This window comes from Oncorhynchus clarkii, chromosome 2 (genome assembly GCF_045791955.1).
Source record: "Oncorhynchus clarkii lewisi isolate Uvic-CL-2024 chromosome 2, UVic_Ocla_1.0, whole genome shotgun sequence".
Classification (NCBI taxonomy): Eukaryota; Metazoa; Chordata; class Actinopteri; order Salmoniformes; family Salmonidae; genus Oncorhynchus; species Oncorhynchus clarkii.
Genome location: NC_092148.1, coordinates 96,124,937 through 96,413,294, shown reverse-complemented (window position 1 = coordinate 96,413,294; position 288,358 = coordinate 96,124,937). Strand labels below are relative to the sequence as shown.

Here is a 288,358-nt window from a genome sequence, read left to right as displayed (position 1 = left end):
TTGGATAGGAAAACCCCCTGGATGGACAGTAACAAACCACCTTTGGATAGGAACATCTCCTGGTTGGACAGTAACACACCACTGTTGGATAGGAACAGCCCCTGGTTGGACATTAACACATCACCGTTGGATAGGAACACCCCCTGGTTGGACAGTAACACCACCTTTGGATAGGAACACCCCCTGGTCAGACAGAAACACACCCCCTGGTTGGATAGGAACACCCCCTGGTTGGACAGTAACACACCCCCTGGTTGGACAGTAACACACCACGGTTGGATAGGTACACCCCCTGGATGGACAGTAACACACCACCATTGGATAGGAACACCCCCTGGTTGGACAGTAACCTACCACCTTTGGATAGGAACACCCCCTGGTTGGACAGTAACACATCACGGTTGGATAGGTACACCCCATGGATGGATAGTAACACATCACTATTGGATAGGAACACCCCCTGGATGGACAGTAACACACCCCCTGGTTGGATAGGAACACCCCTTGTTTGGACAGTAACACATCACCGTTGACTAGGAAAACCTCTTGGTTGGACAGTAACACACCCCCTGGTTGGACAGCAACACACCACCGTTGACTAGGAAAACCTCCTGTTTGGACAGTAACACACCCCCTGGTTGGACAGTAACACACCACCTTTGGATAGGAACACCCCCCGGTTGGACATTAACACACCACCTTTGAATAGGAACACAACCCGGTTGGACAGTAACACATCACCGTTTGATAGGAAAACCCCCTGCTTGACCAGTATTACCCCACCGTTGAACCGTAACACACCACCGTTGGACAGGAACACCCCCTGGTTGGACAGTAACAAACCACGGTTGGATAGGGAAACCCCCTGGATGGACAGTAACACACCACTGTTGGATAGGAACACCCCCTGGGATAGGAACACCCCCATGTTGGATAGGAACACACCACCGTTGGATAGGAACACCCCCTTGCTGGACAGTAACACATCACAGTTGGATAGGAACACCCCCTGGTTTGACAGTAACACACCACCGTTGGATAGGAACACCCCTGGTTGGACAGTAACACAACACCATTGGATAGGAACATCCCCTTGCTGGACAGTAACACATCACAGTTGGACAGGAACAACCCCTGGTTGGATAGGAACAACCCCTGGTTGGACAGTAACACACCACCCTTGGATAGGAACACCCCCTGGTTGAATAGGAACACCCCCTGGTTGGACAGTAACACACCCTGTGATTGGATAGGAACACCCCCTGGTTGGACAGTAACACACCCTGGTTGGATAGGAACACCCCGGGTTGGATATTAATACACCACTGTTGGATAGGAAATCCCCCTGGTTGGACAGTAACACACCACTGTTGGATAGGAACACCCCCTGGTTGGACAGTAACACACCACCGTTGGATAGGAACACCCCTTGGTTGGATAGGAACACCCCCTTGTTGGATAGAAATACACCACCGTTGGACAGTAACACACCACCGTTGGATAGGAACACCCCCTGGTTGGATAGGAACACCCCCTGGTTGGACAGTAACACACCAAGGTTGGATAGGAACACCCCCTGGTTGGACAGTAACACACCCCATGGTTGGATAGGAACACCCCCTGGATGGACAGTAACACACCACTGTTGGATAGTGACACCCCCTGGTTGGACAGTAACACACCACCATTGGATAGGAACACTCCATGTTTGGACAGTAACACACCACCTTTGGATAAGAACACCCCCTGGTTGGACAGTAATATACCACTGTTGGATAGGAACACCCCATGGATGGACAGTAACACATCACTGTTGTATAGGAACACCCCCTGGTTGGACAGTAATACACCACTGTTGGATAGGAACACCCCCTGGTTGGATAGGAACACCCCCTTGTTGGATAGGAACACCCCCTGGTTGGATAGGAACACCCCCTGTTTGGACAGTAACACACCCCATGGTTGGATAGGAACACCCCCTGGTTGGACACTAACACACCACCGTTGGATAGGAACACCCCCTGGTTGGACAGTAACACAACACCATTGGATAGGAACATCCCCTTGCTGGACAGTAACAAATCACAGTTGGACAGGAACACCCCCTGGTTGGATAGGAACACCCCCTGGTTGGACAGTAATACACCACCTTTAGATAGGAACACACTCTGGTTGGACAGTAACACACCACCGTTGGATAGGAACACCCCCTGGTTGGACAGTAACACACCACCCTTGGATAGGAACACCCCCTGGTTGAATAGGAACACCCCCTGGTTTGACAGCAACACTCCCCGTGATTGGATAGGAACGCCCCCTGGTTGGACAGTAACACACCCTGTGATTGGATAGGAACAACCCCTGGTTGGACAGTAATACACCACTGTTGGATAGGAAATCCCCCTGGTTGGACAGTAACACACCACCTTTGGATAGGAACACCCCCTGGTTGGACAGTAACACACCACCATTGGATAGAAACACCCCCTTGCTGGATAGTAACACACCACCTTTGGATAGGAACACCCCCTGGTTGGACAGTAACACACCACCGTTGAATAGGAACACCCCCTGGTTGGATAGGAACACCCACTTGTTGGATAGAAATACACCACCGTTGGACAGTAACACACCACCGTTGGATAGGAACACCCCCTGGTTGGATAGGAACACCCCCTGGTTGGACAGTAACACACCACGGTTGGATAGGAACACCCCTTGGTTGGACAGTAACACACCACCGTTGGATAGGAACACCCCCTTGTTGGACAGTAACACATCACCGTTGGACAGGAACACCCCCTGGTTAGATAGGAACACCCCCTGGTTGGACAGTAACACATCACTGTTGGATAGGAACACCCCCTGGTTGGACAGTAATACACCACTGTTGGATAGGAACACCCCCTGGTTGGACAGTAACACACCACTTTTGGATAGGAACACCCCCTGGTTGGACAGTAACACATAACTGTTGGATAGGAACATCCCCTTGCTGGACAGTAACACATCACAGTTGGACAGGAACACCCCCTGGTTGGATAGGAACACCCCCTGGTTGGACAGTAACACACCACCCTTGGATAGGAACACCCCATGGTTGAATAGGAACACCACCTGGTTGGACAGTAACACACCCTGTGATTGGATAGGAACACCCCCTGGTTGGACAGTAACACCCCCTGTGATTGGATAGGAACAACCCCTGGTTGGACAGTAATACACCACTGTTGGATAGGAACACCACCTGGTTGGACAGTAACACACCACGGTTGGATAGGAAAAACCCCTGGATGGACAGTAACCTACCACCTTTGGATAGGAACATCCCCTGGTTGGACAGTAACACACCACTGTTGGATAGGAACACACCCTGGTTGGATAGGAACACACCCTTGTTGGATAGGAACACCCCCTGGTTGGATAGGAACACCCCCTGGTTGGACAGTAACACACCCCATGGTTGGATAGGAACACCCCCTGGTTGGACAGTAACACACCACCGTTGGATAGGAACACCCCCTGGTTGGACAGTAACACAACACCATTGGATAGGAACATCCCCTTGCTGGACAGTAACACATCACAGTTGGACAGGAACACCCCCTGGTTGGATAGGAACACCCCCTGGTTGGACAGTAACACACCACCGTTGGATAGGAACACCCCCTGGTAGGACAGTAACACACCACCGTTGGATAGGAACACCCCCAGGATGGACAGTAACACACCACCGTTGGATAGGAACACCCCCTTGTTGGATAGAAATACACCACCGTTGGACAGTAACACACCACCGTTGGATAGGAACACAGCTTGGTTGGATAGGAACACCCCCTGGTTGGACAGTAACACACCACGGTTGGATAGGAACACCCGCTGGTTGGACAGTAACACACCACGGTTGGATAGGAAAAACCCCTGGATGGACAGTAACACACCACTGTTGGATAGGAACACCCCCTGGTTGGATAGGAACACCCCCTGGCTTGACAGTAACACCCCCTGGTTCGACAGTAACATACCCCATGGTTGGATAGGAACACACCCCATGGTTGGATAGGAACACCCCCTGGTTGGACAGTAACACATCACTGTTGGATAGGAACACCCCCTGGTTGGATAGGAACACCCCCTGGTGTGGCAGTAACACACCACTGTTGGATAGGAACACCCCCTGGTTGGATAAGAACACCCCCTGGTTGGACAGTAACATACCACTGTTGGATAGGAACACCCCCTGGTTGGATAGGAACACCCCCTGGTTGGACAGTAATACACCACTGTTGGATAGGAACACCACCTGGTTGGACAGTAACACACCACGGTTGGATAGGAAAAACCCCTGGATTGACAGTAACCTACCACCTTTGGATAGGAACATCCCCTGGTTGGACAGTAACACACCAATGTTGGATAGGAACACCCCCTGGTTGGATAGGAACACCCCCTTGTTGGATAGGAACACCCCCTGGTTGGATAGGAACACCCCCTGGTTGGACAGTAACACACCCCATGGTTGGATAGGAACACCCCCTGGTTGGACACTAACACACCACCGTTGGATAGGAACACCCCCTGGTTGGACAGTAACACAACACATTGGATAGGAACATCCCCTTGCTGGACAGTAACACATCACAGTTGGACAGGAACACCCCCTGGTTGGATAGGAACACCCCCTGGTTGGACAGTAATACAACACCTTTAGATAGGAACACACTCTGGTTGGACAGTAACACACCACCGTTGGATAGGAACACCCCCTGGTTGGACAGTAACACACCACCCTTGGATAGGAACACCCCCTGGTTGAATAGGAACACCCCCTGGTTGGACAGCAACACACCCCGTGATTGGATAGGAACACCCCCTGGTTGGAAAGTAACACACCCTGTGATTGGATAGGAACAACCCCTGGTTGGACAGTAATACACCACTGTTGGATAGGAAATCCCCCTGGTTGGACAGTAACACACCACCTTTGGATAGGAACACCCCCTGGTTGGACAGTAACACACCACCGCTGGATAGAAACACCCCCTTGCTGGATAGTAACACACCACCTTTGGATAGGAACACCCCCTGGTTGGACAGTAACACACCACCCGTTGAATAGGAACACCCCCTGGTTGGATAGGAACACCCACTTGTTGGATAGAAATACACCACCGTTGGACAGTAACACACCACCGTTGGATAGGAACACCCCCTGGTTGGATAGGAACACCCCCTGGTTGGACAGTAACACACCACGGTTGGATAGGAACACCCCCTGGTTGGACAGTAACACATCACCGTTGGACAGGAACACCCCCTGGTTAGATAGGAACACCCCCTGGTTGGACAGTAACACATCACCGTTGGACAGGAACACCCCCTGGTTAGATAGGAACACCCCCTGGTTGGACAGTAACACACCACGGTTGAATAGGAACACACTCTGGTTGGACAGTAACACACCACTGTTGGATAGGAACACCCCCTGGTCGAATAGGAACACCCCCTGGTTGGACAGTAACATACCACTGTTGGATAGGAACACCCCCTGGTTGGACAGTAACACATAACTGTTGGATAGGAACACCCCCTGGATGGACAGTAACACATCACTGTTGGATAGGAACACCCCCTGGTTGGACAGTAATACACCACTGTTGGATAGGAACACCCCCTGGTTGGACAGTAACACACCACTTTTGGATAGGAACACCCCCTGGTTGGACAGTAACATATCACTGTTGTATAGGAACACCCCCTGGTTGGACAGTAACACATAACTGTTGGATAGGAACATCCCCTTGCTGGACAGTAACACATCACAGTTGGACAGGAACACCCCCTGGTTGGATAGGAACACCCCCTGGTTGGACAGTAATACACCACCCTTAGATAGGAACACACTCTGGTTGGACAGTAACACACTACCCTTGGATAGGAACACCCCCTGGTTGAATAGGAACACCCCCTGGTTGGACAGTAACACACCCTGTGATTGGATAGGAACACCCCCTGGTTGGACAGTAACACACCCTGTGATTGGATAGGAACAACCCCTGGTTGGACAGTAATACACCACTGTTGGATAGGAACACCACCTGGTTGGACAGTAGCACACCACGGTTGGATAGGAAAAACCCCTGGATGGACAGTAACCTACCACCTTTGGATAGGAACATCCCCTGGTTGGACAGTAACACACCACTGTTGGATAGGAACACACCCTGGTTGGATAGGAACACACCCTTGTTGGATAGGAACACCCCCTGGTTGGATAGGAACACCCCCTGGATGGACAGTAACACATCACTGTTGGATAGGAACACCCCCTGGTTGGACAGTAATACACCACTGTTGGATAGGAACACCCCCTGGTTGGACAGTAACACACCACTTTTGGATAGGAACACCCCCTGGTTGGACAGTAACACATAACTGTTGGATAGGAACATCCCCTTGCTGGACAGTAACACATCACAGTTGGACAGGAACACCCCCTGGTTGGATAGGAACACCCCCTGGTTGGACAGTAATACACCACCCTTAGATAGGAACACACTCTGGTTGGACAGTAACACACTACCCTTGGATAGGACCACCCCCTGGTTGAATAGGAACACCCCCTGGTTGGACAGTAACACACCCTGTGATTGGATAGGAACACCCCCTGGTTGGACAGTAACACACCCTGTGATTGGATAGGAACAACCCCTGGTTGGACAGTAATACACCACTGTTGGATAGGAACACCACCTGGTTGGACAGTAGCACACCACGGTTGGATAGGAAAACCCCTGGATGGACAGTAACCTACCACCTTTGGATAGGAACATCCCCTGGTTGGACAGTAACACACCACTGTTGGATAGGAACACACCCTGGTTGGATAGGAACACACCCTTGTTGGATAGGAACACCCCCTGGTTGGATAGGAACACCCCCTGGTTGGACAGTAACACACCCCATGGTTGGATAGGAACACCCCCTGGTTTGACAGTAACACACCACCGTTGGATAGGAACACCCCTGGTTGGACAGTAACACAACACCATTGGATAGGAACATCCCCTTGCTGGACAGTAACACATCACAGTTGGACAGGAACAACCCCTGGTTGGATAGGAACAACCCCTGGTTGGACAGTAACACACCACCCTTGGATAGGAACACCCCCTGGTTGAATAGGAACACCCCCTGGTTGGACAGTAACACACCCTGTGATTGGATAGGAACACCCCCTGGTTGGACAGTAACACACCCTGGTTGGATAGGAACACCCCCGGTTGGATATTAATACACCACTGTTGGATAGGAAATCCCCCTGGTTGGACAGTAACACACCACTGTTGGATAGGAACACCCCCTGGTTGGACAGTAACACACCACCGTTGGATAGGAACACCCCTTGGTTGGATAGGAACACCCCCTTGTTGGATAGAAATACACCACCGTTGGACAGTAACACACCACCGTTGGATAGGAACACCCCCTGGTTGGATAGGAACACCCCCTGGTTGGACAGTAACACACCAAGGTTGGATAGGAACACCCCCTGGTTGGACAGTAACACACCCCATGGTTGGATAGGAACACCCCCTGGATGGACAGTAACACACCACTGTTGGATAGTGACACCCCCTGGTTGGACAGTAACACACCACCATTGGATAGGAACACTCCATGTTTGGACAGTAACACACCACCTTTGGATAAGAACACCCCCTGGTTGGACAGTAATATACCACTGTTGGATAGGAACACCCCATGGATGGACAGTAACACATCACTGTTGTATAGGAACACCCCCTGGTTGGACAGTAATACACCACTGTTGGATAGGAACACCCCCTGGTTGGATAGGAACACCCCCTTGTTGGATAGGAACACCCCCTGGTTGGATAGGAACACCCCCTGTTTGGACAGTAACACACCCCATGGTTGGATAGGAACACCCCCTGGTTGGACACTAACACACCACCGTTGGATAGGAACACCCCCTGGTTGGACAGTAACACAACACATTGGATAGGAACATCCCCTTGCTGGACAGTAACAAATCACAGTTGGACAGGAACACCCCCTGGTTGGATAGGAACACCCCCTGGTTGGACAGTAATACACCACCTTTAGATAGGAACACACTCTGGTTGGACAGTAACACACCACCGTTGGATAGGAACACCCCCTGGTTGGACAGTAACACACCACCCTTGGATAGGAACACCCCCTGGTTGAATAGGAACACCCCCTGGTTTGACAGCAACACTCCCCGTGATTGGATAGGAACACCCCCTGGTTGGACAGTAACACACCCTGTGATTGGATAGGAACAACCCCTGGTTGGACAGTAATACACCACTGTTGGATAGGAAATCCCCCTGGTTGGACAGTAACACACCACCTTTGGATAGGAACACCCCCTGGTTGGACAGTAACACACCACCATTGGATAGAAACACCCCCTTGCTGGATAGTAACACACCACCTTTGGATAGGAACACCCCCTGGTTGGACAGTAACACACCACCGTTGAATAGGAACACCCCCTGGTTGGATAGGAACACCCACTTGTTGGATAGAAATACACCACCGTTGGACAGTAACACTCCACCGTTGGATAGGAACACCCCCTGGTTGGATAGGAACACCCCCTGGTTGGACAGTAACACACCACGGTTGGATAGGAACACCCCTTGGTTGGACAGTAACACACCACCGTTGGATAGGAACACCCCCTTGTTGGACAGTAACACATCACCGTTGGACAGGAACACCCCCTGGTTAGATAGGAACACCCCCTGGTTGGACAGTAACACATCACTGTTGGATAGGAACACCCCCTGGTTGGACAGTAATACACCACTGTTGGATAGGAACACCCCCTGGTTGGACAGTAACACACCACTTTTGGATAGGAACACCCCCTGGTTGGACAGTAACACATAACTGTTGGATAGGAACACCCCCTTGCTGGACAGTAACACATCACAGTTGGACAGGAACACCCCCTGGTTGGATAGGAACACCCCCTGGTTGGACAGTAATACACCACCCTTAGATAGGAACACACTCTGATTGGACAGTAACACACCACCGTTGGATAGGAACACCCCCTGGTTGGACAGTAACACACCACCCTTGGATAGGAACACCCCATGGTTGAATAGGAACACCACCTGGTTGGACAGTAACACACCCTGTGATTGGATAGGAACACCCCCTGGTTGGACAGTAACACCCCCTGTGATTGGATAGGAACAACCCCTGGTTGGACAGTAATACACCACTGTTGGATAGGAACACCACCTGGTTGGACAGTAACACACCACGGTTGGATAGGAAAAACCCCTGGATGGACAGTAACCTACCACCTTTGGATAGGAACATCCCCTGGTTGGACAGTAACACACCACTGTTGGATAGGAACACACCCTGGTTGGATAGGAACACACCCTTGTTGGATAGGAACACCCCCTGGTTGGATAGGAACACCCCCTGGTTGGACAGTAACACACCCCATGGTTGGATAGGAACACCCCCTGGTTGGACAGTAACACACCACCGTTGGATAGGAACACCCCCTGGTTGGACAGTAACACAACACCATTGGATAGGAACATCCCCTTGCTGGACAGTAACACATCACAGTTGGACAGGAACACCCCCTGGTTGGATAGGAACACCCCCTGGTTGGACAGTAACACACCACCGTTGGATAGGAACACCCCCTGGTAGGACAGTAACACACCACCGTTGGATAGGAACACCCCCAGGATGGACAGTAACACACCACCGTTGGATAGGAACACCCCCTTGTTGGATAGAAATACACCACCGTTGGACAGTAACACACCACCGTTGGATAGGAACACAGCTTGGTTGGATAGGAACACCCCCTGGTTGGACAGTAACACACCACGGTTGGATAGGAACACCCGCTGGTTGGACAGTAACACACCACGGTTGGATAGGAAAAACCCCTGGATGGACAGTAACACACCACTGTTGGATAGGAACACCCCCTGGTTGGATAGGAACACCCCCTGGCTTGACAGTAACACCCCCTGGTTCGACAGTAACATACCCCATGGTTGGATAGGAACACACCCCATGGTTGGATAGGAACACCCCCTGGTTGGACAGTAACACATCACTGTTGGATAGGAACACCCCCTGGTTGGATAGGAACACCCCCTGGTGTGGCAGTAACACACCACTGTTGGATAGGAACACCCCCTGGTTGGATAAGAACACCCCCTGGTTGGACAGTAACATACCACTGTTGGATAGGAACACCCCTGGTTGGATAGGAACACCCCCTGGTTGGACAGTAATACACCACTGTTGGATAGGAACACCACCTGGTTGGACAGTAACACACCACGGTTGGATAGGAAAAACCCCTGGATTGACAGTAACCTACCACCTTTGGATAGGAACATCCCCTGGTTGGACAGTAACACACCAATGTTGGATAGGAACACCCCCTGGTTGGATAGGAACACCCCCTTGTTGGATAGGAACACCCCCTGGTTGGATAGGAACACCCCCTGGTTGGACAGTAACACACCCCATGGTTGGATAGGAACACCCCTTGGTTGGACACTAACACACCACCGTTGGATAGGAACACCCCCTGGTTGGACAGTAACACAACACATTGGATAGGAACATCCCCTTGCTGGACAGTAACACATCACAGTTGGACAGGAACACCCCCTGGTTGGATAGGAACACCCCCTGGTTGGACAGTAATACAACACCTTTAGATAGGAACACACTCTGGTTGGACAGTAACACACCACCGTTGGATAGGAACACCCCCTGGTTGGACAGTAACACACCACCCTTGGATAGGAACACCCCCTGGTTGAATAGGAACACCCCCTGGTTGGACAGCAACACACCCCGTGATTGGATAGGAACACCCCCTGGTTGGAAAGTAACACACCCTGTGATTGGATAGGAACAACCCCTGGTTGGACAGTAATACACCACTGTTGGATAGGAAATCCCCCTGGTTGGACAGTAACACACCACCTTTGGATAGGAACACCCCCTGGTTGGACAGTAACACACCACCGCTGGATAGAAACACCCCCTTGTAGGATAGTAACACACCACCTTTGGATAGGAACACCCCCTGGTTGGACAGTAACACACCACCCGTTGAATAGGAACACCCCCTGGTTGGATAGGAACACCCACTTGTTGGATAGAAATACACCACCGTTGGACAGTAACACACCACCGTTGGATAGGAACACCCCCTGGTTGGATAGGAACACCCCCTGGTTGGACAGTAACACACCACGGTTGGATAGGAACACCCCCTGGTTGGACAGTAACACATCACCGTTGGACAGGAACACCCCCTGGTTAGATAGGAACACCCCCTGGTTGGACAGTAACACATCACCGTTGGACAGGAACACCCCCTGGTTAGATAGGAACACCCCCTGGTTGGACAGTAACACACCACGGTTGAATAGGAACACACTCTGGTTGGACAGTAACACACCACTGGTTGAATAGGAACACCCCCTGGTTGAATAGGAACACCCCCTGGTTGGACAGTAACATACCACTGTTGGATAGGAACACCCCCTGGTTGGACAGTAACACATAACTGTTGGATAGGAACACCCCCTGGATGGACAGTAACACATCACTGTTGGATAGGAACACCCCCTGGTTGGACAGTAATACACCACTGTTGGATAGGAACACCCCCTGGTTGGACAGTAACACACCACTTTTGGATAGGAACACCCCCTGGTTGGACAGTAACATATCACTGTTGTATAGGAACACCCCCTGGTTGGACAGTAACACATAACTGTTGGATAGGAACATCCCCTTGCTGGACAGTAACACATCACAGTTGGACAGGAACACCCCCTGGTTGGATAGGAACACCCCCTGGTTGGACAGTAATACACCACCCTTAGATAGGAACACACTCTGGTTGGACAGTAACACACTACCCTTGGATAGGAACACCCCCTGGTTGAATAGGAACACCCCCTGGTTGGACAGTAACACACCCTGTGATTGGATAGGAACACCCCCTGGTTGGACAGTAACACACCCTGTGATTGGATAGGAACAACCCCTGGTTGGACAGTAATACACCACTGTTGGATAGGAACACCACCTGGTTGGACAGTAGCACACCACGGTTGGATAGGAAAAACCCCTGGATGGACAGTAACCTACCACCTTTGGATAGGAACATCCCCTGGTTGGACAGTAACACACCACTGTTGGATAGGAACACACCCTGGTTGGATAGGAACACACCCTTGTTGGATAGGAACACCCCCTGGTTGGATAGGAACACCCCCTGGATGGACAGTAACACATCACTGTTGGATAGGAACACCCCCTGGTTGGACAGTAATACACCACTGTTGGATAGGAACACCCCCTGGTTGGACAGTAACACACCACTTTTGGATAGGAACACCCCCTGGTTGGACAGTAACATATCACTGTTGTATAGGAACACCCCCTGGTTGGACAGTAACACATAACTGTTGGATAGGAACATCCCCTTGCTGGACAGTAACACATCACAGTTGGACAGGAACACCCCCTGGTTGGATAGGAACACCCCCTGGTTGGACAGTAATACACCACCCTTAGATAGGAACACACTCTGGTTGGACAGTAACACACTACCCTTGGATAGGAACACCCCCTGGTTGGACAGTAACACACCCTGTGATTGGATAGGAACACCCCCTGGTTGGACAGTAACACACCCTGTGATTGGATAGGAACAACCCCTGGTTGGACAGTAATACACCACTGTTGGATAGGAACACCACCTGGTTGGACAGTAGCACACCACGGTTGGATAGGAAAAACCCCTGGATGGACAGTAACCTACCACCTTTGGATAGGAACATCCCCTGGTTGGACAGTAACACACCACTGTTGGATAGGAACACACCCTGGTTGGATAGGAACACACCCTTGTTGGATAGGAACACCCCCTGGTTGGATAGGAACACCCCCTGGTTGGACAGTAACACACCCCATGGTTGGATAGGAACACCCCCTGGTTTGACAGTAACACACCACCGTTGGATAGGAACACCCCTGGTTGGACAGTAACACAACACCATTGGATAGGAACATCCCCTTGCTGGACAGTAACACATCACAGTTGGACAGGAACAACCCCTGGTTGGATAGGAACAACCCCTGGTTGGACAGTAACACACCACCCTTGGATAGGAACACCCCCTGGTTGGACAGTAACACACCCTGTGATTGGATAGGAACACCCCCTGGTTGGACAGTAACACACCCTGTGATTGGATAGGAACAACCCCTGGTTGGACAGTAATACACCACTGTTGGATAGGAACACCACCTGGTTGGACAGTAGCACACCACGGTTGGATAGGAAAAACCCCTGGATGGACAGTAACCTACCACCTTTGGATAGGAACATCCCCTGGTTGGACAGTAACACACCACTGTTGGATAGGAACACACCCTGGTTGGATAGGAACACACCCTTGTTGGATAGGAACACCCCCTGGTTGGATAGGAACACCCCCTGGTTGGACAGTAACACACCCCATGGTTGGATAGGAACACCCCCTGGTTTGACAGTAACACACCACCGTTGGATAGGAACACCCCTGGTTGGACAGTAACACAACACCATTGGATAGGAACATCCCCTTGCTGGACAGTAACACATCACAGTTGGACAGGAACAACCCCTGGTTGGATAGGAACAACCCCTGGTTGGACAGTAACACACCACCCTTGGATAGGAACACCCCCTGGTTGAATAGGAACACCCCCTGGTTGGACAGTAACACACCCTGTGATTGGATAGGAACACCCCCTGGTTGGACAGTAACACACCCTGGTTGGATAGGAACACCCCCGGTTGGATATTAATACAACACTGTTGGATAGGAAATCCCCCTGGTTGGACAGTAACACACCACTGTTGGATAGGAACACCCCCTGGTTGGACAGTAACACACCACCGTTGGATAGGAACACCCCTTGGTTGGATAGGAACACCCCCTTGTTGGATAGAAATACACCACCGTTGGACAGTAACACACCACCGTTGGATAGGAACACCCCCTGGTTGGATAGGAACACCCCCTGGTTGGACAGTAACACACCAAGGTTGGATAGGAACACCCCCTGGTTGGACAGTAACACACCCCATGGTTGGATAGGAACACCCCCTGGATGGACAGTAACACACCACTGTTGGATAGTGACACCCCCTGGTTGGACAGTAACACACCACCATTGGATAGGAACACTCCATGTTTGGACAGTAACACACCACCTTTGGATAAGAACACCCCCTGGTTGGACAGTAATATACCACTGTTGGATAGGAACACCCCATGGATGGACAGTAACACATCACTGTTGTATAGGAACACCCCCTGGTTGGACAGTAATACACCACTGTTGGATAGGAACACCCCCTGGTTGGATAGGAACACCCCCTTGTTGGATAGGAACACCCCCTGGTTGGATAGGAACACCCCCTGTTTGGACAGTAACACACCCCATGGTTGGATAGGAACACCCCCTGGTTGGACACTAACACACCACCGTTGGATAGGAACACCCCCTGGTTGGACAGTAACACAACACATTGGATAGGAACATCCCCTTGCTGGACAGTAACAAATCACAGTTGGACAGGAACACCCCCTGGTTGGATAGGAACACCCCCTGGTTGGACAGTAATACACCACCTTTAGATAGGAACACACTCTGGTTGGACAGTAACACACCACCGTTGGATAGGAACACCCCCTGGTTGGACAGTAACACACCACCCTTGGATAGGAACACCCCCTGGTTGAATAGGAACACCCCCTGGTTTGACAGCAACACTCCCCGTGATTGGATAGGAACACCCCCTGGTTGGACAGTAACACACCCTGTGATTGGATAGGAACAACCCCTGGTTGGACAGTAATACACCACTGTTGGATAGGAAATCCCCCTGGTTGGACAGTAACACACCACCTTTGGATAGGAACACCCCCTGGTTGGACAGTAACACACCACCATTGGATAGAAACACCCCCTTGCTGGATAGTAACACACCACCTTTGGATAGGAACACCCCCTGGTTGGACAGTAACACACCACCGTTGAATAGGAACACCCCCTGGTTGGATAGGAACACCCACTTGTTGGATAGAAATACACCACCGTTGGACAGTAACACTCCACCGTTGGATAGGAACACCCCCTGGTTGGATAGGAACACCCCCTGGTTGGACAGTAACACACCACGGTTGGATAGGAACACCCCTTGGTTGGACAGTAACACACCACCGTTGGATAGGAACACCCCCTTGTTGGACAGTAACACATCACTGTTGGATAGGAACACCCCCTGGTTGGACAGTAACACACCACGGTTGGATAGGAACACCCCTTGTTGGACAGGAACACCCCCTGGTTAGATAGGAACACCCCCTGGTTGGACAGTAACACATCACTGTTGGATAGGAACACCCCCTGGTTGGACAGTAATACACCACTGTTGGATAGGAACACCCCCTGGTTGGACAGTAACACACCACTTTTGGATAGGAACACCCCCTGGTTGGACAGTAACACATAACTGTTGGATAGGAACATCCCCTTGCTGGACAGTAACACATCACAGTTGGACAGGAACACCCCCTGGTTGGATAGGAACACCCCCTGGTTGGACAGTAATACACCACCCTTAGATAGGAACACACTCTGATTGGACAGTAACACACCACCGTTGGATAGGAACACCCCCTGGTTGGACAGTAACACACCACCCTTGGATAGGAACACCCCATGGTTGAATAGGAACACCACCTGGTTGGACAGTAACACACCCTGTGATTGGATAGGAACACCCCCTGGTTGGACAGTAACACCCCCTGTGATTGGATAGGAACAACCCCTGGTTGGACAGTAATACACCACTGTTGGATAGGAACACCACCTGGTTGGACAGTAACACACCACGGTTGGATAGGAAAAACCCCTGGATGGACAGTAACCTACCACCTTTGGATAGGAACATCCCCTGGTTGGACAGTAACACACCACTGTTGGATAGGAACACACCCTGGTTGGATAGGAACACACCCTTGTTGGATAGGAACACCCCCTGGTTGGATAGGAACACCCCCTGGTTGGACAGTAACACACCCCATGGTTGGATAGGAACACCCCCTGGTTGGACAGTAACACACCACCGTTGGATAGGAACACCCCCTGGTTGGACAGTAACACAACACCATTGGATAGGAACATCCCCTTGCTGGACAGTAACACATCACAGTTGGACAGGAACACCCCCTGGTTGGATAGGAACACCCCCTGGTTGGACAGTAACACACCACCGTTGGATAGGAACACCCCCTGGTAGGACAGTAACACACCACCGTTGGATAGGAACACCCCCAGGATGGACAGTAACACACCACCGTTGGATAGGAACACCCCCTTGTTGGATAGAAATACACCACCGTTGGACAGTAACACACCACCGTTGGATAGGAACACAGCTTGGTTGGATAGGAACACCCCCTGGTTGGACAGTAACACACCACGGTTGGATAGGAACACCCGCTGGTTGGACAGTAACACACCACGGTTGGATAGGAAAAACCCCTGGATGGACAGTAACACACCACTGTTGGATAGGAACACCCCCTGGTTGGATAGGAACACCCCCTGGCTTGACAGTAACACCCCCTGGTTCGACAGTAACATACCCCATGGTTGGATAGGAACACACCCCATGGTTGGATAGGAACACCCCCTGGTTGGACAGTAACACATCACTGTTGGATAGGAACACCCCCTGGTTGGATAGGAACACCCCCTGGTGTGGCAGTAACACACCACTGTTGGATAGGAACACCCCCTGGTTGGATAAGAACACCCCCTGGTTGGACAGTAACATACCACTGTTGGATAGGAACACCCCCTGGTTGGATAGGAACACCCCCTGGTTGGACAGTAATACACCACTGTTGGATAGGAACACCACCTGGTTGGACAGTAACACACCACGGTTGGATAGGAAAAACCCCTGGATTGACAGTAACCTACCACCTTTGGATAGGAACATCCCCTGGTTGGACAGTAACACACCAATGTTGGATAGGAACACCCCCTGGTTGGATAGGAACACCCCCTTGTTGGATAGGAACACCCCCTGGTTGGATAGGAACACCCCCTGGTTGGACAGTAACACACCCCATGGTTGGATAGGAACACCCCCTGGTTGGACACTAACACACCACCGTTGGATAGGAACACCCCCTGGTTGGACAGTAACACAACACATTGGATAGGAACATCCCCTTGCTGGACAGTAACACATCACAGTTGGACAGGAACACCCCCTGGTTGGATAGGAACACCCCCTGGTTGGACAGTAATACAACACCTTTAGATAGGAACACACTCTGGTTGGACAGTAACACACCACCGTTGGATAGGAACACCCCCTGGTTGGACAGTAACACACCACCCTTGGATAGGAACACCCCCTGGTTGAATAGGAACACCCCCTGGTTGGACAGCAACACACCCCGTGATTGGATAGGAACACCCCCTGGTTGGAAAGTAACACACCCTGTGATTGGATAGGAACAACCCCTGGTTGGACAGTAATACACCACTGTTGGATAGGAAATCCCCCTGGTTGGACAGTAACACACCACCTTTGGATAGGAACACCCCCTGGTTGGACAGTAACACACCACCGCTGGATAGAAACACCCCCTTGCTGGATAGTAACACACCACCTTTGGATAGGAACACCCCCTGGTTGGACAGTAACACACCACCCGTTGAATAGGAACACCCCCTGGTTGGATAGGAACACCCACTTGTTGGATAGAAATACACCACCGTTGGACAGTAACACACCACCGTTGGATAGGAACACCCCCTGGTTGGATAGGAACACCCCCTGGTTGGACAGTAACACACCACGGTTGGATAGGAACACCCCCTGGTTGGACAGTAACACATCACCGTTGGACAGGAACACCCCCTGGTTAGATAGGAACACCCCCTGGTTGGACAGTAACACATCACCGTTGGACAGGAACACCCCCTGGTTAGATAGGAACACCCCCTGGTTGGACAGTAACACACCACGGTTGAATAGGAACACACTCTGGTTGGACAGTAACACACCACTGTTGGATAGGAACACCCCCTGGTTGAATAGGAACACCCCCTGGTTGGACAGTAACATACCACTGTTGGATAGGAACACCCCCTGGTTGGACAGTAACACATAACTGTTGGATAGGAACACCCCCTGGATGGACAGTAACACATCACTGTTGGATAGGAACACCCCCTGGTTGGACAGTAATACACCACTGTTGGATAGGAACAACCCCTGGTTGGACAGTAACACACCACTTTTGGATAGGAACACCCCCTGGTTGGACAGTAACATATCACTGTTGTATAGGAACACCCCCTGGTTGGACAGTAACACATAACTGTTGGATAGGAACATCCACTTGCTGGACAGTAACACATCACAGTTGGACAGGAACACCCCCTGGTTGGATAGGAACACCCCCTGGTTGGACAGTAATACACCACCCTTAGATAGGAACACACTCTGGTTGGACAGTAACACACTACCCTTGGATAGGAACACCCCCTGGTTGAATAGGAACACCCCCTGGTTGGACAGTAACACACCCTGTGATTGGATAGGAACACCCCCTGGTTGGACAGTAACACACCCTGTGATTGGATAGGAACAACCCCTGGTTGGACAGTAATACACCACTGTTGGATAGGAACACCACCTGGTTGGACAGTAGCACACCACGGTTGGATAGGAAAAACCCCTGGATGGACAGTAACCTACCACCTTTGGATAGGAACATCCCCTGGTTGGACAGTAACACACCACTGTTGGATAGGAACACACCCTGGTTGGATAGGAACACACCCTTGTTGGATAGGAACACCCCCTGGTTGGACAGGAACACCCCCTGGATGGACAGTAACACATCACTGTTGGATAGGAACACCCCCTGGTTGGACAGTAATACACCACTGTTGGATAGGAACACCCCCTGGTTGGACAGTAACACACCACTTTTGGATAGGAACACCCCCTGGTTGGACAGTAACATATCACTGTTGTATAGGAACACCCCCTGGTTGGACAGTAACACATAACTGTTGGATAGGAACATCCCCTTGCTGGACAGTAACACATCACAGTTGGACAGGAACACCCCCTGGTTGGATAGGAACACCCCCTGGTTGGACAGTAATACACCACCCTTAGACAGGAACACACTCTGGTTGGACAGTAACACACTACCCTTGGATAGGAACACCCCCTGGTTGAATAGGAACACCCCCTGGTTGGACAGTAACACACCCTGTGATTGGATAGGAACACCCCCTGGTTGGACAGTAACACACCCTGTGATTGGATAGGAACAACCCCTGGTTGGACAGTAATACACCACTGTTGGATAGGAACACCACCTGGTTGGACAGTAGCACACCACGGTTGGATAGGAAAAACCCCTGGATGGACAGTAACCTACCACCTTTGGATAGGAACATCCCCTGGTTGGACAGTAACACACCACTGTTGGATAGGAACACACCCTGGTTGGATAGGAACACACCCTTGTTGGATAGGAACACCCCCTGGTTGGATAGGAACACCCCCTGGTTGGACAGTAACACACCCCATGGTTGGATAGGAACACCCCCTGGTTGGACAGTAACACACCACCGTTGGATAGGAACACCCCCTGGTTGGACAGTAACACAACACCATTGGATAGGAACATCCCCTTGCTGGACAGTAACACATCACAGTTGGACAGGAACACCCCCTGGTTGGATAGGAACACCCCCTGGTTGGACAGTAATACACCACCCTTAGATAGGAACACACTCTGGTTGGACAGTAACACACCACCCTTGAATAGGACCACCCCCTGGTTGAATAGGAACACCCCCTGGTTGGACAGTAACACACCCTGTGATTGGATAGGAACACCCCCTGGTTGGAAAGTAACACACCCTGTGATTGGATAGGAACAACCCCTGGTTGGACAGTAATACACCACTGTTGGATAGGAACACCCCCTGTTAGGACAGCAACACACACCCTGGTTGGATAGGAACACCCCCTGTTAGGACAGCAACACACACCCTGGTTGGATAGGAACACCCCCTGTTAGGACAGCAACACACACCCTGGTTGGATAGGAACACCCCCTGTTAGGACAGCAACACACACCCTGGTTGGATAGGAACACCCCCTGGTTGGACAGTAACACACCACTGTTGGATAGGAAAAACCCCTGGATGGACAGTAACCTACCACCTTTGGATAGGAACATCCCCTGGTTGGACAGTAACACACCACTGTTGGATAGGAACACCCCCTGGTTGGATAGGAACACCCCCTTGTTGGATAGGAACACCCCCTGGTTGGATAGGAACACCCCCTGGTTGGACAGTAACACACCCCATGGTTGGATAGGAACACCCCCTGGTTGGACAGTAACACACCACCATTGGATAGGAACATCCCCTTTCTGGACAGTAACACATCACAGTTGGACAGGAACACCCCCTGGTTGGATAGGAACACCCCCTGGTTGGACAGTAATACACCACCCTTAGATAGGAACACACTCTGGTTGGACAGTAACACACCACCGTTGGATAGGAACACTCCCTGGTTGGACAGTAACACACCACCGTTGGATAGGAACACCCCCTGGTAGGACAGTAACACACCACCGTTGGATAGGAACACCCCCAGTTTGGACAGTAACACACCACCGTTGGATAGGAACACCCCCTTGTTGGATAGAAATACACCACCGTTGGACAGTAACACACCACCGTTGGATAGGAACACCCCTTGGTTGGATAGGAACACCCCCTGGTTGGACAGTAACACACCACGGTTGGATAGGAAAAACCCCTGGATGAACAGTAACACACCACTGTTGGATAGGAACACCCCCCGGGTTGGATAGGAACACCCCCTGGCTCGACAGTAACACCCCCTGGTTCGACAGTAACATACCCCATGGTTGGATAGGAACACACCCCATGGTTGGATAGGAACACCCCCTGGTTGGACAGTAACACATCACTGTTGGATAGGAACACCCCCTGGTTGGATAGGAACACCCCCTGGTGTGGCAGTAACACACCACTGTTGGATAGGAACACCCCCTGGTTGGATAGGAACACCCCCTGGTTGGACAGCAATACACCACCCTTAGATAGGAACACCCCCTGGTTGGACAGTAACACACAGCCGTTTAATAGGAACACCACCTGGTTGGAAAGGAACACCCCCTTGCTAGACAGTAACACATCACCGTTGGATAGGAACACCCCCAGGTTGGAAAGGAACACCCCCTTGCTAGACAGTAACACATCACCGTTGGATAGGAACACCCCCTGGTTGGATAGGAACACCCTCTGGTTGGACAGTTATACACCACTGTTGGATAGGAAATCCCCCTGGTTGGACAGTAACACACCACCTTTGGATAGGAACTCCCCCTGGTTGGACAGTAACACACCACCGTTGGATACGGACACCCCCTGGTTGGACAGTAACATCCCCTGGTTGGACAGTAACACACCACCTTTGGATAGGAACACCCCCTGGTTGGACAGTAACACACCACCGTTGGATAGGAACACCCCCTGGTTGGACAGTAACACACCACCGTTGGATAGTAACACACCACCGTTGGATAGGAACACCCCCTGGTTGGACAGTAACACCACTGTTGGATAGGAACATCCCCTTTGTCGGACAGGACAATCCCCCCTGTTGGACAGGAGCAACCCCTTGTTGTCCAGGATAAACCCCCTTGTTGGATAGGACAAACCCCCTGTTGGACAATAACACCACGTTGTTGGACAGGAACAACCCCCTTGTTGGACAGGAACAACCCCCTTGTTGGACAGGAACAACCCCCTTGTTGGACAGGAACAACCACCTTGTCGGACAGGAACAACCCCCTTGTCGGACAGGAACAACCCCCTTGTTGGACAGGAACAACCCCCTTGTTGGATAGGAACAACCCCCTTGTTGGACAGGAACAATCGGTACCTCGCTATCGGTGGTGATAACCTGGTCCAGTACGATGTCATAGCAGTCCCGTGAAAGACTAAATGTTTTCAAACTGTGTATTGGTTTATTCTCATATCATGTCCTACAAAAACATACCATTTAGTAGCTTCTACAAAACCTATGTGAATGTTAATATTATTATTAGAATGTTGATACAGACCAAACACAAACCTTTCGTAGCACATAAAACACATTAAAAACGATTAAAATATCTGATAAATCTTGTTGCACACTCAGTAGCTCAATAACAAACTTGAATCTAATTGATAAAGAATACTGCTTATTCTTTCAAATCTGTGGAGAATATTTGAGTAGTTACCAAATTTACTTGAAATAAACATACATTCTTATTGTAAAAGAGGAGAGTGTATAAAAAATACATTATAAAATAACTGAGATGTCAAACATAACCATGAGGAAAATAGCCTGGCGTACATTTGTGATGGGGAAGTCAGATACGATATTGTCAACACAGAAACAAATGATTTTTGAATAGTCTGATAACAACAAATGAGGTAAACATTATATGGAATTTGAAGTTTGTTAGTTGCAACTGTAGGCCTATGTTACTCTATGATATCACCCTGAGAGGGGCCATTCAGATGAGGGCCAGAGCTGGGTTTTCCCCTACAATTAGAATGACTGGCATGTGTACACTCAATATGGCTGCCCGTCAACTCATCATGGACGTTGACATGAATGAAATCATGCGTTCTAGTCATTCTAATTTCCTTTCATGGTTGTCTTCTCTTCTCTACGCCATCTCAATTGGTTCTTCTTGCAGTTGTGTCTCCAGCTTGACATCTTTCACTTTCTTTGTATCACTTTTGTGATTCTTCCTGATATTTGATAGAAAAGAACAGTTCGTTATTTGTAGCATAAATATGCTAAAAAAAACTAAAATAGAACAAACTGAGTAATTCTAATTTTCCTGTTCAACTAGTTTCCTAACAGAAGAGATTACAGAAGAGAATGATGAATAGTGTACTTACTTGCTCTGCATGGCCAGGACAACAATGACTATGATGAGTATTGCTCCAGTGATCCCAAACACCACTCCTAGAATCAGGGCTGCAGGAAACAGAATAACAGGTCAGTGTTTAATTAACAGAAGATAATAAATTAATATTATGTCCAAACTGTTGAACAGGCCTACAGTATATTGTTTTTTAACAGACCTACACTACACAGTGCCTTTGGAACATATTCATAACCCTTGGCTTTTTCCACATTTTGTTACTTAACAGCATTATTCTAAAATGGATTAAATTATTTATTTTTCTCATTAATCTACACACAATACCCCATAATGACAAACTGAAAAAGTGTTTTTAGAATTTTTGCAAATGTAAAAAAATTATGAGACACGAACATGAGACTCGAAATTGAGCTCAGGTGCATCCTGTTTCCATTGATGATCCTTGAGATGTTTCTATATTGGAGTCCATCTGTGGTAAATTCAACTTATTGGACATGATTTGGAAAGGCACACCTGTCTATATAAGGTCCCACAGTTTGGAACCATCAAGACTCTTCCTAGAGCTGCCGCCCGGCCAAACTAAGCAATCAGGGGACAAGGGCCTTGGTCAGGGAGGTGACCAACAACCTAATGGTCCCTGGGACAGAGCTCCAGAGTTCCTCTGTGGAGATGGGAGAACCTTCCAGAAGGACAACCATCTCTGCAGCACTCCACCAAGCAGGCCTTAATGATAGAGTGGCCAGATGGAAGCCACTCATCAGTAAAAGGCACATGATAGCCCTCTTGGAGTTTGCCAAAAGGCACCTAAAGGACTCTCAGACCATGAGAAAAAAGATTCTCTGGTCTGATGAAACCAAAATTGAACTGAATGCCAAGCGCCAGGTCTGGAGGAAACCTGGCACCATCATCCCTACGGTGAAGCATGGTGGTGGAGGCATCATGCTTTGGGGATGTTTTTCATAGGCAGAGACTGGGAGACTAGTCAGGATCGAGGGAAAGATGAACGGAGCAAAGTACGGAGAGACCCTTGATGAACCCTGTGAAAGGTCTGAATACTTATATAAATGTGATATTTCCGTTTTTTATTTTTAATAGATTTGCACAGATTTCTTAAGAACGGTTTTGATTCATCATTATGGGGTATTGTGTGTTGATTGGTGAGTGAAAAAATTATTTAATCAATTTTAGAATAAGGCTGTAACGTAACAAATGTGGAAAAAGTTAAGGGGTCTGAATACTTCCGAATGCACTGTACAATACAAAAGTATGTGGACACCACTTCAAATGATTGGATTTGGCTATTTCAGCCACATCCGTTTGCTGACAGGTGTATAACATCGAGCACACTGCTCGACCTCACTAATGCTCTTGTGGCTGAATGGAAGCAAGTCCCCGCAGCAATAATCCAACATCTAGTGGATAGCCTTCCCAGAAGAATGGAGGCTGTTATAGCAGCAATGTTCCAACATCTAGTGGAAAGCCTTCCCAGAAGAGTGGAGGCTGTTATAGCAGCAATGTTCCAACATCTAGTGGAATGCCTTCTCAGAAGAGTGGAGGCTGTTATAGCAGCAAAGGGTAGACCAACTCCATATTAATGCCTTCCCAGAAGAGTGGAGGCTGTTATAGCAGCAAAGAGTAGACCAACTCCATATTAATGCCTTCCCAGAAGAGTGGAGGCTGTTATAGCAGCAAAGGGTAGACCAACTCCATATTAATGCCCATGATTTTGGAATGGGATGTTCGACAGGTGTCCACATTCATTTGGTCATGTAATGTATTTCTCTACTCACCAACAGGAGTATCGGGCTCATCCTCCTCCTCTTCAGTACCCTCATCTGATGACAGAACATGTCAGAAATATTATAGACAACATAATATCAGATTATTATAATATCAGATTATTATAGACATAACGTCAGATTGTTATAGAAATTATAATATCAGATTATTATAGAAATTATAATATCAGATTAATATAGATATTATAATATCAGATTAATATAGACCGAACATCAGATTGTTATATAAATTATAATATCAGATTGTTATAGATATTATAATATCAGTTTATTATTCAACATGACATTCATCTGTAGTTAGTTTTCATTTTCATTGAACACTACAAGAAAAATTGATATTTCATCATTGATTAATACATTTTTTTGCTATGCTATGTAATTTTATGTAATGTCAATTTACCATGAATCCCAGCACAGGTGGCATTGCAGGCATGATGGTCGATGAACCTGTTCCCATTCCCCACACAGCCAGTCCAGTGAAACTTCTTACACTTCTCATGGATGGGGTCGTAGAAATAACGCAGGTAGGTGCCAAAGCATTCACCCAGAGCCTTCTTGAAGTGGCAGGCTTTTGACTCTGGGGAAGGACAAGGGTTGGGTATGGAGAGATGGCATTAATTACACACTAAGATGTGTGATTAATTACACACTAGGACACATTGCTCTTACAATGGAAAGCATAGGGTCATATGCAATCCCAGATTGCAATTCCTATGGCTTCCACTAGATGTCAGCAGTCTTTGTTCATTGAAAAATGAAGAATAAATATGAGTTTTAGTACAATGACACAAGTTCGGAAATCCGTGTTTGAGTTCGCAGCGAAGCGAACCTGCTAATTTTTCCTATTGAACATACTTCTTTAATTATAGTGTAATTACATTTTAGGGTACGTGAGGAATAAATAGACATGTATTTTGACTTGTTAAAACAAAGTTTAAGTGTAGATTTCGGATTCCATTCTTTCCATGTTAAACGAGTGGATTACTCAAATCGATGGCGCCAACTAAATTGACTTTGGGATATAAAGAAGGATTTTATCTAACAAAACGACACTACATGTTGTAGCTGGGACCCTTTGGATTGCAAATCAGAGGAAGATTTTCAAAAAGTAAGTGAATATTTAATCGCTATTTGTGAATTTATGAAACCTGTGCTGGTTGGAAAATATTTTGATGTTGGGTGCCGTCCTCAAACAATCGCATGGCATGTTTTGCTGTAAAGCCTATTGTAAATCAGACAATTCAGTTAGATTAACAATCATTTAAGCTTTTAACAGATATAAGACACTTGTATGTACCTAAATGTTTAATATCCATACATTTTATGATTATTTATTTGAATTTGATCGCACTCCAATTTCACCGGAAATTGTCAACAGGTGTCCCGCTGGCAGGATGCCTAGCTCATGTGTACATATTTGTATGAACATAGCAACATTCAACAACTGAGACATAAACTGAACAAGTTCCACAGACATGTGACTAACAGAAATTGAATAATATGTTCCTGAACAAAGGGGGAGACAAAATCAAAAGTAAGTCATTATCTGGTGTGGCCACCAGCTGCATTAAGTACTGCAGTGCATCTCCTCCTCATGGACTGCACCAGATTTGCCAGTTCTTGCTGTGAGATGTTACCCCACTCTTCCACCAAGGTACCTGCAAGTTCCTAGACATTTCTGGGGGAATGGCCTCCTCCTCCGATCCAACAGGTCCCAGATGTGCTTAATCAGTGGGATTGAGATCTGGCCTTTTCGCTGGCCATGGCAGAACACTGACATTCCTGTCTTGCAGGAAATCACGCACAGAATGAGCAGTATGGCTGGTGGCAGTCATGCTGGAGGGTCATGTCAGGATGAGCCTGCGGGAAGGGTACCACATGAGGGAGGAGGATGTCTTTCCTGTAACGCACAGCGTTGAGATTGCCTGCAATGACAACAAGCTCAGTCCGATGACGCTGTGACACACCGGCCCAGACCATGACGGACCCTCCACCTCCGAATTGATCCCGCTCAAGAGTACAGTTCTCGGTGTAATGCTCATTCCTTCGATGATAAACGCAAATCCGACCATCATCCCTGGTGAGACAAAACCGTGACATGTCAGTGAAGAGCTCTTTATGAGCTAAACGACTACCGCCCTGTAGTACTCACTTCCGTCATGATGAAGTCAAGTCAAGTCAAGGACCATATCTCCTCCACCCTACCTGACACCCTAGACCCACTCCAATTTGCTTACCGCCCAAATAGGTCCACAGACGACGCAATCGCAACCACACTGCCCTAACCCATCTGGAAAAGAGGAATACCTATGTGAGAATGCTGTTCATCGACCACAGCTCAGCATTTAACACCATAGTACCCTCCAAGCTCGTCATCAAGCTCGAGACCCTGGGTCTCAACCCCACCCTGTGCAACTGGGTACTGGACTTCCTGACGGGCTGCCCCCAGGTGGTGAGGGTAGGCAACAACATCTCCTCCCCGCTGATCCTCAACACTGGGGCCCCACAAGGTTTCGTTCTGAGCCCTCTCCTGTACTCCCTGTTCACCCACGACTGCGTGGCCACGCACGCCTCCAACTCAATCATTAAGTTTGCGGACGACACAACAGTGGTAGGCTTGATTACCAACAACGACGAGACGGCCTACAGGGAGGAGGTGAGGGCCCTCGGAGTGTGGTGTCAGGAAAATAACCTCACACTCAACGTCAACAAAACTAAGGAGATGATTGTGGACTTCAGGAAACAGCAGAGGGAACACCCCACTATCCACATCGATGGAACAGCAGTGGAGAGGGTAGTAAGTTTTAAGTTCCTCGGCGTACACATCACAGACAAACTGAATTGGTCCACTCACACAGACAGCATTGTGAAGAAGGCGCAGCAGCGCCTCTTCAACCTCAGGAGGCTGAAGAAATTCGGCTTGACATCAAAAGCACTCACAAACTTCTACAGATGCACAATCGAGAGCATCCTGGCGGGCTGTATCACCGCCTGGTACGGCAACTGCTCCGCCCTCAACCGTAAGGCTCTCCAGAGGGTAGTGAGGTCTGCACAACGCATCACCGGGGGCAAACTACCTGCCCTCCAGGACACCTATACCATCCGATGTCACAGGAAGGCCATAAAGATCATCAAAGACAACAATCACCCAAGCCACTGCCTGTTCACCCCGCTATCATCCAGAAGGCGAGGTCAGTACAGGTGCATCAAAGCTGGGACCGAGAGACTGAAAAACAGCTTCTATCTCAAGGCCATCAGACTGTTAAACAGCCACCACTAACATTGAGTGGCTGCTGCCAACACACTGACACTGACTCAACTCCAGCCACTTTAATAATGGGAATTGATGGGAAATGATGTAAATATATCACTAGCCACTTTAAACAATGCTACCTTATTTAATGTTACTTACCCTACATTATTCATCTCATATGCATACGTATATACTGTACTCTATATCATCGACTGTATCCTTATGTAATACATGTATCACTAGCCACTTTAACTATGCCACTTTGTTTACATACTCATCTCATATGTATATACTGTACTCGATACCATCTACTGTATCTTGCCTATGCTGCTCTGTACCATCACTCATTCATATATCCTTATGTACATATTCTTTATTCCCTTACACTGTGTACAAGACAGTAGTTTTGGAATTGTTAGTTAGATTACTTGTTATTACTGCATTGTCGGAACTAGAAGCACAAGCATTTCGCTACACTCGCATTAACATCTGCTAACCATGTGTATGTGACAAATAAAAAATGAAATAAATAAAAATTTGGTAGGCTTGATTACCAACAACGACGAGACGGCCAACTGGGAGGAAATGAGGGCCCTCGGAGTGTGGTGTCAGGAAAATTACCTCACACTCAATGTCAACAAAACAGAGTAGATGATTGTGGACTTCAGGAAACATCAGAGGGAGCACCCCCCTATCCACACACAACGCACACGACGGGACAGTAGTGGAGAGGGAAGTAAGTTTTAAGTTCCTCGGCGTACACATCACGGACAAACTCCGCCCACAACCGTAAGGCTCTCCAGAGGGTAGTGAGGTCTGCACAACGCATCACCGGGGGCAAACTACCTGCCACCACTAACATTGAGTGGCTGCTGCCAACAGACTGACTCAACTCCAGCCACTTTAATAATGACAATTTATCAATATTGATGTAAAAATGTATCACTAGCCACTTTAAACAATGCCACTTAATATAATGTTTACATACCCTACATTACTCATCTCATATGTATATACTGTACTCGATACCATCTACTGCATCTTGCCTATGCCGTTCTGTAACATCACTCATTCATATATCTTTATGTACATATTCTTTATCCCTTTACACTTGTGTGTATAAGGAAGTAGTTGTGGAATTGTTAGGTTAGATTACTCGTTGGTTATTACTGCATTGTCAGAACTAGAAGCACAAGCATTTCGCTACACTCGCATTAACATCTGCTAACCATGTGTATGTGACCAATAACATCTGCTAACCATGTGTATGTGACCAATAACATCTGCTAACCATGTGTATGTGACATATAAAATTTGATTTGATTTATGCCAGTCCTGTCTGGTCCAGCAACGGTGGGTTTGTGCTCATAAGCGACGTTGTTGCCGGTGATGTCTGATGAGGAACTGCCTTACAACAGGCCTACAAGCCCTCAGTCCAACCTCTCTCAGCCTATTGCGGACAGTCTAACCACTGATGGAGGGATTGTACATTCCCGGTGTAACTCTGCAGTTGTTCTTGCCATCCTGCACCTGTCCCACAGGTGTGATGTTCGGATCTACCGATCCTGTGAAGGTGTTGTTACACGGGGTTTGCCATTGCGAGGACGATCAGCTTGTCCGTCCTGTCTCCCTGTAGCGCTGTCTTAGGTGTCTCACAGTACGGACATTGCAACTTATTGCCCTGGCCACATCTGCAGTCCTCATGCCTCCTTGCAGCATGCCTAAAGCACATTCACACAGATGAGCAGGGACCCTGGGAATTTTTATTTTGGTGTTTTTCAGAGTCAGTAGAAAGGCCTCTTTAGTGTCCTAAGTTTATAGTTGGGAAAGCTGTCAATGTTTTGGTCCTTAAATGAAACTGGTACACTTTTTTTTAAATCACAATTTTCTTTAACCAATTATGGTCTTTAAGTTGTGACTAGGGAGCAGTATTTTCATTTTTGGAAAAAAAAACGTTCCCGTAGTAAACGGGATATTTTGTCAGGACAAGATGCTAGAATATGCATATAATTGACAGTTTAGGATAGAAAACACTCTATAGTTTCCAAAACCGTAAAAAATATTGTCTGTGAGTATAACAGAACTGATGTTGCAAGCGAAAGCCTGAGAAAAATCCAATCCGGAAGTGCCTCATGTTTTGAAAGCGCTGCATCCTATGCGTTCCTATTGAGCAGTGAATGGGCTATCAACCAGATTACGCTTTCTACGTATTCCCCAAGGTGTCCACAGCATTGTGACGTAGTTTTACGCATTTATGTTGAAGAATACCCGTAAGCGGCTACAATGCGCAAGTGGTCACCTGATGCTCCCAGAGAGATTCTCGTGTAAAATACAGTGGTAGCCATTACTCCAATCGGTCCTACTGAAAAACGAATTGTCCCGATGGATATATTATCGAATAGATATTTGAAAAACACCTTGAGGATTGATTATAAACAACGTTTGCCATGTTTCTGTCTATATTATGGAGCTAATTTGGAATATTTTTCGACGTTTTCGTGACTGCAATTTCCGGCCGATTTCTCAGCCAAATGTGAAGAACAAACGGAGCTATTTCGCCTACAAAAATAATATTTTTGGAAAAAAGGAACATTTGCTATCTAACTGGGAGTCTCGTGAGTGAAAACATCCGAAGCTCGTCATTTTCTGATTTCCGTGACCAAGTTACCTGCTGCTAGCTGGACAAAATGCTATGCTAGGCTATTGATGAACATACACAAATGCTTGTCTAGCTTTGGCTGTAAAGCATATTTTGAAAATCTGAGATGACAGGGTGATTAACAAAAGGCTAAACTGTGTCTCAATATATTTCATTTGTGATTTTCATGAATAGGAATATTTTCTAGGAATATTTATGTCCGTTGCGTTATGCTAATTAGTGTCAGTCGATGATTACGCTCCCTCATGTGGGATGGGGAGTCATTAGAGGTTATTAATGCAGCTCCGACAGACAAGTTCCTTACTTTCCCCCTGCCTCTTCCATTTGTTCTGTAATGCTGCAATTAGTTGGTTGTAATGTTGGGTAGAGCATTTCCATATATTTTTGTTAGCTGTATGTGTGACATATCATAAATAGGACTGGTGGAGTTATCATTTACAAAGATTATACATTTTTATTTTAATCAATTAGTTTGAGTTTAACCATAATATTTGTTGGATTATTTGTTCTGGCTTTTCTGGTGGATTAAACTGAAATTGTAACTAACTTTCTATGGCTTATTTTAAAAATAGAGATATTTGGAGAATATTTCCTTTTCAAATAACCGAAGTGTGATGTTGTAATCTAAATAAAAAGGCCGTTCTTGAACATGGGGTGAGACGTTATTACTAATCTGCTGAAGAACCAGTTTGGATTTAGTGAGGTCTAATGCTTTAATATTTAATATCTGTCCTCCGAATTAATATTTATTATATAAATAGTCTAGTTTAATTTTATCTGGCTTGCCATTCCAAATACAATGGAATACTTTTCATTGTTAAAAGGTCGCTAGGTGTAGGCAAGGCCATAAGCAAATTGGTAAACTGGGATAAATGACTAAAGATTTAAATCGGGGATTTTTCAACAAATAGATAGGGATTTTCCTTTCGATGGTAGCAAGATCTTATTTGTTTTCGCTAACTTCTCATTAGAATATATTTTAATAGGATCATCTACTTTATGAAATGACTGCCTGATGCGATCGCATCGGTGAAATCAACTTCAATTGCGCTGCTTTGAGGGAAAGTGTACAGATGCAATCCACATTCCTAGCTAGGCTACCAATGTTGCAGTCTGGCTTTGGTTTTTAAAGCTTTACAATTAATAACCAAAAAACTAAATCGGCAACAAAACACCATGCAAAAGAGAAATGTGTAGACCTATTATAGCAGTAGCCTAGGTTGGTTACTCAACTACAATACATGTGGAACGCACCATACAACAATGCTGCATTCAACCACACTGATAATCCACGCAGTGAAAAAACATGTTCAATTTAAATGTTACAACAACCTAAAGCTAGGTTTGGGTTTTTGAGTTATTAAATCCCTTTTGATTAGGGTCGCAGCATATTATGCACATCTGCAGGCATAGCAGCAAAGGCTGGACTAATATTATTTATCTCTTTTTGTTTTATCAGTTGACATGCTATATACACCGTCCTTTGTACATAAGTGGGCATTATAAAGGCGCACATTTTTTTTCCAATAAGACAATGGCCAGTTTGGGTCGCAGTTTCACGTTTAAAAACGACAACAAATGGGCTATGTCTGGCCCGCGAATTCCTTATATTTTTTTCAGTATGGTCCATGCGCTGATTGAGTTTGACACACCTGGGCTAGCGTATCTAATTATGAAGCTAGATATTTATTTATAAAGCTAAAAACATGAGGCCTAACGTTAGACTTTGTCTATTTGGTAGGATGTCATGTCATTGGAGGAGTGGGTGAGGGACCGACTTTTCCCCCTCTTATTGTTTTCGTTGGCTACAGCAAGAGATGCTGCAGTTGGGTCCAGCAAAATGAAGGCAGCTACACAATTGTAAAAACATTACAATACATTCACAACAGTTTTCACAACACACTACGTGCCCTCCCTATTCTAATACCACATACACTACCATTCAAAAGTTTGCGGTCACTTAGAAATGTCCTTGTTTTTGAAAGAAAATTATTTTTTGTCCATTAAAATAGCATCAAATTGATCAGAAATACAGTGTAGACACTGTTAATGTTGTAAATGACTATTGTAGCTGGAAACAGCAGATTTTTTATGGAATATCTATATAGGCGTACAGGGGCCCATTATCAGCAACCATCACTCCTGTGTTCCAATGACACGTTGTGTTAGCTAATCCAAGTTTATAATTTCATTAAAAGGCTAATTGATCATTAGAAAACCCTTTTGTAATTATGTTAGCACAGTTAAAAACTGCAATAAAACTGGCCTTCTTTAGACTAGTTGAGTATCTGGAGCGTCAACATTTGTGGGTTTGATTACAGGCTCAAAATGGCTAGAAACAAAGACCTTTCTTCTGAAACTCGTCAGTCTTGTTCTGCGAAATGAAGACTATTCCATGCGAGAAATTGCCAAGAATCTGAAGATCTCATACAACGCTATGTATTACTGGAACAGCGCAAACTGGCTCTAGCCAGAATAGAGAGGGGTGGGAGGCCACGGTGCACAACTGAGCAAGAGGACAAGTACATTAGTGTGTCTCGTTTGAGAAACAGACGACTCACAAATCCTCAACTAGCAGCTTCATAAAATAGTACCCGCAAAACACCAGTCCCAACGTCAACAGTGAAGAGGTGACACCGGGATGCTGGTCTTCTAGTCAGAGTTACAAAGAAAAAGACATCTCTGATTGGCCAGTAAAAATAAAAATTAAGATGGGCAAAAGAACACAGACACTGGACAGAAGGCCAGCATCCCGGAGACGCCTCTTCACTGTTGACGTTGAGAGTGCGTATGTTACCATGTGTTTGTATGCATGTGGGTGTTGCTTAACAGTCCCCGCTGTTCCATAAGGTGTATTTTGATCATTTTTTAAAATCTAATTTTATTGCTTGCATGAGTTACTTGATGTGGAATAGAGTTCCACGTGTGCCTCCAATTGTCTGTTCTGGACTTGGGGACTGTAAAGAGACCTCTTGTGGCATGTCTTGTGGGGTATGCATGGGTGTCCGAGCTGTGTGCCAGTAGTTTAGACAGACAGCTCGGTACATTCATCATGTCAATACCTCTCATAAATAAAAGTAGTGATGAAGTCAATCTCTCCTCCACTTTGAGCCAGGAGAGATTTACATGCATATTATTAATGTTAGCTCTCCATGTACTTTTCAGGGCCAGCCATGCTGCCCTGTTCTGAGCCAACTGCAATTTTCCTGAGTCCTTTTTTGTGGCACCTGACCACACGACTGAACAGTAGTCCAGGTGTGACAAATCTAGGGCCTGTAGGACCTGCCTTGTTAATAATGCTGTTAAGAATGGAGAGCAGCACTTTATTATGGACAGACTTCTCCCCATCTTAGCTACTGTTGTATCAATATGTTTTGACCATGACAGTTTCCAATCCAGGGTTACTCCAAGCGGTTTAGTCTCCTCAATTTGCTAAATTTCCACAATATTCATTACAAGATTTAGTATAGGGTTCAGTAAATGATTTGTCCCAAATGCTTTTAGTTTTATAAATATTTAGGACTAACTCATTCCTTGCCAACCATTCTGAAACTAACTGCAGCCCTTTATTAAGTGTTGTCATTTCAATCGCTGAAGTAGCTGACATGTATAGTGTTGAGTCATCCTCATACATAGACACGCTTGCTTTACTGAAAGTCAGTGGCATGTCATTAGTAAACTTTGAAAAAAGTAATGGGCCTAGACAGCTGCCTTGGAGTATTCCTGATTCTGTTGGAGATGCTTCCATTAAGAACACCCTCTGTGTTCTGTTAGACAGAACTCTTTATCCACATTATAGCAAGGGGTGTAAAGCCATAACGCATACGTTTTTACAGCAGCAGACTATGATCGATAATGTCAAAAGCTGCACTGAAGTCTAACAAAACAGCCCACACAATCTTTTTATCATTTTCTCTCAGCCAATCATCAGTCATTTGTGTAAGTGCTCTGTTTGTTGAATGTCCTTCCCAACATGCGTGCTGAAATCCTGTCAATTTGTTTACTGTAAAATAACATTGTATCTGGTCAAGCACCATTTTTTTCCAGAAGTTTACTAAGGGTTGGTAACTGGCTGATTGGTCGGCTATTTGAGCCAGTAAAGGGGGCTTTACTATTCTTAGGTAGTGGAATTACTTTTGCTTCCCTCCAGGCCTGAGGGCACGTACTTTCTAGTAGGCTTAAATTGAAATGTGGAATATCGTCCGTTATTATCCATAGTAATTTTCCATCCAGATTGTCAGACCCCGGTGGCTTGTCATTGTTGATAGATAACGATCATTTTTCACCTCTTCCACACAGACTTTACAGAATTCAAAATTACAATGCTTGTCTTCCACCATTTGGTCAGATATAGTGTCAGCGTTTGTTGACATTCCCAAAATATTCTATGAATTGATGAAAACGTAAAAATGACCATATCTATCTGCTCACTTGTCAGAGAATAATAAAAGGTGTAATATTTTTTGCGGGCTGTATATAAACAGATTTTAAATCAGATGTCATGTTGCTAAAAGGCTATAAGTTCTACTTTAAATGTGTGTTATCTCACCGTCCACGGGATATATTTCCTCTGCCTTGGCAGAACAGTTCCTCATACAGAGCCTCTCCAGGGTGAAGCGGTTAGCGTTGCCGCCCTCCCCCAGGTACTTGAAGGGGTAGCACAGGTCTTTTGCTGCGTCATAATACAGCAGGATCTGGAAGTCATCTGCTCCTGAGGTTGGAGCTGTACCCTCATCCTGTGGTAGGGAACAGTACTCTGTTGGAACACAGAGAGAAATGGAGAGGGAGGGTTGGACCATAGAAGATAAAAGGAACTTTTACAAAAGACAGGTGGAGAGAAGTGAGAACATCCTGTGTGCTGCTGGACCATGGAGAGATAAATTAGAACAGACAGGTAGAGAGAACTGAGAACATCCTGTGTGCTGCTGGACCATGGAGAGATGGAGATGAATTAGAACAGACAGGTAGAGAGACCTGAGAACATCCTGTGTGCTGCTGGACCATGGAGAGATGGGGATAAATTAGAACAGACAGGTAGAGAGACCTGAGAACATCCTGTGTGCTGCTGGACCATGGAGAGATAAATTAGAACAGACAGGTAGAGAGACCTGAGAACATCCGGTGTGCTGCTGGACCATTGTGAGATGGGGATAAATTAGAACAGACAGGTAGAGAGACCTGAGAACATCTGGTGTGCTGCTGGACCATGGAGAGATGGAGATAAATTAGAACAGACAGGTAGAGAGACCTGAGAACATCCTGTGTGCTGCTGGACCATGGAGAGAAATTAGAACAGACAGGTAGAGAGAACTGAGAACATCCTGTGTGCTGCTGGACCATGGAGAGATGGAGATAAATTAGAACAGACAGGTAGAGAGACCCGAGAACATCCTGTGTGCTGCTGGACCATGGAGAGATGGGGATAAATTAGAACAGACAGGTAGAGAGACCTGAGAACATCCTGTGTGCTGCTGGACCATGGAGAGATGGGGATAAATTAGAACAGACAGGTAGAGAGACGTGAGAACATCCTGTGTGCTGCTGGACCATGGAGAGATAAATTAGAACAGACAGGTAGAGAGACCTGAGAACATCCTGTGTGCTGCTGGACCATGGAGAGATGGGGATAAATTAGAACAGACAGGTAGAGAGACGTGAGAACATCCTGTGTGCTGCTGGACCATGGAGAGATAAATTAGAACAGACAGGTAGAGAGACCTGACAACATCCTGTGTGCTGCTGGACCATGGAGAGATAAATTAGAACAGACAGGTAGAGAGACCTGAGAACATCCTGTGTGCTGCTGGACCATGGAGAGATAAATTAGAACAGACAGGTAGAGAGAACTGAGAACATCCTGTGAGCTTCTCGAACATGGAGAGATAAATTAGAAAAGACAGGTAGAGAGACCTGAGAACATCCTGTGTGCTGCTGGACCATGCAGAGATGGAGATAAAGTAGAGAGAACTGAGCAGACAGAACACATTTAGGGGTTGGATGCATTTAGAAAAATAGATTTTAAGATAAATTGCACTTGTATACCACTTGTATTTCTAATGTTGTAATGTCGCAGTATGAGGGGGAGAATTAGACAGACAAACAATATGCACTGCAAACAGTACATGCACTACATACATCCACTACGATTGAGTGCAGATGATTATCGTGCAATATGTTGAATGTAAATGTTTAACTAACTCTGTCACCAGAGAGGCCCACTCCTAGTTTTTATGATGGCTGTAAACATCATAATGTCATCTACAGTTTCACCACTCCCTTCTCAGTCCCACCCTCAACTCCCTCCTCAGTCCCACGTTTTCAATATGGCAGCCTAGAGGCTTTTTGGCTTCTTGTTTTTAAAGCAAGTCAAAGTGAGGGTGTCCATCACAGAGATGTATGTACGGTCTAATTATTTTTCTGGACGTATTAGGACGTATGTATCCAATCCCTTACAATGCAACACAGATTCCATCCAATCCCTTACAATGCAACACAGATTCCATTGGTAGAAAGATGTCCTTTTGCCAAGATGGTCTAGAACTCCAGAGAGAGCTGAAACCAAGACGGTCTAGACCTCCAGAGAGAGCTGAAACCAAGACGGTCTCGAACTCCAGAGAGAACTGAAACCAAGACGGTCTAGACCTCCAGAGAGAGAACTGGAACCAAGGCGGTCTAGACCTCCAGAGAGAGAACTGGAACCAAGATGTTCTAGACCTCCAGAGAGAGAACTGGAACCAAGGTGGTCTAGACCTCCAGAGAGAGAACTGGAACCAAGATGGTCTAGACCTCCAGAGAGAGAACTGGAACCAAGATGGTCTCGAACTCCAGAGAGAGCTGAAACCAAGACGGTCTCGAACTCCAGAGAGAACTGAAACCAAGACGGTCTAGACCTCCAGAGAGAGAACTGGAACCAAGATGGTCTAGACCTCCAGAGAGAGAACTGAAACCAAGATGGGCTAGACCTCCAGAGAGAACTGAAACCAAGATGGTCTAGACCTCCAGAGAGAGAACTGGAACCAAGATGGTCTAGACCTCCAGAGAGAGAGCTGAAACCAAGATGGTCTAGACCTTCAGAGATGGTCAGAACACCATGCGGAAAACTGAACCAGGTCAAACCATCCAGCCTGCTGCCACAGCACAACTTCCCTGTATCTTATTGACCTTGACCGTAACCCCTCCCCAACCACTAGTCACAGCCCAACTAACTTCTCTGTATCTTATTGACCATAACCCCTTCTCATCCAGCAACCACAGCCCAACTAACTATCCTGATGGTATTAAGGTCTATAACAATTAGCTGTGGTCCCAGTCTGGGGTAGATTTGAGGTTGTTGAGTCCCTTAATGGCAGAAACCCATGTGACCCTCTCAGTTTGCGCAATGTGGCTATCATTGTTGGGCAAATGATTGTTCCTTGCTTTATAGGGTCCTAAAACATTTCAAATACAGGAAGCAGCATTCTCTGTAAACTCTGACTCCTAAACTGTAGGACAACAACATCCAACAATAAACCACCTTTTCATCGTAGCCTTGATTCTCAGATTTACACCATGTGACCTGGACTTAGCACTACGCTGGTGTTGGATATGGCCCACAAGGTCGAAAGGTAAACCTTCAACACCTCATCAACGCCCATCAAAACAGATGAGTATGAAGCATTCATATTTCACTGTACAATGTATACTCTATTCAACTGCTTCAGAAAGAAAACCTTTGACACAGAAACAGATGAGAATTTTGTCTTTTATTACGTCTTGATCTAAAGTAAAGCCTTCAACTGTCAGTGAAACCGCCATGTTGTCAGACTGATACTGTCACGGATCATAAAGGATTTGAAGAGAATAACCTTTGACCTCCCTGTTCTATATTAGTTACAGTGTTACCATACATGCAGAATCTTAGAATGGATAACATATTGAAACATGAGTAACTTCATTCATTGATTAAATTCATAAATATTGTTGTAAAATATTGTCATATTTTCTATATTGAATGAAAAGTGTGTTGGACTTTTTTGCACTCCCTCCCAAACTCAAGTGAAGTGAACTCAAGTTGAAGAGAAGCACAGACAGGCTTCCCTTATTTCAAGTGGCAGAGGAGTAAAACTAATTGAAAAACATTACAAGCGTTTGATGCTAGAACGAAAACATAGTAAAAGAAGAGTTATAAGACAACTTTATAAGCAGAGAACGGTAGACATATTTGATGAAATCATAGTCTCAAAATGCAAATTAATTTCAGATGTACAGACAGAGCACTGACTGAGGTAGTCACATAAATACTAAATGATTGAACCTACCTGATACTGACTGAGGTAGTCACATAAATACTAAATGGTTGAACCTACCTGGTACTGACTGAGGTAGTCACATAAATACTAAATGATTGAACCTACCTGGTACTGACTGAGGTAGTCACATAAATACTAAATGGTTGAACCTACCTGGTACTGACTGAGGTAGTCACATAAATACTAAATGATTGAACAAACCTGGTACTGACTGAGGTAGTCACATAAATACTAAATGGTTGAACCTACCTGGTACTGACTGAGGTAGTCACATAAATACTAAATGATTGAACAAACCTGGTACTGACTGAGGTAGTCACATAAATACTAAATGATTGAACCTACCTGGTACTGACTGAGGTAGTCACATAAATACTAAATGGTTGAACCTACCTGGTACTGACTGAGGTAGTCACATAAATACTAAATGATTGAACCTACCTGGTACTGACTGAGGTAGTCACATAAATACTAAATGGTTGAACCTACCTGGTACTGACTGAGGTAGTCACATAAATACTAAATGGTTGAACCTACCTGGTACTGACTGAGGTAGTCACATAAATACTAAATGGTTGAACCTACCTGGTACTGACTGAGGTAGTCACATAAATACTAAATGGTTGAACCTACCTGGTACTGACTGAGGTAGTCACATAAATACTAAATGATTGAACAAACCTGGTACTGACTGAGGTAGTCACATAAATACTAAATGATTGAACCTACCTGGTACTGACTGAGGTAGTCACATAAATACTAAATGATTGAACCTACCTGGTACTGACTGAGGTAGTCACATAAATACTAAATGATTGAACCTACCTGGTACTGACTGAGGTAGTCACATAAATACTAAATGATTGAACCTACCTGGTACTGACTGAGGTAGTCACATAAATACTAAATGGTTGAACCTACCTGGTACTGACTGAAGTAGTCACATAAATACTAAATGGTTGAACCTACCTGGTACTGACTGAGGTAGTCACATAAATACTAAATGTTTGAACAAACCTGGTACTGACTGAGGTAGTCACATAAATACTAAATGGTTGAACCTACCTGGTACTGACTGAGGTAGTCACATAAATACTAAATGGTTGAACCTACCTGGTACTGACTGAGGTAGTCACATAAATACTAAATGATTGAACAAACCTGGTACTGACTGAGGTAGTCACATAAATACTAAATGGTTGAACCTACCTGGTACTGACTGAGGTAGTCACATAAATACTAAATGGTTGAACCTACCTGGTACTGACTGAGGTAGTCACATAAATACTAAATGGTTGAACCTACCTGGTACTGACTGAGGTAGTCACACATAAATACTAAATGGTTGAACCTACCTGGTACTGACTGAGGTAGTCACATAAATACTAAATGATTGAACAAACCTGGTACTGACTGAGGTAGTCACATAAATACTAAATGGTTGAACCTACCTGGTACTGACTGAGGTAGTCACATAAATACTACATGATTGAACCTACCTGGTACTGACTGAGGTAGTCACACATAAATACTAAATGGTTGAACCTACCTGGTACTGACTGAGGTAGTCACATAAATACTAAATGATTGAACCTACCTGGTACTTCAGTGTGAACCATGTAGAATGTAGCAAAAGCAAAAACCCCAAATATGACCATTTGTTTCATGATGTTGTCTGTGTGTTCTCTCTAGTCTTCAGCAGAGTGAATGACGATTGTAGTCTCCAGTAAACTACAGGGGAAGTGGAGGATTGGCAGTTAACATCACTGACCTTTGTACTTATAATGGTTCCTCTGATACCAGGGCTGTGTCCCAAACCCTATTCCATATGGGCCCCAGGTAAAAGGAGTGTACTATAAGGGTATTGGGTGCAAAAAGGATATTAGCCTGGTCCCAGATCTGTTTGTGCTGTATAGGTTAACATATAGAGAGGACGTCAAAACTCGATCTTTAACCAGAGATCACACTTTTTTTCAAATACTGTAAAAGTATTTGCTCCAATTTGTTTATTGAAGACAAGTTTAATTTGCTTTGAATCTAATGTTCCATGAATACATGTGCACAACAAAATAACGCAAACCAATCAGGGACGGACTGGGACAAAAATTCAGCCCTGGCATTTCAGCCACGCTAGCCCACATCACCCCCATGTCTGTCACTCCTGTTAATCGCTATTACATATAGAGCCAACATATTCTTCCTACCTCCACTGCACTCACCTCTGAGCTGTCTATGCTAAGTCTAGCGTCCTTTACCACAGCACTGGGACCAGAAGACCAGGGGACCACACTGCCTGCACTGGGCCCAGCAACATCCTAGTTGTGAATGAATAATCACATGTCGTGACTTGACTTTAACATTGCTCTCAAATCAAATCATATTGTATTAGTCACATGTGCCAAATACAGCAGGTGTAGACCTTACAGTGAAATGCTTACTTACGAGCCCCTAACCAACAATGCAGATAAAAAAAATATGAATAAGAATAAGAAATAAAAGTAATTTAAGAGCAGCAGTAAAACCACAATAGCGAGACCATATACAGGGGGTGCCGGTACAGAGTCAATATGCTTGGGCACCGGTTTGTTGAGGTAATATGTACATGTAGGTAGAGTTATTACAGTGACTATGCATAGACGATAACAACAGAGTGTAATAGCGGTGTAAAAGAGGGGGGGAAAAACTAACACGTCTGTGAGAGCCGGAATTCTCGTCAGACAATGTGATTTTCTGGATTTTTGTTTTATATTCCGTCTCTCACAGTTGAAGTGTACCTATGATTAAAAAAATGACAGACCTCAACATGCTTTGTGAGGAGGAAAACCTGCAAAATCGGCAGTGTATCAAATACTTGTTCTCCCCACTGTACATATGAGATGAGTAATGTAGGGTATATAAGCATTATATTAAGTGGCATTGTTTAAAGTAGCTAGTGCTACATTTTTTACATACATTTTTCCATTATTAAAGTGGCTGGAGTTGAGTCAGTATGTTGGCAGCAGCCACTCAATGTTAGTGGTGGCTGTTAAACAGTCTGATGGCCTTGAGATATAAGCTGTTTTTCAGTCTCTCGGTCCCTGCTTTGATGCACCTGTACTGACCTCGCCTTCTGGATGATAGTGGGGTGAACAGGCAGTGGCTCAGATGGTTATTGTCCTTAATTATCTTTATGGCCTTCCTGTGACATCAGGTGGTGTAGGTGTCCTGGAGGGCAGGTAGTTTGCTCCCGGTGATGCGTTGTGCAGACCTTACTACCCACTGGAGAGCCGGTTGTGGGCGGAGCAGTTGCCGTACCAGGCGGTGATACAGCCCGACAGGATGCTCTCAATTGTGCATTTGTAGAAGTTTGTGAGTGCTTTTGGTGACAAGCAAAATTTCTTCAGCCTCCTGAGTTTGAAGAGGCGCTGCTGCGCCTTTTTCACCACCCTGTCTGTGTGGGTGGACCAATTCAGTTTGTCCGTGATGTGTATGCCGAGGAACTTAAAACTTACTACCCTCTCCACTACTGTCCCGTCGATGTGGATAGGGGGATGCTCCCTCTGCTGTTTCCTGAAGTCCACGATAATCTCCTTTGTTTTGTTGACGTTGAGTGTGAGGTTATTTTCCTGACACCACACTCCGAGGGCCCTCACCTCCTCCCTGTAGGCTGTCTCGTCGTTGTTGGTTATCAAGCCTACCACTGTAGTGCCGTCTGCAAACTTGATGATTGTGTTGGAGGGGTGCATGGCCACGCAATCGTGGGTGAACAGGGAGTACAGGAGAGGGCTCAGAACACACCCTTGTGGGGCCCTAGTGTTGAGGATCAGCGGGGGGAGATGTTGTTACCTACCCTCACCACCTGGGGGAGGCCCGTCAGTGCCCAGTTCACAGGGCGGGGTCGAGACCCAGGGTGGTCGAGACCCTGTTTTAGTTTCGGTCTATAGGCTGGAAGCAACAAAATGGAGTCATGGTCAGCTTTTCTGAAAGGAGGGCGGGGGAGGGCCTTATATGTGTCGCGGAAGTTGGAATAATAATGATCCAGGGTTTTACCAGCTCTGGTAGCACAATCGATATGCTGATAGAATTTAGGGAGTCTTGTTTTCAGATTAGCCTTGTTAAAATCCCCAGCTACAATGAATGCAGCCTCAGGATATGTGGTTTCCAGTTTACATAGAGTCAAATAAAGTTTGTTCAGGGCCATAGATGTGTCTACTTGGGGGGGAATATACACGACTGTGATTATAATCGAAGAGAATTGCCTTGGTAGATAATGCGGTCGACATTTGATTGTGAGGAATTCTAAGTCAGGTGAACAGAAGTACTTGAGTTCCTGTATGTTGTTATGATCACACCACGTCTCGTTAATCATAAGGCTTACCCCCCCGCCCCTCTTCTTACCAGAAAGATGCTTGTTTCTGTCGGCGCGATGCCGACATCAGGTAACTGATGCAAGCAGTTGAATCAGATTTAAAAAGCAGGTAAAAATACACATTATGGAACAGCGGGGACTGTGAAGTAACACAAACATAGGCACAGACACATGCACACACACACATGATAACATACACACTATACACACACGTATACATAGATACCTTGGGGAGAACAAGTATTTGATAACCTGCAAAATCGGCAGTGTTTCCCACTTACAAAGCATGTAGAGAGCCAGAATTCTTATCTTCCAACCAGTAAGAATTCCGTCTCTCACAGACCTGTTAGTTTTTCTTTAAGAAGCCCTCCTGTTCTCCAGTCATTACCTGTATTAACTGCACCTGTTTGAACTCATTACCTGTATAAAAGACACCTGTCCACACACTCAATCAAACAGACTCCAACTCCTCCACAATGGCCAACACCAGAGAGCTGTGTAAGGACATCAGGGTTAAATTGTAGACCTGCAAAAGGCTGGGATGGGATACAGGACAATAGGCAAGCAGCTTGGTGAGAAGGCAACAACTGTTGGCGCAATTATTAGAAAATTGAAGAAGTTCAAGATGACGGTCAATTACCCTCGGTCTGGGGCTCCACCTCGTGGGGCATCAATGATCATGAGGAAGGTGATGGAGGTGAGGAAGGTGAGGGATCAGCCCAGAACTACACAGCAGGACCTGGTCAATGACCTGAAGAGAGCTGGGACCACAGTCTGAAAGAAAACTATTAGTAACACACTAAAATCCTGCAGCGCACGCAAGGTCCCCCTGCTCAAGCCAGCGCATGTCCAGGCCTCTCTGAAGTTTGCCAATGACCATCTGGAGGATCCAGAGGAGGAATGGGAGAAGGTCATGTGGTATGATGAAACAAAAATAGAGCTTTTTGGTCTAAACTCCACTCGCCGTGTTTGGAGGAAGAAGGAGGATGAGTACAACCCCAAGAACACCATCCCAACCGTGAAGCATGGAGGTGGAAACATCATTCTTTGGTGATGCTTTTCTGCAAAGGGGAACGGACGACTGCACCGTATTGAGGGGAGGATGGATGGGGCCATGAATTGCGAGATCTTGGCCAACAACCTCCTTCCCTCAGTAAGAGCATTGAAGATGGGTCGTGGCTGGGTCTTCCAGCATGACATCGACCCGAAACACACAGCCAGGGCAACTAAGGAGTGGCTCCGTAAGAAGCATCTCAAGATCCTGGAGTGGCCTAGCCAGTCTCCAGACCTGAACCCAATAGAAAATCTTGTGAGGGAGCTGAAAGTCCGTACTGCCCAGCGACAGCCCCGAAACCTGAAGGATCTGGAGAAGGTCTGTATGGAGGAGTAGGCCAAAATCCCTGCTGCACTGTGTGCAAACCTGGTCAAGAACTACTGGAAACGTATGATCTCTGTAATTGCAAACAAAGGTTACTGTACCAAATATTAAGTTCTGCTTTTCTGATGTATCAAATTGTAATGGCATTCTTCCTCCTCTTCTGAAGAGGAGTAGCGAGAAGGATCGGAGGACCAATACACAGCGTGGTAAGTGTCCATAACGTTTATAAAGACATAAACTGAAGACTACAAAACAATAAATGTGAAACGAACGAAACCGAAACAGTACCGTGTGGCAACAAACACACACACGGAAAACAAACACCCACAAACCAAAAGTGAAACCCAGGCTACCTAAGTATGATTCTCAATCAGAGACAACTAACGACAGCTGCCTCTGATTGAGAACCATACTAGGCTGAACTCAAAACCCCAACATAGAAAAACACAGACTGCCCACACCAACTCACGCCCTGACCATACTAAATAAAGACAAAACAAAGGAAATAAAGGTCAGAACGTGACACAAATACTTATGTCATGCAATAAAATGCAAATTAATTACTTAAAAATCATACAATGTGATTTTCTGGATTTTTGTTTTAGATTCCATCTCTCACAGTTGAAGTGTTCCTATGATAAAAATTACAGACCTCTACATGCTTTGTAAGTAGGAAAACCTGCAAAATCTGCAGTGTATCAAATACTTGTTCTCCCCACTGTATATACTGTACTCAATACCATCTACTGCATCTTGCCTATGCCGCTCTGAACCATCACTCATTCATATATCTTTATTTACATATTCTTCATCCATTTACACTTGTGTACATAAGGTTGTTGTTGTGAAATTGTTAGGTTAGATTACTTGTTGGTTATTACTGCATTGTCAAAACTAGAAGCACAAAAATTTCTCTACACTCGGATTAACATCTGCTAACCATGTGTATGGGACAAATAACATTTCATTTGATTTGGAATAGAGTTCCATGTGGTCATGGCTCTATGTAGTACTGTGCACCTCCCATAGTCTGTTCTGGACTTGGGGACTGTGAGGATACCTCTGGTGGCATGTCTTGTGGGGTATGCATGGGTGTCCGAGCTGTGTGCTAGTATTTTAAACAGACAGCTCGGTACCTTCAGCTTGTCAACACCTCTTACAAAAACAAGTAATGAGGAAGTCAATCTCTCCTCCACTTTGAGCCATGAGAGATTGACATGCACATCATTAATGTTAGCTCTCCATGTACTTTTCAGGGCCAGCCATGCTGCCCTGTTCTGAGCCAACTGCAATTTTCCTGAGTCCTTTTTTGTGGCACCTGACCACACGACTGAACAGTAGTCCAGGTGTGACAAAACTAGGGCCTGTAAGACCTGCCTTGTTAATAGTGCTGTTAAGAATGCAGACCTGCTCTTTGTTATGGACAGACTTCTCCCCATTTTGGCTACTGTTGTATCGATATGTTTTGTCCGTGACAGTTTACAATCCAGGCAGTTTAGTCACCTCAACTTGCTCAATTTCCACATTATTCATTACAAGATGTAGTTGAGGTTTAGGGTTTAGTGAATGATTTATCCCAAATACAATGTTTTTAGTTTTGGAAATATGTAGGACTAACTTATTCCTTACTACCCATTCTGAAACTAACTGCAGCTCTTTGTTGAGTGTTGAAGTCATTTCAGTCGCTGTAGTAGCTGACATGTATAGTGTTGAGTCATCCTCATACCTAAACACACTGGCCTTACTCAAAGCCAGTGGAATGTTGTTTGTAAATATTTTAAAAAGAAAGGGGCCAAAACCGCTACCATGGGAATTCCTGCTTCTACCTGGATTATGTTTCTCTCAGCCAATCATCAGTCTAATCGACCTGGCCCGGGTATCCTGGAAGGACATTGACCTCATCCCGTCAGTTGAGGATGCCTGGTCATTCTTTAAAAGTAACTTCCTCACCATTTTAGATAAGCATGCTCCGTTCAAAAAATGCAGAACTAAGAACAGATATAGCCCTTGGTTCACTCCAGACCTGACTGCCCTCGACCAGCACAAAAACATCCTGTGGCGGACTGCAATAGCATCGAATAGTCCCCGCGATATGCAACTGTTCAGGGAAGTCAGGAACCAATACACGCAGTCAGTCAGGAAAGCTAAGGCCAGCTTCTTCAGGCAGAAATTTGCATCCTGTAGCTCCAACTCCAAAAAGTTCTGGGACACTGTGAAGTCCATGGAGAACAAGAGCACCTTCTCCCAGCTGCCCACTGCTCTGAGGCTAGGTAACACGGTCACCACCGATAAATCCATGATTATCGAAAACTTCAACAAGCATTTCTCAATGGCTGGCCATGCCTTCCGCCTGGCTACTCCAACCTCGGCCAACAGCTCCGCCCCCCCCCGCAGCTACTCGCCCAAGCCTCTCCAGGTTCTCCTTTACCCAAATCCAGATAGCAGATGTTCTGAAAGAGCTGCAAAACCTGGACCCGTACAAATCAGCTGGGCTTGACAATCTGGACCCTCTATTTCTGAAACTATCCGCCGCCATTGTCGCAACCCCTATTACCAGCCTGTTCAACCTCTCTTTCATATCGTCTGAGATCCCCAAGGATTGGAAAGCTGCCGCAGTCATCCCCCTCTTCAAAGGGTGAGACACCCTGGACCCAAACTGTTACAGACCTATATCCATCCTGCCCTGCCTATCTAAGGTCTTCGAAAGCCAAGTCAACAAACAGGTCACTGACCATCTCGAATCCCACCGTACCTTCTCCGCTGTGCAATCTGGTTTCCGAGCCGGTCACGGGTGCACCTCAGCCACGCTCAAGGTACTAAACGATATCATAACCGCCATCGATAAAAGACAGTACTGTGCAGCCGTCTTCATCGACCTTGCCAAGGCTTTCGACTGTGTCAATCACCATATTCTTATCGGCAGACTCAGTAGCCTTGGTTTTTATGATGACTGCCGTGCCTGGTTCACCAACTACTTTGCAGACAGAGTTCGGTGTGTCAAATCGGAGGGCATGCTGTCCGGTCCTCTGGCAGTCTCTATGGGGGTGCCACAGGGTTCAATTCTCGGGCTGACTCTTTTCTCTGTATATATCAATGATGTTGCTCTTGCTGCGGGGGATTCCCTGATCCACCTCTACGCAGACGATACCATTCTATATACTTCCGGCCTGTCCTTGGACACTGTGCTATCTAACCTCCAAACGAGCTTCAATGCCATACAACACTCCTTCCGTGGCCTCCAACTGCTCTTAAACGCTAGTAAAACCAAATGCATGCTTTTCAACCGTTCGCTGCCTGCACCCGCACGCCTGACTAGCATCACCACCCTGGATGGTTTCGACCTTGAATATGTGGACATCTGTAAGTACCTAGGTGTCTGGCTAGACTGTAAACTCTCCTTGCAGACTCATATCAAACATCTCCAATCGAAAATCAAATCTATAGTCGGCTTTCTACTCCGCAACAAAGCCTCCTTCACTCACGCCGCCAAACTTACCCTAGTAAAACTGACTATCCTACCGATCCTCGACTTCGGCGATGTCATCTACAAAATAGCTTCCAACACTCTACTCAGCAAACTGGATGCAGTTTATAACAGTGCCATCCGTTTTGTTACTAAAGCACCTTATACCACCCACCACTGTGACCTGTATGCTCTAGTCGGCTGGCCCTCGCGACATATTCGTCGCCAGACCCACTGGCTCCAGGTCATCTACAAGTCCATGCTAGGTAAAGCTCCGCCTTATCTCAGTTCACTGGTCACGATGGCAACACCCACCCGTAGCACGCGCTCCAGCAGGTGTATCTCACTGATCATCCCTAAAGCCAACACCTCATTTGGCCGCCTTTCGTTCCAGTTCTCTGTTGCCTGTGACTGGAACGAATTGCAAAAATCGCTGAAGTTGGAGACTTTTATCTCCCTCACCAACTTCAAACATCTGCTATCTGAGCAGCTAACCGATCGCTGCAGCTGTACATATCGGTAAATAGCCCAGCCAATTTTACCTACCTCATCCCCATACTGTTTATATTTATTTACCTTTCTGCTCTTTTGCACACCAATATCTCTACCTGTACATGACCATCTGATCATTTATCACTCCAGTGTTAATCTGCAAAATTGTAATTATTCGCCTACCTCCTCATGCCTTTTGCACACAATGTATATAGACTCTTTTTTTCTACTGTGTTATTGACTTGTTAATTGTTTACTCCATGTGTAACTCTGTGTTGTCTGTTCACACTGCTATGCTTTATCTTTGCCAGGTCGCAGTTGCAAATGAGAACTTGTTCTCAACTAGCCTACCTGGTTAAATAAAGGTGAAATAAAAAAATAAAAATAAAATAAAAGTCATTTGTGTAAGTGCCATGCCGTGCTTGTCGAGCGTCCTTCCCTGTAAGCATGTTGAAAGTCTGTTGTCAATTTGTTTACACCCTCGACAACTACTGTGATGATTATTTTTTGACCATGCTGGTCATTTATGAACATTTGGACATCTTGGCCATGTTCTGTTATAATCTCCACCCGGCACAGCCAGAAGAGGACTGGCCACCCCTCATAGCCTGGTTCCTCTCATGGTTTCTTCCTAGGTTTTGGCCTTTCTAGGGAATTTTTTCCTAGCCACCGTGCTTCGACACCTGCATTGCTTGCTGTTTGGGTTTTAGGCTGGGTTTCTGTACAGCACTGATCAAATCAAATGTATTTATATAGCCCTTCTTACATCAGCTGCTATATCAAAGTGCTGTACAAAAACCCAGCCTAAAACCCCAAACATATTGCACATACACGCACAAATCTAAATTACACCTGTGCTGGAATAATACATTATTATACATTATGGCATTTCAAACATGATAGTACAAAAAAACGCATTTCATATTTCCACAAACTTCTGTGTTTCCTTTCAAATTGTATCAAAAATAGGTCCTGAGCTACAGGCAGTTAGATTTGGGTCCTGAGCTACAGGCAGATTTTGGGTGAAAATGTCATTTTGGGTGAAAATTGAAAAAAAGGGGCGGATCCTTTTAATGGGTTTGTGCTTATTAGTAATTGGAATAAGCAATTATATAAATGTGTCAAGTGCAGCGTCTGGTTGCTCCTCATTACACACCACAGACCAGCAAATATTATTTACATCAACATATTAATCAATAAAAAACGTATTGTATGACCTCTCATACACCATATTAGGCCCAGACATTGGAACTTTGGTTTTCCTAGATAAATAAATGAAATCAAAGTTTATTTGTCACCTGCGCTGAATACAACAGGACCTTACAGGGAAATGCTTAAAATGGCTATTATATTGTGATCACTACATCCTATGGATTTGGAGACTGCTTGAAAGCAAATTCTGCAGCATTAGTAAAGATGTGATCAATACATGTTAATGATTTAATTCCTGGGCTGTTTGTAACTACCTGGTAGGTTGACCAACAACCTGATCCAGGTTACAGGCACTGGTTACAGTTTGAAGCTTTCCTGATTGGGCAGCTTGATGATGTCCAGTCAATATTTAAATCACCCAGAAAATATACTTCTGTTGATATCACATACATTATCAAGCATTTCACACGTTATCCAGATACTGACTGTTGTCACTTGGTGATCTATAGCAGCTTCCCACCAGAATGGGCTTTAGGTGAGGCAGATGAACCTGTAGCCATATTACTTCAACAGTATTTAGCATGAGATTTTTTTTTTATTTTTTTTATTTTTTTATTTCACCTTTATTTAACCAGGTAGGCTAGTTGAGAACAAGTTCTCATTTGCAACTGCGACCTGGCCAAGATAAGGCATAGCAGTGTGAACAGACAACACAGAGTTACACATGGAGTAAACAATTAACAAGTCAATAACACAGTAGAAAAAAGGGGAGTCTATATATACATTGTGTGCAAAAGGCATGAGAAGGTAGGCAAATAATTACAATTATGCAGATTAACACTGGAGTGATAAATGATCAGATGGTTATGTAAAGGTAGAGATATTGGTGTGCAAAAGAGCAGAAAAATAAATAAATAAAAACAGTATGGGGATGAGGTAGGTGAAAATGGGTGGGCTATTTACCAATAGACTATGTACAGCTGCAGCGATCGGTTAGCTGCTCAGATAGCAGATGTTTGAAGTTGGTGAGGGAGATAAAAGTCTCCAACTTCAGCGATTTTTGCAATTCGTTCCAATCACAGGCAGCAGAGAACTGGAACGAAAGGCGGCCAAATGAGGTGTTGGCTTTAGGGATGATCAGTGATCAGATCCTCTCTAAGCTTTACAGGAATGTGGTTCTTTATATTTCCACGCCTAGTCATGGCGACGTATATTTTCTCATTGTACATTTTTGGGGCTTTAGTACTTCTCTTAGCAGAACTTTTAGAGTGTCACGACTCCCGCCGAAGTTGGCTCCCCCGCCTGTTCGGGCGGTGTTCGGCGGTCGTCGGTCGTCGTCACCGGACTACTAGCCGCCACCGATCCCTTTTTCTTTTCGGTTAGTTTTGTCTCATTTGTTATACCTGTTCCTATTTTGTGTGTGCTTGATTTCCTTCCCTATTCAGCGTATGGAACCCGCCCATTTGTTGTGCGGGATTATTTTGATGTTCACGTTGTATCGTTGGTGTTGTTAGTGCTCTGGACCTTGTTACCCGTTATTTGGGTTGGTCAGTGTTTGCGCCCTGCGTGTTGGGCATTTCATTTCGGTGTCGTATTAAAGTGCACTTTTCCCCTGGACCTCTCTGCACCTGATTCCTCGCTACACATCTAGCCAGCCGTGACATAGAGAGCATTGGTTAACATTTTGATTGTCATTGAACCATTTGTTATCTTTCTTACATGTGTGGGTTGGGTACAGGAATTTAGCGAGCTGGTTGATTGTAGCGCTAGTCATTTCGCTGGCAACGTACTTTATAGTTATTTTGATCACGGCGGTTATTGGTTTCATGGTTTCGGGGAGGATACCATGCTTGTGCGTTTTCTCTTACCGCTCCCTGATGCTGCACCCTCTAACTGGAGTGAGTGCGCCTGCTCCTGATACCCGAGATGTCAGGGTTCTTAGCGCGGCTCACTTTTGATGCCTCAAAAGCTGTGCTCGCAAGCTCTGACTTCTGAGATTGGCAAACAAACGTGGGATGTAGGTCCCAAGTAGTAAATTAAGTTGTTTTAGTGAGTAGGGCAAAGTAAGCTGAACAAAGTCTATGATAGTATAATGGTGGGTGTTTAATCCAAGCTTGTTTGACAGTTTTAGTCAGCAAAATGCCGTGTTTGCGAGTCGCAGAACTACTGAATTCTATTTTCAAAGCCGTGGCAAGTTTCGCGTAGTCGTTTGGCACGTTTAGCTGTTGTAGACGAATTAACCTCGTCACGTGTCTATTTGACGTTCGCTTCAACAGGTAAAGCCTGTCAGAACCCGTAGTGTTTGAATAGCCATCCTCTATGTCTGCTAAGAATGTCTCAGTGTTGTTTGGCTGACCTGGAACGTGGTCAAAGGTGAGGAAGTTTAACGATTTTGTCAAGGTGTTCGGCGCTAAGAATGTGGAGAAGGTTGGCTTCATCCTGTTGGGAATTATGGGCAGTTTAGCCAAGAGGAGAAGCCAAGCTTTGGCTTTGTTGGCAAGGAGGCGCCATATTACACTGTGTAAAATGGCCAAGAGGAAAAGACTGAGGGACCCCTGAGAGAGGTAAAGTCTGAAACCTTCTGCCGTGTTCCCGCCTTTCTGTACCGAGCTCCGGTTGTGAGCTTGGTTGTTTGGTTGGGTGACTGTTCTGGAGTTCCTCCAGGTGGTATCAGCTCCTACTGCTGCTAGCGTGGGGGTGAGACTGGTAGGGAGCACCACAGGGTTAAAGATCATCTCCTACTGCTGCTAGCGTGGGGGTGAGACTGATAGGGAGCACTACAGGGTTAAAGATCAGCTCCTACTGCTGCTAGCGTGGGGGTGAGACTGGTAGGGAGCACCACAGGGTTAAAGATCAGCTCCTACTGCTGCTAGCGTGGGGGTGAGACTGGTAAGGAGCACCACAGGGTTAAAGATCAGCTCCTACTGCTGCTAGCGCGGGGGTGAGACTGGTAGGGAGCACCACAGGGTTAAAGATCAGCTCCTACTGCTGCTAGCGTGGGGGTGAGACTGGTAGGGAGCACCACAGGGTTAAAGATCAGCTCCTACTGCTGCTAGCGTGGGGGTGAGACTGGTAAGGAGCACCACAGGGTTAAAGATCAGCTCCTACTGCTGCTAGCGCGGGGGTGAGACTGGTAGGGAGCACCACAGGGTTAAAGATCAGCTCCTACTGCTGCTGGCGTGGGGATGAGGGGGAGACTGGTAGGGAGCACCACAGGGTTAAAGATCATTCACAGTTGAGGGTTCCAGATCAAAGCTGATGGTGAAAATTACATGGTTTGGGCTTTTCATGCAATAATCGTTTAACGGTCATATATTTATTGATGACTAAGTATAAAAAACATACATGCTATAGTGCTAGCCATTAAAAAGTATTTTCCAATAGAGCTGACATATACGACATCTACCGTGAATGGAGTCTCCGCGAATATGGGAACATTGCCTTTAAAGGCTTCTGACAAAGGTCAGATTGAATCCCGGTCAAGGTATGATGATTACCATACATCACTCCTTTATGGTCACCTCAAGAAAGTACCATGAACTTTTCTTAGAAGATGAGAGAGTCGACAGTTGTCAGAAGTCAAACCATCCAGTCAACAAGCCACAGAAAATGTGTTTATTAAAAGTTAAGCCAAATGCCCCAAATTCACATCAAATACTGAAAAATGTTTATTTAAGAGACAATAACAAGGAGTTTAAATACAGGAACATTTTTATTAATCAGAGAATCACTGTATAAAGATGTGAATGGTGGATGGCTTGATAAAGCGGATAAGACAGGGATTCTCAAACCTCTCCTCTGGGACCCCCAGCCGTTCCAAACCTCTCCTCAGGACAACTAGCCGTCCCAAACCTCTCCTCAGGACAACTAGCTGTTCCAAACCTCTCCCCAGGACAACTAGCTGTTCCAAACCTCTCCTCAGGACCCCCAGCTGTTCCAAACCTCTCCTCAGGACAACTAGCTGTTCCAAACCTCTCCTCAGGACCCCCAGCTGTTCCAAACCTCTCCTCAGGACAACTAGCTGTTCCAAACCTCTCCTCAGGACAACTAGCTGTTCCAAACCTCTCCTCAGGACAACTAGCTGTTCCAAACCTCTCCTCAGGACAACTAGCTGTTCCAAACCTCTCCTCAGGACAACTAGCTGTTCCAAACCTCTCCTCAGGACAACTAGCTGTTCCAAACCTCTCCTCAGGACCCACAGCTGTTCCAAACCTCTCCTCAGGACCCACAGCTGTTCCAAACCTCTCCTCTGAGACCCCCAGCTGTTCCAAACCTCTCCTCAGGACCCACAGCTGTTCCAAACCTCCTCTCAGGACCCACAGCTGTTCCAAACCTCTCCTCAGGACCCACAGCTGTTCCAAACCTCTCCTCTGGGAACCCCAGCTATTCCAAAATTCTCCTCAGGACCCCCAGCTGTTCCAAACCTCTTCTCAGGACAACTAGCTGTTCCAAACCTCTCATCTGGGACCCCCAACTGTTCCAAACCTCTCCTGAGACCCCCAGCTGTTCCAAACCTCTCCTCTGAGACCCCCCAGCTTTTCCAAACCTCTCCTCTGGGACCCCCAGCGGTTCCAAACCTCTCCTCTGAGACCCCCAGCTGTTCCAAACCTCTCCTCAGGACAACTAGCTGTTCCAAACCTCTCCTCATGACAACTAGCTGTTCCAAACCTCTCCTCAGGACCCCCAGCTGTTCCGAACCTATCCTCTGAGACCCTCATCTGTTCCAAACCTCTCCTCGGGAACCCCAGCTGTTCCAAACCTCTCCTCGGGAACCCCAGCTGTTCCAAACCAAATAGCTAGCACACCTGATTCAACTTGTCAACTAATAATCAGGCCCTTATAGGTGAATCAGGTGAGCTACTTCAGGGCTATATCAACATTGTGAATTGTCTGAGGATCCCCAGAGGAGAGGGGTAAGAGACTGGTAGCAGTAGAGATGTCTGAGGGTCCCCAGAGGAGAGGGGTAACAGACTGGTAGCAGTAGAAATGTCTGAGGGTCCCCAGAGGAGAGGGGTAAGAGACAGATGTCTGAGGGTCCCCTGAGGAGAAGGGTAAGAGACAGTAGAGATGTCTGAGGGTCCCCTGAGGAGAGGGGTAAGAGACTGGTAGCAGTAGAGATGTCTGAGGGTCCCCTGAGGAGAGGGGTAAGAGACTGGTAGCAGTAGAGATGTCTGAGGCTATGGTAGAGATAGTAGAGATGGGTACATGTCTTCATGAGAACTAGAGAACAGTCAGGTGTGATGTCGTCATCATTAATTATAGCAACAACAGAACATAGAAATGTCCGGAGAAATTCATCAAGAGCAGGTGGGAGTTCCAAACGGCACCCTATTCACTAGATAGTGCACTACTGGCCCGGGTAAAAAGTAGTGCACTATCAAGGGACTAGGTTGCCATTTTGGACAAGACTTAGAAATTACCCAACAATTCACTAACAACAGGAGAAACAGAATGTTATGTTTTATACGTGTGATGAGTAAATAGTGCAGCGCTGTCCTCTCTGTCTGTCCTCTCTCTCTGTCTGTGCTCTCTCTGTCTGTGCTCTCTCTCTGTCTGTGCTCTCTCTCTGTCTGTGCTCTCTCTCTGTCTGTGCTCTCTCCTTGTCGTCTGGTCTTGTATAATGTACACCAGGCAGGTTTCAACCAGGCATGTTCCAGGTCCTGACCTCTCAGGGCTGTAGATGGTCCTCATCCGTTCATTAAGGAGACCTGAGTATGGAGGTCTGAGGCACAAGGGGAATGTTTCTGTGGATCTGCTTGTACTCCTCCAGGGCTGGTCTGGGTTTGAGTGGGGAGGAACAGTTTATAAAGGTTCCCATTTCACCTTCTGTTTCTCTGCATCTCTACAAAGCATCATCGTTCCATCAGAGGCTGTAGTAATAATATTACTACGACATATAAACGTCAACAAAAAAACTAAACGACATCCTCAAACCAAACAGAGGAAAAACAAGTAAGGCTAATGAAGAGGAAACACAGGAGGCCAAAGAGAATGTGGGTGTGTCTAAGAGAGGACAACCAAACTGAAGAGATCCAGGGTCATAGTGAGAACGAAGCCAGTCTGTTCCTGGTTCAGCTGACATCTCTACAGACAGACATCCAGGGAGAGTCTGTAGCCGCAGAGAGGCACTGTGCTGTGGTCAGGGTGTGTGTGGGCAGTGTGTTTTGCATGGTCAGGATCTCTGCCATAAAATCAGAATATAGACCTTTCCAAGGAGCCCTTTCAGATTCTTATGTGGAAGGTACTGCAAAACAGAGACAGAACCGACAGAGAACATGTTAAGGAACAACACACTGACCTACTATCATGACCTCAATAACACATATTAGATTATTCTAGATTATTCTGTAGGCTAACAAAACTTAAATTAGATGATGCTGGATACAGACATTACTCTACTGTAGGCTCATACAACACACGTTAGATGATGCTGGATACAACAGACAGTTACTGTTAATAATCTAATACACATTAGATTATTCTGGATACAGACAGACAGTTCTGTAGGCTAATATACCACACATTAGATGATGCTGGATACAGACAGTACTGTACAGTAGGCTAATATACCACACATTAGATGATGCTGGATACAATACCCCATAATGACAAGATTAAAAAAAGGTTTTTATCAATAAAAACTGAAATATCACAATTACATAAGTATTCAGGCCCTTTACTCAGTACTTTGTTGAAGCACCTTTGGCAGCGATTACAGCCTCGAGTCTTCTTCGGTATGACGCTACAAGCTTGGCACACCTGTATCTGGGGAGTTTCTACCATTCTTCTCTGCAGATATCCCGAGTGGCGCAGTGGTCTAAGACACTGCAGCTCAGTGCTAGAGGTGTCACTACAGACCCTGGTTTGATTCCAGGCTGTATCACAACCGGCCGTGAGTGGGAGACCCATAGGGCTGCGCACAATGCCCAGCGGGCCACTCAAGGACATTCAGAGACTTGTCCCGAAGCCACTCCTGCATTGTCCTGGCCATGTGTTTAGGATTGTTGTCCTGTTGGAAGGAGAACCATCGGCCCAGTCTGAGGTCATGGAGCAGGTTTTCAACAAGGATCTCTCTGTACTTTGCTCCGTTCATCTTTCCATCGATCCTGACTAGTCTCCAAGTCTTTGCAGCTGAAAAACATCCCTACAGCATGATACTGCCACCACCATGCATCACCATTGGGTTGGTGCCAGGTTTCCTCCAGACTTGACGCTTGGCATTCAAGCCAAAGACTTCAATCTTGGTTTCATCAGACCAGAGCATCTTGTTTCTCATGGTCTGAGAGTCTTTAGGTGCCTTTTGGCAAACTACAAGCAGGCTGTCATGTGCCTTTTACTGAGGAGTGGCTTCCGTCTGGCCACTCTACCATAAAGACCTGATTGGTGGAGTGCTACAGAGATGGTTGTCCTTCTGGAAGGTTCTCCCTTCTCCACAGATGAACTCTGGACCACCAAGGCATTTCTCCCCTGATTGCTCAATCTCGTTGGGCGGCCACCTCTTATATAGACAGGTGTGTACCTGTCTATATCATGTCCAATCTACTGTATTTACCAAAGGTGGACTCCAATCAATTTTAGAAACATCTCAAGGATGATCAATGGAAACAGGATGCTTTGTCATTATGGGGTACGGTGTGTAGATTGATGAGGATTTTTTATTTATTTCATCCATTTTAGAATAAGGCTGTAATGTAACAAAATGTGGAAAACGTCAAGTGGTCTGAATACTTTCCGAATGCAGTTCATGTACAGTATTACACTGACTAAAATAATACTGTTACCTTAAAAAGTCAGGAGCCCTGGTGATCATGTTTTCAAAGTCAGCGAAGGACAGTTTGCTATCTCCGTCTAGGTCAGCCTCTTCGATGGCCTTCTCACAGACCAGGGTGACCTCTTCAGGGCTCAACTCCTCCCTCGTCAGCTTGTTCAAAGTCTTCTCCAGATCCTCCTTACACAGGAAGTTATCCACATTGAAATCTAAACACATACACACACACACACACACACACACACACACACACACACACACACACACGCACGGGATGTTATCCAAGTTCAAAACTAACACAGAAAGTTACATAGCTGATGAATCCCAAACAAGCTCCTCACCCCTACCAACTCGCTCGGAAGGCCCTCTGTTGTAGCGTGTCACTGATGAAACTCAGAGGGTGACTTCAAGAGTGGTGAGGGGATCAAATAAACCCATCAATTTCGGGACAGACTGAACACTTGAATGATGCAATTCATGTTCCACATTTTAGTAATAGAACGAGCATGAAACTCAAATAAGAAAATCCCTACTGTAGTTTTACAAGACGTGAACCTCATTTAACAGTTAAACATTTAATTTTGAGTTATTTCATATGTTACACGTGTCAAGACTCAAAGTCAGACAAACAGATGGTGTGAAATTGCACTAACTAAAATATAATGCAGTGCACTATGGGATACCACTATCTGGTGTACGTACGTAATATTATTTTTGTGCTGGCAACTGACTTGGCGAAAGTGACTATCAAAGGGTCTAATTAGCCCCTACACCCTCCATCATTTTTACTCCCTCAGCTTTGGGACACTTAATGTCAACAGGTAGGGTTAACATGAAACTATAGTTTTTTTCTACAAAATGCAGAAATGTGCCGTTTTCACATATGTATACACTGGATTTGTGCTGAAATATTGAAAATGAAGTTGACAAGTGGTAGAATCACCCTTTTAACAGAGATTCATGTAGGATTAAATGTGATTATCATATACAGTGCCTTCAGCAAGTATTCACACCCCTTGACTTTTTCCACATTTTGTTGTGTTACAAGTGAAATTAAATGGATTTAATTGTAATGTTTGGTCGACGATCTACACAATACTCCATCATGTGAACGTGGAAGAATAATTGAAATATTAATTTTTTTTAAATATGAAAAATAAAACACTAATATAGCTTGATTAGATTTGTATTCACCCCCCTAAGACAATACATATTGGGAACACATTTGGCAGCGATAACAGCTGTGAGTCTTTTGGGATAAGCCTCTAAGCGCTTTGCACACCTGGATTGTACAATATTTATTAATTTGTATTTATTTATTTAACCTTTATTTACCTAGGCAAGTTGCCCATTATTCTTTTAAAAATTCTTCAAACTCTGTCAAATTGGTTGTTAATCACTGCTAGAAAGCCATTTTCAAGTCTTGCCATAGATTTTCAAGCCAAGTTAAGTCAAAACTGTAACTACGCCACTCAGGTACATTCAATATCATCTTGGTAAGCAACTCTACTGTATATTTGGCCTTGTGTTTTAGGTTATTGTCCTGTGGAAAGGTGAATTTGTCTCCCAGTGTCTCTTGTAAAGAAAATGGAACTAAGTTTTCCTCTTTTGCCTGTGCTTAGCTCTTTCTTCATATCATAAAAAAACTCCATAGTCCTTGCCAATGACAACCATACCCATAACATGATGCAGCCACTACTATGCTTAAAGAAATATGAAAAGTGGTACTCAATGATGTGTTTCCGTCACGCTCTGACCATAGAGAGCCCTTTGTTCTCTATGGTGTAGTAGGTCAGGGCGTGACTAGGGGGTGTTCTAGCTCAATATTTCTATGTTGGTGTTTTGTATGGTTCCTATTGGTAATTGTTGCCTCTAATTGGGGATTATATTTAGGTAGTCATTTTTCCCACCTGTGTTTGTGGGATATTGTTTTGTGTTTGTGCATGTGCACCACTACTTTCACGTTTTGTTATTGGTTTATTGTTTTCGTTTAAAGTTTCACCGTAATAAAGATGTGGAACTTCAATCACGCTGCACCTTGGTCCGTCTTTAATCACAAGCGTGACAGTTTCCCCTAACATAATGCCTTGTATTTATGACAAAAAGTTCATTTCTTTGCCACATGTTTTTTGCAGTATTACTTAAGTACCTTGTTCCAAGCAGAAGGCATGTTTTGTAATATTGTTATTCTGTACAGGCTTCCTTCTTTTTACTCTGTTATTTATGTTAATATTGTGTAGTAACTACAACATTGTTGATCCATCCTCAGTTTTCTCCTGTCAAAGCCATTCAACTCTGTTACTGTTTTAAAGTCACCATTGGCCTCATGATGAAATCCCTGGGCAGTTTCCTTCCTCTCCGGCAACTGAGTTAGGAAGGACACCTGTATCTTTGTAGTGACTGGGTGTATTGATACACCATCCAAAGTGTATCTAATAACTTCACCATGCTAAAAGGGATATTCAGCATCTGTACCCTTCTTTGCAAGGCATTGGTTGAATCTGTGGTTGAAATTCACTACTCAATTGAGTTACCTTACATGTAATTGTATGTGTGGGGTACAGAGATGGGGTAGTCATTTAAAAATCATGTTAAACACTATTATTGAACACAGAATGAGTCCAAAAAACTTGTGATTTGTTAAGCACATTTTTACTCATTTTTACTCTCAGAATTTATGTAGGCTTGACATAGCAACAGGGTTGAATGTCAGCTTTTCATTTTGTATTAATTTAGAAAATGTTCTACAAACAAAATTCAATTTTGAAATTATGGAGTATTGTGTGTAGATCAGTGACACAACATCTCAATGTAATACATTTTTATTTCAGGCTGTAACACAACAAAATGTGGAAAAGGTTAAGGGGTGTGAATACTTTCTGAAGGCACAGTATATTAGCATACTCACCGTATATTTTGAAGGCGTATATGGCCTTGAGCTCCCTGGGGGCTGTCTCACTGAGGACAGAGAACATATCCACAAAGTCGTTGAAGCTCAGGTTCCCCGCTCCGTCCTCAGAGAAGGACTCCACGATCCTGTTCCTGAACGGGTTCTCCTACAGGACACACAGTGAGAAGGGGGAGACAAGGCAAAGCTGTCATTACTCATACATCACTGTCTATCAAGGCTATCGTCAGTATGTCACTGATACAATAAGGGTTTTATTCTACAAGAAACAGAGAGAGAGACAAGAGGACAAGGCTAACATCACTGATAGAAGACAGTGAGCCAGTGGTCAGACAATTACTTATTTACTATGTGTGAATGGAATTTAATGTGGAAAGCAAATAAGTGTCATATCTATTTATTATGATTAAACAAAGCCTGTGTGTCTATGTATGCTGATTATTCAACAATATGCGGGTCAGCAACCACAGCTAATGAAGTCACTGAAGCCCTTAAAACTTCTTCGGGATCGGTATCCCTTCCACGGGACGGTTGAGCTAACGTAGGCTAATGCGATTAGCATGAGGTTGTAAGTAACAAGATAATTTCCCAGGACATAGACATATCTGATATTGGCAGAAAGCTTAAATACCACGAGGAGAGTGCACAAATTTGAACATGAAAAGTTATTTAAAAACTAATTTAGGCACATTTGGGCAGTCTTGATACAACATTTTGAACAGAAATACAATGGTTCATTGATGTTATCTAGTGGCCAAAATCTAAATTGCACCTGGGCTGGAATAATACATTATGGCCTTTCTCTTGCATTTCAAGGATGATGGTACAAAAAAAATACAAAAGAATGGTTGGATTTTTCTTTGTATTATCTTTTACCAGATCTATTGTGTTATCTTCTACTACATTCCTTTCACATTTCCATAAACTTCAAAGTGTTTCATTTGAAATGGTACCAAGAATATGCATATCCTTGCTTCAGGTCCTGAGCTACAGGCAGTTAGATTTGGGTATGTCATTTTAGGCGAAAATTTAAAAAAGGGGCTAATCCTTAACAAGGCGTTGCAGTCAGTTTTGGAAGGTGTGGCCAGCAATAAACTGGTCCTGAACATCTCTAAAACTAAGAACATTGTATTTGGTACAAGTTGTTCCCTAAGTTCTAGACCTCAGCTGAATCTGGTAATGAATGGTGTGGCTCTTGAACAAGTTGAGGAGACTAAATTACTTGGCTTTACCTTAGATTGTAAACTGTCCCGGTCAAAACATATACTGTACGTAGACAGACAGGCTTTATTCAGAACAAGTGGCAGATCATTAGTAAAGCTTGAAAAAAGAAAGAGGGGCCTAGACAGCTGCCCTGGGGAATTCCTGATTCTACCTGGATTATGTTGGAGAGGCTTCCTTTAAAGAACAACCTCTGTTCTGTTAGACAGAACACATTATAGCAGGGGGTGTAAAGCCATAACACATACGTTTTTTCCAGACTATGATCGATAAATACAAAAGCTGCACTGACGTCTAACAGACAGCCCCCACAATCATTTTATCATCAATTTCTGTCAGCCAATCATCAGTCAGTTGTTTAAGTACCGTACATGTTAAATGCCCTTCCCTATAAAAAAGTGCCAAAAATCTGTTAATTTGTTTACTGTGAGAGAGCATTGTATCTGGTCAAGCACACTTGTTCCCCAAAATTTACTAAGGGTTGGTAACTGGCTGATTGGTCGGCTATTTGAGCCAGTAAAGGGGGCTTTACTATTCTTTGGTAGCGGAATTACTTTAGCTTCCCTCCAAGCCTGAGGGCACACACTTTCCAGTGTGTGTTGATTACCAGTGTGATTAGTAGTGTTTGTTGATTACCAGTGTGTGTTGATTAGAGTGTGTTGATTACTAGTGTGTGTTGATTACCAGTGTGTGTTGATTAGAGTGTGTCGATTACCAGTGTGTGTTGATTACCAGTGTGTGTTGATTAGTGTGTTGATTACTAGTGTGTGTTGATTACCAGTGTTGATTACCAGTGTGTGTTGATTACCAGTGTTGATTACCAGTGTGTGTTGATTACTAGTGTGTGTTGATTACCCTTCTGATTACCAGTGTGATTACCAGTGTGTGTTGATTACCAGTGTGATTACCAGTGTGTGTTGATTACCAGTGTGATTACCAGTGTGTGTTGATTACCAGTGTGATTACCAGTGTGTGTTGATTACCGGTGTGATTGGTAGTGTTTGTTGTTTACCAGTGTGTGTTGATTACCAGTCTGATTACCAGTGTTGATTACCAGTGTGATTACAGTGGGTGTTGAGTACTAGTGTGTGTTGATTACCCTTCTGATTACCAGTGTGATTACCAGTGTGTGTTGATTACCAGTCTGATTACCAGTGTTGATTACCAGTGTGTGTTGATTACCAGTCTGATTACCAGTGTTGTTTACCAGCGTGTGTTGATTACCAGTGTGATTACTAGTGTGTGTTGATTACCCTTCTGATTACCAGTGTGTGTTGATTACTAGTGTGTGTTGATTACCAATGTGTGTTGATTACTAGTGTGTGTTGATTACCCTTTAGATTACCAGTGTTGATTACCAGTGTGTGTTGATTAGTGTGTGTTGATTACCAGTGTGATTACCAGTGTGTGTTGATTACCAGTGTGATTACCAGTGTGTGTTGATTACTAGTGTGTGTTGATTACTAGTGTGTGTTGATTACCAGTTTGATTACCAGTCTGATTACCAGTGTGTGTTGATTACCAGTGTTGATTACCAGTGTGTTGATTACCCTTCTGACTACCAGTGTTGATTAACAGCGTGTGTTGATTACCAGTGTGATTACTAGTGTGTGTTGATTACCCTTCTGATTACCAGTGTGTGTTGATTACCAGTGTGTGTTGATTACCAGTGTGTGTTGATTACTAGTGTGTGTTGATTACCCTTCAGATTACCAGTGTTGATTACCAGTGTGTGTTGATTAGTGTGTGTTGATTACCAGTGTGATTACCAGTGTGTGTTGATTACCAGTGTGATTACCAGTGTGTGTTGATTACTAGTGTGTGTTGATTACTAGTGTGTGTTGATTACCAGTTTGATTACCAGTCTGATTACCAGTGTGATTACCAGTGTGTGTTGATTACCAGTGTTGATTACCAGTGTGTTGATTACCCTTCTGACTACCAGTGTTGATTAACAGTGTGTGTTGATTACCAGTGTGGTTAGTAGTGTGATTACCAGTGCGTGTTGATTACCAGTCTGATTACCAGTGTTGATTATCAGTGTTAATTACCAGTCTGATTAACAGTGTGTGTTGATTACCAGTTTGATTACCAGTGTTGATTACCAGTCTGATTAAAAGTGTGTGCTGATTACCAGTTTGATTACCAGTGTGTTGTTTACCAGTGTGATTACAGTGTGTATTGATTACTAGTGTGTGTTGATTACCAGTCTGATTACCAGTGTGATTGCAGTGTGTTGATTACTAGTGTGTGTTGATTACCAGTGTGATTACAGTGTGTATTGATTACTAGTGTGTGCTGATTACCAGTCTGATTACCAGTGTGTGTTGATTACCAGTGTGTTTACCAGTGTGTGTTGATTACCAGTGTGATTACAGTGTGTGTTGATTACCAGTGTGTGTTGATTACCAGTGTGTGTTGATTACTAGTGTGTGTTGATTACCCTTCAGATTACCAGTGTTGATTACCAGTGTGTGTTGATTACCAGTGTGATTACCAGTGTGTGTTGATTACCAGTGTGATTACCAGTGTGTGTTGATTACTAGTGTGTGTTGATTACTAGTGTGTGTTGATTACCAGTTTGATTACCAGTCTGATTACCAGTGTGATTACCAGTGTGTGTTGATTACCAGTGTTGATTACCAGTGTGTTGATTACCCTTCTGACTACCAGTGTGTTGATTACCAGTGTGTGTTGATTACCAGTGTGATTACAGTGTGTATTGATTACTAGTGTGTGCTGATTACCAGTCTGATTACCAGTGTGTGTTGATTACCAGTGTGTTTACCAGTGTGTGTTGATTCCCAGTGTGATTACAGTGTGTGTTGATTATTAGTGTGTGTTGATTACTAGTGTGTGTTGATTACCAGTCTGATTACCAGTGTGATTACTAGTGTGATTACCAGTGTATGTTAATTACCAGTCTGATTACCAGTGATAATTACCAGTGTGTGTTGATTACCAGTCTGAATAGCAGTGTTGATTACCAGTGTGTGTTGACAACCAGTGTGATTACTAGTGTGATTACTAGTGTGATTACCCATGTCTGTTGATTACCAGTGTTGATTACCAGTGTGTGTTGATTACTAGTGTGATTACCAGTTTGTGTTGATTACCAGTGTGATTACTAGTGTTACCTACATTTAGTTCCGGCATGCTGACTATAAGAGCTAAGGGTATTGTAACATCAGGCTCATTGGTGTAGTCCATGGGTACTAGGTGTGGAGCCAGCTCATGGTATCGCCCATGTAACCTAGAACACAAGACAATAACGACTATTAGTAGTGGTATCAACACATTGGCTTTCACTTCTTTCATTCCTACAATATATTGGATGTAAGAAAACAAACTGTTACTGAATAAAGATACTGGATGAGATGAAACATGCTGTTAACATGGGGATGTGGAGCTGAAAACATGCTGTTAACATGGGGATGTGGAGCTGAAAACATGCTGTTAACATGGGGATGTGTAGGAGCTGAAAACATGGGAATGTGTAGCTGAAAACATGCTGTTAACATGGGGATGTGTAGGAGCTGAAAACATGGGGATGTGGAGCTGAAAACATTCTGTTAACATGGGGATGTGTAAGAGCTGAAAACATGCTGTTAACATGGGGATGTGTAGGAGCTGAAAACATGCTGTTAACATGGGGATGTGTAGGAGCTGAAAACATGCTGTTAACATGGGGATGTGTAGGAGCTGAAACTAAAGGTTGCAAGATCGAATCCCCAAATTGACAAGGTAATAATCTGTTGTTCTGCCCCTGAACAAGGCAGTTTATTTAACCCGTTCCTAGGCCGTCATTGAAAATAAGAATTTGTTCTTCTTAACTGACTTGCCAAGTTAAATAAAGGTAAAATAAATAAAAACCTAAAGAAACATGCTGTTTACATGGGGATGTGTAGGAGCTGAAAACATGCTGACATGTCTCTGAAGTTAAGCAGGGTTTGTCCTGGATGGGAGACCAGATGCTGCTGGATGTGGTGTTGGAGGAGATGAAGGAGGCACTCTTTCATCTGGTCTAAAATAATATCCCAGGGCAGTGATTGTGTTTAAGCAGGGTTGGTTAACCCCTGTAGGTTGCTGTCTTCCAGATGGAATTTAAACAGGTGTTCGGACTCTCTGTGTTCACTGAAGTCATTAACCGTGGTGTCCTGGCTAAATTCCGAATCTACAATCATGGCCTTCATACGATCATGGCAACCTAATCATCCCCAGCTTCCAATTGGCTCATTCATCCACCTCCTCTCCCCTTCAACTATTCCCCAGGTCGTTCCTGTAAATGAGAATGTGTTTTCAGTCAACTTACCTGGTAAAATTAGGGTAAAAACTATATTTACACACCCCGCTCTGCAATGTAACACAAACAGAGTCACGATGACACTGGCCATTAAAACCAATACCCTCCTATAAAGAGGTATGTTTATTAGATATCAAACAACATGTGCTCTCAGTGCCATGGTTCAAACGCTATGTTTACCGACTGAAATCAGCAGAGAGGACTAGACACAAAGACTGACCATAACAACAATCGACAGGACATACCAGGACAGCAGAGAGGACTGGACCCACAAAGACTGACAATACAGACAACAGATATGATGTTAGAATCACTGCAATGAAACAATGATGAGTACGCACACACAAAGAAAATTAAAGTCATGGACATCATAGCTCTTTGATCTATCGTAGCTCTCTGATCCATCGTAGCTCTTTGATCTATCGTAGCTCTCTGATCTATCGTAGCTCTCTGATCCATCGTAGCGATCTCATGGCGATCTGATCTATCATGGCGATCTGATCTATCATGGCGATCTGATCTATCATGGCGATCTGATCTATGATAGCGATCTGATCTATGATAGCGATCTGATCTATGATAGCGATCTGATCTATGTTGTCATACAGAAGAATAACAGTTGTTATTTGAACAGTCAGCAGTGTTGTTCTGTTCTCTGGACAGGCAGAGCTAAACCTCTGACCCCTGACCCCTTCCAGGTGCCATCTCAGTTGCCATGGCAGCACTATGCATCTGGAAGGCCATTGGTCTGTGATGACGAGCCCACTGAGGTAGCATAATATAAACCTGTCAGGATGAGCCTGTGTCTGAGATCGTGTTACATACAGGACAGATTAAACACCTCCTGATGACCATGACCTCTGATTGATTGATCAGATAATACACCTTCTTACCTCCTGCCATTGGCTGACTAGTTCCAACTGTCCTACTGGATGAGATTTCTGTGAAAGACCAAATAGTCTATTCCCGTCTCCTTCCATGACTTACACTGTTCAAAATGTCTTCTCCATCCTCCAACGGAACCGGTATCAAATACCTGATGATAATCCTTACATCATATACTGTCCCAATATACAGTATGCTGGTACAGCTGTGTGGAGACAGAACCTGTGGTGTTTTAGTGAGGTCATAAAGACCAGGAGTCCATTAGGTTCCAACTGATTGTCCATTTGGTTTCCAGAGCTCTGCCGCTGGCCCTGTTATCACTGTGTTGTCACAGCCCATCTCTGTCTCAATGTCATGGTGGACCCATTCATCCACAGCACAGTGCTCCGAGCAGGTTATCTATTCATCCACAGCACAGTGCTCCGAGCAGGATATCTATTCATCCACAGCACAGTGCTCCGAGCAGGATATCTATTCATCCACAGCACAGTGCTCCGAGCAGGATATCTATTCATCCACAGCACATTGCTCCGAGCAGGATATCTATTCATCCACAGCACAGTGCTCCGAGCAGGATATCTATTCATCCACAGCACCGTGCTCCGAGCAGGATATCTATTCATCCACAGCACAGTGCTCCGAGCAGGATATCTATTCATCCACAGCACAGTGCTCCGAGCAGGATATCTATTCATCCACAGCACATTGCTCCGAGCAGGATATCTATTCATCCACAGCACATTGCTCCGAGCAGGTTATCTATTCATCCACAGCACAGTGCTCCGAGCAGGATATCTATTCATCCACAGCACAGTGCTCTGAGCAGGATATCTATTCATCCACAGCACATTGCTCCGAGCAGGATATCTATTCATCCACAGCACAGTGCTCCGAGCAGGATATCTATTCATCCACAGCACAGTGCTCCGAGCAGGATATCTATTCATCCACAGCACAGTGCTCCGAGCAGGATATCTATTCATCCACAGCACAGTGCTCCGAGCAGGATATCTATTCATCCACAGCACATTGCTCCGAGCAGGTTATCTATTCATCCACAGCACAGTGCTCCGAGCAGGATATCTATTCATCCACAGCACATTGCTCCGAGCAGGTTATCTATTCATCCACAGCACAGTGCTCCGAGCAGGATATCTATTCATCCACAGCACAGTGCTCCGAGCAGGATATCTATTCATCCACAGCACATTGCTCCGAGCAGGATATCTATTAATCCACAGCACAGTGCTCTGAGCAGGATATCTATTCATCCACAGCACAGTGCTCCGAGCAGGTTATCTATTCATCCACAGCACAGTGCTCCGAGCAGGATATCTATTCATCCACAGCACATTGCTCCGAGCAGGATATCTATTCATCCACAGCACATTGCTCCGAGCAGGTTATCTATTAATCCACAGCACAGTGCTCCGAGCAGGATATCTATTCATCCACAGCACCGTGCTCCGAGCAGGATATCTATTCATCCACAGCACAGTGCTCCGAGCAGGTTATCTATTCATCCACAGCACATTGCTCCGAGCAGGATATCTATTCATCCACAGCACATTGCTCCGAGCAGGATATCTATTCATCCACAGCACATTGCTCCGAGCAGGTTATCTATTCATCCACAGCACAGTGCTCCGAGCAGGATATCTATTCATCCACAGCACATTGCTCCGAGCAGGATATCTATTCATCCACAGCACAGTGCTCCGAGCAGGATATCTATTCATCCACAGCACCGTGCTCCGAGCAGGATATCTATTCATCCACAGCACAGTGCTCCGAGCAGGATATCTATTCATCCACAGCACAGTGCTCCGAGCAGGATATCTATTAATCCACAGCACAGTGCTCCGAGCAGGATATCTATTCATCCACAGCACCGTGCTCCGAGCAGGATATCTATTCATCCACAGCACATTGCTCCGAGCAGGATATCTATTCATCCACAGCACAGTGCTCCGAGCAGGATATCTATTCATCCACAGCACAGTGCTCCGAGCAGGATATCTATTCATCCACAGCACAGTGCTCCGAGCAGGATATCTATTCATCCACAGCACAGTGCTCCGACCAGGATATCTATTCATCCACAGCACATAGCTCTGAGCAGGATATCTATTACATAAGAGTATGAGGTGAGCCATGCTGAGCTGTCAATAATCACTAAGGATTCAGACAGTGGAGTACGAGGTGTGCCGAGCTGGGCCCTCAACGATCACTAAGGATTCAGACAGTGGAGTAGAAGGAGTGTATTATCACTGTTTTGACGACCATGGGGAAATCATTTCACAAGATCCAGTGGATCAAGAAAACCTTCTTTCCTCCGTGTGAAGAGATGGGGCTGTATCCTCTCAACCGTTAAATGCACTCCTCTGTGTGAAGAGATGGGGCTGTATCCTCTCAACCATCTAAAAGCCCTCCTCCGTGTGAAGAGATGGGGCTGTATCCTCTCAACCATTAAAAGCACAACCAAATTCTAATGGAAAATTCTAATGGAAAAACAATGTCTGATTTTTGGTTTAGTTGTAATTGTGTTTGGTTGTCGACAAATTAATAATTGATATGTTGGATTCAGACTAAGACCTGGACTGGCCTGGTGTATTACAGAACTCTGTCTGTCTGCCTGTCGGTCTGACACTGGTACCTAGTCCCAATATATCCATTTGCTCTTCCCATTAGAAATTAAACAATCCTCTGAAACTCCAAGAAACCACTGACAGAAGACAGCAGATCACCATTAAGTAACACAGATGACAACATGTTGAGCAGGTTCATCAAAACCACAGATCTGGAATGGGTTGATCCTCTCTACCTGTCGCCAAGAAGCCATAAAACAGGTCTGGATCAATGCCAGCGAAGAAGCCTGTTAAAGAGATGAAATGAAGTGCTTTGGAACACTAAAACGAGTCACAACTGATCTGCCACCACCTCTTAGAGCCATGTGAGACGCTAGAGTCCCATCTAGCCACCACCTTAAAGGAGATGAAACCTTAACTTTGCTGGAGTATTGAAACATGGTGGAGATGTCACGTTCTGACCTTAGTTCTGTTATTTTATCTGTGTTTTAGTATGGTCAGGGCGTGAGTTGGGTGGGTAGTCTGTTTGTTTTTCCATGTTGGTTTTTGAGTTCGGCCTAGTATGGTTCTCAATCAGAGGCAGCTGTCAATCGTTGTCCCTGATTGAGAATCATACTTAGGTAGCCTGGGTTTCACTGTTGGGTCGTGGGTGTTTGTCTTCCGTGTCAGTGTTTGTCGCCATACGGGACTGTTTCGTTCATTTCACGTTTATTGTTTTGTATTTCTTAATGTTTATTTTAAAACATAAACTGAACACTATGGGCACTTACCACCCTGTATTTTGGTCCTCCGATACTTCTCGCTACTCCTCCTCAGAAGAGGAAGAGATCCATTACAGGAGAGGGTATTGGGACAGATTTAAAGTGTACTGAAACATTCCTCCTGGTGTTCTGAATCACGACATGGTGCGTTGTAACACCACATAATCAAGAGTTGTGCAACACCTTGCCAGAGACTGGGAGCACTAACCAGGAAAAGGTTGAAAACACTATGGTGGTGTTTCAGAATTAGATACCTTCTTCAGGAGTCCCTCCTATTGTGTAGCTGCTCTTACACGGTGTGCTGATTAACTTCTCATTGGTACAAAAGGTCAAACAAAAGTATTATGCTCAAACAAAAGACAAAAGAAAAGATAGTTTGGTGAAAACACAAGTTTGTATTTTAAAGTTTGTCCAGTATAATAATTAATGAGTACAACATTACTTTTTAAAGACATGATTTTGTAGCTTCAAATGTTTTATCTTTTCATAGCAAATTATCAAACGACAACAAAACATTAACTGGGTAATATTCATTATTCCAATTCTGTTGCAAAACGTTTCTTAAACTGAAGCAACCGGAACGTGGAGGGACCTACCTGAATTTGTCCAATAGAAACTCTTGTTTTGCTCGGTTTGCTTCCAAATCAAATAAAATTTTATTTGTCACATACACATGGTTAGCAGATGTTAATACGAGTGTAGCGAAATGCTTGTGATTCTAGTTCCGACAATGCAGTAATAACCAACGAGTAATCTAGCTAACAATTCCAAAACTACTACCTTATACATACACGTGTAAAGGGATGAAGAATATGTACATACAAATATATGAATGAGTGATGGTACAGAGCGGCATAGGCAAGATGCAGTAGATGGTATAGAGTACAGTATATACATATGAGATGAGTAATGTAGGGTATGTAAACATATAAAAGTGGCATTGTTTAAAGTGGCTAGTGATACATGTATTACATAAAGATGGCAAGATGCAGTAGATGGTATGGAGTACAGTATATACATATGAGATGAGTAATGTAGGGTATGTAAACATTATATTAAGTGGAATTGTTTATAGTGGCTAGTGATACATTTTTTACATCAATTTTTCCATTATTAAAGTGGCTGGAGTTGAGTCAGTATGTTGGCAGCAGCCACTCAATGTTAGTGATGGTTGTTTAACAGTCTGATGGCCTTGAGATAGAAGCTGTTTTTCAGTCTCTCAGTCCCTGCTTTGGTGCACCTGTACCTGTCCGTTTGGTTCTTAAACGGTAAACGGTTTCCGTAATGAATACACCCCAGGTCCTTCACATTTTTATATTGACAAAGTAAAACAGTTCACAGATCTGTAAGGTAGTTACCATACAGTGGCTTGCGAAAGTATTCACCCCCTTGGCACTTGTCCTATTTTATTGCCTACCACTTTGAAGATGCAAAATATTTTTGGGGGGTGAAACAAACAAGAAATAAGACAAAAAAACTGAAAACTTGAGCGTGCATAACTATTCACCCCCCCAAAGTCAATACTTTGTAGAGCCACCTTTGGCAGCAATTACAGCTGCAAGACTCTTGGGGTACGTCTCTATAAGCTTGGCACATCTAGCCACTGGGATTTTCTTATTTTTTCTCATTCTTCAAGGCAAAACTTCTCCAGCCCCTTCAAGTTGGATGGGTTCCACTGGTGTACAGCAATCTTTAAGTAATACCACAGATTATCAATTGGAGTGAGGTCTGGGCTTTGATTAGGCCATTCCAAGACATTTCAATGTTTCCCCTTAAACCACTCAAGTGTTGCTTTAGCAGTATGTTTAGGGTCATTGTCCTGCTGGAAGGTGAACCTCCATCCCAGTCTCAAATCTCTAGAAGACTGAAACAGGTTTCCCTCAAGAATTTCCCTGTATTTAGCATCATCATTCCTTCAATTTCCTAGTTCCTGTCGATTAAAAACATTCCCACAGCATGATGATGACACCACCATGCTTCATTGTGGGGATAGTGTTCTCGGGGTGATGAGAGGTGTTGGGGTTTGCGCCAGACAGCTTTTTCCTTGATGGCCAAAAAGCTCAATTTTAGTCTCATTCGAGAACCTTCTTTCATATGTTTGGGGAGTCTCCCACATGCCTTTTGGCGAAACACCAAACGTGTTTTCTTATTTTTTTCTTTAAGCAATGGCTCTTTCTGGCCACTCTTCCGTAAAGCCCAGGTCTGTGGAGTGTACGTCTTAAAGTGATCCTATGGACAGATACTCCAATCTCCGCTGTGGAGCTTTGCAGCTCCTTCAGGGTTGTCTTTGGTTTCTTTGTTGCCTCTGTGATTAATGCCCTCCTTGCCTGGTCTGTGAGTTTTGGTGGGCGGCCCTCTCTTGGCAGTTTTGTTGTGGTGCAATTTTTTAATCATGGATTTAAATGGTGCTCCGTGGGATGTACAATGTTTTGGATATTTTTTTATAACCCAACCCTGATCTATACTTCTCCACAACTTTGTCCCTGACCTGTTTGAGGAGCTCCTTGGTATTCATGGTGCCGCTTGCTTGGCGGTGCCCCTTGCTTAGTGGTGTTGCAGACTCTGGGGCCTTTCAGAACAGGTGTATATACAGTTGAAGTCAGAAGTTTACATACACCTTAGCCAAATACATTTCAACTCAGTCTTTCACAATTCCTGACATTTAATCCGGGTAAAAATGCCCTGTCTTAGGTCAGTTAGGATCACCACCTTGTTTTAAGAATGTGAAATATCAGAATAATAGAGAGAATGGAAATATGGCATTATATTTCACATTCATGGGAAAATATAGAGGCTATGACTGCTAATTTTAGCAGTAGCACTCCTGCAAAACTTCAGCCCAGGGCTCAACTTCAGCCCAGGGCTCAACTTCAGCCCAGGGCTCAACTTCAGCCCAGGGCTCAACTTCAGCCCAGGGCTAATCCACCATCCATTGGGCTGCAGTAACATGCAGTGTGGTAGTCCAGCGCTAGCGCAGGTTAAAATAAGTGGCTATAGTGTAGCATACATCAAACAATAGATGAAGCTCATATAGTTAGTAGGCTTTCCAGCAGTATCAACTAAAAAGTGCCTTAATTTGCATAAAAAACTAGTTCACGACAAGTGCAAACAATGACATGTCAATTACCAACTACATGTAGCTTCACGAAAAACTGATCAATGGATCAAAATGGCTGTCCAAACTATTAGCATTAGCGGCTGAAATGCTACACCAAACAAATGTTGTTATTGAGTGAATTCCTTTTCCGTTTCCTTGTTCAATGTGATGATCCCTGCAATAAACCATTCACACATACTTTCAGGGATTGTTTTGGGAGTTTCATCTGAATGTCTGGTGTGCTCTCACCTGTCTGGCTGTGTGAATGATCCAAATACAGGGGAAGTGCCTGCAAACTTGCCTGTTTTTATACTTGGTTTGCTAGAGAGAACACCTGCCACAAATACCCTCTCTCCACCTCCATGCCGCAGACTGGGAGAATTCTGTAGTATGGCAGCACAATGTTTGAAGTTCACATTTTGCCTTTATTCTTAAAATGTGTCTTCTGATATGGGGCCCAGTTCCTCACATGGTACATGGCTGTGTGGTTGAGTGGGTCCGATTCCAAATAAATATTTTACAGGGGTTCAATTCCAGTTTCCAACTCACTCCTTCTCGGTCTCCTCCTGTTTCTAATGTGTCTTATTTGTCTAAACAAAGCACTGAAAAACTAAAGGTGGAATTTCACACCAAAGATATTCTCCCTCGGTCCCATTCAGACTTAGGTTGATTTAACATGGATATACATATACAGTGGGGCAAAAAAAGTATTTAGTCAGCCACCAATTGTGCAAGTTCTCCCACTTAAAAAGATGAGAGAGGCCTGTAATTTTCATCATAGGTACACTTCAACTATGACAGACAAAATGAGAAAAAAATCCAGAAAATCACATTGTAGGATTTTTTATGAATTTATTTTTCAAATTATGGTGGAAAATAAGTATTTGGTCAAAAGCAAAAGTTTCTCAATACTTTGTTATATACCCTTTGTTGGCAATGACAGAGGTCAAACGTTTTCTGTAAGTCTTCACAAGGTTTTCACACACTGTTGCTGGTATTTTGGCCCATTCCTCCATGCAGATCTCCTCTAGAGCAGTGATGCTTTGGGGCTGTTGCTGGGCAACATGGACTTTCAACTCCCTCCAAAGATTTTCTATGGGGTTGAGATCTGGAGACTGGCTAGGCCACTCCAGGACCTTGAAATGCTTCTTACGAAGCCACTCCTTCGTTGCCCGGGCGGTGTGTTTGGGATCATTGTCATGCTGAAAGACCCAGCCATGTTTCATCTTCAATGCCCTTGCTGATGGAAGGAGGTTTTCACTCAAAATCTCACGATACATGGCCCCATTCATTCTTTCCTTTACACGGATCAGTCGTCCTGGTCCCTTTTGTCAGCCCCAAAGCATGATGTTTCCACCCCCATGCTTCACAGTAGGTATGGTGTTCTTTGGATGCAACTCAGCATTCTTTGTCCTCCAAACACGACGAGTTGAGTTTTTACCAAAAAGTTATATTTTGGTTTCATCTGACCATATGACATTCTCCCAATCTTCTTCTGGATCATCCAAATGATCTCTAGCAAACTTCAGACGGGCCTGGACATGTACTGGCTTAAGTAGTGTGTTACTGATGGTAGGCTTTGTTACTTTGGTCCCAGCTCTCTGCAGGTCATTCACTAGGTCCATGTGGTTCTGGGATTTTTGCTCACCGTTCTTGTGATCATTTTGACCCCACAGGGTGAGATCTTGCGTGGCGCCCCAGATTGAGGGAGATTATCAGTGGTCTTGTATGTCTTCCATTTACTAATAATTGCTCCCACAGTTGATTTATTCAAACCAAGCTGCTTACCTATTGCAGATTCAGTCTTCCCAGCCTGGTGCAGGTCTACAATTTTGTTTCTGGTGTCCTTTGACAGCTCTTTGGTCTTGGCCATAGTGGAGTTTGGAGTGTGACTGTTTGAGGTTGTGGACAGGTGTCTTTTATACTGATAACAAGTTCAAACAGGTGCCATTAATACAGGTAACGAGTGGAGGACAGAGGAGCCTCTTAAAGAAGAAGTTACAGGTCTGTGAGAGTCAGAAATCTTGTTTGTTTGTAGGTGACCAAATACTTATTTTCCACCACAATTTGCAAATAAATTCATTAAAAATCCTACAATGTGATTTCTGATTTTTTTTTCTCATTGTGTCTGTTATAGTTGAAGTGTACCTATGATGAAAATTACAGGCCTCTCTCATCTTTTTAAGTGGGAGAACTTGCACAATTGGTGGCTGACTAAATACTTTTTTGCCCCACTGTATATATATATATTTTTTTACTTAAGTCCATATTTTAATAAGTCCATGTCTAGTATCTCAAGTCTGAATCAGGCGCATGTGGTAACAAGGGGGGTTCAGCACAAACGTTCAGTCCTGAAGACTGTCTGAGTGGTCTTAGGCAGTCGTTTGACACGCAGGAGACCTGGGTTCTGTAATTTACTGCCGTAAACATTTGGATTGTAACACTATTTATAATCTCACAATGGGCCTGGCAACTGTAGACTATAATTAGTGCCAAAATCTACCCTAGGAAAAGTATCCAATTTCCAATGTATTTTTCTTGTCTATATTGAACACATAATTTAAACATTCACAGGGTTGGAAAAAGTATGTGAACCCCTAAGCTAATGACTGTCCAAAAGCTAATTGAAGTCAGGAGTCAGCTAACCTGGAGTCCAATCAATGAGACGAGATTGTACATGTTGGTTAGTTAGAGCTGCCTTGCTCTACAGAAAACACTCACAAAATGTGAGTTTGCTATTCACAAGAAGCATTGCCTGATGTAAACCATGCCGCTAACAAAAGAGATCTCAAAAGACCTAAGATTAAGAATTGTTGACTTGCATAAAGCTGGAAAAAAGTGCATAAAGCTGATACTTTTTTTCAAAAGTATCTTTATAAAGCCTTGATGTTCATCAGTCCACGGTAAGACAAATTGTCTAAATGGAGAAAGTTCAGCACTGTTGCTTCTTTCTAGGGGTGGCCGTCCTGCAAAGATGACTGCAAGAGCACAGCGCAGAATGCTCAATGAGGTTAAGAAGAATCCTATTGTCAGCTAAAGACTTACAGAAATCTCTGGAACATGCTAACATCTCTGATGAGTCTACAATATGTAAAACACTAAACAAGAATGGTGTTCATGGGAGGACACCACGAAAGAATCCACTGCTATCCCCAAAAAATTCTGCACGTCTGAAGTTTGCAAAAGTGCACCTGGATGATACACAGGGCTACTGGCAAAATATTCTGTGGACAGATGAAACTACAGTTGAGTTGTTTAGAAGGAACACACAGCACTATGTGTGGAGAGAAAAAGGCAAAAAACCTCATCCCAACTGTAAAGTATGGTGGAGGGAGCATCGTGGTTTGGGGCTGCTTTGCTGCCTCAGGGCCTGGACAGCTTGGTATCATCGATGGAAAAATGAATTCCCAAGTTTATCAAGAGAATGTTTGGCTATCTGTCCGCCAATGGAAGCTCAACAGAAGTTGGGTGATGCAACAGGACAACGACCCAAAACACAGCAGGAAATCAACAACAGAACTGCTTCAACAGAAGAAAATACGCCTTCTGGAGTGGCCCAGTCAGAGTCCTGACCTTGAGACGCTGTGGCATGACCTCAAGACAAAGTTCACACCAGACATCCCAAGAATATTACTGAACTGAAACAGTTTTCTAAAGAGGAATGGTCCAAAATTCCTCCTGACCGTTGTGCAGGTCTGATCCGCAACTACAGAAAATGTTTGGTTGAGGTTATTGCTGTCAAAGGAGGGTCACCCAGTTATTAAATCCAAGGGTTCACATACTTTTCCCACCCTGTACTGTGAATGTTTACACTGCGTGTTCAATAAAGACATGACAATGTATAATTGTTTGTGTGTTATTAGTTTAAGCAGACTGTGTTTGGCTGTTGTGACCTAGATGAAGATCAGATCAAATTTTATGACCAATTTATGCAGACATCCAGGTATTTCCAAAGGGTTCACATACTTTTTCTTGCCACTGCAGACAAATCAAATCAATAATGACACAGACGATAATAGAAAAAATAATAACAGTGAATGAGCAGTAACAATGAGCAGGACACTACAGTAAGAAATGAATGAGGACAATAATGAAATGGTGAGAAAGATACAAGTAGCAATGCTATTGCTCTGGTTGGTCATTCCACTGGCTTCCCTAGGGGTGTGGCAGGAAGCTACTTATTTTGCAGGCAATAGTGTTACACCCTGATCTGATTCACCTGTCTTTGTGCTTGTCTCCACCCCCACCATGTGTTTCCCATCTCCCCTCATTATCCCCTGTGTATTTATACCTGTGTTCTCTGTTTGTCTGTTGCCAGTTCGTTATGTTCGTCAAGCCTCCCAGCGGTTTTCCCCTTACTCCTGTCTTTTCTTTTCTTTATTTCTTTTTTATTTCACCTTTATTTAACCAGGTAGGCTAGTTGAGAACAAGTTCTCATTTGCAACTGCGACCTGGCCAAGAAAGTTCCTGTTTTCTAGTTTGTTGTTTTCTAGTTTTGCCGGTTTTGACCATTCTGCCCTGAGCCTGCCTGCCGTCCTGTACCTTATGGACTCTGGTCTGGATTACTGACCTCTGCCTGCCCTTGACCTGTTGTTTTGCTTGCCCTCTGTTCTAGTAATACACTTTTGTTACTTCGACTGGGTCTTCCCTAAAACGTGACAGTACGAACTGGCCATGACCAACCCAGCAGACTCAAATCAGCTCCACAATGCTGTCTCCCTGCAAGGAGTCACCATGTAACCTGCCAGGCTTTTCTCTCCCAATGCTCCCTCATTTTCGAGCTGCAGCCTTCTTTGTTCCCCTTGGACTGCTCGAGGATATTGTACATCATAACACTGATGTCCGGGAGGGCACTCGCCTGGGCTACGGCGGTATGGGAGCAACAGTCCACCGTCTGCCTCAGTCTAGAGGAGTTTGTGGCGGAAGTTCGGAAGGTGCTTGATTCTCCGTTCTGTTGCCCCGTACCCTCCGTATACTTCCCATTTTTCAAGTTTCTAAAATCAAACCCATGTCTCAGAGCCCTTTGTCTCCTGTTTCTGGATTACTGACCTCTGCCTGCCCTTGACCTGTCGTTTTGCCTGTCCCCTGTTCTAGTAACAAACATTTGTTACTTCGACACTGTCTGCATCTGGGTCATTCCTAAAAGGTGTTAAATACGGCACAAAGAGGGATTTTCTGTTTTGGTTTCAAAATCATTGTATTTGTTTTCAATTTTGATGGGGTAAAAATGCCCGTAAATAAGTATAGTTCTGGCAGTGTAGGAGAAAATGCAGCTCTGTCTTCGCCGCTCTCTGAGGGCGGAGTGAACACTACCTGTCCTCCCTGGGTAGCCAGATCTGTCAGTGACGGATGGTTTTAACGACCAGGCTGTGCTAGCTAATAAATACGTCAGATTACTATACCTACCTATCAGCTATCTATCTAGATAAATAATACGTCAGATTACTATACCTACCTATCAGCTATCTATCTAGATAAATAATATGTCAGATTACTATACCTACCTATCAGCTATCTATCTAGATAAATAATACCTCAGATTACTGTACCTACCTATCAGCTATCTATCTAGATAAATAATACCTTCTCTGAACAAGTCTGTCTGAAAGCAGTAAGGAACAGAAATGGAATAGGGGAGAGAGAGGGAGATATATGACCTGTGGACAGGTGGTTAATGTGAGGCTGGACTGGAGTAGCTCTTAGAAAGAGGACAGCTGCAACAGAATGCCAGAAGCTCCACTTACCGGAGGATCTCTTTCCGTGTGAAGAAGGTACAGTCCTATGAGGAAAAGAAGAAAACATTATTTATCATTGGTATACACGACATTAAGGCCAAATATTGTTACATGCAGCACATATCTGAGAATGTTTTTAGAATATAGAACAAATGCATTTATTTGACATAAATCAACCCTAAATCCTTAGGAGGGTTAGCGCTCCTGAAACATTGTCTACTGGACTCCCTACAGTGTGACCTCAATCACCTAAAGTGTGATCTCAAAGTGTGACCCCTGCAGTGAAAAGACTCATGTTTCTCTGATGTCACTATAGAGCTATAGGTTGTCAGCTGTCTCTCGCCACACAGAAAGGTGAGTTGAGCCAGCCAGGGGAAGGAACATGATCAGCTGGTGTCTGTGATCATGGCACAAGACAGATAGAGACACATTGTACCATCACCCTCTAGCCCAGACACACCGTACCATCACCTACTAGTCCAGACACACTGTACCATCACCTACTAGTCCAGACACACTGCACCATCACCTACTAGTTCAGACACACTGTACCATCACCTACTAGTCCAGACACACTGTACCATCACCTACTAGTCCAGACACACTGTACCATCACCTACTAGTCCAGACACACTGTACCATCACCTACTAATCCAGAAACCACACCATCACCTACTAATCCAAACACTACACCATCACCTACTAGTCCAGACACTACACCATCACCTACTAGTCCAGACACTACACCATCGTCTACTAGTCCAGACACACTGCACCATCACATACTAGTCCAGACACACTGCACCATCACCTACTAGTCCAGACACACTGTACCATCACCTACTAGTCCAGATACTACACCATCACCTACTAGTCCAGACACACTGTACCATTACCTACTAGTCCAGACACTACACCATCACCTACTAGTCCAGAAACCCTACCATCACCTACTAATCCAGACACTACACCATCACCTACTAGTCCAGACACCACACCATCACCTACTAGTCCAGACACACTGTACCATCACCTACTAATCCAGAAACCACACCATCACCTACTAATCCAAACACTACACCATCACCTACTAGTCCAGACACTACACCATCACCTACTAGTCCAGACACACTGTACCATCACCTACTAGTCCATACACACTGTACCATCACCTACTAGTCCAGACACACAGTACCATCACCTACTAGTCCAGACACACTGCACCATCACCTACTAGTCCAGACACACTGTACCATCACCTACTAGTCCAGACACACTGTACCATCACCTACTAGTCCAGACACACTGTACCATCACCTACTAGTCCAGACACACTGTACCATCACCTACTAGTCCAGACACACTGTACCATCACCTATTAGTCCAGACACACTGCACCATCACCTACTAGTCCAGACACATTGTACCATCACCCTCTAGCCCAGACACACCGTACCATCACCTACTAGTCCAGACACACTGTACCATCACCTACTAGTCCAGACACACTGCACCATCACCTACTAGTTCAGACACACTGTACCATCACCTACTAGTCCAGACACACTGTACCATCACCTACTAGTCCAGACACACTGTACCATCACCTACTAGTCCAGACACACTGTACCATCACCTACTAATCCAGAAACCACACCATCACCTACTAATCCAGACACTACACCATCACCTACTAGTCCAGACACCACACCATCACCTACTAGTCCAGACACTACACCATCGTCTACTAGTCCAGACACACTGCACCATCACATACTAGTCCAGACACACTGCACCATCACCTACTAGTCCAGACACACTGTACCATCACCTACTAGTCCAGATACTACACCATCACCTACTAGTCCAGACACACTGTACCATTACCTACTAGTCCAAACACTACATCATCACCTACTAGTCCAGAAACCCTACCATCACCTACTAATCCAGACACTACACCATCACCTACTAGTCCAGACACCACACCATCACCTACTAGTCCAGACACACTGTACCATCACCTACTAGTCCATACACACTGTACCATCACCTACTAGTCCAGACACACTGTACCATCACCTACTAGTCCAGACACACTGCACCATCACCTACTAGTCCAGACACACTGTACCATCACCTACTAGTCCAGACACACTGTACCATCACCTACTAGTCCAGACACACTGTACCATCACCTACTAGTCCAGACACACTGTACCATCACCTACTAGTCCAGACACACTGTACCATCACCTACTAGTCCAGACACACTGTACCATCACCTACTAGTCCAGACACACTGTACCATCACCTACTAGTCCAGACACACTGTACCATCACCTACTAGTCCAGACACACTGTACCATCACCTACTAGTCCAGACACACTGTACCATCACCTACTAGTCCAGACACACTGCACCATCACCTACTAGTTCAGACACACTGTTCCATCACCTACTAGTCCAGACACACTGTACCATCACCTACTAGTCCAGACACACTGTACCATCACCTACTAGTCCAGACACACTGTACCATCACCTACTAATCCAGAAACCACACCATCACCTACTAATCCAAACACTACACCATCACCTACTAGTCCAGACACTACACCATCACCTACTAGTCCAGACACTACACCATCGTCTACTAGTCCAGACACACTGCACCATCACATACTAGTCCAGACACACTGCACCATCACCTACTAGTCCAGACACACTGTACCATCACCTACTAGTCCAGATACTACACCATCACCTACTAGTCCAGACACACTGTACCATTAACTACTAGTCCAGACACTACACCATCACCTACTAGTCCAGAAACCCTACCATCACCTACTAATCCAGACACTACACCATCACCTACTAGTCCAGACACCACACCATCACCTACTAGTCCAGACACACTGTACCATCACCTACTAGTCCATACACACTGTACCATCACCTACTAGTCCAGACACACAGTACCATCACCTACTAGCCTAGACACACTGTACCATCACCTACTAGTCCAGACACACTGTACCATCACCTACTAGTCCAGACACACTGCACCATCACCTACTAGTTCAGACACACTGTACCATCACCTACTAGTCCAGACACACTGTACCATCACCTACTAGTCCAGACACACTGTACCATTACCTACTAGTCCAGACACTACACCATCACCTACTAGTCCAGAAACCCTACCATCACCTACTAATCCAGACACTACACCATCACCTACTATTCCAGACACTACACCATCACCTACTAGTCCAGACACACTGTACCATCACCTACTAGTCCAGACACACTGTACCATCACCTACTAGTCCAAACACACTGCACCATCACCTACTAGTCCAGACACACTGCACCATCACCTACTAGTCCAGACACTACACCATCACCTACTAGTCCAGACACACTGCACCATCACCTACTAGTCCAGACACTACACCATCACCTACTAGTCCAGAAACCACACCATCACCTACTAATCCAAACACTACACCATCACCTACTAGTCCAGACACTACACCATCACCTACTAGTCCAGACACACTGTACCATCACCTACTAGTCCAGACACACTGCACCATCACCTACTAGTCCAGACACACTGTACCATCACCTACTAGTCCAGACACACTGTACCATCACCTACTAGTCCAGACACACTGTACCATCACCTACTAGTCCAGACACACTGTACCATCACCTACTAGTCCAGACACACTGTACCATCACCTACTAGTCCAGACACACTGCACCATCACCTACTAGTCCAGACACACTGTACCATCACCTACTAGTCCAGACACTACACCATCACCTACTAGTCCAGAAACCCTACCATCACCTACTAGTCCAGACACACTGTACCATCATATTAAAACCTGCGACCTCCCTACCCCTACAACCCATTCCTCCCTCCCTGTTCCGTCAATTCTGCCACCCTCCCTTCTTCTTCAACCCATTCCACCCTCTCTTCTCCTTCAGCGCTTTCACCCTCCCTACCCCTTAAACCCATTCCACCCTCTCTTCTCCTTCAACCCTGCCACTCTCCTTACCCCTTCAAACCTGCCACCCTCTTCTCCTTCAATCCTGCCATCCTCCCTCTCTGCCAGCCTTAATGGCAGCCTCCCAGCACCCTGAATAACACAGTCAGTCTCTCAGCTTCTGAAGACAGAGAAATTTTAAATCTGACCCAGTTCATAGTCTGACCCTGTTTATAGTCTAACCCAGTTAATAGGCTGAACCTGTTAATAGGCTGAACCTGTTTACCCTTTCCTTTTCTCTCTGTCACATGGTGCCAGCTCTGCCAACACGGCTCTACCAGGCCAACACAGTTCTGCCAGAACAACACAGCTCTACCAGGCTGGCCTGGTAGAGCCGTGTTGGCCTGGTAGAGCCGTGTTGGCCTGGTAGAGCCGTGTTGGCCTGGTAGAGCCGTGTTGGCCTGGTAGAGCCGTGTTGGCCTGGCAGAGCTGTGTTGGCCTGGCAGAGCTGTGTTGGCCTGGCAGAGCCGTGTTAGTAAAGTTTTACATTGTCAGAAATCATTGTGCTTTATTATCACACATTGAGCCACAGATTTAAATGATACCCTCATCCCAGCAAACATTTTGGAAATGTTTCTGCCAGGGCTCTACCAGGCCAACACGGCTCTACCAGGCCAACACGGCTCTACCAGGCCAACACGGCTCTACCAGGCCAACACGGCTCTACCAGGCCAACACGGCTCTACCAGCCCAACACAGCTCTGCCAGGCCAACAGATAGATTTACTGTAGATGAACTGTACTGTAGATGTACTGTACTGTAGATGAACTGTAATGTAGACGTACTGTAGGTGTACTGTACTGTATATGTACCGTAGATGAACTGTACTGTAGATGTCCTGTACTGTAGATGTACTGTAGATGTCCTGTACTGTAGATGTCCTGTACTGTAGATGTCCTGTACTGTATATGTCCTGTACTGTAAATGTACTGTACTGTAAATGAACTGTACTGTAGATGAACTGTACTGTAGATGAACTGTACTGTAGATGTACTGTATATGAACTGTACTGTAGATGTACTGTACTGTAGATGTACTGTACTGTAGATGTTACTGTACTGTACTGTAGATGAACTGTACTGTAGATGTACTGTACTGTAGATGTCCTGTACTGTAGATGTCCTGTACTGTAGATGTCCTGTACTGTAGATGTCCTGTACTGTATATGTCCTGTACTGTATATGCCCTGTACTGTTGATGAAATGTACTGTAGATGAAATGTACTGTAGATGAACTGTACTGTAGATGAACTGTACTGTAGATGAACTGTACTGTAGATTTACTGTAGATGAACTGTACTGTAGATTTACTGTAGATGAACTGTACTGTAGATGTACTGTAGATGTACTGTACTGTAGATGTACTGTAGATGAACTGTAATGTAGATGTACTGTAGGTGTACTGTACTGTATATGTACTGTAGATGAACTGTACTGTATATGTACTGTAGATGAACTGTACTGTAGATGAACTGTACTGTAGATGTACTGTACTGTAGATGTACTGTAGATGTCCTGTACTGTATATGTCCTGTACTGTATATGTCCTGTACTGTATATGTCCTGTACTGTAGATGAACTGTACTGTAGATGAACTGTACTGTAGATGAACTGTACTGTAGATGAACTGTACTGTAGATGTACTGTACTGTAGATGAACTGTATTGTAGATGAACTGTACTGTACTGTGGATGAACTGTACTGTAGATGTACTGTATATGAACTGTACTGTAGATGTACAGTACTGTAGATGTACTGTACTGTAGATGTACTGTACTGTTGATGTACTGTAGATAAACTGTACTGTAGATGAACTGTACTGTACTGTATATGAACTGTACTGTAGATGTACTGTACTGTAGATTAACTGTACAGTAGAGGAACTGTACCGTACTGTAGATGTACTGTACTGTAGATGAACTGTACTGCAGATTAACTGTACCGTACTGTAGATGAACTGTACTGTTGATGTACTGTAGATAAACTGTACTGTAGATGAACTGTACTGTACTGTATATGAACTGTACTGTAGATGTACTGTACTGTAGATTAACTGTACAGTAGATGAACTGTACCGTACTGTAGATGTACTGTACTGTAGATGAACTGTACTGTAGATGAACTGTACTGTAGATGAACTGTACTGTACTGTATATATACTGACATCTACAGATAGCTTGCAGAGTTCTGTATTACTATCCAAGTCTGTAACTAAACAATTCGCGCTTCTACTTCTAAAAATGCACCTTTCCAGAAACAAGTCTCTCACTGTTGCCGCTTGCTGGAGACCTCCCTCTGCCCCCAGCTGTGCCCTCGATACCATATGTGAATTGATTTCCCCCCATCTATATTCTGAGCTTGTGCTACTAGGTGACCTAAACTGGGACATGCTTAACACCCCGGCCATCCTGCAATCCAAGCTTGATGCCCTCAATCTCACACAAATGATCAATAAACCTACCAGGTACAACTCCAAATCCGCAAACATGGGCACCCTCATAGATGTCATCCTAACTAACTCGCCCTCTGCTGTTTTCAATCAAGATCTCAGCGATTACTGCCTCATTGCCTGCTTCCGTAATGGCTCTGCGACCAAACGACCACCCCTCATCACTGTCAAACGCTCCCTAAAACACTTCTGCGAGCAGGCCTTTCTAATCAACCTGGCCGGGGTATCCTGGAACGACATTGACCTCATCCCGACAGTAGAGGATGCCTGGTTATTCTTTAAGTGTCTTCCTCACCATCTTAAATAGGTATGCCCCATTCAAAAAATGTAGAACCAGGAATAGATATAGCCCTTGGTTCACTCCAGACCTGTCTGCCCTTCACCAGCACAAAAACATCCTGTGGCGTTCTGCATTAGCATCGAATAGCCCCCGTGATATGCAACTTTTCAGGGAAGTTAGGAATCTATACACAGGCAGTTAGGAAAGCTAAGGCTAGCATTTTTAAACAGAAATTTGCATCCTGCAGTACAAACTCAAAGTTCTGGGACACTGTAAAGTCCATGGAGAATAAGAGCACCTCATCCCAGCTACCCACTGCTCTGAGGCTAGGAAACACTGTTACAACCGATACAACCGATACATCCACTATAATTAAGAATTTCAATAAGTATTTCTCTACGGCTGGCCATGCTTTCCACCTGGCTACCCCTACCCCGGTCAACTGCCCGGCACCCTCCACAGCAACCCGCCAAAGCACCCACCATTTCTCCTTTACCCAAATCCAGATAGCTGATGTTCTGAAAGAGCTGCAAAATCTGGAACCCTACAAATCAGCTGGGCTAGACAATCTGGACCCTCTCTTTCTAAAATTATCTTCCAAAATTGTTGCAACCCCTAGCCTGTTCAACCTCTCTTTTCAACCTCTCTCTACTAGCCTGTTCAACCTCTCTTTCGTATTGTCTGAGATTCCCAAAGATTGGAAAGATGCCGCGGTCGTCCCGATCTTCAAAGGGGGCGACACTCTAGACCCAAACTGCTACAGACCTGTATCTATCCTACCCTGTCTTTCTAAGGTCTTCGAAAGCCAAGTTAACAAACAGATTACAACTTGCAGACTTGTTTACGTGTTACTGTGCGTTTTGTTGCCAACCTTACTTTGCTACCTGACAACTTTACGATTTTTGCTTTTTAATTACCGTTTATATTTTTTGTTTTTCCCTCAACTTTTTTTTCATTCAACTTTTTCACTCCGGATGCTTTATCTGGACATACTTCGTCAGGACCTCCAACAGCCGAAGCTAAGTAGTAACATTAACATGACGCCTTCTAATTGCAGTCGCTGTACTCATAATATACAGGAGAACGATCGCCTTACGGTGAGGATAGCTGTGCTACAAGCCCAGCTTCAGACGCAATCGTTAGGCAAGGGTAACAAGTAAGTACAGATAGTAACGCACGGTCCCCGCAGCCAGACAACTTTCTCACGGTTTCTGGAGGGAAATGCTGTAGGAATACTCATCCGGTTGGGGATAGGGGGCAGTATTTTCACTTTGGATGAATTGCGTGCCCATAGTGAACTGCATCAAACTCTATCCTAGATTGCTAATATATGCATATTATTATTACTATTGGATAGAAAACACTCTGAAGTTTCTAAAACTGTTTGAATTATGTCTGTTAGTATAACAGAACTCATAGGGCAGGCAATCTTCCAAACAAGTTTTGAAATTCTGAAAGTTGGGGCAACTTTGACGTCATCGCCCCCTCCTTTCCCAACAAGATATGGATCTGGAAACACTTCCTACGCCTTCCACTAGAAGTCCTCATTCCGTAGACAGTGTAATGGAGCATTTTCTGTGAACTTTGACCTAATGGAAGGGAAAATAGTCGGTGACGCAATAGAATGCCATTTTGCTGTGGCGCATTTCTCAGTGAGTGCTACGGCTGTTCCAATCAGCCCCAGATGAAAACGAATGATCCGGTTGGAACGTTATTGGATATATATGATTATAACATCCCGAAGATTGATTCTGTACTTAGTTTGACCAGTTTATTCAACCTGGAATATATATTTTGGAAGTTTTCATGCAAGTTATCTTGGACCAGCAGTCAGTTTTTGGGGCACGTGAGCTGACAGTGATAGCAAATGCAGCTACTTGGACACTAGTATTGAACATTATGGAACAAAACAACGATTTATTGTGGAACTAGGACTCCTTGCACTACATTCTGATGAAAGATCATCAAAGGTAAGGGAATATCTATGTTGTAATTTTGTATTTCTGTTGACTACAACATGGCGGAGAAATATTGTTACGTCTGAGCGCCGTCTCAGATTATTGCAATGTTAGGCTTTTTCCGTAATGTTTAAAAAAAATCTGACACAGCGGTTGCATTAAGAACCAGTGTATCTTTAATTATATGTAGAACATGTATCTTTAGTCAAAGTTTATGATGAGTATTTCTGTTATCTGGCGTAGCTTTCCATAATTCCTCCAGATATTTTGGAGGAATTTCTGAACATGGCGTCAATGTAAACAGATATTTGTGGATATAAAAATGCATATTATCGAACAAAACATAAATGTACTGTGTAACATGTCATATGACTGTCATCTGATGAAGATTTTCAAGAGGTTAGTGATTGATTTTATTTCTAATCCTGCTTTTGTGATTTTATCTTTGGCTGGAAAAAAATGGCTGCGTTTTTTCTTTGGTTTGGTGGTGGTCTAACATAAATATATGTTGTGTTTTCGCTGTAAAACATTTTAAAAATCTGACACGCTGGGTAGATGAACAAGGTGTTTATCTTTCATTTGAGGTATTGGACTTGTTAATGTGTGAAAGTTAAATATTTCTAAAGAATATTTTTGAATTCCCTGCGCCACCTTTTCAGCTGAACAGGGGGTAGGAGTTCCCTGAGGGGAAAGCCTTGCCCCAACAGGTTTTAAGCAACGAGTCTGAGTCAGAGGCCGAGCCTTCTCTTGTCTCTACTTCTCCCATTACGGGGTCTGAGACGCGGAAGCTTCCCACCATTAGCTCTGACAAATTGAAAACCCTAGTCATTGGCGACTCCATTACCTGCAGTATTAGACTTAAAACGAATCATCTAGCGATCATACACTGTTTACCAGGGGGCAGGGCTACCAACGTTAAGGCTAATCTGAAGATGGTGCTGGCTAAAGCTAAAACTGGCAAGTGTAGAGAGTATAGAGATATTGTTATCCACGTTGGCACCAACAATGTTATGATGAAACAGTCAGATCACCAAGCGCAACATAGCTTCAGCGTGTAAATCAGTTAGAAAGATGTGTCAGCATCGAGTAATTGTCTCTGGCCCACTCCCAGTTAGGGAGAGTGATGAGCTCTACAGCAGAGTCTCACAACTCAATCGCTGGTTGAAAACTGTTTTCTGCCCCTCGCAAAATATATAATTTGTAGATAATTGGCCCTCTTTCTGGGACTCACCCACAAACAGGACCAAGCCTGACCTGCTGAGGAGTGACAGACTCCATCCTAGCTGGAGGGCTGCTCTCCTCTTATCTACCAACATAGACAGGGCTCTAACTCCTCTAGCTCCACAATGAAATAGGGTGCAGGCCAGGCAGCAGACTGTTAGCCAGCCTGCCAGCATAGTGGAGTCTGCCACTAGCACAGTCAGTGTAGTCAGCTCAGCTATCCCCATTGAGACCGTGTCTGTGCCTCGACCTAGGTTGGGCAAAACTAAACATGGCGGTGTTCGCCTTAGCAATCTCACTAGGATAAAGACCTCCTCCATTCCTGTCATTATTGAAAGAGATCATGATACCTCACATCTCATAATAGGGCTACTTAATGCCTTACTTCAAAGGCAATTATAGTCAATGAACTAATCACTGATCATAATCTTGATGTGATTGGCCTGACTGAAACATGGCTTAAGCCTGATGAATTTACTGTATTAAATGAGGACTCACATCCTGGCTACACTAGTGACCATATCCCCCGTGCATCCCGCAAAGGCGGAGGTGTTGCTAACATTTACGATAGCAAATTTCAATTTACAAAAAAAAAGACATTTTCGTCATGAAATCTATGCAGCCTACTCAATCACTTTTTATAGCTACTGTTAACAGGCCTCCCGGGCCATATACAGCGTTCCTCATTGAGTTCCCTGAATTCCTATCGGACCTTGTAGTCATAGCAGATAATATTCTAATCTTTGGTGACTTTAATATTCACATGGAAAAGTCCACAGACCCACTCCAAAAGGCTTTCGGAGCCATCATCGACTCAGTGGGTTTTATCCAACATGTCTCTGGACCTACTCACTGTCACAGTCATACTCTGGACATAGTTTTGTCCCATGGAATAAATGTTGTGGATCTTTTTCCTCATAATCCTGGACTCTGTCCACCATTTTATTACGTTTGCAATTGCAACAAATAATCTGCTCAGACCCCAACCAAGGAACTTCAAAAGTCGTGCTAAATTCACAGACAACACAAAGATTCCTTGATGTCCTTCCAGACTCCCTATGTCTACCCAAGGACGCCAGAGGACAAAAATCAGTTAACCACCTAACTGAGGAACTCAATTTAACCTTGCGCAATACCCTAGATGCAGTTGCACCCCTAAAAACTAAAAACATTTCTCATAAGAAACTAGCTCCCTGGTATACAGAAAATACCCGAGCTCTGAAGCAAGCTTCCAGAAAAGTGGAACGGAAATGGCGCCACACCAAACTGGAAGTCTTCTGAATAGCTTGGAAAGACAGTACCGTGCAGTATTGAAGAGCCCTCACTGCTGCTCTATCATCCTATTTTTCCAACTTAATTGAGGAAAATGAGAACAATCCGAAATTCCTTTTGATACTGTCGCAAAGCTAACTAAAAAGCAGCATTCCCCAAGAGAGGACTTCAGCAGTAATAAATTCATGAACTTCTTTGAGGAAAAGATCATGATTATTAGAAAGCAAATTACGGACTCGTCTTTAAATCTGCGTATTCCTTTAAAGCTCAGTTGTCCTGAGTCTGCACAACTCTGCCAGGACCTAGGTCTAGGATCAAGAGAGACACTCAAGTGTTTAAGTACTATATCTCTTGACACAATGATGAAAATAATCATGGCCTCTAAACCTTCAAGCTGCATACTGGACCCTATTCCAACTAAACTACTGAAAGAGCTGCTTCCTGTGCTTGGCCCTCCTATGTTGAACATAATAAATGGCTCTCTATCCACCGGATGTGTACCAAACTCACTAAAAGTGGCAGTAATAAAGCCTCTCTTGAAAAAGCCAAACCTTGACCCAGAAAATATAAAAAACTATCGGCCTATATCGAATCTTCCATTCCTCTCAAATTTTAGAAAGGCTGTAGCGCAGTTACTGAGACTGTACTTGTGAAGGTGGTAAATGACCTTTTAATGACATCAGACCGTGGCTCTGCATCTGTCCTCGTGCTCCTAGACCTTAGTGCTGCTTTTGATACCATCGATCACCACATTCTTTTGGAGAGATTGGAAACCCAAATTGGTCTACACGGACAAGTTCTGGCCTGGTTTAGATCTTATCTGTCGGAAAGATATCAGTTTGTCTCTGTGAATGGTTTGTCCTCTGACAAATCAACTGTACATTTCGGTGTTCCTCAAGGTTCCGTTTTAGGATCACTATTGTTTTCACTATATATTTTACCTCTTGCGGATGTCATTCGAAAACATAATGTTAACTTTCACTGCTATGCGGATGACACACAGCTGTACATTTCAATGAAACATGGTGAAGCCCCAAAATTGCCCTCGCTAGAAGCATGTGTTTCAGACATAAGGAAGTGGATGGCTGCAAATGTTCTACTTTTAAACTCAGACGAAACAGAGATGCTTGTTCTAGGTCCCAAGAAACAAAGAGATCTTCTGTTGAATCTGACAATTAATCTTAATGGTTGTACAGTCGTCTCAAATAAAACTGAAGGACCTCGGCGTTACTATGGACCCTGATCTCTCTTTTGAAGAACATATCAAGGCTGTTTCAAGGACAGCTTTTTTCCATCTCAATAACATTGCAAAAATAAGACACTTCCTTTCCAAAAATGATGCAGAAAAATTCATCCATGCTTTTGTCACTTTTAGGTTAGACTACTGCAATGCTCTACTTTCCGGCTACCCGGATAAAGCACTAAATAAACTTCAGTTAGTGCTAAATACGGCTGCTAAAATCCTGACTAGAACAAAAAAAAAATATCATATTACTCCAGTGCTAGCCTCCCTACACTGGCTTCCTGTCATGGCAAGGGCTGATTTCAAGGTTTTACTGCTAACCTACAAAGCATTACATGGGCTTGCTCATACCTATCTCTCTGATTTGGTCCTGTCATACATACCTACACGTACGCTATGGTCACAAGACACAGGCCCCCTAATTGTCCCTAGGATTTCTAAGCAAACAGCTGAAGTCAGGGCTTTCTCCTATAGAGCTCCATTTTATGGAATGGTCTGCCTACCCATGTGAGAGACGCAAACTCGGTCTCAACTAAGTCTTTACTGAAGACTCATCTCTTCAGTGGGTCATATGATTGAGTGTAGTCTGGCCCAGGAGTGTGAAGGTGAACGGAAAGGCTCTGGAGCAACGAACCGCCCTTGCTGTCTCTGCCTGGCTTGTTCCCCTCTTTCCACTGGGATTCTCTGCCTCTAACCCTATTACAGGGGCTGAGTCACTGGCTTACTAGGGCTCTTCCATACCGTCCCTAGGAGGGGTGCGTCACGTGAGTGGGTTGAGTCACTGATTAAGTATGCTCTCTCTAATTATCTCTTTCTCGCTTTCTTTCTCTCTCTCGGAGGACCTGAGCCCTTGGAACATGCCTCAGGACTACATGGCATGATGACTCCTTGCTGTCCCCAGTCCACCTGGCCGTGCTGCTGCTCCAGTTTCAACTGTTCTGCCTGTGATTATTATTATTTGACCATGCTGGTCATTTATGAGCATTTGAACATCTTGGCCATGTTCTGTTATAATCTCCACCCGGCACAGCCAGAAGAGGACTGGCCACCCCACATAGCCTGGTTCCTCTCTAGGTTTCTTCCTAGGGAGTTTTTCCTAGCCACCGTGCTTCTACAGCATTGCTTGCTGTTTGGGGTTTTAGGCTGGGTTTCTGTACAGCACTTTGAGATATCAGCTGATGTACAAAGGGCTATATAAATAAATTTGATTTGATTTTGATTACCGACCATTTCGTATTCCACCGTACCTTCTCCGTACTAACCTCCAGACGAGCTTCAATGCCATACAACTGGCTTCCTATATCGCATCAAAGCATCCTTCACTCATGCTGCCAAACATACCCTCGTAAAACTGACCATCCTACAGATCCTTGACTTCGGTGATCTATATATAATCTCTAAAATTGTCTCCAACACTCTACTCAACAAACTGGATGCAGTCTATCACAGTGCCATCCGTTTTGTCACCAAAGCCCCATACACTATCCACCATTGCGACCTGTATGCTCTCGTTGGTTGGACCTCGCTTCATACTCGTCGCCAAACCCACTGGGTACAGGTTATCTACAAATCTCTGCTAGGTAAAGCCCCACCTTATCTCAGCTCACTGGTCACCATAGCAGCACCCACTCGTAACACGTGCTCCTGCAGGTATATCTCACTGGTCAACCCCAAAGCCAACTCCTCCTTTGGTCGTCTTCCCTTCCAATTCTCTGCTGCCAATGACTGGAACAAACTGTAAAAATCACTGAAGCTGGAGACTCATATCTCCCTCACTAGCTTTAAGCACCAGCTGTCAGAGCAGCTTACAGATCACTGCTCCTGTACATAGCCCATCTGTAAACAGCCCATCTATCTACCTACCTCATCCCCATACTGTATTTAATTATTTATCTTGCTCCTGTGCACCCCAGTATCTCTACTTGCACATTCATCTTATGCACATCTACCATTCCAGTGTTTAATTGCTATATTGTAATTACTTCGCCACGATGGCCTATTTATTGCCTTTAACGACCTTATCTTACCTCATTTGCACTCACTGTATATAGACTTTTTGTTTTCTTTTGTTCTACTGTATTATTGACTATGTTTTGTTTATTCCATGTGTAACTCTGTGTTGTTGTATGTGTCAAACTGCTTTGCTTTATCTTGGCCAGGTCGCAGTTGCAAATGAGAACTTGTTCTCAACTAGCCTACCTGGTTAAATAAAGGTGAAATAAAAAAAATGAAAAAAATAAAAAAAAATGTCTGGAGAGATTAAATGGGAACATGACAGAAAAATAGGAAGGGACGAGGACAGAGAGATGGGAAGGGACGAGGACAGAGAGATGGGAAGGGACGAGGACAGAGAGATGGGAAGGGACGAGGACAGAGAGATGGGAAGGGACGAGGACAGAGAGATGGGAAGGGACGAGGACAGAGAGATGGGAAGGGAAGAGGACAGAGAGATGGGAAGGGACGAGGACAGAGAGATGGGAAGGGACGAGGACAGAGAGATGGGAAGGGAAGAGGACAGAGAGATGGGAAGGGAAGAGAACAGAGAGATGGGAAGGGAACAGAGAGATGGGAAGGGAACAGAGAGATGGGAAGGGAACAGAGAGATGGGAAGGGAACAGAGAGATGGGAAGGGAACAGGTCTACCACAGAGACACACACATATCATAACCCCCAAGACATTCTAACCTCTCACCATTACAATAACAAGTGGGTTAGCATTGTTTGGGGGTATGATATTTGTGAATCTGTAACTTTCTCACTCATCATTATCCAGGATTCATTCAGGATTATCCGTAATCATGGTAACATCACAATGAATGTAGAGGTGTTAAGAAACATATTATATTCTTATTGACAATAACAGCGACTCCAAGATAGCACAATACTTTATCTACCATTCATTTCTATTGGGCACAAAATAATCGGAAACACAACCAAAACATACAGCGAATGCATCCAACAAGTTTTTGGAGTCACAAGCTTGAAGTAGATGTTATGTACTAAGAATAACCAAATATTACACTTCTTACTACTTTAATACACATTTAAGTGAATTTGTCCATATACTTTTGGTGTCCTAAAATGAATGGACTATGTACAAAAAGTGCTGTAATTTCCAAATGGCTATGGATGAAAAAAAACTATAATTTAAACATTACAGTCTGCACTTTAACCTCATAGTTAAGTTATCATTTAAATTCCAAAGTGTTGGAATACAGAACCAGAACAACAACACGTGTCACTGTCCCAATAATATTGGAGCTCACTGTATTTCATGGACATCAGAACTGACTGCTGAAATGCTAAGGTAACAGTTAAGAACTGCAGCTAAGAGAAGCTTCCAGAGAAGTAACCAGAGACGGTCTTGGTTAGTGTAACCTAAGGTATCTGACATTAGGATTAGGGTTAATGTTGAGGTATGTATGAGGTATCTTCTGAGGAGGGTAAGGTTTCCAGCCATGCTGCTATCAGAATCCTCTGGCATCCATTATTAAACAGGCCAGAATCACCAGGTAAACCTGTGCAGAATAAGACTGCTTAGGGTTAATGGACAACACAGGTACCCCAGCAAACCAAAATTGGTTTTGTGAAAGTTCCCAGAACATTTGTTAAGTTGCGGCAAATGTTCTCATAAAACGAATACTGTCCAGTTGTGCTGAATATTATTCAATGTTTGTATACAACATTCGCATTTTGTCCGTTCTTTACCTGGAAACCTAATGAGAATGTTTTGGGAATGTCTGTGCTCAGCCCATTCCTGTACTCCCTGTTCACCCATGACTGAGGGCCACACACGTCTCAAACCACACATGTCTCCGACCAATAGAATTTGATTTGATTTTTAAGTTGTTACAGATGTTGTGCATAGAGTATGATATAGGCTACATACGGTATAAAATATAGGCTACATACAGGATGATATAGGCTACTTACATGATATAGGTTACATAAAGTATGATATGGGCTACATACAGTATGATATAGTGTACATACAGTATGATACAGGCTATATACATGCTTTCGGCTACATACAGTATGATATAGGCTACATACAATATGATATAGGCTACATAGAGTACGATATAGGCTACATACGGTATATAATATAGGATACATACAGGATGATATAGGCTACATACAGTATGATATAGGGTACATACAGTATGATACAGGCTATATACATGCTTTCGGCTACATACAGTATGATACAGGCTACATACATGATATAGGCTACATACATGATATAGGCTACATACATGATATAGGCTACATAGAGTATGATATAGGCTACATACATGCTATAGGCTACATACAACACGCTATAGGCTACATACACGCTATAGGCTACATACAGTATGATATAGGCTACAAACAGTATGATATAGGCTACATAGAGTATGATATAGGGTACATACAGTATGATACAGGCTATATACATGCTTTCGGCTACATACAGTATAATATAGGCTACATACAGTATGATATAGGCTACATACAGTATGATATAGGCTACATACAGTATGATATAGGCTACATACAGTATTATATAGGCTACATACAGTATGATACAAGCTACATAGAGTATGATCTAGGCTACAAACATGCTATAGGCTACATACAGTATGATATCCTCTTACTTCTACCCCCTCCTTTTTTGAAAATTCTGTTAAAAATCGCGCAACTTTTCAGCGTCCTGCTACTCATGCCAGGAATATAGTATATGCATATGATTAGTATGTGTGGATAGAAAACACTCTGAAGTTTATAAAACTGGTTAAATCACGGCTGTGACTATAACAGATCGTGTGTTTCATTGAAAAACGCAAGAAAAACTGCTCTCTGAAAGCTAAAAATAATTTCCATAAGTCACTTCCACCAGTTATTAAAAGAGAACAGAATTTAATGGCGATCTACCTGCAATTCATACAAATTCCGCACGATGGCGCCATTGTCCTAATTTTCAATTGAATTAATTGTTGGAAAATCCTTTTATCTGACCTCCATTTTCCCAGTCTTCACCCGGATGCAGTTGAGGGAGATATCAGATGGCATTGTTTTTGCAAGTGAAGACCTATTGAAAAGACATCGCCCTGTAATCATTTTGATAGATTATAAACGTTTACTAATACCTAAAGTTGGATTACAAAAGGATTTCGAAGTGTTTTGTGAAAGTTTATCGTCGACTTTTTTAATTTAAAAAAATTACGCAGCGTTTAAAAACGATGATTTTTTCTGAATGACACAGATCCCATACAAAGCTATTTTGGGTATATATGGACCGATTTAAACGAAAAAAAGACCCAATAGTGATGTTTATGGGGCATATAGGAGTGCCAAGAAAGAAGCTCGTCAAAGGTAATGAATGTTTTATATTTTATTTCTGCGTTTTGGGTAGCGCCGGCTATCGCAAAATCTGTTGTTTACGTGTCGAGCTGGCATTTTGGGGGGTGCATGCTATCAGATAATAGCTTCTCATGCTTTCGCCGAAAAGCATTTTAAAAATCTGACTTGCTGGCTAGGTTCACAACGAGTGTAGCTTTAATTCAATACCCTGCTTGTGAATTTTGATCAAAGATTGAGTTGTAACGAGTACATTTAGCATTTAGCGTAGCGCATTTGCATTTCCAGGGGCATACTTGAGACGTCTGCGTCTCAAGTATGGTCAAGAAGTTAAAGGCTACATTTAGTATGATAGAGGCTATATACAGTATGATATATGCTACATACAGTATGCAACATGCGACATATATGATATAGGCCACATAGAGTATGATATAGGGTACATACGGTATGATATAGGCTACATACAGTATGATAGAGGCTACATACAGTATGATAGAGGCTACATACAGTATGATAGAGGCTACATACATGCTATAGGCTACATACATGATATAGGCTACATAGAGTATGATACAGGCTACATACGGTATGATATAGGCTACATATGGTATGATAGAGGCTACATACAGTATGATAGAGGCTACATACAGTATGATAGAGGCTACATACAGTATGCTACAGGCTACATACAGTATGCTACAGGCTACATACAGTATGCTACAGGCTACGTATAGTATGATATAGGCTACGTATAGTATGATATAGGCTACAAAGAGTATGATGGAGGCTACATACATGATATAGGCTACATAGAGTATGATACAGGCTACATACGGTATTATATAGGCTACATACGGTATGATATAGTCTACATACAGTATGATATAGGGTACATATGGTATGATATAGGGTCCATACGGTATGATATAGGGTCCATACGGTATGATATAGGCTACATACGGTATGATATAGGCTACATAAGGTATGATAGAGGCTACATACAGTATGATAGAGGCTACATACAGTATGATAGAGGCTACATACAGTATGATAGAGGCTACATACAGTATGATAGAGGCTACATCCAGTATGATAGAGGCTACATACAGTATGATATAGGATACATACAGTATGATATAGGCAACATAGAGTATGATATAGGCAACATAGAGTATGATATAGGGTACATAGGGTATGATATAGGCTACATACAGTATGATGGAGAATACATACAGTATGATACAGGCTACATTTGGTGCCTTCAGAATGTTTTCACACCCCTTAACGTTTTCCACATTCTCTTGTGGAATTACTTTTGTTTTGTTTATTTTTAATTTTTATTTTTTTTTAAGTACTCTGTAATGTCAAAGTGTATTAATGGAAAATAAATCACTAATATATTTGAATTAGATAATTATTCAATCCCCTGAGTCAATACATCTACATACAGTATGATACAGGATACATACAGTATGATAGAGACTACATATAGTATGATATAGGCTACATATATGATGATATAGGCTACATAGAGAATGATACAGGCTACATACATGCTATAGGATACATACAGTATGATATAGGGTACATATAGTATGATATAGGGTACATAGAGTATGATATAGGCTACATACTGTATGATATAGGCTATATACTGTATGATATAGGCTAAATAGAGAATGATACAGGCTACATACATGCTATAGGCTACATACAGTATGATAGAGGCTACATACAGTATGATAGAGGCTACATACAGTATGATATAGGGTACATACGGTATGATATAGGCTACATACAGTATGATAGAGGCTACATACGGTATGATATAGGCTACATACAGTATGATAGAGGCTACATACAGTATAATAGAGGCTACATACAGTATGATACAGGCTAAATAGCGTGTATGTAGCCTGTATCATTCTCTATTTAGCCTGTATCATACTGTATGTAGCCTATAGCGTGTATGTAGCCTGTATCATTCTCTATAGGCTACATACAGTATGATAGAAGCTACATTCAGTATGATAGAGGCTACATACGGTATGATACAGGCAAAACAAATGTTTAACCTTTATTTAACTAGGCAAGTCAGTTAAGAACAAATTCTTATTTTCAATGACGGCCTAGGAACATTGGGTTAACTGCCTTGTTCAGGTGCAGAACAGATTTGTACCTTGTCAGCTCGGGGATTCGATCTTGGAACCTTTCGGTTACTAGTCCAACTCTCTACGCTGCCGCCCTACATACAGTATGATATAGTCTACATACAGTATGATACAGGCTACATACGGTATGATACAGGCTACATACGGTATGATACAGGCTACGTACAGTATGATATAGCCAACATGACACAGCCATCACCATTCTTGAAATTATGAGGAGGGGCACTCAGTGATGTGTTGTATTGTGTTGGATTTGCCACTAACATAACACTTTGTATTCAGGGCGTGAAGTTATTTTCTTTCCCATATTTTTAGCAGGTTTACTTTAGTGCTTTATATATTATTGCAAACAGGATGCATGTTTTGGAATATTTGTGATCTGTACAGGCTTCCTTCTTTTCACTCTGTCCTTTAGGTTAGTATTGTTGAGTCTCTACAATGTTGTCGATCATCCTCAGTTATCTCCTATCACAGCCATTAAACTATAACTGTTTTAAAGTCACCATTGGCCTCATGGTGAAATCCCTGAGCGATTTCCTTCCTCTCCGGAAACAGAGTTAGGAAGGGCGCATGTATCCTTTTAGTGACTGGGTGTATTGATAACCATCCAAAGTGTAATTTAATATCTTCAACATGCTCAAAGGGATATTTAATGTCTGCTTTTTTCCCCCATCTACCAAAAGCTGCCCTTCTTTGCGAACCATTGGAAAAACTCACTGGTCTTTGGGGATGAAGAAAAAATGTGCCACTCCTACAGAAGACTTTATCATTAAGCTGGTACAGGACTAGTAAAGGCCCAGAACACTACTTTATTATTAAGCTGATACAGGACTAGTAAAGGCCCAGAACACGAATTTATCATTAAGCTGTTACAGGACTAGTAAAGGCCCAGAACACTACTTTATCATTAAAGCTGATACAGGACTAGTAAAGGCCCTGTACACTACTTTATCATTAAGCTGATACAGGACTAGTAAAGGCCCAGAACACTACTTTATCATTAAGCTGTTACAGGACTAGTAAAGGCCCAGAACACTACTTTATCATTAAGCTGTTACAGGACTAGTAAAGGCCCAGAACACTACTTTATCATTAAGCTGATACATGACTAGTAAAGGCCCAGAACACTACTTTATCATTAAGCTGTTACAGGACTAGTAAAGGCCCAGTGCACTACTTTATCGGTCCACTGTTACAGGACTAGTAAAGGCTTCTACCTTTGTGAGAATTTCTTTGGGGTATATACACCCCCCCCCCCAACCCCCCCATGTTTCAGGGGGTTCTGCAGCACCATAAGCACCACTACTTCCCGCAGCTATTCTTCTAGCAGACAGTTATCGTAGTAAAGTGTTGTGTGTTCTTTATTAAAAGAGATGGACAGAGTAAAACAGCCAATGTAACCACTCTACCATTATAAGATAGACTTTGCTTTTTAGCGTGGTGGACAGAGAGAGACAGTTATCTAGGCTTGCAGTAGACCGACAGATCTAAAACATACCCTGGGTTGGAAAAACTGGTAGGTAGCTTTTCCCTATGCATTAGAAATGAGCTAACTGGTATAATATATTTTAATATGAAGCAAAATGTCAACCTGAGCAGTGTCAACACAATATGTATTTGAAGCTGACCTACGTGTCTATATTTTTTCAAAATATTTTTGTCCACAATCGAAAATAGGACTTTATTTTATTTTGTGTAAAATAAGCAGTAAGCAAGTCAATGCATTTTTGTGTTACGAGGCATTTTCATAAATTGTTCTTTTTTTTATTACATCATTCATTGATCGACAATTATTATTCTGGAGCGACAACAACAGGTTGCTAATGTCACTATTGATCACAGCAGAGTTTCTGAACATAAAGATGCATTGCAATGATCAAACTACAATAAATGTTCGCACGGGCTCTTACCTGGTAAGCATCTAGCTGTTCATCAGTAAATATCGTTTGCTTATTACCCATCTTAGCCTAGTAATTTTCCTCTTGTACAGATTCATCACATTGGAACTTCTATGCGTTTTCTCAAGTCTAGTCATTTAGGGCATTTACACGACGTGGTCAAACAAGAATTATGACTCCGCATAGATGTTCAGTGTCCAAAGAATGGCAGGCTCTGAAACAGTTGGAGGTGTATTCCAATGAGATGTTGTAAAAGAATTGAAACGCAGAGGAAGAAGAAAAAATAGCACAATTCTCAGTGCAGCCAGTTGTTGAAGCAGCAGAAGTAGCCTACAGACAGACAAAAGTCCGAAAAGGTCTGAAGGGCAGAATCTGCTGACGCCTTGGGCAGTTTCAGTTTCAGCACAGGCGGCTGTCCACAACTGACGGGAGAATCGTACCGATAATGAACTGTAGTTACCACCAGGGGGTGTCTGCATCACACCCACGCAAGCATTGGAATTCAGAAAACACCTTTCTTTCTCAGACGTAAATATGGCTCCTGTTTCATCTGCAGAAAAGCTCAATCGTATTTTCCTCATGTATTAGTAGAATTCTAATTCGTAGCCTCCGTTTTCTAGTTCCAGAATGCAAGTTTAAAAAACATTTACGATTTGCGTGAAATATCTGTGTAAACTCTTTGGAATTGTAATCTGTGGGTGTCACTGAAAAGGCTGATACCCCGTTTCAATATAAAAGTCCATTACACACAATAGACTGACTGACGAGGTGATTTGCCACAGTCGAAATCCTGCAATTAGAGATATGACGCTATTTGTGTAAACGTTTTGACATTTCTAATCTGTGGGTGTCACTGACTAGGCTGATACCCCATTTCATGGGGGCACACTCCATAAGACTCTACAGTGCCGTTATGCATTCCCCAGATGCTATTATGCAGTCGAATACATCCACAGAGGGATTTGACTATTTTTTGTGATGTTTATTGTCACATGTATTTATTTTGTAAATTATGCAACAACATTCTGACCTTGTTTAACATTCTCTAATCCAAATATGGCATTATTCCACTATGGATCCGTCATTTGGAACTGGCTTAATCCAAGATGGCGTAGCAGTCAGACGTATTTGTCCTTCGTCTTGTCGTGTCCCATGTATATATATATTTGTATATATTTTTCTAAGCATATCTTTTTATATTTTTCTAAACCCTTACTTCAAAATACTATCCTGCAACCCGCCTCACCCAATGTGGTGTGGACCTGCTTTTTCTCTAACGTATTTTTCTTTGCCTCTTACTGGAATCTCTCCAACATAAACTAGCCAGCTAACTAGCCACCAGCTAACGGTCATCAGCTAACCTTAGCTCGGAAAGCTCTCGCCAGTTTGTACAATGCGATTCAACCAGAGCATACCGGACCTATTTTTTTCTCTCCATATCCCCGGATTCCTATCGCAAGCTCTGAACCTTCTCACTTTCCGACATTCGCAGCTAATGTCCCCTGAATGCTAGCTGTCTAGAGCACAATGGACTGTTGGCTTACGAGGCCCATCGAATACATTCCGAAGCCACTAACTAGCAGTCAGCTATCATTTTCTAGCGGTCATCAGCTACCTTTATCCCGGACAACTCTCGCCAGTCTGTACAGCGTGACTCAAACCAGAGCTAGTCAGACTTATTCTTCTCGATATTTTCGGATTCCTACCGCAAGTTCTGAACCTATTTTTTATTACATGTTTTTTTACATTTTTGTTATGATATCTTTTCTTTATTTTTTTAAATGTTTCAATCCACCTGGAATTATAGCAGCTAACGACCCTTGAACGCACAGTCGCTAATCTGTGGCCTGCTAGCTATCTTAAGCACATTGGACTGCTGACTTAAGAGGCCCTTCGGACATATTTCTTCAGCCACTAGACATATTTTGCCAATTGGCCTGGTTTATCACACGGAGCCCTGCTGATCCGTCCGCTGATGTAACTGTACGAGGGGGGCACAACAGATGTGTCATTTCAATAAGCATTTCTCTCCGTCGCGTCATCCCTCTAAGGCCTTTCTGTTAGCCTGCTAGCCCCATGCCGCTAGCTGCTTGAAGCCACGCACTGGACTTGTATGATCACCCGGCTACGCATGCCTTTCCCTAACGTCACCATGCCATGTTGATTGCTGTTCTGGTTTGTAACTATTGTTTTATTTCACTGTAGAGCCTCTAGCACTGCTCAACAAGCCTCAGCTAACTATTTAGATCCACCCCCCACACACGCAGTGACATCACCTGGTTGAAATGCTATTTCTAGAGACAATATCTCTTTCATTATCACTATATGCACAGGTTTACCCCCACTGTATTCACATCCTACTATACCTTTGTCTGTACATAATGCCTTGAATATGTTCTACCGTGCCCAGAAATCTGCTCCTTTTACTCTCTGTTCTGAACATACTAGGCGTCCAGTTCTGTTAGCCTTTAGCCGTACCCTTATCGTACTCCTCCTCTGTTCCTCCGGTGATGTAAAGGTTAATCCAGGCCCTGCAGTGTCTACCTCCACTCCCATCCCCCAGGCTCTCTCATTTGTTGACTTCTGCAACCGTAAAAGCCTTGGTTTCATGCATGTTAACATTAGAAGCCTCCTCCCTAAGTTTTTTTTATTCACTGCCGTAGCACACTCCACCAATCCGGATGTCCTAACCGTGTCTGAATCCTGGCTTAGGAAGACCACCAAAAACCTTGAAATTTCCATTCCTAACTATAACATTTTCCGACAAGATGGGACTGCCAAAGGGGGCGGTGTTGCAATTTACTGCAAAGATAACCTGCAGAGTTCTGTCTTACTATCTACTATTCTAAGCTTGATGCCCTCAATCTCACACAACTTATCAATGAACCTACCAAATATAAACCCAAATCCGTAAACACGGGCACCCTCATAGATATGATCCTAACTAACTCACCCTCCAAATACACCTCTGCTGTTTTCAACCAAGATCTCAGCGATCACTGCCTCCCTAATTGGTCTGCGAGCAAACGACCACCCCTCATCACTGTCAAACGCTCCCTAAAACACTTCTGCGAGCAGCAACCTGGCCAGGGCATCCTGAAACGACATTGACCTCATCCCAACAGTAGAGGATGCCTGGTTATTCTTTAAAAGTGTCTTCCTCACCATCTTAAATAGGTATGCCCCATTCAAAAAATGTAGAACCAGGAATAGATATAGCCCTTGGTTCACTCCAGACCTGTCTGCCCTTCACCAGCACAAAAACATCCTGTGGCGTTCTGCATTAGCATCGAATAGCCCCCGTGATATGCAACTTTTCAGGGAAGTTAGGAACCAATGTACACAGGCAGTTAGGAAAGCTAAGGCTAGAATTTTTAAACAGAAATTTGCATCATGCAGTACAAACTCAAAGTTCTGGGACACTGTAAAATCCATGGAGAATAAGAGCACCTCATCCCAGCTACCCACTCCTCTGAGGCTAGGAAACACTGTTACAACCAATACAACCGATACATCCACTATAATTTCAATAAGTATTTCTCTACGGCTGGCCATGCTTTCCACCTGGCTACCCCTACCCCGGTCAATTGCCCGGCACCCTCCACAGCAACCCGCACAAGCCCCCACCATATCTCCTTCACCCATATCCAGATAGCTGATGTTCTGAAAGAGCTGCAAAATCTGGACCCCTACAAATCAGCTGGGCTAGACAATCTGGACCCTCTCTTTCTTAAATTATCTGCCGAAATTGTTGCAACCCCTATTACTAGCCTGTTCAACCTCTCTTTTGTATCGTCTGAGATTCCCAAAGATTGGAAAGCTGCCGCGGTCATCCCCCTCTTCAAAAGGGGGAGACACTCTAGACCCAAACTGCTACAGACCTATATCTATCCTACCCTGCATCTCTAAGGTCTTTGAAAGCCAAATTAACAAACAGATTACTGACAATTTTGAATCACATTGTACCTTCTCTGCTATGCAATCTGGTTTCCGAGCTGGTCATGGGTGCACCTCAGCCACGCTCAAGGTCCTTAACAATATCATAACCGCCATCGATAAGAGACATTGCTCTGCGGCTGTATTCATCGACCTGGCCAAGGCTTTCGACTCTGTCAATCACCACATTCTTATTGGCAGACTCAAAAGCCTTGGTTTCTCAAATGATTGCTTCGCCTGGTTCACCAACTACTTCTCTGATAGAGCTCAGTGTGTCAAATCGGAGGGCCTGTTGTCCGGACCTCTGGCAGTCTCTATGGGGGTGCCACAGGGTTCAATTCTCGGGCCGACTCTCTTCTCTGGATACATCAATGATGTCGCTCTTGCTGATGGTGATTCTCGAATCCACCTCTACGCAGACGACACCATTCTGTATACTTCTGGCCCTTCTTTGGACACTGTGTTAACTAACCTCCAGACGAATTTCAATGCCATACAACTCTCCTTCCGTGGCCTCCAACTGCTCTTAAACGCAAATAAAACGAAATGCATGCTATTCAACCGATCATTGCCCGCACCTGCCCGCCCATCCAGCATCACTACTCTGGACGGCTCTGACTTAGAATACGTGGATAACTTCAAATACCTAGGTGTCTAGCTAGACTGTAAACTCTCCTACCAGACTCACATTAAAACCTGCTGCGACTCTAGGGGCAGTATTTTCATTTTTGGAAAAAAAACGTTCCCATTTTAAACGGGATATTTTGTCAGGACAAGATGCTAGAATATGCATATAATTGACAGCTTTGGATAGAAAACACTCTAACGTTTCCAAAACTGTAAAGATATTGTCTGTGAGTATAACATAACTGATGTTGCAGGCGAAAGCCTGCGAAAAATCAAATCCGGAAGTGTCCCATATTTTGAAAACGCTGCGTGCCAATGAGTCCCCACTGAGCTGTGAATGTGCTATGAACCAGCTTACGCTTTCTACATATTCCCCAAGGTGTCTACAGCATTGTGACATAGTTTTATGCATTTATGTTGAAGAATACCCGTAGGGAGCTACATTGCGCAAGTGTTCACATGATGCTCCCGGAGAAAATCTTGCGTAAAGTACAGAGGTAGCCATTATTCCAATCGCTTCTACTGAGAAACCAATTGTCCCGGTGGATATATTATCGAATAGATATTTGAAAAACACCTTGAGGATTGATTCTAAACAACGTTTGCCATGTTTCTGTCGATATTATGGCGCTAATTTGAAATATTTTTCGGCGTTGTCGTGACCTCAATTTCTGGTCGATTTCTCAGCCAAACGTGAAGAACAAACGGATCTATTTCGCCTACAAAAATAATATTTTGGGAAAAAATGAACTTTGGCTATCTACCTGGGAGTCTCGTGAGTGAAAACATCCGAAGTTCATCAAAGGTAAACGATTTAATTTGATTGCTTTTATGATTTTCGTGACAAGGTTGCCTGCTGCTAGCAAGGCATAATGCTATGCTAGGTTATCGATAAACTTACACAAATGCTTGTCTAGCTTTGTCTGTAAAGCATATTTTGAAAATCTGAGATGACAGGGTGATTAACAAAAGGCTAAGCTGTGTTCCAATATATTTCACTTGTGATTTTCATGAATAGGAAGATTTTCTCGGAAGATTTATGTCCGTTGCATTATGCTAATTAGTGTCAGATGATGACAACGGTCTTGTTCACGGGATGGGGTGTCACTAGAGGTTAAGCATCTCCAATCCAAAACTAAATCTAGAATCGGCTTCCTATTTCGCAACAAAGTTTCCTTCGCCTTTCCTTTCAGTTCTCTGCTGCCACTGACTGGAACGAACTGCAAAAATCACTGAAGCTGGAGATTCCCATCTCCCTCACTAGCTTTAAGAACCAGCTGTCAGAGCAGCTCACAGATCACTGCACCTGTTCATAGCCCATCTGTATACAGCCCATCAATCTACCTCATTCCCATACCTTATTTATTTTGCTCCTTTTGTACCACAGTATCTCTACTTGCACATCCATCTTTTGCACATCTATCATTCCAGTGTTTAATTGCCATATTGTAATTACTTTGCCACCATGGCCTATTTTTTGCCTTAACTCACTTATTTGACCTTATTTGCACTCAATGTATATAGACTTTGTTTTCTTTTTTTTCTACTGTATTATTGACTATGTTTTGTTCATTCCATGTGTAACTCTGTGTTGTTGTATGTGTCAAACTTCTATGCTTTATCTTGACCAGGTCGCAGTTGCAAATTAGAACTTGTTCTCAAATAGCTTACCTGGTTAAATAAAGGTGAAATAAAAAATAAATAAAAACATTTGAAGGCGAACCGCAAATTCCACTGTTGTGGCTAATCCTTATTGTGGCTAGCTTCGTACAGTTCAAGACTTTTGGGCATCATCTTTGACAGAGTCAGGTCACAGAGTTTCTGAATCCTGAGGGTCAACATCTTGAGACTTCCGGGAACGCTTGCGAAACAGACCTGACAGACCAGTCTGGAGTTTGGGGTTTAAGAAGTGAAAAAATATTCCTTATAGTTGTTAATTTTCTCAATCTAAAGGCAAAACCTAGATTTGAGACAATGTCTTAAGTAGTTGGACACGCTATTACTCCAATCTTGTGAAAGTGACAAACTGACACGGTTCAAAAACAACTTTATGTCGAAGGAGTGCCTTTGATTTGACGTGCGCAGTTTGGATCGAGACTACCGTTAGACCCGATGACGTGTTACTAGGCATGACATCGCCATGACATCGCCATGACATCGCCAACTAGTGTGATCGGGGAAATCTATTGGAATTTTAGCCTGTCTTCATACTGGTACTGTCTTTGGTCAAGTCAATGTTTTTGATTTTGCAAACATAATGTATTGTAGTTTGCTTCGATTATGACTGAGTAGCTACATATGCAGATTCCGTTGTAGTTCCGACAAATGTCCACATAGACATTGTTAGCCACATGCTATGCTAGAACCCTAACTAGCAAGCTGCACTCTGCACGGGCAAGCAAGCGTAACTTACCGTCATATATTTTCTAGGATCTCTATTTCTTCTGTGATACAGTTGTCAGCTGTCCTGCAAATAAAGGACAGATGACAATTTCAATCAAAAACATAAATAAATCACTATTGTGTTCTACAGTATGTTCAGTACAGTTCATGAGCTAACTAACCTAGCTATAGAAGGATGGATTCAAAGAGAGACATAAGTAACGTAAGTTCATAGCTAGATGGATGGATGGCTTGTTGCTAGTGAAAAATAACAGCAACAGCAGTAGCTTCGAAGAAACTCTGTGGTAGCCTACTGTCCATCCACTTGCTAACGTTGTGCTACTGCACCATCATCAGATAAGCCAAGCAATCTAAGGTATTTTGTTTACATTAGCTAGCTATTGTACATTTTCTGAACCATCACAGACTTAAAACAACATGTTCTTGGTTAGTTTTAGTTCAAAATTATGCCATGAGTAATGACTCAGACAGAAGCCGAAACTCAGCCTCATGCTGCTGCTACTACTGCAGTAATGACTCAGACCGAAGCCTTGGTTCCCTAGAATCTCAGCCTCATGCTGTTGCTACTACTGCAGTAATGACTCAGACCGAAGCCTTGGTTCCCAGGAATCTCAGCCTCATGCTGCTACTACTGCAGTAATGACTCAGACCGAAGCCTTGGTTCCCAGGAATCTCAGCCTCATGCTGCTACTACTGCAGTAATGACCCACTCACTGGCTTCCTCCCAAATGACACCCTATTCCCTAAGGGCCCTGGTCAAAAGTAGTGCACTATTAAGAGAACAGGGTGTCATTTGGGACACAGCCGATGGGTTAGTTAGGGGGATAACTATGGTTGGGCGGTATACAGATATCCATACCTTCCTACCGTGCCTGTGCCATCACGGGATATACGGTATTACTGGTGGTGCACACAAGGGGCAATATTTTTTTACAAAACCTTTTATGGCTGCAGGGGCAGTATTGAGTAGCTTGGATAAAAAGGTGCCCATTGTAAACGGCCAGCTCCTCAGTCTCAGTTGCTAATATATGCATATTATTATTAGTAGTATTGGATAGAAAACACTCTGAAGTTTCTAAAACTGTTTATTATGAAGAATTATGTCTGTGAGTATTACAGAACTCATATTGCAGGCAAAAACCTGAGAAATTCCACTTCCTGTTTGTATTTTTTCTGGGGGTGGCAGATTTTCAACCAAGCTCTCATTGAAATTACAGCAAGATATGGATGAGTTTTCACTTCCTACACCTTCCACTAGATGTCAGCAGTCAATAGAACTTTGTCTGATGACACTAATGTGAAGGGGAGTCGAATGAGACAGGAAATAGTCACCAGTGCCACGAGTTGACCATTCTTTCACCATGCGCGTTCACAGGGGAAGGACCTGCGTTCCACCGGTCATCTGAAGTCATTCTAATTCTCCGGTTGGAACGTTATTCAAGATATATGTAAACAACATTCTAAAGATTGATTCAGTACATCGTTTGACATGTTTCTACTGACTGTTACTGAACTTTTGGACATTTCGTCACGTTATAGTGGACGCACTTTGTGACTTTGGAATTGTTTACCAAACGCGCTAACCAAGGTAGCTAATTGGACATAAATAACGGACATTTCCGAACAAATCAAGTATTTATTGTGGACCTGGGATTCCTAGGACTGCATTCTGATGAAGTTCATCAAAGATAAGGAAACATTTATCATGTATTTTCTGGTTTCTGTTGACCCCAACATGGTGGCTAATTTGGCTACTGTTCTGAGCTCCGTCTAAGATTATTGCATGGGTAGCTTTTTCCGTAAACTTTTTTTGTAATCTGACACAGTGGTTGCATTAAGGAGAGGTATATCTATAATTCCATGTGTATAACTTGTATTATCATCTACATTTATGATGAGTATTTCTGTTGAAACAATGTGGCTATGCAAAATCACTTGATGTTTTTGGAACTAGTGAATGTTTGTTGTGTAACTGGGAGTCTCGTGAGTGAAAACATCCGAAGATCAAAGGAAAACGATTAATTTGATTGCTTTTCTGATTTTCATGACCAAGCTTCCTGATGCTAAGTGTACTTAATGTTTTGTTGTGCGATCGATAAACTTACACAAACGCTTGGATTGCTTTTGCTGTAAAGCATAATTTCAAAATCTGACACGACAGGTTGATTAACAAAAGGCTAGGAGGCCTTTATAGGCTTTATAGGTTTTCCTATATTGCACTTGTGATTTCATGAATATAAATATTTATTGAATGTAGCACTATGCTATTCAGCAGTTGTTGATGACACTTATCCCATTAGTGGGATTGCAGCCATAACAAGTTAAGAACACATTCTTAATTTCAATGACAGCCTACCAGGAAACAGTGGGTTAACTGCGTTGTTCAGGGGCAGAACAACAGATTTTTACCTTGTCAGCTTGGGGATTTGATCCAGCAACCTTTCAGTTACTTGTCCAATGCTCTAACCACTAGGCTACCTGCCGCCCTGGACTTGGGACCAGCAGCACAATCTTGTGTATAGGGCGTTTTGTAAGTACAGTCATTGTAAATAATGTGTACATCTTTATTTTTTTTTTAAACTTTGTGTTTGTGGTGTGTTCACTTATGACATTAGATCAGTGTTGGCTGCTAACTTGGCCCTTATCTTAAATATTTCACCTCTGTGTTTGGAGACATTGGATCAGCATTCTTGTCGGGTCTCCTGTTAGTACATTTTATGTAGGGAAGGCATTTTATGTAGGGAAGATAATGATCCATAAAGTTGTATTTTTTATTAGAATAGCATTTTTGTATGTTTTCTATAGTTATGTTCTTGAAAATGTATCAATTTAACCATTTGGAAACTTGGGTACATTTGGCCAAATCGTGAAGGACACCTGGGTGACTTCATACTAAATGTCATGTAACTTGCTCATTCTTCAAGTTATCAGTCTGAAACTTTGCACATACACTGTTGCCCTCTTGTGGACACCATCGCATTTACATCCAGCTTCATAGCTAAATGTGCCATCTTTGTCTTCCATTTCAGAGATGATGGTACAACAAAATACAAAAATATATATTTTTTGTTTTACCAGATCTATTTTGTTATATTATCCTACATTAATTTCACATTTCCACAAACTTCCAAGTGTTTCCTTTCAAATGGTACCAAGAATATGCATATTCTGTTACGCCGAGTGGAACCGGGGAACCCAAGAGCAGACTCAGAAACGAGGATGAAGTAAGAGGTATTTATTGCAACACAAGGGGAAGACGACGCATCACCGGGGGAAACTACCTGCCCTCCAGGACACCTACACCACCCGATGTCACAGGAAGGCCATAAAGATCATCAAGGACAACAACCACCCAAGCCACTGCCTGTTCACCCCGCTATCATCCAGAAGGCGAGGTCAGTACAGGTGCATCAAAGCTGGGACCGAGAGACTGAAAAACAGCTTCTATCTCAAGGTCATCAGACTGTTAAACAGCCACCTCTAATATTGAGTGGCTGCTGCCAACACACTGACTCAACTCCAGCCACTTTAATAATGGGAATTGATGGGAATTGATGTAAAACATATCACTAGCCACTTTAAACAATGCTACTTAATATAATGTTTACATACCCTACATTATTCATCTCATATGTATATACTGTACTCGATACCATCTACTGCATCTTGCCTATGCCGCTCTGTACCGTCACTCATTCATATATCTTTATGTACATATTCTTTATCCCTTCACACTTGTGTGTATAAGGTAAAAGTTTTGGAATTGTTAGTTAGATTACTCGTTGGTTATTACTGCATTGTCGGAACTAGAAGCACAAGCATTTCGCTACACTCGCATTAACATCTGCTAACCATGTGTATGTGACAAATACATTTGATTTGATTTGATTTGAAGTGCAGGCCAAGGGAAGCTCAGGTGGGAGTAGCAGGATGACGAGACTTTGGACTGGAGACAGGGACCAGAGTCAGAGCGGGCAGAATGAGCAGAGATTATGATCTGGCAGTGTGGAAGTGGCAGGACTGAGTATTTGTAGAGGTCTTGATTGTGGAACAGGTTGCAGCTGGTGGGGATCTGCTCTGACTCCAGCACACCTGTCTCTGCCTACACAATCACACACACACACACACACAGAGAGAGAGAAGGAGGGGGAGAGAGTACTGGGGGAGTGGCGGGAGGTCAAGGAGGCACAGGATGAGCAGTAGAGGGCGTTGCCTTAGCAGATGTGACATATCCTTGCTTCAGGCCCGAGCTACACGCAGCTAGATTTGGGTATGTTATTTTAGGCAAACATTTTAAAAATGTGGCTAATCTCTAACAAGCTAGCTAACAGCAAGCTTTAACTAGCAATACAAACCGATTGTCATAGCTAGCTAAAGTTAACCAAATAGGTTCAATGTTAGCTAGTTAGCTAGCTAACATTAGGATATAACTAGCAATGTGAAATGGCATTCTGAGAAAACATTTTTAAAATTGTTTTGATGTAAATTCTGGATTTCCTCATCGTCTGGTTCATTTTCAGTCAGAGCGAGTCAGCATGGCACGATTGTCCTCCAGAAAGTAGTCCATCACAACTTTTTCCCACTGACCTTTGTTGAATGCGCTGATAAATTCAGGATGTTATTGAGAGCAGTAGCAACATATTTGCAGGTCTCCATGGCTAACATATCTTTCGAAAAAACGGCAGCAGAATGTATTATCTAAACATCAGCTCATTTTATAGACACAATATTTTACCCCGCAGACCAATTCAAACTCATCTCACGGCATGTCCGGCCCACTCATTATCTCAACCAATCATGGCTAGCGGGAAGATTGCAACTTTTTCTGTGGCTAAACCAACTAGGCTCGTACTTTAACAATTGTATTTGTATTTAAAGATGGCATACAAGTTTGTTATTAAGGCACATGAAAGGTCACATGTTCGAGAAGGCATTTCTGTCAAAAAGCGCATTTTGTTTAAAACATTTTTTTCATTTAAACGGCTCTCCTGTGAAGTCGTGACTTGCGACATATGCCTAGTTTCCTGAATCGGTCACATATTACCACGACTAACCGGTGCCTCCGCCCATTGACTCTGTACTGGTACCTCCTGTATATAGCCTCGCTATTGTTATTTTACTGCTGTTGTGTAATTATTTGTTACTTTTCTTTTCTATTTTTTTCTTTTCTATGTTTTACTTAACACTTTTTTTTTCTCTTTAAACTTTTAAAGCTTACTAGGGCTATACAGACCACTAACAAAGACCTCTACCCACAACTAAGGTGGAAAAACAGACTGCCTAAGTATGATTCCCAATCAGAGACAACGATAGACAACTGTCCCTGATTGAGAACCATACTCTGCCAAAACATAGAAACAGGAAACATAGAAATAAAGAAACTAGAATGCCCACCCGAGTCACACCCTGGCCTAATCAACATAGAGAATAAAAGTCTCTCTATGGCCAGGGCGTGACAGCTTGCAAGTAAGCATTTCACTGGAAAGTCTACACCTGTTGGATTCGCTGCATGTGACAAATAAAATCACATTACTACCCTGCATGAATATGCTGGGAGCTAACCAACCAGGTTCAATGTTAGCTAGCTAACATTAGGCTCTGACTAGAAAAGCAAATGACTCTGGGATACAAATAACTTCAGCTAGGGAGTCATCCAGCTAACCTTAGCAAGCTAGCTAACATCACACTTTAGCTTGAAATGAAACCACTTTCTGTCAAATTTAGAAATGTGTAATATCTGAAAATGTAGCTAGCTAACGCTAGACTATCTTACCTGTATACATCATCATGCATGATGGACGTGTCTCCTTGTCACGGACACCATACCACGGTTGCCCTTAGTTTGAAGATATCATCCGGAGACAGGTGTTACCTCCATCTCTTTAACTATCATACTCTATTTCCACCGATTTCAGAACTTGATCCTCCAGATAGTGGAGAGCAACACTTATGCAGGTCCACTACACAATACATTTTTTTTAAAGTCACGTTTCACAGGATTACCAAAACAGACTGACCAGCTCCAATAGACAGAAGCCTTTTATATACCAATTCCAACTCCTCTCTTGGCATGTCCAGCCCACTCATTATCTCAGCCAATCGTGGCTCGTGGGAAGGTTGCTGTGTTTTTCAGTGGCTTATCCAACAAGGCTGGTAATTTAACAATTGTATTCGTATTTACAGATGGCATACAAGTTTGTTAATAAGGCACATGAAAGTTCACATGTTCCAGAAGACAATTCTGCCAAAAAACGCATTTGGATAAAAAATATAAAAAATAAAAAGTTAAAATGGCTCTCCTGTGAAGTCGTGACTTGCGACATACGCCTAGTTTCCTGAAACGAGTCACAAATATCTGATGACTGAAGGAGTGGGAAGATTTTTATGTGATCATTTGTATTATATACAGTATATATACTGTATATATTTTTTTAATTCATGTAATTTTTTTCCCCTTCCTGTAATGGAATTTACTTTCCATTTGTGAATTTATTCATCTCGTCCATTTGGTGGCAGCGTTTGTTTCCAGACCGCCATAATACCATAGCAGAAGAAGCTTATATGTAACAGCTGGTCTTTCGTTTTATAGCCCGTATAATGTTTTGTCAAACTATGTAAGTGCTATTTTGCATAGTTTGTATCTACATTTAGCTATTGGTTTTGCTAGATACCAGTTGTTTATGGATAGCTAACCTATCTGTGTTTCAGTCTGTCTATGTAGTCAGCTAGCTGCTTTGTTAATTATTTTATGAAGTATTGAATACAATGAAATTACACTGTATTGACAACTCCTGAAGCTGATGCAGTAAAACAATCCAAACTTGATCATGCTTTCCTGTGAATTAATTTCAAGCCACATTCCTGGTGCCTGTAACATATAGGCCTATACTTGGTAGCACGAGACATACAAACAATTGAATGACCAAACAACACTGGAATTGCTCGACCCAGATGACAAACGCTGCCTGTCAGAGGTCAGAACCTGGAGAAGGTGAGCTACCTGCATCGTGGTACACAGACAACACCTGTCCTGTCTGGAGCTGGTTGGTAGGTCTAGGAGCCCAGACATAGTGAAGGCTTTTCAGTAGTCTGACTAACTGGTTTGGTAACAATATTTCCAGGTAATAGTCAGTTAAATGGTTGTGTTTTAATGCTCAGGTAGAGGATGATAGCTAGTACCGGTCATAAGGCAAGCAGTTCAGAGTGTGGTGATGTGAATGCAGCTTCACAAAGGAAGTGGACTAAATGGCAATAGATTATTTATTTTATTCTAGTTTTGTAGGTATTACAATGATGTAGTTTTTATTTTTAATCCCCACAATACTATATAGGGAAAATCATTTATTCTGGGAGGTTGATTAGTGAAAAAAGTATTATTTTTGTAGGACAGTTTACATTTGACCGGGACTACAAGTGTTCAGCAGGAGTGCTGGATGATTCTGGAGTATTTGACAGTGGTCCAGTGGTGGATGATTCTGGAGTATTTGACAGTGGTCCAGTGCTGGATGATTCTGGAGTATTTGACAGTGGTCCAGTGGTGGATGGTTCTGGAGTATTTGACAGTGGTCCAGTGCTGGATGATTCTGGAGTATTTGACAGTGGTCCAGTGCTGGATGATTCTGGAGTATTTGACAGTGGTCCAGTGCTGGATGATTCTGGAGTATTTGACAGTGGTCCAGTGCTGGATGATTCTGGAGTATTTGACAGTGGTCCAGTGGTGGATGGTTCTTGAGTATTTGACAGTGGTCCAGTGCTGGATGATTCTGGAGTATTTGACAGTGGTCCAGTGCTGGGTGATTCTGGAGTATTTGACAGTGGTCCAGTGCTGGATGATTCTGGAGTATTTGACAGTGGTCCAGTGGTGGATAATTCTGGAGTATTTGACAGTGGTCCAGTGGTGGATGGTTCTGGAGTATTTGACAGTGGTCCAGTGCTGGATGAGTCTGGAATATTTGACAGTGGTCCAGTGGTGGATGGTTCTGGAGTATTTGACAGTGGTCCAGTGGTAGATGGTTCTGGAGTATTTGACAGTGGTCCAGTGGTGGATGGTTCTGTAGTTTTTGACAGTGGTCCAATGGTGGATGATCCTGGAGTGTTTGACAGTGGTCTTTGTCACTGCTAGTGGCTCTTGGTTTCTCTATGCTCTATCCCAGGCTCTTCCCTTCCGGTTGCTGGCGTTCCAACCCTTAGACCTTAGGGAGAACATCCTCTTCTTCTCAGCCATCAGCAGGTAGCCTTGACTGGGCCAGTAGCCTGCCAGACCTGGGTGGGGTCCTCCTCAGTCTGTATGGATGGAATAACTAGTTCAATCTCTATAGCTGGAATGACTAGTTTGTCTCTATTGTTGAAATTACTAATTCAGTCTCAATGGTTGGAATAAATAGTTCAATCTCTATTTTTGGAATAACTAGTTCAACCTCTTTGGTTAGAATAACTAGTTCAGTCTCTATAATAGGAATCACTAATTCAGTCTCACTGGTTGAAATAACAAGATTATTGGAACTTGCCCAAGCCTCCCCCATTTCTCCTTCACCCAAATCCAGACAGCTGATGTTCTGAAAGAGCTGCAAAATCTGGACCCCTACAAATCAGCCGGGCTAGACAATCTGGACCCTCTCTAAAATTATCCGCCAAAATTGTTGCAACCCCTATTACTGGCCTGTTAAACCTCTCTTTCGTATCGTCTGAGATCCCCAAAGATTGGAAAGCTGCCGCGGTCATCCCCCTCTTTAACGGGGGAGACACTCTAGACCCAAACTACTACAGACCTATATCTATCCTGTCCTGCCATTCTAAAGTCTTCGAAAGCCAAGTTAACAAACAGATCACTGACCATTTAGAATCCCACTGTACCTTCTCCGCTATGCAATCTGGTTTCCGAACTGGTCATGGGTACACCTCAGCACACTCAAGGTCCTAAACGAAATCATAACCACCATCGATAAGAGACAATACTGTGCAGATGTATTCATCGACCTGGCCAAGGCTTTCGACTGTCAATCACCGCATTCTTATCGACAGACTCAAAAGCCTTGGTTTCTCAAATGACTGCCTTGCCTGGTTCACCAACTACTTCTCAGACAGTTCAGTATGTCAAATCGGAGGGCCTGTTGTCCGGACCTCTGGCAGTCTCTTTGGGGGTGCCACAGGGTTCAATTCTCGGGCCGACACTTTTCTCTGTATATATCAATGATGTTCCTCTTGCTGCTGGTGATTCTCTGATCCACCTCTATGCAGATGACTCCATTTTGTATACATCTGGCCCTTTTTGGACACTGTGTTAACTAACCTCCAAATGAGCTTCAATGCCATACAACTCACCTTCCTTGGCCTCCAACTGCTCTTAAATGCAAGTAAAACTAGATACATGCTTTTCAACCGATCGCTGCCCGCACCTGCCCGCTCGTCCAGGATCACTACTCTGGACGTTTCTGACTTAGTATATGTGGACAACTACACATATCTAGTTGTCTAGTTAGACTGTAAACTGTCCTTCCAAACTCACATTAAGCCTATCCAATCATAAATTAAATCTAGAATCAGCTCCCGATTTTGCAACAAAGCATCCTTCACTCATGCTGCCAAACATACCATCGTAAAACTGACCATCCTGCCGATCCTTGACTTGGGCGATGTCATCTACAAAATAGCCTCCAACACTCTACTCAGCAAATTGGATGCAGTCTATCACAGTACCATCCGTTTTGTCACCAATGCCCCATATACTACCCATCACTGCGACCTGTATGCTCTTGTTGGCTGGCCTTCGCTTCATACTCGTTTCCAAACCCACTGGCTCCAGGTCATCTATAAGTCTTTGCTAGGTAAAGCCCCGCCTTATCTCAGCTCACTGGTCACCATAGCAGCACCCACCCGTAGCAAAAATAAATAAAGTGTCTATGGTTGGAATAACTAGCTCAGTCTGTTGTTTGGAATAACTAGTTAAGTCTCTATGGTTGGAATAACTAGTTAACTACTTCAGTCTCTATTGCCGGAGGAACTTTTTCAGTCTCTATGGTTGGAATAACTAGATCAGTCTCTACGGTTAGAATAACTAATTCAATCACTTTGGTAGTTATATGTAGTTCAGTCACTATAGCTGGAATAACTAGTTCAGCCTTTTTGCTTGGAATAACTAGTTCAGTCTCTACAGTTGGAATAACTACTCCAGTCTCTATTGTAGGAATAACTAGTTCAGTCTCAATGGTTGAAACAATTTATTCAGCCTATAGTTGGAATAGCTAGTTAAATCACTCTGGATGGAATATATAGTTAATTCACTGTGGTTGGAATAACTATTTAAGTCTCTATAGCAGGAATAACTAGTTCAGTCTCAATGATTGAAATAACTAATTATGTCTATGTTTGGAATAACTAGTTGTCTCTATGGTTTAAATAACTAAATCAGTCTCTATAGTTGAAATAACTAGTTCAGTCTCAATGGTTGGGGTGATTAGTTCAGTCTCAATGGCTGAAATCGCTTTTTCATTCACTGTGGTTGGAATAACTATTTAAGTCTCTATAGCAGGAATAACTAGTTCAGTCTCAATGGTTGAAATAACTAATTATGTCTATGTTTGGAATAACTAGTTGTCTCTATGGTTTAAATAACTAGATCAGTCTCTATAGTTGAAATAACTTATTCAGTCTCAATGGTTGGGGTGATTAGTTCAGTCTCAATGGCTGAAATCGCTTTTTCAGTCTCTATGGTTGGAATAACTAGTTCATTCTCTATGGTTGGAATAATTAGTTCAGTGTCTGTGATTGGAATAGCCAGTTTATTCTAAATGGTTGAAATAACTAATTATATCTCTATTGTTGGATGAACTACTTCAATTTCTATGGTTGGAAAAACTTGTTCAATCTCTATTGTTGGGATAACTAGTTCAGTCTGTAAAGCTGGAATGATTAGTTCAGTGTATGTAGCTGAAATAACTTGTTCAGTCTTTATATTTGGAATATGTTCAGTCTTTACAGCTGGAATAGCTAATTCAGTCTCTATATGTGGAATAACGAGTTCAGTCTCTATGGTTGGAAGAACTCATTCAGTCTATATAGTAGAATAACTAGTTCAGTCCCCATGGTTGAATTAACTACTTCGGTCTCTATAACTGGAATAACTTGTTCAGTATCTATGGTTAGAATAACTAGTTCAATCTTAATGGTTGGAGGAACTAGTTCAGTATATGGTTGGAATAACTAGTTCAGTATCTATTGTTGGAATAACTGTTTCAGTCTCTGTAATTAGAACAACTAGTTAATTTTTAATGGTTGGAATAACTTCATCAGTATATTTTTTTAGAGGAACTATTTCAGTGTCTATTGTTGGAATAACTAATTCAGTGACTATTATTGGAATAACTAATTCAGTGACTATTATTGGAATAACTACTTCAGTATCTATAGCAGGAATAGCTAGTTCAGTCTCTATTGCTGATATAGCTAGTTCAGCTTCATAGTTGGAATAACTAGTTCAGTCACTATGGTTCTAATAACTTTTCAGTCTCTATGGTTGGAATAACTGGTTATGTCTCTAAAATTTGAACAACTAGTTCAGTTTAAATTGTTGGAAAATTAGTTCAGTATCTCTTGCTGGAGGAACTATTTCAATGTATATTGTTGACATAAATAGTTCCGTTTTTATTGTTGGAATAACCAGTTCTGTCTCCATGGTTTGAAACACTAGTTCAGTTGATATGGTTGGAATAGTTAGTTCAGACCCTATAGCTGGAATAACTAGTTCAGTCTGTATGATTGAAGGAACTAGTGCAGTCTCTAAGGTTGGAATAATTTGCTCAGTCTCTTTGGTTGGAAAAACGTATTCAGTCTCTATGGTTCGAGGAACTAGTTCAGTCAGTATATGTTTGAAATATCTAGTTCAGTCTCTATGATTGAAATAACTAGTTCAGTCTGTATAGCTGGAATAACTAGATCAATCTCTATGACTGGAAACATTATTTAATTTTCTGTGGTTGGAATAACTAGTTCAGTCTCTATAGTTGGAATACTTCAGTCTGTATGGTTGGGGGAACTACTTCAGTCTCTAAGTTTGGAATAACTAGTTTAGTCTCCATGGTTTTTAATAACTAATTCAGTCTATATGGTTGTAGGAACTAGTTCAGTCTTCAGTTTGAATAATAAGTTCAGTCTCTGGTTGGAATAAGCAGTTCAGTCTTTATGGTTGGAATTTGTAGTTCAGCCTCTATGCTTGGAATATGTAGTTCACTCTCTATACCTGGAATAAGTAGTTCAGTCTCTATGGTTGGTATAACTAATCCGGTGTATATGGTTGGAATACCTAGTTCAGTCTCTATGGTTGGACTAACTTGTTTAGTCTCGGTATCTGGAATACCTAGTTCAGCGTATATTGGTGAAATAACTAGTTCAGTGTATATTATTGGAACAACTAGTTTAGTCTGTATGGCTAGAATAACTAATTCTGTAGCTATAGTTGGAATAACTACTTCAGTCTTTATGATTGGATGAACTAGTTCAGTATATATTTAAGCATAACTATTTAACTCTCTATTGTTAGAATAACTTGTTCAGTCTCAACTTGAAATAAGTAGTTCAGTCTGTATAGCTGGAATAACTAGCTCAGTCTATGTCTCTGGAATAATTAGTTCAGTCTCTGTTATTTGATGAACTAGTTAATTGTCTTTTGTTGGAATAACTAGTTTGGTCACTGTGGTTGGAATAACTAGTTACATCTCTATTGTTGGAATAACTGGTTCAACCTCAATGTTTGAAACAACTATTTCAGTCTGTATAGCTGGAATAACCTGCTCAGTCTCTCTGTCTGGAATAATTACTTCAGTGTCTGTGGTTGGAATAACTATTTCAGTCTGTATTCAGTCTATGTTATTTGAGGAACTAGTTCAGTGTCTATTGTTAGAATAACTAGTTCAGTCCCTGTGGTTGGAATAACTATTTCAGTCTGTATGGTTGGAATAACTAGTTCAGTTTGTTTATTTGGAATAACTAGTTTAGTCTATGGTTAGAATAACCAATTCAGTTTCTGTAGCTGGAATAACTACTTCAGTCTCTATTGCTGGAATAGCTAGTTTAATCTTTATGGTTGTAATATCTAGTTAATTCTCTGTGGTTTGAATACTTAGTTCAGTCTCTATAGCTGGGATAACTAGTTCAGTCTCTATGGTTGGAATTACTAGTTCAGTCTCTATGGTTGGAGGAATTAGTTTAGTTTATGGTTAGAATAGGTAGTTCAGTCTCTACAGCTGGAATAACTATTTTAGTCTCTGGTTGGAATAAGAAGTTCAGTTTCTTTGTTTGGAATTTTAAGTTCAGTCTCTATGATTGGAATTTGTAGTTCAGTCTCTATGGTCGGAAAAAGTTGTTCAGTCTCTATGGTTGGAATACATAGTTCAGTCTCTATGGTTGGAATACATAGTTCAGTCTCTATAGATGGAATAAGTAGTTCACTCTCTATAGATGGAATAAGTAGCTCACTCTCTATGGTTGGAATAAGTAGCTCACTCTCTATGGTTGGAATAATGAATCCAGTGTATGTGGTTGGACCATCTTGTTCAGTCTCTGTAGCTGGAATAACTAGTGCAGTATCTATAGCTGGAACAACTAGTTCAGTCTCTATAGCTGGAATAACTAGTTCCCTCTCTATGGTTTGAGGTACCATGTGTGTTTTTATGGTTGGAAGAACCAGGTATGTTGCTATAGTTGGAGGACCCAGTGGAAGAACTCGTGGAACCAACTCAGTCTCTGGAGGATCCAGCTCAGTCGGAGGAGGAGGTGACAACTTAATGTCTGGAGGAACCAGCAAAGCCTCTGGTGGAACCAGCAAAGCATCTTGTTGAACCATGTCAGAATGCTGTTTAAGTAGTTCAGTCTCTACAGCTGGTGGAATCAGAGGAACCATGTTAGACTCCAGTTTTTCAGGCTCAGGTTCAGAGAATCTCTGTGTGTCAGGTAGCTGGCCATGAGGCCTGACCACAGAGACCTTGGGCTGTTGTCCGATGTGGATGTGGTGGACCTTGTACTCCCAGCAGGCTGGCAACTGGCCTGGAGCATCGGATACCTGGTCTATCACAGATCTGTAGTCTGCAGCCCAGAGGGCCTCACTATCATCCCCTGCGGTGGTTGGGGAGATGTTGCTTTTAGCCCTGGTCCTAGTGGATTGAGGGGTAAACGGAGGTGTGGTGTGGTAGTATGGGATAGGATGGATAAACTTCGCCAATGGGGAGGACATGGTTGCCACCAGCTTGGACTTCTCTCTTGGCAGACCTTCTTTAGCTAATGCACTATCCAGAGGATCTCTACTGTCTGGGGATTCCTGTTTAGGATTGTAGTCTGCAACCCAGAGGGCCTCGCAATTGGCAGCAGTTTGGTCGTAGAGGATAGTGCTCTTAGCCCTGCTTCTAGAGGTAATGCAGTGATCCACAGGGTTGCTGGGATAGCATTTAACAGATCTAGACTTCTCCAGCTTGGTCTTCTCTCTTGGTAGACCTGCTTTAGCTAATGCAGCATCCAGTGGATCTGTGGGGTCTGGTACTTTGTCTTTAGGTATGTCAGACTTGTTTTCTCCTCCATCTGTCTCCCCTTCAGCCCTTTGTTCACATGGGGAGATCAGGATGTCCACATAGGAGCTGGGCCGTGTCCTGTCTGCTCTGTCCATGTCTAATGGCTGGCCGTAGTCCTTGTAAACTCTGGTTTGTAGGCTGCCATGTCGCTCCCGGCCTACAGTCAGGGTAGATGCGCTAGACAATTTCTGTAGACTGCCCTGTCTCTCCGGACCTACAGACAGGTTGGATGTTCTGCTGACACTGCCCTGTCTTTCAGACCCTAGACGAGACAGTACGCTGCCCTGTCTTTCAGACCCTAGACGAGACAGCACACTGCCCTGCCTCTCAGACCCTAGGCGAGACCGTACACTGCCCTGCCTCTCAGTGCCAAGCTGGGCTTTCCTCTCAGCCTCCTCCACGTCCATCTGGAAGCGGTACATGCTGTACCCGTCAGCGCTGTTGATGGAGCTGGCTCGGAGCAGGGAGGACGGGTCGCAGTAGGAGGAGTGTGTGGAGTGGGAGCGTTTAAGCTCTGAATGGTCGACCCCAGCCAGCTTCTCTAGGGCGTTCATCATGCGGCTGTGGATGTCTTCCAGCTGAGCCAGGCGAAGGTCCACCGTCTGCAGGGACGCCTTCATGGTGTTCTCCCGCTCATTCACCTCCTCCAGACGCATGGACATGTTCTCCACCCTGGGGAGAGGAATGTGAGACAAGACTTTAATATTAGACAAGCTCCTAGAACAACATATTTCTATTCACCCTGAAGGAACAACAGGAGCTTCAGGAACAGACTTACTAATACTTCACACTTATAAAATACCAGATTCAAAAACACTTTTGGACATGGTCCTTTTAATTTAATGAAGCTTCTGTCCCATCTTCAGCAGATGTTTTAATTGGGTGGGAGTGTTTTGCAGTGGGCAATGGGATTGTGTGGGATTGTCTTACCGTTCTGATGTGACCTTGATCCTCTGGTCACTGGATGAATGGTGCTCGTCTTCCTTCTCTCTGAAGTATTCCTCCACACACTGCTCCTCAAACTCAAATAGAGCCTTCAGCTCCTCAGGGTTTAGCCGTAGCTCTGGAGGGAGAAGGCAGGATATCAATATTAGGTACATTTCTGAAAACTAACATGGAGACAGGATATCTATGCTCTAGTCAGTGGAAGTGGAGTGCTTGTACAGACCCGTGAATGAATGAATGACTGTTAATAACACTCTAGAGTCTAAGCCCTGTCTAAGCCGGAGGAGGGAGTGGGTGGGGTTCTAAGCTAACACATGGAATTGTTTTAGGATGGTCATACTGAGCATTAATTAGTTATTTGATTTAGAATTTTAAAACCCCTTAAGACATCAAAAATACATTAAAAAAATTGGATCAAACACTGAATTTGACATTACTGCTATTAGCCAAAAGAAACGCATTGAATAACAGATTCACTAGATGGAAGAACAGATAGTCCCACCAAAAATCAAAAGGAGGTTTGTTCTGAAGTGTCTGTCCTATATCTGAGAGATATAAGAAAGATCAGGAAACTATTTGAATTGTTTTAACATGTATTCTTACCCTTATTTTAGGCACTAAACTACTGTATACAAAAGTATGTGGACACCCCTTCAAATGAATGGATTCAGCTATTTCAGCCACACTCGTTGCTGACAGGTGTATAAACTTCAGCACACAGCCATGCAATCTCCACAGAGAAACACTGGCAGCAGAATGGACTACTGAAGAGCTCAGTGACTTTCAATATGGCACCGTCATAGAGCTGCCCGGTCAAATGTAAGTACTGTTATTGTGAAGAGGAAACGTCTAGGAGCAACAACGGCTCAGCCGCAAAGTGGTATACCACACAAGCACACAGAACGGGACAGCCGGTACTGAAGCACGTAACGCGTAAAAATTGTCTGTCCTCGGTTGCAACACTCACTACCAAGTTCAAAACTGCCTCTGGAACCAACATCAGCACAAACACTGTTCGCCGGGAGCATCATGAAATGGGTTTCCATGTCCGAACAGCCGCACACAAGACTAAGATCACCATGTGCAATGCCAAGCGTTGGCTGGAGCTGTGTAAAGCTCGCCACCATTGGACTCTGAAGCAGTGGAAATACGGTCTCTGGAGTGATTGATCAAGCTTCACTATCCGACAGTCCGACAGACGAATCTGGTTTTGGTGGATGCCAGGAGAACTCTACCTGCCCCCATGCATAGCTCCAACTGTAAAGTTTGGTGGAGGATGAATAATGGTCTGGGGCTTTTTCATGGTTCGGGCTAGGCCCCTTAGTTCCAGTGAAGGGAGATCTTAATGCCACAGCAACCAATGGCAATCTAGCGGATTCTGTGCTTCCAACTTTGGCACCAGTTTGGGGAAGGCCCTTTCCTGTTTCAGCATCACAATTCCCCCGTGCACAAAGCAAGGTTCATAAAGAAATGGTTTATTGAAATCAATGTGGAAGAACTTGACAGGCCTACACAGAGCCCTGACCTCAACCCCATTGAATACCTTTGGGATTGTTACGGATACCATTATCCTGTGTGTGTTTCTTTTCTCTCTGTCTCCCCTCACAGGTGAACATCATCACTCCCCAATCAGTCAACAATCCAATCATCAATCAGAAGACACACCTCCTCCTGTTTCCTACCCTATCACAGTTCCTTCCCCATGGTTTAAAAACCCCATCATTTGTTTGCTCTAGAACTCAATCTCTTTGTAAATGCCATGTTTGCTCTGTTCTTCATAGATTTCAGAAGCTCAATCTCTTTGTAATGCCATGTTTGTAGATCTCTGTTCCTCGTAGATTTCAAGAGCTCAATCTCTTTGTAAATGCCATGTTTGTAGATCTCTGTTCTTCATAGATTTCAGTAGCTCAATCTCTTTGTAATGCCATGTTTGTAGATCTCTGTTCCTCGTAGATTTCAAGAGCTCAATCTCTTTGTAATGCCATGTTGGTAGATCTCTGTTCTTTATAGATTTCAGTAGCGCAATCTCTTTGTAAATGCCATGTATGTAGATCTCTCTCTTTGAGTCTTAACCTCTTCTTTTGTTTGAGCACCTCCATAGCACTTTGTCATCACCTGTGAGTATTGTTTTTGTTATGGTGTTTCTTTGTTTGCTAGTGGGAAAAGGGGAAACCAAGACAAGTCGCCCATGGGCATACACTACCCGTAGGTGAACTTTGTTAAATACACTAGTTAGAACTGGGCGGACCACCCACTGTATTTTTGGTTAGTTAGTTAGCTGTTGTTAAAGTAGGCTAGTCTAGCTTAGGGGTGTTTTTGCATATTTATTGTTTCTTTCCTTGGGTCCAGCTCAGCCCCTTTTTCCTGCTCCCCCAATTACCGTGTGTTTATCAAATAAACCTTGAGTTTGACGGTAGATTTCAGTTGTCCTGGTTATTACGTTCACACTTTTACTTTGTCACAATTATAATTTACATGAGTTATGTTACGGGTCTCATTACCATCCCCCCCCCTAGACTGTCGGGCCAAAAGGGATTCGTAACAGGGATGAATTGGAACGCCAACCGCGAGCTAGGCCTAATCTTCCAACATCAATACCAGACCTCACTAATGGTCTTGTGGCTGAATGGGAAGCAAGTCCCGAATGCAATATTCCAACATCTAGTCGAAAGCCTTACCAGAAGATTGGAGGCTGTTATAGCAGCATGTGAATCAGCCCCAGTGGATTTATTTACATTTATCTTCAATAAGGGACTTAGTACATTATAGACATCAAGTGATTGAAATGATAAAGAGGAATGTGTATCTGGGAATGTATTGTTGTCGGCAACCTGGCTCAAGGTGAGTATAGGACTCCTCTCAGAGTTTTCAGAAGCTATTCTATCAAATAGGTGGCCCTCTGTGGCAAAGTGGTTATTAAAAGCATCACACATTTCCATCTTATCTGTTATGGGAACAGAGGCTGTCATAACATGCTCGGGTAATGGCGTTGTTTCAGAGATGTGACCACCTTCCATAAAGCAGCTGGATTCCCACCATTCTCAGATACACAGTTCAAAAAGCCTGTTTATTTTGCTTGTATAACCAGGGATAGACATCTATTTCTCAAGCGTCTGAAGAACTGCCAGTCAGTGGTATAATCAGTCAGCCTTAGCCCAGAAGTAGAATCAGTCAGCCTTAGCCCAGAAGTAGAATCAGTCAGCCTTAGCCCAGATGTAGAATCAGTCAGCCTTAGCCCAAGCTAAATTTCTCTCCGGAGGTTTCTCTGATAGTTCATGCATGCACCATGGATTATCTCTATGTTTTAGCTTCTTGAACGGTGCATGCTTATCAGTAATAGAGTTGAGCAAAGAAGTAAATAATGTTGGGCCATATCCCGGTCAGAGATGCCAACCCTATTAGCTCTCAAGATAATTATTGTCGGTTATTGTCACAGCTGTCTATATCCTTCTCAAGCCGATACCACGACGGCCCTCAAGGAACTTCACTGGACATTATGCAAACTGGAAACCATATATCCTGAGGCTGCATTTATTGTAGCTGGGGATTTTAACAAAGCAAATTTGAGAACAAGGCTAAATTCTATCAGCGTATTGACTGTAGTACTCGCGCTGGCAAAACTTTAACTTCCGCGATGCATACAAGGCCCTCCCCCACACTCCTTTTGGCCCCTGCACCTCCCTTCCTATAGGCAGAAACTGAAACAGGATGCACCTGAGATTTTTTATATTTTTTATTTTACCTTTATTTAACTAGGCAAGTCAGTTAAAGAACAAATTGTTATTTTCAATGATGGCCTTGGAACAGTGGGTTAACTGCCTATTCAGGGGTAGAATGACAGATTTGTACCTTGTCAGCTCAGGGGTTTGAACTTGCAACCTTCCGGTTACTAGTCCAACACTCTGCAGGAGTATTCAACCCTGATCTGACCAATTCGGAATCCACGCTTCAAAACTGAAAGCTCAATCCGCCGCATTTAACCATGGAGAGGTGACTGGGAATATGGCCAAATACAAACCAATCAAACAAGCGAAATGTCAGTATAGAGACAAAGTGGAGTCGCAGTTCAACGACTCAGACATGAGACGTATGTGGCAGGGTCTACAGTCAATCACGGACTACAAAAGAAAAACAGCCCAGTCACAGATACCGACTTCTTGTTTCCAGGCAAACTAAACACTTTCTTAGCCTGCTTTATAATACAGCGCCAAAGACGCCAAGGACTGTGGTCTTTCCTTCTCCGTGGCTGATGTGAGTAAGACATTTAAACGTGTCAACCCTCGCAAGACTGCTGGCCCAGACGACATCCCTAGCTGTGTCCTCAGAGCCTGTGCCGACCAGCTGGCTGGTGTGTTTATGGATAGCTCCCTATCCCAGTCTGCTGTCCCCACATGCTTCAAGATGGCCACCATTTTTCCTGTACCCAAGAAGGCAAAGATAACTGAGCCAAAATGACTACCGCTCCGTAGCACTCATTTCTGTCATCATGAAGTGCATTGAAAGACTAGTCAAGGATCATATCACCTCTACCTTACCTGACACCCTAGACCTACTTCAATGTGAGTACCGCCCAATAGGTCCACAGACGATGCAATAGCCATCACACGGCACACTGCCCTATCCCATCTGGACAAGAGGAATACCTATGTAAGAATGCTGTTCATTGACTACAGCTCAGAATTCAACACCATAGTACCCTCCAAGTTCTGTGCAATCTGTGCAATTGGGTCCTGGACTTCCTGAAGGCCGCCTCCAGTGGATGAGGGTAGGTAACAACATCTCCACTTCGCTGATCCTCAACACTTAGGACCCACAAGGGTGCATGCTCAGCCCCATCCAGTACTCCATGTTCACCCATGACTGCATGGTCATTTACGCCTCCAACTCAATCATCAAGTTTGCAGACGACACAACAGTAGTAGGCTTGATTACCAACAACGAGACAGCCTATAGGGAGGAGGTGAGGGCACTCGGAGTGTTGTGTCAGGAAAACAACCTCTCACTCAACGTCAACAAAACAAAGGAGATGTTCGTGGACTTCAGGAAACAGCAGTGGGAGCACCTCCATATCCACATCGACGGGACAACAGTGGAGAGGGTGGAACGTTTTAAGTTCCTCGGTGTACACATCATAGACAAACTGAAATGGTTCACGCACACCTCAGGAGGTTGAGGAGGCTGAAGAAATTTGGCTTGTCAACTAAAACCCTCACAAACTTTTACAGATGTACAATTGAGAGCAACCTGTCGGGTTGTATCACAGCCTGGTACTGCAATGCCCACAACAGCAGGGCTCTCCAGAGGGTGGTGCGGTCTGCACAACGCATCACTGGTGGCAAACTACCTGCCCTCCAGGATGCCTATAGCAACTGATGTCACAGGAAAGCCAAAAAGATAATCAAGGACAACAACCACCCGAGCCACTGCCTGTTCACCCCACTACCATCCAGAAGGCGAGGTCAGTACAGGTGCATCAAAGCTGGGACCCGAGAGACTGAAAATAGCTTCTATCTCAAGGCCATCAGACTGTTAATTAAACAGCCATCATTAACACAGAGAGGCTGCTGCCTACATACAGACTTGAAATCATTGGCCATTTTAATAAATGGATGTTACGTTCCCCAGTTTCTGTGTTGTTGTGGGTTTCTATGTGTTTATGTGTGTATTTCAGGAAATGGCTTTCTGAAGTCCAAAGTAGCTGACTGGTCATCTCCATTGCTAATTGCAGCTCTGACCCCACCCTCTCGTCACGGGATACAGCTGTCTTCAATTACAGACTCCTTCTGCAGCTGGATAAAAGCCAGCGTTTCTTTGTTAGGATGGAGAGAGCTTCTTTGATGTCCTGTGTTGGTTGTTGCTCAGAGAGAGCTTATTTGATGTCCTGCGTTGGTTGTTGCTCAGAGAGAGCTTATTTGATGTCCTGCGTTGGTTGTTGCTCAGAGAGAGCTTCTTTGATGTCCTGCGTTGGTTGTTGCTCAGAGAGAGCTTCTTTGATGTCCTGCGTTGGTTGTTGCTCAGAGAGCTTCTTTGATGTCCTGTGTTGGTTGTTGCTCAGAGAGAGCTTATTTGATGTCCTGTGTTGGTTGTTGCTCAGAGAGAGCTTCTTTGATGTCCTGTGTTGGTTGTTGCTCAGAGAGAGCTTCTTTGATGTCCTGTGTTGGTTGTTGCTCAGAGAGAGCTTCTTTGATGTCCTGTGTTGGTTGTTGCTCAGAGAGAGCTTCTTTGATGTCCTGTGTTGGTTGTTGCTCAGAGAGAGCTTCTTTGATGTCCTGTGTTGGTTGTTGCTCAGAGAGAGCTTATTTGATGTCCTGCGTTGGTTGTTGCTCAGAGAGAGCTTCTTTGATGTCCTGCGTTGGTTGTTGCTCAGAGAGAGCTTCTTTGATGTCCTGCGTTGGTTGTTGCTCAGAGAGAGCTTCTTTGATGTCCTGTGTTGGTTGTTGCTCAGAGAGAGCTTATTTGATGTCCTGTGTTGGTTGTTGCTCAGAGAGAGCTTCTTTGATGTCCTGTGTTGGTTGTTGCTCAGAGAGAGCTTCTTTGATGTCCTGTGTTGGTTGTTGCTCAGAGAGAGCTTCTTTGATGTCCTGTGTTGGTTGTTGCTCAGAGAGAGCTTCTTTGATGTCCTGTGTTGGTTGTTGCTCAGAGAGAGCTTCTTTGATGTCCTGTGTTGGTTGTTGCTCAGAGAGAGCTTCTTTGATGTCCTGTGTTGGTTGTTGCTCAGAGAGAGCTTCTTTGATGTCCTGTGTTGGTTGTTGCTCAGAGAGAGCTTCTTTGATGTCCTGTGTTGGTTGTTGCTCAGAGAGAGCTTCTTTGATGTCCTGTGTTGGTTGTTGCTCAGAGAGAGCTTCTTTGATGTCCTGTTGGTTGTTGCTCAGAGAGAGCTTCTTTGATGTCCTGTGTTGGTTGTTGCTCAGACAGTTTTTGTAAAGTATTTTGTAGCCGGTCCTGCTGAGGTATGTTTATGTTAAAAAAAACTGTTTTTGTTCCCAGGGGGAAGGGGAAGGCACCTTGGGAGTGCTTAGGCAAGAGGCCTGTGGGCCATAACACAACATACATACACCCTTAGGCTCTAACCAATAGTGCAAAAACGGTGTTAGGTGAACAATAGGTATGGAAAGAAATAAAAATAACAGTAGCGAGGCTATATACAGTAGAGGCTACATACAGACACCGGTTAGTCGGCCTGATTTGAGGTAGTATGTAGATATGGTTAGTGGCTATGCAGTTATTGCTAAGAATAGGTAGATAGTCGGTAGGTAAGAATAAGTGGGTAGGTAAGAATAGGTGGGTAGTGGGTAGGTAAGAATAGGTAGGTAGTGGGTAGGTGGGAGAGAGGGCTCTCTAACTTTAACTTTCTTTGCTTTGGTTCCGTCCAGCCCCTTTTCCCCAAATTAACGTGCGAAGGAAATAAATTCCCTGTAAATTGTAAAATTCTGTCTCTGTCATCCTTACCAGCACCTGCAATCCCATACCTCTTTCACTCCACGGGGAGTAGTGTATCAGGGTGTTGCGTTGCCCCCTCCAAGAGGCGTGCGTAACAATGGATCACTAGTCACTTTAATAAATGCCACTTTAATAATGTTTACATATCTTCCATTACTCATCTCATATGTATATACTGTATTTTACATTATCTATTGCATCTTGCCTATGCTGCTCTGTCATTACTCATCTCATATGTGTATATATTCTAATTCTATTCCTTTACTTTGTGTGTATTAGGTAGTTGTTATGGAATTGTTAGATTACTTGTTAGATTTTGCAGCCCTGTCAGAACTAGAAGCACATGCATATCGCTACACTTGCAACAACATCTGCTAACCATGTGTATGTGACCTATACATTTGATTTGGTCACTGAGCTCATTAGCAAACATTTCATTGGCTGTATACTTATGAGGGGAGTTGCTCAAAATAATATCTGAAAGTGTAAGATTTTCAGGGTGTTTGAAGTTGGGGCAGGTTGGTTCAGTTGCGTTAGATTTAGCTCAATGCAGATATATTTCGGAAGCTGGCATCAACCAATTATAATTAAGATCGTCCAAAATGTATAATTCAGGTGTAATATAGTTAGCAAGTCAGACAATCAACTATGAGCACATATTAAGGGAGGGTGATACATTCCTACTAGAGTAAGTTGGGCATTATTACCAAGGCCCAAATTCATGACAAGACATTCAAATTGCTTAGGGACAGTGAGAGATACAGAAACATTTAAGTTACTTTGTAAATAAGGCAACACCTCCAACTCTGTCAGATCAAAAAACATTATAACCAGTCAAAGACTCATCCATATCCGGCACTGTCACTGGTGTAGAGAGGACTAGGCAGGAGGCAGTCACAAGTACCATAGATCAAAGCGGGACTAAACCCAAATGCTGTTGTGCTCAAATATATCTTCATAAACAAAAAGGCAGAGGACGAACCGAAAATGCTAAATATAAAGTACTCAGGAAATATTTGGAGAGATTCCTCTCAGGAAAACAAGTAACTTTGCAATGACCGACAATGGCAGAGGGAGTATACTGTATATACAGTGATAGAGTGAGGATTGGAACCAGGTGTGTGTAATGATGACGACAAGTCCGGGGTTGAGAGATGCATGAGATGAGGGTGAGATACGGTAATTGACGGGGAGATGTAATCTGTACGTCACCTCATTGACTTTCCTCCAGACTTTGAATGGCCCCACAAACTGTGGGCACAGCTTCCGGCAGGGCAGGCGGAGGGGCAGGTCCTTCGTAGAAAGCCAGACCCTGTCACTGGGGTGAAAGACCGGGGCCACACTGTGGTGACGATTGGCCTGACATCAGGAGGAGGAGGAGCCTCGATCTGACTCCGGTGCCAGGGCCGGCTGATAGCCAAGAACACACTGAAAGGGTGTGCGGTTAGTGGAGGAGTGACGGAGGGAGTTTTGTGCGTATTCTGCCTAATGCAGAAATGCAACTCACTCCCCAGTCGGTCCTGACAGTAACTACGAAAGTACCTACCCAGTTCCTGATTTACCCTTTCCACCTGCCCATTTGATTGGGGACGGTACTCGGAGGTGAGACTGACGGTGACAACCAGTTGTTCCATTAAGGCCTTCCAGACACGGGAGGTGAACTGAGGACCATGGTCAGACACGATGTCGTCTGGGATCCTGTAGTGAAGAGAGCCTCTGTAGTCTGCAGGGCTGTAGGGACACCAGGTAGAGGAATCAAATGACAGGCTTTGGAAAACCAGTCCACAACAACCAGGATGGTGGTGTGCCCCTCAGAGGGGGAAGGTCTGTGACATAGTCCACGGAAAGATGGGACCAGGGTCATTGTGGAACCTGCAGCGGGTGGAGTTTGCCATAGAAGAGGTGTCTAGGTGTCTTGCTCTGTGCGCAGGTGGAGCAGGAAGAAACGCAAACCCGGACGTCCCGGGCCAAGTTGATTCACCAGTGCTTGGTGGAGAGATAATCGATAGTACGAGTTATACCCGGGTGCCCCGACACAGGTGCTGTGTGTGCCCAGGTGAGTCAGAGGGCACTTAGATACGCCCCTCAGGATGGTGTGCAGTTGAGGGCTCAGTGTCGCAGGGCTCGATGGATGTCCTTGTCCACATTCCACACGACAGGAGCCACAATGTGGGACAGGGGAATAATGGGTGTCAATTTCTCTCTCTACTCCTCTGTGTCATGCACCCGGGACAACACATTGGCTTTATCATTCTTTGATCCCGGGCCGGTAGAAGAGGGTAAAGTCAAACCTGGGGAAAAATAGGGGCCATCTGGCCTGACGCGGGTTCAGCCTCTTCGCTGCTCGAATGCAGTCCAAGTTCCTGTTTTCCATCCAGACAAGGAATGGGTGTTTAGCATCCTCCAGCCTGTGCCGCTATGCTTTCAGCACCTTCTTGACGGCCAACAACTCACAATCCCCCACGTCGTAATTCCACTCCGTGGGAGACAGCTTCTGTGAGTAGAAGGTGCATGGATGGAGTTTAGGTGGTGATTCAGTGCGTTGGGAGAGAACAGCTCCTACTCCAAACTTGGAGGCGTCCATCTCCACAATGAAGGGCAGAGATGGGTCAGGTTGAGCCAGAACAGGTTCATTAGTAAAACGTTTGTTTTGTTGGCCTCCCCAGTCCAGAGCAGCTGTCAAGGACCTCCCTTCAGGAGGGAGGTGAGAGGGGCCACCACTGTGCTGAAACCCCTAATGAAGTGCCTGAAATATTTGGCAAAACCAAGGAAGCGCTGCACCGCCTTGATGTTGGGTGGAACAGGCCACAACTGACCCTCTGCTCTTCCATCTCCACTCCCACGGTGGATATCCAATAGCCCAGGAAGGAGAACAACTGCTGGAAGAAAAGGCACTTCTCCACCTTGGCGTACAGGTGATGCCCTATCAACCTTTCCAAAACGGACCTGACATGAGACATGTTGCTCGCTTGTAGTGGAGCACACCAAGATGTTGTCTATGTACACCACTACACAGCGACCCACAGCGACTGAACATGTCTCTAAACACCTTGTTAATGAAACACAGAGGGTGCATTTGTCAGGCCGTAGGGCATTACCCTGTATTCGCAGTACCCGTTCTTCCATTCACCCCCCTCTCTGATGGGCACCAGGTTGTAGGCACCTCGTAAATCCAATTTGGTAAAGTACTGAGCACCATGCATATGTTTGATCATAGTGGGTATGAGAAGCAGGGGATAACTGAATTTAACAGTAGCCTTATTCAGTGTCTGGTAATCGATACAGGGCGGAGACCTCCCTTCTTCTACTTCTTCACGAAACAGAAGCTGGAGATGTGCCATGGCTTTAGTTTATGGCACCGGAACATGGAGGTGTGACATGGCTGCGGTGTATGGTGCCGGGTCATGGAGGTGTGGCTATAAGCTAGGCGTTCAGCAGCTTAAGTGGTGGAACATAACCGGTTGCTCCCAGACGAGGATGAAATGGTAATCAAGGCCATCTTGTGGTGAACAAACTCCCTACTGTCATCTTTGTATGCTGGAGCTGAGTAACCAGTAGCAGGTTCCAAGTAGATTGGTGACGGGGGAGGTGCTGAGGGGCAGAGTGACCATCCTCTGGAAGGGCACACCTTAGCCGAGTCGTGACTGTCCTAGGTAGGTCCCACTGATGTGGTGGGGGGCAGACCGGGAGCAGACCCTGTCCAGGCATGGGCGTAGAGGTCCACATGGTCTGAAAGGGTTGCTCGTACCAGTATCTAGGCAGAGTCTTCTGAGGATTGGGGATTGAACAGTGCTTGGAGCTGTTCACAATTGAGTTGTTCGAGGGCTTCAACTGCTTGCGTAACTGTAGTCAGGACCAACCTGATCCAGACCAGAAATTGGCTGGGGAACTGAGTGTACTGTGAGCAGACCCTACTGGTCATTTCTCCAGGGTAATTGTCTCTAACCCGTCTCAAAGGACCATGAAAAAGAGCACCACCTGGTGGTTGGAGAACTCTGAGAAGTTTACACTAGACACAATCGACATGTGTCCCCGGTCACGAGACATTCTCAAGTCACTATTTTATTGCAACAAGCAAACACACAGCAGTGAATTGTAGTACTAGGGTTGGTAATGGTGGAAAGGATAATAATAGTCATTTTGGCGCCAGAGGAGACTGCCATTTTACGGTCTCCTAACAAATTGTGGTATTGTGTTTTTTCACGTTATTTGTAATGTATTTTGTACATAATGTTTCTGCCACCGTTGCTTATGACCGAAAAGAGCTTCTAGATATTAGGACGGTGATTACTCACCTCGTACTGGACAAAGATTTTTCTTTAATGAGTCAGACACAAAATATTTATTTCAGATACCCGATTAAGCCCACATTCCAGTCATTGTTAGGAGAATGAGATGGAGATATCAGGGACGTAGGTCAGAGTGCCTTATAAGACTCCGATGGCAAGTGGGTAATCTGCCTCTACCATTTGTCCTATTAGCCAACATACAATCATTGGATAACAAAATAGACGAGACACGATCACGAATATCCTACCTGCCAACGGGACATTAAAAATTGTAATATGTGTCGTGGCTGAACGACGACATGAATAACATACAGCTGGCTGAGTTGTCGGTCCATCGGCAAGATAGAACAGGGCGTCTGTGTATATTTGTAAACAACAGCTGGTGCATGAAATCTAATATTAAGGAAGTCTTAAGTTTTTGCTCAGCTGAGGTAGAGTATCTCATGATAAGCTATTTTAACAAGAGTTTTCATCTATATTTTTCGTAGCTGTCTGTTTTCCACCACAAACTGATGTTGGCACTAAAAGTGCACTCAATGAGCTGTGTAAGGACGTAAGCAAACAGGAAATGCTCATCCTTAGGCGGCGCTCCTAGTGGCCGGGGACATTAAGGAAGGGAAACTTTAATACATTTGACCTTTTACGTAACTTCTACCAACATGTTAAATGTGCAACCAGAATCTAATGCAGGAAGCACCAATGAAGAAGTCGTCAGATGACGCAGATGCTAAGCTACAGGACTGTATTGCTAGCACAGACTCGAATATGTTCCAGGATTCTTCCGATGGCATTGAGTACACATCTGTCACTGGCTTCATCAATGACATCGTCCCCACAGTGACTGTACGTACATACCGCAAGCCATGGTTAACAGCCAATACTCTCACTGAGCTTAAGGGCAGAGCTGCCGCTTTCAAGGAGCAGAATTCTAACCCAGATGCTTATAAGAAATCCCGCTATGCACTCTGAGAATGAATCGCTAAGAATGAATCGTAGTACACCGGCTCTGACGCTTGTCAAATGTGTCAGGGCTTGCAAACTATTAGACTACAAAGGGAAGCACAGTCGCACGCTGCCCAGTGACACGAGCCTACCAGACAAGCTAAATAACTATGCTTGCTTCGAGGCAAGCAAAACTGACGCATGCATGAGAGCATCAGATGTTCAGGACGACTGTGTGATCATGCTCTCCATAGCCGATGTGAGTAAAACCTTTCAACAGGTCAACCTTCACAAGAACGCAGGGCCAGACGGATTACCAGGACGTGTACTCTGAGCATGCGTTGACTAACTGCTGTTAGAGATTTTCCAGTCATCTGGTGATTTTTCAGTACACATACTGTTCTCTTTGAAGTAGAAAGAGGAATCGATATAAGTTTAAATATTAGACGTGTAAGCATAATTAAGGCTGAGGCCATGTGAGTGTACAACGCTAGATCAACATCGCATTAACCATTAGACATGTAAGAAATGCAAAATCTGTATGAATGAGGCAAGGTAGACCAACAAGGTGTGACTGGTCTGAGCCATATCTGATCTCTGATCTTGAGCCATATCTGATCTTGGACATGCACATGGGTTAATCATACATAGATAACATCGGCCTGAACTTGTGAAGACCTTTGGACAGGAACTTTAGCTAATCAGTTATATGCACCAGTAGGATTGTGCATGTTACGCCACCAATATAATCTAGGATACAATACAGCTAGGAAACAAAACAGCAGAAATACTTTATTTTACTATAAATGTGATCATACTTGACTTTTTATTCGCAAACAAGAGTAAAATGCTCGCACTGTGGATCCCTTATGTGGTCTTGACGTGCATAGGGAAATAAACATCTTACACACCAACATCTACCCACATTTTGCAGGTGGCGGGTGTTCCTTTTAAGTCCTAAACATATTCTATTCTTATTTAAAATAAATGTGACCCAAACATAATCCCAAAACGTTCATTTTAGATTATGTAGAAATGCAGGAAACAAGCTTAAGATGCCTAGAAAATTCTAAGGGAAGACCTTCAGAAGCCCTGCCAGGTTATGTCCACCCCACATCTAAAACCAAAGTTGCACCCCTGAGCATGACAATGGTTGGCTGGAACAGGCAACTTACTTCGCATTGATGCACTAGCACCACACTATGATGGGAAGTGTTCAGAGTTTGCCGTCCAGTATGCACTCTTCTTTGTAATCCACTTGACTGAAAATATCTACACCACTCTTTGAAGAACTCTGCACTAAGGATCATTGGTGGAACTTTTAGTAAACATCCCTGACTAGGAGTTTTTTCAATGCTACTCTAGTTACTTTAATGAAAAATACACTCACTGAGTCCTCTGTCCTTCTCATTCAGATCTCCATCATTCTTCTTGGTGCAGCGAAAGCTTCTGAACAGGAGGTAGAGGTGACTGAACACGATGAGGGGCGGAGGGAGGATCGGACGGTCATGGAAGATCATAATCAGCTGATATCTCTGGAACTTCCAGATCTGGTTGGAGATGGCCTTCACCTCCATAAAAGTGTTGCTGTGGGAGAGGAGGTACAGGTCAGTAGAGTTATAGCTAACCCTGACCCTAACTATTCCTAACCCTGGCCCTAAATAACACTAACCCTGGCGCTAACTAACCCTGACCCTAACTAACCCTGGCCCTAACTAAACTTAACCCTGACCCTAACTAACCCTGACCCTAACTAATCCTAACCCTGGCCCTAACTAACACTAACCCTGGCGCTAACTAACCCTGACCCTAACTAAACTTAACCCTAACCATAACTAACCCTGACTAACACTAACTCTGACCCTAACTCTACATAACCTTGCAAGATGGGGGGGAATAAGACAGATGTCTTATTTTAGATACTATTTGAAGAGGTTTTTGACGATGGCCAGAGACGAGCGACCCACGTGACTAAACAGTGAGCTGTGACTCACTGGTCTGATAACTCAGGCTTGTAAAAGTGGAAGTTAGCTCAAATTTTTTGCTACTTTTTGTCTGGTTCTCATATGCACGCTATTTGCATGCTCAACGCCCCTGTACGCTTCCTCGTCAATTTGCTAGGCCCCCACTAGAGAGGTAAACAAGCCAAGCTAAAGATAGGCTAGCTATTCTAGCGAACTAAAAGTGTGGGAAGAAACTCTGGACCTTTTCTGAAACGGTGATAGAGACGACACTGCCACATTGTAATGACCAATTTCAGGATTGAATTGAAATAGGAGCAACTTGAAGCATTTCAAGCCTTTGTGTGAGGGGAGGATGTATAGCTAGCTAATTCTAGTCTTCAAGAAGCTAGGAAAACAGTCACAGTGGTGTCCCCGCTAAAGGCTGCAAAGGACAGAGGACCACATCCGTGAGGCAATAGCTCTGGGTCTCAGAGCGGTGGTTGTGGAGGAAGACAAAAACACTATATGGGAGGGTTCATGCAACTTTGTCTTCAGAAGTCCAGAGAGCTGGTTGGGGAAGACATTTTACATTTACATTTTAGGCATTTAGCAGATGCTCTTATCCAGAGAGACTTAGTGCATTTATCTTGATAGGATCGGACCCATTTTTAGAATGTTCTCCTTAAATGACATACAAATGCATATTATTGATACCATGGCTTTCCATACCAACCATACCATGGTTTTCACACATTAGATCTGGTAAAAGATATTCCAAAGAAAAAAACATACATTGAATTTTTTTAATAACCATCTTTGAAATGCAAGAGAAAGGCCACAATGTATTATTCCAGTTAAAGGGCAATTTAGATTTTGGCCACTAGATGGCAGCAGTGTGCGCGCAAAGTTTTAGACTGATGCAATGAACCATTATATGTATGTTCAAAATGTTTTATCAAGACTGCCCAAATGTGCTTAATTGGTTTATTAATAAATGTTCATAACTGTGCACCTTCCTCAAACAATAACATGGTATTATTTCACTATAATAGCGACTGTAAATTGGACAGTGCAGTTAGATGAACACCTACACTTACTTACTTACTTACAACCTCATGCTAATCGCATCAGCCTATGTCAGCTCAACCATCCCGCCGGGGGACACCGATCCCGTAGAGGTTTTAAGATAGCTAGGTGGGACAACCACATATCACAGTCATAGTAAGTACATTTTTCCTCAAAGTAGCTATCAGCAGAGTCCGTGCTAGTAGACAGCAAGTTAGTCTCAGTCCTATACAGTTCTAAAATCATTTGAATCTTTGTGGATGAAGTCCATATGTCCTATCTACCTAAACCTTAATTTGATCTATGTCAGGTCCTGACCCCAGTTCCTTTTTTTATGTCTCTATTTTAGGTTGGTCAGGTTGTGAGTTGGGGTGGGCATTCTATGTTTGTATTTCTATGTGTTTGGCCCGGTATGGTTCCCAATCAGAGGCAGCTGTCAATCGTTGTCTGTGATTGAGAACCATACTTAGGTAGCCTGTTCCCACCTGTGTTTGTGGGTAGTTGTTTTCTGTCTCTGTCCCTGACAGGACTGTTTCGTTTGTTCCGTTTTGATATTTTTGTTCTAGTGTTCAGTGTAATTAAAAGATCATGAAAACGTACCACGCTGCACCTTGGTCCTCTCCTTCTTCCACCTACGACGATCGTTACAATCTACCTACGGTACAATGACCTAGAACTGTACTTTGACAGTAAAGAATGGCACTGAGATGGATATATGTAATGTCAGAATGGAAATTATGGTGACGGTTGCAACAGTGAATTATTGATTGAAGGTTTTGTATCTGTATAAATGTAATGAGTAAGAAGTGTTTGTTTGCATGAGGTATTCGCATGATAGACCTATAAGACATTGATTAACCTAAATAAAGTGATATAACTGCATCAGAAATGACTGGGGACAGGCAGCATGAGGGCTGAAAGAGGCATTAGAGAAAGTACTTTGGGAACCCCACGCGTAACATTGTCTTATGCTAGAACTGCTACTGTAGCATAGTATTCAAATATATTGTTACCAACTATACATGTATTCTGAATGAGGATGGGAATTACAAGTCTATAGCCTACTTTTTATCACAGTCTGCACTCTAACAATAGTATCTTTCTGTAGAGGTCACAACTCAAAATGATATTGGTCACATGAGTCGAATACAACAAGAGTAGACTTTACAGTGGAATGCTTCCTTACGAGCCCATGGGCAACAGTGTAGCATTAAAAAGTAAGACAAATATAAAAAATAAACAAGTAAAACCATTTAAAAAAATAACATGGCTATATAGAGGAAGTACCAGGTAATAACATGGCTATATACAAGGCATACCAGGTAATAACATGGCTATACACAAGGAGTACCAGGTAATAACATGGTATATACAGGGAGTACCAGGTAATAACATGGTTATATACAGGGAGTACCAGGTAATAACATGGTTATATACAGGGAGTACCAGGTAATAACATGGTTATATACAGGGGGTACCAGGAAATAACATGGCTATATACAGGGAGTACCAGGTAATAACATGGCTATACACAAGGAGTACCAGTACTAAGTCAATCTGAAGAGGTACGAGGTAATTGAGGTAATACAGTACGTGGGTAGGGCTATAAAAGACTAGTCAATAAGGAAAACAATAAGCAGAGCAGCATGTGTGAGTATGTGTGGCATCAATATGAGTGTTTCTGTGTGTGTGTGTGTGTGTGTGAGCGTATGTACAGTCGTGGCAAAAGGTTTTGAGAATGACACAAATTAATTTCCACAAAGTTTGCTGCTTCAGTGTCTTTAGATATTTTTGTCAATGATACTATGGAATACTGAAGTATAATTTCAAGCATTTCATAAGTGTAAGAACTGTCAGCTCAGGAATTTGAACTTGTAACCTTCCGGTTACTAGTCCACCGCTCTAACCACTAGGCTACCCTGCCACCCCTGGAGTATATGCGAATTGCCATCAAACAACTGAGGCAGCAGACTTTGTGAAAATGTATATTTGCGTCATTTTCAAAACTTTTTGCCACGACTGTAGAAGGTGTGTGTTGGAGTGTCGGTGTAGTATGTGTGAGTGGGTAGAGTCTAGTGAGTGCAAGGGAGTCGGTGCTAAACAATTAAGAAAAATTAATGAATAAGGGGGGTCAATGTAAATAGACCGGGTGGCCATTTGATTAACTGTTCAGCAGTCTTATGGCTAGGTCGACGCTTATGGCTTGGGGGTAAAAGCTGTTCAGTTGCCTTTTGGTCACAGACTTGGTACCGCTTGACGTGCAGTAGCAGAGAGAACAGTCTTACCAAGCTGTGATGCAGCCAGTCAATATGATCTTAATGGTAAACTTTTGTGTTAAGCCTGCCCCCACTAACCCTCTCTGGCGCTCGAGGGCACCAGGCTGTCCATCATTATGCACACGATCATTACGAGCATCAGCGCTTCATTGGACTCACCTCGACTCATTCACTTTGTTGATTTTCCCCTCTATCTGTCTGTTCCTCAGTTTGATCCCCATGTCAGAATGAATGTCATTTTGTTTACCCTGTCCAGACGCTGTCCTTGTTTTGTTTCCTGTCGGTTATTTATTAAATATTCAATGCCTTTAATTTCTTTGCGTCTCCCAGTATCGGTCCTCACAGAATGCTGACACAAATATTGTAGGCATCGGGGAGTTTAGTTTTTTGTTTAGCTGGTGATGTCGGGTCCGGGTGCCGCTGCCAAAGGAACCGGGGCTACCTCAGCTGGCTCATCAGGCTTCCACACCTTAGCTGGCTCAAGAGGTTTCCTTGCCTCGGTTGGCTCGACAGGCTCCCACCCCAACTCATGCCTCAGCCGGCTCGTCGGGCTCCCACATCTCAGCCAGCTCGTCGGGGTCCCACACCTCAGCCGGCTCGTTGAGCTCCCACGCCTCAGCTGGGAGCTGTTTGGACCATGATAGGTCCTTAGCGATGTGGACACCAAGGAACTTGAAGCTCTCAACCCTCTCTACTACAGCCCCTTGGTCGTGTTCGGCCCTCCGTTTCCTGTAGTCCACAATTAGTTCCTTTGTCTTACTAATGTTGGGGGAGAGGTTGTTGTCCTGGCTCCACACTGCCAGGTCTTTGACCTCCTCCTCCCTGTAGGCGGTCTCATCGTCGTCAGTGATCAGGCCTACTACTATTGTGTCGCCAGCGAACTTGATGATGGGGTTGGAACTGTATGAGGCCAAGCAGTCATGGGTATACAGGGAATGCAGGAGGGAACTTAGGACGCACCCTTTGGTACTTCATGAAAACGGAAGTGAGCGCTACTGGACGGTTGTCATTCAGTTCAGTTACCTCCATTTCTTGGGCACAGGGATGATAGCGGACATCTTGAAGCAGGTGGATATAGTGGCCTGAGCTAGGGAGAGATTGAAAATATCAGAGAATATAACAACCATCTGGTCTGCTCTAAGGGCATGGCTAGAAATGCCAACCGGCTAAAACATTTGAATTACTTCCATACGTCCTCAGTGGAGACTTTTAGTGTGTACCCCACGTTGTCATCGTCGGCAGCTAGGGGTCATTGTGCTGTCCCCTCGGCAGCTCGGGGTCATTGTGCTGCCCCCTCGGCAGCTCGGGGTCATTGTGCTGCATCCATGGCAGCTCGGGGTCATTGTGCAGTCTCCATGGCAGCTCAGTGTCATTGTGCAGTCCCCATGGAATCTCAGTGTCATTGTGCTGTCTCCTCGGCAGCTCAGGGTCATTGTGCTCGAATCATGAGAAAAAGGTGTTCAGCTCTTCCGCAAGGGTGGCGTTGGTGACCGTGATGTGGCTGGAATTATTTTTTAACCCGTGATCGTGAGGAGCCCCTGTCATATACACCTTGTGTCTGACCAGTTGAATTGCTCCTCCAATTTCTCTCTATACTTGTGTTTCGCCATCTTGATCTATCTGCGTAAGTCAGATTTGTACTGTTTAAAACCTCTTACTTCTACCCCCTCCTTTTTCGAACATTCTGTTAAAAATCGCGCAACTTTTCAGCGTCCTGCTACTCATGCCAGGAATATAGTATATGCATATGATTAGTATGTGTGGATAGAAAACACTCTGAAGTTTCTAAAACTGGTTAAATCACGGCTGTGACTATAACAGATCGTGTGTTTCATTGAAAAACGCAAGAAAAACTGCTCTCTGAAAGCTAAAAATAATTTCCATAAGTCACTTCCATGGGTTGTTAAAAGAGGACAAAATTTAATATCGACCTGCATTCATACAAATTCCACACGATGTCGCCATTGTTGTCATTTTCAATTGAATTTTTTGTTGGAAAATCCATCTATCTGGCTTCCGTTTCTTCCAGTCTTCACCCGGATGTTGTTAATGTGGACATTGGCAGCCATTGATTTGCAAACGAGGAGCTATTGAATATACATCGCCCTGTAATCATTTTGATAGATTATAAACGTTTACTAATACCTAAAGTTGGATTACAAAAGGATTTCGAAGTGTTTTGTGAAAGTCTATCGTCGACTTTTTTAATTTTAAAAAATTACGCAGCGTTTAAAAACGATGTTTTTTTCTGAATGACACAGCTTCCATAGAAAGCTATTTTGGGTATATATGGACCGATTTAAACGAAAAAAAGACCCAATAGTGATGTTTATGGGGCATATAGGAGTGCCAAGAAAGAAGCTCGTCAAAGGTAATGAATGTTTTATATTTTATTTCTGCGTTTTGTGCTGCGTCGGATAAGCAGAGTCTTTGTTTACGTCACATTCAGGCATTTTCAGGTGGTGCATGCTATCAGATAATAGCTTCTCATGCTTTCGCCGAAAAGCATTTTAAAAATCTGACTTGTTGGCTAGGTTCACAACGAGTGTAGCTTTAATTCAATACCCTGCTTGTGAATTTTGATCAAGGTTTGAGTTTTAACGAGTACATTTAGCATTTAGCGTAGCGCATTTGCATTTCCAGGTGTCTACTTGAGACATCTGCGTCTCAAGTATAGTCAAGAAGTTAACCAAACTATTGGGCTTGCCATAGAAAAGGTGTTGGATACTTATTGACTCAAGTCACTTCAGCTTAATTTTTGATATTCATTTAAAAAATGTTCTACAAACAAAATTCCACTTTGACCTTATGGGTCATTCAACAACATAGTACACCCCAATCTCATCACTAAGCTAAGGACCCTGGTACTGAACACTCCCCTCTGCAACTGGATTCTGGACTTCCTGCCGGGCCGCCACCAGTTGGTAAGGTTAAGCAACAACACATCTACCATGCTGATCTTCAACACAGGGGCCCCTCAGGGGTGAGTGCTTAGTCTCCTCCTGTTCTCCCTGTTCACCAACGACTACGTGGCCAAGCACGACTCCAACACCATCAATTATGTTTGCTGACGACACGACAGTGGTAGGCCTGATCACCTACAACGATGAGACAGCCTATAGGGAGGTGATCAGAGACCTGGCAGTGTGGTGCCAGGACAACAACCTCTCCCTCAGGGTGAGGAAGACGAAGGAGCTGATTGTGTACTACAGGAAAAGGAGGGCTGAGCATGCCCCCATTATCATCAATAGGGCTGTAGTGGAGAGGGTCGAGAGCTTCAAGTTTCTCGGTATCCACATCACTAAGGACCTATCATTGTGAAGAGTGCATGACAATTTATACATTTATTTTTAATTTCACCTTTATTTAACCAGGTAGGCAAGTTGAGAACAAGTTCTCATTTACAATTGGGACCTGGCCAAGATAAAGCAAAGCTGTTCGACACATACAACGACACAGAGTTACATATGGAGTAAAACAAACATACAGTCAATAATACACTATAAACAAGTCTATATACGATGTGAGCAAATGAGGTGAGATAAGGGAGGTAAAGGCAAAAAAAGGCCATGGTGGCAAAGTAAATACAATATAGCAAGTAAAACACTGGAATGGTAGATTTACAGTGGAAGAATGTGCAAAGTAGAAATAAAACATCTCAGGAGCCTGAAAAATGTGGCATGATCCTCAAAAAGTTCTACAGTTGCACCATCGAGAGAATCTTGACTGGTTGCATCACCGCTTGGAATGGAAACTGCTTGAATCTGACCGAAAAGCGCTAAAGAGGGTAATGTGTAAAGCCCAGTAAATCACTGGGGCCGAGCTTCCTGCCATCCAGTACCTCTATAACAGGCAGTGTCAGAGGAAGCCATTAAGAAGTGGGACTGCTGAACAGTTAATCAAATTGCTACCCGGACTATTTGCATTAACCCCTTATTCTTTAGCTAGCAGCAGGCAACCTGGTCACGAAAATCAGAAAAGCAATCAAATTAAATAGTTTACTTTGATGAGCTTCGGATGTTTTCACTCACGAGACTCCCAGTTACATAGCAAATGTTCCTTTTTTCCCAAAATATTATTTTTGTACCCGAAATAACTCCGTTAGTTCTTCACGTTTGGCTGAGAATTCGACCGGAAATTGCGGTCACGGCATAATATCGACAGAAACATGGCAAACGTTGTTTATAATCAATCCTCAAGGTGTTTTTCAAATATCTATTCGATAATATATCCACCTGCTGTATTTTCACTAGGAACGGGAGGAAAAATAGCTACCTCTGTCTATTACGCAATAATGACTCTGAGAGCCCTCAGCTGGACACTTCGTTTACGCTCATTCTTCAACATAAAGGCGTGAAACTAGGTCAAAATGCTGTGGACACCTTGGGGAATACGTGGAAAAAGGAATCTGGCTGATAGCCCATTCACTGCTCAATAGGGACGCATCAAAACGCAGAGCTTTCAAAACATGAGTCAATATTTTTACAGTTCTGGAAACTTTAGAGTGTTTTCTATCCTAAGCTGTCAATTATATGCATATTCTAGCATCTTGTCTTGAAAAAATAGCCCGTTTACTTTGGGAACGTTATTTTTCCAAAAATGAAAATAGTGCCCCCTAGTTTCATTACTCTTCGTTGTGGGCTTGTCAGTAAGGCAAGGTCTACACCTATTTTATTCGGCGCATTTGACAAATAAAACAATATTTAGCTTTGATTTTTTTTGTTCATGCATTGACAAAATTAGGGGGCAGTGGGAAACTTGCCAGAAGTGAACATGGGTAGTACAATAGTAGCTAGCTAGAATGCATGGGTAATTCACATCATTGCCCTACTATTTAATTAAACAGAGGACATCCAAGAAGGAAAATGTGTAACTTCATTGCAGTAAGGAAATGTTCAATCTATAATTAGCTAACTAATTAAACTAACATTTATAACTAAAACATACATTTTATTAGCTAGCCAATTTCAAGGTGTTAGCAAGCAAGCTAAAGTTATTAGCTGTCTGGCTTTCTATGGGCTTAACAATGCAAGCTAAAATTAGCTATGCTAGCTAACATTAGTTCCTACTTGCTAGTCAAAGGACGGTAACGTTTAACAGGTTGCAGTTGTCTAATGTCACTCATTTTAGTGTAGACAGCTTTTTATAACGTTTTGAAAATGATGATTTATGTGCCTTATTCATGATCTTAGCAACAAACGATGTCCGAACTTAGAAGGTTTGCTTTAGCTAGCAAGCTACTGTGTTTGCTTATCCCGGAAGGGCTGGCTGGAAGCAGAAGGGCTGGGGCGGTCCTATGTAAAATAATAGATCATGATTCGTTCAATTCAAATCGGGGCTATCCAAGTCAGAAAGACTGGTGTCAGCCAGACTAGGGACTCGGCTGTTCTAGCACCAAGGGAAGCAGGTTCCACCATTTGGGTGCCAGGACATAGAAGAGTTTTGACTGGGTTGACTAGCTAACCAACTAACCTCCGCCAAACAAAGATAGGTGTAGATGTGGCAACCTCATGAGAGTTTTCTAAAGACAAAGTTATCTGTAGGGCGTGAGTTTCTGCTGTTGTTTACATGGAAGAAACAAGCCTACATCCCTGAGGTCAGACACAGTAAGTACTAATAACTTGTGTCCAACGTTTGTACTAATCTCGGAAACCAGAGTCAAATATTTCCTGCGCCAGCTAGCTAGCTGTCACAAGAGACTAGTTGTCAACATGGCAATGTAAAAATGTTCCTGTTTATGTCAACTTACTTGAAGACAGCAATCAACAGGTTGACCAGCAGGATGTTGGCCACCAGTAAATAACAGGCCATGATGGCCGGGGTCAGCCAGGCTCCAGGGATACACGGAGGCAGCTTCTTACCATCCTCATCGTACAGGTTCTCACCACACGGCGCTAGGAGGTTAGCGGAAGAAGAACAAGAATTCTTTAGTATTCAAAATAACACTCCACATTGCCACTTTGAAAATATACAACTTATTGAAGAATACTCACGGTTGATTTCCATTGCATAGACTTGAAGCAGTTCCAGAAAAAAGGAAATAAAGACAGAGAGGCAGAATAAAAAGGCATGAATACAAAGACAACAACATACTTATGTCATGGTCAAGACCAGGTGCACGTGAAGTCAAAGACTGTCGTTTGCTGCTGAGAGACCAGGTGAAGTCAAAGACTGTCCTAAGCCGCTGAAAGACCAGGTGAAGACAAAGACTGTCCTAAGCTGCTGAAAGACCAGGTGAAGACAAAGAATGTCCTGTGCTGCCGGGAGACCAGGTGAAGACAAAGACTGTCCTAAGCTGCTGAAAGACCAGGTGAAGACAAAGACTGTCCTAAGCTGCTGAAAGACCAGGTGAAGACAAAGACTGTCCTAAGCTGCTGAAAGACCAGGTGAAGACAAAGACTGTCCTGTGCTGCTGGGAGACCAGGTGAAGACAAAGACTGTCCTGTGCTGCTGGAAGACCAGGTGAAGACAAAGACTGTCCTGTGCTACTGGGAGACCAGGTGAAGACAAAGACTGTCCTAAGCTGCTGAAAGACCAGTGAAGACAAAGACTGTCCTAAGCTGCTGAAAGACCAGGTGAAGACAAAGACTGTCCTGTGCTGCTGGGAGACCAGGTGAAGTCAAAGACTGTCCTGTGCTGCTGAAAGACCAGGTGAAGACAAAGACTGTGCTGTGCTGCTGGGAGACCAGGTGAAGACAAAGACTGTCCTGTGCTACTGGGAGACCAGGTGAAGACAAAGACTGTCCTAAGCTGCTGAAAGACCAGTGAAGACAAAGACTGTCCTAAGCTGCTGGGAGACCAGGTGAAGTCAAAGACTGTCCTGTGCTGCTGAAATACCAGGTGAAGACAAAGACTGTCCTGTGCTGCTGGGAGACCAGGTGAAGTCAAAGACTGTCCTGTGCTGCTGAAAGACCAGGTGAAGACAAAGACTGTGCTGTGCTGCTGGGAGACCAGGTGAAGACAAAGAATGTCGAGTGCAGCTGGGAGACTAGGTGAAGACAAAGAATGTCCTGTGCTACTGGGAGACCAGGTAGAGTCAAAAACACATTATGGATAAATACAGGACAGATCAAAACATGGGCAAACAGGACAGATCATCTGCCCGTGAAACAGGAAACAGAATCTTACTATAAATCTGAGTCTTACGGTCGATCGAGTCAGCAAACACCTCTCCATAGATCATCCAGTAGGGCATGTAGAAGATGTTCCTGGCCAAACGCCATGTTGGCTCCTCATCAGGGTGCAAGATGGCCTGCCGCGACACCCCGAAACTCATCAATACCACCAACATGATTATCACGAAGTACAGCATGTCGATCATCTACAGAACATAGAACACAGCATGTTAATCATTCTAATATAGAACATAGAACACAGCATGTTAATCATTCTAATAATCAACACAGCATGTTAATCTTTCTAATATAGAACACAGCATGTTAATCATTCTAATATACAACACAGCATGTTAATCATTCTAATAATCAACACAGCTTGTTAATCATTCTAATATAGAACACAGCATGTTAATCATTCTAATAATCAACACAGCATGTTAATCATTCTAATATAGAACACAGCATGTTAATCATTCTAATATAGAACACAGCATGTTAATCATTCTAATAATCGACACAGCATGTTAATCATTCTAATATACAACACAGCATGTTAATCATTCTAATATAGAACACAGCATGTTAATCATTCTAATATACAACACAGCATGTTAATCATTCTAATATACAACACAGCATGTTAATCATTCTAATATAGAACACAGCATGTTAATCATTCTAATAATCAACACAGCATGTTAATCATTCTAATAATCAACACAGCATGTTAATCATTCTAATATAGAACACAGCATGTTAATCATTCTAATATAGAACAAAGAACACAGCATGTTAATCATTCTAAAAATCGACACAGAACGCAGCATGTTAATCATTCTAATATAGAACACAGCATGTTAATCATTCTAATATACAACACCGCATGTTAATCATTCTAATATACAACACAGCATGTTAATCATTCTAATATAGAACATAGAACACAGCATGTTAATCATTCTAATATAGAACATAGAACACAACATGTTAATCATTCTAATAATCAACACAGCATGTTAATCTTTCTAATATAGAACACAGCATGTTAATCATTCTAATAATCAACACAGCATGTTAATCTTTCTAATATAGAACACAGCATGTTAATCATTCTAATATACAACACAGCATGTTAATCATTCTAATATAGAACACAGCATGTTAATCATTCTAATATAGAACACAGCATGTTAATCATTCTAATAATCAACACAGCATGTTAATCTTTCTAATATAGAACACAGCATGTTAATCATTCTAATATACAACACAGCATGTTAATCATTCTAATAATCAACACAGCATGTTAATCATTCTAATATAGAACACAGCATGTTAATCATTCTAATATAGAACACAGCATGTTAATCATTCTAATAATCAACACAGCATGTTAATCATTCTAATATACAACACAGCATGTTAATCATTCTAATATAGAACACAGCATGTTAATCATTCTAATAATCAACACAGCATGTTAATCATTCTAATATACAACACAGCATGTTAATCATTCTAATATACAAGACAGCATGTTAATCATTCTAATAATCAACACAGCATGTTAATCATTCTAATATAGAACACAGCATGTTAATCATTCTAATATAGAACAAAGAACACAGCATGTTAATCATTCTAATATAGAACAAAGAACACAGCATGTTAATCATTCTAAAAATCGACACAGAACACAGCATGTTAATCATTCTAATATAGAACACAGCATGTTAATCATTCTAATATACAACACCGCATGTTAATCATTCTAATATACAACACAGCATGTTAATCATTCTAATATAGAACAAAGAACACAGCATGTTAATCATTCTAATATAGAACATAGAACACAGCATGTTAATAATTCTAATATAGAACATAGAACACAACATGTTAATCATTCTAATATACAACACAGCATGTTAATCATTCTAATATAGAACATAGAACACAGCATGTTAATCATTCTAATATAGAACATAGAACACAACATGTTAATCATTCTAATAATCAACACAGCATGTTAATCTTTCTAATATAGAACACAGCATGTTAATCATTCTAATAATCAACACAGCATGTTAATCTTTCTAATATAGAACACAGCATGTTAATCATTCTAATATACAACACAGCATGTTAATCATTCTAATATAGAACACAGCATGTTAATCATTCTAATATAGAACACAGCATGTTAATCATTCTAATAATCAACACAGCATGTTAATCTTTCTAATATAGAACACAGCATGTTAATCATTCTAATATACAACACAGCATGTTAATCATTCTAATAATCAACACAGCTTGTTAATCATTCTAATATAGAACACAGCATGTTAATCATTCTAATAATCAACACAGCATGTTAATCATTCTAATATACAACACAGCATGTTAATCATTCTAATAATCAACACAGCTTGTTAATCATACTAATATAGAACACAGCATGTTAATCATTCTAATAATCAACACAGCATGTTAATCATTCTCTTATAGAACACAGCATGTTAATCATTCTAATATAGAACACAGCATGTTAATCATTCTAATTTACAACACAGCATGTTAATCATTCTAATATAGAACACAGCATGTTAATCATTCTAATATACAACACAGCATGTTAATCATTCTAATTTACAACACAGCATGTTAATCATTCTAATATAGAACACAGCATGTTAATCATTCTAATAATCAACACAGCATGTTAATCATTCTAATAATCAACACAGCATGTTAATCATTCTAATAATCAACACAGCATGTTAATCATTCTAATAATCAACACAGCATGTTAATCATTCTAATATACAACACAGCATGTTAATCATTCTAATAATCAACACAGCATGTTAATCATTCTAATATAGAACACAGCATGTTAATCATTCTAATACACAACACAGCATGTTAATCATTCTAATATAGAACAAAGAACACAGCATGTTAATCATTCTAAAAATCAACACAGAACACAGCATGTTAATCATTCTAATATAGAACACAGCATGTTAATCATTCTAATATACAACACCGCATGTTAATCATTCTAATATACAACACAGCATGTTAATCATTCTAATATAGAACAAAGAACACAGCATGTTAATCATTCTAATATAGAACATAGAACACAGCATGTTAATAATTCTAATATAGAACATAGAACACAACATGTTAATCATTCTAATATACAACACAACATGTTAATCATTCTAATATAGAACATAGAACACAGCATGTTAATCATTCTAATATAGAACATAGAACACAGCATGTTAATCATTCTAATAATCAACACAGCATGTTAATCTTTCTAATATAGAACACAGCATGTTAATCATTCTAATATACAACACAGCATGTTAATCATTCTAATAATCAACACAGCTTGTTAATCATTCTAATATAGAACACAGCATGTTAATCATTCTAATAATCAACACAGCATGTTAATCATTCTAATATAGAACACAGCATGTTAATCATTCTAATATAGAACACAGCATGTTAATCATTCTAATAATCGACACAGCATGTTAATCATTCTAATATACAACACAGCATGTTAATCATTCTAATATAGAACACAGCATGTTAATCATTCTAATATACAACACAGCATGTTAATCATTCTAATATACAACACAGCATGTTAATCATTCTAATATAGAACACAGCATGTTAATCATTCTAATAATCAACACAGCATGTTAATCATTCTAATAATCAACACAGCATGTTAATCATTCTAATATAGAACACAGCATGTTAATCATTCTAATACACAACACAGCATGTTAATCATTCTAATATAGAACAAAGAACACAGCATGTTAATCATTCTAAAAATCGACACAGAACGCAGCATGTTAATCATTCTAATATAGAACACAGCATGTTAATCATTCTAATATACAACACCGCATGTTAATCATTCTAATATACAACACAGCATGTTAATCATTCTAATATAGAACATAGAACACAGCATGTTAATCATTCTAATATAGAACATAGAACACAACATGTTAATCATTCTAATAATCAACACAGCATGTTAATCTTTCTAATATAGAACACAGCATGTTAATCATTCTAATAATCAACACAGCATGTTAATCTTTCTAATATAGAACACAGCATGTTAATCATTCTAATATACAACACAGCATGTTAATCATTCTAATATAGAACACAGCATGTTAATCATTCTAATATAGAACACAGCATGTTAATCATTCTAATAATCAACACAGCATGTTAATCTTTCTAATATAGAACACAGCATGTTAATCATTCTAATATACAACACAGCATGTTAATCATTCTAATAATCAACACAGCATGTTAATCATTCTAATATAGAACACAGCATGTTAATCATTCTAATATAGAACACAGCATGTTAATCATTCTAATAATCAACACAGCATGTTAATCATTCTAATATACAACACAGCATGTTAATCATTCTAATATAGAACACAGCATGTTAATCATTCTAATATACAACACAGCATGTTAATCATTCTAATATACAACACAGCATGTTAATCATTCTAATATAGAACACAGCATGTTAATCATTCTAATAATCAACACAGCATGTTAATCATTCTAATATACAACACAGCATGTTAATCATTCTAATATACAAGACAGCATGTTAATCATTCTAATAATCAACACAGCATGTTAATCATTCTAATATAGAACACAGCATGTTAATCATTCTAATACACAACACAGCATGTTAATCATTCTAATATAGAACAAAGAACACAGCATGTTAATCATTCTAAAAATCGACACAGAACACAGCATGTTAATCATTCTAATATAGAACACAGCATGTTAATCATTCTAATATACAACACCGCATGTTAATCATTCTAATATACAACACAGCATGTTAATCATTCTAATATAGAACAAAGAACACAGCATGTTAATCATTCTAATATAGAACATAGAACACAGCATGTTAATAATTCTAATATAGAACATAGAACACAACATGTTAATCATTCTAATATACAACACAGCATGTTAATCATTCTAATATAGAACATAGAACACAGCATGTTAATCATTCTAATATAGAACATAGAACACAACATGTTAATCATTCTAATAATCAACACAGCATGTTAATCTTTCTAATATAGAACACAGCATGTTAATCATTCTAATAATCAACACAGCATGTTAATCTTTCTAATATAGAACACAGCATGTTAATCATTCTAATATACAACACAGCATGTTAATCATTCTAATATAGAACACAGCATGTTAATCATTCTAATATAGAACACAGCATGTTAATCATTCTAATATAGAACACAGCATGTTAATCATTCTAATAATCAACACAGCATGTTAATCTTTCTAATATAGAACACAGCATGTTAATCATTCTAATATACAACACAGCATGTTAATCATTCTAATAATCAACACAGCTTGTTAATCATTCTAATATAGAACACAGCATGTTAATCATTCTAATAATCAACACAGCATGTTAATCATTATAATATACAACACAGCATGTTAATCATTCTAATAATCAACACAGCTTGTTAATCATACTAATATAGAACACAGCATGTTAATCATTCTAATAATCAACACAGCATGTTAATCATTCTAATATAGAACACAGCATGTTAATCATTCTAATATAGAACACAGCATGTTAATCATTCTAATTTACAACACAGCATGTTAATCATTCTAATATAGAACACAGCATGTTAATCATTCTAATATACAACACAGCATGTTAATCATTCTAATTTACAACACAGCATGTTAATCATTCTAATATAGAACACAGCATGTTAATCATTCTAATATAGAACACAGCATGTTAATCATTCTAATAATCAACACAGCATGTTAATCATTCTAATATACAACACAGCATGTTAATCATTCTAATATACAACACAGCATGTTAATCATTCTAATAATCAACACAGCATGTTAATCATTCTAATATAGAACACAGCATGTTAATCATTCTAATACACAACACAGCATGTTAATCATTCTAATATAGAACAAAGAACACAGCATGTTAATCATTCTAAAAATCAACACAGAACACAGCATGTTAATCATTCTAATATAGAACACAGCATGTTAATCATTCTAATATACAACACCGCATGTTAATCATTCTAATATACAACACAGCATGTTAATCATTCTAATATAGAACAAAGAACACAGCATGTTAATCATTCTAATATAGAACATAGAACACAGCATGTTAATAATTCTAATATAGAACATAGAACACAACATGTTAATCATTCTAATATACAACACAGCATGTTAATCATTCTAATATAGAACATAGAACACAGCATGTTAATCATTCTAATATAGAACATGGTTCACAGCATGTTAATCATTATAATTTGGAACATAGAATGTCAGTCATCTGGAATAAATTATTTGTAATTAAGCCAATGGGATGCCATTATTTGTTTTGTTTCTAACGTGTCCTCAACATTTGGAGCAGTACCCTCCTCCTCTTCCTCCTCTGGTATCTTCAGAGGTAGTAGGCCTCAAGACAAGCAGACTGAGTATCTTCTGTATGGGGGGCTAACCCCCTGTAACCTGTGCTGTATGACACACTACTTTTTGATTGGGAAATATTAGTGATGTAAGATGAGGAGAAAGCAGCTGGATGAAGTTATAAAACCACCATAGTAATAATCTTTCAGGATTTATTGTGGTTTTATCCTCTATAATATTTCATGTATGTAATGTTGTCTCTGGAGCAGCCTACTAACTTTGAAATATCAAACAAAAATCAATCAATCAATGATGTTACCATTTTCCCAATCATCATGACATAGGGTCCCAGGTACTTGTTGACCCCGAAGATGTCGAGCACCCTGATGTACCAGAAGATGATGTCTATGCAGTAGATGACACGTCCGATGCCCAGGAGGGGTTCGTTCTGCAGCCTCAGCAGAAGGCCAATCAGGAAGGTGGAGATGGCTGCCAGGTCAGTGATGTTCCAGACCTCTTGCAGCCATACGTTGATCTTCTGCTTCAGCTTCCCAGGCTCTGACATTAGGATCTATGGGTCAAGGTCAAAGTTAGTAACCCAGGCTCTGACATCAGGATCTAAGGGTCAAATTCAAAGTAAGGCTCTGACATCAGGATCTATGGGTCAAGGTCAAAGTTAGTAATCCCAGCTCTGACATCAGGATCTATGGGTTAAGGTCGAAGTTAGTAAGTAAGCCTTGTCTGAGCCAGAACCGGGCATGGGGTAGGATGTCCTATTTCTGTAGCGAAGCATCTTGACTACACCCTGTCTGACTTCAGGGTCGATGAAGGAAGTACAAAGCATCAATCAATGCTCACATACAGTACAGCTGCATCTGAAATAGCCTATTACCTATAACGTATTTATATAGGAGGTAAGATGGTATATAGTGCACTATAGATGCAATATTGTTGGGAATATTTTATTTTCAGCTGAGAATGAATTCCCCAAGCTTACTTGAATTTGACGTTGAACTTAAACTTGTTACTAATTTACCTGTCTGACTTTCTCGAAGCCGAGCGTTAGGATGTAGGCAATGACGGTCCACTCCTGGATGGACGGCCATCGCTCCATCTTCACCAGGATTATGTAGTTATACAGCATCAGGTAGCCCAGGTAGGAGATCTAACAGAGAAATAGATAAACCACATAACATAACACAACATGCCGCTAGACATCAGGTAGCCCAGGTAGGAGATCTAACAGAGAAATAGATAAACCACATAACATAACACAACATGCCGCTAGACATCAGGTAGCCCAGGTAGGAGATCTAACAGAGAAATAGATAAACCACATAACATAACACAACATGCCACTAGACATCAGGTAGCCCAGGTAGGAGATCTAACAGAGAAATAGATAAACCACATAACATAACACAACATGCCGCTAGACATCAGGTAGCCCAGGTAGGAGATCTAACAGAGAAATAGATAAACCACATAACATAACACAACATGCCGCTAGACATCAGGTAGCCCAGGTAGGTCTGTTTAGTGTTTTATTAGGATCAGGTAGGAGGTCTGTTTTAGTGTTTTATTAGAATCAGGTAGGAGGTCAGTTTAGTGTTTTATTAGGATCAGGTTGTCACGACTTCTACCGAAGTCGTTGCCTCTCCTTGTTCGGGCGGTGCTCGGCGTTCGACGTCACCGGTCTTCTAGCCATCATTGATCCATTTTTCATTTTCCATTGGTTTTGTCTTGTCTTCCCACACACCTGTTTTCAATCCCATTCATTACCTGCTGTGTATTTAACCCTCTGTTTCCCCTCATGTCTTTGTCAGAGATTGTTTTATTGTTAGTGTTGTTTATTTGTTGTATTGGTGCGCGACGGGTCCTCGTACCCATGTTTTTTCATGTCTGTACATTTTAGTGTTATGGAGCATGTTCTGTGGACATTTATTAAAAGACTCTATTTACACTCTCCTGTGCCTGACTTCCCTGCCACCTATACACACAGCGTTGACAGAATCTTTGAGAAAAAAAAATTAAGTCAGCAGGAGAGGACACTACGCCCATGGAGGTGGATGAGTAGGCACCATTCTCATCCAGAGCCCTCTGTTGCACTAATGTTTGTCTCGGTCTCTTTTCCTGATTTTTCCCTGCATTCCCAGTATAAGGCGCTTGTAGATTCAGGTGCGAATTTCATTAATAAAAGTATAGCTCATATTGTTTCTGTGGATATGCCTTTCCCTAATCATGCCTTAGATAGTCGACCATTAGGGTCAGGGTTTATCAGGGAGGTAACCGTACCTTTGTGTATGATAACGCAGGAGGGTCACAAGGAGAAGATTAGTCTTTTCCTTATTGATTCTCCTACGTATTCTGTGGTGCTAGGCCTACCCTGGTTAGCTTGTCATAACTTCACGGGGTGGTCGCGAGAGTGCTCAGGTAGGTGTTTAGGGGTTTCCGTTGGTGCTACTACGGTGGAAAGTCCAGACCAGGTCTCCACCGTGCGCATTCCCCCCGAATATGCCATTTGGCTCTCGCCTTCTGTAAAAAGAAGGCATAGAGGGGGGGATTGTGCGATAGATCTCCTGGTAGACGCTGCATATCCCAGGAGTCACGTGTATCCCCTGTCGCAAGCGGAGAAGGAGGCTATGGAGACATATGTCTCTGAATCCCTGCATCAGTGGTTCATTCAGCCATCCATTTCACCCATCTCTTCGAGTTTCTTTTTTATGAAAAAAAAGGATGGCGGTTTACGCCCGTGCATTGATTATCGAGGTCTAAATAAAATCACAGTGAAATATAGTTACCCGCTACCTCTGATCAATACGGTTATTGAGTTAATGCACGGGGCACGCTTTTTCACAAAATTGGATCTCAGGAGTGCGTACAATCTGGTGCGTATTTGGAAGGGTGATGAGTGGAAGATGGCATTTAGCACCACCTCAGGTCATTATGAGTACCTTGTCATGCCATATGGGTTGATGAGTGCTCCATCAGTTTTCCAATCATTTGTAGATGAGATCTTCAGGGACCTGCACGGGCAGGGTGTAGTGGTGTATATCGATGATATTCTGATATACTCCGCTACACGCGCCGAGCATGTGTCCCTGGTGAGCAGGGTGCTTGGTCGCCTGTTGGAGCATGATCTATATGTCAAGGCTGAGAAATGCTTGTTCTTCCAACAATCCATCTCCTTCCTAGGGCATCGGATTTCCACTCCTGTCCAACCACGGTAAAGGAGGTGCAGCGTTTTTTAGGGTTTGCCAATTACTACCGGAGGTTTATCCTGGGTTTTGGTCAGGTGGCTGCTCCCATTACCTCACTGCTAAAGGGGGGCCCGGTGCGCTTGCAGTGGTCGGCTGAGGCGAACAGGGCTTTTGGGCACCTGAAGACTCTGTTTACCTCGGTGCCTGTGTTGGCTCATCCGGATCCCTCTTTGCCATTCATAGTGGAGGTGGACGCATCCGAAGCTGGGATAGGAGCAGTGCTCTCTCAGCGTTCGGGTACGCCACTGAAGCTTCGCCCCTGTGCTTTCTTTTCAAAGAAGCTCAGCCCAGCGGAGCGAAACTATGATGTGGGGAACCGAGAGCTGTTAGCTGTCGTAGAAGCCTTGAAGGTGTGGAGGCATTGAGGGGGCTAAACACCCTTTTCTCATCTGGACTGACCACCGCAATCTGGAGTACATCCGGCAGGCGAAGAAACTGAATCCTCGCCAGGCAAGGTGGGCCATGTTTTTCACTCGTTTTGAGTTCCCTCTTTCTTACAGACCAGGCTCCCAGAACGTTAAGGCAGACGCATTGTCTCGGCTGTATGACACAGAGGAGCGATCCATGGATCCCACTCCCATACTCCCAGCTTCGTGTTTGGTGGCGCCTGTAGTGTGGGAGCTGGACACGGACATTGAGCGGGCGTCACGTGCAGAGCCCTCTCCCCCTGAGTGTCCAGCTGGTGATCTGTATGTTCCGTCTGCTGTCCGCGACCGATTGATCTATTGGGCTCACACGTCACCCTCCTCTGGTCATCCTGGGATAGGTCGGACGATGCGCTGTCTTGATGGGAGGTACTGGTGGCCCACTTTAGCTAAGGACGTGAGGATTTATGTTTCCTCCTACTCGGTGTGCGCCCAGTGCAAGGATCCTAGACACCTGCCCAGAGGTAAGCTACAACCTCTACCCGTTCCTCAACGGCCGTGGTCGCACCTGTCGGTGGATTTTTTGACTGATCTTCCACCTTCTGAGGGTTACACCACGATCCTGGTCGTTGTGGATCGGTTTTCGAAGTCCTGTCGTCTCCTCCCTTTGCCCGGTCTCCCTACGGCCTTACAAACTGCAGAGGCCCTGTTTACACACGTTTTCCGGCACTATGGGGTGCCTGAGGATATAGTGTCTGATCGGGGTCCCCAGTTCACTTTAAGGGTCTGGAACGGGTTCATGGAGCGTCTAGGGATCTCGGTTAGTCTTACCTCAGGTTTTCACCCCGAGAGTAATGGGCAGGTGGAGAGAGTTAACCAGGATGTGGGTAGGTTTCTGTGGTCTTATTGCCAGGATCGGCCGGGGGAGTGGGCGAAGTTCGTGCCCTGGGCAGAGAAGGCTCAGAACTCGCTACGTCACTCCTCCACTAACCTTACCCCTTTTTAATGTGTATTAGGGTATCAGCCGGTTCTGGCTCCTTGGCATCAGAGTCAGACCGAGGCTCCTGCGGTGGACAATTGGTTTCGGTGCGCTGAGGAAACCTGGGAGGCAGCCCACGTCCACCATCAGCGCGCCATAAGGCGCCAGAAAATTGGCGCAGATCGTCGCCGCAGTGAGGCCCCAGTGTTCGCACCAGGGGACAGGGTCTGGTACTCGACCCGAAACCTGCCCCTCCGCCTGCTCTGCCGGAAGCTGGGTCCGTGGTTTGTGGGGCCGTTTAAAGTCCTGAGGAGAGTGAACGAGGTATGTTCAGGTTACAACTGCCCACTAATTACCGTATTAACCCCTCGTTCCATGTGTCTCTCCTCAGGCCGGTGGTGGCTGGCCCGCTCCAGGAGGCTGAAGTGCGTCCCTCCGCCTCCTCTAGACATCAAGGAGGTCCCAGCGTACTCTGTTCGATCCATTTTGGATTCGAGACGTCGGGCGAGGGGCCTTCAGTACCTCGTGGACTGGGAGGGTTAGGGGCCGGAGGAGAGATGCTGGGTTCCGGTGGAGGACGTGTTAGATCCTTCCATGTTATCAGAATTCCACCGTCTCCATCCGGATCGCCCTGCACCTCGCCCTCCGGGTTGTCCCCGAGGCCGGTGTCGACGCGCAGCTGGAGCTTCTGCCGAAGTCGTTGCCTCTCCTTGTTCGGGCGGTGCTCGGCGTTCGACGTCACCGGTCTTCTAGTCATCATTGATCCATTTTCATTTTCCACTGGTTTTGTCTTGTCTTCCCACACACCTGTTTTCAATCCCATTCATTACCTGCTGTGTATTTAACCCTCTGTTTCCCCTCATGTCTTTGTCAGAGATTGTTTTATTGTCAGTCTTGTTTATTGTTGTGTTGGTGCGTGACGGGTCCTCGTACTCATGTTTTTTCATGTCTGTACTTTTTAGTGTTATGGAGCATGTTCTGTGGATATTTATTAAAAGACTCCATTTACACTCCATTTTGACTCTCCTGCGCCTGACTTCCATGCCACCTATACACACAGCGCTGACACAGGTAGGAGGTCTGTTTAGTGTTTTATTAGGATCAGGTAGGAGGTCTGTTTAGTGTTTTATTAGGATCAGGTAGGAGGTCTGTTTAGTGTTTTATTAGGATCAGGTAGGAGGTCTGTTTAGTGTTTTATTAGGATCAGGATCCGGGTTGGCGCCCCCACCCCCCCTCCCTGGGTTGTGCCGCGGCGGAGATCTTTGTGGGCTATACTCAGCCTTGTCTCAGGATGGTAAGTTGGTGGTTGAAGATATCCCTCTAGTGGTGTGGGGGATGTGCTTTGGCAAAGTGGGTGGGGTTATATCCTTCCTGTTTGGCCCTGTCCGGGGGTGTCCTCAGATTGGGCCACAGTGTCTCCTGACCCCTCCTGTCTCAGCCTCCAGTATTTATGCTGCATGGGTTTATGTGTCGGGGGGCTAGGGTCAGTTTGTTATATCTGGAGTACTTCTCCTGTCCTATTCGGTGTCCTGTGTGAATTTAAGTGTGCTCTCTCTAATTCTCTCTCTCTTTCTTTCTTTCTCTCTCTCGGAGGACCTGAGCCCTAGGACCATGCCTCTAGACTACCTGACATGATGACTCCTTGCTGTCCCCAGTCCACCTGGCCGTGCTGTTGTTCCAGTTTCAACTGTTCTGCCTTATTATTATTGGACCATGCTGGTCATTTATGAACATTTGAACATCTTGGCCATGTTCTGTTATAATCTCCACCCGGCACAGCCAGAAGAGGACTGGAAGATAGCCTGGTTCCTCTCTAGGTTTCTTCCTAGGTTTTGGCCTTTCTAGGGAGTTTTTCCTAGCCACCGTGCTTCTACACCTGCATTGCTTGCTGTTTGGGGTTTTAGGCTGGGTTTCTGTACAGCACTTTGAGATATCAGCTGATGTACGAAGGGCTATATAAATACATTTGATTTGATTTGATCAGGTAGGAGGTCTGTTTAGTGTTTTATTAGGATCAGGTAGGTCTGTTTAGTGTTTTATTAGGATCAGGTAGGAGGTCTGTTTAATGTTTTATTAGGATCAGGTAGGAGGTCTGTTTAGTGTTTTATTAGGATCAGGTAGGTCTGTTTAGTGTTTTATTAGGATCAGGTAGAAGGTCAGTTTAGTGTTTTATTAGGATCAGGTAGGAGGTCAGTTTAGTGTTTTATTAGGATCAGGTAGGAGGTCTGTTTAGTGTTTTATTAGGATCAGGTAGGAGGTCTGTTTAATGTTTTATTCGCATCAGGTAGGAGTTCTGTTTAGTGTTTTATTAGGATCAGGTAGGAGGTCAGTTTAGTGTTTTATTAGGATCAGGTAGGAGGTCTGTTTAGTGTTTTATTAGGATCATGTAGGACGTCTGTTTAGTGTTTTATTAGGATCAGGTAGAAGGTCTGTTTAGTGTTTTATTAGGATCAGGTAGGAGGTCTGTTTAGTGTTTTATTAGGATCAGGTAGGTCAGTTTAGTGTTTTATTAGGATCAGGTAGGAGGTCTGTTTAGTGTTTTATTAGGATCAGGTAGAAGGTCTGTTTAGTGTTTTATTAGGATCAGGTAGGAGGTCTGTTTAGTGTTTTATTAGGATCATGTAGGACGTCTGTTTAGTGTTTTATTAGGATCAGGTAGAAGGTCTGTTTAGTGTTTTATTAGGATCAGGTAGGAGGTCTGTTTAGTGTTTTATTAGGATCAGGTAGGTCAGTTTAGTGTTTTATTAGGATCAGGTAGGAGGTCTGTTTAGTGTTTTATTAGGATCAGGTAGAAGGTCTGTTTAGTGTTTTATTAGGATCAGGTAGGAGGTCTGTTTAGTGTTTTATTAGGATCATGTAGGACGTCTGTTTAGTGTTTTATTAGGATCAGGTAGAAGGTCTGTTTAGTGTTTTATTAGGATCAGGTAGGAGGTCTGTTTAGTGTTTTATTAGGATCAGGTAGGTCAGTTTAGTGTTTTATTAGGATCAAGTAGGAGGTCTGTATACTATTTTATTACATTAGTGATACTTACGGTGTTGAACCAGAACTTGGTGAACGGGGCATCATAGAACTCATAGATCCTCCGTCCAATGGGCTTCCTCCTGACATTACTGCTGCCCTCCTCTTCATCCCCCTTCCTTGACACAACGTCATCCTGAAACAATAAATTGATCAATCAACCAATAAATCAATCAATACAAAATAACACCAGGAATCACTGGTACTAGGGGCCTACCTGTTACCCTGTTATTATCGGCCTACCTGTTACCCTGTTACTAAATCAAATGTTATTGGTTGCATACACATGGTTAGCAGATGTTAATGCGAGTGTAGCAAAATGCTTGTGCTTCTAGTTCCGACCGTGCAGTAGTATGTAACAAGTAATCTAAAAATTTCACAACAAATACCTTATACACACAAGTGTAAAGGAATGATTAAGAATATGTACATATAAATATATGGATGAGCGATGGCCGAACGGCATAGATTACAGTGTACACATATGAGATGAGTAATGTAGGGTATGTAAACATTATAAAAAGTGACATTGTTTAAGTGACTAGAGAACTTTATTACATCCAATTATTGAATTATTAAAGTGGCTAGAGATTGAGTGTGTATGTTGGCAGAAGCCACTCAATGTTAGTGATGGCTGTTTAACAGTCGATTGGCTTTGAGATAGAAGCTGTTTTTCAGTCTCTCGGTCCCAGCTTTGATGCACCTGTACTGACCTCGCCTTCTGGATGATAGCGGGGTGAACAGGCAGTGGCTCGGGTGGTTGTTGTCCTTGATGATCTTTTTGGCCTTCCTGTGACATCGGGTGGTGTAGGTGTCCTGGAGGGCAGGTAGTTTGCCCCCGGTGATGTGTTGTGCAGACCTCACTACCCTCTGGAGAGCCTTACGGTTGTGGGCGGAGCAGTTACCGTACCACGCTGTGATACAGCCCGACAGGATGCTCTCTATTGTGCATCTGTAAAGGTTTGAGTGCTTTTGTTGACAAGCTAAATTTCTTCAGCCTCCTGAGGTTTGAGAGGCGCTGTTGTGCCTTCTTCACCATGCTGTCTGTGTGGGTGGACCAATTCAGTTTGTCCGTGATGTGTAAGCCGAGGAACTTAAAACTTACTACCCTCTCCACTACTGTCCCGTCGATGTGGATAGGGGTGTGCTCCCTCTGCTGTTTCCAGAAGTCCACAGTCATCTCCTTTGTTTTGTTGACGTTGAGTGTGAGGTTATTTTCCTGACACCACACTCCGAGGGCCCTCACCTCCCTGTAGGCTGTCTGCTTGTTGTTGGGAATCAAGCCTACCACTATAGTGTCGTCTGCAAAATTGATGATTGAGTTGGAGGCGTGCATGGCCATGGGTGAACAGGGAGTACAGGAGAGGGCTGAGAACACACCCTTGTTGGGCCAAAGTGTTGAGGATCAGCGGGGTGGAGATGTTTCCTACCCTCACCACCTGGGGGGCGGCCCGTCAAAGTCCAGGACCCAGTTGCACAGGGTGGGGTTGAGACCCAGGGTCTCGAGCTTAATGGCAAGTTTGGAGGGTACTATGGTGTTAAATGCTGAGCAGATGGATTAGGGCGGTGTGAAGTGGTTGCGATTGCGTCGTCTGTCGACCTATTGGGGCGGTAAGCAAATTGGAGTGGGTCTAGGGTGTCAGGTAGTGTGGAGGTGATATGATCCTTGACGAGTCTCTCAAAGCACTTCATGATGACGGAAGTGAGTGCTACGTCCCGTAGTCGTTTTGGCTCAGTTACCTTAGCTTTCTTGGGAACAGGAACAATGTTGGCCCTCTTGAAGCATGTTAGAACAGCTGTTGACCCTGACACATACGTCTCATGTCTGGTCCATGGAATTGAGACTCTACTTTGTCTCTATACTGAAGCTTAGCTTGATTGATTGCCTTGCGGAGGGAATAGCTACACTGTTTGTATTTGGTCATGTTTCCGGTCGCCTTGCCATGATTAAAAGCCATGGTACGCGCTTTCAGTTTTGCGCGAATGCTGCCATCAATCCACGGTTTCTGGTTGGGGAATGGTTTAATGGTCACCGTGGGTACCACATCACTGATGCACTTGCTAATAAACTCGCTCACCGAATCAGCGTATTCATCAATGTTATTGTCTGAGGCAATCTGGAACATATCCCAGTCCACTTGATCGAAGCAATCTTGAAGCGGGGAATCGGATTGGTCAGACAAGTGTTGAACAGACCTGAGCACGGGCGTTTCCTGTTTTAGTTTCTGTCTATAGGCTGAGAGCAACAAAAGGGAGTTGTGGTCAGATTTGCCGAAAGGAGGGCGAGGAAGGGCTTTGTATGTATCTCGGAAATTAGAGTAGCAATGATCCAGGGTGTTGCCAGCCCGGGTAGCGCATTCGATATGCTGATAAAATTTCGGGGGCCTTTTTTTCAGATTAGCCTTGTTAAAATCCCCAGGTACAATGAATTCAGTCTCAGGATATGTGGTTTCCAGTTTGCATCGAGTCCAATGAAGTTCTTTCAGGCCCGTCGAGGTGTCTGCTTGGTAGGGATATACACGGCTGTGATTATAATCGAAGAGAATTCTCTTGGTAGATAATGCGGTCGGCATTTGATCGTAAGGAATTATATGTCAGCTGAACAAAAGGACTTGAGTTCCTGTAAGGAAAACACCACCCTTCTTCTTACCAGAGAGACGTTTGTTTCTGTCGGAGCGATGCGTGAAGAACCCGGGTAGCTGTACCGACTCTGATAACGTATCCCGAGTGAGCCATGTTTCTGTGAAACAAAGAATATTACAATCTCTGATGTCTCCCTGGAAGTCACCCCTTGCTCGAATTTTGTCTACCTTGTTGTCAAGAGACTGGACATTGGCGAGTAGTATACTTGGGAGCGGTGGGTGGTGTGCCCGTCTACGGAATCTGACCAGAAGACCGTTCCGTCTGTCCCTTCTGCGGTGCCGTTGTTTTGGGTCGCCTGCTGGGATCCAATCCATTGTCCTGGGTGGTGGTCCAAACAGAGGATCCACTTCGGGAAAGTCGTATTCCTGGTCGTAATGTTTGTAAGTTGAAGTTGCTCTTATATCCAATAGTTCCCCCCGGCTAAATGTAATAAGACTTAGGTTTCTTCCTAGGTTTTGGCCTTTCTAGGGAGTTTTTCCTAGCCACCGTGCTTCTACACCTGCATTGCTTGCTGTTTGGGGGTTTTAGGCTGGGTTTCTGTACAGCACTTTGAGATATCAGCTGATGTACGAAGGGCTATGTAAATATATTTGATTTATCTTAGAAAAGTTTGAAGCCTTTTATCCTGTTACTATTGACCTATCTGTTAAACTGTTACTGAGGGCCTATATATTACACTGTTACTATGGGCCATTCTATTACAGTGTTAGTAGGGGCCTACATTTTACACTGTTACTAGGGGCCAATCTTTCACACTGTTACTAGGGACCTATCAGTTACACTGTTACTTGGGTCCTATTTGTTATCCTGTTACTACCGACATATCTGTTACACTGTTACTAGGGTCCTATATTTTACCCTGCTACTATGGGCCAATTGGTTACATTGTTACTAGGGGCCTATCTTTCACACTGTTGCTATGGTTCTATCTGTTTGATGTAATTTTTTTGTTGTATTTTTTGGGGGCCCCTGAGTAGCGCTACTGTCTAAGGTACTGCTTTTCAATGCAAGAGGTGTCACTACAGTCCCTGGTTCGAATCCAGGCTGTATCACATCCGGCCCTGATTGGGAGTCCCATAGGGTGGTGCACAATTGGCCCAGTGTCGTCTGGGTTTGGCCGGGGTAGGCCGTCATTGTAAATAAGAATTTGTTCTTAACTGACTTGCCTAGATAAATAAAGGTTAAATAAAATAAATAAAAATATAATTGTTACAAGTAGTGACTTTGCTGATAGGTCACTCTGGAGCGCCTGCTAAATGACTAAAATGTCAATATAAGTTCAAGAAACAGAGTCTTGTGGATGAACATCTCATCACTCTGACAAGCATTTTATGATATGTTGGTCAACCAGAGTCTTCTGTACCTTGCCAGCGTCATCGTCCTTGTCTTTCCCTTCTTCAGAGTCAGCTGTGTAGGACTGGTCTTCTCCTTTGAAGTCCACCAGCAGCAGAATTGATGGAGGGAATATGATGCCCAGAATCACCTAGAAAGACAAAAATCCTCGTCACAAAGTGCTTAAACAGTAACCCGGCCCAGACCCCAAAGAGCTTGCAGAGCAGATCTGCAGAACTGTCTGTACCGTATTGATATGAAGGGTATTGTCCATGTGGTCATGAAAGTCAGTCTGTTTCTGAACTCATGGGGTTGTTTCTGTTCTCCAGCAAAGAGTAAAGGAGCATGAAAGTCTGTTTCTGAACTCATGGGGTTGTTTCTGTTCTCCAGCAAAGAGTAAAGGAGCATGAAAGTCTGTTTCTGAACTCATGGGGTTGTTTCTGCTTTACAGCAAAGAGTAAAGCAGCATGAAAGTCTGTTTCTCAACTCATGGGGTTGTTTCTGCTTTACAGCAAAGAGTAAAGGAGCATGAAAGTCTGTTTCTGAACTCATGGGGTTGTTTCTGTTCTCCAGCAAAGAGTAAAGGAGCATGAAAGTCTGTTTCTGAACTCATGGGGTTGTTTCTGTTCTCCAGCAAAGAGTAAAGCAGCATGAAAGTCTGTTTCTCAACTCATGGGGTTAGGGTTAGAGTTCAGTGATGCTGGTGTTGGTATGTCAAGCTAAGGAGGGAAGTTTACCAATTCAACTCCGTTAATTTACCTTAAGCCCAGGGTTCTTCCCCATTCTCAGATTTCCCATCCACATGTCGGTCAGCAGCATCTGACTGCAGGTGTGGGCGATGAAGTCTCTGTGCTTGGCGGCCACGGCCAGCTTCAGACAGGTAGAGTTGCTCCAGTTGGTCAGCTCATACGTCAGCAGCTTCATGGCCACCTGTTCATCGTGCTTATAGGACTGGTCCAGGAGCTCGTAGGCAAGCTGGCCAAACTCCCTGTGGAGAAAGAGTAATCTCCTTTTACTAAGGCTATATGGCCTAAAAAATCTGATCTTAATCCGGCTTGCTATACTAAGCACAATGGGAAATAGGGTGTATGGAACTATAGGTTGAAATATGCCGTCATTGTAAATAAGAACTTGCTTGAAGGACCATGAAAATTAGGAGACCGTAGGTGAGGCAAAAGTAGAACTATTTTAGGGATTGTGTAACGTTTTAATCAGGGACAACGACCTGCCTGTCTGATGATCACAAGAGGAAGCACTACCTCAGTGGGAGAAGTATAAGACAGGAACCACTATAAGTAGAGGGAGGGGTATAAGACAGGAACCACTATCTCAGTAGTGGGAGAGGTATAAGACAGGAACCACTATAAGTAGAGGGAGGGGTATAAGACAGGAACCACTATCTCATTAGTGGGATAAGTACAAGACAGGAACCACTATCTCAGTAGTGGGAGAAGTACAAGACAGGAACCACTATCTCAGTAGTGGGAGAAGTAGTGGGAGAAGTATAAGACAGGAACCACCATCTCAGTAGTGGGAGAAGTACAAGACAGGAACCACTATCTCAGTAGTGGGAGAAGTATAAGACAGGAACCACTATCTCAGTAGTGGGAGAAGTATAAGACAGGAACCACTATCTCAGTATTGGGAGAAGTTTAAGACAGGAACTCACTTGGAGTTGTTGTCCAGGTCCTGGGCGATATCGTCCACCAGTTCAGATGACTCTTTAGCCATGGCTGTGTATAGCTTACAGGCCACCAGAGCCTTGGCCATGGCCTCCTCCCCACGTTGCCACAGAAACAGCGCCATCTTCTGGCGCTTCATGAGAACGGCCCACACCATCAGCTCGTGGAAGGGGTAGGTGAAGCGACAGACCTCAGGGTCGTCCACATCTATCTCTACCTCCTCCTCTTTCTTCTTCTTCCCTTTCTTCTTCTTTCCCCTCGGCTCGTCGTCCTGGTGACACAGGAAGTGACACGGGTGAAGTGAGGATGTTAGGGCAGATAACACACAGAGGGGAACTTTTAGAATAGTGTTGTGCAGATAACTTTATTTATAATAGTTTTGTGTTTGTGAACTGTACCCTCTAACATCTCTCATTATAAAGAAAAATAATGTTTCCAGCATGGTTGAATGAAGGAAATATGTACAGTATTTATTGAACAAAGACTTGCTATTACCTCCAGCCCCAGCATCTTCAAGGCTTTTGGCTGCAAACAACCAGAAGAAGATATGTTAGAAAGTGTCAATAACATCACATGATAAAGACACGTGTCATAAACATCACATGATGAAGACACGTCTGTTACATGGTGAGGCTTTCTACTGTGTTTGTTTTCAGATCTAGTTTCTAATGTCACCCGTCTTACCCTCTTCAGCCCGTAAAGGTTGTTATAGCGCTAACTAGTCTTATCCTCTTCAGCCCGTAAAGGTTGTTATAGCGCTAACTAGTCTTGTCCTCTTCGGTCAATACAGGTTGTTATAGAGCTAACTAGTCTTGTCCTCTTCAATCAATACAGATTGTTATAGAGCTAACTAGTCTTGTCCTCTTCGGTCAACACAGGTTGTTATAGAGCTAACTAGTCTTGTCCTCTTCGGTCAATACAGATTGTTATAGTGCTAACTAGTCTTGTCCTCTTCAGTCAATACAGATTGTTATAGTGCTAACTAGTCTGGTCCTCTTCGGTCAATACAGGTTGTTATAGAGCTAACTAGTCTTGTCCTCTTCAATCAATACAGATTGTTATAGAGCTAACTAGTCTTGTCCTCTTCGGTCAACACAGGTTGTTATAGAGCTAACTAGTCTTGTCCTCTTCGGTCAATACAGATTGTTATAGAGCTAACTAGTCTTGTCCTCTTCAATCAATACAGATTGTTATAGAGCTAACTAGTATTGTCCTCTTCGGTCAACACAGGTTGTAATAGAGCTAACTAGTCTTGTCCTCTTCGGTCAATACAGGTTGTTATAGCACTATCTAGTCTTGTCCTCTTCAGTCAACACAGGTTGTTATAGTGCTAACTAGTCTTGTCCTCTTCGGTCAACACAGGTTGTTATAGAGCTAACTAGTCTTGTCCTCTTCAGTCAATACAGATTGTTATAGTGCTAACTAGTCTTGTCCTCTTCGGTCAATACAGATTGTTATAGAGCTAACTAGTCTTGTCATCTTCGGTCAATACAGATTGTTATAAAGCTAACTAGTCTTGTCCTCTTCGGTCAACACAGGTTGTTATAGAGCTAACTAGTATTGTCCTCTTCGGACAATACACATTGTTATAGCGCTAACTACTCGCCCTCTTCGGTCAATACAGGTTGAGACAGAGTGAACTAGTCTTGTCCTCTTCGGTCAATACAGGTTGTTATAGCGCTATCTAGTCTTTTCCTCTTCGGTCAATACAGGTTGAGACAGAGTGACCTAGTCTTGTCCTCTTCAATCAATACAGATTGTTATAGAGCTAACTAGTCTTGCCCTCTTCGGTCAATACAGGTTGTTATAGCGCTATCTAGTCTTGTCCTCTTCGGTCAATACAGGTTGTTATAGCGCTATCTAGTCTTGTCCTCTTCGGTCAATACAGATTGTTATAGCGCTATCTAGTCTTGTCCTCTTCGGTCAATACAGATTGTTATAGCGCTAACTAGTCTTGTCCTCTTCGGTCAATACAGGTTGAGACAGAGTGAACTAGTCTTGTCCTCTTCAATCAATACAGATTGTTATAGAGCTAACTAGTCTTGTCCTTTTCGGACAATACACATTGTTATAGCGCTAACTACTCGTCCTCTTCGGTCAATACAGGTTGAGACAGAGTGAACTAGTCTTGTCCTCTTCGGTCAACACAGGTTGTTATAGAGCTAACTAGTCTTGTCCTCTTCGGACAATACACATTGTTATAGCGCTAACTACTCGTCCTCTTCGGTCAATACAGGTTGAGACAGAGTGACCTAGTCTTGTCCTCTGTTATAGAGCTAACTAGTCTTGTCCTCTTCAATCAATACAGATTGTTATAGAGCTAACTAGTCTTGTCCTCTTCGGTCAATACAGGTTGTTATAGCGCTATCTAGTATTGTCCTCTTCGGTCAATACAGGTTGTTATAGCGCTATCTAGTCTTGTCCTCTTCGGTCAATACAGGTTGTTATAGCGCTATCTAGTCTTGTCATCTTCGGTCAATACAGATTGTTATTGAGCTAACTAGTCTTGTCCTCTTCGGTCAACACAGGTTGTTATAGAGCTATCTAGTCTTGTCCTCTTCGGTCAATACAGGTTGTTATAGAGCTAACTAGTCTTGTCCTCTTCGGTCAACACAGGTTGTTATAGCACTATCTAGTCTTGTCCTCTTCGGTCAATACAGATTTTTATAGCGCTAACTACTCGTCCTCTACGGTCAATACAGGTTGAGACAGAATGAGCTAGTCTTGTCCTCTTCGGTCAATACAGATTGTTATAGAGCTAACTAGTCTTGTCATCTTCAATCAATACAGATTGTTATAGAGCTAACTAGTCTTGTCCTCTTCAATCAATACAGATTGTTATAGAGCTAACTAGTCTTGTCTTCTTCGGTCAACACAGGTTGTTATAGCGCTATCTAGTCTTGTCCTCTCCGGTCAATACAGATTGTTATAGCGCTATCTAGTCTTGTCCTCTTCGGTCAATACAGGTTGTTATAGAGCTAACTAGTCTTGTCCTCTTCGGTCAATACAGGTTGTTATAGAGCTAACTAGTCTTGTCCTCTTCGGTCAACACAGGTTGTTATAGCACTATCTAGTCTTGTCCTCTTCGGTCAATACAGATTTTTATAGCGCTAACTACTCGTCCTCTACGGTCAATACAGGTTGAGACAGAATGAGCTAGTCTTGTCCTCTTCGGTCAATACAGATTGTTATAGAGCTAACTAGTCTTGTCATCTTCAATCAATACAGATTGTTATAGAGCTAACTAGTCTTGTCCTCTTCGGTCAACACAGGTTGTTATAGAGCTAACTAGTCTTGTCCTCTTCGGTCAATGCAGGTTGCTATAGAGCTAACTAGTCTTGTCCTCTTCAATCAATACAGATTGTTACAGAGCTAACTAGTCTTGTCCTCTTCGGTCAACACAGGTTGTTACAGAGCTAACTAGTCTTGTCCTCTTCAATCAATACAGATTGTTATAGAGCTAACTAGTCTTGTCCTCTTCAATCAATACAGATTGTTATAGAGCTAACTAGTCTTGTCCTCTTCGGTCAATACAGGTTGTTATAGCGCTATCTAGTATTGTCCTCTTCGGTCAATACAGGTTGTTATAGCGCTATCTAGTCTTGTCCTCTTCGGTCAATAGAGGTTGTTATAGCGCTATCTAGTCTTGTCCTCTTCGGTCAATACAGGTTGTTATAGAGCTAACTAGTCTTGTCCTCTTCGGTCAACACAGGTTGTTATAGAGCTATCTAGTCTTGTCCTCTTCGGTCAATACAGGTTGAGACAGAGTGAACTAGTCTTGTCCTCTTCAATCAATACAGATTGTTACAGAGCTAACTAGTCTTGTCCTCTTCGGTCAACACAGGTTGTTATAGCGCTATCTAGTCTTGTCTTCTTCGGTCAATACAGGTTGAGACAGAGTGAACGAGTCTTGTCCTCTTCAATCAATACATATTGTTATAGAGCTAACTAGTCTTGTCCTCTTCAATCAATACAGATTGTTATTGAGCTAACTAGTCTTGTCCTCTTCGGTCAACACAGGTTGTTATAGCGCTATCTAGTCTTGTCCTCTCCGGTCAATACAGATTGTAATAGCGCTATCTAGTCTTGTCCTCTTCGGTCAATACAGGTTGTTATAGAGCTAACTAGTCTTGTCCTCTTCGGTCAACACAGGTTGTTATAGCACTATCTAGTCTTGTCCTCTTCGGTCAATACAGATTTTTATAGCGCTAACTACTCGTCCTCTACGGTCAAAAAAGGTTGAGACAGAATGAGCTAGTCTTGTCCTCTTCGGTCAATACAGATTGTTTTAGAGCTAACTAGTCTTGTCATCTTCAATCAATACAGATTGTTTTAGAGCTAACTAGTCTTGTCCTCTACGGTCAAAAAAGGTTGAGACAGAATGAGCTAGTCTTGTCCTCTTCGGTCAATACAGATTGTTTTAGAGCTAACTAGTCTTGTCATCTTCAATCAATACAGATTGTTACAGAGCTAACTAGTCTTGTCCTCTTCGGTCAACACAGGTTGTTACAGAGCTAACTAGTCTTGTCCTCTTCAATCAATACAGATTGTTATAGAGCTAACTAGTCTTGTCCTCTTCAATCAATACAGATTGTTACAGAGCTAACTAGTCTTGTCCTCTTCAATCAATACAGACTGTTATAGAGCTAACTACTCTTGTCCTCTTCAATCAATACAGATTGTTACAGAGCTAACTAGTCTTGTCCTCTTCGGTCAACACAGGTTGTTACAGAGCTAACTAGTCTTGTCCTCTTCAATCAATACAGATTGTTATAGAGCTAACTAGTCTTGTCCTCTTCAATCAATACAGATTGTTATAGAGCTAACTAGTCTTGTCCTCTTCGGTCAACACAGGTTGTTATAGCGCTATCTAGTCTTGTCCTCTTCGGTCAATACAGGTTGTTATAGAGCTAACTAGTCTGGTCCTCTTCGGTCAACACAGGTTGTTATAGCACTATCTAGTCTTGTCCTCTTCGGTCAATACAGATTTTTATAGCGCTAACTACTCGTCCTCTACGGTCAAAAAAGGTTGAGACAGAATGAGCTAGTCTTGTCCTCTTCGGTCAATACAGATTGTTTTAGAGCTAACTAGTCTTGTCATCTTCAATCAATACAGATTGTTTTAGAGCTAACTAGTCTTGTCCTCTTCGGTCAACACAGGTTGTAATAGAGCTAACTAGTCTTGTCCTCTTCGGTCAATACAGGTTGTTATAGAGCTAACTAGTCTTGTCCTCTTCAATCAATACAGATTGTTACAGAGCTAACTAGTCTTGTCCTCTTCAATCAATACAGACTGTTATAGAGCTAACTACTCTTGTCCTCTTCAATCAATACAGATTGTTACAGAGCTAACTAGTCTTGTCCTCTTCGGTCAACACAGGTTGTTACAGAGCTAACTAGTCTTGTCCTCTTCAATCAATACAGATTGTTATAGAGCTAACTAGTCTTGTCCTCTTCAATCAATACAGATTGTTATAGAGCTAACTAGTCTTGTCCTCTTCGGTCAACACAGGTTGTTATAGCGCTATCTAGTCTTGTCCTCTTCGGTCAATACAGGTTGTTATAGCGCTAACTAGTCTTGTCCTCTTCGGTCAATACAGGTTGTTATAGCCCTAACTAGTCTTGTCCTCTTCGGTCAATACAGGTTGTTATAGCACTATCTAGTCTTGTCCTCTTCGGTCAATACAGATTGTTATAGCGCTAACTACTCGTCCTCTTCGGTCAATACAGGTTGAGACAGAGTGAACTAGTCTTGTCCTCTTCAATCAATACAGATTGTTATAGAGCTAACTAGTCTTGTCCTCTTCGGTCAACACAGGTTGTTATAGAGCTAACTTGTCTTGTCCTCTTCGGTCAATACAGGTTGATCCAGAGTGAACTAGTCTTGTCCTCTTCAATCAACACAGGTTGTTATAGAGCTTACTAGTCTTGTCCTCTTCAGTCAACACAGGTTGTTATAGAGCTAACTAGTCTCACCCTCTTCAGCCCGTAGAGGTAGTTATAGAGCGAACTAGTGTTGCCCTCTTCAGCCCGTAGAGGTTGTTATAGAGCTTACTAGTCTTGTCCTCTTCAGTCAACACAGGTTTTTACAGAGATAACTAGTCTTACCCTCTTCAGCCCGTAGAGGTTGTTGTAAAGCGCCCTGAAGTTCTTCCTGGTGTAGTTACAGCGGTAAGCCCCACCCATCAGGTACTCCATCACCAGACCAATGTCAATCAGAGTGATCTGGTAGTCTGGCGGGAGGTTGCCCTGGAACACCACAGATTATATTCACAGATGACATTTCTGTAATCCCTGATTACACACCTGGCTGTAACAGCACAAACCACAGTTTAATTAAGCTGAAACAGGACAAATAATGTTGAATGAGGAAGAATAGGTTCCATGAATCAGAGAGATCATCTTACCTTCTTGACATCTCTCACCACAACATGCAACGTGTTAGCAGGACCCAGTCTCTGTGTGTTAGGAAGAGAAAGTTGTTCAATATGAATAACCCTACAACTGGATATGGGGTTGATTTGGGATTCAGGGCAAGTCTCTACATTAGCGTGGTCTTGTCTCATCTAAAAGTGTTGTACAGCTCCTCCAGACGAGAAATGGTGGACGTTATGATCGTCTGTCTGTCTGTCTGTCTGTCTGTCTGTCTGTCTGTCTGTCTGTCTGTCTGTCTGTCTGTCTCACCGTGTTGTACAGCTCCTCCAGGCGAGGAATGGTGAGGAAGTGGTGGATGTTGACGCCGTTCTCTATCAGCAGCTTGACAAAGTCCACCCTGTCCAGCACCAAGGCATCCATCATGGCCTGCTCCAGAGAGTTCACCTGGGAGACACATTCATGACTGGTGCCACTACTCTTACTATTTAGATGCCGGTGCTCATGGTATTTCAGAGCTAATATTCCATAGGAAGTCCAAGTACTCAAGCAGTATAAAATGTTAAGCACCGGGCCAACTCAGGTCTTACCCATCGCATTAGTTCTATCTTCCTAGGGTCAGTCTCCTCTGGTGGTTCAGGCTTGGCCTTCCCTCCCTTCCCCTTTTTCCCCCGGGCCTTGGCCTTGTTCCTGGGGGCAGCGGCTGGACTCTTCGGCCTCTCTGTGGTAGTGGCTACGGTACCACTGCTGTTAGCTAGGGCACTGGCAGGCTGGGGGAGGAGGGGTGGTTCATTTTCATTAAAACGGGATTGGTTTTTGTGTTCATGTTCATAATCAACTAGTAGGATTAATCTTCTTTATCCAGAAAGATGAGGGGAAATGTTAAGAGTCCAATTCCTTAAATGGTGATTTAATAGGAATATAGACGGTCCTTACAAAGCCTTAATACCCTGGTGTGATCACTGTACCTATTGGATCATATAGGGATCATATTACGGCAGGTTATGATCTGCTGTTCAGGATGTTCCTAGATCTCTGCCGTTAAACCTGTGTGTCTGTCTGTATCAAAAATAATTTCAGTTAGTGCGGTCTGACATCCTTCCTGTTAATACTGTACATGTAAAGGTGATGCTTCATGGCAGGTTTGTATGGTGTTTTCTCTGAACAGCAACAGATGAGGTGGTCTTACCCAGGGTTGCAACATTCCTGTAACCTTCCCAACATTCTTATTTTCTAGAAATGCTGTTTAGAGTATTCTGAATTGCATGCTTAAATTATCCACCTGGTGTTTCTGGATTTTGCAACCATAAGTGGACTACAAGTGGACTGCAGGGTAGCCTGGTGAATGACTCACTGGTAGATGGTGACCGTAGACAAAGATCTGGTTGCGTGCTATGTCCACTCTGTTCCAGGCCAGAGCTAGACTCAGCTGGTCCGGGGCAGAGGCGTTGGTTCCTGTGAGTACACAACATAGACACTGTCATTGGTAGAGGCCTCGATGCCTAGCAACTCACAGGACATCACATCTGCTATACACTGAAGAACTGTGTGCCATGACTTCACAGGGCAGTTATGGAATTCTGTTTTAAAACAGAAAAGTAAGTAAGTACATAGAAAACATCTCCTTAGTGATGTTAACACCCACAGAGTTAAAAACAGCATTTTCAAAGTGTACATCTGAAAAGTGTTAAATTTACAAAAATATAGAAATCTAAAAGGATGATGTTCAGAAATAGATGGCTAAAGGGTAATGGAAGGATAGGAGTAAAAACAAACAAAAGATTACTATTGTAAAAAAGATTGTGTCCATAAAATGCATATAGTGTGTATAAGCTGGAAGTAGAAGCATACAGTGGAAAGAAAAAGCATGTGAACCCTACAATAAGATCTGATCTTCATCTAAGTCACAACAACAGACAAACACAGTGTGCTTAAACTAATAACACACAAAATATGTATTTTTCTTGTCTATATCAAATACATCTTTTAAACATTCAGTGTAGGTTGAAAGAATTTTGTGAACCTCTATGCAAATGACTATTCAGGAGTCTAACCTGGAGTACAATCATTTAAACAAGATTGGAGATGTTGGTTAGAGCTGCCCTGCCCTATAGAAAACACTCACAAAATTTGAGTTTGCTATTCACAATATGCATTGACTGCTGTGAACCATGCCTCGCACAAAAAAAGATCTCAGATGATAAGAATTGTGGACTTGCATAAAGGGTTACAAAAGTGTCTCTAAAAGCCTTGATGTTCATCAGTCCTCAGTAAGACAAATTGTCTATAAATGGAGAATGTTCAGCACTGTTGCTACTCTCCCTAGAAGTGGCTGTCCTGCAAAGATGACTGCAAGAGCACAGCGCAGAATGCTCAATGAGGTTGAGAAGAATCTTAGAGGGTCAGCTAAAGACTTACAGAAATCTCTGGAACATGCTAACATCTCTGTTGACGTGTCTACGATACGTAAATTACTAAACAAGAATGGTGTTCATGGGAGGAAACCACGGAAGAAGCCACTGCTATCCCCAAATTCTGCACGTCTGAAGTTTGCAAAAGTGCACCTGGATGATACACAGGGCTACTGGCAAAATATTCTGTGGACAGATGAAACTACAGTTGAGTTGTTTAGAAGGAACACACAACACTATGTGTGGAGAGAAAAAGGCACAAAACCTCATCCCAACTGTAAAGTATGGTGGAGGGAGCATCGTGGTTTGGGGCTGCTTTGCTGCCTCAGGGCCTGGACAGCTTGGTATCATCGATGGAAAAATGAATTCCCAAGTTTATCAAGAGAATGTTTGGCTATCTGTCCGCCAATGGAAGCTCAACAGAAGTTGGGTGATGCAACAGGACAACGACCCAAAACACAGCAGGAAATCAACAACAGAACTGCTTCAACAGAAGAAAATACGCCTTCTGGAGTGGCCCAGTCAGAGTCCTGACCTTGAGACGCTGTGGCATGACCTCAAGACAAAGTTCACACCAGACATCCCAAGAATATTACTGAACTGAAACAGTTTTGTAAAGAGGAATGGTCCAAAATTCCTCCAGACCGTTGTGCAGGTCTGATCCGCAACTACAGAAAATGTTTGGTTGAGGTTATTGCTGTCAAAGGAGGGTCACCCAGTTATTAAATCCAAGGGTTCACATACTTTTCCCACCCTGTACTGTGAATGTTTACACTGTGTTCAATAAAGACATGACAATGTATAATTGTTTGTGTGTTATTAGTTTAAGCAGACTGTGTTTGGCTGTTGTGACCTAGATGAAGATCAGATAACATTTTATGACCAATTTATGCAGATATCCAGGTATTTCCAAAGGGTTCACATACTTTTTCTTGCCACTGCAGACAAATCAAATCAATAATGACACAGACGATAATAGAAAAAATAATAACAGTCAATGAGCAGTAACAATGAGCAGGACACTACATTAAAAAAAAGAAAAAAAAACAGTCTAAATTTCGCAAACGAGCATCTGGATGGTCCACAGTGCTACTGACAAAATATTCTGTAGACAGATGAAACTAAAGTTGAGTTGTTTGGAAAGAACACGCAACACTTTTTGTGGTAGAAATATTTTATTGTGAACAGAGCAACATGGTTTGGAGCTGCTTTGCTGCCTCAGGGTTTGGACAGCTTGCTATCATCAATAGAACAATTTATTCCCAAGTTTATCAAGACATTTTGCTGGAAAATGTAAGGCTATCTGTCTGCCAATTGAAGCTCAACAGCAGTTGGGTGATGCATCAAGACAACAACCCAAAACACAGAAGTAAATCACCAACAGAACGGCTTCAACAGAAGAAAATATGCCTTCTGGACTGAACCAGTCAGAGTCCTGACCTCAACCTGATTGAGATGCTGTGGCATGACTTCAAGAGAGCGGTTTACACCACACATCCTAAGAATATTGCTGAACTGAAACAGTTTTGTAAAGAGGAATGGTCCAAACTTCCTCCTGACCGTTGTGCAGGTCTGATCCGCAACTACAGAAAATGTTTGGTTGAGGTTATTGTTGCCAAAGGAGTGTCAACCAGTTTTTAAATCCAATGGTTCACATAATTTTTCCATCCTGCACTGTGAATGTTTACACGGTGTGTTCAATAAAGACATGAACATGTACAATTGTTTGTGTGTTATTAGCAGACTGTGTTTAAGCAGACTGTGTTTGTCTATTGTTGTGATTTAGATGATCAGATTAAATTTTATGACCAATTTATGCAGAAGTTCAGGTTATTCCAAAGGGTTAGCATACTTTTTCATGCCACTGTAAGTGATATTGTCCATTAGTTTAATCCAATTAGGGGAGAGGTGGTAGGGTTAGGGGAAAATAATAAAGGAAAATATATTTTGAAAGATGTGTATGTAGAGAGTACCAGTCAACTGTTTGGACACACCTACTCATTCGAGTGTTTTTCTTTATTTGTACTATTTTCTACATTGTATAATAATAGTGAAGACATCAAAACTATAAAATAACACATATGGAATAATGTAGTAACCAAAAAGTGCTAAACAAATCAAAATACATTAAAGATTTTAGATTCTTCAACGTAGCCTCCATTTGCCTTGATGACAGCTTTGCACACTCTGGGCATTCTCTCAACCAGCTTCACCTGGAATGCTTTTCCAACAGTCTTGATGGAGTTCCCGCATATGCTGAGCACTTGTTGGCTGCTTTACCTTCACTTTGCGGTCAAAATCACCCCAAACCATCTCAATTGGGTTAAGGTCGGGTGATTGTGGAGGACGGGTCATCTGGTGCAGCACTCAACAGGCTCTCCTTGGTCAAATAATCTCTTACACAGCCAGGAGGTGTGTTTTGGGTCATTGTCCTGTTGAAAAACAAACTATAGTCCCACTAAGCGCAAACCAGATGGGATGGCGTATCGCTGCAGAATGCTGTGCTAGCCTTGCTGGTTAAGTGTGCCTTGAATTCTAAATAACAAACAGACCATGTCACCAGCAAAGCACCCCCACACCATCACACCTCCTCCTCCATGCTTCTCGGTGGGAACCACACATGCGGAGATCATCCGTTTACCTACTCTGCGTCTCACAAAGACACGGCGGTTGGAACCAAAAATCTCAAATATGGACTCAACAGACAAAAGGACAAATTCCCACTGGTCTAATGTCCATTGCTCGTGTTTCTTGGCCCAAGCAAGTCTCTTCTTTTTATTGGTGTCCTTTAGTAGTGGTTTCTTTGCAGCAATTCGACCATGAAGGCCTGATTCATGCAGTCTCCTCTGAACAGTTGATGTTAAGATGTGTCTGGTAACTCTGGGTCTTACGTTCCTGTGGCGGTCCTCATGAGAGCTAGTTTCATCACAGCGCTTGATGGTTTTTGTGACGGCACTTGAAATGTTTTGGATTGACTGAACTTGTCTTAAAGTACAAAATAGTACAAATAAAGAAAAACCATTGACTAAGTTGGTATTCAAGCTGGTAAAGTACATACATACATACATACATACATTGCATGCATACATACATACATACATACATACATACATACATACATACATACATACATACATACATACATACATAGTTAGGATACACGTACTCATTCCATGGTTTTTCTTTATTTTTACTATTTTCTACATTGTAGAATAATAGTGAAGACACCCACACTATGAAATAACACATATGGAATCATGTAATTACCCCTGCAAAAACCCTGGAATGAGTAGGTGTGTCCACACCTTTGACTGATACTGTATATACAGTGTATATATATATATTTACAAAAATAGGGGGATTGGAAATGAATTGGAAAATTACATTAATGGAAACGACAATCTGCAATATTACAGCTGATCTAACCTCTAAAAATAAAAAAAATCTAAGAATAATTAAAAGAGTTACCTTTTAATAAAGCAGTCAGAATGGCCATTTCAATATCTTGCTGTCCTTCAGAACCCATTCGAAACACTGTTATCTATGGAAGAGATGAGGAATAGAATAAACATTCACCACATTCTGTTCTTGATAGAGTTAAGAAAATATTTTAAAAATCAAGTAAAAACATTTCAAATACAAATAACACAATAAAATAACTATAATGAGGTTATATACAGGGGGTACCGGTACCGAGTGAATGTGCGGGGTTACAGGTTAATCGAGGTCATTTGTACATGGGGTAAAGTGGCTATGCATTGATAATAAACAGCGAGTAGCAGCAGTGTAAAAACAAAGGTGGGGGTGGCCATTTGATCAATTGTTCAGCAGTCTTGTGGCTCGGGGGTAGAAGCTGTTCAGGAGCCTTTTGGAACTAGATTTGGTGCTCCGGTACCGCTTGCCTTGCGGTAGCAGAGAGAAAAGTCTATGACTTGGGTGATGAGTTTTTAGGCACATTTTTGGGCCTTTCTCTGAGACCGCATATTAAATAGGTTCTGGATTGCAGGACACTTGGCCCCAGTGATGTACTGGGCTGTACACACTACACTACCCGTAAAGCCTTACGTTTGGATGCCGAGCAGTTGCCATACCAGGCGCTGATTCAACCTGTCAGGATGTTGTCAATGGTGCAGCTCTAGAACTTTTTGAGGATCTGGGGACACTTGCCAAATCTTTTCAGTCTCCTGAGGGGGAAAAGGCGTTGTAGTGCCCTCTTCATTACTTTCTTGGTGTGTTTGGACCATGATAGTTTGTTAGTGATGTGGACACCAAGGAACTTGAAACTGTCAACCAGCTTCACTACATCCCCGTCAATGTGAATGGGGGCGTGTTCGGCCCTCCTTTTCCTGTAGTCCACGATTATCTCCTTAGTCTTGCTCACTTTAAGGGAGAGGTTGTTGTCCTGGCACCATACTGCCAGGTCTCTGACCTCCTCCCTATAGGCTGTCTCATCGCTGTCGGTGTTCAGGCCTACCACCGTTGTGTCGTCAGCAAACTTAATGATGGTGTTGGGTCGTCCTTGGCCATGCAGTCATGGGTGAACAGGGAGTACATGAGTGGAGTAAGCATGCACCCCTGAGGGGCCCCCGTGTTGAGGATCAGCGTGGCAGATGTGTTGTTGCCTACCCTTACCACCTGGGGGCGGCCCGTCAGGAAGTCCAGGATCCAGTTGCAGAGGTGGTGTTTAGTCCCAGGGTCCTTAGCTTATTTTTATTATTTTTTTCACCTTTATTTCACCAGGTAGGCTAGTTGTGAACAAGTTCTCATTTGCAACTGCGACCTGGCCAAGATAAAGCATAGTAATTCGACACATACAACAACACATGGAATAAACAAAACACAGTCAATAATACAGTAGAACAAAAGAAAACAAAAAGTCTATATACAGTGAGTGCAAATGAGGTAAGATAAGGGAGTTAAGGCAATAAATATGCCAAGTAATTACAATATAGCAATTAAACACTGGAATGGTAGATGTGCAGAAAATGAATGTGCAAGTAGAGATACTGGGGTGCAAAGGAGCAAGATAAATCAAATAAAAAATACAGTATGGGGATGAGGTAGGTAGATAGATGGGCTGTTTACAGATGGGCTATGTACAGGTGCAGTGATCTGTGAGCTGCTCTGACAGCTGGTGCTTAAAGCTAGTGAGGGAGATATGAGTCTCCAGCTTCAGTGATTTTTGCAGTTCGGTCCAGTCATTGGCAGCAGAGAACTGAAAGGAAAGACGACCAAAGGAGGAATTGACTTTGGGGGTGACCAGTGAGAGATACCTGCTGGAGCACGTGGGTGCTGCTATGGTGACCAGTGAGTTGAGATAAGGCGGGGCATTACCTAGCAGAGACTTGTAGATGACCTGGAGCCAGTGGGTTTGGCGATGAGTATGAAGCGAGGGCCAACCAACGAGACCGTACAGTTCGCAATGGTGGGTAGTGTATGGGACTTTGGTGACAAAACGGATGGCACTGTGATAGACTGCATCCAGTTTGTTGAGTAGAGTGTTGGAGGCAATTTTATAGATGACATCACTGAAGTCGAGGATCGGTAGGATGGTCAGTTTTACGAGGGTATTTTTGGCAGCATGAGTGAAGGATGCTTTGTTGCGATATAGGAAGCCAATTCTAGATGTATTTTTGGATTGGAGATGCTTAATGTGATTCTGGAAGGAGAGTTTACAGTCTAACCAGACACCTAGGTATTTGTAGTTATCCACGTATTCTAAGTCAGAGCCGTCCAGAGTAGTGATGCTGGACAGGCGAGCAGGTGCGGGCAGTGATTGGTTGAATAGCATGCATTTAGTTTTACTTGCGTTTAAGAGCAGTTGGAGGCCACGGAAGGAGAGTTGTATGGCATTGAGGCTTGTCTGGAGGTTAGTTAACACAGTGTCATGTTTTGGATCATTGTCTTGTTGGAAGACAAATCTCCGTCCCAGTCTCAGGTCTTTTGCAGACTCCATCAGGTTTTCTTCCAGAATGGTCCTGTATTTGGCTCCATCCATCTTCCCTGTCCCTGCTGAAGAAAAGCTGGCCCAAACCATGATGCTGCCACCACCATGTTTGACAGTGGGGATGGTGTGTTCAGCTGTGTTGCTTTTACGCCAAACATAACGTTTTGCATTGTTGCCAAAAAGTTCAATTTTGGTTTCATCTGACCAGAGCACCTTCTTCCACATGTTTGGTGTGTCTCCCAGGTGGCTTGTGGCAAACCTTAAACAACACTTTTTATGGATATCTTTAAGAAATGGCTTTCTTCTTGCCACTCTTCCATAAAGGCCAGATTTGTGCAATATACGACTGATTGTTGTCCTATGGACAGAGTCTCCCACCTCAGCTGTAGATCTCTGCAGTTCATCCAGAGTGATCATGGGCCTCTTGGCTGCATCTCTGATTAGTCTTCTCCTTGTATGAGCTGAAAGTTTAGAGGGACGGCCAGGTCTTGGTAGATTTGCAGTGGTCTGATACTCCTTCCATTTCAATATTATCGCTTGCACAGTGCTCCTTGGGATGTTTAAAGCTTGGGAAATCTTTTTGTATCCAAATCCGGCTTTAAACTTCTTCACAACAGTATCTCGGACCTGCCTGGTGTGTTCCTTGTTCTTCATGATGCTCTCTGCGCTTTTAACGGACCTCTGAGACTATCACAGTGCAGGTGCATTTATACGGAGACTTGATTACACACAGGTGGATTGTATTTATCATCATTAGTCATTTAGGTCAACATTGGATCATTCAGAGATCCTCACTGAACTTCTGGAGAGAGTTTGCTGCACTGAAAGTAAAGGGGCTGAATAATTTTGCACGCCCAATTTTTCAGCTTTTGATTTGTTAAAAAAGTTTGAAATATCCAATAAATGTCGTTCCACTTCATGATTGTGTCCCACTTGTTGTTGATTCTTCACAAAAAAATACAGTTTTATATCTTTATGTTTGAAGCCTGAAATGTGGCAAACGGTCGCAAAGTTCAAGGGGGCCGAATACTTTCGCAAGGCACTGTAGCTTGTCTTTCTGCACTGACCTGATTACAGCTAGCTTGTCTCTCTGCACTGACCTGATTACAGCTAGCTCATCTCTCTGCACTGACCTGATTGCAGCTAGCTTGTCTCTCTGTACTGACCTGATTGCAGCTAGCTTGTCTCTCTGCACTGACCTGTTTGCAGCTAGCTTGTCTCTCTGCACTGACCTGATTACAGCTAGTGTTATATAAATATTCATACACATAGCTCATATAAACAAAGACATTCCGTCATAAGAACACATACACCCAGCCATAAGACTGACCCCCTCTTCCTTGTATAAACACACATCTCATCTCCCTCTACTGGCCGGTCCCAAGAGCAAAGGACTTTTGCTGTGCACCAATGGGGCCCGCTCTGGCTAGAGCAAGGCCCGCCTCCAACCCTCCGACCAGTCAAGAAGACCGAAACGACAAGACTCCACCTACTTTATTCTATGTATAAAAATGAATGTAACCGTTGTATAAGGCCTCTTTTTCACCTGGCTCCTTGCCGAGTTATGTGAACTAGGTCCGTGCACGTAAAACTGCGGGACAAGATATCTCTGACTCATTAAAACTGTCTTTTGTTACAACTGAAATCCACTCTGTCCAGCGTCCGTGATTTGGTCTCAACTCTCCAGTATTTAAACACTAACACTAGCTTGTCTTTCTGCACTGACCTGATTACAGCTAACTTGTCTCTCTGCACTGACCTGATTACAGCTAGCTCATCTCTCGGCACTGACCTGATTGCAGCTAGCTTGTCTTTCTGCACTGACCTGATTGTAGCTAGCTTGTCTCTCTGTACTGACCTGATTGCAGCTAGCTTGTCTCTCTGCACTGACCTGATTGCAGCTAGCTTGTCTCTCTGCACTGACCTGATTACAGCTAGCTTGTCTCTCCGCACTGACCTGATTACAGCTAGCTTGTCTCTCTGTACTGACCTGATTACAGCTAGCTTGTCTCTCTGCACTGACCTGATTGCAGCTAGCTTGTCTCTCTGCACTGACCTGATTGCAGCTAGCTCATCTCTCGGCACTCGGCACGACTCATTAAAACTGTCTTTTGTTACAACTGAAATCCACTCTGTCCAGCGTCCGTGATTTGGTCTCAACTCTCCAGTATTTAAACACTAACAGAACTTGGTAGCAGAGTTTGGTTATTCTTGAATTCGATCTATGATAAGTTTGAGAGGACGAGACTGATCACGGCTAAAAAATCAGACGGAAGAGTGACTTCCCCAGCCATTCATCTTGCCTCAGGAAATCTGATCGGAGCGCTCTATATAAGGTGAGCAGAGCCTGTTATATCGAAATCTGCATATTGTATAATAGCCTAAACCAAATTTTGATCAGAAAGTACTGGGCGTGAGTATGAATCGGTGCCCAAAATGTTTTACATAAGAACCTAAGACATTGATTAAAGATATCTTGTTTTGTAAAAAAAAATATATATATATATATATATATATATATATATTCTTATTAATTGGCCTATACTCAGTTATTTTAATAGGAATGTGTGAATTGTGATTGACCAATGTGTTAAATTCCTCCAGGGACCCTATTTGTTCTGAAGTTGACGTTCCATGTTGACGTTCCATGATTCTGAGACCCGGGGAAATTAAATTGAAAGAAACGCTTGTCGCGGAGTAAACCGCTAGGTTGCGATACGTAACTGGGCTATTAGGCACACGTGCTGATAGACAAAGCTACCTTAGTATCGAATGGCCGTGCAACTTTGATTGACAGCAGCCGGGCTGGAATACTGATTTTCGTTTTTTTTTCATTCCTGTTGATATTGCCTAAAGTTTAAAATTATTCTGACAATTGCTATAGAATCGCTGGAATTTACTGATATAAGTTCATAAAGGAACTTACTGAATTGTTTCTAGAAAGTATTTAAATAAGCCGCCGAGCTTAGTACAGACTTTGTTTGACAGACGTTAAAAGCTACACACTGATTTTTGGGTTTTTCTATTCTATCCATATTTCCTAAAGATATAGAATTATTCTGACAATTGCTATAGAATCGCTCAAATTTACTGATATAAGTTCATAAAGGAAGTTACTGAATTGTTTACAGAAAGTATTTAAATAATTCACTGAACAACTCTTAGTTGTCTAGAAATTCTATCTATATTTCCTACAGAGCTAGAATTACTCTGAAAATTGTTATAGAACCGCATATATTCACGGATATATTGTTCAAAAGGAAATCGCCGAATCATTTCTAGAAAATACCTAAACGAATCGCTGAACAAATTCAAATAAAATACCGGAGAAACACACACGTGGCGGGCGTCACATACTGATAACCCCCTTTGTATGCGAGGGTGGGGGTGGAAGAGATAAGCCATAGCCAGTACAGCAGTACATCCCTGGTCTCGACCAGGGACGGGCTAAGCATACAACGATAGAAATAAACACCACATAGTAAGGATTGAATATACCTAAAAAACCCATTATACTCATATTCAGACGAACTAGATAAAATGTCTGCAGCCACCACGCCCAAACTAAAATTCAATGAATATTTAGATCAGAGTATGATTGATAGAGCGGGAGGTAAAGAACAGTATGGGAAAGTGGAGAAAGTGTGGAAAGGATTACGGATAAAATGGACACAAGCAAGTTATTTTAGCGGAGGACCCCCTACAGGGGGGAAACTCCAAGATATGCAGACAGAATTAGAGGATGCAGTAGAGCATGCAAAAGCGAGTGAGGCGGAGAGAAACAAGATACACAGGTTCAAAAAAGTAGGTACGAGAGAGAGAGAGAGAGCGGAGGCGGAGCTCAAGATAGGGACATGGGCCATACAGGAGAGTAGGAGGGTGCTACCCAAAAACACACCAGACATGATGTGCGTGGCTATTGTGGCGTCGGGGGATGTTAAAGCTCCGCCTGAGAACTTGCCCACGGCTCCCCCTGTGGCCGTTTCTCCTTCACTATATCCACAATTGACAATGGAGGCAGTTCAGCCCCCGCCATACTCAAAGGGACAAAATCACCGGAGCCCGTCACACAACCCATTCCTGCCCAGGGCACCTCCCACAATACAGGCTCCAGTTCTGAGAATAGACCAAGGGGAGTTAAAAGGGGAAATTACACTGGGGATAACGGCTGGCCATATGGTATGTGAACAGTTCGAAACTGGGATTCCAGGAGAAGGAGACCTCCCCCAGGAACGGAGGCCGCAATGCTCCTCTGTGAACTCTCTCACCTCTGAAACCAGAGGACACCTACAAACAAGATTAGATTCAAACCACTTCTATCAGACGGATAGGGAGGACTGTCATCAGAACATGGATATCGAAAACGAAGAAGAAATTTACATGGTGCTCACCCCAGCTCCGATGGGAGCTCCAAACGTGACTAAGATGCAGGAGCTGCTGAAATCATCAATAGCTCGAGCTAAGGAACTCAGGGAGCTAATAGCTAACCAAGATAACAACAGAGAGGGAGCCTACCGTGTGGAAGGCATAATGAGAGGAACAGTAACCAAAGTTACCGAAACAATGGGGTCCGAAACACTCCGTCGGTCCTCCAGAATTGCTGATAGAAGAGAGCGAGAGCAGGAGATGGCAGGACAGTACCCCCTGCGACCGACACCAGGTGATGCACACACTGTGGAGTACCAGCCCTGGAAAATGACTGATTTAACAACACTGATGGGACAGATGCCTAGCCTACATGGAGGAGCATGAAACATGAAAGCACTTCTAGCAAGAGCCACCGACCACGGAACCATGGAGGCCCTCATGACAGCAGCTGACCTTGGATGGCGGGCCCCAACACTGCCCATAGACCACTTCCGTACCAGATTATGGGAAGTTCTACGGAGAGCATACCCTACAGAAAGAAACCATGCCACCTTATCCTCCTTTACAATCAACCCAGGTGAGCAACCTGCAGCATACCTGGACAGGGCTAAGACCACATGGAGATCGGTCCACGAAGAACCATTCGATCACACTGATACCACACTCAGCATGTGGAAGGAAATGGTGGTCAACGGGTGTCCTGGAGATGTTAAAACCAAACTCAGAGGAACGGTAGGGTTGATTGCACTTCCTCTGACCCAATTCAATATGCATGTGCACCACCATGTGACCCAGCACAACAAGGAAAGAGGGGGTGCTGAGAGCCAGGTGCAGTCCCTCCAGGTACAACTCCTGAAACTCCAATTGAAGGAAGCACAACAAGGAGAAAAACCTAAGAAACAGATGGTGGCGGAAGAAACGAAGGACCCGGGAACCAAAACAGACATCTCCCAAATAGTGGCCCAGACTGTCTCTCAGATGATCCAACAGCAGGCAGCCTCACTCACGGCCAATAGGGGGGCCCAACCACCCCAATACCCTCCCCCACAGCAGTATATCATGCAACAACAACAGCCACAATGGGCTCAACGAGGGCCCTTCACTGGACAACCCAGAAAGGGAAACTATCAGTGTTATAACTGCGGAATTTCCGGTCACTATGCCAGAGATTGCATGAAACCACTCTCCCCGCAGCAACAGCAATGGAGAGCAAGAGGAAGTGGGGGAAACCCACCTCTGCAACATCAGCAACCAGGACCCACACCCATGCATCAGCAACAGCCAGCATACAACCACCCAGAATCTAGCCACATGCAGCAGGATCAGCAAGATTTCAACCAACCCTCCCACTTCAACACCTGATCGCCCAGTAAGAATGATGAGGATGCCACTCCTGCCGATGACCACACTGTCTGAAGCCCAAGAAGTGTACTAGCTAAAATGCCTATCCACAGGGCCTGCCACCCCTCACATCCAGTTTAAGTTCAACCAACTGAAAGCTCAAATCTACACTCTGCACCCATATAAGACTCCCCAAGCTGAGATCCATTGCACACTCAATGCAACAGAAACTGATGACTGCCTCTACACTGCAGACTGGGACGAAGACATGATGCACCTGACCCCACCTATCAGGTGTTGTACCATTGGGTGTGGCCCAGAGGGGGTGGCAGCACCGGTCATCCTACGATCAAGGAACCTCCATGCACCCCTGGCCTGGACGGCTGAAGCATCAACAGCCATAGCACTCCTGAAAACAGATCTATCAGCGGCGGCAGCTCTGACTGCACCTGACTACAAGAACAAGTTCCATTTGGATGTTTCTGAAAGGGAAGGATTCACCTCATCCGTCCTATTCCAGAAACAAGAGGGGGAGAGAAGGGTCTTGATGTACTACTCTTCAAACTTGACCACATTGAGGTAGGACAGTCAACATGCTCCAGATACGTTGCTGCAGTAGCAAAAGCTATTGAAAAAACAGCTCACCTCGTGATGTCACCCTTCTATCAGCCATCATCCCTCAACCAGCATCGGCCAAATTAGCTGAAATCATCGGATTGACGCAGGTCCTCATCAGAGGAAAAGGAAAGACTGAATATCTATACAGACTCAGCCCATGCCCATGAAGCAGGCCACACTGATGGACCCAGAACTTTTATGAGAAACACATGGCCCCACACACGAAGGCAAACTAAGGACCCTCCAAAAAGGCCTCGCACATCTGGTGGCACCCTCACATAAAAAATATGACTGACTTATTTTATGACGATGATTTATTTTGTGACGAATGCAATGTTTGTGACAGACACAACCCAAAGAAACCATATCGAACACCAATGGGCTCATACTTAATACCTAATGCATGTTTTCAGGATATTAGTATAGACTACACCGACATGGGCCCCGACAATTTATCTAAAGGCAAACGCTATCTCCTAGTTATAGTAGATAGGTTCTCCAAATGGGTAGAGGCAATACTAACAAAAGGGGAGGATGCTAGGTCAGTCTTTGAGTGGCTACAAACCAAACTAATACCCAGGTATGGCATCCCAAGACAAATCAAATTTGACAAATGGCTCACATTTAACAAACACCTGAGACAGGTTGAAGAAAGATTTGGCATAACCCACAGATTTGGATCTGTGTACAGGCCCCAATCCCAAAATCTGGTGGAACGTCAAACCAAAAGCAAAAGCTAAGATAGCTAAAGTATGTGCCTCATGGGATAATGACTGGTAGAGTCATGCATGGTCCACCAAGGGAGGGAGGTCATATGCCCGCCCTTGATGTACAACAAATTGTAATGTCTAATTATGTGAAAAAACTGACGGTTCTCTCTGCAGCACTCTCTACCCAGGTTCACAAGGTCCAGGAGGGGGAGCTGCCGGGGGACACGCCACTACTGAAGGTAAAGGTTGGTGACTGGGTGAGGGTTATAGTCCACAAGAGAAAGTGGCTGGAACCCAGGTGGACTGGACCGTACAAAGTGAAGGAGGTTACTTCACACTCAGTCCAGGTCAAAGGTAAATCAGGCGCACCTTGGCACCACCTTACACATTGCACCCCAGCCCCAATTCCTTCTAGAACACTGACTGAAGTCAGAGCTGATTTGAGCGGCCTAAATTCGATTCCAAATGAAGACACTCCTTCCTCAGGTGATGCGGCATCAAACTCCGCCTCCCCTGAGAAGGGAACCTCGCCCAGTTAGAGGGACATTTCTCCCTCTCTGGGTGAGGCTGGGGATAACTGGTCCCTTATTTGTGATATTCCTACTGATATTTGGAGTAACCCTAGGACTTTCACATGGTTAATTGAACAACTATTTCACCCTGCCACATCACGTACACCAACCCCTACACATTTCCCTAACTCTTTTCCTGATATCACTCCCTCCAATCACTCTCGTCCCAAACGTAGCACTACACCTACAGACCCACCATACACACCAGACAAGGTTAGAAGCACCACGAATGCAACCACCACCATTGCACTATAGTTTTCACGTCTAATAGATGTGAAGAGGGGGATTTGTTATATAAATATTCATACACATAGCTCATATAAACAAAGACATTCCGTCGTAAGAACACATACACCCAGCCATAAGACTGACCCCCTCTTCCTTGTATAAACATCTCATCTCCCTCTACTGGCCGGTCCCAAGAGCAAAGGACTTTTGCTGTGCACCAATGGGGCCCGCTCTGGCTAGAGCAAGGCCCGCCTCCAACCCTCCAACCAGTCAAGAAGACCGAAACAACAAGACTCCACCTACTTTATTCTATGTATAAAAATGAATGTAACCGTTGTATAAGGCCTCTTTTTCACCTGGCTCCTTGCCGAGTTATGTGAACTAGGTCCGTGCACGTAAAACTGCGGGACAAGATATCTCTGACTCATTAAAACTGTCTTTTGTTACAACTGAAATCCACTCTGTCCAGCGTCCGTGATTTGGTCTCAACTCTCCAGTATTTAAACACTAACACTAGCTTGTCTTTCTGCACTGACCTGATTACAGCTAACTTGTCTCTCTGCACTGACCTGATTACAGCTAGCTCATCTCTCGGCACTGACCTGATTGCAGCTAGCTTGTCTTTCTGTACTGACCTGATTGCAGCTAGCTTGTCTCTCTGCACTGACCTGATTGCAGCTAGCTTGTCTCTCTGCACTGACCTGATTACAGCTAGCTTGTCTCTCCGCACTGACCTGATTACAGCTAGCTTGTCTCTCTGCACTGACCTGATTGCAGCTAGCTTGTCTCTCTGCACTGACCTGATTACAGCTAGCTTGTCTCTCCGCACTGACCTGATTACAGCTAGCTTGTCTCTCTGTACTGACCTGATTACAGCTAGCTTGTCTCTCTGCACTGACCTGATTGCAGCTAGCTTGTCTCTCTGCACTGACCTGATTGCAGCTAGCTCATCTCTCGGCACTGACCTGATTGCAGCTAGCTTGTCTCTCTGCACTGACCTGATTGCAGCTAGCTTGACTCTCTGCACTGACCTGATTACAGCTAGATTGTCTATCTGCACTGACCTGATTACAGCTAGCTTGTCTCTCCGCACTGACCTGATTACAGCTAGCTTGTCTCTCTGTACTGACCTGATTACAGCTAGCTTGTCTCTCTCTCTGCACTGACCTGATTACAGCTAGCTTGTCTCTCTGCAATGACCTGATTGCAGCTAGCTTGTCTCTCTGCACTGACCTGATTACAGCTAGATTGTCTCTCTGCACTGACCTGATTACAGCTAGCTTGTCTCTCCGCACTGACCTGATTACAGCTAGCTTGTCTCTCCGCACTGACCTGATTACAGCTAGCTTGTCTCTCTGTACTGACCTGATTACAGCTAGCTTGTCTCTCTCTCTGCACTGACCTGATTACAGCTAGCTTGTCTCTCTGCACTGACCTGATTGCAGCTAGCTTGTCTCTCTGCACTGACCTGATTGCAGCTAGCTTGTCTCTCTGCACTGACCTGATTATAACTAGCTTGTCTCTCTGCACTGACCTGATTACAGCTAGCTTGTCTCTCTGTACTGACCTGATTGCAGCTAGCTTGTCTCTCTGCACTGAACTGATTACAGCTAGCTATTCTCTCTGCACTGATCTGTTTACTGCTAGCTTGTCTTTCTGCACTGACCTGATTACAGCTAGCTTGTCTCTCTGCACTGACCTGATTACAGCTAGCTTGTCTCTCTGCACTGACCTGATTACAGCTAGCTTGTCTCTCTGCACTGACCTGATTACAGCTAGCTTGTCTCTCTGCACTGACCTGATTACAGCTAGCTTGTCTCTCTGCACTGACCTGATTACAGCTAGCTTGTCTCTCTGCACTGACCTGATTACAGCTAGCGTGTCTCTCTGCACTGACCTGATTGCAGCTAGCTTGTCTCTCTGTACTGACCTGATTGCAGCTAGCTTGTCTCTCTGCACTGACCTGATTGCAGCTAGCTTGTCTCTCTGCACTGACCTGATTACAGCTAGCTTGTCTCTCTGCACTGACCTGATTGCAGCTAGCTTGTCTCTCTGCACTGACCTGATTACAGCTAGCTTGTCTCTCTGCACTGACCTGATTACAGCTAGCTTGTCTCTCTGTACTGACCTGATTGCAGCTAGCTTGTCTCTCTGCACTGACCTGATTACAGCTAGCTTGTCTCTCTGCACTGATCTGATTACAGCTAGCTTGTCTTTCTGCACTGACCTGATTACAGCTAGCTTGTCTCTCTGCACTGACCTGATTACAGCTAGCGTGTCTCTCTGCACTGACCTGATTGCAGCTAGCTTGTCTCTCTGCCGCCAAACTGGTCTGGTGTCTTTATCATCGAAGCGGATAATCCTGGAAATAATGTGGAGGTTTTCCAAGACATTGTTATGCAGAAAGGTTCTTTGCCAGTTTTTGCATTCCACAAGGATTATGTGGATTCCCCATTGGACCTGAAACACCAGCAATGATAAGAACCCTGAAGTATGCATGCAAATGAGTTTGGTCCATCTCTCTCCATAAACACGCCTTCCCTCCAAATGAGTCCAGTCCAGAATGATTTTCTGGATGGTGTCTGGGATCAACAGTTCAAAAGAAGCCTATGTTCTGCACATGAGTAACCGCCATCTGTGTCAGCCCTGGTTGCATTCTTTTCACATTGGTAGCCATGCGGTGTGGTTCATTCCTTGGGAAAGAAGACCATTCAATTTCAAAATATTTTGACATACATATTTCTCCTCCTGCAGGCTGCTGATGAGTTATTATTATTTCTAAGTGCTCTGAGCAGAGATTATTTTTGCCTTACTGATTGATTGTGGTAAGGAGCCACACACGCAAAGCTATTCATTAGTTTTGTCCCTCCCCCAATGTGCATCTGGCTGGTGTAGTGTGTGTAGAACATACTTTTTTACAATGTATTGAAATAATGTAATGTAATAACATTGTGCAGGTTCCTCAGGGCATTGTGTAGTTTCACACACTACAAAGGGTAAAGAGTGCGAGAAAAGCGGGAGACAGGCATGTTCTTGGTGCTGTGTTGAAACAGCAGGCCCAGGAAGGAGAGGAAGACAGAGTGAGGGCACACATTAAACCTTTTTGTTTCATTTTTACTTGTTTTCACCTAATCACTCAATTTCCACACTTGTATTACCCCGGTCACCACATATGTAATATAAATGTGTAGGGGGGTGCACAGTGTTATTTGACATGTTCTTCACAGAAAATGAGCCAAGGCCAATAAATTATTCATTGTATCATTTTTATTTTAGTAAACTTTTAAAATGGATCCCACAGACCCGAACTCCACACAAGGGTTAAAGTTCTTGCTCACATCGGCTACGGAGAGTGTGATCACACAGTCATCCGGAACAGCTGGTGCTCTCATGCATGGTTCAGTGATGCTTACCTCGAAGCAATCATAAAAGGCATTTAGCCCATCTGGTAGGCTCGCGTCACTGTGCAGCTCGGAGCTGGGTTTCCCTTGCAAGTCCGTAATAGTTTGCAAGCCCTGCCACATCCTGCGAGTGTCAGAGCTGGTGTTGTAGGATTCAATCTTAGTCCTGTATTGATGCTTTGCCTGTTTGATGGTTCGTCTGAGGGCATAGCGGGATTTCTTACAAGCGTCTGGATTAGTGTCCTGCTCCTTGAAAGAGGCAGCTCTAGTCTTTAACTTGGTGCGGACGTTGCCTGTAATGCATGGCTTCTGGTTGGGATATGTACGCGCGGTCACTGTGGGTATGTCGTCGCTGTACTCATTGATGAAGCCGGTGACTGAGGTGGTGTACTCCTCAATGCCATTAGATGAATACCGGAACATATTCCAGTCTGTGCTAGCAAGACAGTCCTATAGCGTAGCATCCGCGTTATCTGACCACTTCCATATTGAGCAAGTCACTGGTACTTCCTACTTTAGTTTTTGCTTGTAAGCAGGAATCAGGAGGATATAATTATGGTCAGATGTGTCATATGGAGGGCGGGGGAGAGATTTGGATGCGTCTGTGTGTGGAGTAAACGTGGTCCTCAGTTTGCACATGTGCCATGCTGGTAGAAATGAGGTAAAACGTATTTAAGTTTGCCTGCATTAAAGTCCCTGGCCACTAGGAGCGCCGCTTCTGGATGAGCATTGACTGCGGTCTTGGTGCCAGCGTCGGTAAGTGGTGGTAGATAGACTGGTACAAAAAATATTGATGAAAACTCTCTTGATAGATGGTGTGGTCTACATCTTGTCATGAAGTACTCTATCTCAGGTTGGCAATACTTCAAGTGCTCAGGCTCTCAGTTTAAGGTTCAGGTCAAAAAACAACATCCAGGTCAGATACTGTATGTGAAAGTCTGATCATGTGAGTGAATAAATAAATGAGTGAATATTATATACGTTTTTCTTCATGATATTTGCTTATATGGAGACTAAGGGCTCTATTAATTTTGTTTCCCTGAAGTGTTACAGACTTCACAATTGAAATGTAAAGATCATTTAAGATTAAGCCGACATGTGCGACGTTTACTGTGAATGCAGTCTCTGCTAATGTGGGATAATTGCCTTTAAATGTCAGTTAAAAAAATCATAGCAGGGACTGTTGGTCTTAACATGGTCAGCTTAAATAAGTCTGATATGAGAGGGCTGGAAAGTCTGCTGTGTCGGTCAAGGGAATTAAGGTATATTACTCCAAGGATCCAGACATTGGTGATAGTGATATCACATCACTGTCTTTGTGAGACAGCTCTGCACTCTGGGGATGGACCGGGACAGGCTTGGGTATATTAGCATGAGCTGAGGAACCTCTGGGTGGATTAAGGAGATGGATCCTCTTTTCTATCTGTCTGGCTCAGTATGTAATATACTGTAGGTCAGGACTGCTCAGAGCAGGGCTGTCCAGGTTATTGCTACTGTGGTTGGATGGGCTGAGGCCTGGCTGTTGGCAGACCAGGTGGTCCTGTGCTCTGATCTGTCCAGTCCAGATGTATGAAGGGAGGAGTGAGTCTCAGATGGATTATCTTCCCTGAGTTTTAAACCACTAATCACATCACTTAGTACCACTAAGGATCTGCTGCAGGTGCATAAATGGTGCCGCTGCACTGCCCTATCAGGCTGTCCAAGTCCACTGACTTATCAACCTTTCAGGCTGCTTGCAGTTGACCTATCAGCCTATCAGACTGCTCCATACTGATCGATCAGTACTCTGCTGACTGTGAAGGCACTTAGGCTGATGGATTGTCAGTACTTTATACTGATTACATCAATAATTCCCCAGGGCAGCTGTCTAGGCTCTTTCCTTTTTTCAATCTTTACTAATGGTATGCAGATGACTCAACACTATACACGTCAGCTACTACAGTGAGTGAAATTACTGCAACACTTAACAGCTGCAGTTAGTTTCAGAGTGGTTGGCAAGGAATAGGGGTGGCAGGTAGCCTAGTGGTTAGAGCGTTGGACAATTTTTTAAATTAAAAATATATATATATATTTATCCGTTATTTTACCAGGTAAGTTGACTGAGAACACGTTCTCATTTACAGATGATAGTGATAGTAACTGAAAGGTTGCTAGATCGAACCCCCAAGCTGACAAGATAAAAATATGTAATTCTGCCCCTGAACAAGGCAGTTAACACACTGTTCCTAGGCTGTCATTGTAAATAAGATTTTTTTCTTAAGTCTTGTCTAGTTAAATAAAGGTTAAATAAAGAGTTTGTCCTAAATATTTCTACAACTAAAAGCATTGTATTTGGGACAAATCATTCACTAAACCCTAAACCTCAACTAAACAGTGTATTGAATAATGTGGAGCAAGCGGAGGTGACTAAATTGCTTGGAGTAACTCTGGATGGTCAAAACATATTGATACAACAGTAGGTAAGATGGGGAGAAGTCTGTCCATAATAAAGCGCTGCTCTCTTCTTAACAGCACTATTAACAAGGCAGGTCATACAGACCCTAATTTTGTTGCACCTGGACTACTGTTCAATCATGTGGTCAGGTGCCACAAAAAAAGGCCTTAGGAAAATTGTAGTTGGCTCAGCACAGGGCAGCAAGGCTGGCCCTTGGATGTACACAGAGTGCTGAAATTAATAATATGCATTTAATCTATCACGTCTCAAAATGGAGGAGAGACTGACTTCATCACTACTTGTTTTTGTAAGAAGTGTTGACATGCTGAATGCAGCGAGGTGTCTGTTTGAACTACTAGCACACAGCTCAGACACCCATGCATACCCCACAAGACATGCTACCAGAGGTCTGTTTGAACTACTAGCACACAGATCAGACACCCATGCATACCCCACAAGACATGCTACCAGAGGTCTGTTCACAATCACCAGAACAGACTATGGGAGGCGCACAGTACTACATAGAGCTATGACTACATGGAACTCTATTCCAGGTAACTGATGCAAGCAGTAGTATCAGATTTTAAAAAATACCTTATTTTATTTATTTTAACTTTTTTAACTAGGCAAGTCAGTTAAGAAGAAATTATTATTTACGATGACGGCCTAGGAACAGTGGGTTAACTGCCTCTTCAGGGCAGAACGACAGATTTGTGTGCAAAGCTGTCATAAAGGCAAAGTGTGGCTACTTTGAAGAATCTAAAATATAACATTTTAATTTGTTTAACACTTTTTTGGTTACTACATAATTCCGTATGTGTTTTACCATAGTTTGTATGTCTTCACTATTATTTTACAATGTAGAAAATAGTAAAAATAAGAAAAAGCCTTGAATGAGTAGGTGTGTCCAAACATTTGACTGGGACTGCACATTGCTGGGTGGCAGGGTGGCAGGGTAGCCTAGTGCTAAGAGTGTTGGACTGGTAACCGAAAGGTTGCAAGTTCAAATCCCTGAGCTGACAAGGTATAAATCTGTCGTTCTGCCCCTGATCAGTGTTAGGCTGTCATTGAAATTAAACATTTGTTCTTAACTGACTTGCCTAGTAAAATAATTGTTGTATGGTGGTATTATACATGTTATATTGTAGTGGTGTAATGATGTTTTGTCTTGTTTTATATGTAATGTAAGTGCCTTAATGTGTTTGAACCCTAGGAAGAGTAGATGCTGCCTTGGCATTGACTAATGGTGATCCCTAATAAATACAAATACAAAATACATGGAATTAAAAAGATCTACAGTGTAGATTAGAACCTTTCCACTCTAGTCGCGGGTTGTAAGCTCTACATTACTGGTGGTGATGAGATATGATTCACTCAGGGCTGGGAGATAAATCCTTACATTACTGGTGGTGATGAGATATGAATCACTCAGGGCTGGGAGATAAATCCTTATATTACTGGTGGTGATGAGATATGAATCACTCAGGGCTGGGAGGTAGAGCTGTATGAGTGATACACACAGGCCTGATTACATGATGAAAAACACGTGACGTAATGACCAACCTGTTACTGCAACAGACAGATATGGGAGAGTTGTAGGGAACATGTTTATTCATAATACCAATGGAGGAAGTCCACAGATGAGGGAATGAATGGGTGAACAAATTTTTCAACAGTACAATAGGTCCAACGCACCCATTTTATCTCAATTTCAAATCATTTCTGGGTAGCAATTAAGAACCTTTCTGTAATTGTTATCAATTAAAATGGTAAAAAATAAACAACAATATCTTCTTAGCAATGAGCAATTTCTCAAGCAAGAATTTGTCTAGAACTGTCTGCAAGTGGTCTGAGTGAGGATGGGGTCATCTGAAAACTACATAGAGAGATTTGCAACTTTCTTTTTCATTTGTCTATTAACTCATTTATCACCTGGTGATGTTACCAGTTATGCCAAAACCACATCCCACCAAAACATGCAGACATTTCTTTATCATAATATTCACAATTTCACAGTATTATTTCAACCTTATAGTGTGGAAATATATATATCAAACAAAGGTACCATAGCAGCACCCACTCGTAGCACGCACTCCAGCAGGTATATCTCACCGGTCACCCCCAAAGCCAATTCTTCCTTTGGCCGCTTCTCCATCCAGTTCTCTGCTGCCAATGACTGGAACGAACTGCAAACATCTCTGATGCTGGAGATTCCCATCTCCCTCACTAGCTTTAAGCACCAGCTGTCAGAGCAGCTCACAGATCACTGGAAATGTATATATCTCATCTGTAAATAGCCTATCCAATCTACCTCATCCCCATACTGTATTTATTTATCTTGCTCCTTTGCACCCCAGTATCTCTACTTGCACATTCATCTTCTGCACACGCTACCATTCCAGTGTTTAATTGCTATATTGTAATGACTTCACCACCATGGCCTATTTATTGCCTTACCTCTCTTATCTTACCTCATTTGCAGATGCTGTTTAAAGATTTTTCTACTGTATAATTGACTGTATGTTTGTTTTATTCCATGTGTAACTCTGTGTTGTTGTATGTGTCGAACTGCTTTGCTTTATCTTGGCCAGGTCGCAGTTGTAAATGAGAACTTGTTCTCAACTAGCCTACCTGGTTAAATAAAGGTGAAATAAAAAAGATAAACCACGTTTTTGACAGCAACTGGGCCTTTAAAGTAAATATTTTAAGTACATTGAGTTCAATGATGTATATTTGTTATGTAATCCAATGTAATTAGTTATATACATGTATTTTATGTCATTGAATTTAATTAGCTAAAAAGTAGATCCTATTTGAGTTATTCCTCTACTCACCAGCTCCTTCTTCTTCATGCACTCCATGACCATGAGCAGGATCTGCTGTGATTGGCTCTTACTATAGTTGAAGGTCTTCTGTATGGTCACCAGTAGCTGGTCCCTCACGTCGTCAGTTATCAGACTTTAGAAGGAGGGAGTGATTTAGTAGTAGTACAGGACAAAGAAGAATGAGAACAAGAAGAAGAAATTAAGAATTGATTGAAGAAGAAAGACTAGAAGCAGTAGATAGACAGGTCTATCCTCACCCTCCCTCCTCGCAGTATTTGTGAGCGAAGGACATGATGTCCGATGCCCTCCCGCTGCCATCACAGACCACCACGGGGACGGGAGGTTCCTCCTTCAGACTCTCCAGGGTGATGGAGATGACATTAGGACCTCCCTCTACTATCAGACACACCAACGGGACCCCCTGGCCAAGGCCTGCAACACACAGTAACACACACAAAATGAAATGAAATGAATTATCACAGTGAAATATTATAATGTTTGTTAATGTGCCAATTATTTGCATAGGGGATGGTTTACCAACTGGCGATTTCATACAAAAATAAAATGTCATTCAAAAACGTAATTCATACAACACAAGAATGGATATTGGCATCCCGGCAACATAACTACAGGATGGCCATCTTGGTCAGAGAATGGTTCATTTGATCATCTCTTTGAGGTTTGGCCAGACCATCAGTGTTGGGGGGGTTGAAGTCAGAGGTGAAAGCTGAGCATCCCTTTGCTGTCCCTGCCTTATCACAATCTCCAGGCATAGGATGACAAAGGGAAACCCACAGGTCACAGAGAATAACACGCTCCAGGACTCCACATTGGGGAAGAATGGTGGCGGAGGGGAGGGCTGCCGTTCTACGGGCTCCTAACCAACTGTACTATTTTGTGTGTTTTTTCACATTGTTTGTAACTTATTTTGTACATGTTGCAGCAATCGTCTCTTATGACCAAAAAGAGCTTCTGGATATCACAACAGTGATTACTCACCTCGAACTGGACGAAGATTTTTTCTTGGCTGAATGACGAAACAGATAATATACAGTTGGCTTGGTTTTCCATGCATAGGCAGGACAGAACAGTTACGTCTGGTAGACGAGGGGTGGGGGAGTGTGTCTATTTGTCAGTAATAGCTGGTGCGTGATGTCTAATACTAAAGAGATCTCCAGGTATTAATCACCTGAGGTATCTCATGAGTAACTGTAGACCACACTATCTACCAAGAGAGTTTTCATGTACAGTGCCTTGCGAAAGTATTCGGCCCCCTTGAACTTTGCGACCTTTTGCCACATTTCAGGCTTCAAACATAAAGATATAAAACTGTATTTTTTTGTGAAGAATCAACAACAAGTTGGACACAATCATGAAGTGGAACGACATTTATTGGATATTTCAAACTTTTTTAACAAATCAGAAACTGAAAAATTGGGCGTGCAAAATTATTCAGCCCCTTTACTTTCAGTGCAGCAAACTCTCTCCAGAAGTTCAGTGAGGATCTCTGAATGATCCAATGTTGACCTAAATGACTAATGATGATAAATACAATCCACCTGTGTGTAATCAAGTCTCCGTATAAATGCACCTGCACTGTGATAGTCTCAGAGGTCCGTTAAAAGCGCAGAGAGCATCATGAAGAACAAGGAACACACCAGGCAGGTCCGAGATACTGTTGTGAAGAAGTTTAAAGCCGGATTTGGATACAAAAAGATTTCCCAAGCTTTAAACATCCCAAGGAGCACTGTGCAAGCGATAATATTGAAATGGAAGTATCAGACCACTGCAAATCTACCAAGACCTGGCCGTCCCTCTAAACTTTCAGCTCATACAAGGAGAAGACTGATCAGAGATGCAGCCAAGAGGCCCATGATCACTCTGGATGAACTGCAGAGATCTACAGCTGAGGTGGGAGACTCTGTCCATAGGACAACAATCAGTCGTATATTGCACAAATCTGGCCTTTATGGAAGAGTGGCAAGAAGAAAGCCATTTCTTAAAGATATCCATAAAAAGAGTTGTTTAAAGTTTGCCACAAGCCACCTGGGAGACACACCAAACATGTGGAAGAAGGTGCTCTGGTCAGATGAAACCAAAATTGAACTTTTTGGCAACAATGCAAAACGTTATGTTTGGCGTAAAAGCAACACAGCTCATCACCCTGAACACACCATCCCCACTGTCAAACATGGTGGTGGCAGCATCATGGTTTGGGCCTGCTTTTCTTCAGCAGGGACAGGGAAGATGGTTAAAATTGATGGGAAGATGGATGGAGCCAAATACAGGACCATTCTGGAAGAAAACCTGGTCTTTGTGGGCCATACTCAGCCTTGTCTCAGGATGGTAAGTTGGTGGTTGAAGATATCCCTCTAGTTGTGTGGGGGCTGTGCTTTGGCAAAGTGGGTGGGGTTATATCCTTCCTGTTTGGCCCTGTCCGGGGGTGTCCTCGGATGGGACCACAGTGTCTCCTGACACCTCCTGTCTCAGCCTCCAATATTTATGCTGCAGTAGTTTATGTGTCGGGGGGTAGGGTCAGTTTGTTATATCTGGAGTACTTCTCCTGTCCTATTCGGTGTCCTGTGTGAATCTAAGTGTGCGTTCTCTAATTCTCTCCTTCTCTCTTTCTTTCTCTCTCTCGGAGGACCTGAGCCCTAGGACCATGCCCCAGGACTACCTGACATGATGACTCCTTGCTGTCCCCAGTCCACCTGGCCGTGCTGCTGCTCCAGTTTCAACTGTTCTGCCTTATTATTATTCGACCATGCTGGTCATTTATGAACATTTGAACATCTTGGCCATGTTCTGTTATAATCTCCACCCGGCACATCCAGAAGAGGACTGGCCATCCCACATATGCTCTCTCTAATTCTCTCTTTCTTTCTCTCTCTCGGAGGACCTGAGCCCTAGGACCATGCCCCAGGAATACCTGACATGATGACTCCTTGCTGTCCCCAGTCCACCTGACCGTGCTGCTGCTCCAGTTTCAACTGTTCTGCCTTATTATTATTCGACCATGCTGGTCATTTATGAACATTTGAACATCTTGGCCATGTTCTGTTATAATCTCCACCCGGCACAGCCAGAAGAGGACTGGCCACCACACATAGCCTGGTTCCTCTCTAGATTTCTTCCTAGGTTTTGGCCTTTCTAGGGAGTTTTTCCTAGCCACCGTGCTTCTACACCTGCATTGCTTGCTGTTTGGGGTTTTAGGCTGGGTTTCTGTACAGCACTTTGAGATATCAGCTGATGTACGAAGGGCTATATAAACACATTTGATTTGATTTGATTTGTATGGTTGACTTACGTGTGTTGATCTTCTGCAGTGAGATGTGTTTTTCCAGCTGGCGGCGTAGCTTCACCTCCGCTCCGTACTTCCCTGTAGTGCCGTTGTCGGCCAGGATGAAGTGGGAGTGGCTGTTGTTCAGGACAGACAGCTTGGAGAGCGGGTTGGACATGGTCTGGTATGGCCGTGTTACCTGGTGAGAAGGAAGAAGAAATACAATATCACTGACTGAGGAACACATACCAAAAACAGCACACTGGAAAACACTTTCTCTCGTGATATAGGCCTGGGTATGCTTTACAACAGATAACTGGTGCTTGGAGTAATGGAGTGAATGGTCACAGGTGTGAATGATTCATGGCTGATTGTGGTGCTAAGAGGGGGACTGAGCAACTGGCTTGTAACACTTACATCTCTACCGATGAGGTCCTCCTTGTTCTCTATGATGCCCCAGGGAGCGATACCGATGGCACATACCTTCCCTCTGGACTTAGAGGAGTGGTCCTTCAGGGCATCCCCCACGTGACGAATCACACCTATAGGACAGAAGAAGAACAACAATTAAGAACCAGGGGACATAACCAGAAGGATGAACCAGAATGAGGAAGCAGAATGATGAACCCAAATGAGGAAGCAGAATGATGAACCTGAATGAGGAAGCAGAAGGATGACCAAGAGTGAGGAAGCAGAAGGATGAACCCGAATGAGGAAGCAGAAGGATGAACCTGAATGAGGAAGCAGAAGGATGAACCTGAATGAGGAAGCAGAAGGATGAACCAAAAGGAGGAACCAGGAGGATGCACCAGGGTATGGAACCAGAATGAGGAACCAGAAGGATGAACCAGAAGGATGAACCAGAAGGATGAACCCTGGGATGGAACCAGAATAAGGAACCAGAAGGATGAACCAGAATGTTGAAACCTGGGATGGAACCAGGATGAGGAACCAGAAGGATGAACCAGAATGTTGAAACCTGGGATGGGAACCAGAATGAGGAACCAGAAGGATGAACCAGGCGGGGGAACCAGATGGATGAACCAGAAGGATTAACCATAATTAGGAACTAGATGGATGAACCAGAAAGACAAACCAGGGGATGGAACAAGGTGGATGAACCAGAAGGAAGCTAGGTAACTTATATGAGACAATGGACTTAGAGGAATGGTCCTTCAGGACATCCCTCATCTGACGGATCACACCCATAGGCCATAAGAAGAAGAATGAAGAACCAGGGGATATAACCAGAATGAGGAACCAGAAGAATGAAACAGAAGGAGGACCTGAGCCCTAGGACCATGAACCAGGACTACCTGACATGATGACTCCTTGCTGTCCCCAGTCCACCTGGCCGTGCTGCTGCTCCAGTTTCAACTGTTCTGCCTCATTATTATTGGACCATGCTGGTCATTTATGAACATTTGAACATCTTGGCCATGTTCTGTTATAATCTCCACCCGGCACAGCCAGAAGAGGACTGGCCACCCCACATAGCCTGGTTCCTCTCTAGGTTTCCTCCTAGGTTTTGGCCTTTCTAGGGAGTTTTTCCTAGCCACCGTGCTTCTACACCTGCATTGCTTGCTGTTTGGGGTTTTAGGCTGGGTTTCTGTACAGCACTTTGAGATTTCAGCTGATGTACGAAGGGCTATATAAATACATTTGATTTGATTTGATTTGATGAACAAGGATGAACCAAAACTGAGAAATTGGTGAGGGCGGTGACCAAGAACCTGATGGTCATTCTGACAGAGCTCTACAGTTCCTCTCTGGAGATGGGAGAACGTTCCAGAAGGACAACCATCTCTGCAGCACTCCACCAACCAGGCCTTTATGGTAGAGTGGCCAGACGGAAGCCACTGCTCAGTAAAAGGCACATGACAGCCTGCTTGGAGTTTGCCAAAAGGCACCTAAACACTAAGACCATGAGAAACAAGATTGTCTGGCCTGATGAAACCACAATTGAACTCTTTGTCCTGAATGTCAAACGTAATGTCTGGAGTAAACCTGACACCATCCCTACGGTGAAACATGGTGGTGGCAGCATCATGCTGTGGGGATGTTTTCAGGGGTAGGGACTGGGAGACTAGTCAGGATCAAGCAAATATGAATGAAGCAAAGTTCAGAGAGATCCTTGATGAAAACCTGCTCCAGAGCGCTCAGGACCTCAGACTGGGTCGAAGGTTCACTTTACAGTGAACAGGACAACAACCCTAAGCACACAGCCAATACATCGGAGGAATCACTTCAGGATAGGTCTCTCTATGTCCTTGAGTGGCCCAGTCAGAGCCCGGACTTGAACACGATCAACATCTCTGGAGAGACCTGAAAAAGGCTGTGCAGCAAGGCTCCCCATCCAACCTGACAGAGCTTGAGAAGATCCTCAGAGGAGAATGGGAGAAACTCCACATATACAGTTGTGCCAAACTTGTAGTGTCGTATCCAAGAAGACACGAGGCTGTAATCACTGACAAAGATGCTTCAACAAAGTACTGAGTAAAGGGTCTGAATATTCATGTAAATGTGATATTTCAGATTTGGTATTTTTTATGAATTAGCAAACATTTCTAAAAACCTGTTTTTGCTTTGTCATTATTGGGTGTTATATTGATTGTTGAGGGATAAAAAATGAAGTGATCTGCTGCTAAACAGCAGCTCTGCAGAGTGTAGGTCGTGGAGTGATCTGCTGCTAAACAGCAGTCCTGCAGAGTGTTGGTCGTGGAGTGATCTGCTGCTAAACAGCAGTCCTGCAGAGTGTTGGTCGTGGGGTGATCTGCTGCTAAACAGCAGTCCTGCAGAGTGTAGGTCGTGGAGTGATCTGCTGCTAAACAGCAGTCCTGCAGAGTGTTCGTCGTGGGGTGATCTGCTGCTAAACAGCAGTCTTGCAGAGTGTAGGTCGTGGAGTGATCTGCTGCTAAACAGCAGCCCTGCAGAGTGTTGGTCGTGGAGTGATCTGCTGCTAAACAGCAGCCCTGCAGAGTGTGGGTCGTGGAGTGATCTGCTGCTAAACAGCAGCCCTGCAGAGTGTTGGTCGTGGAGTGATCTGCTGCTAAACAGCAGCCCTGCAGAGCGTAGGTCGTGGAGTGATCTGCGGCTAAACAGCAGCCCTGCAGTGTGCTGGTCGTGGAGTGATCTGCTGCTAAACAGCAGCCCTGCAGAGCGTAGGTCGTGGAGTGATCTGCTGCTAAACAGCAGTCCTGCAGAGTGTTAGTCGTGGAGTGATCTGCTGCTAAACAGCAGTCCTGCAGAGTGTTGGTCGTGGAGTGATCTGCTGCTAAACAGCAGCCCTGCAGAGTGTTGGTCGTGGAGTGATCTGCTGCTAAACAGCAGTCCTGCAGAGTGTTGGTCGTGGAGTGATCTGCTGCTAAACAGCAGTCCTGCAGAGTGTTGGTCGTGGGGTGATCTGCTGCTAAACAGCAGCCCTGCAGAGTGTTGGTCGTGGAGTGATCTGCTGCTAAACAGCAGTCCTGCAGAGTGTTGGTCGTGGGGTGATCTGCTGCTAAACAGCAGCCCTGCAGAGTGTTGGTCGTGGAGTGATCTGCTGCTAAACAGCAGCCCTGCAGAGTGTGGGTCGTGGAGTGATCTGCTGCTAAACAGCAGCCCTGCAGAGTGTTGGTCGTGGAGTGATCTGCTGCTAAACAGCAGCCCTGCAGAGCGTAGGTCGTGGAGTGATCTGCTGCTAAACAGCAGCCCTGCAGAGTGATGGTCGTGGAGTGATCTGCTGCTATACAGCAGCCCTGCAGAGTGTTGGTCGTGGAGTGATCTGCTGCTAAACAGCAGCCCTGCAGAGCGTAGGTCGTGGAGTGATCTGCTGCTAAACAGCAGTCCTGCAGAGTGTTAGTCGTGGAGTGATCTGCTGCTAAACAGCAGTCCTGCAGAGTGTTGGTCGTGGAGTGATCTGCTGCTAAACAGCAGCCCTGCAGAGTGTTGGTTGTGGAGTGATCTGCTGCTGAACAGCAGTCCTGCAGAGTGTTGGTCGTGGAGTGATCTGCTGCTAAACAGCAGCCCTGCAGAGTGTTGGTCGTGGAGTGATCTGCTGCTAAACAGCAGCCCTGCAGAGTGTGTATTAAACCAAGAAAGAGAAACACATTGCTGTATTTGCGTTTCATCACAATTAATCTCAGTCAGAACTTATGGCTAGCTTGAGTCCATTCGATGACAGCTGTGAGTGATGGCAAGTGGGAATTACAAGCCAGTAGCTGACAGCATCAATGCTGCTGCTGAACAGCAGCCCTTCAGTGTGTGGGTCGTGGAGTGATCTGCTGCTAAACAGCAGCCCTGCAGAGTGTGGGTCGTGGAGTGATCTGCTGCTAAACAACAACCCTGCAGTGTGTGGGTCGTGGAGTGATCTGCTGCTAAACAGCAGCCCTGCAGAGTGTGGGTCGTGGAGTGATCTGCTGCTAAACAGCAGCCCTGCAGAGCGTAGGTCGTGTAGTGATCTGCTGCTAAACAACAGCCCTGCAGAGTGTGGGTCGTGGAGTGATCTGCTGCTAAACAGCAGCCCTGCAGAGCGTAGGTCGTGGAGTGATCTGCTGCTAAACAGCAGCCCTGCAGAGCATAGGTCGTGTAGTGATCTGCTGCTAAACAACAGCCCTGCAGAGTGTGGGTCGTGTAGTGATCTGATGCTAAACAGCAGCCCTGCAGAGCGTAGGTCGTGGAGTGATCTGCTGCTAAACAACAGCCCTGCAGTGTGTGGGTCGTGGAGTGATCTGCTGCTGAAATACAGCCCAGCAGAGTGCTGGTCGTGGAGTGATCTGCTGCTATACAGCAGCCCTGCAGAGTGTTGGTCGTGGAGTGATCTGCTGCTAAACAGCAGCCCTGCAGAGCGTAGGTCGTGGAGTGATCTGCTGCTAAACAGCAGTCCTGCAGAGTGTTAGTCGTGGAGTGGTCTGCTGCTAAACAGCAGTCCTGCAGAGTGTTGGTCGTGGAGTGATCTGCTGCTAAACAGCAGCCCTGCAGAGTGTTGGTCGTGGAGTGATCTGCTGCTGAACAGCAGTCCTGCAGAGTGTTGGTCGTGGAGTGATCTGCTGCTAAACAGCAGCCCTGCAGAGTGTTGGTCGTGGAGTGATCTGCTGCTAAACAGCAGCCCTGCAGAGTGTGTATTAAACCAAGAAAGAGAAACACATTGCTGTATTTGCGTTTCATCACAATTAATCTCAGTCAGAACTTATGGCTAGCTTGAGTCCATTCGATGACAGCTGTGAGTGATGGCAAGTGGGAATTACAAGCCAGTAGCTGACAGCATCAATGCTGCTGCTGAACAGCAGCCCTTCAGTGTGTGGGTCGTGGAGTGATCTGCTGCTAAACAGCAGCCCTGCAGAGTGTGGGTCGTGGAGTGATCTGCTGCTAAACAACAACCCTGCAGTGTGTGGGTCGTGGAGTGATCTGCTGCTAAACAGCAGTCCTGCAGAGTGTTGCGTCGTGGAGTGATCTGCTGCTAAACAGCAGTCCTGCAGAGTGTAGGTCGTGGAGTGATCTGCTGCTAAACAGCAGCCCTGCAGAGTGTTGGTCGTGGAGTGATCTGCTGCTAAACAGCAGCCCTGCAGAGTGTGGGTCGTGGAGTGATCTGCTGCTAAACAGCAGCCCTGCAGAGTGTTGGTCGTGGAGTGATCTGCTGCTAAACAGCAGCCCTGCAGAGTGTTGGTCGTGGAGTGATCTGCTGCTAAACAGCAGTCCTGCAGAGTGTTGGTCGTGGAGTGATCTGCTGCTAAACAGCAGTCCTGCAGAGTGTTGGTCGTGGGGTGATCTGCTGCTAAACAGCAGCCCTGCAGAGTGTTGGTCGTGGAGTGATCTGCTGCTAAACAGCAGTCCTGCAGAGTGTTGGTCGTGGGGTGATCTGCTGCTAAACAGCAGCCCTGCAGAGTGTTGGTCGTGGAGTGATCTGCTGCTAAACAGCAGCCCTGCAGAGTGTGGGTCGTGGAGTGATCTGCTGCTAAACAGCAGCCCTGCAGAGTGTTGGTCGTGGAGTGATCTGCTGCTAAACAGCAGCCCTGCAGAGCGTAGGTCGTGGAGTGATCTGCTGCTAAACAGCAGCCCTGCAGAGTGCTGGTCGTGGAGTGATCTGCTGCTATACAGCAGCCCTGCAGAGTGTTGGTCGTGGAGTGATCTGCTGCTAAACAGCAGCCCTGCAGAGCGTAGGTCGTGGAGTGATCTGCTGCTAAACAGCAGTCCTGCAGAGTGTTAGTCGTGGAGTGATCTGCTGCTAAACAGCAGTCCTGCAGAGTGTTGGTCGTGGAGTGATCTGCTGCTAAACAGCAGCCCTGCAGAGTGTTGGTCGTGGAGTGATCTGCTGCTGAACAGCAGTCCTGCAGAGTGTTGGTCGTGGAGTGATCTGCTGCTAAACAGCAGCCCTGCAGAGTGTTGGTCGTGGAGTGATCTGCTGCTAAACAGCAGCCCTGCAGAGTGTGTATTAAACCAAGAAAGAGAAACACATTGCTGTATTTGCGTTTCATCACAATTAATCTCAGTCAGAACTTATGGCTAGCTTGAGTCCATTCGATGACAGCTGTGAGTGATGGCAAGTGGGAATTACAAGCCAGTAGCTGACAGCATCAATGCTGCTGCTGAACAGCAGCCCTTCAGTGTGTGGGTCGTGGAGTGATCTGCTGCTAAACAGCAGCCCTGCAGAGTGTGGGTCGTGGAGTGATCTGCTGCTAAACAACAACCCTGCAGTGTGTGGGTCGTGGAGTGATCTGCTGCTAAACAGCAGCCCTGCAGAGTGTGGGTCGTGGAGTGATCTGCTGCTAAACAGCAGCCCTGCAGAGCGTAGGTCGTGTAGTGATCTGCTGCTAAACAACAGCCCTGCAGAGTGTGGGTCGTGGAGTGATCTGCTGCTAAACAGCAGCCCTGCAGAGCGTAGGTCGTGGAGTGATCTGCTGCTAAACAGCAGCCCTGCAGAGCATAGGTCGTGTAGTGATCTGCTGCTAAACAACAGCCCTGCAGAGTGTGGGTCGTGTAGTGATCTGATGCTAAACAGCAGCCCTGCAGAGCGTAGGTCGTGGAGTGATCTGCTGCTAAACAACAGCCCTGCAGTGTGTGGGTCGTGGAGTGATCTGCTGCTGAAATACAGCCCAGCAGAGTGCTGGTCGTGGAGTGATCTGCTGCTATACAGCAGCCCTGCAGAGTGTTGGTCGTGGAGTGATCTGCTGCTAAACAGCAGCCCTGCAGAGCGTAGGTCGTGGAGTGATCTGCTGCTAAACAGCAGTCCTGCAGAGTGTTAGTCGTGGAGTGGTCTGCTGCTAAACAGCAGTCCTGCAGAGTGTTGGTCGTGGAGTGATCTGCTGCTAAACAGCAGCCCTGCAGAGTGTTGGTCGTGGAGTGATCTGCTGCTGAACAGCAGTCCTGCAGAGTGTTGGTCGTGGAGTGATCTGCTGCTAAACAGCAGCCCTGCAGAGTGTTGGTCGTGGAGTGATCTGCTGCTAAACAGCAGCCCTGCAGAGTGTTGGTCGTGGAGTGATCTGCTGCTAAACAGCAGCCCTGCAGAGTGTGTATTAAACCAAGAAAGAGAAACACATTGCTGTATTTGCGTTTCATCACAATTAATCTCAGTCAGAACTTATGGCTAGCTTGAGTCCATTCGATGACAGCTGTTAGTGATGGCAAGTGGGAATTACAAGCCAGTAGCTGACAGCATCAATGCTGCTGCTGAACAGCAGCCCTTCAGTGTGTGGGTCGTGGAGTGATCTGCTGCTAAACAGCAGCCCTGCAGAGTGTGGGTCGTGGAGTGATCTGCTGCTAAACAACAACCCTGCAGTGTGTGGGTCGTGGAGTGATCTGCTGCTAAACAGCAGCCCTGCAGAGTGTGGGTCGTGGAGTGATCTGCTGCTAAACAGCAGCCCTGCAGAGCGTAGGTCGTGTAGTGATCTGCTGCAAAACAACAGCCCTGCAGAGTGTGGGTCGTGGAGTGATCTGCTGCTAAACAGCAGCCCTGCAGAGCGTAGGTCGTGGAGTGATCTGCTGCTAAACAGCAGCCCTGCAGAGCATAGGTCGTGTAGTGATCTGCTGCTAAACAACAGCCCTGCAGAGTGTGGGTCGTGTAGTGATCTGATGCTAAACAGCAGCCCTGCAGAGCGTAGGTCGTGGAGTGATCTGCTGCTAAACAACAGCCCTGCAGTGTGTGGGTCGTGGAGTGATCTGCTGCTGAAATACAGCCCAGCAGAGTGTGGGTCGTGGAGTGATCTGCTGCTGAAAAACAGCCCTGCAGAGTTTGGGTCGTGGAGTGATCTGCTGCTGAAAAACAGCCCTGCAGAGTGTGGGTCGTGGAGTGATCTTCAAGAAAACTGCATAAAAAAATATCCTGCAAAACATGAAGTACATTTGCATCTTCCACCCAATAGCGCAGCTGTACAGAGATCACTGAACACAGAGCGCACTGAACACAGAGAGCACTGAACACAGAGCGCTCTGAACACAGAGCGCACTGAACACAGAGAGCACTGAACACAGAGCGCACTGAACACAGAGCGCACTGAACACAGAGAGCACTGAACACAGAGAGCACTGAACACAGAGAGCACTGAACAGAGAGCGCCGTTGCACTTGGTCAAACTCAATTCCAGCAATTAATAAATAATTATAAATGTCATCTGACTCGTCGTGGCCCAGAAAGGCTGCTTTAGAGAGATCATCATAAACCTCAACTATACTACAAACACATGGCTCTGGCCATGATCTTATTCACACTTTGAGGTGCCACATGTACTGTACTACTGTCTCAAACGGACCATGCAGAGTAATTATCTGAACACACATACACATACTGTACCATGACCTACACTATACTACAGTAGATGTATGTAACCTCTGTATACATCAATTATGTCAGTCTTGCTGCTGGTGATTCTCTGATCCACCTCTACGCAGATGACACCATTCTGTGTACATCTGTCCCTTCTTTGGACACTGTGTTAAATGGCTGCAGGGGCACTATTGAGTAGCTCGGATGAAAGATGCCCAAAGGTGCCCAGAGTAAACGGCCTGCTCCTCAGTCTCAGTTGCTAATATATGCATATTATTATTACTATTGGAAAGAACACACTGCCGTTTCGGAAACTGCTTGAATGATGTCTGTGAGTATAACATAACTCATATGGCAGACAAAAACCTGAGAAGAAATCCAAACAGGAAGTGAGAAATCTGAGGTTGGTATATTTTCAAACCATTCCCAATTGAAATCCCATTGCGATATGAATGAAGATTCACTTCCTAGAGCTTCCACTAGATGTCAACCGTCTATACAACTGTCTGTTTGAATGAGGCTTCTACTGTGTTGTGGGACTGAATAAGAGCAGAATGAGCCATGGCAGTCAGCCATTTCCTGGTCACACGCATTCCACACGCATTCCTCCTCAAGACACAAAGGAATTCTCTGGCTGGAACATTATTGAAGATTTATTATAAAAACATCCTAATGATTGATTCTGTACTTAGTTTGAAATGTTTCTTCGACCTGTAATATAACTTTTTGAAGATTTTGTCCGAAAAAATGGTCGACCAGCACCAGCGTTTGGATAGATGTACCAAACGCACTAACAAAAGTAGCTAATTGGACACAAATAACGGACATTATCGAAGAAATCAATAATTTATTGTGGACCTGGGATTTCTGGGAGTGCATTCTGATGAGGATCAAAGGTAAGGGAATATTTAGCATGTAATTTATGGTTTATGTTGACTACAACATCGTGGCTAACATCGTGGCTAACATCGTGGCTAATTTGACTTGATTGTTCAGATTTTTGAATGTTTTGCTTTTTCCGTAAAATCTGACACAGCGGATGCATTAAGGACAGGTATATCTATAATTCCATGTGTAGAACTTGTATTATCATCTACATTTATGAAGAGTATCTGTTGAATCGATGTGGCTATGCAAAATCACTGGCTGTTTTTGAAACTAGTGAATGTAACGCGCCAATGTAAACTCAGATTTGTTGATATAAATATTAACTTTATCAAACAAAACATACATGTATTGTGTAACATGAAGTCCCTTGAGTGTCATCTGATCAAGATCATCAAAGGTCAGTGATTAATTTTATCTCTATTTGTGCTTTTTGTGACTCCTCTCTTTGGCTGGGAAAATGGCTGTTTTTATTGTGGTTTGGTGGTGACCTAACATAATCGTTTGTGGTGCTTTCGCTGAAAAGCATATTTGAAATCGGACACTGTGGTGGGAATAACAACAAGACTACCTTTAAAACGGTATAAAATACATGTTTGTTTGAGGAATTTTAATTATGAGATTTCTGTTGTTTTGAATTTGGCGCCCTGCAATTTCACTGGCTGTTGTCATATCATCACGTTAACGGGATTGCAGCCCAAAGAGGTTTTAACTAACCTCCAGACGAGCTTCAATGCCATACAACTCTCCTTCCGTAGCCTCCAACTGCTCTTCAACGCAAGTAAAACAAAATGCATGCTATTCAACCGATCGCTGCCCGCACCTGCACACCCATCTAGCATCACTACTCTGGACGGCTCTGACTTAGAAAACACAACTACAAATACCTAGGTGTCAGGTTAGACTGTAAACTCTCCTTCCAGACTCACTTTAAGCATCTCCAATCCAAAATTAAACCTAGAATTGGCTTCATATATCGTAACAAAGCATCCTTTACTCATGCTGCCAAACATACCCTCGTAAAACTGACTATCCTACCGATCCTCGACTTCGGTGATGTCATCTATAAAATTGCCTCCAAAACTCTACTCAGCAAACTGGATGTAGTCTATCACAGTGCCATCCGTTTTGTCACCAAAGCCCCATACACTACCCACCATTGCGACCTGTACGCTCTCGTTGGTTGGCCCTCACTTCATATTATTCGCCAAACCCACTGGCTCCAGGTCATCTACAAGTCTCTGCTAGGTAAAGCCCCGCCTTATCTCAGCACACTGGTCACCATAGCAGCTCCCACTCGTAGCACGCGCTCCAGCAGGTATATCTCACTGATGTACCCCCAAAGCCAACTCCTCCTTTGGTCGTCTTCCCTTCCAGTTCTCTGCTGCCAATGACTGGAACGAACGGCAAAAATCACTGAAACTGGAGACTCATATCTCCCTCACTAGCTTTAAGCACCAGCTCTCAGAGCAGCTCACAGATCACTGCACCTGTACATAGCCCATCTGTAAACAGCCCATCTATCTACATACCTCATCCCCATACTGTATTTATTTATTTAGCTTGCTCCTTTGCACCCCAGTATCTCTACTTGCACATTCATTTTCTGCACATCTACCATTCCAGTGTTTAAATGCTCTATTGTAATTACTTCACCACGATGGCCTATTTATTGCCTTAACTCCCTTATCTTACCTCATTTGCACTCACTGTATATAGACTGTTTTCTTTTGTTCTACTGTATTATTGACTGTGTTTTGTTTATTCCAAATCAAATCAAATCAAATCAAATTTTATTTGTCACATACACATGGTTAGCAGATGTTAATGCGAGTGTAGCGAAATGCTTGTGCTTCTAGTTCCGACAATGCAGTAATAACCAACAAGTAATCTAACTAACAATTCCAAAACTACTGTCTTGTACACAGTGTAAGGGGATAAAGAATATGTACATAAGGATATATGAATGAGTGATTGTACAGAGCAGCATAGGCAAGATACAGTAGATGGTATCGAGTACAGTATATACATATGAGATGAGTATGTAAACAAAGTGGCATAGTTAAAGTGGCTTTATTTCCATGTGTTGTTGTATGTGTCGAATTGCTATGCTTTATCTTGGCCTGGTCGCAGTTGCAAATGAGAACAACTAGCCTACCTGGTTAAATAAAGGTGAAATAAAGAAAATAAATACAAAACCTGACCTACACTACTGTAGATGAATATACAGATCGAACACACGATCTTTAGTACTATCTGACCTCTGACATGTGTAATCCATGTTTCCCTTCCGACATGGCTGAATTAATATCATGTGCATCACCATGGGAAGATTTGATGTGAGTGATATTTAAGCAGCAGGCCAGGATTCAAGAGACCTGTGCACGGTAAATGCCTTTAAAAGGTGATTTCTGTTTGAGCCGACTTCAGAGTTTACAGCGAACTTGATTTCTGTGAATATATGGGATGTGGCCTATATCTATCACTTTGCTCAGGTTGTTAATCATGTTGAATCTGTGTTGAATTGAATCTGGGCCTCATTCTCTCAATGGTATTCCTGTTCTGAACTATAAAGTGAGTCTCCAATGTTAAGGGTCAGGGTAGCTTGTTCAGAGCATTATGGGTAATGTAGTTCATCATGCTAAGGCAGGTACCCACCAGTGCTGACTCCACCAGTGAAGATCCATGCTCCGGTGGTGACTGCAGCCTTGATGAGTCCCTTCCCTAACACCTGTTTGAGTTTGGGCTGCAGGTCAAAGTTCTGCAGCCCTCCGTGAATGGAGATGAGCAGGTTGGGGAGTTCCAGCTGCCAGTCTTTCACCATCAGTTGGAGGAGATTGTCTGGCTTAGAGTCATGGGACACTCTGATGTACTGGAAGGGGAGGGAAGGGGAGAGGAAAATAGTTAAACTCTGTGCTCTACACATTGCAGAAATGATTCTACCTAAAAACAATAAAGGGCTCTCCTGCAGGGACAAGCACGCATAATAAAATATTTTGGTTGGTTTGGGGGACGTTTGTTGAATTCTGTATGCAAGCTCTTGTGGTTGTGTTGTGGATGTACCATAACTAGTCTAGTGTAGTTATAATTGTGGGTGTGGTGTGTTGGATTCATTTGATTGTCCTTATTTTGGGGACGGTGCAGTTATGGTGTGGTTGTGGTATTGAGTGGTTGTGGTGTAGTTGTGGTGTGGTTGTGGTATTGAGTAGTTGTGGTGTAGTTGTGGTGTAGTTATGGTGTGGTTGTGGTATTGAGTAGTTATGGTGTGGTTGTGGATTTGAGTAGTTATGGTGTGGTTGTGGTTTTGAGTAGTTATGGTGTGGTTGTGGTATTGAGTGGGTGTGGTGTGGTTGTGGTATTGAGTAGTTGTGTGGTTGTGGTATTGAGTAGCTGTGGTGTGGTTGTGGTGTGGTTGTGGTATTGAGTAGTTGTGGTGTGGTTGTGGTATTGAGTAGCTGTGGTGTGGTTGTGGTGTGGTTGTGGTATTGAGTAGTTATGGTGTGGTTGTGGTATTGAGTAGTTATGCTGTAGTTATGGTGTGGTTGTGGTGTGGTTGTGTTGTGGTTGTGGTACTGAGTAGTTATGGTGTAGTTATGGTGTGGTTGTGGTGTGGTTCTGATGTGGTTGTGGTATTGAGTAGTTATGGTGTGGTTGTGGTATTGAGTGGTTGTGGTGTGGTTGTGGTATTGAGTAGTTATGGTGTGGTTGTGGTATTGAGTGGGTGTGGTTGTGGTATTGAGTAGTTATGCTGTAGTTATGGTGTGGTTGTGGTGTGGTTCTGATGTGGTTGTGGTATTGAGTAGTTATGGTGTGGTATTGAATAGCTGTGGTGTGGTTGTGGTGTGGTTGTGGTATTGAGTAGATGTGGTGTAGTTATGGTGTGGTTGTGGTATTGAATAGTTATGGTGTGGTTGTGGTATTGAGTAGTTATGTTGTAGTTGTGGTGTGGTTGTGGTGTGGTTGTGGTATTGAGTAGTTGTGGTGTGGTTGTGGTATTGAGTAGCTGTGGTGTGGTTGTGGTATTGAGTAGTTGTGGTGTAGTTGTGGTGTAGTTGTGGTGTGGTTGTGGTATTGAGTAGTTGTGGTGTGGTATTGAGTAGTTGTGGTGTAGTTGTGGTATTGAGTAGTTATGGTGTGGTTGTGGTATTGAGTAGTTATGGTGTGGTTGTGGTATTGAGTGGTTGTGGTGTGGTTGTGGTATTCAGTAGTTGTGGTGTAGTTGTGGAATTTAGTGGTTGTGGTGTGGTTGTGGTGTGGTTGTGGTATTGAGTAGCTGTGGTGTGGTTGTTGTATTGAGTAGTTGTGGTGTAGCTGTGGTGTGTTTGTGGTATTGAGTAGTTGTGGTGTGGTATTGAGTAGTTGTGGTGTAGTTGTGGTATTGAGTAGATATGGTGTGGTTGTGGTATTGAGTGGTTGTGGTGTGGTTGTGGTATTCAGTAGTTGTGGTGTAGTTGTGGAATTTAGTGGTTGTGGTGTGGTTTTGGTGTGGTTGTGGTATTGAGTAGTTATGGTGTGGTTGTGGTATTGAGTAGCTATGGTGTGGTTGTGGTATTGAGTAGTTATGGTGTGGTTGTGGTGTGGTTCTGATGTGGTTGTGGTATTGAGTAGTTATGGTGTGGTTGTGGTATTGAGTAGTTATGGTGTGGTTGTTGTATTGAGTGATTGTGTTGTGGTTGTGGTGTTGAGTAGTTGGTGTGGTTGTGGTATTGAGTAGGTGTGGTATAGTTGTGGTATTGAGTAGTTATGGTGTGGTTGTGGTGTGGTTGTGGTATTGAGTTGTTGTGGTGTGGTTGTGGTATTGAGTAGTTATGGTGTGGTTGTGGTATTGAGTAGTTATGGTGTGGTTGTGGTATTGAGTAGTTATGGTGTGGTTGTGGTATTGAGTAGTTATGGTGTGGTTGTGGTATTGAGTAGTTGTGGTGTGGTTGTGGTATTGAGTATTTGTGGTGCAGTAATGGGATTGAGTAGTTATGGTGTGGTTGTGGTATTGAGTAGTTATGGTGTGGTATTGAGTAGTTGTGGTGTGGTTGTGGTATTCAGTAGTTATGGTGTGGTTGTGGTATTGAGTTGTTATGGTGTGGTTGTGGTATTGAGTAGTTATGTTGTTGTTGTGGTATTGAGTAGTTATGGTATGGTGTTGGTATTGAGTAGATATGGTGTGGTTGTGGTACTGAGTGGTTGTGGTGTGGTTGTGGTATTTAGTTGTTTGTTTTGTTTATTTATTTGTTTATTTTATTTTTTTACAGGGACAGTGCACATTAATCAACGTTTCAGTAAAAGTGCCGGTTTTAGCCAGTCGGCTAATTTTCAACCGCAGTCCCTGGGCAGGTTATTAAAAACAATTACAATATAGACAATAGCAACATAGAACAAGCAAGACATAGCAACATAGGACAAGCAAGACATAGCATACAGACAGAGCAACATAAAACAAAAAGCAGCAAGACAAAATTCATAAAAGTAACAAAGTGTTTCCACACCTCACAAGCTACAGACAACAGACAACATGGAAAGCGGCAACACACAGCTAGGGACCATGTTCACAAATCTGATTGACCTTTAGCCATGTCTTCAAGCATTTTGTGAAAGTGTGATATGTGGTGCAGTTATGTGTGTCTGATGGCAGTGTATTCCAGACATGCGAAGCTCTCACAGAGAATGCAGATTTACTAAAGGTGCTTTTCCTTAGGGGAACTATACAGTCACCTCTCATGGCAGACCTTGTGGATCTTCTGCCATATGTCTGGATTTTCTGTTTAACAAAAATATTGAGTGGAGGGGGAGCCAGGCCATTAAGGATCTTGAATACAAGACATGTGTCAGTGTATTGCACAAGATTTTCCCAACTCAAGAGCTCATGCTTTCTAAGGATGTGACAATGATGATGGCTATTAGGCTTCCTATCAAGCACTTTGAGAGCCTGTTTGTAGACAGACTGAATAGGTTTTAATGTTGTACAGCAAGCTTGGGCCCAACTAGTCAAGCAGTATGTTAAGTGGGGGAGTATCATAGATTTGAAGTACAGTTTTGCTACCTCTGTAGTCAAACAATTTCGTATAAATCGGAAATTAGCTAGGTTGGTTAATTTGGTTATTTGAATTACCTTTTTCACATGCTTTTTAAAAGAGAGGTTGGAATCAAGTATGATGCCAAGGTACTTAAAATCGGATACCACCTGGAGCTTCTCCCCTGACACATAGGCATCTGGCTCAGTAGCATCTGTTGCCCTCTTTGTGAAGAACATGCAAACAGTTTTTTTCACGTTGAGATGCAAACACGAGTCACTGAGCCACTTTGTAACCTGGACCATTACAGTAGTGAGTTCTTGTGCAGCTTGTTGTTTGCTCTTTGCATGCACATATATCACTGTATCATCTGCATACATTTGAACTTCAGACCCAGTACAGACAGAAGGCAGATCATTAATGTACAGGCTGAACAGGAGGGGCCCCAGTATTGACCCTTGGGGCACGCCCACATCATAGCTACGAGTGGGCGACAGCTCATTGCTCACTCTGACACACTGAGTTCTGCCTTCAAGGTATGATTTCATCCATCTCAAGGCATCAGGGGAAAAGTTGAACTTGGACAATTTTGTGATGAGAATCTCATGGTTAACAGTATCAAAAGCCTTCCTTAGGTCCAAAAACACAGCCCCAACAGCACCCCCTTTGTCCATCTTGGACTTCACATTTTCCAGAAGAAAGCAGTTGGCCGTTTCTGTGGAGTGTTTCGCTCTGAAGCCAAACTGCATGGAGTGTAATGTGAAGGGGCTGTTGTTGAGGTGGGCAATCAGTTGTTCTGCTACACACTTTTCAACAACCTTTGACACCACAGGTAGTATACTAATGGGCCTGTAGTTACTCACGTCAGCAGGGTCGCCTGATTTAAAGATGGCCGTTATTATGGCCGACTTCCATACCCTTGGAAACACACCGAGACCAATAGATGTGTTGGTGACCTTAGTAATGGGGCCAATGAGTGACTCTTTGTAGTTTTTAAGAAAGGTAGAGTCCATCCCAAACACAGCTTTGGCTTTAGAGTTCTTTAGTGAGCTAATCACCTTGTTCACCTTTGACTCAGAAACCTCCCTTATGATGAAGACAGGTTGAGTGTCATTCACTAGCACTGAGCCCAAGAAACAGTGTAGTTGTGGTATTGAGTAGTTGTGGTGTGGTTGTGGTGTGGTTGTCGTATTGAGTAGTTATGGTGTGGTTGTGGTATTGAGTGGTTGTGGTGTGGTTGTGGTATTGAGTAGTTGTGGTGTAGTTGAGGTATTGAGTAGCTGTGGTGTGGTTGTGGTATTGAGTATTTGTGGTGTAGTTGTGGTATTGAGTAGTTATGGTGTGGTATTGAGTAGTTATGGTGTGGTTGTGGTGTGGTTGTGGTATTGAGTAGTTGTGGTGTGGTTGTGGTGTAGTTATGGTGTGGTTGTGGTATTGAGTAGTTCTGGTGTGGTTGTGGTATTGAGTAGTTATGGTGTAGGTGTGGTATTGAGTAGTTATGGTGTGGTTGCGATATTGAGTGGTTTTGGTGTGGTTGTGGTATTCAGTAGTTGTGGTGTAGAGTTATGGTGTGGTTTTGGTATTGAGTAGTTATGGTGTGGTTGTGGTGTGGTTCTGATGTGGTTGTGGTATTGAGTAGTTATGGTGTGGTTGTGGTATTGAGTAGTTATGGTGTGGTTGTTGTATTGAGTGCTTGTGTTGTGGTTGTGGTGTTGAGTAGTTGGTGTGGTTGTGGTGTGGTTGTGGTATTGAGTAGTTGTGGTATAGTTGTGGTATTGAGTAGTTATGGTGTGGTTGTGGTATTGAGTAGTTATGGTGTGGTTGTGGTATTGAGTGGTTGTGGTGTGGTAGTGGTATTGAGTAGTTGTGGTGTGGTATTGAGTAGTTGTGGTGTGGTTGTGGTATTGAGTAGTTATGGTGTGATTATGGTGTTGAGTAGTTATGTTGTAGTTATGGTCTGGTTCTGGTATTGAGTAGTTATGATGTGGTTGTTGTATTGAGTAGTTATGGTGTGGTTGTGGTATTGAGTAGATGTGGTGTAGTTGTGGTATTGAGTGGTTGTGGTGTGGTTGTGGTGTGGTTGTGGTATTGAGTAGTTATGGTGTGGTTATGGTGTTGAGTAGTTATGTTGTAGTTATGGTCTGGTTCTGGTATTGAGTAGTTATGGTGTGGTTGTTGTATTGAGTAGTTATGGTGTGGTTGTGGTATTGAGTAGTTATGATGTGGATGTGGTATTGAGTGGTTGTGGTGTGGTTGTGGTATTGAGTAGTTGTGGTATGGAGTATTTGTGGTGCAGTAATGGGATTGAGTAGTTGTGGTGTGGTTGTGGTATTGAGTAGTTATGGTGTGGTATTGAGTAGTTGTGGTGTGGTTGTGGTATTGAGTAGTTGTGGTGTAGTTGTGGTATTGAGTAGTTATGGTGTGGTATTGAGTAGTTATGGTGTGGTTGTGGTATTGAGTGGTTGTGGTGTGGTTGTGGTATTGAGTAGTTGTGATGTGGTTGTGGTATTGAGTAGCTGTGGTGTGGTTGTGGTATTGAGTAGTTGTGGTGTGGTTGTGGTGTAGTTATGGTGTGGTTGTGGTATTGAGTAGTTATGGTGTGGTTGTGGTATTGAGTAGTTATAGTGTGGTTGTGGTATTGAGTGGTTGTGGTGTGGTTGTGGTATTGAGTAGTTGTGGTGTGGTATTGAGTAGTTATGGTGTAGTTGTGGTATTGAGTAGTTATGGTGTGGTTGTGGTATTGAGTAGGTATGGTGTGGTTGTGGTATTGAGTGGTTTTGGTGTGGTTGTGGTATTCAGTAGTTGTGGTGTAGTTGTGGAATTTAGTGGTTGTGGTGTGGTTGTGGTATTGAGTAGTTGTGATGTGGTTGTGGTATTGAGTAGCTGTGGTGTGGTTGTGGTATTGAGTAGTTGTGGTGTGGTTGTGGTGTAGTTATGGTGTGGTTGTGGTATTGAGTAGTTATGGTGTGGTTGTGGTATTGAGTAGTTGTGGTGTGGTATTGAGTAGTTATGGTGTAGTTGTGGTATTGAGTAGTTATGGTGTGGTTGTGGTATTGAGTAGTTATGGTGTGGTTGTGGTATTGAGTGGTTTTGGTGTGGTTGTGGTATTCAGTAGTTGTGGTGTATTTGTGGAATTTAGTGGTTGTGGTGTGGTTGTGGTATTGAGTAGTTGTGATGTAGTTGTGGTATTGAGTAGTTATGGTGTGGTTGTGGTATTGAGTAGTTATGGTGTGGTTTTGGTATTGAGTAGTTATGGTGTGGTTGTGGTGTGGTTCTGATGTGGTTGTGGTATTGAGTGGTTATGGTGTGGTTGTGGTATTGAGTAGTTATGGTGTGGTTGTTGTATTGAGTGCTTGTGTTGTGGTTGTGGTGTTGAGTAGTTGGTGTGGTTGTGGTGTGGTTGTGGTATAGAGTAGTTGTGGTATTGAGTAGTTATGGTGTGGTTGTGGTATTGAGTGGTTGTGGTGTGGTTGTGGTATTGAGTAGTTGTGGTGTGGTATTGAGTAGTTGTGTAGTGGTTGTGGTATTGAGTAGTTATGGTGTGGTTATGTTGTTGAGTAGTTATGTTGTAGTTATGGTCTGGTTCTGGTATTGAGTAGTTATGGTGTGGTTGTTGTATTGAGTAGTTATGGTGTGGTTGTGGTATTGAGTAGTTATGATGTGGATGTGGTATTGAGTGGTTGTGGTGTGGTTGTGGTATCGAGTAGATGTGGTGTAGTTGTGGTATTGAGTAGTTGTGGTATGGAGTATTTGTGGTGCAGTAATGGGATTGAGTAGTTATGGTGTGGTTGTGGTATTGAGTAGTTATGGTGTGGTATTGAGTAGTTGTGGTGTGGTTGTGGTATTGAGTAGTTATGGTGTGGTTATGGTGTTGAGTAGTTATGTTGTAGTTATGGTGTGGTTGTGGTATTGAGTAGTTATGGTGTGGTTGTGGTATTGAGTAGTTATGGTGTTGTTGTGGTATTGAGTAGTTATGGTATGGTTTTGGTATTGAGTAGATATGGTGTGGTTGTGGTACTGAGTGGTTGTGGTGTGGTTGTGGTATTGAGTTGTTGTGGTGTAGTTGTGGTATTGAGTAGTTGTGGTGTGGTTGTGGTATTGAGTAGTTGTTGTGTGGTTGTGGTATTGAGTAGTTGTGGTGTAGTTGTGGTATTGAGTAGTTGTGGTGTGGTTGTGGCATTGAGTGGTTGTGGTGTGGTTGTGGTGTGGTTGTTGTATTGAGTAGTTATGGTGTGGTTGTGGTATTGAGTGGTTGTGGTGTGGTTGTAGTATGTAGTAGTTGTGGTGTAGTTGTGGTATTGAGTAGTTATGGTGTGGTATTGAGTAGTTGTGGTGTGGTTGTGGTATTGAGTAGTTGCGGTGTAGTTGTGGTATTGAATAGTTGTGGTGTGGTTGTGGTATTGAGTAGTTGTGGTTGTGGTATTGAGTAGTTGTGGTGTGGTTGTGGTATTGAGTAGATGTGGTGTGGTTGTGGTGTGGTTGTCGTATTGAGTAGTTATGGTGTGGTTGTGGTATTGAGTGGTTGTGGTGTGGTTGTAGTATGTAGTAGTTGTGGTGTGGTTGTGGTATTGAGTAGTTGTGGTTGTGGTATTGAGTAGTTGTGGTGTGGTTTTGGTATTGAGTAGATGTGGTGTGGTTGTGGTGTGGTTGTGGTATTGAGTAGTAACGGTGTGGTTGTGGTATTGAGTAGTTGTGGTGTGGTTGTGGTATTGAGTAGTTATGGTGTGGTTGTGGTATTGAGTAGTTATGGTGTGGTTGTGGTATTGAGTAGTTATGGTGTGGTTGTGGTATTGAGTAGTTATGGTGTGGTTGTGGTATTGAGTAGATGTGGTGTAGTCGTGGTATTGAGTGGTTGTGTCTCCTGATCCCTCCTGTCTCAGCCTCCAGTATTTATGCTGCAGTAGTTTATGTGTCGGGGGGCTAGGGTCAGTTTGTTATATCTGGAGTACTTCTCCTGTCCTATTCGGTGTCCTTTGTGAATCTAAGTGTGCGTTCTCTAATTCTCTCCTTCTCTCTTTCTTTCTCTCTCTCAGAGGACCTGAGCCCTAGGACCATGCCCCAGGACTACCTGACATGATGACTCCTTGCTGTCCCCAGTCCACCTGGTCGTGCTGCTGCTCCAGTTTCAACTGACCTGAGCCCTAGGACCATACCCCAGGACTACCTGACATGATGACTCCTTGCTGTCCCCAGTCCAACTGACCGTGCTGCTGCTCCAGTTTCAAATGTTCTGCCTTATTATTATTCGACCATGCTGGTCATTTATGAACATTTGAACATCTTGGCCATGTTCTGTTATAATCTCCACCCGGCACAGCCAGAAGAGGACTGGCCACCCCACATAGCCAGGTTCCTCTCTAGGTTTCTTCCTAGGTTTTGGCCTTTCTAGGGAGTTTTTCCTAGCCACCGTGCTTCTACACCTGCATTGCTTGCTGTTTGGGGTTTTAGGCTGGGTTTCTGTACAGCACTTTGAGATATCAGCTGATGTACGAAGGGCTATATAAATACATTTGATTTGATTTGATTTGTGGTGTGGTTGTGGTATTGAGTAGTTGTGGTGTGGTTGGGGTATTGAGTAGTTGTGGTGTAGTTGTGGTATTGAGTAGTTATGGTGTGGTTGTGGTATCGAGTAGTTGTGGTGTAGTTGTGGTATTGAGTAGTTGTGGTATGGAGTATTTGTGGTGCAGTAATGGGATTGAGTAGTAATGGTGTGGTTGTGGTATTGAGTAGTTATGGTATGGTATTGAGTAGTTGTGGTGTGGTTGTGGTATTCAGTAGTTATGGTGTGGTTATGGTGTTGAGTAGGTATGTTGTAGTTATGGTGTGGTTGTGGTATTGAGTAGTTATGGTGTAGTTGTGGTATTGAGTAGTTGTGGTTTGGTTGTGGTATTGAGTAGTTGTGGTGTGGTTGTGGTATTGAGTAGTTGTGGTGTGGTTGTCGTATTGAGTAGTTATGGTGTGGTTGTGGTATTGAGTGGTTGTGGTGTGGTTGTAGTATGTAGTAGTTATGGTGTAGTTGTGGTATTGAGTAGTTATGGTGTGGTTGTGGTATTGAGTAGTTATGGTGTGGTATTGAGTAGTTGTGGTGTGGTATTGAGTAGTTATGGTGTGGTTGTGGTATTGAGTAGTTATGGTGTGGTTGTGGAATTGAGAAGTTATGGTGTTGTTGTGGTATTGAGTGGTTGTGGTGTGGTTGTGACATTGAGTAGTTGTGGTGTGTTTGTGGTATTGAGTAGTTGTGGTGTGGTTGTGGTATTGAGTATTTGTGGTGTAGTTGTGGTGTTAAGTAGTTATGGTGTGGTTGTGGTATTGAGTGGTTGTGGTGTGGTTTTGGTGTTGAGTAGTTGTGGAGTGGTATTGAGTAGTTGTGGTGTGGTTGTGGTATTGAGAAGTTATGGTGTGGTTGTGGTATTGAGTAGTTGTGGTGTGGTATTGAGTAGTTGTGGTGTGGTTGTGGTATTGAGTAGTTATGGTGTGGTTATGGTGTTTAGTAGTTATGTTGTAGTTATGGGTTGGTTGTGGTATTGAGTAGTTATGTTGTAGTTGAGGTGTGGTTGTGGTATTGAGTAGTTATGGTGTGGTTGTGGTATGGTTGGGGTATTGAGTAGCTGTGGTGTAGTTGTGGTGTAGTTGTGGTATTGAGTAGTTATGGTGTGGTTATGGTATTGAATAGTAATGGTGTGGTTGTGGTATTGAGTAGTTATGGTGTGGTTGTGAAATTGAGTAGTTATGGTGTGGTTGTGGTATTAAGTGGTTGTGGTGTGGTTGTGGTATTGAGTAGTTATGGTGATGTTGTGGTATTGAGTGGTTGTGGTGTGGTTGTGATATTGAGTAGTTGTGGTGTGGTTGTGGAATTGAGTGGTGTTGGTGTGTTAGTGGGATTGAGTGGTTGTGGTGTGGTATTGAGTAGTTGTGGTGTGGTTGTGGTATTGAGTGGTTATGGTGTGGTTATGGTATTGAGTAGTTATGTTGTAGTTATGGTGTGGTTGTGGTATTGAGTATTTGTGGTGTAGTTGTGGTATTGAGAAGTTATGGTGTGGTTGTGGTATTGAGTGGTTGTGGTGTGGTTGTGGTATTGAGTAGTTGTGGTGTGGTTGTGGTATTTAGTAGTGGTGGTGTGGTTGTGGTATTGAGTAGTTATGGTGTGGTTGTGCTATTGAGTAGTTGTGGTATGGAGTAGTTGTGGTGTAGTTGTGGTATTGAGTAGTTGTGGTATAGAGTAGTTGTGGTGTGGTTGTGGTATTGAGTAGTTGTGGTGTGGTTGTGGTATTGAGTAGTTGTGGTGTGGTTGTGGTGTGGTTGTGGTATTGAGTTGTTATGGTGTGGTTGTGGTATTGAGTGGTTATGGTGTGGTTGTGGTATTGAGTGGTTGTGGTATGGAGTAGTTGTGGTGTGGTTGTGGTATTGAGTAGTTATGGTGTGGTTGTGGTATTGAGTGGTTGTGGTGTAGTTGTGGTATTGAGTAGTTATGGTGTGGTTGTGGTATTGAGTAGTTATGGTGTGGTTGTGGTATTGAGTAGTTGTGGTATGGAGTAGTTGTGGTGTAGTTGTGGTATTGAGAAGTTGTGGTATGGAGTAGTTGTGGTGTGGTTGTGGTATTGAGTAGTTATGGTGTGGTTGTGGTATTGAGTGGTTGTAATGTGGTTGTGGTGTTGAGTAGTTGTGGTGTGGTTGTGGTATTGAGAAGTTATGGTGTGGTTTTGGTATTGAGTTGTTATGGTGTGGTTGTGGTGTTGAGTAGTTATGGTGTGGTTGTGGTATTGAGTAGTTGTGGTGTGGTATTGAGTAGTTGTGGTGTAGTTGTGGTATTGAGTAGTTATGGTGTGGTTTTGGTATTGAGTAGTTATGGTGTGGTTGTGGTGTTGAGTAGTTATGGTGTGGTTGTGGTTATGAGTAGTTGTTGTGTGGTATTGAGTAGTTGTGGTGTGGTTGTGGTATTGAGTAGTTGTGGTGTGGTTGTGGTGTGGTTGTGGTATTGAGTGGTTGTGGTATGGAGTAGTTGTGGTATGGAGTAGTTGTGGTGTGGTTGTGGTATTGAGTAGTTATGGTGTGGTTGAGGTATTGAGTTGTTATGTTGTAGTTATGGTGTGGTTGTGGTATTGATTAGTTATGGTGTGGTTGTGGTATTGAGTGGTTGTGGTGTAGTTGTGGTATTGAGTAGTTATGGTGAGGTTTTGGTATTGAGTGTTTGTGGTGTGGTTGTGGTATTGAGTAGTTCTGGTGTGGTATTGAGTAGTTATGGTGTGGTTGTGGTATTGAGTAGTTGTGGTGTGGTTGTGGTATTGAGTAGTTATGGCGTTGTTGTGGTATTGAGTAGTTATGTTGTAGTTATGGTGTGGTTGTTGTGTGGTTGTGGTATTTATTAGTTGTGTTGTGGTTTTGGTATTGAGAAGTTGTGGTGTTGTTGTGGTGTGGTTGTGGTATTGCTTAGTTGTTGTGTAGTTGTGGTATTGAGTAGTTGTGGTACTGAGTAGTTGTGGTGTGGTTGTGGTATTGAGTGGTTATGGTGTGGTTGTGGTATTGAGTAGTTATGGTGTGGTTGTGGTATTGAGTAGTTATGGTGTGGTTGTGGTATTGAGTAGTTATGGTGTGGTTGTGGTATTGAGTGGTTGTGGTATTGAGTAGTTACGGTGTGGTTGTGGTATTGAGTGGTTGTGATGTGGTTGTGGTATTGAGTAGTTATGGTGTGGTATTGAGTAGTTATGGTGTGGTATTGGGTAGTTATGTGTAGTTATGGTGTAGCTATGGTGTAGTTATGGCACAGTTTTGGTGTAGTTGTGGTGTGGTTGTGGTGTAGTTTTGATGTTGTTGTGGTATTGAATAGTTATTGTGTAGTTATGGTTTAGTTATGGTGTAGTCATGGTGTAGTTATGGCGCAGTTATGGCTCAGTAGTGGTGTAGTTGTGGTGTGGTTGTGGTTTAGTTTTGATGCAGTTGTGGTGTAGTATTGAGTAGTTATGTTGTAGTTATGGTGTGGTTGTGGTGTGGTTGTGGTATTGAGTAGTTATGGTGTGTTTGTGGTATTGAGTATTTGTGGTGTAGTTGTGGTGTAGTATTGAGTAGTTATGTTGTAGTTATTGTGTGGTTGGGGTGTAGTATTGAGTAGTTAGTTATGTTGTAGTTATGGTGTAGTGATGGCGCAGTTATGGCGCAGCTATGGTACAGTTATGGCGCAGTTGTGGTGTAGTTATGGTGTAGTTATGGTGTGGCATTGAGTAGTTATGGTGTAGTTATGGTGTGGTATTGAGTAGTTATGTGTAGTTATGGTGTAGTTATTGTGTAGTTATGGCGCAGTTATGGCGCAGTTGTGGTGTAGTTATGGTGTAGTCATGGTGCAGTTATGGCGCAGTTGTGGTGTAGTTGTGGTGTAGTTGTGGTGTGGTTTTGAGTAGTTATGGTATAGTTATGGTGTAGTTCATTAACTTATGTTTTTCATGTCGAGGTGATGTAATGTTTCTAGTCTCAAAGCAATCTGGTCTCCAATTTAACTTGGATGAAAACATTTTGTTTTGTTATTATGGTTTTGTTATTTCACTGGATGAAAACAGTTTGTTTCGTTTTGTTATTATGGTATTAATAACTCTAGGGAGTTTTTCCTAGCCACCGTGCTTCTACACCTGCATTGCTTGCTGTTTGCGGTTTTAGGCTGGCTTTCTGTACAGCACTTTGAGATATCAGCTGATGTACGAAGGGCTATATAAATACATTTGATTTGATTTGATTTAGTTATGGTGTGGTATTGAGTAGTTATGGTGTGGTATTGAGTAGTTATGTGTAGTTATGGTGTAGATATGGGGTAGTTATGGCGCAGTTTTGGTGTAGTTGTGGTGTGGTTGTGGTGTAGTATTGAGTAGTTATGTTGTAGTTATGGTGTGGTTGGGGTGTAGTATTGAGTAGTTAGTTATGTTGTAGTTATGGTGTAGTGATGGCGCAGTTATGGCACAGCTATGTTCCAGTTATGGCGCAGTTGTGGTGTAGTTATGGTGTAGTTATGGTGTGGCATTGAGTAGTTATGGTGTAGTTATGGTGTGGTATTGAGTAGTTATGGTGTAGTTATGGTGTAGTTATGGGGTAGTTATGGCGCAGTTTTGGTGTAGTTGTGGTGTGGTTGTGGTGTAGTTTTGATGTTGTTGTGGTGTGGTATTGACTAGTTATGGTGTAGTTATGGTGTAGTTATGGTTTAGTTACGGTGTAGTTATGGCGCAGTTATGGCTCAGTTGTGGTGTAGTTGTGGTGTGGTTGTGGTGTAGTTTTGATGCCGTTGTGGTGTGGTATTGAATAGTTATGGTGTAGTTATGGTGTAGTTATGGTGTAATTATGGTGTGTTTGTGGTATTGTTCTGGCATGGTTGAGGTGTGGTAAAGGTGTTTATAGTTACACAGGTCATAGGTCCTACCATTGCCTTGTTGATGAGGCCTCCACCCTGGAAGTCGATGGTCCCGAAGGCATCCGTGGGGGAGGTCTGTGTGTTTTTGGCCACAGACCACCTCTCCTGCTGGGGCGGGTCGATCTGGACTAGCTGATGGTTCTCTTCCGACAGCTTGTTGGTCAGAGCGCCCAGCGGGATCACCACGTGCTGCGTTATCAGCTGACCACACGAACATCTACCGGGGGAGAGGGCACTAGACTAGTTAAGACAGCAGTGGACTGACGTGGCCCCATAGGGAAGCTGCCTGAAAGTAGTGTACACAGATCAAAACAAAATGTATTTGTAGCGTTCACAGACCTGCAGACGTTATGACAGGTTCAATTCTTATGTTTCTAGCTCCAACAGTGCAGCAATATCTAGCAATACAATAACAATACCATTGTTTGCCCAAATAATCATACATTATTCATTTAGATATGCAAGGTTTTTTATACATATTTTTTTCAATAACTATATACAATCCAGATGGGTGCGTTGGAAATGCTTGTGGCAGTTAATCTGCTTCTGATCTGTGGATGGCACTGTGTGCTCTTTTTAAAGGATGGGTCCCAATCTCTCGAAGGCCTTAGGACCCAGGTGGACAGAGGTGGTCTGCCAGTCACTGTGACGGCAATCCAAATTGGGATGGGGAAGGTTTAGCGGGTGGAATAGTGGCGAACAATTGGAGGTTTCTCAGTAGCAGTGCAAATACCATGGTATGGCTATATGGACACTCAATCATCTTGGTACTTTTTATTGGCATGTCAACAAAATACTGAGTAAAGGGTCTGAATACTTATGTGTCATGACATGGCCCTCACCCAAGAAGACTCGAGGCTGTAGGCGCTGCCAAAGGTGTTTCAACAAAGTACTGAGTAAAGTGTCTGGATACTTATGTAAATGTGATGTTTCAGTTTTTATTTTTAATACATTTGCAGAAAATTCTAAAAACCTTGTTTTTGCTTTGTCATCATGGGGTATTGTGTGTAGATTGATGAGAGGAAAAAACGATTTAATCAATTTTAGAATAAGACGGTAACGTAACAAAATGTGGAAAAAGTGAAGGGGCTGAATATTTTCCAAATGTACTGTATATTATGAGAAAAATACTTTAATCTTGTATCATTATGGTAAAAGGTAGCAGTTATAATTATAATGGCTTAGCAGATAATAAGAAAAGACGATCAGTATTTACCTGGCTAAAAGAGAAGGAATATAATATCTAATGTATAGGAAACTCACTATTGTAGAGGAAAGTGAGTAGAAAGTTGACTGGGGGGGTGAAATACACTTCTCCCATGGGTAAACAAACTCAAAATGGGTGACAATATTAATTAACAGTAATTTTGATCTGAATGTGCAAATTGTTAAAACAGATATGCAATTAGATGGACTTTTTTGAATATGTTATCTGACCATAAACATATTTGGCTCATGTCCAAATAATGATTATCCACTTTTTGGAAAATATATATAATAGTTTATCAACCCTACAAGCAAAACAAGAATATATTATTATGATGGGAGATTATATTACGGTTTTAAATACCTCAATGGACCGTAAAGGAAATCATAGTACCACAGTCATTTTTCTATTTTATTTAACTCGTCAAGTCAGTTAAGAACAAATTCTTATTTACAATGAGAGCCTCCCAGGAAACAGTGGGTTAACTGCCTTGTTCAGGGGCAGAACAATAGGTTTTTACCTTGTCAGCTCAGGGAGTCGATCCTGGAACCAACGTTCTAACCACTAGGCTACCTACCGTCATGCACTTTAGGAAATCACAGATATCATGGGTATAATGGTACATACAGGCACCGGTTAGTCGGGCTGATTGAGGTAGTATGTACATGTACAGTGCATTGCGAAAGTATTCGGCCCCCTTGAACTTTGCGACCTTTTGCCACATTTCAGGCTTCAAACATAAAGATATAAAACTGTATTTTTTTGTGAAGAATCAACAACAAGTGGGACACAATCATGAAGTGGAACGACATTTATTGGATATTTCAAACTTTTTTAACAAATCAGAAACTGAAAAATTGGGCGTGCAAAATTATTCAGCCCCTTTACTTTCAGTGCAGCAAACTCTCTCCAGAAGTTCAGTGAGGATCTCTGAATGATCCAATGTTGACCTAAATGACTAATGATGATAAATACAATCCTCCTGTGTGTAATCAAGTCTCCGTATAAATGCACCTGCACTGTGATAGTCTCAGAGGTCCGTTAAAAGCGCAGAGAGCATCATGAAGAACAAGGAACACACCAGGCAGGTCCGAGATACTGTTGTGAAGAAGTTTAAAGCCGGATTTGGATACAAAAAGATTTCCCAAGCTTTAAACATCCCAAGGAGCACTGTGCAAGCGATAATATTGAAATGGAAGGAGTATCAGACCACTGCAAATCTACCAAGACCTGGCCGTCCCTCTAAACTTTCAGCTCATACAAGGAGAAGACCAGATCAGAGATGCAGCCAAGAGGCCCATGATCACTCTGGATGAACTGCAGAGATCTACAGCTGAGGTGGGAGACTCTGTCCATAGGACAACAATCAGTCGTATATTGCACAAATCTGGCCTGTATGGAAGAGTGGCAAGAAGAAAGCCATTTCTTAAAGATATCCATAAAAAGTGTTGTTTAAAGTTTGCCACAAGCCACCTGGGAGACACACCAAACATGTGGAAGAAGGTGCTCTGGTCAGACGAAACCAAAATTGAACTTTTTGGCAACAATGCAAAACGTTATGTTTGGCGTAAAAGCAACACAGCTCATCACCCTGAACACACCATCCCCACTGTCAAACATGGTGGTGGCAGCATCATGGTTTGGGCCTGCTTTTCTTCAGCAGGGACAGGGAAGATGGTTAAAATTGATGGGAAGATGGATGGAGCCAAATACAGGACCATTCTGGAAGAAAACCTGATGTACTCTGCAAAAGACCTGAGACTGGGACGGAGATTTGTCTTCCAACAAGACAATGATCCAAAACATAAAGCAAAATCTACAATGGAATGGTTCAAAAATAAACATATCCAGGTGTTAGAATGGCCAGGTCAAAGTCCAGACCTGAATTCAATCGAGAATCTGTGGAAAGAACTGAAAACTGCTGTTCACAAATGCTCTCCATCCAACCTCACTGAGCTCGAGCTGTTTTGCAAGGCGGAATGGGAAAACATTTCAGTCTCTCGATGTGCAAAACTGATAGAGACATACCCCAAGCGACTTACAGCTGTAATCGCAGCAAAAGGTGGCGCTACAAAGTATTAAAACCTGTTAGGGATGATGCAAATTTTCGCAGCTTTTCGCAACTTTTTGTTAAAAATCGCGCAACATTTCAATGTCCTGCTACTCATGCCAGGAATATAGTATATGCATATGATAAGTATGTGTGTATAGAAAACACTCGGAAGTCTCTAAAACGGGTTAAATCATGTCTGTGGCTATAACAGAACGTGTTCAGGAGTAAAAATCCCAGGGAAAATTGTTCACCAAAAACACAAAAAAAATATTCATCCGCCAGTCTTTGAATTGTCTAAGGCGATAGAAAATAGGTCCCGTTTACAATGCCTACAGCTTCCACACGATGTCGCCAGTACTGGCATTTCATTGCAGGTTTATCCTTGGTGGGATGACGTATAGGCACTTCCTGTCTTGGGGTGCACCGAGGAAATTATGAAAGTGAAAAAAATGGACGATGATTTCAAGGCTTGCTGCTATCGAATACAGATCACCCCGTGATCAATTTGATCGATTATTAACGTTTATTAATACCTAAAGTTGGTTTACAAAAGTCGTTTGAAGTGATTTGTAAAAGTTTATAGGCAACTTTTTTAATTTTAAAAAGTGACGTTGCGTCTTGTAAAGGTGAATTTTCCTTGGATCAGACGGCCTTCATAAATGGACATTTTGGGTATACAATGATGGATTTAATTGGGAAAAAGACCAAATTGTGATGTTTATGGGACATATAGGAGTGCCAACAAAGAAGCTTGTCAAAGGTAATGAATGTTTTATATCTTATTTCTGCATTTTGTGTAGCGCCGGCTACCGCTAAATCTTTTGTTTAGGTCTCGTTCAGGTATTTCGGGGGGTGCATGCTATCAGATAATAGCTTCTCCTGCTTTCGCCGAAAAGCATTTTACAAATCTGACATGTTGGCTAGATTCACAACGAGTGTAGCTTTAATTGAGTACCTTGCATGTGTGTTTTAATGAAAGTTTGAGTTTTATCGAGTACTACATGTGGCGCTCTGAAATTTCCGCTGATTTTGGTTCCTGTACAGGAACCACAATACATAAGAGGGTTTAACTTAAGGGGGCTGAATAATTTTGCACGCCCAATTTTTCAGTTTTTGATTTGTTAAAAAAGTTTGAAATATCCAATAAATGTCGTTCCACTTCATGATTGTGTCCCACTTGTTGTTGATTCTTCACAAAAAATACAGTTTTATATCTTTATGTTTGAAGCCTAAAATGTGTCAAAAGGTCGCAAAGTTCAAGGGGGCCGAATACTTTCGCAATGCACTGTATATATGCTTAAAGTAACCATGCATATATAGGTTGGGGGGGGCACACAATGCAAATAGTCCGGGTAGCCATTTGATTACCTGTTCAGGAGTCTTATGGCTTGGGGGTAAAAAAAAAAATAATTCTAGACTTGGCACTCCGGTACCACTTGCCATGCGGCAGTAGAGAGAACAGTCTATGACTGGGGTGGCTGGAGTTTGACAAGTTTTAGGGCCTTCCTCTGACACCGCCTAGTATAGAGGTTCTGGACGTCAGGAAGTTGGACCCCGGTGACGTACTTGGCCATACAGACTACACTCTCTGGTGCCTTGCGGTCAGTGGCAGAGCAGTTTCCATACCAGAAAGTGATGCAACCTGCCAGGATGCTCTCGATGTTGCAGCTGTATAACCTTTTGGGAATCTGAGGACCCATGCCAAATCTTCTCAGTCTCCTGAGGGGGAATATACTTTGTCTCTTCACATCTTAGTGTGTTTGGACCATGATAGTTTGTTGGTGATGTGGACACCAAGGAAATTGAAACTCTCAACCTGCTCCACTGCAGCTCAGTCGATGAGAATGGGGTCATAGTTGGTCCTCCTTTTCCTCTCTTCCACAATCATCTCCTTTCTCTTGATCACATTGAGGGATAAGTTGTTTTTTAGGCACCACACGGTCAGGTCTCTGACCTCCATGTAGTCTCATCGTTGTTGGTGATCAAGTTTACCACTGTCGTTCCATCGGCAAACTTGATGTTGGTGTTGGAGTCGTGCCTGGCCAAACAGGGATTACAGGAGGGGACTGAGCACACACCCCTGAGGGGCTCCGTGTTGAGGATCAGTTTGGCAGATGTGTTGTTGCCTACCCTTATCACCTGGGGGCGGCCCGTCAGGAAGTCCAGGATCCAGTTGCAGAGGGAGGTGTTTAGTCCCAGGGTCCTTAGCTTAGTGATGAGCTTTGAGGGTACTATGGTGTTGAATGCTGAGCTGTAGTCAATGAATAGCATTCTCACATAGGTGTTCATTTTGCCCAGGTGGGAAAGGGCAGTGTTGATTGCAATAGAGATTGCATCATCTGTGGATATGTACACAAATTAGAGTGTGTCGAGCATTTCTTGGATAATGGTGTCGATGTGTGCCATGACCAGCCTTCAAGGCTACAGACGGTTGGTAGTCATTTACGCAGGTTACCTTAGTGTTCTTGGGCATAGGGACAATGGTGGTCTGCTTGAAACATATTGGTATTACAGACTCAGTCAGGGACAGGTTGAAAATGTCAGTGAAGACACTTGCCAGTTGGTCAGTGCATGCTCGGAGTACCCATCCTGGTAATCTGTCTTGCCCTGCGGCCTTGTGAATGTTCACCTGTTTACAGGTCTTACTCACATCGGCTACGGAGAGCATGATCACACAGTCGTCTGGAACTGCTGATGCTCCCATGCATGCTTCAGTGTTACTTGCCTCGAGGCGAGCATAGAAGTAAAAATAGATACGATTGTGCAATCATGAAAAAGATCATACCTGTCTATTTGTAGAAAAATCACCCTGATTAACTTTTTAGTCATATCCCAGTTTACGTATTTGCTTATGGCCTTGCATTCACCAAGCTACTTGTTTTATAATATGAGTAAAAATTATTAAACTTTATTTGGAACAGCAAGCCAGACTAAATTAAACAAGCTCATTTATATAATGAATTCAATGGGCAGAAATTAATAATAAAGCATGAGACCTCTCACTGAAGACATCAATCATAAAAAAGTTATACTTAAAATCGAACTGGTTCTCTAGCAGATTAGTAAGAATGGCCATTTTCCCTTTATTCAAATTACAACCTCTCACTTTCGGTTATTTGAAAATGAAATAATCTCCAAAATATCCCAAAAAAATTTAAAAGCCATAGAAAACGCATTGCAATTTCAGTTTACTCCACCAGAAAAGACAGAACAAATATTAATATTGTATATTAAACTCAAATATACTAATTCATTAAAAAAACATATAAATAAATATATTATATTATTATATTATATAATAAATATTATAAACATAATATTTTAAAATAAAGTTATAATCTTAAAGTTATAATCTGTAAATTATGCCATAAATAGGACTGGGGGAGTTATGTCACACATGCAACAGAAATATATTAAAATGTCTGCTCTACTCAAAATTGCAACCAACTAATTGCAGCACTACCGTAAAAATGTAAGAGGCAAGTGGAAGGGGGATAAGGTAAGGAACTTGTCTGTCGGCCCTCCATTAAAGACCACAATTGTCAAAGAAAGTATTGTGATTAATGAAAAGTAAACCAGCTTCATTTAAGGACCAAAAAATTGACAGCTGTTCCATATAGATTGCAAAATAGTTGGGAAGAGATTTGATGTACCGATTCCATGGCACATGGATTATGATCTAATATACAAAACAATGCTGGATTAAACACTTTGAGTTTTTTTATTGAAGTTATTATACAAAAGTCTTACAAACAATATATTGTTATCTATATGAGGGTTACAAAGATCCCAGCTCTGCAGATTTTGCTGCAAAGAGAGAGAGTCATTAGATCATTTATTTTGGTACTGTTACGGTTTTCTTGCGGTGAAGGAGAGGAGGACCAAAACGCAGCGTGGTTATCTTGATACATGTTTAATAACGAAATAAACACGAACAATACAAAACAAGAACCGTAAAGCAAAAACCTATACAGCCTCTCTGGTGCAAACAAACACAGAGACAGGAACAATCACCCACGAAACACTCAGAGTATGGCTGCCTAAATATGGTTCCCAGTCAGGACAACGATAAACACCTGCCTCTGATTGAGAACCACATCAGGCAGCCATAGACTTTCCTAGAGAATCCCAATATACCACAATCCCAATACCTACAAAAAAGAAGACAAAACACACCCAAGACAAAGCACACCACAAAATAAACCCATGTCACACCTTGGCCTGACCAAAATAATAAAGAAAACACAAAATACTAAGACCAGGGCATGACAGGTACTGTCCATATGTAGCTTGTTTTTGGTCACAGGTTTAGGAATGGCTGAAAATTCCAATATTTACCTGGAGCTAACTCTGCATATAGCACTGCTGGGTGATTTGAAAATTCATAGTCATTCGATCAATAATATCATAATACTGTTAGCAAAAATTTTATATTTAACTTATAATATGTAGACTCTATGAGAATAGAAAGGTTCAGAATGTTTGTGAAACATCACTGTACTGTTGAAAAAATATAGGACAAATAGAAATCAAAACTGGATGGTGTTCAGAGATAGATGGGAGAGGTTGAGGGTAGCTGAAGGATGGACTAAAAATAAACAAAAAGATAAATACTGTAAAATACACTGTTCGTAAAATGTAAAATGTATATAAACTCAGCAAAAAAGAAAAGATAATTAGTAAAAATCAGACGGAAGGCAATTAAGGTCACAGTTATGAAAAAACTTAGGACACTAAAGAGGCCTTTCTACTGACTCTGCAAAACACCAAAAGAGTGATGCCCAGGGTCCCTGGTCATCTGCGTTAACGTGCCTTAGGCATGCTGCAAGGTGGCATGAGGACTGCAGATGTGGCCAGGGCAAAAATTGTCTGTACTGTGAGACGCCTAAAACAGTACTACAGGGAGTCAGGACGGACAGCTGATCATCCTTGCAGAAGCAGACCACGTGTAACAACATCTGCACAGGATCGGTGCATCCCAACATCACACCTGTAGGACAGGTACAGGATGGCAGCAACAACTGCCCGAGTTACACCAGGAACGCACCATCCCTCCATCAGTGCTCAGACTGTCCGCAATAGGCTGAGAGAGGCTGAACTGAGTGCTTGTAGGCCTTTTGTAAGGCAGGTCCACACCAGACATCACCGGCAACAACGTCGCCTACGGGCGCAAACCCATCGTCGCTGGACCAGACAGGACTCGCAAAAAGTGCTCTTCACTGACGAGTCGCAGTTTTGTCTCACCAGGGAGGGGTGATGGTCGGATTTGCGTTTATCGTCGAAGGAATGAGCATTACACCGTGGCCTGTACTCTGGAGTGGGATCGATTTGGAGGTTGGGGATCCGTCATGGTCTGGGGCGGTGTGTCACAGCAACATCGGACTGAGCTTGTCGTCATTGCAGGTAATATCATCACTGCCGGTTACAGGGAAGACGTCCTCCTCCCTCATCTGGTACCCTTCCTGCAGGCTCATCCTGACATGATCCTGTTGCATGACAATGCCACCAGCCATACTGCTCGTTCTGTGCGTGATTTCCTGTTCTGCCATGGCCCAGCGAAGAGCCCGGATCTCAATCCCATTGAGCACGTCTGGGACCTGTTGGATTGGAGGGTGACGGCTAGGGCCATTCCCCCCAGACATGTCCGGGAACTTGCAGGTGCCTTGGTGGAGGTGCCTTGGAGTCTCACAGCAAGAACTGGCAAATCTGGTGCAGTCCATGAGGAGTAGATGCACTGCAGTACTTAATGCAGCTGGTGGCCACACCAGATACTGACTGTTACTTTTGATTTTGACCGCCCCTTTCTTTAGGGACATATTTTTCCATTTATGTTAGTCACATGTCTGTGGAACTTGTTCTGTTTATGTCTCAGTTGCTGAATCTTGTTATGTTCGTACAAATATTTACACATGTTAAATTTGCTGAAAATTAACACAATTGACAGTGAGAGGACGTTTCTTTTTTTTCTGAGTTTAGTATATATAAGCTGGAAGTAGAAGCCTAAGTGTGGGTTTGGGGAAAATAATGAAGTAGAGTATTTAAAAAAGAAATATTGCAAGTTTTATAACACCTACTCATTCAAGGGTTTTTTAATAATAGTGAAGACATCAAAACTTTGAAATATCACATATGGAATCATGTAGTAACCAAAAAGGTGTTAAAATAGTCCAATAGCCACCCTTTGCCTTGACGACAGCTTTGCACACTCTTAGCATTCTCTCAACCAAGCAAGGTAGTCACCTGGAAGGCATTTCATTTAACAGGTATGCCTTGTTACAAGTTCATTTGTGGAATTTCTTTCCTTCTTAATGCGTTTTAGCCAATCAATTGTGTTGTGACAAAGTAGGGGTGGTATAGACACTATGGGCAGTTTATAATGGTGTGTATAGAAGGTATAGACAAAATATAAAGGTGTGTGTCTAGACAGTATATAATTGTTGGTATAGACAATATATAATGGTGGGTATAGACAGTATATAATGGTGTGTATATACAATATAGACCGTATATAATGAAGTGTATAGACAGTATATAAATGTGTGTATAGACAGTATATAATGGTGTTTATAGACAGTATGGATTGTATATAATGGTGTGTTTAGACAGTATATAATGGTGTGTATAGACAGTGAATACTGTATATAATGGTGTGGCCAGACAGTATATAATGGTGTACGAAGACAGTATATCATGGTGTGTATATAATGTTGTGTACAGACATTATATAGTGGTGTATAGACAGTACATAGTGGTGTGTATAGACAGAATATAATGTTCTGTATATACAGTTTAAAGCAGTGTGTATCAACATAATATAATGGTGTGTATAGACATTATAGACAGTATATATATAATGGTGTGTATATACAGTATATGAAGGCATGTATAGAGAGTATATAATGGTGTGTACAGACAGTATATAATGGTGTGTATATATGGTATAGACATGCAATGGTGAGTATAGACAGTGTGGAGAGTGTATAATTGTGGGTATAGAAAGTGTATAATATTGTGTATAGACAGTGTAGACATATTATGGTGTGTATCATCAGTATAGAAAGTATTTAATGGTGTGTACAGACAGTATATAATGGTGTGTATTGTCAGTATAGAGAGTATTTAATGGTGTGTACAGACAGTATATACTGATGTGTATAGATGGTATAGACATGCAATGGTGAATATAGACAGTGTGGAGAGTGTATAATGGTGGGTATAGAAAGTGTATAATAGTGTGTAAACATATCATGGTGTGTATCGTCAGTATAGAGAGTATTTAATGGTGTGTATAGACAGTGTGGACAGTATATACTAGTGTGTTTATAGGGTATAGAATGGTGTGCATTGGCAGTATATAGTGACGTGTGTAGACAGTATATAATGGTGTGTATAGACAGCATGGACAGTATATAATGGTGTGTATAGACAGTATATAATGGTGTAAAGAGACAGTATATATAATGGTGTGTATATACGGTATATAATGGTGTGTTTATACGGTATATAATAGTCTCTATAGATGGTAAATTACAGTGTGTATAGACGGTATATACAGTATATAATGGTGTGTATAGACAGTATATAATGGTGTAAAGAGATAGTATATAATGGTGTGTATATACGGTATATAATAGTCTGTATAGATGGTATATTACAGTGTGTATAGACAGTATAGACAGTATATAATGGTGTGTATAGACAGTATATAATGGTGTAAAGAGACAGTATATATAATGGCGTGTATATACTGTATATAATGGTGTGTATAGACAGTATATAATGGTGTAAAGAGACAGTATATATAATGGTGTGTATATACAGTATATAATAGTCTGTATAGATGGTATATTACAGTGTGTATAGACAGTATATAATGGTGTAAAGAGATTGTATATAATGGTGTGTATATACGGTATATAATGGTGTGTATATACTGTATATAATAATCTGTATAGATGGTATATTACAGTGTGTATAGACGGTATAGACAGTATATAATGGTGTAAAGAGAGTATATAATGGTGTAAAGAGACAGTATATATAATGGTGTGTATATACAGTATATAATAGTCTGTATAGATGGTATATTACAGTGTGTATAGACAGTATATAATGGTGTGTATAGACAGTATATAATGGTGTAAAGAGATTGTATATAATGGTGTGTATATACGGTATATAATGGTGTGTATATACTGTATATAATAATCTGTATAGATGGTATATTACAGTGTGTATAGACGGTATAGACATTATATAATGGTGTGTATAAACAGTATGGACAGTATATAATGGTGTGTATAGACAGTATATAATGGTGTAAAGAGACAGTATATATAATGGTGTGTATATACGGTATATAATAGTCTGTATAGATGGTATATTACAGTGTGTATAGACAGTATATAATGGTGTGTATAGACAGTATATAATGGTGTAAAGAGATTGTATATAATGGTGTGTATATACGGTATATAATGGTGTGTATATACTGTATATAATAATCTGTATAGATGGTATATTACAGTGTGTATAGACGGTATAGACAGTATATAATGGTGTAAAGAGAGTATATAATGGTGTAAAGAGACAGTATATATAATGGTGTGTATATACAGTATATAATAGTCTGTATAGATGGTATATAATAGTCTGTATAGATGGTATATTACAGTGTGTATAGACGGTATAGACAGTATATAATGGTGTAAAGAGACAGTATATAATGGTGTAAAGAGACAGTATATATAATGGTGTGTATATACGCTATATAATAGTCTGTATAGATGGTATATTACAGTGTGTATAGACGGTATATACAGTATATAATGGTGTGTATAGACAGTATGGACAGTATATAATGGTGTGTATAGACAGTATGGACAGTATATAATGGTGTGCACCTCCTCCATCCCTCTCCACTCCCTCCATCTCCCCTCCTTCCCTCTCCACCCTCCATCCCCATCTCCCCTCCATCTTCCCTAAATCTTCCTTCCACCCCCTCCATACCCCCCCCACCCTCCATCTCCCCTTCATCCCTTTCCATCACCATCTACCCTTCATCTCCAATCCACCCCTCCATCTCGCCTACGTTTCCCCTCCATCTCCAATCCTCCCCCTCCATCTCCTCTTCATCCCTTTCCATCTCCAATCCACCCCCTCTCCACCCTCCCCCTCCCCGCCCACTCAACACCTTTGACCTCCCCACCATAATGTGTGGTGTATGTCAGTTCATCTTACCTTGTAGGGTCCTTGCTGGGGAATATGTGAATACATTCTCTCTTCTGAAAGATCCTCTCGATCCACGCTTTCTGGGCCTGAAAGAAGGTAGAAACATGTCAGTGATCGTCATAATGTACAGAAGGAAGACTCAACAGAACTACAAGGCCTGAAGGAAGTAGAAACCGAGGGAATGTATACAACTGTGTCATCATAGCGTCTTGTTCCTTCTCCTCTTTCCTTTAAATGATTGTTAAATCTAACTGCACTGTCTGATTTAGGGTGGCTATTACATTAAAATAATACCATGCTATTGTTTGAGGAGAGTGTACACTTATGATCTTGAAAATGTATTAATAAACCAATTAGCCACATTTGGGCAGTCTTGATACAACATTTTGAACAGAAATGCAATGGTTCATTGGATCTGTCTAAAGCTTTGCACATACACTGCTGCCATCTAGTGGCCAAAATCTAAATAGTGCCTAATCTGAAATAATACATTATGGCCTTTCTCTTGCATTTCAAAGATGATGCGTGAATGGAGGAGACCAAGGCGCTGCGTGATATGAATACATGTTGCTTTAATGACGACGAAGAAATACAAACTACAAAAACAATGTGAAGCTAAATATAGTCCTGACACAGGCAACTAACACATAGAGAATAACCCACGAAATACCCAAAGAAGATGGATGCCTAAATATGGTTCCCAATCAGAGACAACGATAAACAGCTGCCTCTAATTGAGAACCAATCTAGGCAACCATAGACATACATAAACACCTAGATGGTAAACAACCTCATAAACCTACAAAACCCCTAGACAGTGAAAACACATACATGACCTATGTCACACCATGACTTAACCAAAACAATAAAGAAAACAAAGAATACTAAGGTCAGGGCGTGACATGATGGAACTAAAAACAAACAAAAAATGTATGTTTTTTATTTGTAATATCTTTTACCAGATCTAATGTGTTATATTCTCCTACATGAATTTCACATTTCCACAAACCTCAAAGTGTTTCCTTTCAAATGGTATCAAGAATATGCATATCCTTGCTTCAGGTCCTGAGCTACAGGCCGTTCTATTTGGGTATGTCATTATAGGAGGAAATGGAAAAAAAGGGTCCGCTCCTTAATTAATAAGACTGATTCACATGAAGGGTTTAGTGTACAGTAGTGTGGTGGCTACTAGACCAGGCAGACTGAAGAAGCTGAGATCTGACAACTCATAGCCCTTTACTAATACCTAATGCCCATTAACGCAAGATACCAGCTTTTAGCCAAGTTTCACTATCCAGAACCTTCTAAATCCTCTTAGCTCTGAGGCTGATAAAGGCTGATCATCATAATCCAGACAAAATTCTACGGACGGCTGAGGGACTAGGGGAAGTAGGTGGTGCAGGATGGAGAAAACCCACCAAACATATCGCTAGTTATTTACAGGTTCTAGCTGTAGAACCATGTCTCATTCTGTTGAGGAAAATATATTTTAAACCTAGATTATGAACTGATTATGTACAGCTCTTGAAAAAATGAAGAGACCGCTGCAAAATGACCAGTTTCTGTGGTTTTACTGTTTATAGGTATGTGTTTGGGTAAAATAATTATTTTTTGTTTTATTCTATAAACTACTGACAACATTTCTCCCAAATTCCAAATTTAAATGTTGTCATTTAGAGCATTTATTTGCAGAAAATGACACTGGTCAAAGTTACAAAAATAGATGTAGTGTTGTTAGACCTCAAATAATTAAAAGAAAAATAGCACAATTCTAATGTTTAAAAATAGGAATAGTTCAGAAATCAAAATTTGGTGGAATAACCCTGATTTTCAATCACAGCTTTCATGCGTCTTGACGTGCCCTCCACCAGCCTTTCACATTGATGCTGGGTGACTTTATGCCACTCCTGGCACAAAGATTCAAGCAGCTCGGCTGTGTTTGATGGCTTGTGACTATCCATCTTCCTCTTGATCACATTCCAGAGGTTTTCAATGGAGCTCAGGTCAGGAGATTGGGCTGGCCATGACAGGGTATTGATCTGGTGGTCCTCCATCCACACCTTGATTGACCTGGCTGTGTGGCATGGAGCATTGTCCTGCTGGAAAAACAAATCCTCGGAGTTGGGGAACATTGTCAGAGCAGAAGGAAACATGTTTTCTTCCAGGACAACCTTGTACATGGCTTGATTCATGTGTCCTTCACAAAGACAAATCTGCCCGATTCCAGCCTTGCTGAAGCAACCCCAGATCATCACTGATCCTCCACCAAATTACACAGTGGGTGCGAGACACTGTGGCTTGTAGGCCTCTCCAGGTCTCGCACCCACTGTGAAATTTGGAGCTGTATGTCTTGTGTTATAACTGTCTGTCTGTCTGCCCTAGAAACCGACCCTGAGTCTAGCAGCAGTACTATGTATTATAGAATGGATGAGGCTGGTTTGAAGGGTAGATAGAAGGGTCAGAAGATGAGGCTGGTTTGAAGGGTAGATAGAAGGGTCAGAAGATGAGGCTGGTTTGAAGGGTAGATAGAAGGGTCAGTGGATAAAGGAAAGATGTCTTAATGACGTCATAATGACGTCATAACATGGCATGACTTGTTATGTCTGTGGTTATTAGATCAAACCAGTACCCAGTCTGACTCTCTGTTTGTCTTATTAGTACATAGCAAATGAAACAACATACCAGTACCCAGTCTGACTCTGCTTGTTATTTCAATTGAGAGAAGGAGAGCCAATGAAATTCACTCAAACAAGAGCACTGCTCTGTCTCGATAGGTCACGTCGTGCTGTGAGATCGACTGATGTGGTTCCAGAGAACTGGGCTAAAATAACATCCTTCAAAGTTGTGCACTATATATGGAATAGAATGCTATTTGGGACACAGAAGACGTGATCTGTCTGTCTAGGTCAGGGTTGATGCTGAAGCCCAAAGGCTCATGTATTATATCTCCCATAGAGGGCTGGATACATGATACAGCACTGTCCATGTTTGGCCAAAACACATGTTCAGCTGCAGTAGTTTCAGAAGAATCCACAGTACTAAATCGCCCCTATTGCTAAAAATCCAATTGTTGGATTATTTTTAATCCATTATTTTTAATCCAACAAAACAAAAATAAATCGTCCAGAATTGTATTACTTGCCATTAACAAAATTAATTTAAAAAATCAGGCAAAGTATAGTACTAATGCTCCCACAATTTTAGTGCCCTTTCCAGCCAGATTATTTACGGTCCAAGAATCACAGCCTTTGCTAAAACACCATGAGACATCACAGAGTTTCCATCTTCAAGCAAAGACATACAATTACCTTTCACATAATTATATTAGTTAGAAAGTCTTAAAATAGTATATTTGGTGGTGTCTTGGGCCATTACATAAAATAGTATATTTGGTGGGGTCTTGGGCCATTATATTAATACATTTGTATAGTAGTAAGTATTTCTTGGAGCTTCAGTGCTGACTTCACAAATGTTGATCTGCTCCAACAAAACAAGCCTCTGCTACTGAATTTCATATTTATAATAATGATAAATTAATTTAGTCTTCTAGTTAAAACCATCTCAACTACATCTGCTTAATAAATCCTCTTGGGGATAGGGGGAAGAATTTTTTCCCCTCGCTGTTCCCTGAATTGTCTTTGCGAAAGGATATTTCATAGGAACCTATTTTCAGTTCCTACCGCTTCCACTGGATGTCACCAGTCTTTGGAATTTGGTTGAGGTTATTCCTTTGTGCAATGAAGAAGTAGGCCAACTCGGAACTGGGGACACTTTTGTGAGTTGCGCAAGACGTGAAAAGCAGCGCTGGTTTGTTTTCTTTCATGTATTGAATACGGATTTCCCCGTCTACAATTTGATCGATTATTGACGTTTAAAAATACCTAAAGTTGTATTACAAAACTAGTTTGAAATATTTTGGCAAAATTTATAGGCAACTTTAGAAATATTTTGTAGTGACGTTGCTTTTTTTGTAAGCTGTTTTTTCTGGATCAAACGCGCCAAATAAATGGACATTTTGGATATATATGGACAGAATTAATCGAACAAAAGGACCAATTGTGATGTTTATGGGACATATTGGAGTGCCAAAAAAAGAATCTTGTCAAAGGTAATGCATTTTTTATATTTTATTTCAGTGTTTTGTGTAGCGCCTGCAGGGTTGAAATATGCTATCTCCTTTGTTCACTGCTGGTGCAGATGGTGCAGGCTATCAGATAATAGCTTCTTATGCTTTTGCCGAAAAGCATTTTTAAAGTCTGACATGTTGGCTGGTTTCACAACGAGTGTAGCTTTAATTGAGTATCTTACATGTGTGATTTAATGAAAGTTTTAATTTTATAGCATATTTTTTTTTTATCTGGCGCTCTGCATTTTCCCTGGTAATTGGCCAGTTGAGACATTTGTGTCCCGCCTATCCCTAAGAGGTGTTAAATACCGATTATATGAATAATAGGCATATCATCATAATCTGTTCCATCAAGTCTGTATGAGTCCTGCAATGTGGAGCAACGTAATGTATATAGCCAAGTTATTACCTGGTACCCATGTATATAGCCAAGTTATTACCTGGTATCCGTGTATATAGCCAAGTTATTACCTGGTGCCCGTGTATATAGCCAAGTTATTACCTGGTATCCGTGTATATAGCCAAGTTATCGTTACTCATTGTGTATCTATTATTACATGTATTATTGTGTGTAATTACGATTATCTTTCTAGTATTTCTCTATTTTCTTTCTCTCTGCATTGTTGGGAAGAAAATAAGCATTTCACTGTTAGTCCAGACTTGCTGTTTACGATGCCTGTGATGAATCAAATTGGATTTGAGTTACCGGACAGTATGTATTCATGTCTGGGGAAAGCAGTTCTGCGAGGGGAGTCTCTCACACACACTCTCTCACTCTCTCTCACTCTCTCTCACTCACTCACTCACTCACTCTCTTCCCCCCTTTCCCCGTTGTCTCTCTCTCCAGTACAGCAGTAAAACCCCTGGTAGTGGTCCAGTGTGACCACCAGAGGCGGCAGACTGATTCTTTCTAATGGCTGCTGCACTCCTGTGATTAAGTCACTCTGAAATGTGCTTGAAAGCAGTTCGCTATATATCACGGTTTGTGTGCCAGTACAGTACGGTAACAGTACGGTTTCACTATCTTTATATTTAAGAAAATAATAAAAACACATCACCCTTTAAACAATGAACTCTTTATTTTGCCTTAAGACAAATAAAACATTCCATTCAGAAAAATGGCAGCATGACTGACTAGGCCTGATTTTTGTCTCTACTGTGGGAAAACAAGAGGAGAAAAACATAAAAAATTACAAAGTGCAACATCAAGTCAGCTACCTATTCCTTTACATAGTGAACCGTCACAGTGAGGTAGCTTTGAGTTACTGTGGAGATCCAGCTGTCAGTGGAGAGAGCTAGATAGGGTGTCTGTGTCAATTCCTTTTCAATTTCTCTCTGTGGTGTTTCATAGTTTGGGAATTACTTTGCTGCTGAAATGTGTGCTGGAGGGGACATTGTAACAATTTTTTTCATCAGGTGACGAAATCCCGGGTAAGTAACCACCGCATAGGGCTGCAAATCTTTGGCTATGAATACTCCCACTGCTTTCGTTATTTATTTATGTTTTTCTGAATTTGTAGCAAATTGCTGTTGGAAGGCTGCAGCGAGAGATTGTTGTGTTTTCGCTAAGGAGTTGACTCCTTGCTCCAGCTCCACCTGCAAGGGATACTGGCCGGTGATGGCCAAGTCAATGACACATCCTGTTAGAAGTGTTTCCAGTAGCCGACAGTGGCAAAGCAATGCTTGCAGAATCTACTTTGTTTACGGTCTTCTTACTCTCGTCATTGTATTAAACGCTGAATACAAAATGTTCCCACACAGCAGCTTTGAAAGACGGCGGTACCTCTTCAAATGTGCTTCTCTCGGTCTCACTAGCACTTGCCATTGTCACGTTGGAGCTGAGAGAATATTTGTTTTTAGTTTCCCCTCTCTTCATGGGGTCCATGGGCCCATCTCCTACTGAGATATAATTGCAAGTCGTCCATAGTTTTTTTTAGGGGAGGGGGTTGCAATCACTGCGGTTGCCATATTTTGAGACTTTGCTGTGAAGTAAAGTTTGTCAGCGCTCAGGAGCCCCCTATAACGGTCAGGGGCCCCAAGCAGTTGCCTGCCTTGCCTGTTCACAAGCTGCGTATCTGGTTCTGTGGATCTGAATGTACAATGTGTGTGTAGTCTGCAGCGCAATAAGCAAGATTTGGAAGTTATAGGAAAATAAAAGGCTTGTCTTAATTCCGCTCTCAAACCCCTCTTTTACGCTACTGCTACTCTCTGTTCATCATATATGCATAGTCACTTTAACCATATCTACATGTACATACTACTTCAATCAGCCTGACTAACAGGTGTCTGTCTGTATGTAGCCTCACTACTTTTATAGCCTCGCTACTGTATATAGACTGTCTTTTTACTGTTGTTTCACTTCTTTACCTACCTATTGTTCACCTAATACCTTTTTTTGCACTATTGGTTAGAGCTTGTAAGTAAGCATTTCACTGTAAGGTCTACTGTAACTAATCACTGTATCATCACCTCACCTAGTGTCTTGTCGCTCAGTTGGTAGATGTTGGGTTTGATTTACCACTGGGGCCATCCATATGATAAAAAGCATCTAGTAAATGGCATACATATTTTATTATCTTTCTGTTACAAATATCAACATTGATATTAGAGTAGATAGTGGCAGGTAGCCTAGTGGTTAGAGCATTGGACTAACTGAAAGGCTGCAAGATCGAATCCCCGAGCTGACAAGGTAAAATCTGTTGTTCTGCCCCTGAACAGGCAGTTAACCCACTGTTCCTAAGATGTCATTAAGAATTTGTTCTTAACTGACTTTCCTAGTTAAATAAAGGTAAGATAAAAATGTAAGGGTTATCCTTACAATACAGTAACTATGCACACATTAAATTTGTTTTGCAGCCCAGCTGCTCAGATAAAGAGAGACAGAGGAGAAAAGAATACAGCCCAGCTGCTCAAATAAAGAGAGACAGAGGAGAAAAGAATACAGCCCAGCTGCTCAAATAAAGAGAGACAGAGGAGAAAAGAATACAGCCCAGCTGCTCAAATGAAAATGTCTGTTGACATTGTGACCGTTAATCCTGGATTGTGTTTTTTCAGACATTGTGTAGAGTTTTTATTACATTAGGTCATGACATCTAGTTTTGGTGCCAGGAGATACCTGTATGTATATTCATGATGTGCTGTAGCCTACTATATGTAGAGGAAGTATTGCTGTAACAGTCCCTGTACTGTAGTATAGTCATGATGTACTATATGCAGAGAAAGTAGTGATGAATGTACTGTGTCTGTAAATAGAGTAACTTTCCTGGGGATTGCACGCTACTTTTAATCTGTGGATACCAGAGTCAGGGGAACGAGTTGGTACTAGAGTACTGTTTTCTCAGCACCTTCAAGATAGGAAGCTGAATTTAATCCAGGTATGCTTCTCCTGGCTGGGGTCCACATCCAAATCCTAATAGGCTTTATGATATGCTGTAAATTAGGATGATTTCTGATGCATTTCTGACTTTTCACCACATGCTCAATAAATTTGACAAATATGATTAAAAAATATATATATATATTCGTCTGCAAATAATTTTGGGATTCCCTCCAGATATCCTGATTCCTTAGATATCCTGAGATAGGCATGTGTGGACATCTTGTTTTGGAGACTAAATGTTCATCTTTAAATGTTTCCTATCAAAACATCCAAGAGGACCATAATGGGACCTTCCTGGACTATGATCAGTTTCCCCCACTGCACCCCTCTACTACATAGAACCAGGTAATGGCTTCTTCACCACACTCTCTGTGTGTGTGGACCATTTCAGTTTGTAGGTGATATGCACACCGAGTAACGTAAAATGTTCCACCTGCTCCACTGCTGTCCCGTCGATGTGGATAGGGGGGTGCTCCCTCTGCTGTTTCCTGGAGTCAACGATCATCTCCTTTGTTTTGCTGACATTGAGTGAGAAGTTATTTTCCTGACACCACACTCAGAGGGCCCTCACCTCCCCCTTGTAGGCTGTCTCGTTGTTGTTGGTAATCAATCCTAACAGTGTTGTGTCGTCTGCAAACTTGATGATTGAGTTGGAGGCGTGCATGGCCACGCAGACGTGGGTGAAAAGGAAGTCCAGTACCCAGTTGCACAGGGCGGGGTCGAGACCCAGGGTCTCGAGCTTAACAATGAGTTTGGAGGGTACTATGGTGTTGAATGCTGAGATGTAGTCAATGAACAGCATTCTTACATAGGTATTCCTCTTGTCCAGATGGGTTAGGGCAGTGTGCAGTGTTATGGTGATTGCATCGTCTGTGGACCTATTGGGGTTGTAAGCAAATTTGAAGTGGGTCTAGGGTGCCTGGTAAGGTGATATGTCTCTCAAAGCACTTCATGATGACAGAAGTGAGTGCTACAGGGCGAAAGTAATTTAGTTCAGTTACCTTGGATTTCTTTGGAACAGGAACATGTTGAAGCATGTGGGGACAGCAGACTGTGATAGCGATTGATTGAATATGTCCGTAAACAAACCAGCTAGCTTGTCTGCGCATACTATGAGGACGCGGCTAGGGATATCGTCTGGGCCGGCAGCATTGCGAGGTTCAACACATTTACATGTTTTACTGACGTCGGAAACAGAAAAGGAGAGCCCACAGTCTTTGGTAGCGGGATGCATCAGTGGCACTGTACTGTCCTCAAAGAAGTTGTTTAATTTGTCTGCAAGCAAGACGTAGATGTCTACAACGGGGCTTATTTTATTTTTGTAATCCGTAATTGTCTGTAGACCCTGCCACATACGTCTCGTGTTTGAGCCGTTGAATTGCGACTCCACTTTGTGTCTATACTGGCACTTTGCTTGTTTGATTGACTTATGGAGCGAATATCTACACTGTATTCAGCCATATTCCCAGTCGCCTTGCCATGATTCAATTCAGTGGTAAGTACTTTCAGTTTTGAGCAAATGCTGCCATCAACCCACGGTTTCTGGTTAGGGAAGGTTTTAGTAGTCACAGTGGTTGCAACATCTCCTATGCCCTTCCTTATATAAACTCGCTCACGTACATGTCAGTGTTGTTCTCTAAGGCTACCCGGAACATATCCCAGTCCATGTGATCTAAGCAATCTTCGAGCGTGGAATCCAATTGGCTATTACAGCTCTGTGGGTGTAAGATTAATTGACCATTTTGATACCTTCTGGAAACAAAGCTCAAATATTAACGAGGATGGGATCCACCCAAATCATTTGCATTATAAGGCTGCAATGAGACAGTGACTTATCATTGTCCCAATCCCAGCACATTTAGTCTTTACCTGTCATGTATTGTCATGTTGTGTCTTGTTTCTGTCCTTTCTCTTCACCCTGTCTCCCTCTGCTGGTCGTTTTAGGTTACCTTTTCTCCCCCTCTTTCCCCCAGCTGTTCCTTGTCTCCTCCTAACTACCTCGTCACCCCTTTTCCCACCTGTTCCCTTTTTCCCTCTGATTAGTCCTCTATATCTCTCTCTGTTTTTGTTTCTGTCTTTGTCGGATTCTTGTTTGTGTTATTCATGCCTGAACCAGACTATCGTCATGTTTGCTGCTACCTTGTCCTGTCCTGTCGGAATCTGCCGGTCCATCTGAGCCTACCTATGTTTTGTTATTAAAGAAGCTCTGTTTACGTTAATTCGCTTTTGGGTCCTCATTCACGCACCGTAACAGAAGAATCCGACCAAGAATGGACCCAGCGACTTCGGATCCTCTCCACTCAGCCGTCGAGATCCAGGGAGCGATGCTAGGCAGACACGAGCAGGAATTGTCTGCTGCTCGACATGCCGTTGAGACCCTGGCCACCCAAGTCTCCAACCTCACAGAACAGGTTCACCATCTCCGCCTCGATCCACCGGCCACTTCCAGGGCTTTCGAATCTCCGGAGCCCAGAATCAATAACCCGCCGTGTTACTCTGGGGAGCCCGCTGAATGCCGCTCGTTCCTCACCCAGTGTGATATTGTGTTTTCTCTCCAGCCCAACACTTACTCCAGGAGCACTGCTCGTGTCGCCTACGTCATATCTCTCCTTACTGGACGGGCTCGTGAGTGGGGCACGGCAATCTGGAAGGCAAGGGCTGAGTGTACTAACCAGTATCAGGACTTTAAGGAGGAGATGATACGGGTTTTTGATCGATCTGTTTTTGGGGAGGAGGCTTCCAGGGCCCTGTCTTCCCTATGTCAAGGTAATCGATTCATAACAGACTACTCTATTGAGTTTCGCACTCTTGCTGCCTCCAGTGGCTGGAACGAGCCGGCTTTGCTCGCTCGTTTTCTGGAGGGTCTCCGCGCAGAGGTAAAGGATGAGATTCTCTCCCGGGAGGTTCCGTCCAGCGTGGATTCCTTGATTGAACTCGCTATTCGCATTGAGCGACGGGTTGATCTTCGTCACCGAGCTCGTGGAAAGGAGCTCGCGTTCTCCGTTGCCCCCCTCTCCGCATCACTACCATCTTCCTCTGCCGGCTCGGGTGCTGAGCCTATGCAGCTGGGAGGTATCCGCATCTCGACTAAGGAGAGGGAACGGAGAATCACCAACCGCCTCTGTCTCTATTGCGGTTCTGCTGGTCATTTTGTCACTTCATGTCCAGTAAAAGCCAGAGCTCATCAGTAAGCGGAGGGCTACTGGTGAGCGCTACTACTCCTGTCTCTCCCTCAAGATCCTGCACTACCTTGTCGGTCCATCTACGCTGGACCGGTTCGTCAGCTTCCTGCAGTGCCTTAATAGACTCTGGGGCGGAGGGCTGTTTTATGGACGAGACCTGGGCTCGGGAACATGACATTCCTCTCAGACAGTTAAGGGAGTCCACGGCCTTGTTCGCCCTGGATGGTAGTCCTCTCCCCAGGATTCAGCGTGAGACGCTACCTTTAACCCTCACTGTTTCTGGTAATCATAGCGAAACCATTTCTTTTTTAATTTTTCGTTCACCTTTTACACCTGTTGTTTTGGGCCATCCCTGGCTAGTTTGTCATAATCCTTCCATTAATTGGTCTAGTAATTCTATCCTCTCCTGGAACGTCTCTTGTCATGTGAAATGTTTAATGTCTGCTATCCCTCCTGTTTCCTCTGTCTCTTCTTCACAGGAGGAGTCTGGTGATTTGACAGGGGTGCCGGAGGAATATCACGATCTGCGCACGGTGTTCAGTCGGTCCAGGGCCACCTCTCTTCCTCCACACCGGTCGTATGATTGTAGTATTGATCTCCTTCCGGGAACCACTCCCCCCCGGGGTAGACTATACTCTCTGTCGGCTCCCGAACGTAAGGCTCTCGAAGATTATTTGTCTGTAGCTCTTGCCGCCGGTACCATAGTCCCCTCCTCCTCTCCCGCCGGAGCGGGGTTTTTTTTTGTTAAGAAGAAGGACGGGTCCCTGCGCCCCTGCATAGATTATCGAGGGCTGAATGACATAACAGTGAAGAATCGTTATCCGCTTCCTCTTATGTCTTCAGCCTTCGAGATCCTGCAGGGAGCCAGGTTTTTCACTAAGTTGGACCTTCGTAACGCTTACCATCTCGTGCGCATCAGGGAGGGGGACGAGTGGAAGACGGCGTTTAACACTCCGTTAGGGCACTTTGAATACCGGGTTCTTCCTTTCGGCCTCGCTAACGCTCCAGCTGTCTTTCAGGCATTAGTCAATGATGTCCTGAGAGACATGCTGAACATCTTTGTTTTCGTTTACCTTGACGATATCCTGATTTTTTCACCGTCACTCCAGATTCATGTTCAGCACGTTCGACGTGTCCTCCAGCGCCTTTTAGAGAATTGTCTTTTTGTGAAGGCTGAGAAGTGCTCTTTTCATGCCTCCTCCGTCACATTTCTCGGTTCTGTTATTTCCGCTGAAGGCATTAAGATGGATCCCGCTAAGGTCCAAGCTGTCATTGATTGGCCCGTCCCTAAGTCATGCGTCGAGCTGCAGCGCTTTCTCGGCTTCGCGAACTTCTATCGTCGTTTCATCCGTAATTTCGGTCAGGTGGCAGCTCCTCTCACAGCCCTTACTTCTGTCAAGACGTGCTTTAAGTGGTCCGTTTCCGCCCAGGGAGCTTTTGATCTCCTCAAGAATCGTTTTACATCCGCACCTATCCTTGTTACACCTGACGTCACTAGACAGTTCGTTGTCGAGGTTGACGCGTCAGAGGTGGGCGTGGGAGCCATTCTTTCTCAGCGCTCCCTCTCTGACGACAAGGTCCACCCTTGCGCGTATTTTTCTCATCGCCTGTCGCCGTCGGAACCTTCTTTTCGTTCCCGTTCCTACTCGTCTGGCCGTTCTTCAGTGGGCTCACTCTGCCAAGTTAGCCGGCCACCCTGGCGTTCGGGGTACGCTTGCTTCCATTCGCCAGCGTTTTTGGTGGCCCACCCGGGAGCATGACACGCGTCGCTTCGTGGCTGCTTGTTCGGTCTGCGCGCAGACTAAGTCCGGTAACTCCCCTCCTGCCGGCCGTCTCAGGCCGCTTCCCATTCCCTCTCGACCGTGGTCTCACATCGCCTTAGATTTTGTCACCGGACTGCCTTCGTCAGCGGGGAAGACTGTTATTCTTACGGTTGTCGACAGGTTCTCTAAGGCGGCTCATTTTATTCCCCTTGCTAAGCTTCCTTCTGCTAAAGAGACGGCACAAATCATCATCGAGAATGTTTTCAGAATTCATGGCCTTCCGTCAGACGTCGTTTCGGACAGAGGTCCGCAATTCACGTCTCAATTTTGGAGGGAGTTTTGCCGTTTGATTGGGGCTTCCGTCAGTCTCTCTTCCGGCTTTCACCCCCAGTCTAACGGTCAAGCAGAACGGGCCAATCAGACTATTGGTCGCATCTTACGCAGTCTTTCTTTTCGCAACCCTGCGTCTTGGTCAGAACAGATCCCCTGGGCAGAATATGCCCACAACTCGCTTCCATCGTCTGCGACCGGGCTATCTCCTTTTCAGAGTAGCCTCGGGTACCAGCCTCCGCTGTTCTCATCTCAGTTCGCCGAGTCCAGCGTTCCCTCCGCTCAGGCTTTTGTCCAACGTTGCGAGCGCACCTGGAAGAGGGTCAGGTCTGCACTTTGCCGTTATAGGGCGCAGACTGTGAGAGCTGCTAATAAGCCTAGAACTAAGAGTCCTAGATATTGTCGCGGTCAGAGAGTTTGGCTCTCCACTCAGAACCTTCCCCTTAAGACCGCTTCTCGCAAGTTGACCCCGCGGTTCATTGGTCCGTTCCGTATTTCTCAGATCATTAATCCTGTCGCAGTGCGACTTCTTCTTCCGCGATATCTTCGTCGCGTCCACCCGGTCTTCCATGTCTCCTGTGTCAAGCCCGTTCTTCGCGCCCCCGCTCGTCTTCCCCCCCCCCCCCCCCATCCTTGTCGAGGGCGCACCCATCTACAGGGTCCGTAGGATTTTGGACATGCGTCCTCGGGGCCGTGGTCATCAGTACCTAGTAGATTGGGAGGGGTACGGTCCTGAGGAGAGGAGTTGGGTTCCCTCTCGGGACGTGCTGGACCGTGCGCTGATCGATGATTTCCTCCGTTGCCGCCAGGTTTCCTCCTCGAGTGCGCCAGGAGGCGCTCGGTGAGTGGGGGGGTACTGTCTTGTATTGTCATGTTGTGTCTTGTTTCTGTCCTTTCTCTTCACCCTGTCTCCCTCTGCTGGTCGTTTTAGGTTACCTTTTCTCCCCCTCTTTCCCCCAGCTGTTCCTTGTCTCCTCCTAACTACCTCGTCACCCCTTTTCCCACCTGTTCCCTTTTTCCCTCTGATTAGTCCTCTATATCTCTCTCTGTTTTTGTTTCTGTCTTTGTCGGATTCTTGTTTGTGTTATTCATGCCTGAACCAGACTATCGTCATGTTTGCTGCTACCTTGTCCTGTCCTGTCGGAATCTGCCGGTCCATCTGAGCCTACCTATGTTTTGTTATTAAAGAAGCTCTGTTTACGTTAATTCGCTTTTGGGTCCTCATTCACGCACCGTAACATTACCATTGTGTCGCTGAGTTATCATAATGCTTCAGCAAATGTACAATATCCCAGGGGCGTTGGAAGACACAATGTAAGTAACCTAATTTATGTCCCTCTTACAACCCTGAATTCCTGTACTGATCGTACAGCTAGTGTATGCAGTAATCATATGCTTATGAACCAGAGTTATACTGTTAGCGCTGAGGTGGTGTGCCATAGGAGGAAGTCCACTGTGTGCAGCTCAACCTGCACTAACATAAATAACCTGAGCATGTCTACCTCTGCTAAGCTTCCCAGTAAAGCAAGAAAAACAATCAAGACAGAAAAGTATTAAAAATAGCCCACGTTAACATATGTGGCTTAGGAAACAAGGTTCATAAAATCAATAATTTGCTAGCAACAGATGACATTCATTTTCTGACAGTCTATGAAACTCACTTAGATAACACCGTTGATACAGTGGTAGCAATACATGGTTATAAGATCTACAGAAAATACAGAAATGCCAAAGGTGGAGGTGTGGCTGTTTGTATTCAGAACCACATTCCAGTAAAGCTTAGAGAGGATCTCATGTTAAATATTGTTGAAGTAATATGGCTACAGGTTCATCTGCCTCACCTGAAGCCCATTCTGGTGGGAAGCTGCTATAGACCACCAAGTGCTAACAGTCAGTATCTGGGTAACGTGTGAAATGCTTGATAATGTATGTGATATCAATAGAGATATATTTTCCGGGTGATTTAAATACTGACTGGCTTTCATCAGGCTGCCCACTCAAGAGAAAGCTTAAAAATGTAGCTAGTGCCTGCAACCTGGTTCAGGTTATCAATCAACCTACCAGGATAGTTACAAACAGACAGGTGTCACGCCTGCTCCCGTTCTCCCTTTCTGGAGAGGGAATCCTGACTAGAACCAAAAAATGTGATCATATTACTCCAGTGCTAGCCTCCCTACACTGGCTTCCTGTCAAGGCAAGGGCTGATTTCAAGGTTTTACTGCTAACCTACAAAGCATTACATGGGCTTGCTCCTACCTATCTCTCTGATTTGGTCCTGCCGTACATACCTACACACACGCTATGGTCACAAGACGCAGGCCTCCTAACTGTCCCTAGAATTTCTAAGCAAACAGCTGGAGGCAGGGCTTTCTCCTATAGAGCTCCATTTTTATGGAACGGTCTGCCTACCCATGTGAGAGACGCAAACTCGGTCTCAACCTTTAAGTCTTTACTGAAGACTCATCTTCAGTGGGTCATATGATTGAATGTAGTCTGACCCAGGAGTGTGAAGGTGAACGGAAAGGCGTTGTAGCAACAAACCGCCCTTGCTGTCTCTGCCTGGCCGGCTCCCCTCTTTCCACTGGGATTCTCTGCCTCTAACCCTATTACAGGGGCTGAGTCATTGGCTTACTGGTGCTCTTTCATGTCGTCCCTAGGAGGAGTGCGTAACTTGAGTGGGTTGAGTCACTGATGTGATCGCCCTGTCTGGGTTGGTGCCCTCCCCCTGGGTTGTGCCGTGGCGGAGATCTTTGTGGGCTATACTCTGCCTTGTCTCAGGATGGTAAGTTTGTGGTTGAAGATATCCGTCTAGTGGTGTGGAGGCTGTGCTTTTGTATAGTGTTGGAGTTATACCCTTCCTCTTTGGCCCTGTCTGGGGGTATCATCGGATGGGGCCACAGTGTCTCCTGACCCCTCCTGTCTCAGCCTCCAGTATTTATGCTGCAGTAGTTTATGTGTCGGGGGGCTAGGGTCAGTTTGTTATATCTGGAGTACTTCTCCTGTCTTATCCGGTGTCCTGTGTGAATTTAAGTATGCTCTCTCTAATTCTCTCTTTCTCTCTTTCTTTCTCTCTCAGAGGACCTGAGCCCTAGGACCATGCCTCAGGACAACCTGGCATGATGACTCCTTGCTGTCCCCAGTCCACCTTGCCGTGCTGCTGCTCCAGTTTCAACTGTTCTGCCTGTGATTATTATTATTTGACCATGCTGGTCATTTATGAACATTTAAAAATCTTGCCCATGTTCTGTTATAATCTCCACCCGGCACAGCCAGAAGAGGACTGGCCACCCTTCATAGCCTGTTTCCTCTCTAGGTTTCTTCCTAGGTTTTGGCCTTTCTAGGGAGTTTTTCCTAGCCACCGTGCTTCTGCACCTGCATTGCTTGCTGTTTGTGGTTTTAGGCTGAGTTTCTGTACAGCACTTTGAGATGTCAGCTGATGTACGAAGGGCTATGAAAATACATTTTATTTTATTTGATTTGGCACCCGAGGCTGCACTTCATTACGCACTCCTGACACCATCACTATGAGCATTAGCGCTCACTGGACTCACCTGGACTCCTTCACTTTGTTGATTGCCTACCCTATTTCTGTCTGCTCCTCAGTCTGTTCCCTGTGTCAGCATTGATGTCGTTATTTTTCCAGAGGCTGTTCCTGTCTTGTTTCATGTCCGTTATTCATTAAATGTTCTCCTGTACCTGCTTCTCGTCTAACAGCGTTGATCCTTACAACAGGAATGAAATCATCAACATGTACTGATCACAATTTTCACTAATGCTTCAGAAGTCTGTTTGAAAGCATTATCCAAATCCATAAGCTGTAGTCATCACAATATAAAAGACATATCTAGGAAAACCAGGGGTTCCAATGTCTGGGCCTAATATCATTTATAAGAGGTCATACAATACGTTTTGTAGTGATTCCTATGTTGTTGATGTAAAGAATATTTGTTGGTCTGTGGTGTGTAATGAGGAGCAATCAGACGCTGCACTTGACACATTTATGAAATTGTTTATCCTAGTTACTAATAAGCATGCACCCATTAAGAGAATGACAGTAAAAACTGTTAAATACCTCTGGATTGATGAAACATTGTATGGTTGAGATGGATGAGGCAAAAGAAATGGCAAATAGGTCTCTGTACAACCGACTGGCAAACGTCCTGAAAATTATTGAGAAATCATGTGACTAAACTGAATAAAAAGAAGAAACTACACTATGAAACATAGATAAGTTACAAAGAATGATAGTAAAAAAAGTTGAGCACCTTAAATTAAATTTTCGCCAAAAAGGACAACTGCTCTCCATCATTCGTTGAATCAGATGGCTCATTCATAACAAAACTCACTGATATTGCGAACTACTTCAATGATTTATTAATTGGCAAGATTAGCAAATTCAGGCATGACATGCAAGCAACAAACGCTGACACCACATTCAAGTATATCTGACCAAATTATGAAAGACAAGCATTGTAATTTTGAATTCCGTAAAGTATATTTGGAAGAGGTGAAAAAAGTATTGTCTATCAACAATGACAAACCTCCAGGGTCTGACAACTTGGATTGAAAATTACTGAGGATAAATAGCAGAGGATATTGCCGCTCCTATTTTCCACATCTTCATTTTAAACCTACTAGAGAGCTTGTGCACTCAGACCTGGAGGGAAGCTAAAGTTATTCCCCTACCTAAGAATAGTGAAGCCCCCATTACTGGGTCAAACAGCCGACCAATCAACCTGTTACCAACACTTTATAAAGTTTTGGAAAAAATGGTGCTTGACCAGATACAATGTTATTTTACAGTTAACAAATTAACAACAGATTTTCAGCACGCTTATAGGGAAGGACATTCAACAAGCACAGCACTTACAGAAATGACTGAGGATTGGCTGAGAGAAATTGATGATAAAAATAATGTGGGGGCTTTATTGTTAGACTTAAGTGATACTTTTGACATTATCGATTATAGTCTGTAGCTGGAAAAATGTATGTGTTATGGCTTTACATCCCCTTCTATATTGTGGATAAAGAGTTACCTGTCTAACAGAACACAGAGGGTGTTCTTTCACGGAAGCCTCTCCAACAAAATCCAGGTAGAATCAGGAATTCCCAAGGGCAGCTGTCTTGGTCCCTTTTTAAAATCTTTACGATTGACATGCCACTGGCTTTGTGTCTATGTGTGCTGATGACTAAACACTTTGCACGGCAGCTACCACAGTGAGTGAAATGACTGCAACACTTAACAAAGACCTCAGGAGGCTGAAGAAATTTGTCTTGTTACCAAAAACACCCACAAACTTTTACAGATGCACAATCGAGAAGGCAAGGTCAGTACAGGTGTATCAAAGCGGGGACCGAGAGACTGAAAAACAGAATCTATCTCAAGGTCATCAGAATGTTAAACAGCCATCACTAACATTGAATGGCTGCTTCCAACATACTGACTCAACTCTAGCTACCCTAATCATGGAAAAATTGATGTAATAAATGTATCACTAGCCACTATAAACAATGCCACTTTATATAATGTTTACATAGCCTACATTACTCATCTCAAATGTATATACTGTACTCTATACCATATACTGCATCTTGCTTATGCCTTTCGGCCGTCACTCATTCAAATATTTTTATGTACATATTCTTAATCAGTCCTTTACACTTGTGTGTATAAGGTGGTTGTTGTGAACTTGTTAGGTTAGATTACTTGTTAGATATTACTGCATGGTCGGAACTAAAAGCACAAGCATTTCACTTCACTCGCATTAACATATGCTAACTATGTGTATGTGACAAATAACATTTGATTTCATTTGATTTGAAGAGCTGCAGTTAGTTTCAGAATGGGTCGTAAGGAATACGTTCATTCTAAGTATTTCAAAAAACTAAAGGCATTGTGTTTGGGACAAATCATTCACTAAACCCTAAACTCAACTAAATATTGTAATGAATAATGTGGTAATTAAGCAAGATGAAAAGTCTAAACAGCTTGGAATAACCCTTGATTGTAACTGTCATGGTCAAAACATATTGATACAATAGTAACTAGGATGGGGAGAAGTCTGTCCATAGAAGCGCTGCTCTACATTCTAAACAGCGCTATCAACTAGGCAGGTCCTACAGGCCCTAGTTTTGTCGCATCTGGACTACTGTTCAGTCGTGTGGTCAGGTGCCACAAAGAGGGACTTAGGAAAATAGCAATTGGCTCAGAACAGGGCAGCATGGCTGGCCCTTGGATGAACACAGAGAGCTAATTTAATAATTTGCATGTTAATCTCTGCTGGCTCAAACTGGAGGAGAGATTGACTTCATCACTACTTGTATTTATGAGAGGTATTGACATGTTGAATGCAAATAGCTGTCTGTTTGAACTACTGGCACATAGGTCAGACACCCATGCATACCCCAAAATACATACCACCAGACGTCCCATCACAGTCCCCAAGTCCAGAACAGCAGCAGCTAATTGGCAAACCAATAATCTATCCTGTTGCCGAGTCACGTTATCCTTACCTATATGTACAAATCTACCTAAATTACCTCGTACCCCAGCACATCGACTCAGTACTGGTACTCCCTTTATATAGACATGTTATTACCTCGTACCCCTGCACATCGCCTCAGTACTGGTATTCCCTTTATATAGACATGTTATTACCTCGTACCCCAGCACATCGCCTCAGTACTGGTACTCCCTTTATATAGACATGTAATTACCTCGTACCCCAGCACATTGACTCAGTACTGGTACTCCCTGTATATAGTCATGTTATTACCTAGTACCCCAGCACATCGACTCAGTACTGGTACTCCCTGTATATAGTCATGTTATTACCTCGTACCCCTGCACATCGACTCAGTACTGGTACTCCCTGTATATAGTCATGTAATTACCTCATACCACTGCACATTGACTCAGTACTGGTACTCCCTGTATATAGTCATGTTATTACCTCGTACCCCTGCACATTGACTCAGTACTGGTACTCCCTGTATATAGTCATGTTATTACCTAGTACCCCTGCACATTGACTCAGTACTGGTACTCCCTGCATATAGACATTTAATTACCTCGTACCCCTGCACATCAACTCAGTACTGGTACTCCCTGTATATAGTCATGTTATTACCTCGTACCCCTGCACATCGCCTCAGTACTTGTACTTCCTGTATATAGACATGTATTTACCTCGTACCCCTGCACATCGCCTCAGTACTGGTACTCCCTGTATATAGCCATGTTATTACATTAAACTTCCTGTACATACCCATGTTATTACCTGGTACTTCCTGTATATAGCTATTGTTTTACCTGGTACTCCCTGTACATAGCCATGTTATTACCTGGTACGCCCTGTATATAGCCATATTATTACCTGGTACGCCCTGTACATAGCCATATTATTACCTGGTACTTCCTGTACATAACCATGTTAATAACTGGGACTCCCTTTATATAGCCTTGTTATTACCTTGTACTTCCTGCATATAGTCATTTTATTACATTGTACTTCCTGCACACAGCCATGTTATTTTTACTTGGTATTACTATTCACTGTGTATTTATAACCCCTGTCACTTTCTATTTATTTTCATTTTTTTTATCTTGAACTCTACATGGTTGGAAAATGACCCATAAGTAAGCATTTCACTGTTAGTCTACACCTTTTGTTTACAAAGCATGTGACATACATTTTTATTAGATTAGAACTCATGAAGGAGATGCTGAGCACAGCCAATCACTAACACTACAGGCAGAATCACCTGTTGAACATCAGCCAATCACTAACACTACAGGCAGAATCACCTGTTGAACATCAGTCAATCACTAACACTACAGGCATAATCACCTGTTGAACATCAGCAAGACACTAACAGGCAGAATCACCTGTTAAACATCAGCCAAACACTAACAGGCAGAATCACCTGTTAAACATCAGCCACACACTAACACTACAGACAGAATCACCTGTTGAACATCAGCAAGACACTAACAGGCAGAATCACCTGTTGTACATGGAGCAGTGACAGCTCCATGCATGACAAGAGACCATTGGTTAGCCAGCTAGTCAACAAGCCAGTCATTCAGAAAGTCAGTTAGCCAGTCAGTCAGTCAGCTAGTCAGTCAGCCAGTCAACAAGTCAGTTAGCCGGTCAGTCAGACAGTCAGCTAGTCAGTCAGACAGTCAGCTAGTCAGTCAGACAGTCAGTTAGTCAATTAGCCAGTTAGTCAATTAGCCAGTTAGTCAGTTAGTCAATTAGCCAGTTAGTCAGTTAGTCAGTCAGACAGTCAGTTAGTCAGTCAGACAATCAGTCAGTTAGTTAGTCAGTCAGACAATCAGTCAGTTAGTTAGTCAGTCAGTGAGTCAGTCAGTCCGACAGTTAGTTAGTTAGTCAGTTAGTTAGTCAGGCAGTCAGTCAGTCAGACAGTCAGTCAGACAGTTAGTCAGTTTGTCAGTCCGACAGTCAGTCAGTTAGACAGTCAGACAGTCAGGCAGTTAGTCAGTTAGTCAGTTCGACAGTCAGATAGTTAGTCTCCTCTTACCTTATTGGAGGCACTGGATGCCGAGCGTTTGATGGAAACTCGTTTAAAGGAGCCGCTGCCCCACTTCCCTCCGGCTCCCTTTTCCATTCTCGTGTCAGTTCTCCATGTGTCTGGTAGCACCTCACAGGTGGGCCTTGTCTGGTAACACCTCACAGATGGGCCCTTTCTGGTAGCACGTCACAGATGGGCCTTGTCTGATAACACCTTACAGATGGGCCCTTTCTGGTAGCACCTCACAGGTGGACCCTTTCTGGTGGCACTTACAGAAACATAGTCTCTGGTTCTAATTCACAGCAACGTAGCTCAGTATCTTATCTCAGCACAGCATGCCGTGTCAATAGAGATGTCCTCTGTCTGCTGTTTAAAAGTCAGCAGTAGCAGCAGCGAATATTCAGCAGAACTATGGCAGAGCAGAGTCACCGGGAGTCAGAGAGAATTCAAGCGTTGGGGAGACAGTCCAGAATAGAGCATCCTATCCCTCCTTTCCTTAGCCCTCTCTGCCACTCCAGAAGCAATTGACAAAATACAGAGACACAGGATAGAAATCACTAGATGACATGTGGCTGGGATGCAGCTTTGGACCTCTCTCCTCTCCTCTGCAGTACGGCGCTCTAATCGGGCTTAATGCCACAGCTGTTGGAGCTTCAGTCTAATGGATGGAGATTTAGCAAATGGTTATTGAAGATAAATCTACTTTGGCACAATGCTGCCCCCCCCCCCTCGCACCACTGCCCCAAAAAAAGGCTTATAAAGAGAGAGGGCATGGAGGCTAGGGAGCTAAGAGACCAGGGTTAGCAGTGTCAGAAAGAGTTGGGACAGTCCTAAGTCTCATGCCTGCTGAAATTCAGCATCACTACTTCAAGGGAAATATCGTATTCTTCTAACAAAGATATCTAAATATATTTCAGGAAGTTGTGTATCTCTTGACAGAATAGCTTCTGACACCATTTACTCCTTCTAAAATACTTTGACACTATTTACCCATTCTACAATATCTTATCACACAATTTATTCATTCTACAATGTATTCTGACACTATTTACCTTCTGACACTCTGTGCGGCAGGTAGCCTAGTGGTTAGAGTGTTGGGATAGTAACTGAAAGGTTGCTAAATTGAATCCCTGAGCTGACAAGTTAAAAATCTGTCTTTCTGCCCTTGAACAAGGCAGTTAACCCAATGTTCCTAGGCTGTCAATGTAAATATGAATTTGTTCTTAACTGACTTACCATGTAAAATAAAATAAATATCTACTGACAATATGTACCGATTCTACAATATCTTCATACCCTTTTACATATTCTATAATGCCTTCTGACATTACTTACATTCTGACACTATTTACCCATTCTACTTGCATATTGAACAATATCTTCTGACACCACCTCCATCAGGCAGTGGAAAGCAAGGGCTACCTTTTTCAAACAGAAATTTGCATCCTGCAGCACAAACTCCAAAAGGTTCTGGGACGCTGTAAAGTCCATGGAGAATAAGAGCACCTCCTCCCAGCTGACCACTGCACTGAGGCTAGGAAACACTGTCACCCCCGATAAATCCATAATAATTGAGAATTGCAATAAGCATTTTTCTACGGCTGGCCATGCTTTCCACCTGACTACCCCTATCCTGCTCGACAGCCCTGCACCCCCCACAGCAACTTGCCCAAGCCTCCCCTATTTCTCCTTCACCCAAACCCAGACAGCTGATGTTCTGAAAGAGCTGCAAAATCTGGACCCCTACAAATGAGCAGGACTAGACAATCTGGACCCTCTCTTTCTAAAATGATAAGCCAATATTGTTGCAACTAACCTCCAAACGAGCTTCATTTTTTAATTGTATTTATTTATTTCACCTTTATTTAACCAGTTAGGCTAGTTGAGAACAAGTTCTCATTTGCAACTGCGACCTGGCCAAGATAAAGCAAAGCAGTGTGACACAGACGACAACACAGTTACACATGGAGTTAACAATAAACAAGCCAATAACACAATAAACAAGGCAATGACACAGTAGAAAAAAGAAAGTCTATATAACAGTGTGTGCAAAAGGCATTAGGAGGTAGGCAATAAATAGGCCATAGGAGCGAATAATTACAATTTAGCAGATTAACACTAGAGTGATAAATTAGCAGATAATGATGTGCAAGTAGAGATACTGGTGTGCAACAGAGCAGAAAAGTAAATAAAATAAAAACAATATGGGGATGAGGTAGGTAGTTTGGGTGGGCTATTTACGGATGGACTATGTACAGCTGCAGCGATTGGTTAGGTTAAACCTCTTGAAAGGGATATCAACCAGATCCCTTTTTCTACGTATTCCCTAAGGTGTCTACAGCATTTTGACGTAGTTTCTCGCCTTTATGTTGATGAAGGAGCGTCAACGACTACATTGCGTAAGTGGCCAGCTGAGGGCTCTCAGAGTGATTCTTGCGTAAAAGACAGAGGTAGTCATTTTTCCTCTCGCTCCTAGTGAAAAGCCAATTGTCCCGGTTGATATATTATCGAATAGATATTTGAAAAATACCTTGAGGATTGAATATATAAAAAAACTTTTTCCATGCTTCTGTCGATATTATGGATATAATCAGATTTTTTTTCCGGCGTTGGCGTGACAGCTATTTCCGGTGGATTTCTCAACATAACGTGAAGAACAAACGGAGGTATTTTGGGTATAAAAATAATCTTTATGGAACAAAAAGGAACATTTGCTGTCTAACTGGGAGTCTCGTGAGTGAAAACATTAGAAGCTTATCAAAGGTAAACAAATAATTTGATTGCTTTTCTGATTTTCGTGACCAAGCTTCCTGCTGCTAGCTGGACATAATGCTATGCTAGGCTATCGATAAACTTACACAAACGCTTGTCTTGCTTTGGCTGTAAAGCATAATTTCAAAATCTGAGATTACAGGGTGATTAACAAAAGGCTAAGCTGTGTTTCACTATATTTCATGAATATGAATATTTTCTAGTAATATTTTTTGACCGTTGCGCTATGCTAATTAGTGTAGTTGATGACAATTCTCCCGGATCCGGGATGGGTTAAGGAGAAGTCTATCTTTAATTCTGTGAATAACAGTTGTATCTTTTATCAATGTTTACTATAATTATTTCTGCAAAATCACCGGATGTTTGGAATCAACATTACTGCACGAAAGGCGCCAATGTAAACTGAGATTTTTGGATATAAATATGCACATTATCGAACAAAACATACATGTATTGTGTAACATGATGTCCTATGAGTGTCATCTGATGAAGATCATCAAAGGTTAGTGATTAATTTTATCTATATTTCTGCTTTTTGTGACTCCTATCTTTGGCTGGAAAAATGTCTGTGTTTTTTTCGACTTGTCTATGACCTAACATATGTTGTGCTTTAGGTGTAAAGAATTTTTGAAATTGGACATGGTGGGTAGATTAACAAGATGTTTATCTTTCATTTGCGGTATTGGACTTGTTCATGTGTGAAAGTTACATATTTCAAAAAAATATTTTTGAATTTCGCTCTTTTCAGCGGAATGTTGTCGAGGCGTTCCGCAAGATGGGAGCTGTGGTGAGGCGATATTTGAGGTCCCGGAACTCCCGGTCAGCAAATGGAGACCACGTGAACGGGACCTTGGGCAAGGTCAGTGCGGACAGGGGAGAAGCCAAGATGCTATAACCCCAGATAAAGCACTGATAGAAGTTGGTGAACCCCAGGAAGCATTGCAGCTGCACCCTGGATGTAGGCTGGGGCCAATCCACCACGCTCTCACCTTCCTGGGATCAATTTGCACACTAACTGCGGCGATGATGAAACCCAAAAAAGGGATGGTGGAATGATGGAACTAGCACTTCTCTGCTATTACAAACAGCTGGTTCTCCAGGAGGCGTTGAAGAACCTGTCGGACGTGGAGCACGTGTTCTTCACAGATCCGCACCAGTGGGTAGGCGTTCCGTAGATCACAGATTGGAAAACACGGTGGCCCCCTGGAGCGGCTCTAAGGCCGAGGAGATGAGTGGTAGCGGGTAGCGGTTCTTCACCGTCATGTCATTGAGATCCCTCTAGTCAATGCACGGGTGCAGTGTCCTGTCCTTCTTCTCCACAGAGAAGAACCCTGTGGAACCTGGTGGGAGAAGAAGACAGACGGCAAGGGAGTCCCCAATGTAGTCCCCAATGTAGGTCTCCATCACGTTGGTCTCTGGTCCCGACAGTGAGTACAGTTGTCCCCGAGGCGGAGTCGGGCTAGGGAGAAGCTAAATCCTGCAGTCATAAGGTCAGTGTGGCAGGAGCAAACTGGCCCGGGCTCCAGCCCATGATGACAACAGTAGACCAGTTAATGAGAGGATTGTGTCACTGGAGCCGGGAGAATCCTAATACCACGGGAATCTGAGGGGACTTGATGAACAGGAACTGGATAGCCTCGCTGTTGGTTGGTGGGAGTTGTGTTGTGGGTGACTACACCTATAGAGCACCCGTCCAGCGTTCTACCATCCATGGGAATAGAGAGGGGCTGAGTGGGGATGTTCAGATTATACGCCAGGGTAGCGTCCAAAAGCCTCTCGCCGGCCCCAGAGTCACGGAGAGATTTGGACTGGTCTCCCAACAGCAGAATCACATGAAAAGGGGTGCGAGCAAGGGAAGCAGGAACGTTTTCCATATGGCCCACCAGAGTACTCGCTTCTACCGGTGAGCCTGTTTTTTTAATGGACAAGAGGACACGAAATGACCATGAGTCCCGCAATACAGACAACTCTTCGTGTCGAGCCTTTATTGCCGTTCTGCTGGCGACAGCACAGCTCTACCTAGTGGCATAGGCCCATCGATACGGATGGTCAAAGCAATGAGGGAATCGAGCTCCGTAGGTAACTCTGGGGCTGCTAGCTCATCCTTGACCTCCTCCGAGACGCCGTGCAGGAACATATCAAACAGTGCCTCTTGATTCCAAGCACTCTCCACTGCCAATTTCCGGAAATCCATCGCATAATCAGCGACACTGCGGGAGTCCTGCCAAAGCTGGATTAGCTTCCGGGCGGCCTATCGCCCGGAGAATGGGCATCAAAGACCTTCCTCACTTCTCCCATGAACCACTCCAGACTAGCACATGTGGCCGGCTGTTGTTCCCTCAAGGCAGTAGCCCAGCTTGATGAGGTCAGCTATCTTGGAGTGTTCCAATGGGATGGAGAAGGGCTGAACCTCAAAGACGAGGGCACACTGAGCTAGAAACACCCAATAGGTGCTCGGCTCTCCATTGAAGCATTCTGGAGGAGGTAAGCAGGGCTCCCGAGAAAGTGGAGTGACCGATGAGACAGCGCTGCTAGCAGCTAAGTCACTGAGGGGCTGTTGGGTTACCACCGTGGTAGGTGGCCTCCCAGACAACCCGTGGAATGCTGGCCCGGGTCTGCTGGGTCAGGCATGGTCAGTTCGTACTATCAGGAATGAGGGTAAGACCCAGATGCAAACACGTCGAATTGACAATGGTTTAGTAATATTGTTTGTACAGATAAACGTGGTACCTTCAGGCATTTGTAAATTGCTCCCAAGGATGAGCCAGACTTGTGGAGGTCAACAGTTTTTGTTCTGAGGTCTTGGTTGATTTATTTTTATTTTCCCATGATGTCAAGCAAAGAGGCACTGAGTTTGAAGGTAGGCCTTGAAATACATCCACAGGTACACCTCCAATTGACTCAAATTATGTCAATTAGTCTGTCATAAGCTTCTAAAGTCATGACATAATTTTCTGGAATGTTCCAAGCTGTTTAAAGGCACAGTCAACTTAGTGTATGTAAACTTCTGACCCACTGGAATTGTGATACATTGAATTATAAGTACATCACCAGTACAGAGCTTGCTCAGGAATGGCAGCAAAGATTTTTGGCAAAGACTCTTAGATAGCAAATGTTCAGTTTTTCCTGAAAGATTATTTGTTTAGGAGAAATCGCTCCGTTTGGTGCGTCACGTTTGGCTACCAAAAAAACCTGTATCCAGGAGTGTATTTATCCCGGCAAGCTCATTAGCATAACGCAACGTTAACTATTCATGAAAATCGCAAATTAAATGAAATAAATATGCTAGCTCTCAAGCTTAGCCTTTTGTTAACCTGTTAAGCCTATAGGGGCGCTATTTCATTATTGGAGAAAAAAACGTGCCCGTTTTAAGCAAAATATTTTGTCACGAAAAGATGCTCGACTATGCATAGAATTGACAGCTTTGGAAAGAACACAGTCTAACGTTTCCAAAACTGCAAAGATTTTATCTGTGAGTGCCACAGAACTCATTCTACAGGCGAAACCAAGTTGAAACGTCAAACAGGAAATGAGCAGAATCTCTGAAGCTCTGTTTTCAAATGTCTCCTTATATGGCTGTGAATGCAGCAGGAACGACCATGTGCTTTCTGTGGTTTCTTCAAGATGTCTGCAGCATTGTGACGTATTTGTAGGCATATCATTGGAAGATTGGCCATAAGAGACTACATTTTCCAGGGGTCCGCCCGGTGGCCTTTATCTAAATTCGTGCGTAATCTCCAGTTGCGGTCATTTTGTCCTGGGATTCAGAATGGAACGCACACTTCCACGAAGGATATATCATCGAAGAGATATGTGAAAAACACCTTGAGGATTGGTTCTAAACAACGTTTGCCATGTTTCAGTCGATATTATGGAGTTAATTTGGAAAAAAGTTTGGCGTAATTGATGACTGGATTTTCGTTTTTTTTTGGTAGCCAAACGTGACGCACCAAACGGAGCGATTTCTCCTAAACAAATAATCTTTCAGGAAAAACTGAACATTTGCTATCTAACAGAGTCTCCTCATTGAAAACATCTGAAGTTCTTCAAAGGTAAATGATTATTTGAATGCTTTTCTGGTTTTTGTGAAAGTGTTGCCTGAAAAATGCTAACGATAATGCTAACGCTAAATGCTACGCTAGCTAGCTACTGTTACACAAATTATTGTGTTCCTATGGTTGAGAAGCATATTTTGAAAATCTGAGATGACAGTGTTGTTAACTTCTTGAGAATACTTGACACGCAGACGTCCCAAGTATGCCCCTGGAAATGCAAATGCGCTACGCTAAATGCTAAATGTACTCGTTACAACTCAATCTTTGATCAAAATTCACAAGCAGGGTATTGAATTAAAGCTACACTCGTTGTGAACCTAGCCAGCAAGTCAGATTTTTAAAATGCTTTTCGGCGAAAGCATCAGAAGCTATTATCTGATAGCATGCACCCCCCAAAATGCCAGCTCGACACGTAAACAACAGATTTTGCGATAGCCGGCGCTACCCAAAACGCAGAAATAAAATATAAAACATTCATTACCTTAGACGAGCTTCTTTCTTGGCACTCCTATATGCCCCATAAACATCACTATTGGGTCTTTTTTTCGTTTAAATCGGTCCATATATACCCAAAATAGCTTTGTATGGAAGCTGTGTCATTCAGAAAAAATCAACGTTTTTAAACGCTGCGTAATTTTTTAAAATTAAAAAAGTCGACGATAAACTTTCACAAAACACTTCGAAATCCTTTTGTAATCCAACTTTAGGTATTAGTAAACGTTTATAATCTATCAAAATGATTACAGGGCGATGTCTCTTCAATAGGTCCTCACTTCAAAAACAATGCCATCTGATCTCTCCTTAAACTGCATCCGGGTGAAGACTGGGAAACTGGAGTTCAGACAGATGTATTTTCCAACAATTCATTCAATTGAAAATTAGTACAATGGCGCCATCGTGCGGAATTTGTATGAGGTGCAGGCAGATTCCCATTAAATTCTGTTCTCTTTTAACAACTGGTGGAAGTGACTTATGGAAATTATTTTTTGCTTTCAGAGAGCAGTTTTTCTTGCGTTTTTCAATGAAACACACGATCTGTTATAGTCACAGCCGTGATTTAACCAGTTTTATAAACTTCAGAGTGTTTTCTATCCACACATACTAATCATATGCATATACTATATTCCTGGCATGAGTAGCAGGACGCTGAAAAGTTGCGCGATTTTTAACAGAATTTTCAAAAAAGGTGGGGGTAGAAGTAAGAGGTTTTAAGCAGGGGGAAACGTCTGGCACTGCAGGATTTGAGTCCCTGACGGCGTAGTGTGTTACTGATGGTAGGCTTTGTTACTTTGGTCCTATCTCTCTGCAGGTCATTCACTAGTGTGGTTCTGGGATTTTTGCTCACCGTTCTTGTGATCATTTTGACCCCACGGGGTGAGATCTTGCGTGGAGCCCCAGATCGAGGGAGATTATCAGTAGTCTTGTATGTCTTCCATTTCCTAATAATTGCTCCCACAGTTGATTTCTTCAAACCAAGCTGCTTACCTATTGCAGATTCAGTCTTCCCAGCCTAGTGCAGGTCTACAATTTTGTTTCTGGTGTCCTTTGACAGTTCTTTGGTCTTGGCCATAGTGGAGTTTGGTGTGTGACTGTTTGAGGTTGTGGACAGGTGTCTTTTATACTGATAACAAGTTCAAACAGGTGCCATTAATACAGGTAACGAAAGGAGGAAAGAGGAGCCTCTTAAAAAGAAGAAGTTACAGGTCTGTGAGAGCCAGAAATCTTACTTGTTTGTAGGTGACCAAATACTTAATACCCTTATTTAAAAATCCTACAATGTGATTTTCTGGATATTTTCTTCTCATTTTGTCTGTCATAGTTGAAGTGTACCTATGATGAAAATTACAGGCCTCTCTCATCTGTTTAACCTCTACTGACTCCCCATCCCACATGCGGGAGCGTAATGATCGCCTGACACTAATTAGCATAACGCAACGGACATAAATATCCCTAGAAAATATTCCTATTCATGAAAATCACAAATGAAATATATTGAGAAACAGCTTAGCCTTTTGTTAATCACCCTGTCATCTCAGATTTTCAAAATATACTTTACAGCCAAAGCTAGACAAGCATTTGTGTAAGTTTATCGATAGCCTAGCATAGCATTTTGTCCAGCTAGCAGCAGGTAACTTGGTCACGGAAATCAGAAAAGCAATCAATTAAATTGTTTACCTTTGATGAGCTTCAGATGTTTTCACTCACGAGACTCCCAGTTAAGATAGCAAATGTTCCTTTTTTCCCAAAAATATTATTTTTGTAGGCGAAATAACTCCGTTTGTTCTTCACGTTTGGCTGAGAAATCGCCCGGAAATTGCAGTCACGAAAACTAAAAATATTCCAAATTAGCTCCATAATATCGACAGAAACATGGCAAACGTTGTTTATAATCAATCCTCAAGGTGTTTTTCAAATATCTATTCGATAATATATCCATCAGGACAATTCGTTTTTCAGTAGGACCGATTGAAGTAATGGCTACCTCTGTATTTTACACGAGAATCTCTCTGGGGGCATCAGGTGACCACTTGTGCAATGTATCCGCCTATGGCTAGACTTCAACATAAATGAGTAGAATTACGTCACAATGCTGTAGACACCTTGGGGAATATGTAGAAAGCGTAATCTGGTTGATAGCCCATTCACAGCTCAATAGGGACTCATTGGAATGCAGCGCTTTCAAAACATGGGGCACTTCCGGATTGGATTTTTCTCAGGCTTTCGCCTGCAACATCAGTTCTGTTATACTCACAGACAATATCTTTACAGTTTTGGAAATGTTAGTGTTTTCTATCCTAAGCTGTCAATCATATGCATATTCTAGCATCTTGTCCTGACAAAATATCCCGTTTACTACGGGAACCTTTTTTCTTCCAAAAATGAAAATACTGCTCCCGAGTCACAACAGGTTTTAAGTGGGAGAACTTGCACAATTGTTTTGCCCCACTGTACATCACAAATTATTAATTCGACATGATTGTTCTGTAAGTACCCACGGAGCATTCCAACTGTTTGTAATACAGAAATATTGTTTCATTCCCCACTTTGGATGATGGTGTTTTGGCGGGAAGAATGTCTTTGTTCTTTGTGTAACTAGGATGTTATTGTTGTATTGTAACATATCTAGGATGTTACTTGGTAATAGAAATTGGATGTTTATGTGGTATGGTAAGATACCTTGGATGTTATTGTGGTATGGCAATATTACTAGGATGGTATTGTGCTATGTTAATATATCTAGGATGTTATTTAGTAATACCCTTTCTTAGCAAGTAGGCTAACCCTAATGTGATGTATTATAAATATGAATTTAGTTGGTAATATACAATCTAGGATGTTACTGTGGTATTTTAATATTTTACCTTTATTTAACTAGGCAAGTCAGTTAAGAACAAATTTTTATTTTCAATGACAGCCTAGGAACAGTGGGTTAACTGCCTGTCCAGGGGCAGAACGACAGATTTGTACCTTGTCAGCTTGGGGGTTTGAACTTGCAACCTTCCGGTTACTAGTCCAACAACTAGGCTACCCTGCCGCCCCAATGTCACAATATCACAATATAATGTTATTGTCATATGGTAATATACATTCTAGGATGTTTTGGGGTATGGTAATTTACACAGGATGTTGGTTGGTAATATAACTAGGATGTTATATAGCACTAAATAAACTTCAGTTAGTGCTAAATACGGCTGCTAGAATCCTGACTAGAACCCATAAATTTGTTCATATTACTCCAGTGCTAGCCTCCCAACACTGGCTTCCTGTTAAGGCAAGGGCTGAATTCAAGGTTTTATTGCTAACTTACAGCAGCTCCTACCTATCTTTCTGATTTGGTTTTGCTGTACATACCTACACGTACGCTACGGTCACAAGACGCAGGCCTCCTAATTGTCCCTAGAATTTCTAAGCAAACAGCTGGAGGCAGGGCTTTCTCCTATAGAGCTCCAATTTTATGGAATGGTCTGGCTACCCATGTGAGATACGCAGACTCGGTCTCAACCTTTAAGTCTTTACTGAAGTCTCATCTCTTCAGTGGGTCATATGATTGAGTGTAGTCTGGCCCAGGAGTGTGAAGGTGAACGGAAAGGCTCTGGAGCCGCCTTTGCTGTCTTTGCTTTGTGCTTTGTGCCGTGGCGGAGATCTTGTGGCTATACTCTGCCTTGTCTCAGGATGGTAAGTTGGTGGTTAAAGATATCCCTCTAGTGGTGTGGGTGCTGTGCTTTGGCAAAGTGGGTGGGGTTATATCCTCCCTGTTTGGCCCTGTCTGGGGGTATCATCGGATGGGGCCACAGTGTCTCCTGACCCCTCCTGTCTCAGCGTCCAGTATTTATGCTGCAGTAGTTTATGTGTCGGGGGGCTAGGGTCAGTTTGTTAAATCTGGAGTACTTCTCCTGTCTTATCCGGTGTCCTGTGTGAATTTAAGTATGCTCTCTATAATTATCTCTTTCTCTCGGAGGATGCCTCAGGACTACCTGGCATGAAGACTCCTTGCTGTCCTCAGTCCACCTGGCCGTGCTGGTGCTCCAGTTTCAACTGTTCTGCCTGCGGCTATGGAACCCTGACCTGTTCACCAGACGTGCTACCTGTCCCAGACCTGCTGTTTTCAACACTCTAGAGATACTCCTAATGAATGAAAAGCCAACTGACATTTACTCCTGAGGTGCTGACTTGCTGCACCCTTCGACAACTACTGTGATTATTATTATTTGAATATGCTTGTCATTTATGAACATCTTGGCCATGTTCTGTTATAATCTACACCTGACACAGTCAGAAGAGGACTGGCCACCCCTCATAGCCTGGTTCCTCTCTAGGTTTCTTCCTAGGTTTTGTCCTTTCTCGGGAATTTTGTTTCTACATCTGCATTGCTTGCTGTTTTAGGCTGGGTTTCTGTACAGCACTTTGAGATATCAGCTGATGTAAGAAGGTCTATATTTTTTTATTTTACCTTTATTTAACTAGGCAAGTCAGTTAAGAACAAATTCTTATTTTCAATGACGGCCTAGGAACAGTGGAACTGCCTGTTCAGGGGCAGAACGACAGATTTGTACCTTGTCAGCTTGGGGGTTTGAACTTGCAACCTTCCGGTTACTAGTCCAAAGCTCTAACCACTAGGCTACCCTAAATACATTTGATTTGATTTGTTTAATTCATTAGTGGATCATGATCATGAATCTCTGAAACTGGAAACACTTATCTCCCTCACTAGCTTTAAGCACCAACTGTCAGAGCAGCTCACAGATTACTGCACCTGTACATAGCCCACCTATAATTTAGCCCAAACAACTGCCTCTTTCCCTACTGTATTTAATTAATTTATTTATTTTGCTACTTTGCACCCCATTATTTTTATTTCTACTTTGCACATTCTTCCATTGCAAATCTACCATTCCAGTGTTTTACTTGCTATATTGTATTTACTTTGCCACCATGGCCTTTTTTGCCTTTACCTCCCTTATCTCACCTCATTTGATCACATCGTATATAGACGTGTTTATACTGTATTATTGACTGTATTTTTGTTTTACTCCATGGTTAACTCTGTGTCGTTGAATGTGTCGAACTGCTTTGCTTTATCTTGGCCAGGTCGCAATTGTAAATGAGATCTTGTTCTCAACTTGCCTACCTGGTTAAATAAAGGTGAAAAATAAAAATAAATAAATTATGTTATTTTTGGAGGAGAAGATGTTTTTTAGTAACTTGTAACTGTTTTTAGTCAGAAAGGCTCCACCCTTCGTTGGATGGAGAATGGTGAAACGCAAGTATTATTTAATGAGCTTCTTGCGTCCCTGATCCTAGTACTCTCCTAAATTTGTTAAAATTAGATAGTAGATATTTCACTGTGATTGATTTGGTAAATTAGTTTTTCTTAAATTTAGTTCACCCAGATAGTTAGGGGTGGTTTGGATTTATATTTTTGGGGCAAAGGTGGGTTTGTAAGAGATTGTTATAAGGTTATTTTGAAAGTCCCACTATTAAGTAATGTTTAGTAACCTAGCCAAGTTGTATTCTCCCTTCGGGAGTGAGCTGTTGTTGTTATGCAGATTATATTTTTGTGTGAAATTTAACACAACAAGGCTGTGAAATTGATTTTATAGTATTATTATATTTTTAGCTGAATAAGGTTATAAAGTTAGCAAGAATACGTTTTAATTATGGTAGACTTATGCTAAGTATTTAGGACATATTTTAAAACAACAGGGCAGAGAAATAATTGGAGATAGAAAACAGTGATTATATAAGCGTTAAAATGAATTATGAAAAGAAACATGATGCAGTTCTTAGGGATGGTCAATTACTGTAGATAATGGATCCCACACTATGCTATATTAAATATAAACTACATTAACTTTTTATGGCTGCAGGGGCAGTATTGAGTAGCTTGGATGAAAAGATGCCCATTGTAAATGGCCAGCTCCTCAGTCTCAGTTGCTAATATATGCATTTTATTATTAGTATTGGATAGAAAACACTCTAAAGTTTCCAAAACTGTCAACATATTGTCTGTGAGTATAACATAACTGATATTGCAGGCAAAACCCTGAGGAAAATCAAAATAGGAAGTGGCTTCTATTTTGAAAACTCCATGTTCCATAGCCTCCTTTTGCTGGATTTAAAGGGATTCGAACCAGATTCCTTTTCCTATAGCTTCCTCAAGGTGTCAACAGTCTTCAGACATAGTTTCAGGCTTTTATTTTGAAAAATGAGCCAGAACGATAACATCGCGTCAAGTGGTCACATGAGTTTTGCTCGCGCAACAGAATTTGGACAGCAATTATTTTCCCCTTTCCTACTGTGAAAGACATTTGCGGTTGATATATTATCGATTATATATTTTGATTATAAAAAACATTTGACATGTTTCTGTGGACATTATGGAAACTATTTGGAATTTTCGTCTGTCTTGTTGTGACCGCTCTTTCCTGTGGATTTCTGAACATAACGCGACAATAATATTTATGGAACAAAAGGAACATTTGTTGTGTAACTGGGAGTCTCGTGAGTGAAAACATCCAAAGATCATCAAAGGTAAACGATTAATTTGATTGGTTTTCTGTTTTCGTGACCAAGCTACCTGATGCTAAGTGTACTTAATGTTTTATCATGCAATCGATAAACTTACACAAACTCTTGGATTGCTTTCGCTGTAAAGCATAATTTCTAAATCTGACACGACAGGTGGATTAACAAAAGGCTAAGCTGTGTTTTGTTATATTGCACTTGTGATTTCATGAATATAAATATATATAGTAATGTTTATTGCATGTAGCGCTGTGCTATTCAGCAATTGTTGATGACACTTATCCCGATATCGGGATTGCAGCCATAACAAGTTAAATTATTGATGAGACTGATTTATGATTAACTTTTTATGGCTGCATGGGCAGTATTGAATAGCTTGGATGAAAGGTGCCCATATCAAACGGACTGCTCCTCAGTCATAGTTGCTAATATTTGCATATTATTATTATTATTGGATAGAAAACACTCTGAAGTTTCTGAAACTGTTTGAATTATGCCTGTGAGTATAACAGAACTCATATAGCAGGCAAAAACCTGAGAAATTCCACTTCCTGTTTTTTTTCTGGAGGTGGCGGATTTTCAACCAAGGTCTCATTGAAATTACAGAGAGATATGGATAAGTTTTCACTTTCTAAGCCTTCCACTAGATGTCAGCAGTCAATCGAACTGTGTCTGATCACTCTAATGTGAAGGGGGGTCGATTGACACAGGAAATAGTCACCACAGCCATGAATGGACCATGCTTTCACCAGGCGCGTTCACAGGGGAAGGACTGCTCATCTGAAGTAATTCTAATTCTCCGGTTGGAACATTATTCAAGATATATGTAAACAACATTCTAAAGATTGATTCAGTACATCGTTTGACATGTTTCTACTGACTGTTACGGAACTTTTGGACATTTCGTCACGTTATAGTGGACGTGCTTTGTGACTTTGGAATTGTTTACCAAGCCCGCTAACCAAAGTAGCTAATTGGACACAAATAACAGACATTTTCGAACAAATCAAGCATTTATTGTGGACCTGGGATTTCTAGGACTGCATTCTGATGGTTTCTGTTGTCTCCAACATGGAGGCTAATTTGGCTACTGTACTGAGCACCATCTCAGATTATTGCTTGGGTTGCTTTTTCCGTAAACTTTTTTTGAAATCTGACACAGCGGTTGCATTAAGGAGAGGTATATCTAAAATTCCATGTGTATAACTTGTATTATCATGTACATTTATGATGAGTATTTCTGTTGAAACGATGTGGCTATGCAAAATCACTTGATGTTTTTGGAACTAGTGAATCTAACGCGCCAATGTAAACTCAGATTTTTTAAATATAAATATGAACTTTATCAAACAAAACATGCATGTATTGTGTAACATGAAGTCCTATGAGTGTCATCTGATGACGATAATTCAAGGTTGGTGATTCATTTTATCTTTATTTATGCTTTTTGTGAATGCTATATTTAGCTGGAAAATGGCTGTGCTTATTGTGGTTTGGTGGAGACCTAACATAATCGTTTGTAGTGCTTTCGCTGAAAAGCCTATTTGAAATCGGACACTTTGGTGGGATTAACAACGAGAATAGCTTTAAAATGATATGAGATACATGTATGTTTTAGGAATTGTAATTATGAGATTTCTGTGGTTTGAATTTGGCACCCTCTTTTTTTCACTGGTAGTTGTCATATCGATCCCGATATCGGGATTGCAGCCATAACAGGTTAATTAACCCATGTTATTTTTAGATAAAATACAATGGACTCCCGAAGGAGAGATTTAATTTGTACAGATTAAACATATGCTATGTTTAGCATTAATTTTTGTTTTATTTAATTACGACAATATTTTTATTTAAATAGTAGATAGGGATATATGGCAAAACAAAACGAGACCGGTAAAAAGGCGATACCGGTGGCCTATTACTAAAATTAAATTAGACGCTGTTTCTCTATTACTATAAGAACAAAACATATCTTATGTTCCCAGCGAGACATTTGTGGTGTACAGCTATCCTGTTAGGACAACCGAACGTTGCAATCGAGAGATGCACAACTCTAAACATGGCCACACTCCTCCCTATCGCTGAGGATGGGGAGCCACATGATTTTGTAGCTAAGACAAACACAAGTGATGACCAGACAGGATCTAAAGGGTGTGCCATTAACTAGGGCGGAATTTACCATGTTTGTGGATGGTTTTCACTATTCGGCACAGCAAGCAGAACTGATAGCTTTAACTCAAGCATCAAATCAAATCAAAATGTATTTGTCACATGCGGCGAATCCAACAGGTGTAGATCTTACAGTGAAATGCTTACTTAATAGCTCTAACCAATAGTGCGGAAAAAAGGTGTGTGTGTGAGTGTAGGTAAGTAAAGAAATAAAACAACACAGCGAAGCTATATACAGACACCGGTTAGTCAAGCTTATTGAGGTAGTATGTACATGTAGGTATGGTTAGTAAGTATGCATATATGATGAAGAGAGAGTAGCAGTAGCGTAAAAGAGAGGTTGGCGGGTGGTGGGACACAATGCAGATAGCCCGGTTAGCCAATGTGCGGGAGCACTGGTTGGTCGGGCCAATTGAGGTAGTATGTACATGAATGTATAGGTAAAGTGACTATGCATATATGAAAAACAGAAAGGAGCAGTAGCGTAAAAGATGGGTTGGGGGAGGCACACAATGCAAATAGTCCGGGTAACCATTTGGTTACCTGTTCAGGAGTCTTATGGCTTGGGGGTAAAAACTGTTGAGAAGCCTTTTTGTCCTAGACTTGACACTCCGGTACCACTTGCCATGTGGTAGTAGAGCGAACAGTCTATGGTGGCTGGGGTCTTTGACAATTTTTATGGCCTTCCTCTGACACAGCCTGGTGTATAGTTCCTGGATGGCAGGCAGCTTTGCCCAAGTGATGTACTGGGCTGTACGCACTACCCTCTGAAGTGCCTTGCTGTTGGAGGCCGAGCAATTGCAGTACCAGGCAGTGATGCAACTGGTCAGGATGCTCTCGATGTTGCAGCTGTAGAACATTTTGAGGATCTCAGGACCCATGCCAAATCGTTTTAGTTTCCTGAGGGGGAATAGGCTTTGTTGTGCCCTCTTCATGACTGTCTTGGTGTGTTTGGACCATTCTAGTTTGTTGTTGATGTGGACACCAAGGAACTTGAAGCTCTCAACCCGCTCCACTACAACCCCATCGATGAGAATGGTGGCGTGCTCGGTGATCCTTTTCCTGTAGTCCACAATCATCATCCCTAGTCTTGGTTACGTTGAGGGATAGGTTGTTATTCTGGCACCACCCGGCAAGGTCTCTGACCTCCTCCCTATAGGCTGTCTCTTTGTTGTCAGTGATCAGGCCTACCACTGTTGAGTCGTCTGCAAACTTAATGATGGTGTTGGAGTTGTGCCTGGCCATGCAGTCGTGGGAGTACAGGAGGGGACTGAGCACGCACCCCTAGGGAGCTCCAGTGTTGAGGATCAGCGTGGCAGATGTGTTGTTACCTACCCACACCACCTGGCGGTGGCTTGTCAGGAAGTCCAGGATCCAGTTGCAGAGGGAGGTGTTTAGTCCCAGGTTCCTTAGCTTAGTGATGAGCTTTGAGGGTACTATGGTGTTGAACGCTGAGCTGTAGTCAATGAATAGCATTCTCACGTTAGTGTTCCTTTTGTCCAGGTGGGAAAGGGCAGTGTGGAGTGCAATAGAGATTGCATCATCTGTGAATCTGTTTGAGTGGTATGCAAATTGGAGTGGGTCAAGGGTTTCTGGGATAATGGTGTTAATGTGAGCCATTACCAACCTTTCAAAGCACTTCATGGATACGGACGTGGGTGCTACGGGTCTGTAGTCATTTAGGCAGGTTGCCTTTGTGTTCTTGGGCACAGGTACTATGGTGGTCTGCTTCAAACATGTTGGTATTACAGACTCAATCAGGGACATGTTGAAAATGTCAGTGACGACACCTGCCAGTTGGTTGACACACGTCCTGGTAATCTGTCTGGCCCCGCAGCCTTGTGTATGTTGACCTGTTTGAAGGTCTTACTCACTTCAGCTACGGAGAACATGATCACACAGTCGTCCGGAACAGCTGATGCTCTCATGCATGCCTCAGTGTTGCTTGCCTCAAAGCGAGCAAAGAAGTGAATTAGCTCGTGTGGTAGGCTCGTGTCACTGGGCAGCTCGCGGCTTCCCTTTGTAGTCTGTAATAGTTTGCAAGCCCTGCCACATAAAACGAGCGTCGGAGCCGGTGTAGTATGATTCAATCTCAACCCTGTATTGACGCTTTGCCTCTTTGATGGTTCATCGCAGGGCATAGAGGGATTTCTTGTAAGCTTCCGGGTTAGAGTCCCGCACTTTGAAATCGGCAGCTCTACCCTTTAGCTCAGTGTGAATGTTGCCTGTAATCCATGGCTTCTGGTTGGGGTATGTACGTACAGGCACTGTGGGGACGACGTACTCGATGCACTTATTGATACAGCCAGTGACTGATGTGGTGTATTGCTCATTGTCATCTGAAGAATCCCGGAACATGTCCCAGTCTGTGATAGTAAAACAGTCCTGTAGTTTAGCATCTGCTTCATCTGACCACTTTTTTATAGACCGAGTCACTGATGCTTCCTGCTTTAATTTTTGCTTGTAAGCAGGAATCAGGAGGATAGAGTTCTGGTTTGATTTATCAAATGGAGAACGAGGGAGAGCTTTGTACGCGTCTCTGTGTGTGGAGTACAGGTGATCTACAATTGTTTTCCCTCTGGTTGCACATTTAACATGTTGATAGAGATTTGGTAGAACTGATTTGAGTTTCCCTGCATTAAAGTCTCCGGCCACTAGGAGCGCCGCCTATATTTTAATTTTTTTATTTCACCTTTATTTAACCAGGTAGGCTAGCTGAGAACAAGTTCTCATTTGCAACTGCGACCTGGCCAAGATAAAGCGTAGCAATTCGACACATACACATACAACAACACATGGAATAAACAAAACATACAGTCAATAATACAGTAGAACAAAATAAAACAAAAAGTCTATATACAGTGAGTGCAAATGAGGTAAGTTAAGGAAATAAATAGGCCATGGTGGCGAAGTTATTACAATATAGCAATTAAACACTGGAATGGTAGATTGGCAGAAGATGAATGTGCAGGTAGAGATACTGGGGTGCAAAGGAGCAAAATAAATAAATAAATAAATACCAGTATGGGGATGAGGTAGGTAGATAGATGGGCTGTTTACAGATGGGCTATGTACAGGTGCAGTGATCTGTAAGCTGCTCTAACAGCTGGTGCTTAAAGCTAGTGAGGGAGATGTGAGTCTCCAGCTTCAGAGATTTTTGCAATTTGTTCCAGTCATGGGCAGCAGAGAACTGGTAGGAAAGACGACCAAATGAGGAATTGGCTTTGGGGGTGACCAGTGAGATATATCTGCTATGGTGACCAGTGAGCTGAGATAAGGCGGGGCTTTACCTAGCAGAGACTTGTAGATGACCTGTAGCCAGTGGATTTGGAGACGCGTATGAAGCGAGGGCCAACCAACGAGAGCGTACAGGTTGCAATGGTGGGTAGTGTATGGGGCTTTGGTGACAAAACGGATGGCACTGTGATAGACTGCATCCAGTTTGTTGAGTAGAGTGTTGGAGGCTATTTTATAGATGACATCACCGAAGTCGAGGATCGGTAGGATGGTCAGTTTTACGAAGGTATGTTTGGCAGCATGAGTGAAGGATGCTTTGTTGCGATATAGGAAGCCGATTCTATATTTAATTTTGGATTGGAGATGCTTAATGTGAGTCTGGAAGGAGATTTTACAGTCTGACCAGACACCCAAGTATTTGTAGTTATCCACGTATTCTAAGTCAGAGCCGTCCAGAGTAGTGTTGCTGGACGGGCAGGCAGGTGCGGGCAGTGATCGATTGAATAGCATGCATTTAGTTTAATTTGCGTTTAAGAGCAGTTGGAGGCCATGGAAGGAGAGTTGTATGGCATTGAAGCTCGTCTGGAGGTTAGTTAACACAGTGTCCAAGGAGGGGCCAGAAGTATACAGAATGGTGTCGTCTGCGTAGAGGTGGATCAGAGAATCACCAGCAGCAAGAGCAACATCATTGATGTATACAGAAAAGAGAGTCGGCCCGAGAATTGAACCCTGTGGCACACCCATAGAGACTGTCAGAGGACCGGACAACAGTCCCTCCGATTTGACACACTGAACTCTATCAGAGAAGTAGTTGGTAAACCAGGCGAGGCAATCATTTGAGAAACCAAGGCTGTCAAGTCTGCCAATAAGAATGTTGTGATTGACAGAGTCGAAAGCCTTGGCCAGGTCGATGAATACGGCTGCACAGTAATGTCTCTTATCGATGGGGGTTATAATGTCATTTAGGACCTTGAGCGTGGCTGAGGTGCACCCATGACCAGCTCTGAAACCAGATTGCAAAGCGGAGAAAGTATGGTGGGATTCGAAATAGTCAGTAATCTGTTTGCTAACTTGGCTTTCGAAGACCTTAGAAAGACGGGGTAGGATAGATATAGGTCTGTAGCAGTTTGGGTCTAGAGTGTGACCCCCTTTGAAGAGGGAGACTGGTTTCCTGTTTGCTTATTTCCTTATACAAGGAAAGGAAAAAGAGTTATGCTTACAATGTTCTACATGTAATTTGCAGCACAATGGAGGAATAGGGGTATGGTAAATACTATGGGCAAGCAGATTACACATGCAAATCTGATATGAGATCTATTAGTTGCAGTCACATTACCAACGGAAACACTGTAGGTAAATGTGCTGCACACACCTCGAACAAAGACCCAGTTTCAAGAGGAAATATGAAGGCGGATGTAGCAGCAAAACTGGCATCTCAAAAACCACAGAAGCAGCTATTGCTCAATCTAGAAGAGGAACTAACATTATACTTATTTAAAGACATGCAAAACAGTGTAGCACTGAAAGAGCAAACAAAATGGACCAAGAAAGGTGTCGTAAAAGACAGAGGGTTATGGAAATGACCAGATGATAAATGCATTCTACCACAATCTCTGTTTAGATATGTAGTGTTGTTGACACATGGAGCTAGTCATGTCAACCGTGGGGGATGTATAATATGGTAAACAAAGTATTTACAGCGTATGGACTAATAACTTACCTAAAAAAAAATTGTGCTACATGTGACATCTGTGCAAAACACAATCCTCAAGGGAGAATAAAACAAGACTAAATTCCCTGAAGCGACATATTAATTTCAGAAAATGGAGATGGATTTTTTTGAGATGTCAAAATGTGAAGGCAAGAAATGGTGCTTAATTGTAATGGATACATTTACTAAGTGGGTTGAAGTGTTTCCAACTGGAAAAATAAAAATTGGACTCCGACGTGGGAGGGGCCCTACCAAGTGTTGCTGACCACTCCATTTGCAGTAAGAATTCAAGTACGATCCACCTGGGTACATGTGACACATTGCAAAAAGGTAAAGAGAGGAGATCTCCCCAGGTCGATATTCCACAATATTCCTGGGGGGGGAAGGCCGCTACAAAGGGTGGCGGTACCAATAGGTTTAGAGTCCTGTCTCAACCTGGTGAAGAAACCAACTGAACTCCTAGGGATTTAGACGTGGAGTGAAATTCGGGGTCGAGGGAGGAGGATCGTTTTTTGGGGACGCTGCACCTTAGTGATATTAATCCTCACCACATAGCCTGGTTCCTCTCTAGGTTTCTTCCTAGGTTTTGGCCTTTCTAGGGAGTTTTTCCTAGCCACCGTGCTTCTACACCTGCATTGCTTGCTGTTTGGGGTTTTAGGCTGGGTTTCTGTACAGCACTTTGAGATATCAGCTGATGTACGAAGGGCTATATAAATAAATTAGATTTTTGATTTGATTTGATCACAGTCATAACCTCAATACTGTGGTGTGAAATACAGGAAGCCAAGAGGGCATCTCCGACGGTAATCACACAAAGGGAGAAAAGAAATACAGATGCTGAGGGACACCAGGTTTACGTTAGTTTGAACGGAGAAGTGACGTTTGCATTTTATCTAGATTAGCAGGGAAATTGCCATCATGGCAAATGTTATGGATACAGGTATCCTGTGTTTGTATTTTCTTTCCTGCCCTATTCACAGGTGCAGGTTTTCTCACTAGCTCAATCTCTCTCTCCAACTCTCTCTGTCTCTCTCCCTCTCTCGCTGGATAGAGTGATCTCTCTCTTAGTTGTTAGTCCTACATGTCACATTTGTCCATAATCATGTGAGTTTGTATTGTTGTGCTTCATGACTGTTTGTTTGTTGGTGGTACCAAGACAAGTCGCCCATGGGTATAGACTACCCGTAGGTAAATATTGTCTAAAGAACACTAGTTAGAACTGGGCGGCACACCCACTGTATTTTATTGTTTAGTGAGCTAGCTGTTGTTGAAGCAGGTGGTCTAGCTTAGGGGTTTTTGGATACTTATTATTTATTTCCTTTGGGTCCAGCTCAGTCCCCCCCATTACCCTGTGTTTACCAAATAAACCATGAGTGTTTGATGGTAGATTTAAGTTGTCTGTGGTTTTTTGTTCTCACTGTTACTTTTTCACTATTATGATTTGCATGAGATATGTTACGGGTCTCGTTTCCATCCCCCCTAGACTGCAGGGCAAAAGGGGTTCATAACAGTAAACCAGGAGTCTTACAACCTAGGGAAGATATATCTGCATGTCACCCTGTAACTCATGGAAGCATGTGATTGCACACACTGAAAGGGAAGGGGCGGCAGGGTAGCCTAGTGGTTAGAGTGTTGGACTAGTAACCGCAAGGTTGCAAGTTCAAATCCCCGAGCTGACAAGGTACAAATCTGTCGTTCTGCCCCTGAACAGGCTGTCATTGAAAATAAGAATTTGTTCTTAACTGACTTGCCTTAAAATAAAGGTAAAAATTAAAAAAGGATATGGTAACATACACACTAGATGTGGAGCATAGTGAAGGGACCCTTTGTACCATCAAGGGACTGTAATCAAGAAAGGGGAAGATATTGCTGAAAGACTAGAATCACCATTAAGGGGTTCAAATCAGAAGATTATGGAAAGTGGTTGTTAGAATTATTATGAATAAACAATATCCCCATTTCAAATAGAACTGTAACTGTCACGACTCCGACCGAAGGTCACTCCCCTTCCCGTTTGGGTGGCCGTGGTTGCCGGACTACTAGCTGCCACTGATTCTTTCCTCCCCCTCCTTATGTGTTTATTAGTCAGCCGGCCCACCTGGTTCTTTGTGCGGGATTAATTATTGTGACCTGTTTTGTGTAACTTGTGTGCACGTCTGTGGGTAACGTGGGTTTTGCTGGACAGTTTAATCCCCGTGTTTGGGGCGTTTGTTTTGTTATACGCCCTGTGTTTTCGTGGGGTTGGCTTATGTTCGCCGTTTGGTGCATTAAAATAGCACTACCTTGAACTCTCTGCTTCCTGCGCCTGACTTCTGACACCCACTACACTCAGAACGTTACAGTAACTAAGTAAACTTATTCTCTGTTTTATTATATCTGATTAACAATATGAGTTCATAAGAAGGGATTGTGTGACACGGACAAGGAGTAATTAAAGTTAATGAACACCATTCCAACTAGGAAGAAATAAATGGTTTGTGGATTAAGTAAACAGATAAGGTAGTTAACCTATGGTTGAACTGACAAAACTGAGCTCTGGGGTGTTTTAGATAAGGAAGTGAGTGCATTCCTAGGTTTTCTGTTAATTAGAACTGTCAGCTAAGTGGTGATCGATAATGTTGAGGGGTCAAAAAGTTAATTCAGTTGTGTTGTGTGTCCTGTGTATGTGTTGGGGCGGTCAGAATGAACTCAGAATGAACCTTTAAAGTTCCCTTTGACCCGGTCTGGAGGAGGAGATTCATTTTAGGAGCAATGAAATGACGTCATGTTATTGTATATAAACTGTAGCTCGGGGTAACGTGGCAGCGCGCTCAGAGAATAAATTATGTTACCTATTATTGAAATGGCTGGTCTACGTCTATTTTATGCAAACAAGAATCTTACAAATTCTCATAAAATAGATTAAGGGTTTTCAATTAATGAAAACACATTGGCATAATTAAATTACAGTAACAGTGGTATGTTGGGTTCGACCAAAGAGGACAGGATACTCTAGTGTCATTCTAGGTTAGCCCAAAAGCTGGGATGGTTACAGGAGCTGCTGTAAGCCAAAGCCCCAGGTTACCTCTAAATCCATCTGAGAAACATGTAGTGGTTCAAATAGTTCAGACAAAGGATCTCCATGAGGTCTTAGAGGAAGAAACATGATACCAGGATTCCAACCTATGGTTAGAGTGGATTCAGTACACAGCTAAGACCATAGCTAAAGAAGAATGTTATGCATGTGGGCCTGCAAGACCAAAATTAACTACCATTCCATTTCCTCTAGATGGAACAAATTCACCAAAAGGTTTAACCTGTATGTTAGTTTTGTTCCAGGATAATAACAAACCAAGTAATGAGAGTTGTAGTGATTTGCATTCTGTGCCCACCTGTGTTCTCCAGGTGACTGCCACGATTTCAGATTTCTGATGCACTGTACTACTATTTTGCCAGGTACCTGTCTGATGTTTACCCCTTAGGGAAGGTGAAGACCTGTTCCGAAACTGAAAATGTAACAACAGGTAGCACAATGACTAATCTTTCTAGTTTTCTATCCCCAGAAGATTTTAACAAACTCCGACAGGCCTGTGCTGATGTCTCGTGGCTACGTGGAGGGAACCGGTTAAGTGCTCAGCTGCCAGTAAACTGGACAGGTATATGTGCTCTGACCCAACTGGTAATGCCTTTTACTCTCATTAAACAACAATTACTTCAAGTGTCGAAGACATCGGGCGGAGCAGGAGGAGCTTGCCCGAGGGGTCATTTGATGGTGGGGTATATAAAGATGACATAGGCGTGCCTCGAGGGGTGCCAGAAGAAATCAGAGCCAGGAATCAGATATTAGCCAGACTGGAGTCTAGCATCTTCTGGTGGTCAACTCTTAAGATTGTTGATTGGATCAATTACATTTATTATAATCAACAAAGATTCATTAATCATTTTAGGGATACTACCAAGGGCCTGGCAGAACAGACAGCGGCTCCTAGTCTTATGGCATGGCTGTTGGCAGAGAAGGGAGGTGTGTGTGTTATGTTTGGATCGATATGTTGTACTTTTATCCCAAATAACACAGATGGATGGATCCGTGACTAAGGCGCTGCAAGGTCTCACCACATTGGCACATGAGATGGCTGACAATTCAGGAGTAGACACCACGTTTACAAGCTGGTTTGACTCATTGTTTGGAAAATGTTGTTTGATAAAGTTCATATTTATATAAAAAAATCTGAGTTTACATTGGCGCGTTACGTTCAGTAGTTCCAAAAACATCCCGTGATTTTGCATAGCCACATCAATTTTACAGAAATACTCATCATAAATGTTGATGAAAATACAAGTGTTAAACATGGAATTATAGATATACTTCTTCTTAATATCAGATTTAAAAAAAAGCTTTATGGAAAAAGCAAACCATGCAATAATCTGAGAACGGAGTCAACAGAAATCAGTAATAACATTATAAATATTAACTTACCTTTGATGATGTTCATCAGAATGCACTCCCAGGAATCCTAGTTCCACAATAAATGTTTGATTTGTTCGA

The 288,358-nt window shown here is 43.3% G+C and overlaps 2 protein-coding genes across 2 annotated transcripts; both read right to left on the bottom strand.

Moving 5' to 3' along the window:
• Window positions 1-53,597: 53,597 nt before the first annotated feature.
• On the bottom strand, window positions 53,598-101,530 carry LOC139383330 (calcium and integrin-binding family member 2-like). Its single transcript, XM_071127829.1, has 6 exons — window positions 101,178-101,530; window positions 79,273-79,307; window positions 65,036-65,147; window positions 60,674-60,821; window positions 57,779-57,974; window positions 53,598-56,241 (listed from the first exon to the last, which is right to left on the bottom strand). Exons 1-6 carry the CDS (start codon window positions 101,226-101,228, stop codon window positions 56,220-56,222), a joined length of 564 nt encoding a protein of 187 aa, XP_070983930.1. The 5' UTR covers window positions 101,229-101,530; the 3' UTR covers window positions 53,598-56,219.
• A 14,018-nt stretch (window positions 101,531-115,548) lies between these two features.
• LOC139378620 (transient receptor potential cation channel subfamily M member 1-like) lies at window positions 115,549-262,959 on the bottom strand. The gene is made up of 30 exons (XM_071120953.1): window positions 262,873-262,959; window positions 241,558-241,634; window positions 229,067-229,274; window positions 215,324-215,537; window positions 203,461-203,585; window positions 203,071-203,242; window positions 200,021-200,195; window positions 199,773-199,896; window positions 180,788-180,860; window positions 176,263-176,363; window positions 175,499-175,678; window positions 175,221-175,355; window positions 174,944-174,994; window positions 174,645-174,785; window positions 169,032-169,061; window positions 168,524-168,807; window positions 167,614-167,842; window positions 166,886-167,005; window positions 162,893-163,015; window positions 156,293-156,421; window positions 155,576-155,827; window positions 148,715-148,907; window positions 147,580-147,600; window positions 147,336-147,480; window positions 137,693-137,889; window positions 123,617-123,749; window positions 123,011-123,358; window positions 121,783-122,890; window positions 116,791-116,858; window positions 115,549-116,218 (listed from the first exon to the last, which is right to left on the bottom strand). The coding sequence occupies exons 1-30, from the start codon at window positions 262,957-262,959 to the stop codon at window positions 115,549-115,551; spliced, it is 5,913 nt and encodes a 1,970-aa protein (XP_070977054.1).
• Between the last annotated feature and the right edge of the window lie 25,399 nt (window positions 262,960-288,358).

What these genes read in the sequence shown, in the direction of transcription:
- LOC139383330 (XM_071127829.1), bottom strand. Translation starts at nt 101,228, where the DNA reads ATGGGTAATAAGCAAACGATATTTACTGATGAACAGCTAGATGCTTAC. An exon ending in TCAGCATGCCGGAACTAAAT is followed by an intron (nt 60,822 to 65,035) that starts GTAGGTAACACT and finishes TGTGTCCTGTAG; the next exon opens with GAGAACCCGTTCAGGAACAG. An exon ending in ATACGCCTTCAAAATATACG is followed by an intron (nt 57,975 to 60,673) that starts GTGAGTATGCTA and finishes GTATGTGTTTAG; the next exon opens with ATTTCAATGTGGATAACTTC.
- LOC139378620 (XM_071120953.1), bottom strand. Translation starts at nt 262,959, where the DNA reads ATGGAAAAGGGAGCCGGAGGGAAGTGGGGCAGCGGCTCCTTTAAACGA. An exon ending in GCTTCGAGAAAGTCAGACAG is followed by an intron (nt 155,828 to 156,292) that starts GTAAATTAGTAA and finishes CTTGACCCATAG; the next exon opens with ATCCTAATGTCAGAGCCTGG. An exon ending in CTATGCAATGGAAATCAACC is followed by an intron (nt 147,481 to 147,579) that starts GTGAGTATTCTT and finishes CTAACCTCCTAG; the next exon opens with CGCCGTGTGGTGAGAACCTG.